The following is a 274,177-nucleotide window of genomic DNA, read 5'->3' as shown; positions in this document are numbered from 1 at the left end:
GGGTTGCGGTAGCTGCCAGAACAGCGTCAGCAACAGAAGCATTAATAGAAGGATGTGGATCCTCTGCCGTAAGAGGTTTAAAGACCTCATACGCTCTGGCAAGGTGAGTGCTACCCCTAACCCTCAGGACAGGTCTCAGGGCTTGCATCTTCCAGAAGATACAACACCTGAGGACGCTCAGGGTGCATACTGCTCCTGAACATGGGAGGTGTGCGTGACTAGGCCACTTACTCACCCTTCAGAATGGCTCAGTGTCACAGCGCTGCTGAGGACCTATCAGCACTGAGACATGCAGCTTTGAATGGAAAGGGGCTGATGCCATTGGCCACAGAGGAGATCAGTGCCTTATCTACGTCTCTTTTTTGTCCTTGCAGGAGAAATGGGCACATAATACCCGGGAAAAGGCAATGACGGATGGTGGGTTTCCCTATTACCAAAGGATAATGACAGTGGAGGAAAGAACAATGGAGATAGCCAGGATTCCAAATGTGAAGGAAGTCAGGCGTGGTGAGGTGGGAACCCATGGTGCAGGTGGTCATTACAGAGGGTGAAGTGTTCAATAGGGGGGTTGGTGAAAGCCACCCTGCCCAGTAGTGTGATGAGCACAGAGGTTCATTGGGTAGCCTCAGCACTGCAGTGGCTTCTGCTCTCATAGACTGATTCTCATGATCTCTTCTTGGGTCTTCCACAGGTGCAGGCGTCCACCCTCTCCCTCTCCCGCCATGGCCCCAAAAGAACCTCCCAAAACCAAGGAAGCACCGTCACACCTGATAAACGTTCCATCCACCAGCGCAGATATTTACACCTCAGTGGGTCCTGGCACTCATTTAGATAGGGCGCCATAGGTGAGGAGCATGGCACAAGTGTGCAGGAGGAGGTGCCAGAGGCTGTTATGAGCAGTTCCCCTCGGAGGAGGGAGGTTCGACACAGCTTTGCTCAACTGGGCACAGATGCAGGGCCTCAGGAGTCACAAGAAAGAAGGCTCTACCTGGAACAGCAGCAGGAGATGTGCTCCCACATGTCAGAGCTCACTGAGGCGTTCCAGGGTCATGGGTTGAGGATGGAGGAGTCCATCCAGCTCATGTGCACCACAATGGATCAGGGCTTTGAGAGCATGAGCTGCTCCATTGAAAGAGTGGACAACCTCATGGAGAGCCATATATGGGAGTACTCTGAGTGGATGCAGGAGCAGTGCACTGGCATGCAGAGGATACATGGTACACTGTGTAGCCTGGAGCAGTCAGTGGCGCAGGTGGCGCAGAGACGTCTGGAGTGAATGCCAGTTGTGCCCCAGGTGGTGTCTCCTCTCCAGCCATCGGGAGTGCCATCTCTTCAAGGGGTATCTCTTTTCTCCTAGAATCTATCCACGGACCTTGAGGGGGATGGGGTGGAATGAAGAGCTGCAGCAGACTGGACTGGCAGAGGATGACGGAGTCATGGCAGCTGCCAGGAAAGCAAGCACACACATGGAGGAAGCTCTTGTTCTGATCACAGACCAGCTGAACATTGGGGGAGTGGAAGCCTTTCCTGTTGATGAAACTCACTGGCCTGTCACTGGTGCCTTGATGGCCAGATGGGTGCAATGAATGATGCCCTAAACCTTGGGGAATCCAGCAATGGGCAGCGAAACCCAATGCCCTCCTTGCGTGCCAGGCCTTATCTGGTGTGAATTAAATGTATTGTCCAGCTCAGGCAAAGAGGGCATCAGTGACCTGTGAGATACAGTGGTGTGCAGCTGTTTGCAAGGCGCCGCCAAAGTCCACAGCTGATCCTTGGAAGGAGCCAGAAGTGAAAAAGTTCAAGGCCACAGTGACTTTGACAGCCACGGGCAGGGAATAGCAAGCACTGCTGTGAGGTGCGAAGTTTTCAGCGGCAAGGGCACAGATGTCTGTGGCCATCTGCCTGGAGAGACACTGTCTCCTGCAGCACTGGTCTTGGTCATCTCCAGGTAGCACCTTCTTCAGCGGTTGATCCTAGGTGGAAGGTATGGCCTCTGTGTCCTTCCTGCCCCTCATTCATCTCCCCTGCCCTTTGACACCTAGGGCTCTGCCCTTCCTATGGATGGTGTTGCCCCCCATCACCACTCGCCCAAAATCCGAGATTCGTGCCCCCATTGCTTGCTGCTGCCTTCCTTGTGCTGAGGTGGTTGCCCAGTTGCCTCCTGCTCTTCTGCCCCCAGCAATGCCAGGAGGTTGATGATCCCCTGCACTTCCCGAGCACTTACTCCTCACTCTGCCCACCCCCTCCACAACGCCAAGGGCACCTGTCTCCCAATGGCCAAGCCCCCTCTGCGCCACTGAAACTTTAATGTCCTGGGGTGATTTCCTGGGGTGGCCATGACTGGCTTCCCACTCTGTACCATCTCCTTTCACCTGATCGCCCCCAGACAGTGCGTGGATCACGTGAACCCCAGTGAAACTTTCAACTCCCACCGTTAACGTGCTCTTATTGAGCTCTGCAATGATCTTAGTTAGTTAGTTAGAGATACAGCACTGAAACAGGCCCTTCGGCCCACCGAGTCTGTGCTGACCATCAACCACCCATTTAGACTAATTCTACACTAATTCCATATTCCTACCACATCCCCACCTGTCCCTATATTTCCCTACCACCTACCTATACTAGGGGCAATTTATAATGGCCAATTTACCTATCAACCTGCAAGTCTTTTGGCTGTGGGAGGAAACAGGAGCACCCGGAGGAAACCCACGCAGACACAGGGAGAACTTGCAAACTCCGCACAGGCAGTACCCAGAATTGAACCCGGGTCGCTGGAGCTGTGAGGCTGTGGTGCTAACCACTGCGCCACTGTGCCTTAATTGAGCATCACGTGTGATCCGACCCTCCCCTCACCATAGTGAACGTGGCTGTGCCGGGAATGGCATCGAGAAACCGGAATTCTGGGCGGCACTGGTATTTTCGGCTCCCGTCCACATCTGTTCCCGCCCTTGGCAGGGCCCGAAAATTCAGCCCAGGAAGGCAGAGTTGTTCTGTGAGCGTGGGGTCAGGAGAACACATGCTCCTCCAGCTTACCTTGTGGTGGTTGCTCTCTGGTAGGCCATATGTAGGCTTGATTATCCTGAGTGAAGTGGCTGCCTCGGGACAAACTAATACTGCAGTGGTTTCAAGTAAAAAGAGAAATTTCAGAAAAAAAAAGATAAAAGCCAAAATAATGCAGGCTTTAAATACGAAAATCTGAAATTAAAACAGAAAATGCTGGTTAGTTGTTCACCAGCTCTGACAGAAAATAAAGCCTCAACACCAAGGGCTCAGACAGCATTTGCACTGATGAATGGTCTCCAGCCCAAATGTCAAACCACTTCCCCTTCCCTAAACATCGACAGACGGCCGCCCAACATCAACAAATCCCTCCCATTGTAAAGAAAATGAAGAACATTGCTCGGGCCTCAAATTGCTGAAGTCAGTGTTCTCACCAGAGGACTTCCCAGCAGAAAGACAAGGAAATTTGGCTACATAGCACCCATTTTTCGGGCACTAAAACAGCCTCTGACACCTCCAAAATGGTGGACAGGAGCAGACACTAATTAAGATGTGCGCAGTCTGCCAAATTTGTAGAGGACAAAAAAAAATACAGCCTAAAGTGCTCAAACCTGAATCAGGCCTTTTTTTTTCTATTCTTTCATGGGAATGACTGGCAAGGCCAGCACTTTTTGCCCATCCCTAATTACCGTTGACAACTGAATGGTTTGCTGCTCAGCCATTTTAGAGTCAACCACATTGCTGTGGGTCTGGAGTCACATACAGGCCAGACCAGATAAGTACAGCAGATTTCCTTTCCTAAAGGACATTAGTGAACCAGATGAGGTTTTTATGACAATCGATGATAGTTTCATGGCACCATTACTAAGACTAGCGTTCCATTTTAATTCATTAAATTGAAATGCCACCAGCTGCTATGGCGGGATTTGAACCCAGATCCCCAGGGCATTCACCTGGGCTGCTGGATAACTAGACCTCTATTAGTACATTTACATGTGTAAATAAGGGACCCAAAGCCCATTTGAATCACCCACTGCCAGACTGATTTGCCCTCAGGCAGCTGGCTGCACTCGGGATAATCAGGTCTACATGCGGCCTAATTGCAGGCTGCAACCAGCAAAGTATTAAACCAAGGGAATCAGAGAGCTCCTGTCAACTCCACATTTCAAGATTGTGTGCTTCTATCAGACATTGCTCACTGCTCTTCTAATTGTCACCTCTACTTCCCCGCCCTGACTATTACTTCCTTTGCAGACCTGAGCATCCCTATTCTTGGTTACATATCCCACCCTGCCCCTTATAAGGGTAAGTTCAGTGTTCCCAGCTTGGAGCATGCTCAGCAAGAGACTTGGGTCAGAAAATTGATGCTAGAGTGTCGCAGCCTGACCTCTGACCCACTCCATCTAAGTATGGCTCTCTACTCAGAGCTTCAGAGACCCAAATTTATTCTCTAGTATCTATGAAATACTTCACTCACAGGCTAGGCTGATGGCCGTCAGCTACATAAATGCTGGTAAGTCCCACATTCTAATTCTGTGCAGATCTCATAAGGTGGATTTTCAGAGTCTTTGCTGTAGCATGTACTGGAGTATTGCCGCCTGGGCGTTAAGCTCAGTGGGAGAACATTTACTTGCAGGTGAAGAAGTTCCCCAGTTCAAGTCTGGGTTCCCCTAATGAGAGATGATGCAGATGTTGTAGTAAGAGAAGTGTAAAATATTAGATACAATAAGTTTAATGAGAGGGGGAAGTACTGGAGGCTTCTTTGAAAATGGATCAATTACCAGCAATGGATGAATTATATCCCAGGTTGTTAAAGGAAGCCAGGGCAAAAATAAGAGGTGTGCTAAGGACCATCTTCAAATCCTTACTGGATACAGGCAAGGTGCCAGAGGATTGGAGGTCTGTAAACATTGTTCCATTGTTTTAAAAGGGTGTGAGGGATGGGACAAATAATTATCAGCTGTTCAGTCTGACCTCAATGGTGGGTAAATTATTGGAATCGATTCTGAGAGACAGTATAAACTACCACTTAGAAAGGCACAGATTAATCAGGGATAGTTAGCAGGCAAGGTCATGGCTCACTAACTTTATTGAGTTTTTTGAGGAAGTAACAAGGAGGATTGATGAGGATAGTGCAGTGGATGTGGTCTACATGGATTTTAGTAAGGCATTTGACAAGGTCTCACATGGCAGACTGGTTAGAAAAAGGAAAGTCCATGGGATACAGGGGAAAGTGGCAGGTTGGATCCAAAATTGGATCCAAAAGTGACAGGAAACAAAGGGTAAACGGGTCGTAGTCAACACATGTTTTTGCGAATGGAAAGTGGTTTCCAGTGGCGTTCCACAGGGCTCAGTGTTGGGTCCCTTGCTGTTTGTGGTGTATATTAATGATTTGGACATAAATGTGTGAAGCATGATTGGGAAATTTGCAGAAGACACAAAAGTTGGCCGTGTAGTTGATAGTGAAGAGGATAGCCGTAGACTCCAGAAAGATATTAATGGTTTGGTTGAGTGGGCAGAAAAGTGGTAAATGGAATTCAATCCAGAGAAGTGTGAGGTAATGCATTTAGGAAGGGCAAACAAAGCGAAGGAATACACAATAAATGGGAGGATACTGAGAGGGGTGGAGGAAGTGAGAAACCTTGGAGTGCATGTCCACAGGTCCCTGAAGGTGACAGGTCAGGTAGATAGAGAGGTGAAAAAGGCTATGGAATGCTTTCCTTTATTGGCTGAGATATATAGTACAAAAGCAGGGATGATAATGCTGGAACTCTATAAAACACTGGTTCAGCTGGAGTATTGCGTATAATTCTGGTCACCATATTACAGGAAGGACATAATTGCTCTGGGGAGAGTACAGAGAAGATTTACAAGAATGTTGCCAGGGTTTGAAAGTTGCAGCTATGAGGAAAGATTGGATCGGCTAGGGTTGTTTTCCATAGAATTGAGGAGGCTGAGAGGTGACTTAATTGAGGTGTACAAAATTATGAGGGGCCTAGATAGAGTAGACAGGAAGGACCTGTTTCCCCTAGCGGAGAGGTTTATTACCAGGGGGCACAGATTTAAGGTAATTGGTAGAAGGTTTCGAGGGGACATGAGGAAAAACCTTTTCACCCAGCGGGTGGTGGGTGTCTGGAATTCACTGCCAGGATCGGTGGTGGAGGCAGAAACCCTCAATTCTTTTTAAAAGGTACCTGGACATGCACCGGAAGTGCTGTAACCTGGAAGGCTGTGGACCAGGTGCTGGAAGGTGGGATTAGATTGGGAAGCTAGTTTTTTCACCTGCTCAGACATGATGGGCTGAATGGCCTCCTTCTGTGTTGTAATTTTTCCGTGGTTCTATTGTGGGAAATGGGTAAGAACAGATGAAAACTTCCAAAATCTGCATAAATCTATCTTGGTTAACTTGGTTGATTTTTTTTGTATGCAAGCATACTCTGGGGACTGGTTTGTTTGAGAAGCTAGTGATTAATTATATGCAAAAGTACTGGTGGCTGGGTGCGATTGTTCATTGATTGATTGTTTTTTGAAGTGATACCTATTTGAATTGGATGATTCTGCTGACAGTGTCGTTCTGAGAGGATGAGAGTCATTTTCTCAAGAAGGCAGCAGAGTGAATTCAGAGAGAGTGGAATAAAAGCACATTTTAGCACACTTCCTTTGCCTTTGTTCCATGACCTCCTTGTCAGTTCATCTCTGCGGCCCTCTGCCCTATCACACACCTTCCCTTTTGTTCTCTTTTCCCCCACCCTGCTCATCTTGCTTGAAACCTATTACATTTCTAACCTTTGCCAGTTCTGATGAAAGGTCACAGACCTGAAATGTTAACTCTGCTCCTTTCTCCACAGATGCTGCCTGACCTTGTGGGAGAATCTTAAACTAAGGGTCACTGTTTAAAAATATGGGGTCGCCCATTTAAGACTGTTGGCCAGGGGTTGCAAGACGTACTGAGTCTATTACAAACTGCTGAACAGCTTATGAACTGAAGTAACCTGAGCTCAGACACTGCTGAACAGCTTGTGAACTAAAGTAACCTGAGCTCAGACACTGGGCTGTGCTGGTGAAAACCAGTTTGAACTAATTAAGTTTTGCGAAAGACAAGGGAGATATCACAAGAATGGAGCCTTATTTGGACAAGGAGTGATACCGGGATCCTTGGGCCTGGGCCAATAAAGAGAAGATACGAACGAGGTGAGCAGGCCTAAACCAATGGGAAAGGGACAGCACAGCGCGAAGAGATAAGAAAGAGAATAAGTATGGAGAATCTCGGGCATAGAGCCAGCGAAAAACTCCGGAGACCAACCATCGTGGAAGTGGAAGACCCTGCGTCAGCAACATGGCGACGACGTAAAAGAGAGAGAGAACGGAACGCCTGGCCAGCGTCAGCTCTCCCCTTTTTCGGGTATCATCCTTTGTTTTCTGTGACTAGGTCAGGGAAGGTCAGAGGAACCTAGTGGGTGTGCGTATCGATTCTAGCTAGCTTTGTCATAAATTGTATAACCCAGTTTGAGTTGCATGCTTTTGTCTAACCAAGTGTATAAGCCTTATTCTTACATTGTACAACAACGTGAATAAAGTAAATTGATAGTTAAAGAAAGGACTGAGTTTCATCCTCTTTGTACTAAGCCATTAACCGTAGCCGGTGGATTAGGTGGAGGGTGGCTCTCCTGTAACCCCGATATCCCAATCACCCAGCCCGAGCCTGAATTAAGAGGACTTAGTCCCACTTGACGGCCAGGATCAAGTGGGTGAAGGGCATAAAGGTGCCAAAGGGGAGTTGACTCAGCGCCACGGTTTACAAGACAGAGATGAGGAGAAATATTTTCTCTCAGAGGGTCGTGAGTCTTTGGAATTCTCTTCCTCAAAAGACGGTGGAAGCAGAGTCTTTGAATATTTTTAAGGCAGAGGCAGATAGATTCTTGATAAGCAAGGAGGTGGAAGGTTATTGGGGGTAGGTGGAAATGTGGAGTAATCAGTTCAGCCATGAACTTATTGAATGGTGGAGCAGGCTCAAGGGATCGAGTGGCCTACTCCTGCTCCTAATTTGTATGTCGTATGCTATTTCCAGCACTTTCTGTTTTTATTTCAGAGAGAGTGAAGTTCAGCAATCGAATGCAGGTTGTTCGAAAATACTTGTGGTTATTTGAGGGGCTCAGCCCTTTTATTGTGGCAGGGCTGTGGGATCCCGTGCTATATGATGTGGAACTTTCTAGAAGCTGAGTGCCCACAGGATCTCCAGCTGGATTTGCCCCAGCTCAAGGTTAATTGGTGACCCTCTTTGATGTACAGGAAGGAGAAGGTTTCTAAGAGCACGCACTGCAGGAGGAGGTCACGCTGTGGTTAGAGAGAAATAATGAAGCAGAAGAAGGGATGACTGTAGTGGAAGTGCAGGTAAGGGGAGCATAGCAGTGAAGAAGAGGACTAGGGTAGAGGCCGTGCAGGAAGCAGCTAGGAATCAGAAGCTAGATAGAGAGTGAAGGGTAGAAACTGCAAAGCTTTGCTCCCATTTTTTAAGTGCAAAATGGGTGCTAAATCATACCAATTTCAGAGTGGGATGGCCTGCACCCAATCTGCATAGTTGTTCATTCCATGGTTACATTCGTGGGGGCTCTTTTTTGTGAGGTGGTACTGGGCCCTTTAAATATGTAAATTAGGGGCCAAAAATTAGGAAATGAAATGACAATGGGTAGAATTGGGCACAGGATTCTTCAGCGGCGCCTGTGGCCGTCAACTCTTGATAATCTTTTGGTTAGAAGACACATGCCGCTGTGCAAGAATGCTTCCCCACCATCCTGTAACCCGGTCCAGTCCCCTTCCTCCCAGGATAAAATTGAGGGCTACTGCCAGTGAGGTAGGTGAGGCTTATCATTGATCCTGCAAGGCTTTTTAGGTGCTAGCTGTGGATCAGTTGGTAGCATTCTTGCTTCTGAGTTAGAAAATTGTGCATTCAAATCCCACTACAGGATTTCAGTGTAAAATTTTAGGCTGGCATTCAATGCAGTACTGAGAGAGTGCTGCAGTGCTGGTCTTTTGGATGAGATGTTAAAGCGAGGCCCTGTCTGCCCTCTTAGTTGGATGCAGAAGATCCCATGACATTTCAAAGAAGAACAGCAGAGTTATCGCTTGTATCCTGGACTAATATTTATCCCTCAATCAACATCATGAAAACAGATTATCTGGTCATTACCACATTGCTATTTGTGGGAACTTGCTGTGCACAACTTGGCTGCATGATTCCTGTATTACAACAGTGACTATACCTGAAAAAAACAAGTACTTCATATCTGTAAAGCACTTTGGGATGTCCTGTGTTGTGAAAGGCAGTATGTAAATGCAAGTCTTTCTTTGATCTCTTCGCTCAAGTGTGTTGGTTTTAGAGACGGGCAAGTGCCAGCAGCTCTGGGCCTCCCAGTGCGGGCGTGGATTGACTGCTCAGTGCCGAGTCTAGGTTAAGGTTAATTTTGAGGCCTGACTCTTAAACCCACAGCCTTCCAACCTGGAGGCAATGGTTCTGTGAACTGAGCCAAACTGACACTTGAAAAGTGTAGAGAGGTTAAACAGGACATCATAGAAAAAATAAAGTTCCGAAGAAGGGTCACTGACCCGAAACGTTAACTCTGCTTCTCTTTCCACAGATGCTGCCAGACTTGCTGAGTGAATCCAGCATTTCTTGTTTTTGTTTCAGATTTCCAGCATCCGCAGTATTTTGCTTTTATTTTATAGAAAAAATAAATCTGCACTTGCAATGGGTCACGTATCTTGTCACGAGTACGGGCTCAGAAAAGCTACCGATGAGCTCAGGCAACTAGGAATGCTGACTGACAAGTGACACTTCATTGCAGAATCATTAACTTTCTCTTAGACTCTAGATTTAAACCAGCATCATATAGTCTCATAGAAACAGGGGTAGTCCATTCAGCTCCTTGAGCCTGCTCTGCCTTTCAGTTAGATCATGGCTGATCTGTATCTTAACTCCATCGATCTGTCTTGCTTCTATAAGCCTTAATGCCCTTGCCTAACAAAAATCTATCAAATCTCAGCTTTGAAATTTTCATTGAAACCCAGCCTCAATAGCTTTTTAGGGGAGAGAGTTCCAGATTTCCACTACCCTTTGTGTGAAGAAGTGCTTCCTGACATCACCCTGAACAGCCTAGCTCTAATTTAAGATTATGCCCCATTATGCCGTACTCCTCCAAGCAGAGAAAATAGTTTATCTATCCACCCTATCAATTCCTTTAATCACCTCAGTTATATTACCCCTTAATCTTCGATACTCAAAGGAACAGAAGGCTAGTCTATGTGATCTGTCCTCATAATTTAACCCTTTTAAAAGAAAGACTTGTATTTATATAGCACTCTTCATACCCTCAAGACAAGCCAAAGCACTTTACAGTCAATTAAGTCTTTTTTGAAGTATTGTAATGTAGGAAACCTGGCAGCCAATTTGCACACAGCAAGCTCCCACACACCGCAATGTGATAATGACCAGACCATCTGTTTTTGTGATATTGGTTGAGGGATAAGAATTGGTCAGTGCACCAAGGAATATTCCCATACTCTTCTTCAGAAAAGTACCATAGGATCTTTAATGTTCACCCAAAGAGCCTCAGTTTAACATTTCATCCAAAAGATAGCACCATCAACAGGGCAGCAGTCCCTTAGTACCGGGAACGAGCTGACATTTGTGCTTGAGTTGCTGAAGTAGGGCTTGAATCTGCAGCTTTCTGATTTTGAGGTGAGGGCACTACCCACTGAGCCACATTTCAACCCTTCTGTTATCCTGCCCACACACACTCTCACACAGTTATGACCCAGTACATGCTTCAAAATGTAATTCAATACAAAGTCGAAACCAGTCTTTTATTCCAGTAACAGCAGAACAGATTTTACATTCTCGTAGGACTGTTGTCATTACCTTGTTTGCTCATGCTGAACTTTGAATTAATCTAAAGGAGCAGTGGGTTGGAACAAGAGCTGTTTGAGTTGTAGCCAAATGCTTTTCTTCAACATATGTTAAGATGTAAATTCCTTCAGTACACACTAATGTCAGTGTCTATCCTGATAAGCAGCGTATAGGGCCGAAGAGTTTTTGGAGAAAGAATATCCAGGATATAGACGAAGCAGAAGAGAGATTTCAATCCAGCCCTGCCTCATTCTGTAAAAGCCCTCAGTGAATGACTTTTGGTCATCTCCAACTTAGCTGTCTCACCACCACCTTCTCAAGGGCAATTGGGGATGGGCAATAAATGCTGTCCAAGCCAGTGACGCTCACATCTTGTGAAAGAATTTTTAAAAACCACAAGAGAAACACAGTTCAGGAAAGTCATTTGGATCATAAACTTACTTCGGTTAGTCCCCCACAGCATCCATTTCTGAACTGATTCCCAAGTTTGGTCTCCAAGTTCACTGCTGACATTGACCTGTCCTTATGTGATGTTGAAGTTTATAACAGCCCACAGCCCATCATCAACAGTCCAACACTCTCCTCCACAATTCCTTTAAAGGAAAGAAAGACTTGCATTTATATAGCACCATTCACGACTTCAGAATATCCCAAAGTGCTTTGCAGCCAATTAAGTATTTTTGTAGTGCAGTCACTTTTGAAATGTGTCAGCCAATTTGCACACAGCAAGATCCCACAAACAGCAATGTGATAATGACCAAATCATCTGATTTAGTGATGTTGGTTGATGGATAAATGTTGTCCAGGATACCAGGGACAGCACCCCTGTTCTTCTTCAAATCATGCCATGGGATCTTTTACTTCCACCTGAGAGAGCAAATGGTGCCTTGGTTTAGCATCTCATCCAAAAGCTATTATTGGTATCTCATGCGGACGATAATGTTTCTTTTGAAATTTCCCATAACCAACCATAATTCAGAACAATTGTGGGGTAAGGGCATGATTGAGCTTGGGGGTGATGGTGTCCAAGTAGATTGCCTACACTTACTGTATGGGCTCACACTTGAATATCAAGAACAACCACTTCAATGGAAGACTCAACAGTAGCTGACTGCAGTGGAATGGTACCCCAGCAAGTCAAACTTCAAGAGGAAGGGTGCAGGAAAGAAAATGAGGGAGAAGGAAGTAGTGGGGTGAGATAAAATCAACCAACTAAAAGCTGACATTCAGCTAAATAACATTGAGATGGACGTGTGCAGTCATGAAACATCCTCTTTTGTTTGAGGGTTCCTTCAATCTGTAGACAGCCACCATCTCACAGCAGAATACTAAATATTGAGAAGACCAAAACCATTGTCTTCAGACCCTGCCACAAACTCTGTTCCCTAGCCACTGACTCCATCCCTCTCCCTGGCAACAGTCTGGGGTTGAACCAGACTTTTTGCAATTTTGGCATCATATTTGACCTCAAGATGAACTTCTGACCACATATCCACGTCATCACTGAGGCTACCTATCTCTACTTCTGTAGCTTCACCTGATTCCATCTGTTATGGATAGAATTGAGAGAGAATCAAAATCCCAGTTCTCTTCCCTTTACTGTCCGTAATCAGTGTGGTTTTTGACAAGGAAGATGTGTGTGTTTCTTAACTCATGAGTGTATGGCCAATTTGAATAACCAGCAGCACGTTTTTCGTTGGCTTAAATAAAGAGGATTATTTTTCTTTATTCATACATTCATAGAAAGTCTAACACTATGTCATTCACTCAGAGCACACACACACACACACACACACACACACACACACACACACACACACACACACACACACACACACACACACACACACACACACACACACACACACACACACACACTCCTGAAAGAGAACTGTTAAAGAGGATAGTGCACTTTCATAAATTACAAGCTAAGGAATCGTTTGTTAGTCATGTGATTTTGGCTCATCCTGGGGAAAAGGCATACTTTGCGGGCCTGGTGACGGAGAAATTTTCCACTCTGGAATTGTAGTCAGATGGATTCGATAGCCGGAGTTGTATATCAAAGCCATTGTAGGATTCTCTTGAAGAGGTGGATTTTCAGCAGATCATGAATTTGGTTGCTTGTAGTCTCTTTACCAGAAGGTCGGTTTTCTGTACTAGTAGACTTGAAAAGAACAGGCTTGGAGACCTTAGGATGTTGTAGTCTCCAGTTTTAAGGCATAGGTGTTCTGCCTTTGTTGCTGCCTCTGCAGCTGGTGATTGCAGACTGCCCAGTCTCTCCCTGGTGCTTGGAGTAATAAGATTCATTATTTGTGATGCGTTTCAGTCAGGTGGACACCTGATAAATACTTATATTGTCCACCCAGACTGATTTGAAAGTTGAAACCATTGCTATACAGTGGGGATGGATGGTGGCCATTCACGCCTACTTATGATTTCACTGTTTGCTTACAGCTCTTTGTTAAGTTTTGAGCTCAGAGATAGAAGGCGCTGCTCAGTCTGACAGTTCATAAAATCAGGATCTTTCTCAAGTAGTTTTTCAAGTTCTATCCCCAGGATGCAGATATGGAAATAATGAGGTTCCGTCAATAGCAATTGATGCAATCTTCCCTTTAGCAGTTTGGTCTTGGTGTCTCTCGAACAAACTTGGCCTGATGGCGTGGCTCCTCTGATAACTTTTCAGTCACCGAATACAACTGCCGTAAGTCATTCACGAACTGCTTTAACCAGCTTCTTTGTAGTCTGATTCTCTAGAAGCCCAGAAACTTGCAGCTCTCAGCTTGTCTCTTTAAAACAATCTGGCTGATTTTCCATCCACTGCGGTGTCCTTCACAACTCCCCAAAAATCTTCTTTTTACAAAATGCACAGAGCAATTGAGTTGGAAAGTAATAAAAAATGTATCAGCATAAGTATACTGATTTGAGGCAAACAAAGAACAAGCACAAACATACAAATGCATTTAGCATTTACTTGGCTTAACATTCTGCAAGGTTTTCTTGACAAACTGAAAACGAAAACATCCAGTCACATGTCCTTGGTAAAAAAAAAATGCTTGTTTGTTCTCAATCACAGAGCTGTTTGTTTGTCTAACCTGGGCTTGACTGTCAGAACCTGGAAACCCCCAACCTCAAATCAGGGACCATCTCAAAACCACAAACACCATCTGTACAGAACTTAGTTTACACATGAAGACTCCATAACAAATTATGCATGTGTGTGTATTTGTGCATATATGCATGCGTTTGCATTTGTATGTCTGTGCATGTTCTTTGCTTGCCTCAAACCAGTATACTTATGACGATACATTCTTTATTACTTTCCAAATCAATTATTTGGCAACTGATAGGAAGGAATCAATTTCATCTCCGTAACTCAGCTGTACAGGAGACTGACGGTGTCTGCAGTTAATGAGTAATTTCAGTCACATTATATCATCTCACTTGCAAAGGTGGGCGAGATGGATTTAGACTGAAGACCACTTGAGCTGCAGTCAAATGATCCGGAACTTAGCAATGGCCCATGCATGTCAATGCTGGAATCAGTAGGGAGTTGTCAGCTCACTGGAATTAAAGGATAATAGCAGAATAAAATAAGTTTTATAAGCGTGAAACCTTCCATAATTTAATTCTGGAGATACCAGAAACTGTTACACTTCCAGATGGTTCATTTCAACAGATTTTCGGCAGCTCATACCCCGATGGATCTTTGAAGGTTTATTCCAGGCAGATTATATTTTTAGTGATTTTCCGCTTGTCAAGTGGAGCGATGCTGCAGCTGAAGAGTGGTGCATTTAGATTTGATTCTTAGCAGTGAACCTCAGATCTAGCACAATTGAATGTAAGGTGCCCTTTTCCGACTTGGTGCTCCATCTGGAGAGCCCCGCCCACCGAGAGCCCATACTGGAATCTCCAGTCTGCACAACCTGTGTTGAAGTTTTTGATATGCTGTTTGCGTGGGGAGGTGGAGGGTGTTTGGTTAGGGGGGTCGAGGGGGGGGGGAGGTGGGTGAAGGGAAGGAGGCTGCCCACCAAGAACCCAAAGTCATAAAATTACCCCGTAAAGCACCACCAATGCATCTCTGCCCAAAGCCTCAGAACAGCTCCCTCTATTGCACCAGTGTGGCATTTTTCTATCTACCACATCAGCCATTCTGTCAGCCTTCCAAGCTAGTGATAGTTTTATGCTGAGATTCATTAAGAACCAGAGAGATGCCCAAATCCGTTTCATATATGGTCCAGAATTTAAACTAAGACCTGCTATTTTAGATCTCACTCCTTTGAGGATGTTTTGGTGGTGTCATTACCAAGGAGATCTTTATGGTGGCATGGAATGGCTCAATTCACTTTAATGGGAGGACTCAGGTTTAAATGAACCAATCCCGACCCTGGGAAAATATAGTACAGCAAAGGTTACAGTGAACCAAGACAGCAAGAAAGACATGAAATTCTGATTTTCAAAGTCCATCAAGAATGGGGCTTGTCCTGGCCCAGTTTCATGATGGCAATGTCTTCTCTTTAGTTGGAATATGCCATAGGCTCAGGGAAAGCTTTCCCAGAGAGCTGCAGCACACTGAGCTGGAGATTGGAACATGCCGCTTGGGAGCTGCAAGTTGCCATTAAAGGGAAATTTACAATGGGCCCATTAAAGTGGATTCAATAATCACAAGGACACAGTAGAGATGGGTGGGCAACACTGCTCCCTTCACTGATGAAGAGTTGAAGCCCCTGTTGCAGGAGATGTGCCAAAGGAAGGTGGGACTGAAGACCACAATGAGGTACCAGCTGCATGGAGGGAGGTTTTTTTTTGTTTGTTCATGGAATGTGAGCTTCGCTGGAAAGGCGAGCATTTGTTGCCCATCCCTAATTTCCCTTGAGAAGTTGGTGGTGAACCTTCTTGAACGGTTGCAGTCCATGTGGTGTAGGTACACCCATAGTGCTGTTAGGAAGGGAGTTCCAGGATTTTGACTCAGTGACAGTGATGGGACAGTGTTTTAGTTCTAAGTCAGGATGGTGTATGGCTTTGAGGGGAACTTGCAGGTGGTGGTGTCCTGATGCATCTGCTGCCCTTGTCCTTCTAGGTGGTAGAGGTCAAGGGTTTGGAAGGTGCTGTCTAAGGAGGCTTGGCGAGTTGCTGCAGTGCGTCTGGTAAACTGTAAACACTGCTGCCACTGTGTACTGGTGTTGGAGTGAGTGAATGTTTAAGCTGGTGGATGGTGTCGAGCTTCTTGAGTGTTGTTGGAGCTACACTCATCCAGGTTAGTGGAAAGTATTCCATCATGCTCCTTGTAGATGGTGGACAGACTTTGGGAAGTCAGGAGGAGAGTTACTCACTGCAGAATACCAAGCCTCTTACCTTCTGGCAGCCACAGTATTTACCAGGCATGTCCAGTTAAGTTTCTGGTCAATAGTAACCCCCAGGATGTTGATGGTGGGGGATTCAGCGATGGTCATGCTATTGAATGTCAAAGGTAGACGGTCAGGTTCTCTCTTCTTGGAGATCGGCATTGCCTGGCACTTGTGTGGTGTGAATTTTACTTTCTACCACCTATAGGCCCAAGTCTGAACGTTGTCCAGGTCTTGCTGCATATGGACTGTTTCAGTTACTAATAAAGTTCATGCCATTTCTTCATTTTGTCAGAAAATGAGCGTGAGGTTTGCAGGTATCAGAATAAAGGTGATGGTAATTGTGCTCTTCACTGTTGCACAAATTTTTGGGGGATGTGAAAGACACTGGACAAATGGAAAGTCTTTCATTCTCAGGCCTTCAAGCTGTTACCACAAGGAACACTTTCCGAGTACTTATTTGGCTAAATTTTTGGGAGGATGAAGAAAAGAACCACATGCCACATTGACATCAAATACAAACGGTGCCATGAAACACTCAATGCAACTGACGTCATTACATCATATGGAAACTACGCACATAAATGGAGTTAGGACATCGACCAGCCATGATCTAATTGGATGGCAGATCAGGCTGGCGAGGCTGAAAGGCCTATTCCTGTTCCTTGGTGTGTGTCCAACTAAAATGTGGGCCAATTTGGACCTTGGTATGTTGGTTGGAGGGCAATTGAAGAGAAAGGCTATGAGCCTGGCTGGAGAGGAACTGGCTGTATGTGGGATTAAAATACATCAAACATAAGGGGTTTCCTTTAAACCATAGTCAAATGCATCCTTGCTAAGCCATACTCCCTCATGCCAGTGGTTTCAAAAATTGTTAAGCAAGAAATATATTGACTTTTAGGAACCCAGAAAGTGGAACAATTAAAATCCCACAAGTGAAAAAGATGGAGAGCGCACTTGGATTTAAACCAATAACAGCTCGATCTATAGTCAAATAATCTACCACTGAGCTATATCCCACTGCTTGCAATGTACCTTGACAAAGAAAATATAATTACAGTGGAGTTCTGTTTCAGTTCACTGTGAAACGATCTATCAATTTACTGCTACTTTCAATTTTGGATACTGTATTTGCTCCACTACTTTGGGGAGATCACATGCAGATTGGGTGATCAATTTGCTGAACACCTCTGTTCAAGTCTGCAAACATAACCCGGAGTTTCCGTTTGCTTGCTGTTTTAACTCTCCACCCCACTCCCACTCTCACCTCTCTGTTCCTGGCCTCCTTCTCTGTTCTAATGAAGCTCAACGGAAGCTCGAGGAACAGACCTCATCTTTCGATTAGGCACTTTACAGCCTTGTGAATTCAACAACGAGTTCAACAATTTCAGATCATAACCATTGTCCCAATTTTTTGGGGATAGCAGGTGCTTATAATAGTGCTGCTGTTGCAGCTCCTCTATACCCATCTTTTGATTCTGTATTTGTTCTGTTACCATCCCCTTTTGTCTGGCCATCATCCCATTGTCATTTAATCGTTCCTGTCTTCCACCCTATCACAGACCTTCTCTTTTATTCTCTCCTCCCCCTTCTCTGTCTCTACTTAAAACCTGATACATCTCTAACTTTTGCCAATTCTAATAAAAGGTCATCGACCTGAAATGTTAACTCTGTTTCTCTCTCCATGGATGCTGCCCGACCTGCTGAGAATTTCCAGCATTTTCCACTTTTACTGCAGTGATCAGATTCATTGATCAAAATCTTCTTTATTAACTCTCAACCTATCTAATTCTATTTCATTGCATTCGCATATATTGATCAGTGCAGAATACACACAGACATGCCATGCAAACTCTAGAGGTGTTCAAAATCATAAAAGGTCTAGACTGAGTTGAGAGAAACTGTTCCCATTGGTGGAAGGGTTGAGAACCAGTGAACACAAATTTAAAGTGAATGGCAAAAGAATCAAAGGCGACATGAGGAAAAACTTTTTTACACAGCGAGTGACTACGATCTGGAATGCACTGCCCGAGAGCTTGGTGGAGGCAGATTCAATCGTGGCTTTCAAAAGGGGATTGGATATGCACCTGAAGAGAAATAAATTGTAGGGCTACTTGGAAGGGGTGGAGGAGTGGGCCTAGCTAGATTGCTCTTGCAGAGAGCTGGTATGGACTTAGGGCCTCCTTCTGTGCTGTAGACATTCTGTGGTGATTCTATAATCTGTTATATCTCTTTAATGAACTGCTCTATATTTCTAGCATTGCTTGGTTTTCAGATTTCCAGAGTTTAGAGCTTTCTGTCCAGGGTTGTTTGGTTGAAGAGATTACTTTAAAGACTCATTGTTAAAAAATAATCAAGTCAATTGTAATGCTATCAATCTGCACAATGTAGTGTATAAATTGGTAATAATATTATTAATGCACTGCTAATTGTTCTTAACTGGTTAGCTGTTAAAGATTCTTGGAGAATTTATGCATTGAAAGCACTGTTAGCATCTCTGATTTCACTCAGTGCACAGAAATAAACCAAGCACAAGCTGTCCGATTTGCATCCCCAAATTTAATTGCCCCACCATTGGCGGCCGTGTCTACAGCTGCCCAGGCCCTAAGCTATGAAGTTCCCTCCCTAAACCTCCCCACCTTTTTGCCTCCTTTAAGACGCTCCTTAAAACCTACACTTTTGGTCAGGTTTTTGGTCACCTATCCTAATTTCCCTTTCTGTGACAGTGTCAAATTTTGTTTGACAATCACAGCTGTAAAACACCTTTGCTGTACTAAAGGCACTATATAAATGCACAACATTGTTGTTGCAGAAATGCCGTAAGCTGCTTCACAGGAGTGAAACTTCCTCAGAGCGGCTCCTATTCTGCCACCATATCTGCTAACGTGGGTAAATGGGGCTTCTGCAGAACTATAGACAAAGTGACAATTGAGAGCAGGACTGCGCTAATTCACAGCCTATTTCATTACCATTAAACTGTTAACCATGACTCAGTGGTAGCATGCTGACCCCTGATCAGTAGATCATGGGTTTAAGTCCCAATCCAGAGACTTAAGCACAAACTCTAGGCTGACACTCCAGAACAGTATTGAGGGAGTGCTGCACCCTCAGAGGCACCACCTGTCAGATGTGACATTAAAACGAGGCACTGTCTGGACTCTCAGATGGATTTGAAAGATCCCATGGTGCTATTTTCAAAAAGAGCAGGGGAATTCTCCCTGATATCCTGGCTAATATTTAGCCCTCAATCAACATCACTAAAACAGATGATCTTGTCATTTTTCATTGCTGTTTGTGGGAGCTTGCTGTGCGTTTCCTACATAACCACAGTGACTACACTTCAAAAGTATGTTATTGGCTATAAAGCGCTGTGATTGTGAAAGGCTTTCTTGTTTTTCTTCTTTTAACTGTCTTCATTTGTCTTTATTTTCTTAAAGATGAAAAGGCGCCAATGCAAAATGATGAAGAAATATTTACTCAATGATAACTTTTGAATACCAGCTTGTTTATATGGGTGGGGTTTATGCTACTGAAATAGAGAGTTCAGAGGCATATCTTTACTCTAGAACTTAACAGCTTGAGGAAGTCTGGCACATTTGTGCAGTGCTGACTGAGTACTGCATTGTTGAAGATGTTGTACTTTGAATGAGAGATTAAGCCCTGTCTGCCTAATGGAAATAATAAATGGTTCCACGTCACTATTTGAGCAAGACAGTAAGGTTTTGTAGCCAACATTCTCCCCTCAACCAAAATCATTGGAAACAGATTAATTAGTTATTTGTCCTGCTTGTCGTTTCCGTGACCTTGCCGTGTGCACACTGGCTGTCATATGTGCTGATACGACATTGAAATGTTTTTCATTAAATGTGGACGTGCAGCACTTGGGGATGGTCTAAAGCCTTGCTAAGGCACTTTATAAACACTAATATGTTTCTTTTCTCCATATTAGCTTCTAAAGAGATATTAAAGGATATTAATAGATTTATACAATCTTATAGCACACAGCGAGGCCATTGGGCCCCTCATGCCTGTGCTGGTTCTTTAAAAGAGTTACTCAATTAGTTCACTTTTCGCTAAACCTTGCATTTTTCCCTTTTTGAGTATATATCCAATCTCAGAGCACAGCAACAAAATTTATCTTCACCTTCCCTCTGATTCTTATGCCAATCATCTTAAATCTGTGTCCTCTGGTTACCGACCCTCGCATGGGTTCACAGCACATAATGTTACTAACTGGATCTGAATTGGTCATATTACTCAGATAGGCCACAGGATGGTTGTTGTGGGAAGAGGGGTTGCACACTGGTACATAAGGGAGCTTTTCCTGACCTTGAGGGAGAGAAGAAGGAGCAAAGGATAATTTGAAACTACAAGTACTCACATCCAATTTGCAAACCAAGCACTGAGGTTCATTTCTCGAGAGGTTACGTTAAATTTGTATAGAATCTTGGATGTAGAGCACACTTTGAGTACTGTGTACAGTACTGGATTCCATTTTATAAAAAGGATATAGAGGCACTGGGGAAGGTGCAAAAAAAGATTTTGAAGGTTGATACCAGAACTGAGACTAGTAAATGCAATAGGGAATTCAGGAGAAACCTCTTTACCCAGAGAGCAGTTTGAATGTGGAGAGCTCGCCACCACAAAGAGTCGTTGAGGCAAATAGCACAGGTGAATTTAAGGGGAAGCTAGATAAAGATATGAGGGAGAAAAGAATAGAAGACTATGCTGACAAGGTAGATGAAGTGGAGTGGGAGGAGGTTTGTGTGGAACATAAACACTGCATAGACCCAATGGGTTAAATGTCCTGTTTGTATGTTCTTTGTAATTCTGTACAAGTGACCTGGGAGTGCTTGATACTGACATTAGGGGGTAAACCTGTTATTTAGTGCTCCTGCATAGAGCTTTGCTTGCCAGGGACACATATTTGAGCACCCACTACAGATAACATTTATCCCTAGGTGCCTGAAATATAAAGGTGTGCCATTTCTAAGATTCTTCACCTTAATATAGCACAAGGTTCATACATACATGATAAAACAGTAGGCTTACAATAAAGGAGCTGAGTTTCAGAGACGCTGAGGCTGCAGGCATGGATTGTACAGCTGAACTGGGAAGATACCCTACATCAACTTCTATACTCTGCAGAACCTGTGACTGTGCAACTACATACAAACATAGAAATTAGGAGTAGGGGTAGGCCATTCGGCCCTTCAAGCCTGCTCCGCCATTCAATAAGATCATGGCTGATCTAATTGTAACCCCAACTCCACATTCCTGCCTGCCCCAATAACCTTTCACCCCCTTGCGTATCAAGAATCTATTTACCTCTGCCTTAAAATTTTCAAAGACTCTGCTTCCACTGTCTTTTGAGGAAGAGAGTTCCAAAGACTAACAGGGAATGTGCAAGGCTTGATGGTTGCTAATTTTAGACACCTCTGTATCATGTGACCTATAATCATTTCAACAGTGATGAACTCCTGTTACAGATACAGAATTGATATTTTATCAATTTATGTTGACATGAACTGGTGCTACTAGATCATGATTAAGTGTCTTCCTTGTCACCAACTTTTCCTCTTGGGCGCTGAGTAATTTTTCTGCACTTTCTGTTGCAAAAATGCATTGGGAGAGGTACAAAAAAAAATGAAGTTCCTACAATGATTTGCGAAATTGTAAAACAAAATCCAACTTGTTAAATCTCTGCAAAAAATTTAGTTAGTTCATGATGTCATGCAAGATGCTATTTTGTGTTCAGGAAACTCAAAGCTGCCATTTTGGAAGTCGGGGGAGGGGGTGGGTGAGGGGCCGAAATTCTATTAATTTCATAACTTTCCTGTCACTCCTCTTCATATTATTTTCTTGTCACACTCAAGGTTCTGCTTTTTTTTTCTGTCAGTAATATCAGTGTGATCCATGCGGAATTTTAAACATGAGTTACGCTCAAAAAGACACTAACGCTCATGTTTTCCACAATCCCTAGTTCATGATTCAATTTCCTCTGAATCAGGCCCCGCACACAAAACTGACCACACCCCAGATCAAAATTGCTCGATTCTGCCATGTTTGTTGATTTGGGAAGTCTCTTCAAATTGCACTCATTTTCATAGGCACACAGGCAATAGTAAGCACATTTAAAATGTTTTTTCGTACCAGAAAATATTTTTTGGCAATTTTAGGTAGAGATAAGACTCATTAATAAATGTTTAAAGCCCTGTTACCAAGGTCCAGGTACTTCTTCTTTGGCCTCCTTATCTCGAGAGACAATGGGTAAGCGCCTGGAAGTGGTCAGTGGTGTGTGAGGCAGCGCCTGGAGCGGCTATAAAGGCCAATTCTAGAGTGACAGGCTCTTCCACAGGTGCTGCAGAAAGATTTGTTTGTCGGGGCTGTTGCACAGTTGGCTCTCCCCTTGCGCTTTTGTCTTTTTTCCTGCCAACTGCTAAGTCTCTTCGACTCGCCACACTTTAGCCCCGCTTTTATGGCTGCCCGCCAGCTCTGACGATCGCTGGCAACTGACTCCCACGACTTGTGATCAATGTCACAGGACTTCATGTCGCGTTTGCAGACGTCTTTGAAGCGGAGACATGGACGGCCGGTGGGTCTGATACCAGTGGCGAGCTCGCTGTACAATGTGTCTTTGGGGATCCTGCCATCTTCCATGCGGCTCACATGGCCAAGCCATCTCAAGCACCGCTGACTCAGTATTGTGTATAAGCTGGGGATGTTGGCCGCCTCGAGGACTTCTGTGTTGGAGATACGGTCCTGCCACCTGATGCCAAGTATTCTCCGGAGGCAGCGAAGATGGAATGAATTGAGACTGCGCTCTTGGCTGACATACGTTGTCCAGGCCTCGCTGCCATAGAGCAAGGTACTGAGGACACAGGCTTGATACACTCGGACTTTTGTGTTCCGTGTCAGTGCGCCATTTTCCCACACTCTCTTGGCCAGTCTGGACATAGCAGTGGAAGCCTTTCCCATGCGCTTGTTGATTTCTGCATCTAGAGACAGGTTACTGGTGATAGTTGAGCCTAGGTAGGTGAACTCTTGAACCACTTCCAGAGCATGGTTGCCAATATTGATGGATGGAGCATTTCTGACATCCTGCCCCATGATGTTCGTTTTCTTGAGGCTGATGGTTAGGCCAAATTCATTGCAGGCAGCCGCAAACCTGTCGATGAGACTCTGCAGGCACTCTTCAGTGTGAGATGTTAAAGCAGCATCGTCAGCAAAGAGGAGTTCCCTGATGAGGACTTTCCGTACTTTGGACTTCGCTCTTAGGCGGGCAAGGTGGAACAACCTGCCCCCTGATCTTGTGTGGAGGAAAATTCCTTCTTGAGAAGACTTCAACGCATGTGAAAGCAGCAGGGAGAAGAAAATCCCAAAGAGTGTGGGTGCGAGAACACAGCCCCGTTTCACGCCACTCAGGATAGGAAAGGGGTCTGATGAGGTGCCGCCATGTTGAATTGTGCCTTTCATATTGTCATGGAATGAGGTGATGATACTTAGTAGCTTCAGTGGACATCCAATCTTTTCTAGTAGTCTGGAGAGACCACGTCTGCTGATGAGGTCACAGGCTTTGGTGAGATCAATGAAAGCAATGTAGACGGGCATCTGTTGTTTGCGGCATTTCTCCTGCATCTGACGAAGGGAGAACAGCATGTCAACGGTCGATCTCTCTGCACGAAAGCCACACTGTGCCTCAGGGTAGACGCGCTCGGCCACCTGTTTAGAGCAACTCGAGCAAAGACTTTCCCCACTATGCTGAGCAGGGAGATTCCACGGTAGTTGTTGCAGTCACCGCGGTCACCTTTGTTTTTATAGAGGGTGATGATATTGGCATCGCGCATGTCCTGAGGTACTGCTCCTTCGACCCAGCACAGGCATAGCAGTTCATGTAGTGCTGAGAGTATAGCAGGCTTGGCACTCTTGATTATTTCAGGGGTAATGCTGTCCTTCCCAGGGGCTTTTCCGCTGGCTAGAGAATCAATGGCATCACTGAGTTCCAATTTTGTTGGCTGTATGTCCAGCTCATCCATGACTTGTAGAGGCTGGGCTGCATTGAGGACAGTCTCAGTGACAACATTCACCCTGGAGTACACTTCTAGGTAGTGCTCAACCCAGCGGTCCATTTGTTTGCGTTGGTCAGTGATTAACGCACATTTAACCTGAGGTTAGGAGCAACTGGAGTTATACTAGGGACCTCCCAAACTACAGTAAAATGCCCTATGAAGTACTCTACAACTGAGCTCCATCCCCCATTCACATCTGATTGGCTCAGACAGAAGGAAATGGAGCTGAGAAATGTAATTGCTTTTCACTTGGGTTATTTAATTCACTGCCACTTCTCCTCAAGATAGGCCAACCTTGAAGGAGTCTTGTTCCTTTCCTCATTGTGATTTCTGATTGTCTCTTTCTCCTGTTCACTTTCACTGTTCTCCCTTTCCCTGCCTGTATTTGTTAATATCCACTTTCACCGACACATCTCTTTGCACAGCATCTATCTCCAATTCCAACTCATTCCACATGAAATCTGAACTCACATTTCATCCTTCCTGATTCGCATCTACCCACAATCACTGATATCTATCTGATACCCAATGGTTCTCAAATCATTCCTCCCAAAACTTCATGAAGGCCACTCATTGATTAATCCTATCAACAGTGTTATCACTGTCAGGTACTGAGCTCCATTACCTTGTGTGAGTGAGACAGCAGCACAGCTTTGGGGACATAGCTCAGTGGTAGTGCATTGACTGCAGATTAAGAGCTCTCTGATTTGAACCCAGGTGTCTGCTGCTGTTAAGTGCTTCCAGTTGGGAGTCACACACAATGTTTACCTTTCCTGCAGTTGCAGGATTACTGTCCAGGTGTTAGTTATGTCTGTAGTCAATTGTGATCCAAATGACATTCATGGCACATGTGATAGTTTAGCTGTGAGTGATGGCTATTTATTTTAGTGAGTCTGACAAACGTCAATGCTCACATATTACCTGGATCAGTTTCTTTGATTCTAATCCGTTTTACGATAGCTATATGGGTATAGCTCAGAAGGAGAGCATTTAGCTGTATGTCAAGAGGTTCAAATCCATGTGTCCACTCAATGTAAGTTTTTGAGTTGTTGTTCTTCCTGTGGTACATGTTGATGAATTTAGTAACATACCACATCGCTTATGCAAGTTCAAACTGATTGCTTTGAACTGAAATAAGTTACAGTTGCTAACATTAATGAGTACCAGGTAGTGCGATCTCTTACTTTGAGTGTGAAGGCAATATACTGAGTGATGTGGGTATAGTTCACTGGTAGAGATTTGACTGTAGATCAAGAGGTTACTGGTTTAAATCCAGCTGTTCTTAAGGCTTCCTATTGAAAGTTGTGTCGTAAGTCTACCTGCCCTCATGGGTTAGAATTTTAAATAGCTAGTTGTTATAATCTGGAATGCACTCCCTAGGATGATGGTGGAAGCAGATTCAATAATAACTTTTAAACAGGGGATAGGATAAATACTTGAAGGGGTAATATTTTCAGAGCAATGGGGAAAGAGCAGGTCGAGCATGGCTACCCGACACGATGACATGTGTCGGGTTCGGTGCGGGTTGGGTTGCTCTTCCAGGTCTAGCATTCGGGCTCGGCTTGGGTCGGGTCAGGTCGGGTCGGACATACTCTATCACCACCTCTGGTACGTGGCTCCAATCCTAATGTACTTTTTAAACAACCCTTCAAGTCCAGTTATAGTTTTGGTTGCTGATCTGCACAAGCTTAAAAAGTGAAAAATGGAAGCTAGGCTAACTGAACATTCCAGTGGTCAGGTCGGGTCAGGTCTGGCGTGAGATAAAATGAAAGGACTTGGGCCGGATGTGGTTCTATCAGGCTCGGGTCAGGTTTCATTTGCAGACCCGAGCAGGCCTTTAAGAGCAGGGGAGGGGGCCTCATTGGATAGCTGTTTCAAAGCACCAACACAGGTAAGGTTCGAATGGCCTCTTTCTGTGCTGTAATATTCTATCATTCAACAATCATTGTGAAGTACACATTATCTAACTTAGTTTCTCTGATTCTGATCAATTAATTGTGTTAGTGTGAATGATTTTCAGTGGTGCAGCGTTTGGCTGTAGATCCACAGGTCCCTTGTTCAAATGCAGATGCCCATTTTGTTCACTTGTCATTTTACTGCTGTTGTGGTGAAGTTGGTCATTTATTTTTCCTGTTGCACACATTGTTTGGTGAATTTAGTTCAGTATCAGTACTGCTGCAAGAGCTGTGAATGAATGTATGGATTGGAGACGTTACAGTTGCCAAGCACACTAGCTCCACCTGCAGCATTTTAGTTTACACAATTCCCCTGATGCATTCACCCATGCTTTGCTGGATGCTTATTTATTGTATCGATGCTATGTTCTGTACCCCTTTGCACATATGACTTTGATAACACAATGCTGCAAAACTGAACGTTGAACCTGGCTTTGCTTTTTATTCTTTCATGGCAAGGCCAGCATTTATTACCCATCCCAAGCTGCCCTTGAGCAGGTGGTGGTGAGCTGGCTTCTTGAACCACTACAGTTTTTTGGGTGTAGCTACACCCACAGAGCTGTTACAGTGAAAGAATGGTGATATAGTTCGAAGTCAGGAGTACTGCAAGTGTTTAAAAATCTGGGTGCAAAGTACCACGACTAAGCACTTGACTTCAGACGAAGACATCTCTGATTGAAATTCAAGTGTCATTTGGGAATGTTTCTAATTCAGCGTTATGTCATAAGAAAGTGATGTTGAAACTTTGTGAGAAGGCTTTCTATGTCAGGTTGTGTGTTGCAGTTCTACACAAGAGTGTTATTGTCAGCACTCCTGCAACATTTTTGCTAGCTGTAGCTATTTGCCTTGTAAAATAACTGAAGCAGCTTCTTTTCAGCTTGGTCCCATCAACACTAATGAGGGCTAAGTACTGAGATCTGTTACTGGAGTGAAGAAAGGACTTGTTAAACAGATCAGCCGTGGCTGGAAAAGACATTTGCATATTAACAGATGGTGATTGGCAGGGCAAAGGACCATTTCCTGACACATTCAACCCACAATGGACTTTTGATCACAAGATGTTGAAGGTGGGGGAGCTCGCATTCCAGGTTGACTGCTAAGATGGCTGAATACACAAAAGAACATGTTCAAACCAGCTAGTCACATGACTAACCTACTGGGCAACCTGAGTTTTTTGAATTTGTACAAACACTTTGGGCAGAAAGCAGAATGCACCTGGACTGAAGAAGACCTCCTGTCTGCCTCCTCCCATCTCTTTCTCAGAAGGCTTTGAATCCACTGAAGATACCTGAATCCCAAGAGAGAAAAGTCTCCTACAGGGAACATTGTTTAAGAAGAATACTGGGCCCCAATGAAAATCAAGATCTACCTATAATCAAGGACTCTACAGTCAGCTCGAAGAACCGTAATAACAACTTTTCAGATATTGCCTCAAAGCTTTCCACTTTATTTTTCTTCTGCTCTTTCCTGTCTCTATTTGCGTATGCATGCTAGCGTGGGGCACGGCATAGGCATCAACCGAATTACAGTTTAAGTTTAAGTTTAATAAATGTTATTCTTCTTTAAACCTAAGAAAGCCTATTTGTGCTGGTTTCTTTGCCTTATAATTGGAAAACAGTGAACAAGGATTCACCAAAGGGGAGCTAAAAACACAGTGTGTTTAAAACTAAACCCTGTTACAGTAAGACCAGGTGAAGGCAGAAAGGGAACCCTAGACACCTTTCTCACCTGGTCGTAACAATATAATAAACAAGCACCCAGCAAGCAGGAGGCAAATGCTGCAGGTGGAGATACTTTGCTTAGCAAATGTAATGTGTGAAGTCCACACATTTTGTTGCAGCTTGCACAACAGAAGTGGTACTGAACTAAATTCACCAAACAATCTGTGTACCAGGGAGGGTAAATTATCAACTTTACTACAACATCAGTGAATTGATATTCAAACTGCATGGGTATTTGGATTTAAACAATGGACCTTCTGACCTGCAGTCAAAAAGCTGTACCGCTGAATGTTATGACCAAGGTGGGAGTAATGCGCTGTTAATTCAGTCCCACTATTCCACAGGTTGCAGCATATCAATAAATTTTCCCACCTACTGAAGAATAGAGTCATAGAGTCATGGAGTTATACAGCACAGAACAGCAATAGTCAAATTAGGAACTCTATTTGTCCCTCAGAATAAAGCACACCAAACCAGGTTTCTTTAAACAACAGCAACATTAAATATTTCTTAGAAAAGAAATAATGTCTTAACTACTAATGAGATATCTATTTATGAAAAGCGCCTTAGTTCCTTAGCCCTCATACACACATACATAATTTTTTTTTAAATGATTAACCAAAGAAAAAGGATTTTGGTTTACAGCTGTTTCTTATGAATAGAAGGAATAATAAAAAAATCAGTTCATCACGTTCTGGGAGGATGTCTTCGGTTGGGTGAGGTGTCCCAGAGTCGAGTAGTCTGATGCCACTTGTAGTCTCTCCAGGCGAGGTTGATGAACAGTCTTTGATGGGTAGGTGTTCAAGGCAATTCAACTACAGTAGGCATCATACAGGTCTTTCAGTGGGGGTGCAGCAACCGGTCTGCTCAGGACTTGCAGCAGCAACACAGCAGTAGAAGCTTTGTTCAGGTTCCAGGATTTCCCAAAACACAGGAGGCAACAGGAATCTCACTGGATGCAGGAATTCTTCAGAGACAGGAGGCAATAGGAGTCTGCCACTTTTCAAATACAGGATTTCTTTTCAAGAGATGCAAGTCTCCTTTACAGAGAGAGGTCTTTTTCTGGGTCTCCAGGCAGGTTAGGTCTACGTTTCAAATGCCTGCTCTTTGTCCAACTCACTGCTTTTTAAAAGTCCAAAGTGAAAGCACAAAGCCGTCCTGAGCTGATCATGTGACCAGACAGTCTCCACTCTCCTTCAAAGTGTTGCTCAAAACCCCTTGCTGCTTCCTTAAAACTGCTTGCTTCTCCTATTCTTGCAGACTAAATCAACATCCAAAATTTCCAGCTATTTGCAGGTGTCCAAATCTACTGAAAATCCTTTTTTCAGTTTTTTTAAAAACACACAGAAGTCTAAGATTTTAGTACAAAAATAAAACCTTTTGTAACAAGAATTAAAAACAGAAATCAGGTCATGTTTACATGTCACTGATTGTAGGATCATTGAATGATACAGCACAGAAGTTGGCCAATTGGCCCATCCTGCATCTGCTGGCCCTTTGAAAAGAGTGATCCAATTAGTCTCATTCCCCAGTTGTTTCCCCAAAACTCAGCACATTCAAGCATTTATCACATTCCCTTTGAAAGCTATGGTTGAATCTGCATCAACCATCCTTTTAGGCAGATCATACCGCATCACTGGCTAAAATAGCAACACTGTAGGAAAGGCAGACTTACCGTGTAATAAAAGCAAAATACTGCAGATGCTGGAAATCTGAAATAAAAACAGAAAGTGCTGGAAATACTCAGCAGGTCTGACAGCATCCGTGGAGAGGGAAGCAGAGTTAACATTTCAGGTCAGTGACCTTTCATCAGAACTGGCAAAGATTAGAAATGTAATAGGGTTGAAGCAAATAAAGCGAGGGTGGGCGAAAAGAGAACAAAAGGAAGGTGTTTATAGGACAGAGGGTCACTGAGAGAATAACTGACAAAGAGGTCACTGGACAAAGGCAAAGTGTGTGCTAATGGTGTGGTGAAAGACAAAGCATTAGTGCAGAGAGGTTATTAAATGACAGTGTAATGAACGATGCTGCTTTAACATCTCACACTGAAGAGTGCCTGCAGAGTCTCATCGACAGGTTTGCGGCTGCCTGCAATGAATTTGGCCTAACCATCAGCCTCAAGAAAACGACGGGCAGGACGTCAGAAATGCTCCATCCATCAATATTGGTGACCACGCTCTGGAAGTGGTTCAAGAGTTCACCTACCTAGGCTCAACTATCACCAGTAACCTGTCTCTAGATGCAGAAATCAACAAGCGCATGGGAAAGGCTTCCACTGCTATGTCCAGACTGGCCAAGAGAGTGTGGGAAAATGGCGCACTGACACGGAATACAAAAGTCCGAGTGTATCAAGCCTGTGTCCTCAGTACCTTGCTCTTTGGCAGCGAGGCCTGGACAACGTATGTCAGCCAAGAGCGACGTCTCAATTCATTCCATCTTCGCTGCCTCCGGAGAATACTTGGCATCAGGTGGCAGGACCGTATCTCCAACACAGAAGTCCTCGAGGCGGACAACATCCCCAGCTTATACACACTACTGAGTCAGCGGCGCTTGAGATGGCTTGGCCATGTGAGCCGCATGGAAGGTGGCAGGATCCCCAAAGACACATTGTACAGCGAGCTCGCCACTGGTATCAGACCCACCGGCCTTCCATGTCTCCGCTTTAAAGACGTCTGCAAACGCGACATGAAGTCCTGTGACATTGATCACAAGTCGTGGGAGTCAGTTGCCAGCGTTCGCCAGAGCTGGCGGGCAGCCATAAAGGCGGGGCTAAAGTGTGGCGAGTCGAAGAGACTTAGCAGTTGGCAGGAAAAAAGACAGAGAAGCACAAGGGGAGAGGCAACTGTGTAACAACCCCTGACAACCAATTTTATCTGCAGCACCTGTGGAAGAATGTCACTCTAGAATTGGCCTTTATAGCCACTCCAGGTGCTGCTCCACACACCACTGACCACCTCCAGGCGCTTGCCCATTGTCTCTCGAGATAAGGAGGCCAAAGAAGAAGAAGAAGAATGAACAGCGCTAGCCAAAAGCACAAACATGAAAAAAAGTGGGCAGGCACATGGTAAAAAAAATGAATGAAACAAACTAAAATAAAATATAAAAATAAAAAAGGGCCAGTCATGCTCTGAAATTATTGAACTCAATGTTCAGTCCGGCAGGCTGTAGAGTGCCTAATCGGTAAATGGGGTGCTATTCCTCGAGCTTGCGTTGATGTTCACTGGAATGCTGCAGCAAGCCCAGGACAGAGATGTGGGCATGAGAGTGGGGGTGGGGGATGTTGAAATGGCAAGTGACAGGAAGCTCGGGGTCATTTTTCGGACTGAGCGAAGGTGTTCTGCAAAGCGGTCACCCAATCTGCGTTTGGTCTCCCCAGTGTAGAGGAGACCACATTGCGAGCAGCGAATACAGTATGCTAAATTGAAAGAAGTACAAGTAAATCACTGCTTCACCTGAAAGGAGTGTTGGGGCCTGGGATAGTGAGGAGAGAGGAGGTAAAAGGGCAGGTATTACACCTCCTGCGACTGTATGAGAAAGTGCCAGAGGTAATAGAGGAGTGGACCAGGGTGTCGCGGAGGGAACGATTCCTTCAGAATGTTGACAGGGCAGGGGAAGATGTGTTTCGTGGAAACATCACGCTGGAGGTGGCGGAAATGAGGGAGGATGATCCTTTGGATGTGGAGGCTGGTGGGGTGGAAAGTGAGGACAAGGGGGAACCCTGTCGCGGTTCTGAGAGTGAGGGGAAGGGAAGGGGTGGGAGCAGGAGTGCGGGAAATGAGATGGACACGGTTGAGGGCCCTGTCAACCACAGTGGGGGGGATTCCTCGGTTGAGGAAAAATGGACATATGGTGTGATCTTCAACAGGAAGACCTTAAAGGAGAGGAGGTAGCTGGATTTGAACCAGCTATTCTTTAATTTAATAAGTAAATGCTCTACTACTGCACTATACCCCAACACACCATTGACTTGTTTGTGCACACAAAGTAATGGAGCTCCGTACCTGGCACGCCAATGTTTCTGGAATTATAGAATCATAAAACAATACATAAGAACTGGGAGCAGGAGTAGGCAATTCAGCCCCTCGAGCCTGCTCCGCCTGTGGGCGGCACAGTGGCGCAGTGATTAGCACCGCAGCCTCACAGCTCCAGCGACCCGGGTTCAATTCCGGGTACTGCCTGTGTGGAGTTTGCAAGTTCTCCCTGTGTCTGCGTGGGTTTCCTCCCACATGCCAAAGACTTGCAGGTTGATAGGTAAATTGGCCATTATAAATTGCCCCTAGTATAGGTAGGTGGTAGGGAAAATATAGGGACAGGTGGGGATGTGATAGGAATATGGAATTAGTGTAGGATTAGTATAAATGGGTGGTTGATGGTCAGCACAGACTCGGTGGGCCGAAGGGCCTGTTTCAGTGCTGTATCTCTAAAAAAAAAAATACGATCATGGCTGATCTCATCTCGGCCTCAACTCCACTTTCCTGCCCATTCTCCATAACTCTTCAACCCATTACTAATTAAAAATCTGTCTATCTCTTCCTTAAATTTACTCAATGTCCCGGCATCCACCGTACTCTGGGGTAGTGAATTCCACAGACTCACGACCCTTTGAGAGAAGTAATTTCTCCTCATCTCTGTTTTAAATCTGCTACCCCTCATCCTAAAACTATGACCTCTCGTTCTATATTGCCCTACAAGAGGAAACATCCTCTCTACGTCTACTTTGTCAATCCTCTTAATCATCTTATATACCTCAATTAGATCTCCTCTCATTCTTCTAAACTCCAGAGAGTAAAGGCCTAAACTGCTCAATCTCTCTTCATAAGACAAACCCCTCATCCCTGGAATCAATCTAGTGAACCTCCTCTGAATTGCCTCCAGTGCAACTACATCCCTCCTCAAGTAAGGGGACCAAAACTATACGCAATACTCCAGGTGCAGTCTCACTAATGCCTTGTACAGTTGCAGCAACACTTCCCTACTTTTATACTCTATTCCTTTAGCAATAAATGCCAAAATTCCATTTGCCTTCCTTATTACCTGCTGTACCTGCATACTAGTTTTCAGCGAATCATACATGAGGACACCCAGATCCCTCTGCACCGAAGCACTCTGAAGTTTCTCTCCATTTAGATAATAATTTGCCTTTCTATTCTTCCAACCAAAATGGATAACCTCACGCATATCCACGTTAAACTCCATCTGCCAAATTTTGGCCCATTCTCCTAACCTATCCATATCCATTTGTAAATTTCTTATTTCATTATTGCAACTTACTATCCCACATATTTTAGTGTCATCTACAAATTTGGCTCTGGTACCTTCTATCCCTGCATCCAAATCATTAATATAGATTGTAAATAGTTGGGACCTGAGGACTGAACCCTGTGGCACCCCACTAGTTATATCTTGCCAGCCAGAAAAAGACCCATTTATTCCAACTCTCTGTTTTCTGTTGGTTAGCCAATCCTCTATCCAAGCTAATAGATTGCCCCTAACCCCATGTCCACACATTTTCCTCCACACAAGATCAGGGGGCAGGTTGTTCAACCTTCTAAGAGCGAAGTCCAAAGTACGGAAAGTCCTCATCAGAGAACTCCTCTTTGCTGACGATGCTGCTTTAACATCTCACACTGAAGAATGCCTGCAGAGTCTCATCGACAGGTTTGCGTCTGCCTGCAATGAATTTGGCCTAACCATCAGCCTCAAGAAAACGAACATCATGGGGCAGGATGTCAGAAATGCTCCATCCATCAATATTGGCGACCACGCTCTGGAAGTGGTTCAAGAGTTCACCTACCTAGGCTCAACTATCACCAGTAACCTGTCTCTAGATGCAGAAATCAACAAGCGCATGGGTAAGGCTTCCACTGCTATGTCCAGACTGGCCAAGAGAGTGTGGGAAAATGGCACACTGACACGGAACACAAAAGTCCGAGTGTATCAGGCCTGTGTCCTCAGTACCTTGCTCTACGGCAGCGAGGCCTGGACAACGTATGCCAGCCAAGAGCGACGTCTCAATTCATTCCATCTTCGCTGCCTTCGGAGAATACTTGGCATCAGGTGGCAGGACTATATCTCCAACACAGAAGTCCTTGAAGCGGCCAACACCCCCAGCTTATACACACTACTGAGTCAGCGGCGCTTGAGATGGCTTGGCCATGTGAGCCGCATGGAAGATGGCAGGATCCCCAAAGACACATTGTACAGCGAGCTCGCCACTGGTATCAGACCCACCGGCCGTCCATGTCTCCGTTATAAAGACGTCTGCAAACGTGACATGAAATCGTGTGACATTGATCACAAGTCGTGGGAGTCAGTTGCCAGCATTCGCCAGAGCTGGCGGGCAGCCATAAAGACAGGGCTAAATTGTGGCGAGTCGAAGAGACTTAGTAGTTGGCAGGAAAAAAGACAGAGGCGCAAGGGGAGAGCCAACTGTGCAACAGCCCCAACAAACAAATTTCTCTGCAGCACCTGTGGAAGAGCCTGTCACTCCAGAATTGGCCTTTATAGCCACTCCAGGCGCTGCTTCACAAACCACTGACCACCTCCAGGCGCGTATCCATTGTCTCTCGAGATAAGGAGGCCCAAAAGAAAAGAAGAAAGAAACCCCATGTGATCTTACCTTGTGTATTAACCTTTTGTGTGGCACCTTATCAAATGCCTTCTGGAAGTCCAGATATACTACATTTACGGGATCCCCATTATCCACTTTGCTTGTTACAGCTTTGAAGAACTCTCGCAAATTAGTCAAACACAATTTACCCTTCATAAAAATCATGCTGACTCTGATGGATTGCATTTTGACTTTCTAAATGTCCTGTTATTACTTCCTTAATAATGGATTCTAACAATTTCCCAATGACAGATGTTAAACTAACTGGTCCATAGGTTCCTACTTTCTGCTTCCCTCCCTTTTTGAATAAGGGCTTTTTTCCAATCCACTGGAACCTTTCCCATATCCAGGGAATTTTGGAATATTATAACCAATGGATCCACTATCTCCACTACCACTTCCTTTAAGACCCTAGGATGTCGGCCATCAAGCCCTGGGAACTTGTCTGCCTTCAATCCCAATAGTTTGCTCAGTACTTTTTCCCTAGTGATGATGATTTTTCTAAGTTCTTCCCTTTCTATAACCTCTGCATTTCCTGTTACTATTGGGATGGTACTAGTGTCTTTCACCATGAAAACTGAGGCAAAATACTGATTTAGTGTCTCCGCCATTTATGTGTTCCCCTCTATTAACTCCCCTGCCCCATCCTCCAAAGGACCAACATTCACTTTAGCTACTCTCTTCCCTTTTATATACTTATAGAAACTTTTGCTATACATTTTTATATTTTGCACTAGTTTTCTTTCATAATTTACCTTTGCTCTTTTTATTACTTTTTTAGTAACCCTTCGTTGATCTTTAAAAGTTTCCCAATCTTCCAGTCTGCCACTGGCCTTTGCAATATGATATGCCTTAGTTTTTGTCTTTATGTTATCCTTAACTTCCTTGCTTAGCCATGGATGTTTTTCCCCCTCTTAGAATCTTTCTTCCTCTCTGGAATATATTTTAGTTGGGAGGAATTGAATATCTCCTTAAACATCTGCCACTGCTCATCAACTGCCCTACCTTTTAGTCTTCCTGCCCAGTCCACTAGGGCCAAATCTATTCTCATGCCTATGTAATTACCTTTGTTTAACTCCAAGACACTAGTATGGGACTCCAGTTTCTCGCCCTCAAACTGAATTTGAAATTCTAGCATGCTATGATCACTCTTCCCTAGAGGATCCTTAACTATGAGATCATTAATTAATCTCACCTCATTATACAATACCAAATCTAGAATAGCCTGTTTCCTGGTTGGTTCCACAACATATTGCTCCAAAAACAATCTCTAATACATGCAATGAACTCTCCCTCGAGGCTTCCCTTGCCAATTTGATTAATCCAGTCTATATGCATATTAAAATCACCCATGCTTATTGCCATACCTTTCTTACAAGCCCCCAGTATTTCCAGTATATACAGCACAGAAAGAGGTTGTTCAAACCTTTTCTGCTGTGCCAGCTCTCTGAAGGAGCTATGCAGTTACTTGCCCTTCCCTCTCTTTCCCATTACCCCTTCAGAAGCTTCCACTTCAAGTATTTAATTTTTTTTATCCAATTAATCTTTTTGAAAGTTGTCATTGAAATTGCTTCAGAACAATTTGCTGCTTAAAATACAAACATGACAGGGCAAGCACAATTACACTATGACTTTCCTTATGGCGTATCGATTTAAACCACAGACCTCTTAATCTGCAATCAAATGCTCTCCCACTGAGCTATACCCCCACAGACCAATGCCACTCTTGCACGCACAAAGTGAGAGCTCAGTACCTGGCTCATCACTGTTGATCTGACATTTATTGGAAAACAAATAACTGCAACTATCAAAAATGTTGCAGGAGTGGTGACAAGAACACTCTTATGTCGAGAGGAATTCACAACTCAATGTGGAAAGCCTTCTCACCAAACTACAACAGAACATTCTTACCACATAACACTGCATTAGAAACATCCCCAAAAAAACAGCTAAAATTCAACTATGGAAGTCTCCATCTGATGACATATGCTCTGTCACTTCACTATGCCCCCCACTATTTAAATACTTGTCATCAACACAAACAACGCTGCCTTCAATGGTCAGTTTTGCAACATTAGTAAAGTATTGATATAATAAATAAGCACCCAACAAGCAATGGGCAAATGTTGCAGGTTGAACTCGTGTGCTTAGCAACTGTAACATGTCAAAACCATACATTCTCTTAATAGAATCAGTGGCAAAAGAAGCTGTATCAGGTTATATTGAAAGATAAATAGTTACAGCTGTCAGAAATGTGCAGTTGAGGAGTGAGTAACACTGTTGTGTACAGATACAATATAGAACACAACATGTCAACAATCTTCAAGAAAACTGAACTATAAACTTCACTCAAATTACACCTGAATTTCAATACAGGAACATAAGAACATGAGTAGGCCATTCAGCCCCTTGAGCCTATTCCTTCATTCAATTAGATCATGGTTGATCTGTATCTGGACAGAGTAGATAGAGAGAAACTGTTCCCACTCGTGAAAGGATTGACAACGAGAGGGCACAGATTTAAAGTATTTGGTAAGAGGAGCAAAGGTGGCATGAGGAAAAACCTTTTCACACAGCGTGTGGTTAAGGTCTGAAATGCACTGCCTGAGAGTGTGGTGGAGGCAGGTTCAATTGAAGCATTCAAAAGGGAATTAGACTGTTATATAAAAAGGAAGAGTGTGCAGGGTTACGGGGAAAAGGCGGGGGAATGGAACTGAATGAATTGCTCTTTTGGAGAGCTGGTGCAGACATGATGGGCTGAATGGCCTCCTTCTGCACTGCATCAATTCTGTGATTAACTCCATTTACTTGCATTCAACACAAGTAACATCAAGTTCAGTGTCAAGCTTTTTACAATCAGTGCCATATGTATATATATATATAGAGAGAGAGAGAGAGAGAGAGTTTGCAAGAATATAATAAATAAGGCTCCAGCACACAATACCAGCACATAGGTAATTGCAACATGGTGAAGCAATAGTGTCCCTAAGCCACTGTAACATGTGCAGTTATGTGTGTAGCATGTGTAAAGTCAATGTATTCAGTTGGAGTTTATAACTAACATGCCATGGACCTCCTGGAACAGCTGATTATTAACATTTATAGCTCACACCAAAATAACAATGTTTTCATGGCTGGAGTAATTATATCCCCAGTGGAATGATTATAGTAAAGCTGAGCTGCATCCAAATTACAAGACACCACACTGAAAGCATTTTACAGGATGAGGGGCAGGAAGATTTTATTCCAGGACCTCTTCATTTACATTCAAATACCCTAATCAGAGATTCAACTCACGATACTCAACTCTGTCAGACACAACACAACCGAGCTGAGTTATGTGAACTTTAATTTTGTTCTGTGTGTGAGCTGGGCTGTAAAGCTTTCACTGTTTATAGAGTGAGGTTCTAGTTCCCCCTCGTGGGGACTAAATGTTAGCACACAGTAAACCCAATATATGCCATGTTTTCCAATTACTTACCATATTCCTTATTATGTCAGCTGCAAATAGTGTAAGTTATTATTTTCTGCTTTATACGAACATATGAATGTACAAATTAGGAGCAGGAGTAGGCTATTCGGCTCCTCGAGCCTGCTCTGCCATTCTATAAGATCATAGCTGATCGGGGGGGGGGGGGTTTGTGGACACAACTCCTTCCTGCCTAACCCCGATACCCTTTGACTCCCTTGTTTGTCATGAATCTGTCTACCTTTGCCTAAAAAACATTCAATGACCCTGTCTCCACTTCTCTCCGGGGAAGATATTTCCACAGACTCACAACCCTCTGAAAGGGAAAAATTTATCCTCAGCTGTCTTTTAAATGGGAGACCCCTTATTTTTAACTGTACACCCTAGTTTTAGTCTCTCCCACAAGGGGAAACATCCTTTCAACAACGACCCTGTCAAGTCCCCTCAGGATCTCATGTTTCAATAAGATCACCTCTCATCCTTCTAAACTCCAATGAATACAGACACAACCTGTCCAACCTTTCCTCAAAAGATAACCCTCTCATCCCAGGAATCAGTCGAGTGAACCTTCTCTGAACTTCTTCCAATGCAATTATATATTTTCTTAAGTAAGGAGACCAAAACTGTACACAGTACTCTAGTTGTGGTCTCACCAATGCCCTGTACAACTGGAGCAAAACATCTCAACTTTTATATTCCATTCCTCTTGCAATAAATGACAACATTGCATTTGCCTTCTTAATCACTTGCTGTACCTGCATACTAACTTTTTGTGCTTCATGTACTAGGACACCCAGATCCCCTCTGCATCTCAGAGTTCTGCAATATCTCTCCATCTAAATAATATCTGGCTTTTCTATTTTTCCAGCCAAAGTGGACAAGTTCACACTTTCCCACAGTCCAAACATGCGCACAAAAAAGAGGAAGTGAAGCATGAAGTGATCAATTTTTCACGACTTTAAAGTTTGTAACTCTTTCAGCTACTCCTAATAAAACAACAAATTCTTTCCAACTGCTGTTTTGTAATAATTATTGTGTGCGTTTGGAGAAATATAAAGTCACTGAGGGGGCACCCGGATTTGAACCAGGGACCTCTTGATCTGCAGTCAAATGCTCTACCACTGAGCTATACCCCCTGCTGCTGCCAAAATGCAGTCCTTATAGAGATGAACACCAATTTGTTCTTGTAGGTAATCAATTTGTGTTAAGTTTGGTTAATTCAAAGCTTCAATAACCGCAAATTCTAATAAATTATCGAGTAAGAAGTAGTTTTATTTAAAGTTCCTTCTTTTAGCTCTCTCTAGTGGGGCAAATTTGCACTGCATGTTATAAACACAATGTACCAGTGATCTTTTTCCACAGCCTTTATTTCCTCACCCTGAACACAAGTTTGCAAGTTGGAGGAGTGGAGAGGAAGTTCAACAGTAAGTTTATGATGTCTGTAGATTCTTCCTATCTCAGTCCTACTGTAGTGCTGTCTCTAAAACCTTATCAAACCTCACCCTTATCAAAAAATATCTATTTGAATATTTGTTTGGGTTTCCTCTCCTAATATATTTTTTGAAGCACTGGTCACATTTACTCTGAATTAAATGACAACACTGCCCATAATAAAGGGCTACACTTGGATTCTGCAAACACTCTGCTACTGAGTTCTCCCCACACTTCTTTCAATCTAAAAGTCTGAGCGCTTACTTTTGAAAAGAAAGCGGAAGTCAGGAAGATGGGTGCAGTCTGGCGGAGTTAGCTCATCTTAGCTCGGGCACTATAATTGACCTGTACTTGTCAGTCACTTGTACTCGCACCTACGCTGTTTGGGATCTTCTTCTCCCTGCTGCTCTCACATGCATTCAAGTCTTCAGAAGAAGGAATTTTCCTCCACAGAAGATCAGATGGCAGGTTGTTCAACCTTGCCCGCCTGAGAGTGAAGACCAAAGTACGGAATGTCCTCATCAGGGAACTCCTCTTTGCTGACGATGCTGCAGTAACATCCCACACAGAAGAGTGTCTGCAGAGACTCATCGACAGGATTGCGGATGCCTGCAACGAACTTGGCTGAACCATCAGCCTCAAGAAAATGAACATCATGGGACAGGACGTCAGAAATGCTCCATCCATCAATATCGGCGACCACGCTCTGGAAGTGGTTCAAGACTTCACCTACCTAGGCTCAACTATCACCAGTAACCTGTCTCTAGATGCAGAAATCAACAAGCGCATGGGATAGGCTTCCACTGCAAATGTGACATGAAGTCCTGTGACATTGATCACAAGTCGTGGGAGTCAGTTGCCAGTGATCGCCAGAGCTGGCGGACAGCCATAAAGGCGGGGCTAAAGAGTGACGAGTCGAAGAGACTTAGCTGTTGGCAGGAAAAAAGACAGAAGCGCAAGGAGAGAGCCAACTGTGTAACAGCCCCGACAACCAATTTTATCTGCAGCGCCTGTGGAAGAGTCTGTCACTCTAGAATTGGCCTTTATAGCCACTCCAGGCGCTGCTTCACAAACCACTGACCACCTCCAGGCGCTTACCCATTGTCTCTCGAGACAAGGAGGCCAAAGAAGAAGAAGAAGAAGAAGACTTGTCAGTCACTCCTCACCTGTCGATTACTGTTCCCATTGTTGCGGCATGGACAGAGTGGATAGTCAGAAGCTTTTTCCCAGGGTGGAAGAGTCAGTTACTAGGGGACATAGGTTTAAGGTGCGAGGGGCAAAGTTTAGAGGGGATGTGTGAGGCAAGTTTTTTACACAGAGGGTGGTGAGTGCTTGGAACCTGCTGCCAGGGGAGGTGGTGGAAGCAGATACGATAGCGACGTTTAAGAGACATCTTGACAAATATATGAATAGGAAGGGAATAGAGGGATATGGGCCTCGGAAGTGCAGAAGGTGTTAGTTTAGGCAGGCATCAAGATCGGCGCAGGCTTGGAGGGCCGAATGGCCTGTTCCTGTGCTGTACTGTTCTTTGTTCTTTGTTCTTTTGATTGAGAACAAGAGGGCACAGATTTAAAGTTGTTGGTAAAGAAGCTATAGCAACATTAGAAAAAACTTTTTCACGCAGCAACTGGTTAGGATCTGGAGTTCACCGCGTGCGAGTGTGGTGGAGGCAGGTTCAATCAAGGCATTTAAAGGATAATTGCATTGTTATCTGAAAAGGAAGAATGTGCAGGGCTATGGGGAGAAGGCAGGGGAATGGCACTAGGTAAATTGCTCTTTCAGAGAGCCAGCACAGACATGATGGGCCGAATAGCCTCCTTTTGTGCTGTAACAATTCTGTGTTTCTGTAATTCATTGATGTCAGGGCAGATGCATGTGTAGAAGTCATTATATTGCCTTGGGATCAACTTTGAAAGCACATCCCATGTGTTTTATTCTAAAGAAGGGAATACCTGAGTTGGGCCCAGGAACCATTAATTGCCCATATACCCCTACACAAAAACAAGCCTTCACTATAAATTAAAAGATAACATCTTATAACGCAAGACATGTAATATTGTCGGACTTCACCACACGATGCGAAGCCAGTTTTCTGCCACTCAGCAAGAAGACATATTGCTCCTTTTGCATTTGTTCTCATTAGCTGTGAACCAGTTTAGGATATCGAAAGACATGAAAGAAAATGAAGGAAATAGGTTCATGCAGAATAAAGAAAGTTGCTATATTTTTCTCATCTGTCCTGAAGATGATGACTTCCATTTGGCTGCAGCATGGGCAGGTGAGGACAAGATTGCACTGCACTCCTTCTGTTGGTTGGTTGTGTTTGTGGAACATTACCCCAGTATAATCATCTACAATCAAAGGGAGCACTTTACATAAAAGTTTAACTGGCATTGAAGAGTATAGAGCTAGGATGGGGGCATAGCACAGTGGTAGAGTATTTATTTACAAATGAGGAAGTTTACCCAGTTCAAATCTACTTGCTCCCTTGTAGTGTAATGCAACAGACTTAACTATCTGCTTTGCAGGAAATACAATTGCTTGTGTGTTAGTTATTAAAATATAGTTTGCAAGCTTTTAGCCTAATGTCATTTATTCTCCCATAATAGAGGTCAGACTGGGGAGCAGCTCATTTCAAACTATTTTCAATAGTCTTTGTAGAAGGAAGACCCAACTTTGCATTATAATTTCTTTCATGTCTTCCAGACTCCCAAACTAGTTCAGAGCTAATGAATTTTCTATATAGGCAACACAGAAATGCTACCCAGGATATTCACTGAACTTCCTGCATTCTGTGCCAGCTGTAGTACTCTGCTCTCTGAGTCAGATAATTGTGACTTCAAGTTCCACTCCAGACAGTACAAAAATCTAGGCTGACACTCTCGTGCAGTACTGAGGGAACTCTGCACTGACAGAGTTGCCATCCTTCAGATGTTAAACTAAGGCCCTGTTTTCCCTCTCAGTTCAATTATAAAATATTTCATGTCACTATTTCAAAGAAGAGCAGGGGAGTTATCCCTGGTGTCCCGGCCAATATTCGTCCCTCAATCAATATCACAAAGCAGAGTATCTAGTGATTTTCACATTGCTATTTGTGGAAGTTTACTGTGCACAAATTGGTTGCTATGTTGTCTACCTTCCTCCAACAACTACTACACCTCAAAGGTACTTCATTGGCTGTAAATTGCTTTGGGATATCCTGTGGTCATGAAAGGTGCTATATAAATACATGGTTTTTTTAGTGTCACAAGGATGTTTTACATCCACCTGCACAGTATGATAAGTCGGTTTAACATTTCATCTAAAAGACGGACACTTCGGTTAATCCTACCTCTCTATTTTCCTACTTTAAAAAATCCACTTTCAGAGAAATATTCCGTTTTTAGATGGCCCTTTATCCGGCCCTCTCGATTATTGTGTCTTGTGATATTAATGGATTAACCCTCTGCAATATTAGTGATGATACTTTATGGCAATGGTTAAAATGGCTAAAAGTTAAAAGGTCAATGCCTTAAATAACAATCAAGGAATTTCACAATATTTTCACCATTGATAACAGGAAACAGATTTTTAACTTACAGTTTTTAAGCCTCTCAGAGACATGACAAATCTCACTCATTTGAAATGTGTTTTACCTATTTTGAGTGTTCCACTTCCAAATTACTCGAAGTTTTATAATGCTTTCATTCAGGTGACAGAATTAAACTGACAGCTTTCCACAGGTATCACCAGCAGAAAGAGAACTGGAAAATCACAGAACTCGGGGCTGACAATTGCTGCATTTTAAAATGTCACTTAGGTTTGATGAACCTCACTCTTTGTAACTTGTTCAAGCAGGTGTGTGACCTGTCTTTCTTGAATGTACAGCACAGAAACAAGCCTTTCAGCCCAACTGGTCTATGCCGGTGTTTATGCTCCACATAAGCCACCCTCACTCCCTCTTGAACTAACCCTTTCAGCTTAACCTTCAATAAAATGTACATTACAGAAACAGGTCATAATATAGAGACACTAATACGTTGTACAGAATAAAATTAGAAGTTGAATGCAAAACCACAACAAAATGTAACTCCTAAACTTTCATTAACTATTAATTAATTCTTTTTGATCGTGTATCTAATTCCTAAGCATTTCCCTGAAGCTCTGGTTCACAAATAAATTTCATCAGCAGTGAAGCGAACACCAGAATTTAAGCCACAATTTCATCCCTTGTAATGCTTTGATTTTAAAGTTTTCATTCTTGAATCCATTCATGCCCTCACACCTCCCTCTCTCTGTAATCTTCTCCAGGCACACAACGCTCCTAGCTCTCTGCGCTCCTCTAATTTTGGTCTCCCTAGCATCCCTGATTTTATCTACTCCACCATTGGTGGCTGTGGTGTCAGCAAGTTCCGAAGCTCTGGAATTCCTTCCCAAAACTCTCCGCCTCTCGACCTCACATTCCTCCTTCAAGATGCTCCTTAAAACTGACTTCTTTGACCAAGTTTTTGTCCATCTGCCCTAATATCTCCTTATGTGGCTCAGTGTGAATTTTTGTTTATAAAGCTGCTATGAAGTCCCTTATGATGTTAACGCTGCTATATAAATACAAATCAGGCAGCATCTGTGGAGAGAGAAACAGAGTTAACATTTCCAGGCAATGACCTTTCATCAGATGCTGAGTATTTCCAGCATTTTCTGTTTTCATTTCAGATTTCCAGCAGCCGCAGTATTTTGCTTTCGAATAAATACAAATTGTTTGAAATTGACAAACTTACTCTCGTGTAATTTGTACTTTATTGTCAGAGTAAATCTCTCTGCATTTACAGCATACACCACTAAAGAAAGGATGCACGTGTGTATATATTAAATGTGCAAATTTGTACATCTAAGTCCAAAATGTCTGATGAGAAATGAAACACCAAAGGTAGCAAACGTCTGAGTGTGGGATTGGCTGTTGGCTGCCACGTGTGCGGAAGTTGCAGCGAGTAGAATGCGGCCCGGGAGCAGTCGTTATGGCTGCGGATCGTGAGCGAGGAGCGCAAATTACGGGTCTTTGCTCTCTTCCCTCCAAGGTTCCGGGGTCGGGGCAGCTCCTCTGTACGCGGACCCCCAGGAACAGCGAGGCCAGAGAGACTGCGGGTCGCTCCCTGAGGAGGTCTGTCAGTCTCCGGGCTTGGAGGGATTGTAACTGCAAAGAAGAAGGGGAGGACAATTTGCAAGATGACAAAAGGGGGGGGGTTGTTACTGACAATAGGGAACTGCATTGAGAATGTGTGCAGAAGGTGCATAAAATTGGGTAACTCCTTTAAAGGAGAAATTAAGACTGGTTTAAGTACTTTTTAATTGCCAGGCAGAATCTGTGGGGAGGGGAGACAGAACGTTTTGGCTGCAGCTGCAAAGTCTTGTGCATTTTGGACTGGAAATATCAATTGATTTTTTGCTCCATCTCCCCATGTACTGCCTGACTTGCTGAGTGTTTCTCACATTTTTGTCCTTCAAATTTCCAACATCTGCATTCCCTTTTTGTGTAATTGTGGTGTACATGGCTTGATTGTGGGCAATCACTAAACTTTCAAGTATTGCAGTGCCTGTGAAGTGCTTTGAAAAGTCTGGGGCTCTAGTAATCCAAGCTTGCCTTTTCTCTATGTTTTGGCATCAAAGTATTCATTAGTAGCAGTTAGTGTGCATTCCTGAGGTCAGACACATCAGTTTAGTCGTATGTTGCAGCTCCAATTACAATCAAGCAGCAGATGTCAAAGGCATCAACAGAAAGACTGAGAGGTGAAGGGAAAGAAAATAGGAAGACTTGCATTTATATAGCATCTTTCAGAGCCGCAGGTTGTCCTGAAGTGTTCTACAACCAGTAAAGCATCTTTGAAATGTATTCACTGTTGTAATATAGGGAAAGGCAGGCAATTTATGCACAGCAAGCTCCCACAAACAGCAATAAATGGAAAATTTGTTTGATGTTGATTGTGATTAATATTGGTGAGGCCCCCAAAGAGAACTCACTTGCTTTTCAAATGGAACCATGGGATTGTTTGCATCCACCTGAGAGGGCGGGCAGAGCCTCTGTTAAATGTGTCATCTCAAAGACGGGACCCTTAAAAGTGCAGTGCTGCCTCAGTGTCAGTTTGATTACGCACTGGAGAGGAACTTAAACCCACAGCCATCTGACTCTGAGGCAAGACTGCTAACAATTGAGCCACAGCTGATACTGATCTAAAGAGTGATGACGTGACAGGTTTCTGTTTATTGAGGGGTTGGACATTTTTAAGTGAATTTTACAAAGCTGCATGTCTTAAGGTATCATCAACAAGGTTGGATTCCCCTGAAATTAATATTTAAGACATTTCCTTCTCTAGGAAACAATGTATTAGTAGATTTTTTTTGTGAAGTGTTAGATGTTGTTGATGAGAAATGTGCTGATGGCTACAGATGAAATAGGTTTAACGCTGCATATCCACCAATGCAGAGCAGTGATCAATAGAGCCAATAAAATGTTGCAAAATAGCCAAACCCGTGAGTAAAAGTCATGATCAAACTGCACTGAGTTCTAGTTGGATCTTGCCTTGAATTCTGCTTCCAGTAAGACCCAAGAAAGACATTCAAGCATTGGAACCAGTGTAGGGGAAGAGTCACATGACTGATCCCTAGTGTTAGATGTCTGTTATGGGGAAAGACTGGGTAAATTGAGTTTTCCAATCTTGAAAGGAGGCATCTGAGAGATAATCTTGAATTCTGTGAGATAGTAAATAGGTGATTCTGGAAAATCTACATCAATTTAAATTGAGAGATTAGGACTTGTGGCCTCAGATTCAAACTAGTAAAATGCAAATAAAAGCAAAATACTGCGGATGCTGGAAATCTGAAATAAAAAAAAGAAATGCGGGAACCACTCAGCAGGTCTGGCAGCATCTGTGGAAAGAGAAGCAGAGTTAACGTTTCAGGTCAGTGACCAATATCGGACCGATGAAGAAACTCTTCACACAGAGACTGGCCAACACATTGAATGAATTCCTGGATAGACTAGTGGAGGTAAAAACTCTTGAATCATTTAAGATCCAGTTGGATGCTGCATTGGAAGGATTTTATGGCCTTTGGAACTAAGTTGAACTGGATGGCCTTGCTCATCCTGTTACCTTGACATACATGGCCTCTAGAGCTTTGAAATGAAGTGATTAAGAGGTAATCTCTTGTAGGTGTATATATGATAAATAGTATGGCAAATGCGAATCCAGAATGCTACCATCTAAACCATAGCAGTAGAATATGGGAGTACAGGTTCAAACTAGCAAAGAACATACCAGTAAGTTCTCCTCACAAAACATCATCTTTGAATGGACTTCCAAGTAGGGTAGAATAGGCCGCAACCGTCAATCACTGAGGAAGAGGCGGAAGCTTTGGTAGGACAGGGAAGTGTAAGGTCTTTGGGATGGATGAGCCAAGATGATCTTCCTCAGCTACATCTATCTTTCGAAGTGTAAAGGAACAAATACTTGATGGACTAAGTTTAAATATTCAGCTGCTTTTTGCCCCCCTCTAATTCTTGTCTTTTTATTCACAGGACACCAGTTGGACCATCCAGAAAATTAAATGCAAGCTTTAAATCACCAGTAAGTAATTAAATATGCTCCCAAGGGGATTCGCAGAGACCCTCTGGGGGGGGGTCCACGAGTGCTTACCGAGCAGGGCCGGCCTTACGGGTGGGTTCGGTGGGTGGGCTTTGGTGCAAGGCGTGGGACAGATATGCAGTGCAGAGTCGGCTGGCTGTCTCGCCTAGGAAGGAAACGCACATGGAGGAGCACTGAGAATGGTACAGGGATCGCTACAAGTAATCTGTAAGCAAATATCTATAAGTATTTTTTAAAAGCATCATTAAAACACTGTTTACACTTTCATATTATGAGTGTTATATAGTATAATTTAGATGGGGGTGGGGGGGGGGGTCCGTGATTACTAATCCATTTGAAAGGAGTCCTTCACCAAAAATGTTTCCGAACGACTGCTCTAGTGGTTGTCCTGTTGTATGTGCCTGCAGAGGTATAAGGAATAGACATGCAAAGTCCTTCTGTAATCCATTGCTGCCATAATATTTGTAATAAAACCATTTTTTAAAATCATAAATAACTTTTCCTTTATTGTACAATGTGTCAGGTGTGTGATACCACAAGTGTGAATGGTGTTTCCTTTTTGTTACTCACACTGACTTCTCTCCTAGCTAAAGTCAGTCAGGACCTCCCAGGGCACTGAGCTCGATGTTGCTAGTCTTCAACTTGACCTTGAGGATCTGAAAAAGAAATGCGAAGATCTCGACTGCCAGATTGCAGGACTGATCTCGGAGTAAGTGGGTTGTTTGTCTTTGTCACATACAGGTTTGACACGCAGCCAACCAAAATCTTAAAAGCATTATTTAAAGAGGATTGTTATTGATGATGTTACGACCGAGGCGGGAGGAGTACACTGTTTATTCTAGTTCCACTTCTCCACAGGTCACAACATATATTTAAATTTTCCCACTTAGTGATACGGTCAATCATGTATTTTTCTCAGAATAAAACATACCAACCAGGTTTGTTTAATAAACAACAAAATTATCAGTTTATTATAAAACAAGTCTTAACCAGTAATGAAGCAAAGCATAAACACACAGATTGAAGTATAGCAGTTCCCTTTTTACCTTAGCCCCTCTCTCTCATACACACACGGGGACACACACATATATAAATACATACATAGATCAGTTAACTGGAAAAATAAAAGGGATTTTTATTTTGGAACTCTGTTACAAAAAAAGACAAAACGAAACACTTAGGCTGAATAATAGCTCATTCCTGAAGGAAAAAAAGTGAGGATATGGAAAAATGTCCTTTGTTTTGATTTGGCATCCCGAATGCATATAGCCGGCTGTCACTGGGATCTTCCTAGAACAGTTTCTTCCAGGCGATTTTGAAGATCAGTTTGGGTAGGCTTTCCAAGAAATGTAGCTACAGAAGTTTCAGACAGGCCTTACAGCAGAAATATGGCAACAGTTCCCACACATTTGATACGCGGCGTTCCTTGAAATACAGGAGGAAAGTGGAGACTGACACACTGGACACGCAGGGTTTCTTTCAAAGGGAGAGAAAGAGATGAGCTGGGTTTCCTTGGCAGGAAAAAACCATCGGTCTTCCAAGCAGTTTACACTCCAAGTCACTGTCCAAAGTGAAATCAAAACAATGTCACACAAATCAAGCCTCCTGACCCCTATAAATCTTGACCTGTCACTTCTCTGTAAACATCTTCTCCAAGTCGAAACAACAAGCTCCCTGCTGGTGGTTTCTCTGAAAACAGGCACCTTCCACTAAGGATTTGTTTGCAAGCCAAGTCCAGGAACCTTCTAGTGACCTCTTTTTAAAAAGAAAAACATCAAGTTCAGCATCTCTTCAAGCTTCCAGATGAATCAGTGTCCATAATTCAACTATACGTTCTTGAAAACATATTTTACAAAAAATAGAAGCTCTCTCGTAACAATGATCATACTTGCATTTATATCATGCCATATATCGAAGTACTTTACACTTCTGACCTGCACCTTGTAAAGGAGAAATTGATTCTCGAGTTCAGGAGTGTGAATGCTGACTGTTCTTCCTGTGAAATGTTTTATATTTGTTTTGGTTCAGGGAGTGAGTGCATTGCCCAGTGTAGTACTGAGCCATCCAGACCAGGATGTTCCTAGATTGGACTGAGAGGCAGTAGGCAGCCCTACATTTGAGCTTAACACTAATAGGCTTGAGGGAAGGGAGAAATCCGCTGGTGTTGCTGCATCTGATCAACCCTTAGAAATTGCCAATTTGAGGATGTTGGATGAGGGCAGGTTCAGGCTTTATTCTAATGCGATTCACAGTCAGATGGTCCAATATGGATTGCCTCAGCTCACATTTTAGGATAGTTATTTGGGCAAAGTACCTATAGGGCAAGAAACAAATGTGGAATTGTACCTCAGTGTGAGTTAGCATGAGGAGACAATTGAGAATTTGTTTCCAATTGCCATCTCGGCTCGATTGGTAGCACTTTGGCCTCTGAGTCAGCCGTTCAAACCCTTTTCCAGGACTTGAGCACATAATCTAGGCTAAGAAAGTTGGAATTAAAAAGGCTGATGCCCCAAATGCATAATCTCATCCCAGATGCAGTCAGTGTAACTGTGGCACTGATCATCTGCACATACAGAGATCAGGAGTTAGTTTAGAGATACAGCACTGAAACAGGCCCTTCGGCCCACCGAGTCTGTGCCGACCATCAACCACCCATTTATACTAATCCTTCACTAATCCCATATTCCTACCACATCCCCACCTGTTGCTATATATTTCCCTACCACCTACCTATACTAGGGGCAATTTATAATGGCCAATTAACCTATCAACCTGCAAGTCTTTGGCATGTGGGAGGAAACCGGAGCACCCGGAGGAAACCCACGCAAACACAGGGAGAACTTGCAAACTCCGCACAGGCAGTACCCAGAATCTAACCCAGGTCCCTGGAGCTGTGAGGCTGCGGTGCTAACCACTGCGCCGCCCATACGATTTGTGTAAATATGCAAATTGTATGCAGCACCATGTTCCCATGATGTCTGAGGAAAAGTTCCTTCCACAAGCAACACCACCACAAACGGATTGACAGCTTATTCATTTCGCTGACATTCTGTGGGTCCCTGCTAAAGTGGCTGCCATGCTTGAACACATAACAGTGACTGTATCGTAATAATTCATTGGATTAGCTTCATTGGGAGCAAAACCCTCCCTCTCCATGATGCCATCTTGAATCTGTCCTTTGACGTTCGACCTAAGTGTGACCTAGCTACAGGCTGATGAATCGAGTTATGATGATCAGGAATGCACTGCTTGAAAGGGCAGTGGGAGCTGATTCAATTGTAACTTTTGAAAGGAAACTGAATCCCCACCTGAAAATGAAACATTTGCAGGGCAATGGAGAAAGTGGGAAGGAGTCAGATTCATTGAATAGCTCTTTCAAAGAGCTGGCACAGGTATGATGGGCTGAATGGCTGCCTTCTGTGCTGTACGTTTCTATGCTTCTATTCTTGATGCTACATTCACCCAGTGAGCCAGAAGGGGCTGCCAGTAAACTTGATTAGGAGTTATTTAATTACAAGTCTCTTGGTGTAACTGTTATAAGATATGTTAGTCATCTTGAGCATCTATTTGAAAGATCAGTTCTGCATCAGTGTTTGTGAAAGGGTTTGGCTGTGTGGGTCATTTGTGTTTTTCTTTTCTGCAGAGGGTACACTCTAGACGAACTAAACCGGCACATTGACCAGCTCCATGAGTACAATGACATCAAGGATGTGGGCCAGTTACTGTTGGGAAAACTGGGTAAGAGTTCCTTAAATGCTGCTCAGAGCAAAGAAAAAGACTTGCATTTATATAGCACCTTTCATGTCCTCAGGACCTTCCAAAACACAGTACAACCAATAAGGTACTAATGAAGTGTGGTCGCTGTTGTAATGTATGGAAATGCGGCAGCCAATTTGTGCTGGTTCTGCTATTGCCATTTACACCTCCTCTAGACCCATCTTTTGTTTGTTTACTTGCCCCATTACCACTGCCTTTTGCTTTGCACCATCATCCCTTTTTGGCATTTCATCTCTCCTGCCTTCCACCCTATCACAGAAGTTCCTTTTTATTCTTTCCTCCCCTCCCTCCCCCATTTCGCTGTCTCTGTACTTAAAAAGGAGGAATATAAAAAGACACAGGGAAATGGAATTCGAGGGGTTAGCACAGCATGTGGGGTGAAATAGGCTCTTCCTGTGCTGTAATTTTTACAGATCTATGAAACAACAAAGGAAATCGTGTCCATCATTTCTGCACTGTAATAATATTTTTTGTGAGTTGCATCATCTCAAGTGCCTGATAAATTATCAACAACAACAAAAAAGGTTTGCCAAGGATTGGACAGTGGGTTGAACACTGTCCCCCCACCCCCTACATCTGGAACATGGGATCAAATCCAGCCCAGTTAATAGGAAGACAGTCCCTTTCACTTGCTGAGTGTAAGGGTACAACAAGGTGTGTGTGTGTGACCTGTCACAACCTGGTTTCCAGTGAAATGGGACCACAGCATGAACAGGCTTGTGAACCAAGTTATAGTTCGTGGAATGAAAGGAACAGGAGTAACATGGATACAAAATTGGCTGAGTGACAGGAAACAGAGAGTAGTGGTTAATGGATGTCTTTCAGGCTGGAGGAAGGTTTGTAGTGGAGTTCCCCAGGGGTCCGTGTTGGGACGCTTGCTTTTCCTGATATATATTAATGACCTAGACCAGGGCAACATTTCAAAATTTGCCGATGATACAAAACTTGAAAAAGTTGTGAACTGTGAGGAGGATAGTGTAGAACTTCAAAACGGCACAGACAAGTTGGTGGAATGGACGGACAATTGGTAGATCAAGTTCAAGGCAGATAAATGTGAAGTGATACATTTTGGTAGGAAGAACATGGAGAGACAATATGGAATAAAGGGTACAATTCTAAAGGGGGTGCAGGAGCAGAGGGACCTGGGGGTATATGTGAATAAGTCAGTGAAGGTGGCAGGACAGGTTGACAGTGTGGTTAATAAAGCATACAGTATCCTAGGCTATATTAATGGGGGCAAGCGCATGGGAAAGGCGTCCACTGCTATGTCCAGACTGGCCAAGAGAGTGTGGGAAAATGGCGCACTGACACAGAACACAAAAGTCCGAGTGTATCAAGACTGTGTCCTCAGTACCTTGCTCTATGGCAGCAAGGCCTGGACAATGTATGTCAGCCAAGAGCGACGTCTTAATTCATTCCATCTTCGGAGAATCCTTGGCATCAGGTGGCAGGACCATATCTCCAACGCAGAAGACCTCGAGGCGGCCAACATCCCCAGCATATACACCCTACTAAGCCAGCGGCACTTGAGAGGGCTTGGCCATGTGAGCCACATGGAAGATGGCAGGATCCCCAAGGACACATTGTACAGCGAACTCGTCACTGGTATCAGACCCACCGGCCGTCCATGTCTCCGCTTTAAAGACGTCTGCAAATGCGACATGAAGTCCTGTGACATTGATCACAAGTCGTGGGAGTCAGTTGCCAGCGATCGCTAGAGCTGGCAGACAGCCATAAAGGCGGGGCTTAAGAGTGGCGAGTCAAAGAGACTTAGCAGTTGGCAGGAAAAAAGACAGAAGCGCAAGGAGAGAGCCAACTGTGTAACAGCCCCGACAACCAATTTTATCTGCAGCGCCTGTGGAAGAGTCTGTCACTCTAGAATTGGCCTTTATAGCCACTCCAGGCACTGCTCCACAAACCACTGACCACCTCCAGGCGCTTACCCATTGTCTCTCGAGACAAGGAGGCCAAAGAATTAATGGGGGCATAAGTACAGGAGCAAGGAGGTTATGTTGAACTTGTATAAGACACTAGTTCGGCCTCAGCTGGAGTATTGCGTCCAGTTCTGGGTGCCGCACTTTAGGGAAGATGTGAAGGCATTGGTGAGAGTACAGAAAAGATTCACGAGAATGGTTCCAGGGATGAGGAACTTCAGTTATGAAGATAGATTGGAGAAGTTGGGACTGTTGAAGAGAAGGCTGAGAAGAGATTTGATAGAAGTATTCAAAACCATGAGGGGTCTGGATAGATTAAATAGGGAGAAACCGTTCTTACTCGTGAAAGGATCGCAAATGAGAGGGCACAGATTTAAAGTGATTGGCAAAAGAAGGAAAAGCAACATGAGGAAAAACTTGTTCATGCAGCGAGTGGTTAGGATCTGGAATGCACTGTCTGAGAGTGTGGTGGAGGCAGATTCAATTGAGGCCTTCAAAAGGGAATTAGACAGTTATCTGAAACAGAAGAGTGTGCAGGGTTAGGGGGAGAAGGCGGGGGAATGGCATTAGGTGAATTGCTCATTCAGAAAGCTGGTGCAGACACAATGGGCTGAATGGCCTCCTGCACTGTAACAATTCTGCGACTGTTAATTTGATGCTGAATTTCTCTATGAAAGGCTACAGAATGGCTGGAGTGGGGAAATGGAAGAGTGTTACACTGCTGTAGAATAGGGATTAAGGTGCATTGTTGAGAGTTAGTGGAGGGAGCTATGCACTGTATCCAACCATGGTTCCCACCACAAACGTCATTCCCAAGCCCCAACTCTATCCTTCTCCCTGGTCACTGTCTGAGGCTGAATCAGACCTTTCACAACCTTTGCATCCTAACTGACCCTGGGATGAGCTTCCAACCACATATCCACTCCGTCACCAAGACCACCTACTTACACCTCCAGAACATCACCCATCTACGCCCCTGCCTTAATTCATCTGCTGAAACCCTCATTCATGCTTTTGTTACCTCTAAACTGACTATTCTGAATGCTGTCCTGGCCTCCCATCTTTGACCCTCCGAAAACTTGAACTCCTCCAAAATTCTGTTGCCCCAAACCTAACTGTCATCAAGTCCCATTTACCCATCACCTCTCTGCTCGCTGATTTCTAATGGCTGCTGTCCCACAATGCCTTGATTTTAAAATTCGCATCTTTGTTTTCAAATCCATCCATGGCCTCACCCCTCCCGATCTCTGTTACCTCCTTCAGCCCTGCAACCCTCCAAGATCTCTGCACTCCTCCAATTCTAGTCTCTTGCACATTCCCTGATTTTAATTGCTCCACCGTTGGTCATGCCTTCAGTCACCTGCATCCAAAGGTTTGGAATTCCTTTCTCTTACGACCGAGGCGGGAGGAGTGCACAGTCTTTTCTAGTTCCTCTTCTCCACAGGTCACAACGTATATTTAAATGTTTATCCAGTTACCGATACGATCAATCATATATGCTCTACTCTTTAACCCAGAATAAAATACACCATCCAGGTTTCTTTAATAAACAACAAAATTATCAGTTTATTATAAAACAAGACTTATCCAGTAACGAAGCAAATCATTGACACACAGATTGAAATATGAAAGTTCCCTTTTAAAATGCCCCACACACAAACTCACACAAAATGCTGAAAAAAACCCAGAAATTCTCTCTGCAGAGGTCTGTTACAAGAAAAAGACAAAAAAAGAATAGTTTGTATGTGCATATGTTTGTAAATACTTGCCAATTCCTGAAGACAAAAAAGAGGATATGAAAAGATGTCTGTTGTCCCTTTTGGTCTGGCGTCTGGGTGTATGGTGACTGGTCACTGGGATCTTTTCTGGAGCAGTTCTTTTCAGGTGGCATGGAGAATTAACTGGCAGGTTTCTCCAGGAGAAATGTGGCATCAGGGGTTTCAGCCAGTACACTCGTGAATTGCAGGGTTTTTCCAAAGACAGGAGGAAAGAGGAGCCGACACACTGGACCCCGTAGGGTCCCCCAGAGAGGCGCAGGAAAGACAAGCCAGGGGCGCCCCCCCCCCCCACCCCCACTTCAGCAGGGAAAGCACTAACTATCCTCAAGACAGTTCACTTCCCAACTAATCTAAAAACAATCCAAACCCCAAAACAGAAAGTCAACCTCCTGACTTGCTCAAAGTTTGACATGTGGCTTCTCCGTAAACATCTCACCTTGGTCCAAGGTTCCTGTTGATTATTTATCTTAAGGTGGGTGATCTCCAGTAGAGGTTGTTTTTAGCACTCCTTGATTATACCAGTAAGTGTTTTCAGTCGTGTCCTTTCAGTGACCCCAGCAATAAAAACAAAGTCGAGCATTTCTTCAGGCTTAGAAATGAATCCATTTCCACAATTTAAACATGAGTTCTTCAAAATGAAATCTCTCATAACACTTCCTAAACCTCTTTGTGTCTCTCTACCTCTCTCACCTCCTTTAAGACTCTCCTTAAAACATATCTTAATATCTCCTTAAGTGGTTCAGCGTCAAACTTTGTTTGATAATGCCTTGGGATATTTTACTACGTTAAAGGAGCTATATAAACGTATACCCGAACTCGGCGTTTGTGAAGTCTGAAATGAGAATGATTCTATTTCCCAGAACTCTCATCTTGAGCACCAACAAGGAGAAATTGTGGCAAACCTGTTTTTTAAGAAAAGGAATGACACATGCCCCTTTAAAAGTAAAGATTTTACAAACAGTAAAAGTTAACATGAATCCTAATTGGAGGAGGTGTTACTGTGGGTGAGATCTCATTTTTAATGTTCTTGAACAGTCCTATACTATAATGACAGCTTTCCATTATTTCTTACAGCAATAATCAGAGGGGTCACCACCCGGGAATTGTACAGTGAGTTTGGACTGGAGTTGGAGGACTAGACTGCGATGAGACAGAGTCCCATGTGATTCAAAGGAGGATGGGGATCTTTATCTGCCTCAATTGGATCTTCATATTGTTTCCATCAGCAAAGATATTGAGGGCAGGGAGAAGAATAATTAGCCATGACTCAAAAGGTCACCAAAACACCTGGAGGCAAAGCCTGGTGTATCAGCAGATGTGCTACCCAAAAAAACCCTGTTGGTTTTTTAAGTAGCGTTGGTGATGTGGTGTTTTGGCAGTTGTTGATTTTTTTTTGTGTGGACTTGTTGCCATAGTGCCCGTTGTGTTTATATTTCACATTCACCTCTGACCCTTCCCCCTATTTTTGTCTGATTTGCTTTTTGAGGTATTCTTCCCCATTTGTGTAATTGGGAAAGCCTGTCTTTGTTCACTGCCTTCTACTCTTCCCATCTGTTTTGAGCAGGAAGGATTAACAAATGTAATGAAATTACGGGCAGTTTGTTGAGAAAGAACTTCCAGTTAGACCACCTGGAAACTCTCTGGTTAATTTACAATGGAATGCTTGAGAAACAGGTGTTTCAGTTTAGAAATGTAATATACACTTGAATTTTCATGTATTGTCCTCCTTCTGCCAGAGGTGATAGTTGCCTCCATTCCTAGTGAGTGGGGCAGTGAGTGTCAGAAGGCTGTTCCATCATTGGGGTGTCGCAGCTGACTCCAGTTATGTTCTGGCCAGACTTCTGCACAGGTAATTTCTGCAGCAGGGGTCACTGGACAGAGATCAGGAGCAGAAACCTTGGCAAAATACAACCTCTACACCCTCGTTTGTGGGTGCTGAGGAAAATAGCACTGCCCTCCACAATATTTCCTCATCTCCACACCCCCCCCCCCCCGCCCCACCCGGCTAAACCTTGCTGTCAACTCTGGATGAGATTACTGAGCTCAATGAACACCAAGGATTAAACCTGGACTTGGTGCTTCATTGAGAGGTCATTGGGGGACTAAATTGTACCAGTATTATGAGCCTTTGCCTTGTAATTTGTTCATTGAATGTGAAGGATCAAAAGTGATCAATTAAAAGAATTCATTATGTTCAATTCTGCTTGTGGTTTGGTTCATTTATCACGAGATTTGATTCTTGGCCATTCTAATGTCTTCCTTTTGGTGTATTGACAAGTCTGCTGGGAGGCAGCATTGTGTTGAGAGAGAATGTCCAGGGGCATTGTACTCTGCAAGCATCACTTTGCCAAATGTGAGCCGAAAGCCCCATTAACGCACTGAAATATTCTACCACTTAAACATAGGAACAGGAGTAGGCCATTCAGCCCATTGAGCCTGCTCCGCCATTCAATACGATCATGGCTGATCATCCATGTCGATGCCTTTTCCCCACACTATCCCTTTATCCCTTAATAGCCAATTTGTTGGTAGCTTGAATTTTAAAAAAAAATCTTTCTGATTATACATGGATAAATAGAATAAAATATTAATGGTAATGCTAATTGCCACCAGGGGGAGCTGCACCCAAATCTTTTTAAACAGGTGAATGTTTGGAAAATCCATTCACTCAACCAAAGGACATCCCTGTTCCACTAACTCTGCTATTATGGTATGCAGCTGCATTTAGAACAAGCTTGATGCTTTTGACTGTACTACCCTCCCTATCTGTCTCCCATTGCAAATTATATCCCATTTTATATAGGCTTAACATACACATTCTTTCAAGTAACATCCAGTAGGTGCACTCTATTCTATTTAGGTTTCTGTTTATCTTCCTAATTACCGAGTGCCCAATCCAGGAGTGATGTTGCTGGAGCCGAGGATGTAACTGAAGGAGTCTTAGTAGATTGAATTTCAACATGTCCAGCCAGTGCAGTGCAGCAATCGGGAAAGCTAGGTTTGGGCCCGATTTTAACTCTTAAGTGCCCAGCTCTGGTCACCGAGACGTAAGGGTGCCAATCAAGCATTGGGAAAAGTGCAGGGAACAACCACAAGCTTTAACCCTGATGATTGAAACCTGAGTCATGAGGAAAACTGAAAAAAGTTCAACTTTTGAGCTTTCAAAGGGAAAACTCCAGGAGTGATCTTTTGAAAGAAAACATTGCAGTTATTTCACACTGTTCCAGTTGCTTTACTGCCAATAAAGTACTTTTTGAAATGTAGTGATGGTTGTAATGTAGGAAACACAGTGGCCAATTAGGGCTCAGCAAGCTCCCACAAACAGCAAGGTGATAATGGCCAGACCATCTGTTTTAAGTAAAAGCAAAATACTGCGGATGCTGGAAATCTGAAATAAAAACAAGAAATGCTGGAATCACTCAGCAGGTCTGGCAGCATCTGTGGAAAGAGAAGCAGAGTTAACGTTTCGGGTCAGTGACCCTTCTTCCGAAGTTCCGAAGAAGGGTCACTGACCCGAAACGTTAACTCTGCTTCTCTTTCCACAGATGCTGCCAGACCTGCTGAGTGATTCCAGCATTTCTTGTTTTTATTTCATCTGTTTTAAGTGTTGGTTGAGGGATAAGTACTGGCCAAGATACTGAAGAAACCTCTGCAGCTAAGTTGGGTATTGGTTTAATACTTCATACAGAAGACACCTTCAACAGTGCAGCATTCCCTCAATACTGCCACTGGAGTGTCAGCCTAGATTTTGTAGTAGTTGAGGCTTGAGATTGGGACTTGAACTGTGGGAGATAAGAGTGCTACCCACTGCAACATAGACAGCATTAACTCAAGGCACTTGAATATAAAGGGGAGGATGTTATGCTTCAGTTGTACAAAGGCTTGGTCAGGTCTCATCTGCATTCAGTTTTGGGCACTGGTACAGAACTGGAGGGGTATACAGGGCAGCTGGGAGAAGTTCACTCAGAAGAGACAGGGTCGATCAGGATGTGAATCTTGAACTCGATCGGTTGCTGACATCAGCAATGGAGAGATGAGGTGGTGGAGTCGTGGATTTGTGCTATAGGGAAAGAGGTAGAATGGGAGAGGAGTATGAATTGGTCACGTTCCATAAGTGTATAAAAAGTGCCTTGGCAGCTGACCAGATTTGCAATGGAAAGACGGCCTCAGGATCAAGCAGAAGGCTGAGTTTGTACATGAGGTTACTCAGCTGAGTCAGAAACACCAAACTGACATCAGCTTGGTGAAATGCTGAAATAGAAACAGAACGTACTGGAAACATACAGCAGGTCAGGCAGCATCAGTGGAGAGAGAAATAGTTAATGTTTCAGGTCTGTGACCTTTCATCAGAACACTGAATAGACCCCATATGCATGTATCATGCCCGGCAGTATGGTTCAGTGGTAGTGCAGTTGATTGTAGGTGAAGTGGTTCTCCAGTTCTCATCTGGGTGTCCTCTCCTTTAACTTCATGTCATCATAAAGAGTTAAAGTCGTCCGACACTCCTTCCACACCATGTAGCAAATGATTGTGCCATTTTTGAAAGACTGACAAATGTTTAAAGCAATGTTTAGCATTGCCTACTAATTTCTTCAATTCATTCTATCTTTTCACCTATGTTTTTCATTCCTCATTTGTGTGAAGGACCATTTTATTTCTGAACCCCAGGAGATGTACGGCTGGAGTTTGACAGTGGGGCTCAGTGGGAGAGCATTTACTTGCTTAATTATGATGTCAGTTCAAATCTTGATGCCACCGTCACAGAAGTTGATTTAATCACAAAGAATCGATGTTATGCACGCCTCCCTTCACACTATGTTGGAATTATTATGATCAGTCATAATTCTGCATAACAATTTGGTGCCATTTTGAAAAGATCAGTGACTCTAGAAAGCAGTTTAGCATTTTCTACTAATTTCTGGAAATGACACGACTTTGTTTTATTTGTTTTCTGCCTGATGGTGTCTGTGCTACAGACTATTTTATTTTAAATGTACATAACTTGCCCAGTATGTTCTCGGGGATATAGCTCAGCAACAGAGCATTTGATTGTAGGTTAAGTGGTTGCCTTAATTCAAATCTGGTTGATTCCTCTGTACATTTTATGTACAGATTCGTAATGTCATCTGTCGCTACGCCAGTTGTGTGATCATTATAATCAGTAATAATAACACTGCATGAACAGTTTGTGCTGTTTTTGAAAGAACGCAGACTTTTAAGGCAATACTTAACATTGCCTAATAATTTTTGAAATGATCCCATCACTCCTAAATACCTATTATTCCTAATGGTGTCCTGTGCAATGGACCATTTCATTCTGAAACACATAATGTATAAGCACATTCCTGGGGATGTGGCACAGTGGTTGAGCATTGGACTGTAGATTAAGTTGTCCATGGTTTAAATCCAGGTTATAGTATCAGGGAGTCATTTACAGCACAGAGGTACCCTCTCAATGGCCTGTATGTTTTCACAAAAAGGGCTTGCTGTTATTACTTACCCTCCACACCATCTCTGTGGTAATTAGAATCAATAATAATTACTCCCCATAACCCATTCAAGATCAATTTTCCGTCTTTAAGAGTACAAATAATGTCACATGATTAATTCAGGAATAATCTGTATTCTCCCAATCTATTTCCAAGGTTTTTGCTGCTATGTGTGTGATGGGTCTTTGGGCCTTCATTTTGATTACTCAATAAACAAAATATTGAGCCGAGCTTTTCACTTGGGGATAAATATTATATCGCTCTTCAAATAATGAACCAGCAGCACAACATGAATGGGTATAGCTGTGTGGTGTCATTATTTCCTCACAGTTCATATGCAGGACCCTCCTCCCTGATATTCATGCTGTAAAACAGCAGTGATTTGTATCTTCTGGAAATGCTCAGCAGGTCAAGCAGCATCTGGGGAGAGAGAAGCAAAGAATTTATGTTTCATAAGGTTCCAGCATATACTTGAGGATAAAACATAGCAGTTGTGATGTTGACTGCTCAGGCCCCTCAGTGCCTTTTATGTTTCCACAAAGAATGTAAGTTACACACACCTGCCAGTACACCACATCCATAATTATCAGGATCAATATCTCTGCATAACCAGCTTGGTACAAGTTTTGCAAGATTGTAGACTTTTAAAGCAACGTTATCTCATACGTTCTTGAGATGACTCCATCTGTTGGTTTAATTCCTGATGGTGTCTTGTGCTATAGACAATTTTAATTTGAAGCACCTACATGTTTGGTAGGTGTCTGGGGTTATAGTTCAGTGGGAGAGCATTTGACTGCAGATCAAGAAGTCTCTAGTTCAAGTCTGGGTGCTCTCTTTCCTAAACTCTGTTATCACATATGTCTGTAATTGCATCAATAAATAATAATAACTCTGCATGAGCTGTTTGGTGTCATTGGAAGATTGGTGATTTTTTTAAAGCAATGTGTAACAATAATTCACACCATCTTTTCTCCTATATTTTTCATCGCTCATAGTGTTTATGCTACAGACCAATTTATTCTGCACACATGAACCACAGGGCTCGGTCTGGGGGTTACAGATCTGTGGTGGAGTATTTATTGACTGTAATCATGATATCAACAGTTCAATTCTTGTTACTCACCACTCAGAAATTTATGGTGTCACAAAAAATGAAAGTTACACACTCTACACCATGTCAGCAGATATTACAATCAGGTAACAATAACTCTACATATTAATTTGGTGCCATTTGAAAAGATCAGATATTTAATAAACAGTTTAGCGTTGTCTAATCATTTCTTCAAATGATTTTTTCAATCCCCAATGGTGTTTGGGCTATGGATTATTTATTCCAAAGCACATCAAAAGAGAGTCAGCATTTGTTGGTTCAAAGCCAGGTATCCACTCAGTGATTTTTATGTTGAGCATAAAAGCAAATGTGGAACAAGATTCACTAACACCTTGGTCGTGTTGACTCCAAAATGGTCATAATTACCTCAGTTTAACTGAATCACAAATCTTGTGTTTGTGGGTTCTCTTGGTGCTGAGAGTGTTTGGTTTGAACACAGTGGCATCTGTACTATAGAACATAGTTAAAGAGTAGTGTGCCCTCAAACTTAGAAACAGGAGGGTGGAGCAGTAGTTCACATTTAACTACTTTAGACTCTTTCTTTCTTTTGGGCCTCCTTATCTCGAGAGACAATGGATATGCGCCTGGAGGTGGTCAGTGGTTTGTGAAGCAGCGCCTGGAGTGGCTATAAAGGCCAATTCTAGAGTGACAGGCTCTTCCACAGGTGCTGCAGAGAAATTTGTTTGTCGGGGCTGTTGCACAGTTGGCTCTCCCCTTGCGCCTCTGTCTTTTTTCCTGCCAACTGCTAAGTCTCTTTGACTCGCCACATTTTAGCCCCGTCTTTATGGCTGCCCGCCAGCTTTGACGGACGCTGGCAACTGACTCCCACGACTTGTGATCAATGTCACAGGATTTCATGTGGCGTTTGCAGACGTCTTTAAAGCAGAGACATGGACGGCCGGTGGGTCTGATACCAGTGGCGAGCTCGCTGTACAATGTGTCTTTGGGGATCCTGCCATCTTCCATGCGGCTCACATGGCCAAGCCATCTTAAGCGCCGCTGACTCAGTAGTGTGTACAAGCTGGGGATGTTGGCCGCCTCGAGGACTTTTGTGTTGGAGATATGGTCCTGCCACCCGATGCCAAGTATTCTCCGGAGGCAGCGAAGATGGAATGAATTGAGGCGTCGCTCTTGGCTGACATACGTTGTCCAGGCCTCTCTGCCATAGAGCAATGTACTGAGGACACAGGCCTGATACACTCGGACTTTTGTGTTCCGTGTCAGTGCGCCATTTTCCCACACTCTCTTGGCCAGTCTGGACATAGCAGTGGAAGCTTTTCCCATGACCGTGTTGATTTCTGCATCTAGAGACAGGTTACTGGTGATAGTTGAGCCTAGGTAGGTGAACTCTTGAACCACTTCCAAAGCGTGGTCGCCAATATTGATGGATGGAGCATTTCTGACGTCCTGCCCCATGATGTTCGTTTTCTTGAGGCTGATGGTTAGGCCAAATTCATTGCAGGCAGCCGCAAACCTGTCGATGAGACTCTGCATGCATTCTTCAGTGTGAGATGTTAAAGCAGCATCGTCAGCAAAGAGGAGTTCCCTGATGAGGACTTTCCGTACTTTGGACTTCACTCTTAGACGGGCAAGGTTGAACAACCTGCCCCCTGATCTTGTGTGGAGGAAAATTCCTTCTTCAGAGGATTTGAACGCATGTGAAAGCAGCAGGGAGAAGAAAATCCCAAAAAGTGTGGGTGCGAGAACACAGCCCTGTTTCACGCCACTCAGGATAGGAAAGGGTTTGTGGGTTCTCTTGGTGCTGAGAGTGTTTGGTTTGAACACAGTGGCATCTGTACTATAGAACATAGTTAAGGAGTAGTGTGCCCTCAAACGTAGAAACAGGAGGGTGGAGCAGTAGTTCACATTTAACTACTTTAGACAGCAGCTGGTAAATGCATGGAAGGGAGTCGTTGAGGGCTGATTGATGAAAGGTCACAGACCTGAAATGTTAACTCTGTTTCTCTGTCCACAGATGCTGCCAGACCTGCTGAGTACTTCCAGCACTTTCTGTTTTTATTTTCTAACAGAGAGTTGACTAAACAACTGGAGCAACATCTGATAGGTGGGCATGGAAGGTAATGTGGAATGGAACATTTTCCAGGCACTGTGACCAGCCAGACAGGACCACAAGGTCTTTCCAGGTCCTTTTCAGAATTGAAACACTTTCAGATGGAAAATTATTCCAGAAGCTGGGTTTTTCTTCTCACTCTTTCCATCGGAATGAAAGTGCTTCAGATCCAACACTTATATATTCAGAAACAGTCTCAGCAGCGGCAATGGTATTTATCCCAGAGGTTTAAACTGAGGAACAGAGCAATGTATAAGACCTGAAAAGACACTAGTAGGTCTATCTGGCCTATCCCAATATAGAAACATAATTACAACACAAATGAGGCCATTCAGCCCATCATGTCTGTGCTGGCTCTCTGCAGGAGCAACTCACCTACTCCCTCTGCTTTCTCACTGTTGCCCTGAAAAGCTTTTCTGTTTAGGGTAAATTTCTCCCAGCCTCTGCCAATGGTCATGAAATAGACAACCCCTCCAAGATGCATGACAGACACCACCCCCACAATTGGGGGATACATTTATTCCTGGTTCCTGTGGCAGAACCAAACTCAGGACACCCCTGGGGTGGTATGTGCAGGTTTGCACTTGAACCATCTGCACTGAACTCTTTCATCTGCTCTTCTTGTTTATGCGTTCATGGGATGTAGGCATTATTGCCTTGGCCAGCATTTATTGCCCTTGAACTGAAGGCTTGCTAGGCCATTTCAGAGTCAACCACATTGCTGTGGGCCTGGAGTCACATGTAGCCAGACCATGTAAACGTGGCAGATTTCCTTCCCTAAAGCACATTAGTGAGCCAGATGGACTTCTACGGTCACTGACCAGAAATATTAGCTCTGCTTTGCTCTCCACAGATGCTGCTAGACCTGCTGAGTATTTCCAGCATTTCTTATTAGGGCTTTTACAGCAAGCATTTCCTGGTCACCATTGGAGTAGCTTTCTTTAATTAATTCCAACTGACATGGTGGGTTTTAAACCCATGTCCTTAAAGCACAAGTCTGGGTTTGGACGTTGTTAGTTCAGTGACATTGCCACTACACCACCATTTCCCGAATTATGATACAGCTAAGTTTGCCTCTTTAGTAAATAACTTTTCAGTTTAACTGCGGATAAATTAAACAAAATATTAGTGCAATCTCCACGTGATTACTCATGATATTTTATACTGCTGTAACATGGAGCCAGTAGCTGACGGTTGGTCTTACACCTCACAGGAAAGCTGATTCCTGCAGTGCAGCACTCTCTCAGTACTGCACCAAAATGTGGGCTTACATGATGTGCTCAGGTCTATGATAGGCACCGCAATCATCTGCCTTATGTAAACCAATGCATTCACTGACAGACTCAGTATGAACATAGGAACAGGACACATCTGTTCTGCATCTTAACTTCATTCACCTACCTTGGTACCATATTCCTTAATACCCTTACTGCACAAAATTTCTAAGTTGCAGGTTAAAAATTTTCAATTGACTTCGCATTTTTAATGGGAAAGCGTTCCAGATGTCCACTGTGCTTTTTAAAAATTCATTCAGGGATGTGGGCGTCGCTGGCCAGGCCAGCATTTATTGCCCATCCCTAATTGCCCTTGAGAAGGTGGTGGTGAGCTGCCTTCTTGAACCGTTGCAGTCCATTTGGGGTAGGTACACCCACAGTGCTGTTAGGAAGGGAGTTCCAGGATTTTGACCCAGCGACAGTGAAGGAATGGCGATATAGTTCCAAGTCAGGATGGTGTGTGACTTGGAGGGGAACTTGCAGGTGGTGTTCCCATGCATTTGCTGCCCTTGTCCTTCTAGTTGGTAGAGGTCGCGGGTTTGGAAGATGCTGTCTAAGCAGCACTTCTTTGTGTGAAGAAGTGCTTCCTGACATTTAACTGTAGAGCAAGAGGTTCTCCATTCAAATCTGTGTGGGACCATCACTGAACTGTATGCTATCAAACAAAGTGAAACTGACACTCTGCTCTATGTGGGATGGGCATTTGGGCTTACATTTTAGACCCTCGTTGAACAAAATATTGAGCCAAACTTCTGATTTTTGGACAGATATTATATCACTTTTCTATGAATGAGCCAGTGAAAGCATAAGTGGGTAGATCTATGCAATGGTATATTTCACTACAGTTCATATCCAGGATCCCCCCCCCCTCCCGGTATTTATGCTGCAAAACAGTATAGATTTGTACTCAGAGGATGCTGGAAATGCACAGCAGGTCAGAAGGCACATGTGGAGAAAGAAAGGGTTAACATTTTGGATCAATAGCCATTTGTTGGAATGCAGATTTGACCTGCTGAGCGTCTCCAACTTATTCTATTTTTAGTTCACATTGTTACGGACTATTGAATTCTGAGGCACAATTCAGAAGTTAGGAGGGGTATAGTTCGGGCGGAGAGCTTTTGACTGTAGATCAAGTGATCTTGGGTTCAATTATAAGTGCCTCCTTCTTGAGTTAAATTTCATTATAAAGATTTACAAACAGTTGCTTGGTAAAACAGTGATACAGAATGGCTGAAAATAGAGACATGTTGTCAAAGCTTTTCGTCTTACACATGTCAGGACAATGCGCAAGAATAAGCGATGTAAGGGAAAACAAAAACATACTGCATGCAGCTGAGTGATTGGCAAGTAAACTCTGGTAGAGGCGTTACCATGGAGAATGCACCAGTTTATGGTGACTGACAGTTAAAAACCAAGCATTGCTTGAAATTTATACCAGGCAGCTTGACTCTGATTGGCTCAGGCATTGCCCTGAGGAATGAACCAGTGAATGGCTCTCACTTATATTGTACAGCTGAAACAGGCGCGATGTGTGTACATGTCCCTTCTGTCTGCAAAGAACAGGGCCCTGTGTATTAATATATAGAGCTTCCAGTACACGCAAAAGCGCAACACTGCGTGCTTCCTTGACCTTCCCAAGCAATTGAGCTAAGAGACAACGGCCTGAAGATTCCAGACAGCCGCACTAGCTCCTCCACATCATTGGGGCACATCACCAGCTGGGCCCAATTTCCAGCCACCCCTGAGATGCCCCACTTCATGCACTTGGCTTCATTGCGGGCATCAGCACGTTAATATTTGGGGGAAGGTCCCGTGCTTTTTACATAGGATTCATGGCCGCAAGTCGACTTGGAAGAAAGATGAGGCAAGTGCACTGCCATTGGAAAATTTTTGGTAGCTATTTCTCATTTGCCCAGTTTTCTTGGTGCGTGGTGTCGTGCCGGGAATATTTGCACGGGCTGCTTGTCTCTATTCATCTGCCGCCGCTCAGTGGCCACCCTTGCACCACTGAGTCAAAAGACTGTATGTTCTAGCTCCCCCACTCCAAAGATGTGTGCACACAATCCAGGCTGGCAATTCACAATTCACTTCATGACTGAGGGAAGGGCAGTCAAGGAAAGAGGGTCCATTTTTCAGATCAATCCTCCAAGCAGGGCCTTGTGTGTCTTCCTAGGTGGCGGTCAATGATGGAATGGTAGAATTTAAGAAGAGCAGGGACGTTCTTCCCATTTTCCGCAGCAACATTTCTTGCGAAAAGCACAGCTTTGGCTTCTTTTGCACAATGCACTTTGCTGCATTGCAAACTCTCACTTGCTGGTCTGACTGACCAAACTGCAACTTAGCAAGATTGTGCATTGGTGGAGAGAGGACAAGTGGAGTTACTTGAGAGCTTTGAATGAGCACAGTGCAGCTGCAGAGAATGAGCAAAACTGCATTGTCTCAATTTGTACTGTCAGGGCAACAAAGGCAGCATTGGGATTTCAAGCAGAGACCTCGTGATCTGCAGTCAAGTGCTCTCCTACTGAGCTGTACCAGCCAGCTACCATGCTTGCTTTCAAGTATTTCTGGATAAAATTGTCTATGGGGCTAAAAACATTGCATTTTAGGCTGCAGTAAAAACACAAAATGCTGCAAACGCTCAGTAGGTCTGCTAGCATCTGTGGAGAGAGAAGCAAAGTCAACGTTTCAGACCTGTCAACTTTCATCAATTGCACCTGCAAGACAGGGATGGGGTCATTTTGAAGAAGCGATTTCACAATATCAAACTTTGCTTTCAAAAGTCTCCTCTGCGTTCTTTCTTAGCATGGCACCGCATCCTATCTGCACACTTACTTTTACTGATTGTGTGCTCATCAAAATCATGAAAGGTTTTCAGGAGCAAATAAACAGTTGCCACTTGCATTCGGTTTGGTAAGAAGAGGACAGAGACGGAAAGTGTTTGGCAAAAGAAGGTGAGGTGACATGCGGAGCATTTCTTTGCACCGCGACTTGTTCTAATGTGGAAGGGACTGGCTGAAAGTTTGATTTGTAAATTTCAAGAGAGAATTGTATAGTGACTTCAGGCGGACTAATTCACAGAGCAATGGGTGAAACGCAAAGCAGTTACGACAATGTTTTTGTGTGGTAGAGAGCAAAAGGCCATGCTCTGTGTGGCATGATCAGCTGCTGACAATGGGCAGGGAATAGCAGCAATCATGATGAGGAAGTGGTGCTGAAGAAGGGGGCACCTGAATTTGAACCAGAGACCTCTTAATCTGCAGTCAAATGCTCTCCCACTGAGCTATACCCCTCACTGAAAAAGATTGTTTCTTTTAGCATCCAAAGTAAATGAGCCAAAGGATTCTTGACAGCCGCACCAGCTCCTCCATATCATTGGGGCACATCACCAGCTGGGCCCAATTTCCAGCCACCCCTGAGATGCCCCACTTCATGCACTTGGCTTCATTGCGGGCATCAGCACGTTAATATTTGGGGGAAGGTCCCGTGCTTTTTGCATAGGATTCATGGCCGCAAGTCGACTTGGAAGAAAGATGAGGCAAGTGCACTGCCATTGGAAAATCTTTGGTCGCTATTTCTCATTTGCCCAGTTTTCTTGGTGCGTAGTGTCGTGCCGGGAACATTTGCACGGGCTGCTCGTCTCTATTCATCTGCCGCCGCTCAGTGGCCACCCTTGCACCACTGAGTCAAAAGACTGTATGTTCTAGCTCCCCCACTCCAAAGATGTGTGCACACAATCCAGGCTGGCAATTCACTTCATGACTGAGGGAAGGGCAGTCAAGGAAAGAGGGTCCATTTTTCAGATCAATCCTCCAAGCAGGGCCTTGTGTGTCTTCCTAGGTGGCGGTCAATGATGGAATGGTCGAATTTAAGAAGAGCAGGGACGTTCTTCCCATTTTCCGCAGCAACATTTCTTGCGAAAAGCACAGCTTTGGCTTCTTTTGCACAATGCACTTTGCTGCATTGCAAACTCTCACTTGCTGGTCTGACTGACCAAACTGCAACTTAGCAAGATTGTGCATTGGTGGAGAGAGGACAAGTGGAGTTACTTGAGAGCTTTGAATGAGCACAGTGCAGCTGCAGAGAATGAGCAAAACTGCATTGTCTCAATTTGTACTGTCAGGGCAACAAAGGCAGCATTGGGATTTCAAGCAGAGACCTCGTGATCTGCAGTCAAGTGCTCTCCTACTGAGCTGTACCAGCCAGCTACCATGCTTGCTTTCAAGTATTTCTGGATAAAATTGTCTATGGGGCTAAAAACATTGCATTTTAGGCTGCAGTAAAAACACAAAATGCTGCAAACGCTCAGTAGGTCTGCTAGCATCTGTGGAGAGAGAAGCAAAGTCAACGTTTCAGACCTGTCAACTTTCATCAATTGCACCTGCAAGACAGGGATGGGGTCATTTTGAGGAAGCGATTTCACAATATCAAACTTTGCTTTCAAAAGTCTCCTCTGCGTTCTTTCTTAGCATGGCACCGCATCCTATCTGCACACTTACTTTTACTGATTGTGTGCTCATCAAAATCATGAAAGGTTTTCAGGAGCAAATAAACAGTTGCCACTTGCATTCGGTTTGGTAAGAAGAGGACAGAGACGGAAAGTGTTTGGCAAAAGAAGGTGAGGTGACATGCGGAGCATTTCTTTGCACCGCGACTTGTTCTAATGTGGAAGGGACTGGCTGAAAGTTTGATTTGTAAATTTCAAGAGAGAATTGTATAATGACTTCAGGCGGACTAATTCACAGAGCAATGGGTGAAACGCAAAGCAGTTACGACAATGTTTTTGTGTGGTAGAGAGCAAAAGGCCATGCTCTGTGTGGCATGATCAGCTGCTGACAAAGGGCAAGGAATCGCAGCAATCATAATGAGAAAGTGGTGCTGGAAAAGGGGGCACCTGACTTTGAACCAAGGACCTCTTGATCTGCAGTCAAATGCTCTCCCACTGAGCTATACCCCCACTGCTAAGAACTGCTTCTTTTAGCATCCAAAGTAAATGAGCCAAAGGATTCTTGACAGCCGCACCAGCTCCTCCATATCATTGAGGCACATCACCAGCTGGGCCCAATTTCCAGCCACCCCTGAGATGCCCCACTTCATGCACTTGGCTTCATTGCGGGCATCAGCATGTTAATATTTGGGGGAAGGTCCCGTGCTTTTTGCATAGGATTCATGGCCGCAAGTCGACTTGGAAGGAAGATGAGGCAAGTGCACTGCCATTGGAAAATTTTTGGTAGCTATTTCTCATTTGACCAGTTTTCTTGGTGCGTGGTGTCGTGCCGGGAATATTTGCACGGGCTGCTCGTCTCTATTCATCTGCCGCCGCTCAGTGGCCACCCTTGCACCACTGAGTCAAAAGACTGTATGTTCTAGCTCCCCCACTCCAAAGATGTGTGCACACAATCCAGGCTGGCAATTCACTTCATGACTGAGGGAAGGGCAGTCAAGGAAAGAGGGTCCATTTTTCAGATCAATCCTCCAAGCAGGGCCTTGTGTGTCTTCCTAGGTGGCGGTCAGTGATGGAATGGTCGAATTTAAGAAGAGCAGGGACGTTCTTCCCATTTTCCGCAGCAACATTTCTTGCGAAAAGCACAGCTTTGGCTTCTTTTCCACAATGCACTTTGCTGCATTGCAAACTCTCACTTGCTGGTCTGACTGACCAAACTGCAACTTAGCAAGATTGTGCATTGGTGGAGAGAGGACAAGTGGAGTTACTTGAGAGCTTTCAATGAGCACAGTGCAGCTGCAGAGAATGAGCAAAACTGCATTGTCTCAATTTGTACTGTCAGGGCAACAAAGGCAGCATTGGGATTTCAAGCAGAGACCTCGTGATCTGCAGTCAAGTGCTCTCCTACTGAGCTGTACCAGCCAGCTACCATGCTTGCTTTCAAGTATTTCTGGATAAAATTGTCTATGGGGCTAAAAACATTGCATTTTAGGCTGCAGTAAAAACACAAAATGCTGCAAACGCTCAGTAGGTCTGCTAGCATCTGTGGAGAGAGAAGCAAAGTCAACGTTTCAGACCTGTCAACTTTCATCAATTGCACCTGCAAGACAGGGATGGGGTCATTTTGAAGAAGCGATTTCACAATATCAAACTTTGCTTTCAAAAGTCTCCTCTGCGTTCTTTCTTAGCATGGCACCGCATCCTGTCTGCACACTTACTTTTACTGATTGTGTGCTCATCAAAATCATGAAAGGTTTTCAGGAGCAAATAAACAGTTGCCACTTGCATTCGGTTTGGTTAGAAGAGGACAGAGACGGAAAGTGTTTGGCAAAAGAAGATGAGGTGACATGCGGAGCATTTCTTTGCACCGCGACTTGTTCTAATGTGGAAGGGACTGGCTGAAAGTTTGATTTGTAAATTTCAAGAGAGAATTGTATAATGACTTCAGGCGGACTAATTCATAGAGCAATGGGTGAAACGCAAAGCAGTTACGACAATGTTTTTGTGTGGTAGAGAGCAAAAGGCCATGCTCTGTGTGGCATGATCAGCTGCTGACAATGGGCAGGGAATAGCAGCAATCATAATGAGGAAGTGGTGCTGAAGAAGGGGGCACCTGGATTTGAACCAGGGACCTCTTGATCTGCAGTCAAATGCTCTCCCACTGAGCTATACCCCCACTGCAAAGGACTGCTTCTTTTAGCATCCAAAGTAAATGAGCCAAAGGATTCTTGACAGCCGCACCAGCTCCTCCATATCATTGGGGCACATCACCAGCTGGGCCCAATTTCCAGCCACCCCTGAGATGCCCCACTTCATGCACTTGGCTTCATTGCGGGCATCAGCACGTTAATATTTGGGGGAAGGTCCCGTGCTTTTTGCATAGGATTCATGGCCGCAAGTCGACTTGGAAGAAAGATGAGGCAAGTGCACTGCCATTGGAAAATTTTTGGTCGCTATTTCTCATTTGCCCTGTTTTCTTGGTGCGTGGTGTCGTGCCAGGAATATTTGCACGGGCTGTTCGTCTCTATTCATCTGCCGCCGCTCAGTGGCCACCCTTGCACCACTGAGTCAAAAGACTGTATGTTCTAGCTCCCCCACTCCAAAGATGTGTGCACACAATCCAGGCTGGCAATTCACTTCATGACTGAGGGAAGGGCAGTCAAGGAAAGAGGGTCCATTTTTCAGATCAATCCTCCAAGCAGGGCCTTGTGTGTCTTCCTAGGTGGCGGTCAATGATGGAATGGTAGAATTTAAGAAGAGCAGGGACGTTCTTCCCATTTTCCGCAGCAACATTTCTTGCGAAAAGCACAGCTTTGGCTTCTTTTGCACAATGCACTTTGCTGCATTGCAAACTCTCACTTGCTGGTCTGACTGACCAAACTGCAACTTAGCAAGATTGTGCATTGGTGGAGAGAGGACAAGTGGAGTTACTTGAGAGCTTTGAATGAGCACAGTGCAGCTGCAGAGAATGAGCAAAACTGCATTGTCTCAATTTGTACTGTCAGGGCAACAAAGGCAGCATTGGGATTTCAAGCAGAGACCTCGTGATCTGCAGTCAAGTGCTCTCCTACTGAGCTGTACCAGCCAGCTACCATGCTTGCTTTCAAGTATTTCTGGATAAAATTGTCTATGGGGCTAAAAACATTGCATTTTAGGCTGCAGTAAAAACACAAAATGCTGCAAACGCTCAGTAGGTCTGCTAGCATCTGTGGAGAGAGAAGCAAAGTCAACGTTTCAGACCTGTCAACTTTCATCAATTGCACCTGCAAGACAGGGATGGGGTCATTTTGAAGAAGCGATTTCACAATATCAAACTTTGCTTTCAAAAGTCTCCTCTGCGTTCTTTCTTAGCATGGCACCGCATCCTGTCTGCACACTTACTTTTACTGATTGTGTGCTCATCAAAATCATGAAAGGTTTTCAGGAGCAAATAAACAGTTGCCACTTGCATTCGGTTTGGTAAGAAGAGGACAGAGACGGAAAGTGTTTGGCAAAAGAAGGTGAGGTGACATGCGGAGCATTTCTTTGCACCGCGACTTGTTCTAATGTGGAAGGGACTGGCTGAAAGTTTGATTTGTAAATTTCAAGAGAGAATTGTATAATGACTTCAGGCGGACTAATTCACAGAGCAATGGGTGAAACGCAAAGCAGTTACGACAATGTTTTTGTGTGGTAGAGAGCAAAAGGCCATGCTCTGTGTGGCATGATCAGCTGCTGACAATGGGCAGGGAATCGCAGCAATCATAATGAGAAAGTGGTGCTGAAGAAGGGGGCACCTGGATTTGAACCAGGGACCTCTTGATCTGCAGTCAAATGCTCGCCCACTGAGCTATACCCCCACTGCAGAAGACTGCTTCTTTTAGCATCCAAAGTAAATGAGCCAAAGGATTCTTGACAGCCGCACCAGCTCCTCCATATCATTGGGGCACATCACCAGCTGGGCCCAATTTCCAGCCACCCCTGAGATGCCCCACTTCATGCACTTGGCTTCATTGCGGGCATCAGCACGTTAATATTTGGGGGAAGGTCCCGTGCTTTTTGCATAGGATTCATGGCCGCAAGTCGACTTGGAAGAAAGATGAGGCAAGTGCACTGCCATTGGAAAATTTTTGGTAGCTATTTCTCATTTGCCCTGTTTTCTTGGTGCGTGGTGTCGTGCCGGGAATATTTGCACGGGCTGCTCGTCTCTATTCATCTGCCGCCGCTCAGTGGCCACCCTTGCACCACTGAGTCAAAAGACTGTATGTTCTAGCTCCCCCACTCCAAAGATGTGTGCACACAATCCAGGCTGGCAATTCACTTCATGACTGAGGGAAGGGCAGTCAAGGAAAGAGGGTCCATTTTTCAGATCAATCCTCCAAGCAGGGCCTTGTGTGTCTTCCTAGGTGGCGGTCAATGATGGAATGGTCGAATTTAAGAAGAGCAGGGACGTTCTTCCCATTTTCCGCAGCAACATTTCTTGCGAAAAGCACAGCTTTGGCTTCTTTTGCACAATGCACTTTGCTGCATTGCAAACTCTCACTTGCTGGTCTGACTGACCAAACTGCAACTTAGCAAGATTGTGCATTGGTGGAGAGAGGACAAGTGGAGTTACTTGAGAGCTTTGAATGAGCACAGTGCAGCTGCAGAGAATGAGCAAAACTGCATTGTCTCAATTTGTACTGTCAGGGCAACAAAGGCAGCATTGGGATTTCAAGCAGAGACCTCGTGATCTGCAGTCAAGTGCTCTCCTACTGAGCTGTACCAGCCAGCTACCATGCTTGCTTTCAAGTATTTCTGGATAAAATTGTCTATGGGGCTAAAAACATTGCATTTTAGGCTGCAGTAAAAACACAAAATGCTGCAAACGCTCAGTAGGTCTGCTAGCATCTGTGGAGAGAGAAGCAAAGTCAACGTTTCAGACCTGTCAACTTTCATCAATTGCACCTGCAAGACAGGGATGGGGTCATTTTGAAGAAGCGATTTCACAATATCAAACTTTGCTTTCAAAAGTCTCCTCTGCGTTCTTTCTTAGCATGGCACCGCATCCTGTCTGCACACTTACTTTTACTGATTGTGTGCTCATCAAAATCATGAAAGGTTTTCAGGAGCAAATAAACAGTTGCCACTTGCATTCGGTTTGGTAAGAAGAGGACAGAGACGGAAAGTGTTTGGCAAAAGAAGGTGAGGTGACATGCGGAGCATTTCTTTGCACCGCGACTTGTTCTAATGTGGAAGGGACTGGCTGAAAGTTTGATTTGTAAATTTCAAGAGAGAATTGTATAATGACTTCAGGCGGACTAATTCACAGAGCAATGGGTGAAACGCAAAGCAGTTACGACAATGTTTTTGTGTGGTAGAGAGCAAAAGGCCATGCTCTGTGTGGCATGATCAGCTGCTGACAATGGGCAGGGAATAGCAGCAATCATAATGAGGAAGTGGTGCTGAAGAAGGGGGCACCTGGATTTGAACCAGGGACCTCTTGATCTGCAGTCAAATGCTCTCCCACTGAGCTACACCCCCACTGCAAAGGACTGCTTCTTTTAGCATCCAAAGTAAATGAGCCAAAGGATTCTTGACAGCCGCACCAGCTCCTCCATATCATTGGGGCACATCACCAGCTGGGCCCAATTTCCAGCCACCCCTGAGATGCCCCACTTCATGCACTTGGCTTCATTGCGGGCATCAGCACGTTAATATTTGGGGGAAGGTCCCGTGCTTTTTGCATAGGATTCATGGCCGCAAGTCGACTTGGAAGAAAGATGAGGCAAGTGCACTGCCATTGGAAAATTTTTGGTCGCTATTTCTCATTTGCCCTGTTTTCTTGGTGCGTGGTGTCGTGCCGGGAATATTTGCACGGGCTGCTCGTCTCTATTCATCTGCCGCCGCTCAGTGGCCACCCTTGCACCACTGAGTCAAAAGACTGTATGTTCTAGCTCCCCCACTCCAAAGATGTGTGCACACAATCCAGGCTGGCAATTCACTTCATGACTGAGGGAAGGGCAGTCAAGGAAAGAGGGTCCATTTTTCAGATCAATCCTCCAAGCAGGGCCTTGTGTGTCTTCCTAGGTGGCGGTCAATGATGGAATGGTCGAATTTAAGAAGAGCAGGGACGTTCTTCCCATTTTCCGCAGCAATATTTCTTGCGAAAAGCACAGCTTTGGCTTCTTTTGCACAATGCACTTTGCTGCATTGCAAACTCTCACTTGCTGGTCTGACTGACCAAACTGCAACTTAGCAAGATTGTGCATTGGTGGAGAGAGGACAAGTGGAGTTACTTGAGAGCTTTGAATGAGCACAGTGCAGCTGCAGAGAATGAGCAAAACTGCATTGTCTCAATTTGTACTGTCAGGGCAACAAAGGCAGCATTGGGATTTCAAGCAGAGACCTCGTGATCTGCAGTCAAGTGCTCTCCTACTGAGCTGTACCAGCCAGCTACCATGCTTGCTTTCAAGTATTTCTGGATAAAATTGTCTATGGGGCTAAAAACATTGCATTTTAGGCTGCAGTAAAAACACAAAATGCTGCAAACGCTCAGTAGGTCTGCTAGCATCTGTGGAGAGAGAAGCAAAGTCAACGTTTCAGACCTGTCAACTTTCATCAATTGCACCTGCAAGACAGGGATGGGGTCATTTTGAAGAAGCGATTTCACAATATCAAACTTTGCTTTCAAAAGTCTCCTCTGCGTTCTTTCTTAGCATGGCACCGCATCCTGTCTGCACACTTACTTTTACTGATTGTGTGCTCATCAAAATCATGAAAGGTTTTCAGGAGCAAATAAACAGTTGCCACTTGCATTCGGTTTGGTAAGAAGAGGACAGAGACGGAAAGTGTTTGGCAAAAGAAGGTGAGGTGACATGCGGAGCATTTCTTTGCACCGCGACTTGTTCTAATGTGGAAGGGACTGGCTGAAAGTTTGATTTGTAAATTTCAAGAGAGAATTGTATAATGACTTCAGGCGGACTAATTCACAGAGCAATGGGTGAAACGCAAAGCAGTTACGACAATGTTTTTGTGTGGTAGAGAGCAAAAGGCCATGCTCTGTGTGGCATGATCAGCTGCTGACAATGGGCAGGGAATCGCAGCAATCATAATGAGAAAGTGGTGCAGAAGAAGGGGGCACCTAGATTTGAACCAGGGACCTCTTGATCTGCAGTCAAATGCTCGCCCACTGAGCTAGACCCCCACTGCAGAAGACTGCTTCTTTTAGCATCCAAAGTAAATGAGCCAAAGGATTCTTGACAGCCGCACCAGCTCCTCCATATCATTGGGGCACATCACCAGCTGGGCCCAATTTCCAGCCACCCCTGAGATGCCCCACTTCATGCACTTGGCTTCATTGCGGGCATCAGCACGTTAATATTTGGGGGAAGGTCCCGTGCTTTTTGCGTAGGATTCATGGCCGCAAGTCGACTTGGAAGAAAGATGAGGCAAGTGCACTGCCATTGGAAAATTTTTGGTCGCTATTTCTCATTTGCCCTGTTTTCTTGGTGCGTGGTGTCGTGCCGGGAATATTTGCACGGGCTGCTCGTCTCTATTCATCTGCCGCCGCTCAGTGGCCACCCTTGCACCACTGAGTCAAAAGACTGTATGTTCTAGCTCCCCCACTCCAAAGATGTGTGCACACAATCCAGGCTGGCAATTCACTTCATGACTGAGGGAAGGGCAGTCAAGGAAAGAGGGTCCATTTTTCAGATCAATCCTCCAAGCAGGGCCTTGTGTGTCTTCCTAGGTGGCGGTCAATGATGGAATGGTCGAATTTAAGAAGAGCAGGGACGTTCTTCCCATTTTCCGCAGCAACATTTCTTGCGAAAAGCACAGCTTTGGCTTCTTTTGCACAATGCACTTTGCTGCATTGCAAACTCTCACTTGCTGGTCTGACTGACCAAACTGCAACTTAGCAAGATTGTGCATTGGTGGAGAGAGGACAAGTGGAGTTACTTGAGAGCTTTCAATGAGCACAGTGCAGCTGCAGAGAATGAGCAAAACTGCATTGTCTCAATTTGTACTGTCAGGGCAACAAAGGCAGCATTGGGATTTCAAGCAGAGACCTCGTGATCTGCAGTCAAGTGCTCTCCTACTGAGCTGTACCAGCCAGCTACCATGCTTGCTTTCAAGTATTTCTGGATAAAATTGTCTATGGGGCTAAAAACATTGCATTTTAGGCTGCAGTAAAAACACAAAATGCTGCAAACGCTCAGTAGGTCTGCTAGCATCTGTGGAGAGAGAAGCAAAGTCAACGTTTCAGACCTGTCAACTTTCATCAATTGCACCTGCAAGACAGGGATGGGGTCATTTTGAAGAAGCGATTTCACAATATCAAACTTTGCTTTCAAAAGTCTCCTCTGCGTTCTTTCTTAGCATGGCACCGCATCCTGTCTGCACACTTACTTTTACTGATTGTGTGCTCATCAAAATCATGAAAGGTTTTCAGGAGCAAATAAACAGTTGCCACTTGCATTCGGTTTGGTAAGAAGAGGACAGAGACGGAAAGTGTTTGGCAAAAGAAGGTGAGGTGACATGCGGAGCATTTCTTTGCACCGCGACTTGTTCTAATGTGGAAGGGACTGGCTGAAAGTTTGATTTGTAAATTTCAAGAGAGAATTGTATAATGACTTCAGGCGGACTAATTCACAGAGCAATGGGTGAAACGCAAAGCAGTTACGACAATGTTTTTGTGTGGTAGAGAGCAAAAGGCCATGCTCTGTGTGGCATGATCAGCTGCTGACAATGGGCAGGGAATAGCAGCAATCATAATGAGGAAGTGGTGCTGAAGAAGGGGGCACCTGGATTTGAACTAGGGACCTCTTGATCTGCAGTCAAATGCTCTCCCACTGAGCTATACCCCCACTGCAAAGGACTGCTTCTTTTAGCATCCAAAGTAAATGAGCCAAAGGATTCTTGACAGCCGCACCAGCTCCTCCATATCATTGGGGCACATCACCAGCTGGGCCCAATTTCCAGCCACCCCTGAGATGCCCCACTTCATGCACTTGGCTTCATTGCGGGCATCAGCACGTTAATATTTGGGGGAAGGTCCCGTGCTTTTTGCATAGGATTCATGGCCGCAAGTCGACTTGGAAGAAAGAGGAGGCAAGTGCACTGCCATTGGAAAATTTTTGGTCGCTATTTCTCATTTGCCCTGTTTTCTTGGTGCGTGGTGTCGTGCCGGGAATATTTGCACGGGCTGCTCGTCTCTATTCATCTGCCGCCGCTCAGTGGCCACCCTTGCACCACTGAGTCAAAAGACTGTATGTTCTAGCTCCCCCACTCCAAAGATGTGTGCACACAATCCAGGCTGGCAATTCACTTCATGACTGAGGGAAGGGCAGTCAAGGAAAGAGGGTCCATTTTTCAGATCAATCCTCCAAGCAGGGCCTTGTGTGTCTTCCTAGGTGGCGGTCAATGATGGAATGGTCGAATTTAAGAAGAGCAGGGACGTTCTTCCCATTTTCCGCAGCAACATTTCTTGCGAAAAGCACAGCTTTGGCTTCTTTTGCACAATGCACTCTGCTGCATTGCAAACTCTCACTTGCTGGTCTGACTGACCAAACTGCAACTTAGCAAGATTGTGCATTGGTGGAGAGAGGACAAGTGGAGTTACTTGAGAGCTTTCAATGAGCACAGTGCAGCTGCAGAGAATGAGCAAAACTGCATTGTCTCAATTTGTACTGTCAGGGCAACAAAGGCAGCATTGGGATTTCAAGCAGAGACCTCGTGATCTGCAGTCAAGTGCTCTCCTACTGAGCTGTACCAGCCAGCTACCATGCTTGCTTTCAAGTATTTCTGGATAAAATTGTCTATGGGGCTAAAAACATTGCATTTTAGGCTGCAGTAAAAACACAAAATGCTGCAAACGCTCAGTAGGTCTGCTGGCATCTGTGGAGAGAGAAGCAAAGTCAACGTTTCAGACCTGTCAACTTTCATCAATTGCACCTGCAAGACAGGGATGGGGTCATTTTGAAGAAGCGATTTCACAATATCAAACTTTGCTTTCAAAAGTCTCCTCTGCGTTCTTTCTTAGCATGGCACCGCATCCTGTCTGCACACTTACTTTTACTGATTGTGTGCTCATCAAAATCATGAAAGGTTTTCAGGAGCAAATAAACAGTTGCCACTTGCATTCGGTTTGGTAAGAAGAGGACAGAGACGGAAAGTGTTTGGCAAAAGAAGGTGAGGTGACATGCGGAGCATTTCTTTGCACCGCGACTTGTTCTAATGTGGAAGGGACTGGCTGAAAGTTTGATTTGTAAATTTCAAGAGAGAATTGTATAATGACTTCAGGCGGACTAATTCACAGAGCAATGGGTGAAACGCAAAGCAGTTACGACAATGTTTTTGTGTGGTAGAGAGCAAAAGGCCATGCTCTGTGTGGCATGATCAGCTGCTGACAATGGGCAGGGAATAGCAGCAATCATAATGAGGACGTGGTGCTGAAGAAGGGGGCACCTGGATTTGAACCAGGGACCTCTTGATCTGCAGTCAAATGCTCTCCCACTGAGCTATACCCCCACTGCAAAAGACTGCTTCTTTTAGCATCCAAAGTAAATGAGCCAAAGGATTCTTGACAGCCGCACCAGCTCCTCCATATCATTGGGGCACATCACCAGCTGGGCCCAATTTCCAGCCACCCCTGAGATGCCCCACTTCATGCACTTGGCTTCATTGCGGGCATCAGCACGTTAATATTTGGGGGAAGGTCCCGTGCTTTTTGCATAGGATTCATGGCCGCAAGTCGACTTGGAAGAAAGATGAGGCAAGTGCACTGCCATTGGAACATTTTTGGTCCCTATTTCTCATTTGCCCTGTTTTCTTGGTGCGTGGTGTCGTGCCGGGAATATTTGCACGGGCTGCTCGTCTCTATTCATCTGCCGCCGCTCAGTGGCCACCCTTGCACCACTGAGTCAAAAGACTGTATGTTCTAGCTCCCCCACTCCAAAGATGTGTGCACACAATCCAGGCTGGCAATTCACTTCATGACTGAGGGAAGGGCAGTCAAGGAAAGAGGGTCCATTTTTCAGATCAATCCTCCAAGCAGGGCCTTGTGTGTCTTCCTAGGTGGCGGTCAATGATGGAATGGTCGAATTTAAGAAGAGCAGGGACGTTCTTCCCATTTTCCGCAGCAACATTTCTTGCGAAAAGCACAGCTTTGGCTTCTTTTGCACAATGCACTTTGCTGCATTGCAAACTCTCACTTGCTGGTCTGACTGACCAAACTGCAACTTAGCAAGATTGTGCATTGGTGGAGAGAGGACAAGTGGAGTTACTTGAGAGCTTTCAATGAGCACAGTGCAGCTGCAGAGAATGAGCAAAACTGCATTGTCTCAATTTGTACTGTCAGGGCAACAAAGGCAGCATTGGGATTTCAAGCAGAGACCTCGTGATCTGCAGTCAAGTGCTCTCCTACTGAGCTGTACCAGCCAGCTACCATGCTTGCTTTCAAGTATTTCTGGATAAAATTGTCTATGGGGCTAAAAACATTGCATTTTAGGCTGCAGTAAAAACACAAAATGCTGCAAACGCTCAGTAGGTCTGCTAGCATCTGTGGAGAGAGAAGCAAAGTCAACGTTTCAGACCTGTCAACTTTCATCAATTGCACCTGCAAGACAGGGATGGGGTCATTTTGAAGAAGCGATTTCACAATATCAAACTTTGCTTTCAAAAGTCTCCTCTGCGTTCTTTCTTAGCATGGCACCGCATCCTGTCTGCACACTTACTTTTACTGATTGTGTGCTCATCAAAATCATGAAAGGTTTTCAGGAGCAAATAAACAGTTGCCACTTGCATTCGGTTTGGTAAGAAGAGGACAGAGACGGAAAGTGTTTGGCAAAAGAAGGTGAGGTGACATGCGGAGCATTTCTTTGCACCGCGACTTGTTCTAATGTGGAAGGGACTGGCTGAAAGTTTGATTTGTAAATTTCAAGAGAGAATTGTATAATGACTTCAGGCGGACTAATTCACAGAGCAATGGGTGAAACGCAAAGCAGTTACGACAATGTTTTTGTGTGGTAGAGAGCAAAAGGCCATGCTCTGTGTGGCATGATCAGCTGCTGACAATGGGCAGGGAATAGCAGCAATCATAATGAGGAAGTGGTGCTGAAGAAGGGGGCACCTGGATTTGAACCAGGGACCTCTTGATCTGCAGTCAAATGCTCTCCCACTGAGCTATACCCCCACTGCAAAAGACTGCTTCTTTTAGCATCCAAAGTAAATGAGCCAAAGGATTCTTGACAGCCGCACCAGCTCCTCCATATCATTGGGGCACATCACCAGCTGGGCCCAATTTCCAGCCACCCCTGAGATGCCCCACTTCATGCACTTGGCTTCATTGCGGGCATCAGCACGTTAATATTTGGGGGAAGGTCCCGTGCTTTTTGCATAGGATTCATGGCCGCAAGTCGACTTGGAAGAAAGATGAGGCAAGTGCACTGCCATTGGAACATTTTTGGTCCCTATTTCTCATTTGCCCTGTTTTCTTGGTGCGTGGTGTCGTGCCGGGAATATTTGCACGGGCTGCTCGTCTCTATTCATCTGCCGCCGCTCAGTGGCCACCCTTGCACCACTGAGTCAAAAGACTGTATGTTCTAGCTCCCCCACTCCAAAGATGTGTGCACACAATCCAGGCTGGCAATTCACTTCATGACTGAGGGAAGGGCAGTCAAGGAAAGAGGGTCCATTTTTCAGATCAATCCTCCAAGCAGGGCCTTGTGTGTCTTCCTAGGTGGCGGTCAATGATGGAATGGTCGAATTTAAGAAGAGCAGGGACGTTCTTCCCATTTTCCGCAGCAACATTTCTTGCGAAAAGCACAGCTTTGGCTTCTTTTGCACAATGCACTTTGCTGCATTGCAAACTCTCACTTGCTGGTCTGACTGACCAAACTGCAACTTAGCAAGATTGTGCATTGGTGGAGAGAGGACAAGTGGAGTTACTTGAGAGCTTTCAATGAGCACAGTGCAGCTGCAGAGAATGAGCAAAACTGCATTGTCTCAATTTGTACTGTCAGGGCAACAAAGGCAGCATTGGGATTTCAAGCAGAGACCTCGTGATCTGCAGTCAAGTGCTCTCCTACTGAGCTGTACCAGCCAGCTACCATGCTTGCTTTCAAGTATTTCTGGATAAAATTGTCTATGGGGCTAAAAACATTGCATTTTAGGCTGCAGTAAAAACACAAAATGCTGCAAACGCTCAGTAGGTCTGCTAGCATCTGTGGAGAGAGAAGCAAAGTCAACGTTTCAGACCTGTCAACTTTCATCAATTGCACCTGCAAGACAGGGATGGGGTCATTTTGAAGAAGCGATTTCACAATATCAAACTTTGCTTTCAAAAGTCTCCTCTGCGTTCTTTCTTAGCATGGCACCGCATCCTGTCTGCACACTTACTTTTACTGATTGTGTGCTCATCAAAATCATGAAAGGTTTTCAGGAGCAAATAAACAGTTGCCACTTGCATTCGGTTTGGTAAGAAGAGGACAGAGACGGAAAGTGTTTGGCAAAAGAAGGTGAGGTGACATGCGGAGCATTTCTTTGCACCGCGACTTGTTCTAATGTGGAAGGGACTGGCTGAAAGTTTGATTTGTAAATTTCAAGAGAGAATTGTATAATGACTTCAGGCGGACTAATTCACAGAGCAATGGGTGAAACGCAAAGCAGTTACGACAATGTTTTTGTGTGGTAGAGAGCAAAAGGCCATGCTCTGTGTGGCATGATCAGCTGCTGACAATGGGCAGGGAATAGCAGCAATCATAATGAGGAAGTGGTGCTGAAGAAGGGGGCACCTGGATTTGAACCAGGGACCTCTTGATCTGCAGTCAAATGCTCTCCCACTGAGCTATACCCCCACTGCAAAACACTGCGTCTTTTAGCATCCAAAGTAAATGAGCCAAAGGATTCTTGACAGCCGCACCAGCTCCTCCATATCATTGGGGCACATCACCAGCTGGGCCCAATTTCCAGCCACCCCTGAGATGCCCCACTTCATGCACTTGGCTTCATTGCGGGCATCAGCACGTTAATATTTGGGGGAAGGTCCCGTGCTTTTTGCATAGGATTCATGGCCGCAAGTCGACTTGGAAGAAAGATGAGGCAAGTGCACTGCCATTGGAACATTTTTGGTCCCTATTTCTCATTTGCCCTGTTTTCTTGGTGCGTGGTGTCGTGCCGGGAATATTTGCACGGGCTGCTCGTCTCTATTCATCTGCCGCCGCTCAGTGGCCACCCTTGCACCACTGAGTCAAAAGACTGTATGTTCTAGCTCCCCCACTCCAAAGATGTGTGCACACAATCCAGGCTGGCAATTCACTTCATGACTGAGGGAAGGGCAGTCAAGGAAAGAGGGTCCATTTTTCAGATCAATCCTCCAAGCAGGGCCTTGTGTGTCTTCCTAGGTGGCGGTCAATGATGGAATGGTCGAATTTAAGAAGAGCAGGGACGTTCTTCCCATTTTCCGCAGCAACATTTCTTGCGAAAAGCACAGCTTTGGCTTCTTTTGCACAATGCACTTTGCTGCATTGCAAACTCTCACTTGCTGGTCTGACTGACCAAACTGCAACTTAGCAAGATTGTGCATTGGTGGAGAGAGGACAAGTGGAGTTACTTGAGAGCTTTCAATGAGCACAGTGCAGCTGCAGAGAATGAGCAAAACTGCATTGTCTCAATTTGTACTGTCAGGGCAACAAAGGCAGCATTGGGATTTCAAGCAGAGACCTCGTGATCTGCAGTCAAGTGCTCTCCTACTGAGCTGTACCAGCCAGCTACCATGCTTGCTTTCAAGTATTTCTGGATAAAATTGTCTATGGGGCTAAAAACATTGCATTTTAGGCTGCAGTAAAAACACAAAATGCTGCAAACGCTCAGTAGGTCTGCTAGCATCTGTGGAGAGAGAAGCAAAGTCAACGTTTCAGACCTGTCAACTTTCATCAATTGCACCTGCAAGACAGGGATGGGGTCATTTTGAAGAAGCGATTTCACAATATCAAACTTTGCTTTCAAAAGTCTCCTCTGCGTTCTTTCTTAGCATGGCACCGCATCCTGTCTGCACACTTACTTTTACTGATTGTGTGCTCATCAAAATCATGAAAGGTTTTCAGGAGCAAATAAACAGTTGCCACTTGCATTCGGTTTGGTAAGAAGAGGACAGAGACGGAAAGTGTTTGGCAAAAGAAGGTGAGGTGACATGCGGAGCATTTCTTTGCACCGCGACTTGTTCTAATGTGGAAGGGACTGGCTGAAAGTTTGATTTGTAAATTTCAAGAGAGAATTGTATAATGACTTCAGGCGGACTAATTCACAGAGCAATGGGTGAAACGCAAAGCAGTTACGACAATGTTTTTGTGTGGTAGAGAGCAAAAGGCCATGCTCTGTGTGGCATGATCAGCTGCTGACAATGGGCAGGGAATAGCAGCAATCATAATGAGGAAGTGGTGCTGAAGAAGGGGGCACCTGGATTTGAACCAGGGACCTCTTGATCTGCAGTCAAATGCTCTCCCACTGAGCTATACCCCCACTGCAAAACACTGCGTCTTTTAGCATCCAAAGTAAATGAGCCAAAGGATTCTTGACAGCCGCACCAGCTCCTCCATATCATTGGGGCACATCACCAGCTGGGCCCAATTTCCAGCCACCCCTGAGATGCCCCACTTCATGCACTTGGCTTCATTGCGGGCATCAGCACGTTAATATTTGGGGGAAGGTCCCGTGCTTTTTGCATAGGATTCATGGCCGCAAGTCGACTTGGAAGAAAGATGAGGCAAGTGCACTGCCATTGGAACATTTTTGGTCCCTATTTCTCATTTGCCCTGTTTTCTTGGTGCGTGGTGTCGTGCCGGGAATATTTGCACGGGCTGCTCGTCTCTATTCATCTGCCGCCGCTCAGTGGCCACCCTTGCACCACTGAGTCAAAAGACTGTATGTTCTAGCTCCCCCACTCCAAAGATGTGTGCACACAATCCAGGCTGGCAATTCACTTCATGACTGAGGGAAGGGCAGTCAAGGAAAGAGGGTCCATTTTTCAGATCAATCCTCCAAGCAGGGCCTTGTGTGTCTTCCTAGGTGGCGGTCAATGATGGAATGGTCGAATTTAAGAAGAGCAGGGACGTTCTTCCCATTTTCCGCAGCAACATTTCTTGCGAAAAGCACAGCTTTGGCTTCTTTTGCACAATGCACTTTGCTGCATTGCAAACTCTCACTTGCTGGTCTGACTGACCAAACTGCAACTTAGCAAGATTGTGCATTGGTGGAGAGAGGACAAGTGGAGTTACTTGAGAGCTTTGAATGAGCACAGTGCAGCTGCAGAGAATGAGCAAAACTGCATTGTCTCAATTTGTACTGTCAGGGCAACAAAGGCAGCATTGGGATTTCAAGCAGAGACCTCGTGATCTGCAGTCAAGTGCTCTCCTACTGAGCTGTACCAGCCAGCTACCATGCTTGCTTTCAAGTATTTCTGGATAAAATTGTCTATGGGGCTAAAAACATTGCATTTTAGGCTGCAGTAAAAACACAAAATGCTGCAAACGCTCAGTAGGTCTGCTAGCATCTGTGGAGAGAGAAGCAAAGTCAACGTTTCAGACCTGTCAACTTTCATCAATTGCACCTGCAAGACAGGGATGGGGTCATTTTGAAGAAGCGATTTCACAATATCAAACTTTGCTTTCAAAAGTCTCCTCTGCGTTCTTTCTTAGCATGGCACCGCATCCTGTCTGCACACTTACTTTTACTGATTGTGTGCTCATCAAAATCATGAAAGGTTTTCAGGAGCAAATAAACAGTTGCCACTTGCATTCGGTTTGGTAAGAAGAGGACAGAGACGGAAAGTGTTTGGCAAAAGAAGGTGAGGTGACATGCGGAGCATTTCTTTGCACCGCGACTTGTTCTAATGTGGAAGGGACTGGCTGAAAGTTTGATTTGTAAATTTCAAGAGAGAATTGTATAATGACTTCAGGCGGACTAATTCACAGAGCAATGGGTGAAACGCAAAGCAGTTACGACAATGTTTTTGTGTGGTAGAGAGCAAAAGGCCATGCTCTGTGTGGCATGATCAGCTGCTGACAATGGGCAGGGAATAGCAGCAATCATAATGAGGAAGTGGTGCTGAAGAAGGGGGCACCTGGATTTGAACCAGGGACCTCTTGATCTGCAGTCAAATGCTCTCCCACTGAGCTATACCCCCACTGCAAAAGACTGCTTCTTTTAGCATCCAAAGTAAATGAGCCAAAGGATTCTTGACAGCCGCACCAGCTCCTCCATATCATTGGGGCACATCACCAGCTGGGCCCAATTTCCAGCCACCCCTGAGATGCCCCACTTCATGCACTTGGCTTCATTGCGGGCATCAGCACGTTAATATTTGGGGGAAGGTCCCGTGCTTTTTGCATAGGATTCATGGCCGCAAGTCGACTTGGAAGAAAGATGAGGCAAGTGCACTGCCATTGGAAAATTTTTGGTCGCTATTTCTCATTTGCCCTGTTTTCTTGGTGCGTGGTGTCGTGCCGGGAATATTTGCACGGGCTGCTCGTCTCTATTCATCTGCCGCCGCTCAGTGGCCACCCTTGCACCACTGAGTCAAAAGACTGTATGTTCTAGCTCCCCCACTCCAAAGATGTGTGCACACAATCCAGGCTGGCAATTCACTTCATGACTGAGGGAAGGGCAGTCAAGGAAAGAGGGTCCATTTTTCAGATCAATCCTCCAAGCAGGGCCTTGTGTGTCTTCCTAGGTGGCGGTCAATGATGGAATGGTCGAATTTAAGAAGAGCAGGGACGTTCTTCCCATTTTCCGCAGCAACATTTCTTGCGAAAAGCACAGCTTTGGCTTCTTTTGCACAATGCACTTTGCTGCATTGCAAACTCTCACTTGCTGGTCTGACTGACCAAACTGCAACTTAGCAAGATTGTGCATTGGTGGAGAGAGGACAAGTGGAGTTACTTGAGAGCTTTGAATGAGCACAGTGCAGCTGCAGAGAATGAGCAAAACTGCATTGTCTCAATTTGTACTGTCAGGGCAACAAAGGCAGCATTGGGATTTCAAGCAGAGACCTCGTGATCTGCAGTCAAGTGCTCTCCTACTGAGCTGTACCAGCCAGCTACCATGCTTGCTTTCAAGTATTTCTGGATAAAATTGTCTATGGGGCTAAAAACATTGCATTTTAGGCTGCAGTAAAAACACAAAATGCTGCAAACGCTCAGTAGGTCTGCTAGCATCTGTGGAGAGAGAAGCAAAGTCAACGTTTCAGACCTGTCAACTTTCATCAATTGCACCTGCAAGACAGGGATGGGGTCATTTTGAAGAAGCGATTTCACAATATCAAACTTTGCTTTCAAAAGTCTCCTCTGCGTTCTTTCTTAGCATGGCACCGCATCCTGTCTGCACACTTACTTTTACTGATTGTGTGCTCATCAAAATCATGAAAGGTTTTCAGGAGCAAATAAACAGTTGCCACTTGCATTCGGTTTGGTAAGAAGAGGACAGAGACGGAAAGTGTTTGGCAAAAGAAGGTGAGGTGACATGCGGAGCATTTCTTTGCACCGCGACTTGTTCTAATGTGGAAGGGACTGGCTGAAAGTTTGATTTGTAAATTTCAAGAGAGAATTGTATAATGACTTCAGGCGGACTAATTCACAGAGCAATGGGTGAAACGCAAAGCAGTTACGACAATGTTTTTGTGTGGTAGAGAGCAAAAGGCCATGCTCTGTGTGGCATGATCAGCTGCTGACAATGGGCAGGGAATAGCAGCAATCATAATGAGGAAGTGGTGCTGAAGAAGGGGGCACCTGGATTTGAACCAGGGACCTCTTGATCTGCAGTCAAATGCTCTCCCACTGAGCTATACCCCCACTGCAAAAGACTGCTTCTTTTAGCATCCAAAGTAAATGAGCCAAAGGATTCTTGACAGCCGCACCAGCTCCTCCATATCATTGGGGCACATCACCAGCTGGGCCCAATTTCCAGCCACCCCTGAGATGCCCCACTTCATGCACTTGGCTTCATTGCGGGCATCAGCACGTTAATATTTGGGGGAAGGTCCCGTGCTTTTTGCATAGGATTCATGGCCGCAAGTCGACTTGGAAGAAAGATGAGGCAAGTGCACTGCCATTGGAAAATTTTTGGTCGCTATTTCTCATTTGCCCTGTTTTCTTGGTGCGTGGTGTCGTGCCGGGAATATTTGCACGGGCTGCTCGTCTCTATTCATCTGCCGCCGCTCAGTGGCCACCCTTGCACCACTGAGTCAAAAGACTGTATGTTCTAGCTCCCCCACTCCAAAGATGTGTGCACACAATCCAGGCTGGCAATTCACTTCATGACTGAGGGAAGGGCAGTCAAGGAAAGAGGGTCCATTTTTCAGATCAATCCTCCAAGCAGGGCCTTGTGTGTCTTCCTAGGTGGCGGTCAATGATGGAATGGTCGAATTTAAGAAGAGCAGGGACGTTCTTCCCATTTTCCGCAGCAACATTTCTTGCGAAAAGCACAGCTTTGGCTTCTTTTGCACAATGCACTTTGCTGCATTGCAAACTCTCACTTGCTGGTCTGACTGACCAAACTGCAACTTAGCAAGATTGTGCATTGGTGGAGAGAGGACAAGTGGAGTTACTTGAGAGCTTTCAATGAGCACAGTGCAGCTGCAGAGAATGAGCAAAACTGCATTGTCTCAATTTGTACTGTCAGGGCAACAAAGGCAGCATTGGGATTTCAAGCAGAGACCTCGTGATCTGCAGTCAAGTGCTCTCCTACTGAGCTGTACCAGCCAGCTACCATGCTTGCTTTCAAGTATTTCTGGATAAAATTGTCTATGGGGCTAAAAACATTGCATTTTAGGCTGCAGTAAAAACACAAAATGCTGCAAACGCTCAGTAGGTCTGCTAGCATCTGTGGAGAGAGAAGCAAAGTCAACGTTTCAGACCTGTCAACTTTCATCAATTGCACCTGCAAGACAGGGATGGGGTCATTTTGAAGAAGCGATTTCACAATATCAAACTTTGCTTTCAAAAGTCTCCTCTGCGTTCTTTCTTAGCATGGCACCGCATCCTGTCTGCACACTTACTTTTACTGATTGTGTGCTCATCAAAATCATGAAAGGTTTTCAGGAGCAAATAAACAGTTGCCACTTGCATTCGGTTTGGTAAGAAGAGGACAGAGACGGAAAGTGTTTGGCAAAAGAAGGTGAGGTGACATGCGGAGCATTTCTTTGCACCGCGACTTGTTCTAATGTGGAAGGGACTGGCTGAAAGTTTGATTTGTAAATTTCAAGAGAGAATTGTATAATGACTTCAGGCGGACTAATTCACAGAGCAATGGGTGAAACGCAAAGCAGTTACGACAATGTTTTTGTGTGGTAGAGAGCAAAAGGCCATGCTCTGTGTGGCATGATCAGCTGCTGACAATGGGCAGGGAATAGCAGCAATCATAATGAGGAAGTGGTGCTGAAGAAGGGGGCACCTGGATTTGAACCAGGGACCTCTTGATCTGCAGTCAAATGCTCTCCCACTGAGCTATACCCCCACTGCAAAACACTGCGTCTTTTAGCATCCAAAGTAAATGAGCCAAAGGATTCTTGACAGCCGCACCAGCTCCTCCATATCATTGGGGCACATCACCAGCTGGGCCCAATTTCCAGCCACCCCTGAGATGCCCCACTTCATGCACTTGGCTTCATTGCGGGCATCAGCACGTTAATATTTGGGGGAAGGTCCCGTGCTTTTTGCATAGGATTCATGGCCGCAAGTCGACTTGGAAGAAAGATGAGGCAAGTGCACTGCCATTGGAACATTTTTGGTCCCTATTTCTCATTTGCCCTGTTTTCTTGGTGCGTGGTGTCGTGCCGGGAATATTTGCACGGGCTGCTCGTCTCTATTCATCTGCCGCCGCTCAGTGGCCACCCTTGCACCACTGAGTCAAAAGACTGTATGTTCTAGCTCCCCCACTCCAAAGATGTGTGCACACAATCCAGGCTGGCAATTCACTTCATGACTGAGGGAAGGGCAGTCAAGGAAAGAGGGTCCATTTTTCAGATCAATCCTCCAAGCAGGGCCTTGTGTGTCTTCCTAGGTGGCGGTCAATGATGGAATGGTCGAATTTAAGAAGAGCAGGGACGTTCTTCCCATTTTCCGCAGCAACATTTCTTGCGAAAAGCACAGCTTTGGCTTCTTTTGCACAATGCACTTTGCTGCATTGCAAACTCTCACTTGCTGGTCTGACTGACCAAACTGCAACTTAGCAAGATTGTGCATTGGTGGAGAGAGGACAAGTGGAGTTACTTGAGAGCTTTGAATGAGCACAGTGCAGCTGCAGAGAATGAGCAAAACTGCATTGTCTCAATTTGTACTGTCAGGGCAACAAAGGCAGCATTGGGATTTCAAGCAGAGACCTCGTGATCTGCAGTCAAGTGCTCTCCTACTGAGCTGTACCAGCCAGCTACCATGCTTGCTTTCAAGTGTTTCTGGATAAAATTGTCTATGGGGCTAAAAACATTGCATTTTAGGCTGCAGTAAAAACACAAAATGCTGCAAACGCTCAGTAGGTCTGCTAGCATCTGTGGAGAGAGAAGCAAAGTCAACGTTTCAGACCTGTCAACTTTCATCAATTGCACCTGCAAGACAGGGATGGGGTCATTTTGAAGAAGCGATTTCACAATATCAAACTTTGCTTTCAAAAGTCTCCTCTGCGTTCTTTCTTAGCATGACACCGCATCCTGTCTGCACACTTACTTTTACTGATTGTGTGCTCATCAAAATCATGAAAGGTTTTCAGGAGCAAATAAACAGTTGCCACTTGCATTCGGTTTGGTAAGAAGAGGACAGAGACGGAAAGTGTTTGGCAAAAGAAGGTGAGGTGACATGCGGAGCATTTCTTTGCACCGCGACTTGTTCTAATGTGGAAGGGACTGGCTGAAAGTTTGATTTGTAAATTTCAAGAGAGAATTGTATAATGACTTCAGGCGGACTAATTCACAGAGCAATGGGTGAAACGCAAAGCAGTTACGACAATGTTTTTGTGTGGTAGAGAGCAAAAGGCCATGCTCTGTGTGGCATGATCAGCTGCTGACAATGGGCAGGGAATAGCAGCAATCACAATGAGGAAGTGGTGCTGAAGAAGGGGGCACCTGGATTTGAACCAGGGACCTCTTGATCTGCAGTCAAATGCTCTCCCACTGAGCTATACCCCCACTGCAAAAGACTGCGTCTTTTAGCATCCAAAGTAAATGAGCCAAAGGATTCTTGACAGCCGCACCAGCTCCTCCATATCATTGGGGCACATCACCAGCTGGGCCCAATTTCCAGCCACCCCTGAGATGCCCCACTTCATGCACTTGGCTTCATTGCGGGCATCAGCACGTTAATATTTGGGGGAAGGTCCCGTGCTTTTTGCATAGGATTCATGGCCGCAAGTCGACTTGGAAGAAAGATGAGGCAAGTGCACTGCCATTGGAACATTTTTGGTCCCTATTTCTCATTTGCCCTGTTTTCTTGGTGCGTGGTGTCGTGCCGGGAATATTTGCACGGGCTGCTCGTCTCTATTCATCTGCCGCCGCTCAGTGGCCACCCTTGCACCACTGAGTCAAAAGACTGTATGTTCTAGCTCCCCCACTCCAAAGATGTGTGCACACAATCCAGGCTGGCAATTCACTTCATGACTGAGGGAAGGGCAGTCAAGGAAAGAGGGTCCATTTTTCAGATCAATCCTCCAAGCAGGGCCTTGTGTGTCTTCCTAGGTGGCGGTCAATGATGGAATGGTCGAATTTAAGAAGAGCAGGGACGTTCTTCCCATTTTCCGCAGCAACATTTCTTGCGAAAAGCACAGCTTTGGCTTCTTTTGCACAATGCACTTTGCTGCATTGCAAACTCTCACTTGCTGGTCTGACTGACCAAACTGCAACTTAGCAAGATTGTGCATTGGTGGAGAGAGGACAAGTGGAGTTACTTGAGAGCTTTGAATGAGCACAGTGCAGCTGCAGAGAATGAGCAAAACTGCATTGTCTCAATTTGTACTGTCAGGGCAACAAAGGCAGCATTGGGATTTCAAGCAGAGACCTCGTGATCTGCAGTCAAGTGCTCTCCTACTGAGCTGTACCAGCCAGCTACCATGCTTGCTTTCAAGTGTTTCTGGATAAAATTGTCTATGGGGCTAAAAACATTGCATTTTAGGCTGCAGTAAAAACACAAAATGCTGCAAACGCTCAGTAGGTCTGCTAGCATCTGTGGAGAGAGAAGCAAAGTCAACGTTTCAGACCTGTCAACTTTCATCAATTGCACCTGCAAGACAGGGATGGGGTCATTTTGAAGAAGCGATTTCACAATATCAAACTTTGCTTTCAAAAGTCTCCTCTGCGTTCTTTCTTAGCATGACACCGCATCCTGTCTGCACACTTACTTTTACTGATTGTGTGCTCATCAAAATCATGAAAGGTTTTCAGGAGCAAATAAACAGTTGCCACTTGCATTCGGTTTGGTAAGAAGAGGACAGAGACGGAAAGTGTTTGGCAAAAGAAGGTGAGGTGACATGCGGAGCATTTCTTTGCACCGCGACTTGTTCTAATGTGGAAGGGACTGGCTGAAAGTTTGATTTGTAAATTTCAAGAGAGAATTGTATAATGACTTCAGGCGGACTAATTCACAGAGCAATGGGTGAAACGCAAAGCAGTTACGACAATGTTTTTGTGTGGTAGAGAGCAAAAGGCCATGCTCTGTGTGGCATGATCAGCTGCTGACAATGGGCAGGGAATAGCAGCAATCACAATGAGGAAGTGGTGCTGAAGAAGGGGGCACCTGGATTTGAACCAGGGACCTCTTGATCTGCAGTCAAATGCTCTCCCACTGAGCTATACCCCCACTGCAAAAGACTGCGTCTTTTAGCATCCAAAGTAAATGAGCCAAAGGATTCTTGACAGCCGCACCAGCTCCTCCATATCATTGGGGCACATCACCAGCTGGGCCCAATTTCCAGCCACCCCTGAGATGCCCCACTTCATGCACTTGGCTTCATTGCGGGCATCAGCACGTTAATATTTGGGGGAAGGTCCCGTGCTTTTTGCATAGGATTCATGGCCGCAAGTCGACTTGGAAGAAAGATGAGGCAAGTGCACTGCCATTGGAACATTTTTGGTCCCTATTTCTCATTTGCCCTGTTTTCTTGGTGCGTGGTGTCGTGCCGGGAATATTTGCACGGGCTGCTCGTCTCTATTCATCTGCCGCCGCTCAGTGGCCACCCTTGCACCACTGAGTCAAAAGACTGTATGTTCTAGCTCCCCCACTCCAAAGATGTGTGCACACAATCCAGGCTGGCAATTCACTTCATGACTGAGGGAAGGGCAGTCAAGGAAAGAGGGTCCATTTTTCAGATCAATCCTCCAAGCAGGGCCTTGTGTGTCTTCCTAGGTGGCGGTCAATGATGGAATGGTCGAATTTAAGAAGAGCAGGGACGTTCTTCCCATTTTCCGCAGCAACATTTCTTGCGAAAAGCACAGCTTTGGCTTCTTTTGCACAATGCACTTTGCTGCATTGCAAACTCTCACTTGCTGGTCTGACTGACCAAACTGCAACTTAGCAAGATTGTGCATTGGTGGAGAGAGGACAAGTGGAGTTACTTGAGAGCTTTGAATGAGCACAGTGCAGCTGCAGAGAATGAGCAAAACTGCATTGTCTCAATTTGTACTGTCAGGGCAACAAAGGCAGCATTGGGATTTCAAGCAGAGACCTCGTGATCTGCAGTCAAGTGCTCTCCTACTGAGCTGTACCAGCCAGCTACCATGCTTGCTTTCAAGTATTTCTGGATAAAATTGTCTATGGGGCTAAAAACATTGCATTTTAGGCTGCAGTAAAAACACAAAATGCTGCAAACGCTCAGTAGGTCTGCTAGCATCTGTGGAGAGAGAAGCAAAGTCAACGTTTCAGACCTGTCAACTTTCATCAATTGCACCTGCAAGACAGGGATGGGGTCATTTTGAAGAAGCGATTTCACAATATCAAACTTTGCTTTCAAAAGTCTCCTCTGCGTTCTTTCTTAGCATGGCACCGCATCCTGTCTGCACACTTACTTTTACTGATTGTGTGCTCATCAAAATCATGAAAGGTTTTCAGGAGCAAATAAACAGTTGCCACTTGCATTCGGTTTGGTAAGAAGAGGACAGAGACGGAAAGTGTTTGGCAAAAGAAGGTGAGGTGACATGCGGAGCATTTCTTTGCACCGCGACTTGTTCTAATGTGGAAGGGACTGGCTGAAAGTTTGATTTGTAAATTTCAAGAGAGAATTGTATAATGACTTCAGGCGGACTAATTCACAGAGCAATGGGTGAAACGCAAAGCAGTTACGACAATGTTTTTGTGTGGTAGAGAGCAAAAGGCCATGCTCTGTGTGGCATGATCAGCTGCTGACAATGGGCAGGGAATAGCAGCAATCATAATGAGGAAGTGGTGCTGAAGAAGGGGGCACCTGGATTTGAACCAGGGACCTCTTGATCTGCAGTCAAATGCTCTCCCACTGAGCTATACCCCCACTGCAAAACACTGCCTCTTTTAGCATCCAAAGTAAATGAGCCAAAGGATTCTTGACAGCCGCACCAGCTCCTCCATATCATTGGGGCACATCACCAGCTGGGCCCAATTTCCAGCCACCCCTGAGATGCCCCACTTCATGCACTTGGCTTCATTGCGGGCATCAGCACGTTAATATTTGGGGGAAGGTCCCGTGCTTTTTGCATAGGATTCATGGCCGCAAGTCGACTTGGAAGAAAGATGAGGCAAGTGCACTGCCATTGGAACATTTTTGGTCCCTATTTCTCATTTGCCCTGTTTTCTTGGTGCGTGGTGTCGTGCCGGGAATATTTGCACGGGCTGCTCGTCTCTATTCATCTGCCGCCGCTCAGTGGCCACCCTTGCACCACTGAGTCAAAAGACTGTATGTTCTAGCTCCCCCACTCCAAAGATGTGTGCACACAATCCAGGCTGGCAATTCACTTCATGACTGAGGGAAGGGCAGTCAAGGAAAGAGGGTCCATTTTTCAGATCAATCCTCCAAGCAGGGCCTTGTGTGTCTTCCTAGGTGGCGGTCAATGATGGAATGGTCGAATTTAAGAAGAGCAGGGACGTTCTTCCCATTTTCCGCAGCAACATTTCTTGCGAAAAGCACAGCTTTGGCTTCTTTTGCACAATGCACTTTGCTGCATTGCAAACTCTCACTTGCTGGTCTGACTGACCAAACTGCAACTTAGCAAGATTGTGCATTGGTGGAGAGAGGACAAGTGGAGTTACTTGAGAGCTTTGAATGAGCACAGTGCAGCTGCAGAGAATGAGCAAAACTGCATTGTCTCAATTTGTACTGTCAGGGCAACAAAGGCAGCATTGGGATTTCAAGCAGAGACCTCGTGATCTGCAGTCAAGTGCTCTCCTACTGAGCTGTACCAGCCAGCTACCATGCTTGCTTTCAAGTGTTTCTGGATAAAATTGTCTATGGGGCTAAAAACATTGCATTTTAGGCTGCAGTAAAAACACAAAATGCTGCAAACGCTCAGTAGGTCTGCTAGCATCTGTGGAGAGAGAAGCAAAGTCAACGTTTCAGACCTGTCAACTTTCATCAATTGCACCTGCAAGACAGGGATGGGGTCATTTTGAAGAAGCGATTTCACAATATCAAACTTTGCTTTCAAAAGTCTCCTCTGCGTTCTTTCTTAGCATGGCACCGCATCCTGTCTGCACACTTACTTTTACTGATTGTGTGCTCATCAAAATCATGAAAGGTTTTCAGGAGCAAATAAACAGTTGCCACTTGCATTCGGTTTGGTAAGAAGAGGACAGAGACGGAAAGTGTTTGGCAAAAGAAGGTGAGGTGACATGCGGAGCATTTCTTTGCACCGCGACTTGTTCTAATGTGGAAGGGACTGGCTGAAAGTTTGATTTGTAAATTTCAAGAGAGAATTGTATAATGACTTCAGGCGGACTAATTCACAGAGCAATGGGTGAAACGCAAAGCAGTTACGACAATGTTTTTGTGTGGTAGAGAGCAAAAGGCCATGCTCTGTGTGGCATGATCAGCTGCTGACAATGGGCAGGGAATAGCAGCAATCATAATGAGGAAGTGGTGCTGAAGAAGGGGGCACCTGGATTTGAACCAGGGACCTCTTGATCTGCAGTCAAATGCTCTCCCACTGAGCTATACCCCCACTGCAAAAGACTGCGTCTTTTAGCATCCAAAGTAAATGAGCCAAAGGATTCTTGACAGCCGCACCAGCTCCTCCATATCATTGGGGCACATCACCAGCTGGGCCCAATTTCCAGCCACCCCTGAGATGCCCCACTTCATGCACTTGGCTTCATTGCGGGCATCAGCACGTTAATATTTGGGGGAAGGTCCCGTGCTTTTTGCATAGGATTCATGGCCGCAAGTCGACTTGGAAGAAAGATGAGGCAAGTGCACTGCCATTGGAACATTTTTGGTCCCTATTTCTCATTTGCCCTGTTTTCTTGGTGCGTGGTGTCGTGCCGGGAATATTTGCACGGGCTGCTCGTCTCTATTCATCTGCCGCCGCTCAGTGGCCACCCTTGCACCACTGAGTCAAAAGACTGTATGTTCTAGCTCCCCCACTCCAAAGATGTGTGCACACAATCCAGGCTGGCAATTCACTTCATGACTGAGGGAAGGGCAGTCAAGGAAAGAGGGTCCATTTTTCAGATCAATCCTCCAAGCAGGGCCTTGTGTGTCTTCCTAGGTGGCGGTCAATGATGGAATGGTCGAATTTAAGAAGAGCAGGGACGTTCTTCCCATTTTCCGCAGCAACATTTCTTGCGAAAAGCACAGCTTTGGCTTCTTTTGCACAATGCACTTTGCTGCATTGCAAACTCTCACTTGCTGGTCTGACTGACCAAACTGCAACTTAGCAAGATTGTGCATTGGTGGAGAGAGGACAAGTGGAGTTACTTGAGAGCTTTGAATGAGCACAGTGCAGCTGCAGAGAATGAGCAAAACTGCATTGTCTCAATTTGTACTGTCAGGGCAACAAAGGCAGCATTGGGATTTCAAGCAGAGACCTCGTGATCTGCAGTCAAGTGCTCTCCTACTGAGCTGTACCAGCCAGCTACCATGCTTGCTTTCAAGTGTTTCTGGATAAAATTGTCTATGGGGCTAAAAACATTGCATTTTAGGCTGCAGTAAAAACACAAAATGCTGCAAACGCTCAGTAGGTCTGCTAGCATCTGTGGAGAGAGAAGCAAAGTCAACGTTTCAGACCTGTCAACTTTCATCAATTGCACCTGCAAGACAGGGATGGGGTCATTTTGAAGAAGCGATTTCACAATATCAAACTTTGCTTTCAAAAGTCTCCTCTGCGTTCTTTCTTAGCATGGCACCGCATCCTGTCTGCACACTTACTTTTACTGATTGTGTGCTCATCAAAATCATGAAAGGTTTTCAGGAGCAAATAAACAGTTGCCACTTGCATTCGGTTTGGTAAGAAGAGGACAGAGACGGAAAGTGTTTGGCAAAAGAAGGTGAGGTGACATGCGGAGCATTTCTTTGCACCGCGACTTGTTCTAATGTGGAAGGGACTGGCTGAAAGTTTGATTTGTAAATTTCAAGAGAGAATTGTATAATGACTTCAGGCGGACTAATTCACAGAGCAATGGGTGAAACGCAAAGCAGTTACGACAATGTTTTTGTGTGGTAGAGAGCAAAAGGCCATGCTCTGTGTGGCATGATCAGCTGCTGACAATGGGCAGGGAATAGCAGCAATCATGATGAGGAAGTGGTGCTGAAGAAGGGGGCACCTGGATTTGAACCAGGGACCTCTTAATCTGCAGTCAAATGCTCTCCCACTGAGCTATACCCCCACTGCAAAAGACTACGTCTTTTAGCATCCAAAGTAAATGAGCCAAAGGATTCTTGACAGCCGCACCAGCTCCTCCATATCATTGGGGCACATCACCAGCTGGGCCCAATTTCCAGCCACCCCTGAGATGCCCCACTTCATGCACTTGGCTTCATTGCGGGCATCAGCACGTTAATATTTGGGGGAAGGTCCCGTGCTTTTTGCATAGGATTCATGGCCGCAAGTCGACTTGGAAGAAAGATGAGGCAAGTGCACTGCCATTGGAAAATTTTTGGTAGCTATTTCTCATTTGCCCTGTTTTCTTGGTGCGTGGTGTCGTGCCGGGAATATTTGCACGGGCTGCTCGTCTCTATTCATCTGCCGCCGCTCAGTGGCCACCCTTGCACCACTGAGTCAAAAGACTGTATGTTCTAGCTCCCCCACTCCAAAGATGTGTGCACACAATCCAGGCTGGCAATTCACTTCATGACTGAGGGAAGGGCAGTCAAGGAAAGAGGGTCCATTTTTCAGATCAATCCTCCAAGCAGGGCCTTGTGTGTCTTCCTAGGTGGCGGTCAATGATGGAATGGTCGAATTTAAGAAGAGCAGGGACGTTCTTCCCATTTTCCGCAGCAACATTTCTTGCGAAAAGCACAGCTTTGGCTTCTTTTGCACAATGCACTTTGCTGCATTGCAAACTCTCACTTGCTGGTCTGACTGACCAAACTGCAACTTAGCAAGATTGTGCATTGGTGGAGAGAGGACAAGTGGAGTTACTTGAGAGCTTTGAATGAGCACAGTGCAGCTGCAGAGAATGAGCAAAACTGCATTGTCTCAATTTGTACTGTCAGGGCAACAAAGGCAGCATTGGGATTTCAAGCAGAGACCTCGTGATCTGCAGTCAAGTGCTCTCCTACTGAGCTGTACCAGCCAGCTACCATGCTTGCTTTCAAGTGTTTCTGGATAAAATTGTCTATGGGGCTAAAAACATTGCATTTTAGGCTGCAGTAAAAACACAAAATGCTGCAAACGCTCAGTAGGTCTGCTAGCATCTGTGGAGAGAGAAGCAAAGTCAACGTTTCAGACCTGTCAACTTTCATCAATTGCACCTGCAAGACAGGGATGGGGTCATTTTGAAGAAGCGATTTCACAATATCAAACTTTGCTTTCAAAAGTCTCCTCTGCGTTCTTTCTTAGCATGACACCGCATCCTGTCTGCACACTTACTTTTACTGATTGTGTGCTCATCAAAATCATGAAAGGTTTTCAGGAGCAAATAAACAGTTGCCACTTGCATTCGGTTTGGTAAGAAGAGGACAGAGACGGAAAGTGTTTGGCAAAAGAAGGTGAGGTGACATGCGGAGCATTTCTTTGCACCGCGACTTGTTCTAATGTGGAAGGGACTGGCTGAAAGTTTGATTTGTAAATTTCAAGAGAGAATTGTATAATGACTTCAGGCGGACTAATTCACAGAGCAATGGGTGAAACGCAAAGCAGTTACGACAATGTTTTTGTGTGGTAGAGAGCAAAAGGCCATGCTCTGTGTGGCATGATCAGCTGCTGACAATGGGCAGGGAATAGCAGCAATCACAATGAGGAAGTGGTGCTGAAGAAGGGGGTACCTGGATTTGAACCAGGGACTTCCTGATCTGCAGTCAAATGCTCTCCCACTGAGCTATACCCCCACTGCAAAAGACTGCTTCTTTTAGCATCCAAAGTAAATGAGCCAAAGGATTCTTGACAGCCGCACCAGCTCCTCCATATCATTGGGGCACATCACCAGCTGGGCCCAATTTCCAGCCATCCCTGAGATGCCCCACTTCATGCACTTGGCTTCATTGCGGGCATCAGCATGTTAATATTTGGGGGAAGGTCCCGTGCTTTTTGCATAGGATTCATGGCCGCAAGTCGACTTGGAAGAAAGATGAGGCAAGTGCACTGCCATTGGAAAATTTTTGGTAGCTATTTCTCATTTGCCCTGTTTTCTTGGTGCGTGGTGTCGTGCCGGGAATATTTGCACGGGCTGCTCGTCTCTATTCATCTGCCGCCGCTCAGTGGCCACCCTTGCACCACTGAGTCAAAAGACTGTATGTTCTAGCTCCCCCACTCCAAAGATGTGTGCACACAATCCAGGCTGGCAATTCACTTCATGACTGAGGGAAGGGCAGTCAAGGAAAGAGGGTCCATTTTTCAGATCAATCCTCCAAGCAGGGCCTTGTGTGTCTTCCTAGGTGGCGGTCAATGATGGAATGGTCGAATTTAAGAAGAGCAGGGACGTTCTTCCCATTTTCCGCAGCAACATTTCTTGCGAAAAGCACAGCTTTGGCTTCTTTTGCACAATGCACTTTGCTGCATTGCACACTCTCACTTGCTGGTCTGACTGACCAAACTCCAACTTAGCAAGATTGTGCATTGGTGGAGAGAGGACAAGTGGAGTTACTTGAGAGCTTTGAATGAGCACAGTGCAGCTGCAGAGAATGAGCAAAACTGCATTGTCTCAATTTGTACTGTCAGGGCAACAAAGGCAGCATTGGGATTTCAAGCAGAGACCTCGTGATCTGCAGTCAAGTGCTCTCCTACTGAGCTGTACCAGCCAGCTACCATGCTTGCTTTCAAGTATTTCTGGATAAAATTGTCTATGGGGCTAAAAACATTGCATTTTAGGCTGCAGTAAAAACACAAAATGCTGCAAACGCTCAGTAGGTCTGCTAGCATCTGTGGAGAGAGAAGCAAAGTCAACGTTTCAGACCTGTCAACTTTCATCAATTGCACCTGCAAGACAGGGATGGGGTCATTTTGAAGAAGCGATTTCACAATATCAAACTTTGCTTTCAAAAGTCTCCTCTGCGTTCTTTCTTAGCATGGCACCGCATCCTGTCTGCACACTTACTTTTACTGATTGTGTGCTCATCAAAATCATGAAAGGTTTTCAGGAGCAAATAAACAGTTGCCACTTGCATTCGGTTTGGTAAGAAGAGGACAGGGACGGAAAGTGTTTGGCAAAAGAAGGTGAGGTGACATGCGGAGCATTTCTTTGCACCGCGACTTGTTCTAATGTGGAAGGGACTGGCTCAAAGTTTGATTTGTAAATTTCAAGAGAGAATTGTATAATGACTTCAGGCGGACTAATTCACAGAGAAATGGGTGAAACGCAAAGCAGTTACGACAATGTTTTTGTGTGGTAGAGAGCAAAAGGCCATGCTCTGTGTGGCATGATCAGCTGCTGACAATGGGCAGGGAATAGCAGCAATCATAATGAGGAAGTGGTGCTGAAGAAGGGGGCACCTGGATTTGAACCAGGGACCTCTTGATCTGCAGTCAAATGCTCTCCCACTGAGCTATACCCCCACTGCAAAAGACTGCGTCTTTTAGCATCCAAAGTAAATGAGCCAAAGGATTCTTGACAGCCGCACCAGCTCCTCCATGTCATTGGGGCACATCACCAGCTGGGCCCAATTTCCAGCCACCCCTGAGATGCCCCACTTCATGCACTTGGCTTCATTGCGGGCATCAGCACGTTAATATTTGGGGGAAGGTCCCGTGCTTTTTGCATAGGATTCATGGCCGCAAGTCGACTTGGAAGAAAGATGAGGCAAGTGCACTGCCATTGGAAAATTTTTGGTAGCTATTTCTCATTTGCCCTGTTTTCTTGGTGCGTGGTGTCGTGCCGGGAATATTTGCACGGGCTGCTCGTCTCTATTCATCTGCCGCCGCTCAGTGGCCACCCTTGCACCACTGAGTCAAAAGACTGTATGTTCTAGCTCCCCCACTCCAAAGATGTGTGCACACAATCCAGGCTGGCAATTCACTTCATGACTGAGGGAAGGGCAGTCAAGGAAAGAGGGTCCATTTTTCAGATCAATCCTCCAAGCAGGGCCTTGTGTGTCTTCCTAGGTGGCGGTCAATGATGGAATGGTCGAATTTAAGAAGAGCAGGGACGTTCTTCCCATTTTCCGCAGCAACATTTCTTGCGAAAAGCACAGCTTTGGCTTCTTTTGCACAATGCACTTTGCTGCATTGCACACTCTCACTTGCTGGTCTGACTGACCAAACTCCAACTTAGCAAGATTGTGCATTGGTGGAGAGAGGACAAGTGGAGTTACTTGAGAGCTTTGAATGAGCACAGTGCAGCTGCAGAGAATGAGCAAAACTGCATTGTCTCAATTTGTACTGTCAGGGCAACAAAGGCAGCATTGGGATTTCAAGCAGAGACCTCGTGATCTGCAGTCAAGTGCTCTCCTACTGAGCTGTACCAGCCAGCTACCATGCTTGCTTTCAAGTATTTCTGGATAAAATTGTCTATGGGGCTAAAAACATTGCATTTTAGGCTGCAGTAAAAACACAAAATGCTGCAAACGCTCAGTAGGTCTGCTAGCATCTGTGGAGAGAGAAGCAAAGTCAACGTTTCAGACCTGTCAACTTTCATCAATTGCACCTGCAAGACAGGGATGGGGTCATTTTGAAGAAGCGATTTCACAATATCAAACTTTGCTTTCAAAAGTCTCCTCTGCGTTCTTTCTTAGCATGGCACCGCATCCTGTCTGCACACTTACTTTTACTGATTGTGTGCTCATCAAAATCATGAAAGGTTTTCAGGAGCAAATAAACAGTTGCCACTTGCATTCGGTTTGGTAAGAAGAGGACAGAGACGGAAAGTGTTTGGCAAAAGAAGGTGAGGTGACATGCGGAGCATTTCTTTGCACCGCGACTTGTTCTAATGTGGAAGGGACTGGCTGAAAGTTTGATTTGTAAATTTCAAGAGAGAATTGTATAATGACTTCAGGCGGACTAATTCACAGAGCAATGGGTGAAACGCAAAGCAGTTACGACAATGTTTTTGTGTGGTAGAGAGCAAAAGGCCATGCTCTGTGTGGCATGATCAGCTGCTGACAATGGGCAGGGAATAGCAGCAATCATAATGAGGAAGTGGTGCTGAAGAAGGGGGCACCTGGATTTGAACCAGGGACCTCTTGATCTGCAGTCAAATGCTCTCCCACTGAGCTATACCCCCACTGCAAAAGACTGCGTCTTTTAGCATCCAAAGTAAATGAGCCAAAGGATTCTTGACAGCCGCACCAGCTCCTCCATATCATTGGGGCACATCACCAGCTGGGCCCAATTTCCAGCCACCCCTGAGATGCCCCACTTCATGCACTTGGCTTCATTGCGGGCATCAGCACGTTAATATTTGGGGGAAGGTCCCGTGCTTTTTGCATAGGATTCATGGCCGCAAGTCGACTTGGAAGAAAGATGAGGCAAGTGCACTGCCATTGGAACATTTTTGGTCCCTATTTCTCATTTGCCCTGTTTTCTTGGTGCGTGGTGTCGTGCCGGGAATATTTGCACGGGCTGCTCGTCTCTATTCATCTGCCGCCGCTCAGTGGCCACCCTTGCACCACTGAGTCAAAAGACTGTATGTTCTAGCTCCCCCACTCCAAAGATGTGTGCACACAATCCAGGCTGGCAATTCACTTCATGACTGAGGGAAGGGCAGTCAAGGAAAGAGGGTCCATTTTTCAGATCAATCCTCCAAGCAGGGCCTTGTGTGTCTTCCTAGGTGGCGGTCAATGATGGAATGGTCGAATTTAAGAAGAGCAGGGACGTTCTTCCCATTTTCCGCAGCAACATTTCTTGCGAAAAGCACAGCTTTGGCTTCTTTTGCACAATGCACTTTGCTGCATTGCAAACTCTCACTTGCTGGTCTGACTGACCAAACTGCAACTTAGCAAGATTGTGCATTGGTGGAGAGAGGACAAGTGGAGTTACTTGAGAGCTTTGAATGAGCACAGTGCAGCTGCAGAGAATGAGCAAAACTGCATTGTCTCAATTTGTACTGTCAGGGCAACAAAGGCAGCATTGGGATTTCAAGCAGAGACCTCGTGATCTGCAGTCAAGTGCTCTCCTACTGAGCTGTACCAGCCAGCTACCATGCTTGCTTTCAAGTATTTCTGGATAAAATTGTCTATGGGACTAAAAACATTGCATTTTAGGCTGCAGTAAAAACACAAAATGCTGCAAACGCTCAGTAGGTCTGCTAGCATCTGTGGAGAGAGAAGCAAAGTCAACGTTTCAGACCTGTCAACTTTCATCAATTGCACCTGCAAGACAGGGATGGGGTCATTTTGAAGAAGCGATTTCACAATATCAAACTTTGCTTTCAAAAGTCTCCTCTGCGTTCTTTCTTAGCATGGCACCGCATCCTGTCTGCACACTTACTTTTACTGATTGTGTGCTCATCAAAATCATGAAAGGTTTTCAGGAGCAAATAAACAGTTGCCACTTGCATTCGGTTTGGTAAGAAGAGGACAGAGACGGAAAGTGTTTGGCAAAAGAAGGTGAGGTGACATGCGGAGCATTTCTTTGCACCGCGACTTGTTCTAATGTGGAAGGGACTGGCTGAAAGTTTGATTTGTAAATTTCAAGAGAAAATTGTATAATGACTTCAGGCGGACTAATTCACAGAGCAATGGGTGAAACGCAAAGCAGTTACGACAATGTTTTTGTGTGGTAGAGAGCAAAAGGCCATGCTCTGTGTGGCATGATCAGCTGCTGACAATGGGCAGGGTATAGCAGCAATCATAATGAGGAAGTGGTGCTGAAGAAGGGGGCACCTGGATTTGAACCAGGGACCTCTTGATCTGCAGTCAAATGCTCTCCCACTGAGCTATACCCCCACTGCAAAGGACTGCTTCTTTTAGCATCCAAAGTAAATGAGCCAAAGGATTCTTGATAGCCGCACCAGCTCCTCCATATCATTGGGGCACATCACCAGCTGGGCCCAATTTCCAGCCACCCCTGAGATGCCCCACTTCATGCACTTGGCTTCATTGCGGGCATCAGCACGTTAATATTTGGGGGAAGGTCCCGTGCTTTTTGCATAGGATTCATGGCCGCAAGTCGACTTGGAAGAAAGATGAGGCAAGTGCACTGCCATTGGAAAATTTTTGGTCGCTATTTCTCATTTGCCCTGTTTTCTTGGTGCGTGGTGTCGTGCCGGGAATATTTGCACGGGCTGCTCGTCTCTATTCATCTGCCGCCGCTCAGTGGCCACCCTTGCACCACTGAGTCAAAAGACTGTATGTTCTAGCTCCCCCACTCCAAAGATGTGTGCACACAATCCAGGCTGGCAATTCACTTCATGACTGAGGGAAGGGCAGTCAAGGAAAGAGGGTCCATTTTTCAGATCAATCCTCCAAGCAGGGCCTTGTGTGTCTTCCTAGGTGGCGGTCAATGATGGAATGGTCGAATTTAAGAAGAGCAGGGACGTTCTTCCCATTTTCCGCAGCAACATTTCTTGCGAAAAGCACAGCTTTGGCTTCTTTTGCACAATGCACTTTGCTGCATTGCAAACTCTCACTTGCTGGTCTGACTGACCAAACTCCAACTTAGCAAGATTGTGCATTGGTGGAGAGAGGACAAGTGGAGTTACTTGAGAGCTTTGAATGAGCACAGTGCAGCTGCAGAGAATGAGCAAAACTGCATTGTCTCAATTTGTACTGTCAGGGCAACAAAGGCAGCATTGGGATTTCAAGCAGAGACCTCGTGATCTGCAGTCAAGTGCTCTCCTACTGAGCTGTACCAGCCAGCTACCATGCTTGCTTTCAAGTATTTCTGGATAAAATTGTCTATGGGACTAAAAACATTGCATTTTAGGCTGCAGTAAAAACACAAAATGCTGCAAACGCTCAGTAGGTCTGCTAGCATCTGTGGAGAGAGAAGCAAAGTCAACGTTTCAGACCTGTCAACTTTCATCAATTGCACCTGCAAGACAGGGATGGGGTCATTTTGAAGAAGCGATTTCACAATATCAAACTTTGCTTTCAAAAGTCTCCTCTGCGTTCTTTCTTAGCATGGCACCGCATCCTGTCTGCACACTTACTTTTACTGATTGTGTGCTCATCAAAATCATGAAAGGTTTTCAGGAGCAAATAAACAGTTGCCACTTGCATTCGGTTTGGTAAGAAGAGGACAGAGACGGAAAGTGTTTGGCAAAAGAAGGTGAGGTGACATGCGGAGCATTTCTTTGCACCGCGACTTGTTCTAATGTGGAAGGGACTGGCTGAAAGTTTGATTTGTAAATTTCAAGAGAGAATTGTATAATGACTTCAGGCGGACTAATTCACAGAGCAATGGGTGAAACGCAAAGCAGTTACGACAATGTTTTTGTGTGGTAGAGAGCAAAAGGCCATGCTCTGTGTGGCATGATCAGCTGCTGACAATGGGCAGGGAATAGCAGCAATCATAATGAGGAAGTGGTGCTGAAGAAGGGGGCACCTGGATTTGAACCAGGGACCTCTTGATCTGCAGTCAAATGCTCTCCCACTGAGCTATACCCCCACTGCAAAAGACTGCGTCTTTTAGCATCCAAAGTAAATGAACCAAAGGATTCTTGACAGCCGCACCAGCTCCTCCATATCATTGGGGCACATCACCAGCTGGGCCCAATTTCCAGCCACCCCTGAGATGCCCCACTTCATGCACTTGGCTTCATTGCGGGCATCAGCACGTTAATATTTGGGGGAAGGTCCCGTGCTTTTTGCATAGGATTCATGGCCGCAAGTCGACTTGGAAGAAAGATGAGGCAAGTGCACTGCCATTGGAAAATTTTTGGTAGCTATTTCTCATTTGCCCTGTTTTCTTGGTGCGTGGTGTCGTGCCGGGAATATTTGCACGGGCTGCTCGTCTCTATTCATCTGCCGCCGCTCAGTGGCCACCCTTGCACCACTGAGTCAAAAGACTGTATGTTCTAGCTCCCCCACTCCAAAGATGTGTGCACACAATCCAGGCTGGCAATTCACTTCATGACTGAGGGAAGGGCAGTCAAGGAAAGAGGGTCCATTTTTCAGATCAATCCTCCAAGCAGGGCCTTGTGTGTCTTCCTAGGTGGCGGTCAATGATGGAATGGTCGAATTTAAGAAGAGCAGGGACGTTCTTCCCATTTTCCGCAGCAACATTTCTTGCGAAAAGCACAGCTTTGGCTTCTTTTGCACAATGCATTTTGCTGCATTGCAAACTCTCACTTGCTGGTCTGACTGACCAAACTGCAACTTAGCAAGATTGTGCATTGGTGGAGAGAGGACAAGTGGAGTTACTTGAGAGCTTTGAATGAGCACAGTGCAGCTGCAGAGAATGAGCAAAACTGCATTGTCTCAATTTGTACTGTCAGGGCAACAAAGGCAGCATTGGGATTTCAAGCAGAGACCTCGTGATCTGCAGTCAAGTGCTCTCCTACTGAGCTGTACCAGCCAGCTACCATGCTTGCTTTCAAGTATTTCTGGATAAAATTGTCTATGGGACTAAAAACATTGCATTTTAGGCTGCAGTAAAAACACAAAATGCTGCAAACGCTCAGTAGGTCTGCTAGCATCTGTGGAGAGAGAAGCAAAGTCAACGTTTCAGACCTGTCAACTTTCATCAATTGCACCTGCAAGACAGGGATGGGGTCATTTTGAAGAAGCGATTTCACAATATCAAACTTTGCTTTCAAAAGTCTCCTCTGCGTTCTTTCTTAGCATGGCACCGCATCCTGTCTGCACACTTACTTTTACTGATTGTGTGCTCATCAAAATCATGAAAGGTTTTCAGGAGCAAATAAACAGTTGCCACTTGCATTCGGTTTGGTAAGAAGAGGACAGAGACGGAAAGTGTTTGGCAAAAGAAGGTGAGGTGACATGCGGAGCATTTCTTTGCACCGCGACTTGTTCTAATGTGGAAGGGACTGGCTGAAAGTTTGATTTGTAAATTTCAAGAGAAAATTGTATAATGACTTCAGGCGGACTAATTCACAGAGCAATGGGTGAAACGCAAAGCAGTTACGACAATGTTTTTGTGTGGTAGAGAGCAAAAGGCCATGCTCTGTGTGGCATGATCAGCTGCTGACAATGGGCAGGGTATAGCAGCAATCATAATGAGGAAGTGGTGCTGAAGAAGGGGGCACCTGGATTTGAACCAGGGACCTCTTGATCTGCAGTCAAATGCTCTCCCACTGAGCTATACCCCCACTGCAAAGAACTGCTTCTTTTAGCATCCAAAGTAAATGAGCCAAAGGATTCTTGATAGCCGCACCAGCTCCTCCATATCATTGGGGCACATCACCAGCTGGGCCCAATTTCCAGCCACCCCTGAGATGCCCCACTTCATGCACTTGGCTTCATTGCGGGCATCAGCACGTTAATATTTGGGGGAAGGTCCCGTGCTTTTTGCATAGGATTCATGGCCGCAAGTCGACTTGGAAGAAAGATGAGGCAAGTGCACTGCCATTGGAAAATTTTTGGTCGCTATTTCTCATTTGCCCTGTTTTCTTGGTGCGTGGTGTCGTGCCGGGAATATTTGCACGGGCTGCTCGTCTCTATTCATCTGCCGCCGCTCAGTGGCCACCCTTGCACCACTGAGTCAAAAGACTGTATGTTCTAGCTCCCCCACTCCAAAGATGTGTGCACACAATCCAGGCTGGCAATTCACTTCATGACTGAGGGAAGGGCAGTCAAGGAAAGAGGGTCCATTTTTCAGATCAATCCTCCAAGCAGGGCCTTGTGTGTCTTCCTAGGTGGCGGTCAATGATGGAATGGTCGAATTTAAGAAGAGCAGGGACGTTCTTCCCATTTTCCGCAGCAACATTTCTTGCGAAAAGCACAGCTTTGGCTTCTTTTGCACAATGCACTTTGCTGCATTGCAAACTCTCACTTGCTGGTCTGACTGACCAAACTCCAACTTAGCAAGATTGTGCATTGGTGGAGAGAGGACAAGTGGAGTTACTTGAGAGCTTTGAATGAGCACAGTGCAGCTGCAGAGAATGAGCAAAACTGCATTGTCTCAATTTGTACTGTCAGGGCAACAAAGGCAGCATTGGGATTTCAAGCAGAGACCTCGTGATCTGCAGTCAAGTGCTCTCCTACTGAGCTGTACCAGCCAGCTACCATGCTTGCTTTCAAGTATTTCTGGATAAAATTGTCTATGGGACTAAAAACATTGCATTTTAGGCTGCAGTAAAAACACAAAATGCTGCAAACGCTCAGTAGGTCTGCTAGCATCTGTGGAGAGAGAAGCAAAGTCAACGTTTCAGACCTGTCAACTTTCATCAATTGCACCTGCAAGACAGGGATGGGGTCATTTTGAAGAAGCGATTTCACAATATCAAACTTTGCTTTCAAAAGTCTCCTCTGCGTTCTTTCTTAGCATGGCACCGCATCCTGTCTGCACACTTACTTTTACTGATTGTGTGCTCATCAAAATCATGAAAGGTTTTCAGGAGCAAATAAACAGTTGCCACTTGCATTCGGTTTGGTAAGAAGAGGACAGAGACGGAAAGTGTTTGGCAAAAGAAGGTGAGGTGACATGCGGAGCATTTCTTTGCACCGCGACTTGTTCTAATGTGGAAGGGACTGGCTGAAAGTTTGATTTGTAAATTTCAAGAGAGAATTGTATAATGACTTCAGGCGGACTAATTCACAGAGCAATGGGTGAAACGCAAAGCAGTTACGACAATGTTTTTGTGTGGTAGAGAGCAAAAGGCCATGCTCTGTGTGGCATGATCAGCTGCTGACAATGGGCAGGGAATAGCAGCAATCATAATGTGGAAGTGGTGCTGAAGAAGGGGGCACCTGGATTTGAACCAGGGACCTCTTGATCTGCAGTCAAATGCTCTCCCACTGAGCTATACCCCCACTGCAAAAGACTGCTTCTTTTAGCATCCAAAGTAAATGAACCAAAGGATTCTTGACAGCCGCACCAGCTCCTCCATATCATTGGGGCACATCACCAGCTGGGCCCAATTTCCAGCCACCCCTGAGATGCCCCACTTCATGCACTTGGCTTCATTGCGGGCATCAGCACGTTAATATTTGGGGGAAGGTCCCGTGCTTTTTGCATAGGATTCATGGCCGCAAGTCGACTTGGAAGAAAGATGAGGCAAGTGCACTGCCATTGGAAAATCTTTGGTAGCTATTTCTCATTTGCCCTGTTTTCTTGGTGCGTGGTGTCGTGCCGGGAATATTTGCACGGGCTGCTCGTCTCTATTCATCTGCCGCCGCTCAGTGGCCACCCTTGCACCACTGAGTCAAAAGACTGTATGTTCTAGCTCCCCCACTCCAAAGATGTGTGCACACAATCCAGGCTGGCAATTCACTTCATGACTGAGGGAAGGGCAGTCAAGGAAAGAGGGTCCATTTTTCAGATCAATCCTCCAAGCAGGGCCTTGTGTGTCTTCCTAGGTGGCGGTCAATGATGGAATGGTCGAATTTAAGAAGAGCAGGGAGATTCTTCCCATTTTCCGCAGCAACATTTCTTGCGAAAAGCACAGCTTTGGCTTCTTTTGCACAATGCACTTTGCTGCATTGCAAACTCTCACTTGCTGGTCTGACTGACCAAACTGCAACTTAGCAAGATTGTGCATTGGTGGAGAGAGGACAAGTGGAGTTACTTGAGAGCTTTCAATGAGCACAGTGCAGCTGCAGAGAATGAGCAAAACTGCATTGTCTCAATTTGTACTGTCAGGGCAACAAAGGCAGCATTGGGATTTCAAGCAGAGACCTCGTGATCTGCAGTCAAGTGCTCTCCTACTGAGCTGTACCAGCCAGCTACCATGCTTGCTTTCAAGTATTTCTGGATAAAATTGTCTATGGGGCTAAAAACATTGCATTTTAGGCTGCAGTAAAAACACAAAATGCTGCAAACGCTCAGTAGGTCTGCTAGCATCTGTGGAGAGAGAAGCAAAGTCAACGTTTCAGACCTGTCAACTTTCATCAATTGCACCTGCAAGACAGGGATGGGGTCATTTTGAAGAAGCGATTTCACAATATCAAACTTTGCTTTCAAAAGTCTCCTCTGCGTTCTTTCTTAGCATGGCACCGCATCCTGTCTGCACACTTACTTTTACTGATTGTGTGCTCATCAAAATCATGAAAGGTTTTCAGGAGCAAATAAACAGTTGCCACTTGCATTCGGTTTGGTAAGAAGAGGACAGAGACGGAAAGTGTTTGGCAAAAGAAGGTGAGGTGACATGCGGAGCATTTCTTTGCACCGCGACTTGTTCTAATGTGGAAGGGACTGGCTGAAAGTTTGATTTGTAAATTTCAAGAGAGAATTGTATAATGACTTCAGGCGGACTAATTCACAGAGCAATGGGTGAAACGCAAAGCAGTTACGACAATGTTTTTGTGTGGTAGAGAGCAAAAGGCCATGCTCTGTGTGGCATGATCAGCTGCTGACAATGGGCAGGGAATAGCAGCAATCATAATGAGGAAGTGGTGCTGAAGAAGGGGGCACCTGGATTTGAACCAGGGACCTCTTGATCTGCAGTCAAATGCTCTCCCACTGAGCTATACCCCCACTGCAAAAGACTGCTTCTTTTAGCATCCAAAGTAAATGAGCCAAAGGATTCTTGACAGCCGCACCAGCTCCTCCATATCATTGGGGCACATCACCAGCTGGGCCCAATTTCCAGCCACCCCTGAGATGCCCCACTTCATGCACTTGGCTTCATTGCGGGCATCAGCACGTTAATATTTGGGGGAAGGTCCCGTGCTTTTTGCATAGGATTCATGGCCGCAAGTCGACTTGGAAGAAAGATGAGGCAAGTGCACTGCCATTGGAAAATCTTTGGTAGCTATTTCTCATTTGCCCTGTTTTCTTGGTGCGTGGTGTCGTGCCGGGAATATTTGCACGGGCTGCTCGTCTCTATTCATCTGCCGCCGCTCAGTGGCCACCCTTGCACCACTGAGTCAAAAGACTGTATGTTCTAGCTCCCCCACTCCAAAGATGTGTGCACACAATCCAGGCTGGCAATTCACTTCATGACTGAGGGAAGGGCAGTCAAGGAAAGAGGGTCCATTTTTCAGATCAATCCTCCAAGCAGGGCCTTGTGTGTCTTCCTAGGTGGCGGTCAATGATGGAATGGTCGAATTTAAGAAGAGCAGGGAGATTCTTCCCATTTTCCGCAGCAACATTTCTTGCGAAAAGCACAGCTTTGGCTTCTTTTGCACAATGCACTTTGCTGCATTGCAAACTCTCACTTGCTGGTCTGACTGACCAAACTGCAACTTAGCAAGATTGTGCATTGGTGGAGAGAGGACAAGTGGAGTTACTTGAGAGCTTTGAATGAGCACAGTGCAGCTGCAGAGAATGAGCAAAACTGCATTGTCTCAATTTGTACTGTCAGGGCAACAAAGGCAGCATTGGGATTTCAAGCAGAGACCTCGTGATCTGCAGTCAAGTGCTCTCCTACTGAGCTGTACCAGCCAGCTACCATGCTTGCTTTCAAGTATTTCTGGATAAAATTGTCTATGGGGCTAAAAACATTGCATTTTAGGCTGCAGTAAAAACACAAAATGCTGCAAACGCTCAGTAGGTCTGCTAGCATCTGTGGAGAGAGAAGCAAAGTCAACGTTTCAGACCTGTCAACTTTCATCAATTGCACCTGCAAGACAGGGATGGGGTCATTTTGAAGAAGCGATTTCACAATATCAAACTTTGCTTTCAAAAGTCTCCTCTGCGTTCTTTCTTAGCATGGCACCGCATCCTGTCTGCACACTTACTTTTACTGATTGTGTGCTCATCAAAATCATGAAAGGTTTTCAGGAGCAAATAAACAGTTGCCACTTGCATTCGGTTTGGTAAGAAGAGGACAGAGACGGAAAGTGTTTGGCAAAAGAAGGTGAGGTGACATGCGGAGCATTTCTTTGCACCGCGACTTGTTCTAATGTGGAAGGGACTGGCTGAAAGTTTGATTTGTAAATTTCAAGAGAGAATTGTATAATGACTTCAGGCGGACTAATTCACAGAGCAATGGGTGAAACGCAAAGCAGTTACGACAATGTTTTTGTGTGGTAGAGAGCATAAGGCCACGCTCTGTGTGGCATGATCAGCTGCTGACAATGGGCAGGGAATAGCAGCAATCATAATGAGGAAGTGGTGCTGAAGAAGGGGGCACCTGGATTTGAACCAGGGACCTCTTGATCTGCAGTCAAATGCTCTCCCACTGAGCTATACCCCCACTGCAAAAGACTGCTTCTTTTAGCATCCAAAGTAAATGAGCCAAAGGATTCTTGACAGCCGCACCAGCTCCTCCATATCATTGGGGCACATCACCAGCTGGGCCCAATTTCCAGCCACCCCTGAGATGCCCCACTTCATGCACTTGGCTTCATTGCGGGCATCAGCACGTTAATATTTGGGGGAAGGTCCCGTGCTTTTTGCATAGGATTCATGGCCGCAAGTCGACTTGGAAGAAAGATGAGGCAAGTGCACTGCCATTGGAAAATTTTTGGTCGCTATTTCTCATTTGCCCTGTTTTCTTGGTGCGTGGTGTCGTGCCGGGAATATTTGCACGGGCTGCTCGTCTCTATTCATCTGCCGCCGCTCAGTGGCCACCCTTGCACCACTGAGTCAAAAGACTGTATGTTCTAGCTCCCCCACTCCAAAGATGTGTGCACACAATCCAGGCTGGCAATTCACTTCATGACTGAGGGAAGGGCAGTCAAGGAAAGAGGGTCCATTTTTCAGATCAATCCTCCAAGCAGGGCCTTGTGTGTCTTCCTAGGTGGCGGTCAATGATGGAATGGTCGAATTTAAGAAGAGCAGGGACGTTCTTCCCATTTTCCGCAGCAACATTTCTTGCGAAAAGCACAGCTTTGGCTTCTTTTACACAATGCACTTTGCTGCATTGCAAACTCTCACTTGCTGGTCTGACTGACCAAACTGCAACTTAGCAAGATTGTGCATTGGTGGAGAGAGGACAAGTGGAGTTACTTGAGAGCTTTGAATGAGCACAGTGCAGCTGCAGAGAATGAGCAAAACTGCATTGTCTCAATTTGTACTGTCAGGGCAACAAAGGCAGCATTGGGATTTCAAGCAGAGACCTCGTGATCTGCAGTCAAGTGCTCTCCTACTGAGCTGTACCAGCCAGCTACCATGCTTGCTTTCAAGTATTTCTGGATAAAATTGTCTATGGGGCTAAAAACATTGCATTTTAGGCTGCAGTAAAAACACAAAATGCTGCAAACGCTCAGTAGGTCTGCTAGCATCTGTGGAGAGAGAAGCAAAGTCAACGTTTCAGACCTGTCAACTTTCATCAATTGCACCTGCAAGACAGGGATGGGGTCATTTTGAAGAAGCGATTTCACAATATCAAACTTTGCTTTCAAAAGTCTCCTCTGCGTTCTTTCTTAGCATGGCACCGCATCCTGTCTGCACACTTACTTTTACTGATTGTGTGCTCATCAAAATCATGAAAGGTTTTCAGGAGCAAATAAACAGTTGCCACTTGCATTCGGTTTGGTAAGAAGAGGACAGAGACGGAAAGTGTTTGGCAAAAGAAGGTGAGGTGACATGCGGAGCATTTCTTTGCACCGCGACTTGTTCTAATGTGGAAGGGACTGGCTGAAAGTTTGATTTGTAAATTTCAAGAGAGAATTGTATAATGACTTCAGGCGGACTAATTCACAGAGCAATGGGTGAAACGCAAAGCAGTTACGACAATGTTTTTGTGTGGTAGAGAGCAAAAGGCCATGCTCTGTGTGGCATGATCAGCTGCTGACAATGGGCAGGGAATAGCAGCAATCATAATGAGGAAGTGGTGCTGAAGAAGGTGGCACCTGGATTTGAACCAGGGACCTCTTGATCTGCAGTCAAATGCTCTCCCACTGAGCTATACCCCCACTGCAAAGGACTGCTTCTTTTAGCATCCAAAGTAAATGAGCCAAAGGATTCTTGATAGCCGCACCAGCTCCTCCATATCATTGGGGCACATCACCAGCTGGGCCCAATTTCCAGCCACCCCTGAGATGCCCCACTTCATGCACTTGGCTTCATTGCGGGCATCAGCACGTTAATATTTGGGGGAAGGTCCCGTGCTTTTTGCATAGGATTCATGGCCGCAAGTCGACTTGGAAGAAAGATGAGGCAAGTGCACTGCCATTGGAAAATTTTTGGTCGCTATTTCTCATTTGCCCTGTTTTCTTGGTGCGTGGTGTCGTGCCGGGAATATTTGCACGGGCTGCTCGTCTCTATTCATCTGCCGCCGCTCAGTGGCCACCCTTGCACCACTGAGTCAATAGACTGTTTGTTCTAGCTCCCCCACTCCAAAGATGTGTGCACACAATCCAGGCTGGCAATTCACTTCATGACTGAGGGAAGGGCAGTCAAGGAAAGAGGGTCCATTTTTCAGATCAATCCTCCAAGCAGGGCCTTGTGTGTCTTCCTAGGTGGCGGTCAATGATGGAATGGTCGAATTTAAGAAGAGCAGGGACGTTCTTCCCATTTTCCGCAGCAACATTTCTTGCGAAAAGCACAGCTTTGGCTTCTTTTGCACAATGCACTTTGCTGCATTGCAAACTCTCACTTGCTGGTCTGACTGACCAAACTGCAACTTAGCAAGATTGTGCATTGGTGGAGAGAGGACAAGTGGAGTTACTTGAGAGCTTTGAATGAGCACAGTGCAGCTGCAGAGAATGAGCAAAACTGCATTGTCTCAATTTGTACTGTCAGGGCAACAAAGGCAGCATTGGGATTTCAAGCAGAGACCTCGTGATCTGCAGTCAAGTGCTCTCCTACTGAGCTGTACCAGCCAGCTACCATGCTTGCTTTCAAGTATTTCTGGATAAAATTGTCTATGGGGCTAAAAACATTGCATTTTAGGCTGCAGTAAAAACACAAAATGCTGCAAACGCTCAGTAGGTCTGCTAGCATCTGTGGAGAGAGAAGCAAAGTCAACGTTTCAGACCTGTCAACTTTCATCAATTGCACCTGCAAGACAGGGATGGGGTCATTTTGAAGAAGCGATTTCACAATATCAAACTTTGCTTTCAAAAGTCTCCTCTGCGTTCTTTCTTAGCATGGCACCGCATCCTGTCTGCACACTTACTTTTACTGATTGTGTGCTCATCAAAATCATGAAAGGTTTTCAGGAGCAAATAAACAGTTGCCACTTGCATTCGGTTTGGTAAGAAGAGGACAGAGACGGAAAGTGTTTGGCAAAAGAAGGTGAGGTGACATGCGGAGCATTTCTTTGCACCGCGACTTGTTCTAATGTGGAAGGGACTGGCTGAAAGTTTGATTTGTAAATTTCAAGAGAGAATTGTATAATGACTTCAGGCGGACTAATTCACAGAGCAATGGGTGAAACGCAAAGCAGTTACGACAATGTTTTTGTGTGGTAGAGAGCAAAAGGCCATGCTCTGTGTGGCATGATCAGCTGCTGACAATGGGCAGGGAATAGCAGCAATCATAATGAGGAAGTGGTGCTGAAGAAGGTGGCACCTGGATTTGAACCAGGGACCTCTTGATCTGCAGTCAAATGCTCTCCCACTGAGCTATACCCCCACTGCAAAGGACTGCTTCTTTTAGCATCCAAAGTAAATGAGCCAAAGGATTCTTGATAGCCGCACCAGCTCCTCCATATCATTGGGGCACATCACCAGCTGGGCCCAATTTCCAGCCACCCCTGAGATGCCCCACTTCATGCACTTGGCTTCATTGCGGGCATCAGCACGTTAATATTTGGGGGAAGGTCCCGTGCTTTTTGCATAGGATTCATGGCCGCAAGTCGACTTGGAAGAAAGATGAGGCAAGTGCACTGCCATTGGAAAATTTTTGGTCGCTATTTCTCATTTGCCCTGTTTTCTTGGTGCGTGGTGTCGTGCCGGGAATATTTGCACGGGCTGCTCGTCTCTATTCATCTGCCGCCGCTCAGTGGCCACCCTTGCACCACTGAGTCAATAGACTGTTTGTTCTAGCTCCCCCACTCCAAAGATGTGTGCACACAATCCAGGCTGGCAATTCACTTCATGACTGAGGGAAGGGCAGTCAAGGAAAGAGGGTCCATTTTTCAGATCAATCCTCCAAGCAGGGCCTTGTGTGTCTTCCTAGGTGGCGGTCAATGATGGAATGGTCGAATTTAAGAAGAGCAGGGACGTTCTTCCCATTTTCCGCAGCAACATTTCTTGCGAAAAGCACAGCTTTGGCTTCTTTTGCACAATGCACTTTGCTGCATTGCAAACTCTCACTTGCTGGTCTGACTGACCAAACTGCAACTTAGCAAGATTGTGCATTGGTGGAGAGAGGACAAGTGGAGTTACTTGAGAGCTTTGAATGAGCACAGTGCAGCTGCAGAGAATGAGCAAAACTGCATTGTCTCAATTTGTACTGTCAGGGCAACAAAGGCAGCATTGGGATTTCAAGCAGAGACCTCGTGATCTGCAGTCAAGTGCTCTCCTACTGAGCTGTACCAGCCAGCTACCATGCTTGCTTTCAAGTATTTCTGGATAAAATTGTCTATGGGACTAAAAACATTGCATTTTAGGCTGCAGTAAAAACACAAAATGCTGCAAACGCTCAGTAGGTCTGCTAGCATCTGTGGAGAGAGAAGCAAAGTCAACGTTTCAGACCTGTCAACTTTCATCAATTGCCCCTGCAAGACAGGGATGGGGTCATTTTGAAGAAGCGATTTCACAATATCAAACTTTGCTTTCAAAAGTCTCCTCTGCGTTCTTTCTTAGCATGGCACCGCATCCTGTCTGCACACTTACTTTTACTGATTGTGTGCTCATCAAAATCATGAAAGGTTTTCAGGAGCAAATAAACAGTTGCCACTTGCATTCGGTTTGGTAAGAAGAGGACAGAGACGGAAAGTGTTTGGCAAAAGAAGGTGAGGTGACATGCGGAGCATTTCTTTGCACCGCGACTTGTTCTAATGTGGAAGGGACTGGCTGAAAGTTTGATTTGTAAATTTCAAGAGAGAATTGTATAATGACTTCAGGCGGACTAATTCACAGAGCAATGGGTGAAACGCAAAGCAGTTACGACAATGTTTTTGTGTGGTAGAGAGCAAAAGGCCATGCTCTGTGTGGCATGATCAGCTGCTGACAATGGGCAGGGAATAGCAGCAATCATAATGAGGAAGTGGTGCTGAAGAAGGTGGCACCTGGATTTGAACCAGGGACCTCTTGATCTGCAGTCAAATGCTCTCCCACTGAGCTATACCCCCACTGCAAAGGACTGCTTCTTTTAGCATCCAAAGTAAATGAGCCAAAGGATTCTTGATAGCCGCACCAGCTCCTCCATATCATTGGGGCACATCACCAGCTGGGCCCAATTTCCAGCCACCCCTGAGATGCCCCACTTCATGCACTTGGCTTCATTGCGGGCATCAGCACGTTAATATTTGGGGGAAGGTCCCGTGCTTTTTGCATAGGATTCATGGCCGCAAGTCGACTTGGAAGAAAGATGAGGCAAGTGCACTGCCATTGGAAAATTTTTGGTCGCTATTTCTCATTTGCCCTGTTTTCTTGGTGCGTGGTGTCGTGCCGGGAATATTTGCACGGGCTGCTCGTCTCTATTCATCTGCCGCCGCTCAGTGGCCACCCTTGCACCACTGAGTCAAAAGACTGTATGTTCTAGCTCCCCCACTCCAAAGATGTGTGCACACAATCCAGGCTGGCAATTCACTTCATGACTGAGGGAAGGGCAGTCAAGGAAAGAGGGTCCATTTTTCAGATCAATCCTCCAAGCAGGGCCTTGTGTGTCTTCCTAGGTGGCGGTCAATGATGGAATGGTCGAATTTAAGAAGAGCAGGGACGTTCTTCCCATTTTCCGCAGCAACATTTCTTGCGAAAAGCACAGCTTTGGCTTCTTTTGCACAATGCACTTTGCTGCATTGCAAACTCTCACTTGCTGGTCTGACTGACCAAACTCCAACTTAGCAAGATTGTGCATTGGTGGAGAGAGGACAAGTGGAGTTACTTGAGAGCTTTGAATGAGCACAGTGCAGCTGCAGAGAATGAGCAAAACTGCATTGTCTCAATTTGTACTGTCAGGGCAACAAAGGCAGCATTGGGATTTCAAGCAGAGACCTCGTGATCTGCAGTCAAGTGCTCTCCTACTGAGCTGTACCAGCCAGCTACCATGCTTGCTTTCAAGTATTTCTGGATAAAATTGTCTATGGGACTAAAAACATTGCATTTTAGGCTGCAGTAAAAACACAAAATGCTGCAAACGCTCAGTAGGTCTGCTAGCATCTGTGGAGAGAGAAGCAAAGTCAACGTTTCAGACCTGTCAACTTTCATCAATTGCCCCTGCAAGACAGGGATGGGGTCATTTTGAAGAAGCGATTTCACAATATCAAACTTTGCTTTCAAAAGTCTCCTCTGCGTTCTTTCTTAGCATGGCACCGCATCCTGTCTGCACACTTACTTTTACTGATTGTGTGCTCATCAAAATCATGAAAGGTTTTCAGGAGCAAATAAACAGTTGCCACTTGCATTCGGTTTGGTAAGAAGAGGACAGAGACGGAAAGTGTTTGGCAAAAGAAGGTGAGGTGACATGCGGAGCATTTCTTTGCACCGCGACTTGTTCTAATGTGGAAGGGACTGGCTGAAAGTTTGATTTGTAAATTTCAAGAGAGAATTGTATAATGACTTCAGGCGGACTAATTCACAGAGCAATGGGTGAAACGCAAAGCAGTTACGACAATGTTTTTGTGTGGTAGAGAGCAAAAGGCCATGCTCTGTGTGGCATGATCAGCTGCTGACAATGGGCAGGGAATAGCAGCAATCATAATGAGGAAGTGGTGCTGAAGAAGGTGGCATCTGGATTTGAACCAGGGACCTCTTGATCTGCAGTCAAATGCTCTCCCACTGAGCTATACCCCCACTGCAAAGGACTGCTTCTTTTAGCATCCAAAGTAAATGAGCCAAAGGATTCTTGATAGCCGCACCAGCTCCTCCATATCATTGGGGCACATCACCAGCTGGGCCCAATTTCCAGCCACCCCTGAGATGCCCCACTTCATGCACTTGGCTTCATTGCGGGCATCAGCACGTTAATATTTGGGGGAAGGTCCCGTGCTTTTTGCATAGGATTCATGGCCGCAAGTCGACTTGGAAGAAAGATGAGGCAAGTGCACTGCCATTGGAAAATTTTTGGTCGCTATTTCTCATTTGCCCTGTTTTCTTGGTGCGTGGTGTCGTGCCGGGAATATTTGCACGGGCTGCTCGTCTCTATTCATCTGCCGCCGCTCAGTGGCCACCCTTGCACCACTGAGTCAAAAGACTGTATGTTCTAGCTCCCCCACTCCAAAGATGTGTGCACACAATCCAGGCTGGCAATTCACTTCATGACTGAGGGAAGGGCAGTCAAGGAAAGAGGGTCCATTTTTCAGATCAATCCTCCAAGCAGGGCCTTGTGTGTCTTCCTAGGTGGCGGTCAATGATGGAATGGTCGAATTTAAGAAGAGCAGGGACGTTCTTCCCATTTTCCGCAGCAACATTTCTTGCGAAAAGCACAGCTTTGGCTTCTTTTGCACAATGCACTTTGCTGCATTGCAAACTCTCACTTGCTGGTCTGACTGACCAAACTGCAACTTAGCAAGATTGTGCATTGGTGGAGAGAGGACAAGTGGAGTTACTTGAGAGCTTTGAATGAGCACAGTGCAGCTGCAGAGAATGAGCAAAACTGCATTGTCTCAATTTGTACTGTCAGGGCAACAAAGGCAGCATTGGGATTTCAAGCAGAGACCTCGTGATCTGCAGTCAAGTGCTCTCCTACTGAGCTGTACCAGCCAGCTACCATGCTTGCTTTCAAGTATTTCTGGATAAAATTGTCTATGGGACTAAAAACATTGCATTTTAGGCTGCAGTAAAAACACAAAATGCTGCAAACGCTCAGTAGGTCTGCTAGCATCTGTGGAGAGAGAAGCAAAGTCAACGTTTCAGACCTGTCAACTTTCATCAATTGCCCCTGCAAGACAGGGATGGGGTCATTTTGAAGAAGCGATTTCACAATATCAAACTTTGCTTTCAAAAGTCTCCTCTGCGTTCTTTCTTAGCATGGCACCGCATCCTGTCTGCACACTTACTTTTACTGATTGTGTGCTCATCAAAATCATGAAAGGTTTTCAGGAGCAAATAAACAGTTGCCACTTGCATTCGGTTTGGTAAGAAGAGGACAGAGACGGAAAGTGTTTGGCAAAAGAAGGTGAGGTGACATGCGGAGCATTTCTTTGCACCGCGACTTGTTCTAATGTGGAAGGGACTGGCTGAAAGTTTGATTTGTAAATTTCAAGAGAGAATTGTATAATGACTTCAGGCGGACTAATTCACAGAGCAATGGGTGAAACGCAAAGCAGTTACGACAATGTTTTTGTGTGGTAGAGAGCAAAAGGCCATGCTCTGTGTGGCATGATCAGCTGCTGACAATGGGCAGGGAATAGCAGCAATCATAATGAGGAAGTGGTGCTGAAGAAGGTGGCATCTGGATTTGAACCAGGGACCTCTTGATCTGCAGTCAAATGCTCTCCCACTGAGCTATACCCCCACTGCAAAGGACTGCTTCTTTTAGCATCCAAAGTAAATGAGCCAAAGGATTCTTGATAGCCGCACCAGCTCCTCCATATCATTGGGGCACATCACCAGCTGGGCCCAATTTCCAGCCACCCCTGAGATGCCCCACTTCATGCACTTGGCTTCATTGCGGGCATCAGCACGTTAATATTTGGGGGAAGGTCCCGTGCTTTTTGCATAGGATTCATGGCCGCAAGTCGACTTGGAAGAAAGATGAGGCAAGTGCACTGCCATTGGAAAATTTTTGGTCGCTATTTCTCATTTGCCCTGTTTTCTTGGTGCGTGGTGTCGTGCCGGGAATATTTGCACGGGCTGCTCGTCTCTATTCATCTGCCGCCGCTCAGTGGCCACCCTTGCACCACTGAGTCAAAAGACTGTATGTTCTAGCTCCCCCACTCCAAAGATGTGTGCACACAATCCAGGCTGGCAATTCACTTCATGACTGAGGGAAGGGCAGTCAAGGAAAGAGGGTCCATTTTTCAGATCAATCCTCCAAGCAGGGCCTTGTGTGTCTTCCTAGGTGGCGGTCAATGATGGAATGGTCGAATTTAAGAAGAGCAGGGACGTTCTTCCCATTTTCCGCAGCAACATTTCTTGCGAAAAGCACAGCTTTGGCTTCTTTTGCACAATGCACTTTGCTGCATTGCAAACTCTCACTTGCTGGTCTGACTGACCAAACTCCAACTTAGCAAGATTGTGCATTGGTGGAGAGAGGACAAGTGGAGTTACTTGAGAGCTTTGAATGAGCACAGTGCAGCTGCAGAGAATGAGCAAAACTGCATTGTCTCAATTTGTACTGTCAGGGCAACAAAGGCAGCATTGGGATTTCAAGCAGAGACCTCGTGATCTGCAGTCAAGTGCTCTCCTACTGAGCTGTACCAGCCAGCTACCATGCTTGCTTTCAAGTATTTCTGGATAAAATTGTCTATGGGACTAAAAACATTGCATTTTAGGCTGCAGTAAAAACACAAAATGCTGCAAACGCTCAGTAGGTCTGCTAGCATCTGTGGAGAGAGAAGCAAAGTCAACGTTTCAGACCTGTCAACTTTCATCAATTGCCCCTGCAAGACAGGGATGGGGTCATTTTGAAGAAGCGATTTCACAATATCAAACTTTGCTTTCAAAAGTCTCCTCTGCGTTCTTTCTTAGCATGGCACCGCATCCTGTCTGCACACTTACTTTTACTGATTGTGTGCTCATCAAAATCATGAAAGGTTTTCAGGAGCAAATAAACAGTTGCCACTTGCATTCGGTTTGGTAAGAAGAGGACAGAGACGGAAAGTGTTTGGCAAAAGAAGGTGAGGTGACATGCGGAGCATTTCTTTGCACCGCGACTTGTTCTAATGTGGAAGGGACTGGCTGAAAGTTTGATTTGTAAATTTCAAGAGAGAATTGTATAATGACTTCAGGCGGACTAATTCACAGAGCAATGGGTGAAACGCAAAGCAGTTACGACAATGTTTTTGTGTGGTAGAGAGCAAAAGGCCATGCTCTGTGTGGCATGATCAGCTGCTGACAATGGGCAGGGAATAGCAGCAATCATAATGAGGAAGTGGTGCTGAAGAAGGTGGCATCTGGATTTGAACCAGGGACCTCTTGATCTGCAGTCAAATGCTCTCCCACTGAGCTATACCCCCACTGCAAAGGACTGCTTCTTTTAGCATCCAAAGTAAATGAGCCAAAGGATTCTTGATAGCCGCACCAGCTCCTCCATATCATTGGGGCACATCACCAGCTGGGCCCAATTTCCAGCCACCCCTGAGATGCCCCACTTCATGCACTTGGCTTCATTGCGGGCATCAGCACGTTAATATTTGGGGGAAGGTCCCGTGCTTTTTGCATAGGATTCATGGCCGCAAGTCGACTTGGAAGAAAGATGAGGCAAGTGCACTGCCATTGGAAAATTTTTGGTCGCTATTTCTCATTTGCCCTGTTTTCTTGGTGCGTGGTGTCGTGCCGGGAATATTTGCACGGGCTGCTCGTCTCTATTCATCTGCCGCCGCTCAGTGGCCACCCTTGCACCACTGAGTCAAAAGACTGTATGTTCTAGCTCCCCCACTCCAAAGATGTGTGCACACAATCCAGGCTGGCAATTCACTTCATGACTGAGGGAAGGGCAGTCAAGGAAAGAGGGTCCATTTTTCAGATCAATCCTCCAAGCAGGGCCTTGTGTGTCTTCCTAGGTGGCGGTCAATGATGGAATGGTCGAATTTAAGAAGAGCAGGGACGTTCTTCCCATTTTCCGCAGCAACATTTCTTGCGAAAAGCACAGCTTTGGCTTCTTTTGCACAATGCACTTTGCTGCATTGCAAACTCTCACTTGCTGGTCTGACTGACCAAACTGCAACTTAGCAAGATTGTGCATTGGTGGAGAGAGGACAAGTGGAGTTACTTGAGAGCTTTGAATGAGCACAGTGCAGCTGCAGAGAATGAGCAAAACTGCATTGTCTCAATTTGTACTGTCAGGGCAACAAAGGCAGCATTGGGATTTCAAGCAGAGACCTCGTGATCTGCAGTCAAGTGCTCTCCTACTGAGCTGTACCAGCCAGCTACCATGCTTGCTTTCAAGTATTTCTGGATAAAATTGTCTATGGGGCTAAAAACATTGCATTTTAGGCTGCAGTAAAAACACAAAATGCTGCAAACGCTCAGTAGGTCTGCTAGCATCTGTGGAGAGAGAAGCAAAGTCAACGTTTCAGACCTGTCAACTTTCATCAATTGCACCTGCAAGACAGGGATGGGGTCATTTTGAAGAAGCGATTTCACAATATCAAACTTTGCTTTCAAAAGTCTCCTCTGCGTTCTTTCTTAGCATGGCACCGCATCCTGTCTGCACACTTACTTTTACTGATTGTGTGCTCATCAAAATCATGAAAGGTTTTCAGGAGCAAATAAACAGTTGCCACTTGCATTCGGTTTGGTAAGAAGAGGACAGAGACGGAAAGTGTTTGGCAAAAGAAGGTGAGGTGACATGCGGAGCATTTCTTTGCACCGCGACTTGTTCTAATGTGGAAGGGACTGGCTGAAAGTTTGATTTGTAAATTTCAAGAGAGAATTGTATAATGACTTCAGGCGGACTAATTCACAGAGCAATGGGTGAAACGCAAAGCAGTTACGACAATGTTTTTGTGTGGTAGAGAGCAAAAGGCCATGCTCTGTGTGGCATGATCAGCTGCTGACAATGGGCAGGGAATAGCAGCAATCATAATGAGGAAGTGGTGCTGAAGAAGGTGGCACCTGGATTTGAACCAGGGACCTCCTGATCTGCAGTCAAATGCTCTCCCACTGAGCTATACCCCCACTGCAAAGGACTGCTTCTTTTAGCATCCAAAGTAAATGAGCCAAAGGATTCTTGATAGCCGCACCAGCTCCTCCATATCATTGGGGCACATCACCAGCTGGGCCCAATTTCCAGCCACCCCTGAGATGCCCCACTTCATGCACTTGGCTTCATTGCGGGCATCAGCACGTTAATATTTGGGGGAAGGTCCCGTGCTTTTTGCATAGGATTCATGGCCGCAAGTCGACTTGGAAGAAAGATGAGGCAAGTGCACTGCCATTGGAAAATTTTTGGTCGCTATTTCTCATTTGCCCTGTTTTCTTGGTGCGTGGTGTCGTGCCGGGAATATTTGCACGGGCTGCTCGTCTCTATTCATCTGCCGCCGCTCAGTGGCCACCCTTGCACCACTGAGTCAATAGACTGTATGTTCTAGCTCCCCCACTCCAAAGATGTGTGCACACAATCCAGGCTGGCAATTCACTTCATGACTGAGGGAAGGGCAGTCAAGGAAAGAGGGTCCATTTTTCAGATCAATCCTCCAAGCAGGGCCTTGTGTGTCTTCCTAGGTGGCGGTCAATGATGGAATGGTCGAATTTAAGAAGAGCAGGGACGTTCTTCCCATTTTCCGCAGCAACATTTCTTGCGAAAAGCACAGCTTTGGCTTCTTTTGCACAATGCACTTTGCTGCATTGCAAACTCTCACTTGCTGGTCTGACTGACCAAACTCCAACTTAGCAAGATTGTGCATTGGTGGAGAGAGGACAAGTGGAGTTACTTGAGAGCTTTGAATGAGCACAGTGCAGCTGCAGAGAATGAGCAAAACTGCATTGTCTCAATTTGTACTGTCAGGGCAACAAAGGCAGCATTGGGATTTCAAGCAGAGACCTCGTGATCTGCAGTCAAGTGCTCTCCTACTGAGCTGTACCAGCCAGCTACCATGCTTGCTTTCAAGTATTTCTGGATAAAATTGTCTATGGGACTAAAAACATTGCATTTTAGGCTGCAGTAAAAACACAAAATGCTGCAAACGCTCAGTAGGTCTGCTAGCATCTGTGGAGAGAGAAGCAAAGTCAACGTTTCAGACCTGTCAACTTTCATCAATTGCCCCTGCAAGACAGGGATGGGGTCATTTTGAAGAAGCGATTTCACAATATCAAACTTTGCTTTCAAAAGTCTCCTCTGCGTTCTTTCTTAGCATGGCACCGCATCCTGTCTGCACACTTACTTTTACTGATTGTGTGCTCATCAAAATCATGAAAGGTTTTCAGGAGCAAATAAACAGTTGCCACTTGCATTCGGTTTGGTAAGAAGAGGACAGAGACGGAAAGTGTTTGGCAAAAGAAGGTGAGGTGACATGCGGAGCATTTCTTTGCACCGCGACTTGTTCTAATGTGGAAGGGACTGGCTGAAAGTTTGATTTGTAAATTTCAAGAGAGAATTGTATAATGACTTCAGGCGGACTAATTCACAGAGCAATGGGTGAAACGCAAAGCAGTTACGACAATGTTTTTGTGTGGTAGAGAGCAAAAGGCCATGCTCTGTGTGGCATGATCAGCTGCTGACAATGGGCAGGGAATAGCAGCAATCATAATGAGGAAGTGGTGCTGAAGAAGGTGGCATCTGGATTTGAACCAGGGACCTCTTGATCTGCAGTCAAATGCTCTCCCACTGAGCTATACCCCCACTGCAAAGGACTGCTTCTTTTAGCATCCAAAGTAAATGAGCCAAAGGATTCTTGATAGCCGCACCAGCTCCTCCATATCATTGGGGCACATCACCAGCTGGGCCCAATTTCCAGCCACCCCTGAGATGCCCCACTTCATGCACTTGGCTTCATTGCGGGCATCAGCACGTTAATATTTGGGGGAAGGTCCCGTGCTTTTTGCATAGGATTCATGGCCGCAAGTCGACTTGGAAGAAAGATGAGGCAAGTGCACTGCCATTGGAAAATTTTTGGTCGCTATTTCTCATTTGCCCTGTTTTCTTGGTGCGTGGTGTCGTGCCGGGAATATTTGCACGGGCTGCTCGTCTCTATTCATCTGCCGCCGCTCAGTGGCCACCCTTGCACCACTGAGTCAAAAGACTGTATGTTCTAGCTCCCCCACTCCAAAGATGTGTGCACACAATCCAGGCTGGCAATTCACTTCATGACTGAGGGAAGGGCAGTCAAGGAAAGAGGGTCCATTTTTCAGATCAATCCTCCAAGCAGGGCCTTGTGTGTCTTCCTAGGTGGCGGTCAATGATGGAATGGTCGAATTTAAGAAGAGCAGGGACGTTCTTCCCATTTTCCGCAGCAACATTTCTTGCGAAAAGCACAGCTTTGGCTTCTTTTGCACAATGCACTTTGCTGCATTGCAAACTCTCACTTGCTGGTCTGACTGACCAAACTGCAACTTAGCAAGATTGTGCATTGGTGGAGAGAGGACAAGTGGAGTTACTTGAGAGCTTTGAATGAGCACAGTGCAGCTGCAGAGAATGAGCAAAACTGCATTGTCTCAATTTGTACTGTCAGGGCAACAAAGGCAGCATTGGGATTTCAAGCAGAGACCTCGTGATCTGCAGTCAAGTGCTCTCCTACTGAGCTGTACCAGCCAGCTACCATGCTTGCTTTCAAGTATTTCTGGATAAAATTGTCTATGGGGCTAAAAACATTGCATTTTAGGCTGCAGTAAAAACACAAAATGCTGCAAACGCTCAGTAGGTCTGCTAGCATCTGTGGAGAGAGAAGCAAAGTCAACGTTTCAGACCTGTCAACTTTCATCAATTGCACCTGCAAGACAGGGATGGGGTCATTTTGAAGAAGCGATTTCACAATATCAAACTTTGCTTTCAAAAGTCTCCTCTGCGTTCTTTCTTAGCATGGCACCGCATCCTGTCTGCACACTTACTTTTACTGATTGTGTGCTCATCAAAATCATGAAAGGTTTTCAGGAGCAAATAAACAGTTGCCACTTGCATTCGGTTTGGTAAGAAGAGGACAGAGACGGAAAGTGTTTGGCAAAAGAAGGTGAGGTGACATGCGGAGCATTTCTTTGCACCGCGACTTGTTCTAATGTGGAAGGGACTGGCTGAAAGTTTGATTTGTAAATTTCAAGAGAGAATTGTATAATGACTTCAGGCGGACTAATTCACAGAGCAATGGGTGAAACGCAAAGCAGTTACGACAATGTTTTTGTGTGGTAGAGAGCAAAAGGCCATGCTCTGTGTGGCATGATCAGCTGCTGACAATGGGCAGGGAATAGCAGCAATCATAATGAGGAAGTGGTGCTGAAGAAGGTGGCACCTGGATTTGAACCAGGGACCTCCTGATCTGCAGTCAAATGCTCTCCCACTGAGCTATACCCCCACTGCAAAGGACTGCTTCTTTTAGCATCCAAAGTAAATGAGCCAAAGGATTCTTGATAGCCGCACCAGCTCCTCCATATCATTGGGGCACATCACCAGCTGGGCCCAATTTCCAGCCACCCCTGAGATGCCCCACTTCATGCACTTGGCTTCATTGCGGGCATCAGCACGTTAATATTTGGGGGAAGGTCCCGTGCTTTTTGCATAGGATTCATGGCCGCAAGTCGACTTGGAAGAAAGATGAGGCAAGTGCACTGCCATTGGAAAATTTTTGGTCGCTATTTCTCATTTGCCCTGTTTTCTTGGTGCGTGGTGTCGTGCCGGGAATATTTGCACGGGCTGCTCGTCTCTATTCATCTGCCGCCGCTCAGTGGCCACCCTTGCACCACTGAGTCAATAGACTGTATGTTCTAGCTCCCCCACTCCAAAGATGTGTGCACACAATCCAGGCTGGCAATTCACTTCATGACTGAGGGAAGGGCAGTCAAGGAAAGAGGGTCCATTTTTCAGATCAATCCTCCAAGCAGGGCCTTGTGTGTCTTCCTAGGTGGCGGTCAATGATGGAATGGTCGAATTTAAGAAGAGCAGGGACGTTCTTCCCATTTTCCGCAGCAACATTTCTTGCGAAAAGCACAGCTTTGGCTTCTTTTGCACAATGCACTTTGCTGCATTGCAAACTCTCACTTGCTGGTCTGACTGACCAAACTCCAACTTAGCAAGATTGTGCATTGGTGGAGAGAGGACAAGTGGAGTTACTTGAGAGCTTTGAATGAGCACAGTGCAGCTGCAGAGAATGAGCAAAACTGCATTGTCTCAATTTGTACTGTCAGGGCAACAAAGGCAGCATTGGGATTTCAAGCAGAGACCTCGTGATCTGCAGTCAAGTGCTCTCCTACTGAGCTGTACCAGCCAGCTACCATGCTTGCTTTCAAGTATTTCTGGATAAAATTGTCTATGGGACTAAAAACATTGCATTTTAGGCTGCAGTAAAAACACAAAATGCTGCAAACGCTCAGTAGGTCTGCTAGCATCTGTGGAGAGAGAAGCAAAGTCAACGTTTCAGACCTGTCAACTTTCATCAATTGCCCCTGCAAGACAGGGATGGGGTCATTTTGAAGAAGCGATTTCACAATATCAAACTTTGCTTTCAAAAGTCTCCTCTGCGTTCTTTCTTAGCATGGCACCGCATCCTGTCTGCACACTTACTTTTACTGATTGTGTGCTCATCAAAATCATGAAAGGTTTTCAGGAGCAAATAAACAGTTGCCACTTGCATTCGGTTTGGTAAGAAGAGGACAGAGACGGAAAGTGTTTGGCAAAAGAAGGTGAGGTGACATGCGGAGCATTTCTTTGCACCGCGACTTGTTCTAATGTGGAAGGGACTGGCTGAAAGTTTGATTTGTAAATTTCAAGAGAGAATTGTATAATGACTTCAGGCGGACTAATTCACAGAGCAATGGGTGAAACGCAAAGCAGTTACGACAATGTTTTTGTGTGGTAGAGAGCAAAAGGCCATGCTCTGTGTGGCATGATCAGCTGCTGACAATGGGCAGGGAATAGCAGCAATCATAATGAGGAAGTGGTGCTGAAGAAGGGGGCACCTGGATTTGAACCAGTGACCTCTTGATCTGCAGTCAAATGCTCTCCCACTGAGCTATACCCCCACTGCAAAGGACTGCTTCTTTTAGCATCCAAAGTAAATGAGCCAAAGGATTCTTGATAGCCGCACCAGCTCCTCCATATCATTGGGGCACATCACCAGCTGGGCCCAATTTCCAGCCACCCCTGAGATGCCCCACTTCATGCACTTGGCTTCATTGCGGGCATCAGCACGTTAATATTTGGGGGAAGGTCCCGTGCTTTTTGCATAGGATTCATGGCCGCAAGTCGACTTGGAAGAAAGATGAGGCAAGTGCACTGCCATTGGAAAATTTTTGGTAGCTATTTCTCATTTGCCCTGTTTTCTTGGTGCGTGGTGTCGTGCCGGGAATATTTGCACGGGCTGCTCGTCTCTATTCATCTGCCGCCGCTCAGTGGCCACCCTTGCACCACTGAGTCAAAAGACTGTATGTTCTAGCTCCCCCACTCCAAAGATGTGTGCACACAATCCAGGCTGGCAATTCACTTCATGACTGAGGGAAGGGCAGTCAAGGAAAGAGGGTCCATTTTTCAGATCAATCCTCCAAGCAGGGCCTTGTGTGTCTTCCTAGGTGGCGGTCAATGATGGAATGGTCGAATTTAAGAAGAGCAGGGACGTTCTTCCCATTTTCCGCAGCAACATTTCTTGCGAAAAGCACAGCTTTGGCTTCTTTTGCACAATGCACTTTGCTGCATTGCAAACTCTCACTTGCTGGTCTGACTGACCAAACTGCAACTTAGCAAGATTGTGCATTGGTGGAGAGAGGACAAGTGGAGTTACTTGAGAGCTTTGAATGAGCACAGTGCAGCTGCAGAGAATGAGCAAAACTGCATTGTCTCAATTTGTACTGTCAGGGCAACAAAGGCAGCATTGGGATTTCAAGCAGAGACCTCGTGATCTGCAGTCAAGTGCTCTCCTACTGAGCTGTACCAGCCAGCTACCATGCTTGCTTTCAAGTATTTCTGGATAAAATTGTCTATGGGGCTAAAAACATTGCATTTTAGGCTGCAGTAAAAACACAAAATGCTGCAAACGCTCAGTAGGTCTGCTAGCATCTGTGGAGAGAGAAGCAAAGTCAACGTTTCAGACCTGTCAACTTTCATCAATTGCACCTGCAAGACAGGGATGGGGTCATTTTGAAGAAGCGATTTCACAATATCAAACTTTGCTTTCAAAAGTCTCCTCTGCGTTCTTTCTTAGCATGGCACCGCATCCTGTCTGCACACTTACTTTTACTGATTGTGTGCTCATCAAAATCATGAAAGGTTTTCAGGAGCAAATAAACAGTTGCCACTTGCATTCGGTTTGGTAAGAAGAGGACAGAGACGGAAAGTGTTTGGCAAAAGAAGGTGAGGTGACATGCGGAGCATTTCTTTGCACCGCGACTTGTTCTAATGTGGAAGGGACTGGCTGAAAGTTTGATTTGTAAATTTCAAGAGAGAATTGTATAATGACTTCAGGCGGACTAATTCACAGAGCAATGGGTGAAACGCAAAGCAGTTACGACAATGTTTTTGTGTGGTCGAGAGCAAAAGGCCATGCTCTGTGTGGCATGATCAGCTGCTGACAATGGGCAGGGAATAGCAGCAATCATAATGAGGAAGTGGTGCTGAAGAAGGGGGCACCTGGATTTGAACCAGGGACCTCTGGATCTGCAGTCAAATGCTCTCCCACTGAGCTATACCCCCACTGCAAAGGACTGCTTCTTTTAGCATCCAAAGTAAATGAGCCAAAGGATTCTTGATAGCCGCACCAGCTCCTCCATATCATTGGGGCACATCACCAGCTGGGCCCAATTTCCAGCCACCCCTGAGATGCCCCACTTCATGCACTTGGCTTCATTGCGGGCATCAGCACGTTAATATTTGGGGTAAGGTCCTGTGCTTTTTGCATAGGATTCATGGCCGCAAGTCGACTTGGAAGAAAGATGAGGCAAGTGCACTGCCATTGGAAAATTTTTGGTAGCTATTTCTCATTTGCCCTGTTTTCTTGGTGCGTGGTGTCGTGCCGGGAATATTTGCACGGGCTGCTCGTCTCTATTCATCTGCCGCCGCTCAGTGGCCACCCTTGCACCACTGAGTCAAAAGACTGTATGTTCTAGCTCCCCCACTCCAAAGATGTGTGCACACAATCCAGGCTGGCAATTCACTTCATGACTGAGGGAAGGGCAGTCAAGGAAAGAGGGTCCATTTTTCAGATCAATCCTCCAAGCAGGGCCTTGTGTGTCTTCCTAGGTGGCGGTCAATGATGGAATGGTCGAATTTAAGAAGAGCAGGGACGTTCTTCCCATTTTCCGCAGCAACATTTCTTGCGAAAAGCACAGCTTTGGCTTCTTTTGCACAATGCACTTTGCTGCATTGCAAACTCTCACTTGCTGGTCTGACTGACCAAACTGCAACTTAGCAAGATTGTGCATTGGTGGAGAGAGGACAAGTGGAGTTACTTGAGAGCTTTGAATGAGCACAGTGCAGCTGCAGAGAATGAGCAAAACTGCATTGTCTCAATTTGTACTGTCAGGGCAACAAAGGCAGCATTGGGATTTCAAGCAGAGACCTCGTGATCTGCAGTCAAGTGCTCTCCTACTGAGCTGTACCAGCCAGCTACCATGCTTGCTTTCAAGTATTTCTGGATAAAATTGTCTATGGGGCTAAAAACATTGCATTTTAGGCTGCAGTAAAAACACAAAATGCTGCAAACGCTCAGTAGGTCTGCTAGCATCTGTGGAGAGAGAAGCAAAGTCAACGTTTCAGACCTGTCAACTTTCATCAATTGCACCTGCAAGACAGGGATGGGGTCATTTTGAAGAAGCGATTTCACAATATCAAACTTTGCTTTCAAAAGTCTCCTCTGCGTTCTTTCTTAGCATGGCACCGCATCCTGTCTGCACACTTACTTTTACTGATTGTGTGCTCATCAAAATCATGAAAGGTTTTCAGGAGCAAATAAACAGTTGCCACTTGCATTCGGTTTGGTAAGAAGAGGACAGAGACGGAAAGTGTTTGGCAAAAGAAGGTGAGGTGACATGCGGAGCATTTCTTTGCACCGCGACTTGTTCTAATGTGGAAGGGACTGGCTCAAAGTTTGATTTGTAAATTTCAAGAGAGAATTGTATAATGACTTCAGGCGGACTAATTCACAGAGCAATGGGTGAAACGCAAAGCAGTTACGACAATGTTTTTGTGTGGTCGAGAGCAAAAGGCCATGCTCTGTGTGGCATGATCAGCTGCTGACAATGGGCAGGGAATAGCAGCAATCATAATGAGGAAGTGGTGCTGAAGAAGGGGGCACCTGGATTTGAACCAGGGACCTCTTGATCTGCAGTCAAATGCTCTCCCACTGAGCTATACCCCCACTGCAAAAGACTGCTTCTTTTAGCATCCAAAGTAAATGAGCCAAAGGATTCTTGACAGCCGCACCAGCTCCTCCATATCATTGGGGCACATCACCAGCTGGGCCCAATTTCCAGCCACCCCTGAGATGCCCCACTTCATGCACTTGGCTTCATTGCGGGCATCAGCACGTTAATATTTGGGGGAAGGTCCCGTGCTTTTTGCATAGGATTCTTGGCCGCAAGTCGACTTGGAAGAAAGATGAGGCAAGTGCACTGCCATTGGAAAATTTTTGGTAGCTATTTCTCATTTGCCCTGTTTTCTTGGTGCGTGGTGTCGTGCCGGGAATATTTGCACGGGCTGCTCGTCTCTATTCATCTGCCGCCGCTCAGTGGCCACCCTTGCACCACTGAGTCAAAAGACTGTATGTTCTAGCTCCCCCACTCCAAAGATGTGTGCACACAATCCAGGCTGGCAATTCACTTCATGACTGAGGGAAGGGCAGTCAAGGAAAGAGGGTCCATTTTTCAGATCAATCCTCCAAGCAGGGCCTTGTGTGTCTTCCTAGGTGGCGGTCAATGATGGAATGGTCGAATTTAAGAAGAGCAGGGACGTTCTTCCCATTTTCCGCAGCAACATTTCTTGCGAAAAGCTCAGCTTTGGCTTCTTTTGCACAATGCACTTTGCTGCATTGCAAACTCTCACTTGCTGGTCTGACTGACCAAACTGCAACTTAGCAAGATTGTGCATTGGTGGAGAGAGGACAAGTGGAGTTACTTGAGAGCTTTCAATGAGCACAGTGCAGCTGCAGAGAATGAGCAAAACTGCATTGTCTCAATTTGTACTGTCAGGGCAACAAAGGCAGCATTGGGATTTCAAGCAGAGACCTCGTGATCTGCAGTCAAGTGCTCTCCTACTGAGCTGTACCAGCCAGCTACCATGCTTGCTTTCAAGTATTTCTGGATAAAATTGTCTATGGGGCTAAAAACATTGCATTTTAGGCTGCAGTAAAAACACAAAATGCTGCAAACGCTCAGTAGGTCTGCTAGCATCTGTGGAGAGAGAAGCAAAGTCAACGTTTCAGACCTGTCAACTTTCATCAATTGCACCTGCAAGACAGGGATGGGGTCATTTTGAAGAAGCGATTTCACAATATCAAACTTTGCTTTCAAAAGTCTCCTCTGCGTTCTTTCTTAGCATGGCACCGCATCCTGTCTGCACACTTACTTTTACTGATTGTGTGCTCATCAAAATCATGAAAGGTTTTCAGGAGCAAATAAACAGTTGCCACTTGCATTCGGTTTGGTAAGAAGAGGACAGAGACGGAAAGTGTTTGGCAAAAGAAGGTGAGGTGACATGCGGAGCATTTCTTTGCACCGCGACTTGTTCTAATGTGGAAGGGACTGGCTGAAAGTTTGATTTGTAAATTTCAAGAGAGAATTGTATAATGACTTCAGGCGGACTAATTCACAGAGCAATGGGTGAAACGCAAAGCAGTTACGACAATGTTTTTGTGTGGTAGAGAGCAAAAGGCCATGCTCTGTGTGGCATGATCAGCTGCTGACAGTGGGCAGGGAATAGCAGCAATCATAATGTGGAAGTGGTGCTGAAGAAGGGGGCACCTGGATTTGAACCAGGGACCTCTTGATCTGCAGTCAAATGCTCTCCCACTGAGCTATACCCCCACTGCTAAGGACTGCTTCTTTTAGCATCCAAAGTAAATGAGCCAAAGGATTCTTGACAGCCGCACCAGCTCCTCCATATCATTGGGGCACATCACCAGCTGGGCCCAATTTCCAGCCACCCCTGAGATGCCCCACTTCATGCACTTGGCTTCATTGCGGGCATCAGCACGTTAATATTTGGGGGAAGGTCCCGTGCTTTTTGCATAGGATTCATGGCCGCAAGTCGACTTGGAAGAAAGATGAGGCAAGTGCACTGCCATTGGAAAATTTTTGGTAGCTATTTCACATTTGCCCTGTTTTCTTGGTGCGTGGTGTCGTGCCGGGAATATTTGCACGGGCTGCTCGTCTCTATTCATCTGCCGCCGCTCAGTGGCCACCCTTGCACCACTGAGTCAAAAGACTGTATGTTCTAGCTCCCCCACTCCAAAGATGTGTGCACACAATCCAGGCTGGCAATTCACTTCATGACTGAGGGAAGGGCAGTCAAGGAAAGAGGGTCCATTTTTCAGATCAATCCTCCAAGCAGGGCCTTGTGTGTCTTCCTAGGTGGCGGTCAATGATGGAATGGTCGAATTTAAGAAGAGCAGGGACGTTCTTCCCATTTTCCGCAGCAACATTTCTTGCGAAAAGCACAGCTTTGGCTTCTTTTGCACAATGCACTTTGCTGCATTGCAAACTCTCACTTGCTGGTCTGACTGACCAAACTGCAACTTAGCAAGATTGTGCATTGGTGGAGAGAGGACAAGTGGAGTTACTTGAGAGCTTTGAATGAGCACAGTGCAGCTGCAGAGAATGAGCAAAACTGCATTGTCTCAATTTGTACTGTCAGGGCAACAAAGGCAGCATTGGGATTTCAAGCAGAGACCTCGTGATCTGCAGTCAAGTGCTCTCCTACTGAGCTGTACCAGCCAGCTACCATGCTTGCTTTCAAGTATTTCTGGATAAAATTGTCTATGGGGCTAAAAACATTGCATTTTAGGCTGCAGTAAAAACACAAAATGCTGCAAACGCTCAGTAGGTCTGCTAGCATCTGTGGAGAGAGAAGCAAAGTCAACGTTTCAGACCTGTCAACTTTCATCAATTGCACCTGCAAGACAGGGATGGGGTCATTTTGAAGAAGCGATTTCACAATATCAAACTTTGCTTTCAAAAGTCTCCTCTGCGTTCTTTCTTAGCATGGCACCGCATCCTGTCTGCACACTTACTTTTACTGATTGTGTGCTCATCAAAATCATGAAAGGTTTTCAGGAGCAAATAAACAGTTGCCACTTGCATTCGGTTTGGTAAGAAGAGGACAGAGACGGAAAGTGTTTGGCAAAAGAAGGTGAGGTGACATGCGGAGCATTTCTTTGCACCGCGACTTGTTCTAATGTGGAAGGGACTGGCTCAAAGTTTGATTTGTAAATTTCAAGAGAGAATTGTATAATGACTTCAGGCGGACTAATTCACAGAGCAATGGGTGAAACGCAAAGCAGTTACGACAATGTTTTTGTGTGGTCGAGAGCAAAAGGCCATGCTCTGTGTGGCATGATCAGCTGCTGACAATGGGCAGGGAATAGCAGCAATCATAATGAGGAAGTGGTGCTGAAGAAGGGGGCACCTGGATTTGAACCAGGGACCTCTTGATCTGCAGTCAAATGCTCTCCCACTGAGCTATACCCCCACTGCAAAAGACTGCTTCTTTTAGCATCCAAAGTAAATGAGCCAAAGGATTCTTGACAGCCGCACCAGCTCCTCCATATCATTGGGGCACATCACCAGCTGGGCCCAATTTCCAGCCACCCCTGAGATGCCCCACTTCATGCACTTGGCTTCATTGCGGGCATCAGCACGTTAATATTTGGGGGAAGGTCCCGTGCTTTTTGCATAGGATTCATGGCCGCAAGTCGACTTGGAAGAAAGATGAGGCAAGTGCACTGCCATTGGAAAATTTTTGGTCGCTATTTCTCATTTGCCCTGTTTTCTTGGTGCGTGGTGTCGTGCTGGGAATATTTGCACGGGCTGCTCGTCTCTATTCATCTGCCGCCGCTCAGTGGCCACCCTTGCACCACTGAGTCAAAAGACTGTATGTTCTAGCTCCCCCACTCCAAAGATGTGTGCACACAATCCAGGCTGGCAATTCACTTCATGACTGAGGGAAGGGCAGTCAAGGAAAGAGGGTCAATTTTTCAGATCAATCCTCCAAGCAGGGCCTTGTGTGTCTTCCTAGGTGGCGGTCAATGATGGAATGGTCGAATTTAAGAAGAGCAGGGACGTTCTTCCCATTTTCCGCAGCAACATTTCTTGCGAAAAGCACAGCTTTGGCTTCTTTTGCACAATGCACTTTGCTGCATTGCAAACTCTCACTTGCTGGTCTGACTGACCAAACTGCAACTTAGCAAGATTGTGCATTGGTGGAGAGAGGACAAGTGGAGTTACTTGAGAGCTTTCAATGAGCACAGTGCAGCTGCAGAGAATGAGCAAAACTGCATTGTCTCAATTTGTACTGTCAGGGCAACAAAGGCAGCATTGGGATTTCAAGCAGAGACCTCGTGATCTGCAGTCAAGTGCTCTCCTACTGAGCTGTACCAGCCAGCTACCATGCTTGCTTTCAAGTATTTCTGGATAAAATTGTCTATGGGGCTAAAAACATTGCATTTTAGGCTGCAGTAAAAACACAAAATGCTGCAAACGCTCAGTAGGTCTGCTAGCATCTGTGGAGAGAGAAGCAAAGTCAACGTTTCAGACCTGTCAACTTTCATCAATTGCACCTGCAAGACAGGGATGGGGTCATTTTGAAGAAGCGATTTCACAATATCAAACTTTGCTTTCAAAAGTCTCCTCTGCGTTCTTTCTTAGCATGGCACCGCATCCTGTCTGCACACTTACTTTTACTGATTGTGTGCTCATCAAAATCATGAAAGGTTTTCAGGAGCAAATAAACAGTTGCCACTTGCATTCGGTTTGGTAAGAAGAGGACAGAGACGGAAAGTGTTTGGCAAAAGAAGGTGAGGTGACATGCGGAGCATTTCTTTGCACCGCGACTTGTTCTAATGTGGAAGGGACTGGCTGAAAGTTTGATTTGTAAATTTCAAGAGAGAATTGTATAATGACTTCAGGCGGACTAATTCACAGAGCAATGGGTGAAACGCAAAGCAGTTACGACAATGTTTTTGTGTGGTAGAGAGCAAAAGGCCATGCTCTGTGTGGCATGATCAGCTGCTGACAATGGGCAGGGAATAGCAGCAATCATAATGTGGAAGTGGTGCTGAAGAAGGGGGCACCTGGATTTGAACCAGGGACCTCTTGATCTGCAGTCAAATGCTCTCCCACTGAGCTATACCCCCACTGCAAAGGACTGCTTCTTTTAGCATCCAAAGTAAATGAGCCAAAGGATTCTTGACAGCCGCACCAGCTCCTCCATATCATTGGGGCACATCACCAGCTGGGCCCAATTTCCAGCCACCCCTGAGATGCCCCACTTCATGCACTTGGCTTCATTGCGGGCATCAGCACGTTAATATTTGGGGGAAGGTCCCGTGCTTTTTGCATAGGATTCATGGCCGCAAGTCGACTTGGAAGAAAGATGAGGCAAGTGCACTGCCATTGGAAAATTTTTGGTCGCTATTTCTCATTTGCCCTGTTTTCTTGGTGCGTGGTGTCGTGCCGGGAATATTTGCACGGGCTGCTCGTCTCTATTCATCTGCCGCCGCTCAGTGGCCACCCTTGCACCACTGAGTCAAAAGACTGTATGTTCTAGCTCCCCCACTCCAAAGATGTGAGCACACAATCCAGGCTGGCAATTCACTTCATGACTGAGGGAAGGGCAGTCAAGGAAAGAGGGTCCATTTTTCAGATCAATCCTCCAAGCAGGGCCTTGTGTGTCTTCCTAGGTGGCGGTCAATGATGGAATGGTAGAATTTAAGAAGAGCAGGGTCGTTCTTCCCATTTTCCGCAGCAACATTTCTTGCGAAAAGCACAGCTTTGGCTTCTTTTGCACAATGCACTTTGCTGCATTGCAAACTCTCACTTGCTGGTCTGACTGACCAAACTGCAACTTAGCAAGATTGTGCATTGGTGGAGAGAGGACAAGTGGAGTTACTTGAGAGCTTTGAATGAGCACAGTGCAGCTGCAGAGAATGAGCAAAACTGCATTGTCTCAATTTGTACTGTCAGGGCAACAAAGGCAGCATTGGGATTTCAAGCAGAGACCTCGTGATCTGCAGTCAAGTGCTCTCCTACTGAGCTGTACCAGCCAGCTACCATGCTTGCTTTCAAGTATTTCTGGATAAAATTGTCTATGGGGCTAAAAACATTGCATTTTAGGCTGCAGTAAAAACACAAAATGCTGCAAACGCTCAGTAGGTCTGCTAGCATCTGTGGAGAGAGAAGCAAAGTCAACGTTTCAGACCTGTCAACTTTCATCAATTGCACCTGCAAGACAGGGATGGGGTCATTTTGAAGAAGCGATTTCACAATATCAAACTTTGCTTTCAAAAGTCTCCTCTGCGTTCTTTCTTAGCATGGCACCGCATCCTGTCTGCACACTTACTTTTACTGATTGTGTGCTCATCAAAATCATGAAAGGTTTTCAGGAGCAAATAAACAGTTGCCACTTGCATTCGGTTTGGTAAGAAGAGGACAGAGACGGAAAGTGTTTGGCAAAAGAAGGTGAGGTGACATGCGGAGCATTTCTTTGCACCGCGACTTGTTCTAATGTGGAAGGGACTGGCTGAAAGTTTGATTTGTAAATTTCAAGAGAGAATTGTATAATGACTTCAGGCGGACTAATTCACAGAGCAATGGGTGAAACGCAAAGCAGTTACGACAATGTTTTTGTGTGGTAGAGAGCAAAAGGCCATGCTCTGTGTGGCATGATCAGCTGCTGACAATGGGCAGGGAATAGCAGCAATCATAATGTGGAAGTGGTGCTGAAGAAGGGGGCACCTGGATTTGAACCAGGGACCTCTTGATCTGCAGTCAAATGCTCTCCCACTGAGCTATACCCCCACTGCAAAGGACTGCTTCTTTTAGCATCCAAAGTAAATGAGCCAAAGGATTCTTGACAGCCGCACCAGCTCCTCCATATCATTGGGGCACATCACCAGCTGGGCCCAATTTCCAGCCACCCCTGAGATGCCCCACTTCATGCACTTGGCTTCATTGCGGGCATCAGCACGTTAATATTTGGGGGAAGGTCCCGTGCTTTTTGCATAGGATTCATGGCCGCAAGTCGACTTGGAAGAAAGATGAGGCAAGTGCACTGCCATTGGAAAATTTTTGGTCGCTATTTCTCATTTGCCCTGTTTTCTTGGTGCGTGGTGTCGTGCCGGGAATATTTGCACGGGCTGCTCGTCTCTATTCATCTGCCGCCGCTCAGTGGCCACCCTTGCACCACTGAGTCAAAAGACTGTATGTTCTAGCTCCCCCACTCCAAAGATGTGAGCACACAATCCAGGCTGGCAATTCACTTCATGACTGAGGGAAGGGCAGTCAAGGAAAGAGGGTCCATTTTTCAGATCAATCCTCCAAGCAGGGCCTTGTGTGTCTTCCTAGGTGGCGGTCAATGATGGAATGGTAGAATTTAAGAAGAGCAGGGTCGTTCTTCCCATTTTCCGCAGCAACATTTCTTGCGAAAAGCACAGCTTTGGCTTCTTTTGCACAATGCACTTTGCTGCATTGCAAACTCTCACTTGCTGGTCTGACTGACCAAACTGCAACTTAGCAAGATTGTGCATTGGTGGAGAGAGGACAAGTGGAGTTACTTGAGAGCTTTGAATGAGCACAGTGCAGCTGCAGAGAATGAGCAAAACTGCATTGTCTCAATTTGTACTGTCAGGGCAACAAAGGCAGCATTGGGATTTCAAGCAGAGACCTCGTGATCTGCAGTCAAGTGCTCTCCTACTGAGCTGTACCAGCCAGCTACCATGCTTGCTTTCAAGTATTTCTGGATAAAATTGTCTATGGGGCTAAAAACATTGCATTTTAGGCTGCAGTAAAAACACAAAATGCTGCAAACGCTCAGTAGGTCTGCTAGCATCTGTGGAGAGAGAAGCAAAGTCAACGTTTCAGACCTGTCAACTTTCATCAATTGCACCTGCAAGACAGGGATGGGGTCATTTTGAAGAAGCGATTTCACAATATCAAACTTTGCTTTCAAAAGTCTCCTCTGCGTTCTTTCTTAGCATGGCACCGCATCCTGTCTGCACACTTACTTTTACTGATTGTGTGCTCATCAAAATCATGAAAGGTTTTCAGGAGCAAATAAACATTTGCCACTTGCATTCGGTTTGGTAAGAAGAGGACAGAGACGGAAAGTGCTTGGCAAAAGAAGGTGAGGTGACATGCGGAGCATTTCTTTGCACCGCGACTTGTTCTAATGTGGAAGGGACTGGCTGAAAGTTTGATTTGTAAATTTCAAGAGAGAATTGTATAATGACTTCAGGTGGACTAATTCACAGAGCAATGGGTGAAACGCAAAGCAGTTACGACAATGTTTTTGTGTGGTCGAGAGCAAAAGGCCATGCTCTGTGTGGCATGATCAGCTGCTGACAATGGGCAGGGAATAGCAGCAATCATAATGAGGAAGTGGTGCTGAAGAAGGGGGCACCTGGATTTGAACCAGGGACCTCTTGATCTGCAGTCAAATGCTCTCCCACTGAGCTATACCCCCACTGCAAAGGACTGCTTCTTTTAGCATCCAAAGTAAATGAGCCAAAGGATTCTTGACAGCCGCACCAGCTCCTCCATATCATTGGGGCACATCACCAGCTGGGCCCAATTTCCAGCCACCCCTGAGATGCCCCACTTCATGCACTTGGCTTCATTGCGGGCATCAGCACGTTAATATTTGGGGGAAGGTCCCGTGCTTTTTGCATAGGATTCATGGCCGCAAGTCGACTTGGAAGAAAGATGAGGCAAGTGCACTGCCATTGGAAAATTTTTGGTAGCTATTTCACATTTGCCCTGTTTTCTTGGTGCGTGGTGTCGTGCCGGGAATATTTGCACGGGCTGCTCGTCTCTATTCATCTGCCGCCGCTCAGTGGCCACCCTTGCACCACTGAGTCAAAAGACTGTATGTTCTAGCTCCCCCACTCCAAAGATGTGTGCACACAATCCAGGCTGGCAATTCACTTCATGACTGAGGGAAGGGCAGTCAAGGAAAGAGGGTCCATTTTTCAGATCAATCCTCCAAGCAGGGCCTTGTGTGTCTTCCTAGGTGGCGGTCAATGATGGAATGGTCGAATTTAAGAAGAGCAGGGACGTTCTTCCCATTTTCCGCAGCAACATTTCTTGCGAAAAGCACAGCTTTGGCTTCTTTTGCACAATGCACTTTGCTGCATTGCAAACTCTCACTTGCTGGTCTGACTGACCAAACTGCAACTTAGCAAGATTGTGCATTGGTGGAGAGAGGACAAGTGGAGTTACTTGAGAGCTTTGAATGAGCACAGTGCAGCTGCAGAGAATGAGCAAAACTGCATTGTCTCAATTTGTACTGTCAGGGCAACAAAGGCAGCATTGGGATTTCAAGCAGAGACCTCGTGATCTGCAGTCAAGTGCTCTCCTACTGAGCTGTACCAGCCAGCTACCATGCTTGCTTTCAAGTATTTCTGGATAAAATTGTCTATGGGGCTAAAAACATTGCATTTTAGGCTGCAGTAAAAACACAAAATGCTGCAAACGCTCAGTAGGTCTGCTAGCATCTGTGGAGAGAGAAGCAAAGTCAACGTTTCAGACCTGTCAACTTTCATCAATTGCACCTGCAAGACAGGGATGGGGTCATTTTGAAGAAGCGATTTCACAATATCAAACTTTGCTTTCAAAAGTCTCCTCTGCGTTCTTTCTTAGCATGGCACCGCATCCTGTCTGCACACTTACTTTTACTGATTGTGTGCTCATCAAAATCATGAAAGGTTTTCAGGAGCAAATAAACAGTTGCCACTTGCATTCGGTTTGGTAAGAAGAGGACAGAGACGGAAAGTGTTTGGCAAAAGAAGGTGAGGTGACATGCGGAGCATTTCTTTGCACCGCGACTTGTTCTAATGTGGAAGGGACTGGCTCAAAGTTTGATTTGTAAATTTCAAGAGAGAATTGTATAATGACTTCAGGCGGACTAATTCACAGAGCAATGGGTGAAACGCAAAGCAGTTACGACAATGTTTTTGTGTGGTCGAGAGCAAAAGGCCATGCTCTGTGTGGCATGATCAGCTGCTGACAATGGGCAGGGAATAGCAGCAATCATAATGAGGAAGTGGTGCTGAAGAAGGGGGCACCTGGATTTGAACCAGGGACCTCTTGATCTGCAGTCAAATGCTCTCCCACTGAGCTATACCCCCACTGCAAAGGACTGCTTCTTTTAGCATCCAAAGTAAATGAGCCAAAGGATTCTTGATAGCCGCACCAGCTCCTCCATATCATTGGGGCACATCACCAGCTGGGCCCAATTTCCAGCCACCCCTGAGATGCCCCACTTCATGCACTTGGCTTCATTGCGGGCATCAGCACGTTAATATTTGGGGGAAGGTCCCGTGCTTTTTGCATAGGATTCATGGCCGCAAGTCGACTTGGAAGAAAGATGAGGCAAGTGCACTGCCATTGGAAAATTTTTGGTCGCTATTTCTCATTTGCCCTGTTTTCTTGGTGCGTGGTGTCGTGCCGGGAATATTTGCACGGGCTGCTCGTCTCTATTCATCTGCCGCCGCTCAGTGGCCACCCTTGCACCACTGAGTCAAAAGACTGTATGTTCTAGCTCCCCCACTCCAAAGATGTGTGCACACAATCCAGGCTGGCAATTCACTTCATGACTGAGGGAAGGGCAGTCAAGGAAAGAGGGTCCATTTTTCAGATCAATCCTCCAAGCAGGGCCTTGTGTGTCTTCCTAGGTGGCGGTCAATGATGGAATGGTAGAATTTAAGAAGAGCAGGGTCGTTCTTCCCATTTTCCGCAGCAACATTTCTTGCGAAAAGCACAGCTTTGGCTTCTTTTGCACAATGCACTTTGCTGCATTGCAAACTCTCACTTGCTGGTCTGACTGACCAAACTGCAACTTAGCAAGATTGTGCATTGGTGGAGAGAGGACAAGTGGAGTTACTTGAGAGCTTTGAATGAGCACAGTGCAGCTGCAGAGAATGAGCAAAACTGCATTGTCTCAATTTGTACTGTCAGGGCAACAAAGGCAGCATTGGGATTTCAAGCAGAGACCTCGTGATCTGCAGTCAAGTGCTCTCCTACTGAGCTGTACCAGCCAGCTACCATGCTTGCTTTCAAGTATTTCTGGATAAAATTGTCTATGGGGCTAAAAACATTGCATTTTAGGCTGCAGTAAAAACACAAAATGCTGCAAACGCTCAGTAGGTCTGCTAGCATCTGTGGAGAGAGAAGCAAAGTCAACGTTTCAGACCTGTCAACTTTCATCAATTGCACCTGCAAGACAGGGATGGGGTCATTTTGAAGAAGCGATTTCACAATATCAAACTTTGCTTTCAAAAGTCTCCTCTGCGTTCTTTCTTAGCATGGCACCGCATCCTGTCTGCACACTTACTTTTACTGATTGTGTGCTCATCAAAATCATGAAAGGTTTTCAGGAGCAAATAAACATTTGCCACTTGCATTCGGTTTGGTAAGAAGAGGACAGAGACGGAAAGTGCTTGGCAAAAGAAGGTGAGGTGACATGCGGAGCATTTCTTTGCACCGCGACTTGTTCTAATGTGGAAGGGACTGGCTGAAAGTTTGATTTGTAAATTTCAAGAGAGAATTGTATAATGACTTCAGGTGGACTAATTCACAGAGCAATGGGTGAAACGCAAAGCAGTTACGACAATGTTTTTGTGTGGTCGAGAGCAAAAGGCCATGCTCTGTGTGGCATGATCAGCTGCTGACAATGGGCAGGGAATAGCAGCAATCATAATGAGGAAGTGGTGCTGAAGAAGGGGGCACCTGGATTTGAACCAGGGACCTCTTGATCTGCAGTCAAATGCTCTCCCACTGAGCTATACCCCCACTGCAAAGGACTGCTTCTTTTAGCATCCAAAGTAAATGAGCCAAAGGATTCTTGACAGCCGCACCAGCTCCTCCATATCATTGGGGCACATCACCAGCTGGGCCCAATTTCCAGCCACCCCTGAGATGCCCCACTTCATGCACTTGGCTTCATTGCGGGCATCAGCACGTTAATATTTGGGGGAAGGTCCCGTGCTTTTTGCATAGGATTCATGGCCGCAAGTCGACTTGGAAGAAAGATGAGGCAAGTGCACTGCCATTGGAAAATTTTTGGTAGCTATTTCACATTTGCCCTGTTTTCTTGGTGCGTGGTGTCGTGCCGGGAATATTTGCACGGGCTGCTCGTCTCTATTCATCTGCCGCCGCTCAGTGGCCACCCTTGCACCACTGAGTCAAAAGACTGTATGTTCTAGCTCCCCCACTCCAAAGATGTGTGCACACAATCCAGGCTGGCAATTCACTTCATGACTGAGGGAAGGGCAGTCAAGGAAAGAGGGTCCATTTTTCAGATCAATCCTCCAAGCAGGGCCTTGTGTGTCTTCCTAGGTGGCGGTCAATGATGGAATGGTCGAATTTAAGAAGAGCAGGGACGTTCTTCCCATTTTCCGCAGCAACATTTCTTGCGAAAAGCACAGCTTTGGCTTCTTTTGCACAATGCACTTTGCTGCATTGCAAACTCTCACTTGCTGGTCTGACTGACCAAACTGCAACTTAGCAAGATTGTGCATTGGTGGAGAGAGGACAAGTGGAGTTACTTGAGAGCTTTGAATGAGCACAGTGCAGCTGCAGAGAATGAGCAAAACTGCATTGTCTCAATTTGTACTGTCAGGGCAACAAAGGCAGCATTGGGATTTCAAGCAGAGACCTCGTGATCTGCAGTCAAGTGCTCTCCTACTGAGCTGTACCAGCCAGCTACCATGCTTGCTTTCAAGTATTTCTGGATAAAATTGTCTATGGGGCTAAAAACATTGCATTTTAGGCTGCAGTAAAAACACAAAATGCTGCAAACGCTCAGTAGGTCTGCTAGCATCTGTGGAGAGAGAAGCAAAGTCAACGTTTCAGACCTGTCAACTTTCATCAATTGCACCTGCAAGACAGGGATGGGGTCATTTTGAAGAAGCGATTTCACAATATCAAACTTTGCTTTCAAAAGTCTCCTCTGCGTTCTTTCTTAGCATGGCACCGCATCCTGTCTGCACACTTACTTTTACTGATTGTGTGCTCATCAAAATCATGAAAGGTTTTCAGGAGCAAATAAACATTTGCCACTTGCATTCGGTTTGGTAAGAAGAGGACAGAGACGGAAAGTGCTTGGCAAAAGAAGGTGAGGTGACATGCGGAGCATTTCTTTGCACCGCGACTTGTTCTAATGTGGAAGGGACTGGCTGAAAGTTTGATTTGTAAATTTCAAGAGAGAATTGTATAATGACTTCAGGTGGACTAATTCACAGAGCAATGGGTGAAACGCAAAGCAGTTACGACAATGTTTTTGTGTGGTCGAGAGCAAAAGGCCATGCTCTGTGTGGCATGATCAGCTGCTGACAATGGGCAGGGAATAGCAGCAATCATAATGAGGACGTGGTGCTGAAGAAGGGGGCACCTGGATTTGAACCAGGGACCTCTTGATCTGCAGTCAAATGCTCTCCCACTGAGCTATACCCCCACTGCAAAGGACTGCTTCTTTTAGCATCCAAAGTAAATGAGCCAAAGGATTCTTGACAGCCGCACCAGCTCCTCCATATCATTGGGGCACATCACCAGCTGGGCCCAATTTCCAGCCACCCCTGAGATGCCCCACTTCATGCACTTGGCTTCATTGCGGGCATCAGCACGTTAATATTTGGGGGAAGGTCCCGTGCTTTTTGCATAGGATTCATGGCCGCAAGTCGACTTGGAAGAAAGATGAGGCAAGTGCACTGCCATTGGAAAATTTTTGGTAGCTATTTCACATTTGCCCTGTTTTCTTGGTGCGTGGTGTCGTGCCGGGAATATTTGCACGGGCTGCTCGTCTCTATTCATCTGCCGCCGCTCAGTGGCCACCCTTGCACCACTGAGTCAAAAGACTGTATGTTCTAGCTCCCCCACTCCAAAGATGTGTGCACACAATCCAGGCTGGCAATTCACTTCATGACTGAGGGAAGGGCAGTCAAGGAAAGAGGGTCCATTTTTCAGATCAATCCTCCAAGCAGGGCCTTGTGTGTCTTCCTAGGTGGCGGTCAATGATGGAATGGTCGAATTTAAGAAGAGCAGGGACGTTCTTCCCATTTTCCGCAGCAACATTTCTTGCGAAAAGCACAGCTTTGGCTTCTTTTGCACAATGCACTTTGCTGCATTGCAAACTCTCACTTGCTGGTCTGACTGACCAAACTGCAACTTAGCAAGATTGTGCATTGGTGGAGAGAGGACAAGTGGAGTTACTTGAGAGCTTTGAATGAGCACAGTGCAGCTGCAGAGAATGAGCAAAACTGCATTGTCTCAATTTGTACTGTCAGGGCAACAAAGGCAGCATTGGGATTTCAAGCAGAGACCTCGTGATCTGCAGTCAAGTGCTCTCCTACTGAGCTGTACCAGCCAGCTACCATGCTTGCTTTCAAGTATTTCTGGATAAAATTGTCTATGGGGCTAAAAACATTGCATTTTAGGCTGCAGTAAAAACACAAAATGCTGCAAACGCTCAGTAGGTCTGCTAGCATCTGTGGAGAGAGAAGCAAAGTCAACGTTTCAGACCTGTCAACTTTCATCAATTGCACCTGCAAGACAGGGATGGGGTCATTTTGAAGAAGCGATTTCACAATATCAAACTTTGCTTTCAAAAGTCTCCTCTGCGTTCTTTCTTAGCATGGCACCGCATCCTGTCTGCACACTTACTTTTACTGATTGTGTGCTCATCAAAATCATGAAAGGTTTTCAGGAGCAAATAAACATTTGCCACTTGCATTCGGTTTGGTAAGAAGAGGACAGAGACGGAAAGTGCTTGGCAAAAGAAGGTGAGGTGACATGCGGAGCATTTCTTTGCACCGCGACTTGTTCTAATGTGGAAGGGACTGGCTGAAAGTTTGATTTGTAAATTTCAAGAGAGAATTGTATAATGACTTCAGGTGGACTAATTCACAGAGCAATGGGTGAAACGCAAAGCAGTTACGACAATGTTTTTGTGTGGTCGAGAGCAAAAGGCCATGCTCTGTGTGGCATGATCAGCTGCTGACAATGGGCAGGGAATAGCAGCAATCATAATGAGGAAGTGGTGCTGAAGAAGGGGGCACCTGGATTAGAACCAGGGACCTCTTGATCTGCAGTCAAATGCTCTCCCACTGAGCTATACCCCCACTGCAAAGGACTGCTTCTTTTAGCATCCAAAGTAAATGAGCCAAAGGATTCTTGACAGCCGCACCAGCTCCTCCATATCATTGGGGCACATCACCAGCTGGGCCCAATTTCCAGCCACCCCTGAGATGCCCCACTTCATGCACTTGGCTTCATTGCGGGCATCAGCACGTTAATATTTGGGGGAAGGTCCCGTGCTTTTTGCATAGGATTCATGGCCGCAAGTCGACTTGGAAGAAAGATGAGGCAAGTGCACTGCCATTGGAAAATTTTTGGTAGCTATTTCACATTTGCCCTGTTTTCTTGGTGCGTGGTGTCGTGCCGGGAATATTTGCACGGGCTGCTCGTCTCTATTCATCTGCCGCCGCTCAGTGGCCACCCTTGCACCACTGAGTCAAAAGACTGTATGTTCTAGCTCCCCCACTCCAAAGATGTGTGCACACAATCCAGGCTGGCAATTCACTTCATGACTGAGGGAAGGGCAGTCAAGGAAAGAGGGTCCATTTTTCAGATCAATCCTCCAAGCAGGGCCTTGTGTGTCTTCCTAGGTGGCGGTCAATGATGGAATGGTCGAATTTAAGAAGAGCAGGGACGTTCTTCCCATTTTCCGCAGCAACATTTCTTGCGAAAAGCACAGCTTTGGCTTCTTTTGCACAATGCACTTTGCTGCATTGCAAACTCTCACTTGCTGGTCTGACTGACCAAACTGCAACTTAGCAAGATTGTGCATTGGTGGAGAGAGGACAAGTGGAGTTACTTGAGAGCTTTGAATGAGCACAGTGCAGCTGCAGAGAATGAGCAAAACTGCATTGTCTCAATTTGTACTGTCAGGGCAACAAAGGCAGCATTGGGATTTCAAGCAGAGACCTCGTGATCTGCAGTCAAGTGCTCTCCTACTGAGCTGTACCAGCCAGCTACCATGCTTGCTTTCAAGTATTTCTGGATAAAATTGTCTATGGGGCTAAAAACATTGCATTTTAGGCTGCAGTAAAAACACAAAATGCTGCAAACGCTCAGTAGGTCTGCTAGCATCTGTGGAGAGAGAAGCAAAGTCAACGTTTCAGACCTGTCAACTTTCATCAATTGCACCTGCAAGACAGGGATGGGGTCATTTTGAAGAAGCGATTTCACAATATCAAACTTTGCTTTCAAAAGTCTCCTCTGCGTTCTTTCTTAGCATGGCACCGCATCCTGTCTGCACACTTACTTTTACTGATTGTGTGCTCATCAAAATCATGAAAGGTTTTCAGGAGCAAATAAACAGTTGCCACTTGCATTCGGTTTGGTAAGAAGAGGACAGAGACGGAAAGTGTTTGGCAAAAGAAGGTGAGGTGACATGCGGAGCATTTCTTTGCACCGCGACTTGTTCTAATGTGGAAGGGACTGGCTCAAAGTTTGATTTGTAAATTTCAAGAGAGAATTGTATAATGACTTCAGGCGGACTAATTCACAGAGCAATGGGTGAAACGCAAAGCAGTTACGACAATGTTTTTGTGTGGTCGAGAGCAAAAGGCCATGCTCTGTGTGGCATGATCAGCTGCTGACAATGGGCAGGGAATAGCAGCAATCATAATGAGGAAGTGGTGCTGAGGAAGGGGGCACCTGGATTTGAACCAGGGACCTCTTGATCTGCAGTCAAATGCTCTCCCACTGAGCTATACCCCCACTGCAAAGGACTGCTTCTTTTAGCATCCAAAGTAAATGAGCCAAAGGATTCTTGACAGCCGCACCAGCTCCTCCATATCATTGGGGCACATCACCAGCTGGGCCCAATTTCCAGCCACCCCTGAGATGCCCCACTTCATGCACTTGGCTTCATTGTGGGCATCAGCACGTTAATATTTGGGGGAAGGTCCCGTGCTTTTTGCATAGGATTCATGGCCGCAAGTCGACTTGGAAGAAAGATGAGGCAAGTGCACTGCCATTGGAAAATTTTTGGTCGCTATTTCTCATTTGCCCTGTTTTCTTGGTGCGTGGTGTCGTGCCGGGAATATTTGCACGGGCTGCTCGTCTCTATTCATCTGCCGCCGCTCAGTGGCCACCCTTGCACCACTGAGTCAAAAGACTGTATGTTCTAGCTCCCCCACTCCAAAGATGTGTGCACACAATCCAGGCTGGCAATTCACTTCATGACTGAGGGAAGGGCAGTCAAGGAAAGAGGGTCCATTTTTCAGATCAATCCTCCAAGCAGGGCCTTGTGTGTCTTCCTAGGTGGCGGTCAATGATGGAATGGTAGAATTTAAGAAGAGCAGGGTCGTTCTTCCAATTTTCCGCAGCAACATTTCTTGCGAAAAGCACAGCTTTGGCTTCTTTTGCACAATGCACTTTGCTGCATTGCAAACTCTCACTTGCTGGTCTGACTGACCAAACTGCAACTTAGCAAGATTGTGCATTGGTGGAGAGAGGACAAGTGGAGTTACTTGAGAGCTTTGAATGAGCACAGTGCAGCTGCAGAGAATGAGCAAAACTGCATTGTCTCAATTTGTACTGTCAGGGCAACAAAGGCAGCATTGGGATTTCAAGCAGAGACCTCGTGATCTGCAGTCAAGTGCTCTCCTACTGAGCTGTACCAGCCAGCTACCATGCTTGCTTTCAAGTATTTCTGGATAAAATTGTCTATGGGGCTAAAAACATTGCATTTTAGGCTGCAGTAAAAACACAAAATGCTGCAAACGCTCAGTAGGTCTGCTAGCATCTGTGGAGAGAGAAGCAAAGTCAACGTTTCAGACCTGTCAACTTTCATCAATTGCACCTGCAAGACAGGGATGGGGTCATTTTGAAGAAGCGATTTCACAATATCAAACTTTGCTTTCAAAAGTCTCCTCTGCGTTCTTTCTTAGCATGGCACCACATCCTGTCTGCACACTTACTTTTACTGATTGTGTGCTCATCAAAATCATGAAAGGTTTTCAGGAGCAAATAAACAGTTGCCACTTGCATTCGGTTTGGTAAGAAGAGGACAGAGACGGAAAGTGTTTGGCAAAAGAAGGTGAGGTGACATGCGGAGCATTTCTTTGCACCGCGACTTGTTCTAATGTGGAAGGGACTGGCTGAAAGTTTGATTTGTAAATTTCAAGAGAGAATTGTATAATGACTTCAGGCGGACTAATTCACAGAGCAATGGGTGAAACGCAAAGCAGTTACGACAATGTTTTTGTGTGGTAGAGAGCAAAAGGCCATGCTCTGTGTGGCATGATCAGCTGCTGACAATGGGCAGGGAATAGCAGCAATCATGATGAGGAAGTGGTGCTGAAGAAGGGGGCACCTGGATTTGAACCAGGGACCTCTTGATCTGCAGTCAAATGCTCTCCCACTGAGCTATACCCCCCACTGCAAAGGACTGCTTCTTTTAGCATCCAAAGTAAATGAGCCAAAGGATTCTTGACAGCCGCACCAGCTCCTCCATATCATTGGGGCACATCACCAGCTGGGCCCAATTTCCAGCCACCCCTGAGATGCCCCACTTCATGCACTTGGCTTCATTGCGGGCATCAGCACGTTAATATTTGGGGGAAGGTCCCGTGCTTTTTGCATAGGATTCATGGCCGCAAGTCGACTTGGAAGAAAGATGAGGCAAGTGCACTGCCATTGGAAAATTTTTGGTCGCTATTTCTCATTTGCCCTGTTTTCTTGGTGCGTGGTGTCGTGCCGGGAATATTTGCACGGGCTGCTCGTCTCTATTCATCTGCCGCCGCTCAGTGGCCACCCTTGCACCACTGAGTCAAAAGACTGTATGTTCTAGCTCCCCCACTCCAAAGATGTGTGCACACAATCCAGGCTGGCAATTCACTTCATGACTGAGGGAAGGGCAGTCAAGGAAAGAGGGTCCATTTTTCAGATCAATCCTCCAAGCAGGGCCTTGTGTGTCTTCCTAGGTGGCGGTCAATGATGGAATGGTCGAATTTAAGAAGAGCAGGGACGTTCTTCCCATTTTCCGCAGCAACATTTCTTGCGAAAAGCACAGCTTTGGCTTCTTTTGCACAATGCACTTTGCTGCATTGCAAACTCTCACTTGCTGGTCTGACTGACCAAACTGCAACTTAGCAAGATTGTGCATTGGTGGAGAGAGGACAAGTGGAGTTACTTGAGAGCTTTCAATGAGCACAGTGCAGCTGCAGAGAATGAGCAAAACTGCATTGTCTCAATTTGTACTGTCAGGGCAACAAAGGCAGCATTGGGATTTCAAGCAGAGACCTCGTGATCTGCAGTCAAGTGCTCTCCTACTGAGCTGTACCAGCCAGCTACCATGCTTGCTTTCAAGTATTTCTGGATAAAATTGTCTATGGGGCTAAAAACATTGCATTTTAGGCTGCAGTAAAAACACAAAATGCTGCAAACGCTCAGTAGGTCTGCTAGCATCTGTGGAGAGAGAAGCAAAGTCAACGTTTCAGACCTGTCAACTTTCATCAATTGCACCTGCAAGACAGGGATGGGGTCATTTTGAAGAAGCGATTTCACAATATCAAACTTTGCTTTCAAAAGTCTCCTCTGCGTTCTTTCTTAGCATGGCACCGCATCCTGTCTGCACACTTACTTTTACTGATTGTGTGCTCATCAAAATCATGAAAGGTTTTCAGGAGCAAATAAACAGTTGCCACTTGCATTCGGTTTGGTAAGAAGAGGACAGAGACGGAAAGTGTTTGGCAAAAGAAGGTGAGGTGACATGCGGAGCATTTCTTTGCACCGCGACTTGTTCTAATGTGGAAGGGACTGGCTCAAAGTTTGATTTGTAAATTTCGAGAGAATTGTATAATGACTTCAGGCGGACTAATTCACAGAGCAATGGGTGAAACGCAAAGCAGTTACGACAATGTTTTTGTGTGGTCGAGAGCAAAAGGCCATGCTCTGTGTGGCATGATCAGCTGCTGACAATGGGCAGGGAATAGCAGCAATCATAATGAGGAAGTGGTGCTGAAGAAGGGGGCACCTGGATTTGAACCAGGGACCTCTTGATCTGCAGTCAAATGCTCTCCCACTGAGCTATACCCCCACTGCAAAAGACTGTTTCTTTTAGCATCCAAAGTAAATGAGCCAAAGGATTCTTGACAGCCGCACCAGCTCCTCCATATCATTGGGGCACATCACCAGCTGGGCCCAATTTCCAGCCACCCCTGAGATGCCCCACTTCATGCACTTGGCTTCATTGCGGGCATCAGCACGTTAATATTTGGGGGAAGGTCCCGTGCTTTTTGCATAGGATTCATGGCCGCAAGTCGACTTGGAAGAAAGATGAGGCAAGTGCACTGCCATTGGAAAATTTTTGGTCACTATTTCTCATTTGCCCTGTTTTCTTGGTGCGTGGTGTCGTGCCGGGAATATTTGCACGGGCTGCTCGTCTCTATTCATCTGCCGCCGCTCAGTGGCCACCCTTGCACCACTGAGTCAAAAGACTGTATGTTCTAGCTCCCCCACTCCAAAGATGTGTGCACACAATCCAGGCTGGCAATTCACTTCATGACTGAGGGAAGGGCAGTCAAGGAAAGAGGGTCCATTTTTCAGATCAATCCTCCAAGCAGGGCCTTGTGTGTCTTCCTAGGTGGCGGTCAATGATGGAATGGTCGAATTTAAGAAGAGCAGGGACGTTCTTCCCATTTTCCGCAGCAACATTTCTTGCGAAAAGCACAGCTTTGGCTTCTTTTGCACAATGCACTTTGCTGCATTGCAAACTCTCACTTGCTGGTCTGACTGACCAAACTGCAACTTAGCAAGATTGTGCATTGGTGGAGAGAGGACAAGTGGAGTTACTTGAGAGCTTTCAATGAGCACAGTGCAGCTGCAGAGAATGAGCAAAACTGCATTGTCTCAATTTGTACTGTCAGGGCAACAAAGGCAGCATTGGGATTTCAAGCAGAGACCTCGTGATCTGCAGTCAAGTGCTCTCCTACTGAGCTGTACCAGCCAGCCACCATGCTTGCTTTCAAGTATTTCTGGATAAAATTGTCTATGGGGCTAAAAACATTGCATTTTAGGCTGCAGTAAAAACACAAAATGCTGCAAACGCTCAGTAGGTCTGCTAGCATCTGTGGAGAGAGAAGCAAAGTCAACGTTTCAGACCTGTCAACTTTCATCAATTGCACCTGCAAGACAGGGATGGGGTCATTTTGAAGAAGCGATTTCACAATATCAAACTTTGCTTTCAAAAGTCTCCTCTGCGTTCTTTCTTAGCATGGCACCGCATCCTGTCTGCACACTTACTTTTACTGATTGTGTGCTCATCAAAATCATGAAAGGTTTTCAGGAGCAAATAAACAGTTGCCACTTGCATTCGGTTTGGTAAGAAGAGGACAGAGACGGAAAGTGTTTGGCAAAAGAAGGTGAGGTGACATGCGGAGCATTTCTTTGCACCGCGACTTGTTCTAATGTGGAAGGGACTGGCTCAAAGTTTGATTTGTAAATTTCAAGAGAGAATTGTATAATGACTTCAGGCGGACTAATTCACAGAGCAATGGGTGAAACGCAAAGCAGTTACGACAATGTTTTTGTGTGGTCGAGAGCAAAAGGCCATGCTCTGTGTGGCATGATCAGCTGCTGACAATGGGCAGGGAATAGCAGCAATCATAATGAGGAAGTGGTGCTGAAGAAGGGGGCACCTGGATTTGAACCAGGTACCTCTTGATCTGCAGTCAAATGCTCTCCCACTGAGCTATACCCCCACTGCAAAAGACTGCTTCTTTTAGCATCCAAAGTAAATGAGCCAAAGGATTCTTGACAGCCGCACCAGCTCCTCCATATCATTGGGGCACATCACCAGCTGGGCCCAATTTCCAGCCACCCCTGAGATGCCCCACTTCATGCACTTGGCTTCATTGCGGGCATCAGCACGTTAATATTTGGGGGAAGGTCCCGTGCTTTTTGCATAGGATTCATGGCCGCAAGTCGACTTGGAAGAAAGATGAGGCAAGTGCACTGCCATTGGAAAATTTTTGGTCGCTATTTCTCATTTGCCCTGTTTTCTTGGTGCGTGGTGTCGTGCTGGGAATATTTGCACGGGCTGCTCGTCTCTATTCATCTGCCGCCGCTCAGTGGCCACCCTTGCACCACTGAGTCAAAAGACTGTATGTTCTAGCTCCCCCACTCCAAAGATGTGTGCACACAATCCAGGCTGGCAATTCACTTCATGACTGAGGGAAGGGCAGTCAAGGAAAGAGGGTCAATTTTTCAGATCAATCCTCCAAGCAGGGCCTTGTGTGTCTTCCTAGGTGGCGGTCAATGATGGAATGGTCGAATTTAAGAAGAGCAGGGACGTTCTTCCCATTTTCCGCAGCAACATTTCTTGCGAAAAGCACAGCTTTGGCTTCTTTTGCACAATGCACTTTGCTGCATTGCAAACTCTCACTTGCTGGTCTGACTGACCAAACTGCAACTTAGCAAGATTGTGCATTGGTGGAGAGAGGACAAGTGGAGTTACTTGAGAGCTTTGAATGAGCACAGTGCAGCTGCAGAGAATGAGCAAAACTGCATTGTCTCAATTTGTACTGTCAGGGCAACAAAGGCAGCATTGGGATTTCAAGCAGAGACCTCGTGATCTGCAGTCAAGTGCTCTCCTACTGAGCTGTACCAGCCAGCTACCATGCTTGCTTTCAAGTATTTCTGGATAAAATTGTCTATGGGGCTAAAAACATTGCATTTTAGGCTGCAGTAAAAACACAAAATGCTGCAAACGCTCAGTAGGTCTGCTAGCATCTGTGGAGAGAGAAGCAAAGTCAACGTTTCAGACCTGTCAACTTTCATCAATTGCACCTGCAAGACAGGGATGGGGTCATTTTGAAGAAGCGATTTCACAATATCAAACTTTGCTTTCAAAAGTCTCCTCTGCGTTCTTTCTTAGCATGGCACCGCATCCTGTCTGCACACTTACTTTTACTGATTGTGTGCTCATCAAAATCATGAAAGGTTTTCAGGAGCAAATAAACAGTTGCCACTTGCATTCGGTTTGGTAAGAAGAGGACAGAGACGGAAAGTGTTTGGCAAAAGAAGGTGAGGTGACATGCGGAGCATTTCTTTGCACCGCGACTTGTTCTAATGTGGAAGGGACTGGCTGAAAGTTTGATTTGTAAATTTCAAGAGAGAATTGTATAATGACTTCAGGCGGACTAATTCACAGAGCAATGGGTGAAACGCAAAGCAGTTACGACAATGTTTTTGTGTGGTCGAGAGCAAAAGGCCATGCTCTGTGTGGCATGATCAGCTGCTGACAATGGGCAGGGAATAGCAGCAATCATAATGAGGAAGTGGTGCTGAAGAAGGGGGCACCTGGATTTGAACCAGGGACCTCTTGATCTGCAGTCAAATGCTCTCCCACTGAGCTATACCCCCACTGCAAAGGACTGCTTCTTTTAGCATCCAAAGTAAATGAGCCAAAGGATTCTTGACAGCCGCACCAGCTCCTCCATATCATTGGGGCACATCACCAGCTGGGCCCAATTTCCAGCCACCCCTGAGATGCCCCACTTCATGCACTTGGCTTCATTGCGGGCATCAGCACGTTAATATTTGGGGGAAGGTCCCGTGCTTTTTGCATAGGATTCATGGCCGCAAGTCGACTTGGAAGAAAGATGAGGCAAGTGCACTGCCATTGGAAAATTTTTGGTCGCTATTTCTCATTTGCCCTGTTTTCTTGGTGCGTGGTGTCGTGCCGGGAATATTTGCACGGGCTGCTCGTCTCTATTCATCTGCCGCCGCTCAGTGGCCACCCTTGCACCACTGAGTCAAAAGACTGTATGTTCTAGCTCCCCCACTCCAAAGATGTGTGCACACAATCCAGGCTGGCAATTCACTTCATGACTGAGGGAAGGGCAGTCAAGGAAAGAGGGTCCATTTTTCAGATCAATCCTCCAAGCAGGGCCTTGTGTGTCTTCCTAGGTGGCGGTCAATGATGGAATGGTCGAATTTAAGAAGAGCAGGGACGTTCTTCCCATTTTCCGCAGCAACATTTCTTGCGAAAAGCACAGCTTTGGCTTCTTTTGCACAATGCACTTTGCTGCATTGCAAACTCTCACTTGCTGGTCTGACTGACCAAACTGCAACTTAGCAAGATTGTGCATTGGTGGAGAGAGGACAAGTGGAGTTACTTGAGAGCTTTCAATGAGCACAGTGCAGCTGCAGAGAATGAGCAAAACTGCATTGTCTCAATTTGTACTGTCAGGGCAACAAAGGCAGCATTGGGATTTCAAGCAGAGACCTCGTGATCTGCAGTCAAGTGCTCTCCTACTGAGCTGTACCAGCCAGCTACCATGCTTGCTTTCAAGTATTTCTGGATAAAATTGTCTATGGGGCTAAAAACATTGCATTTTAGGCTGCAGTAAAAACACAAAATGCTGCAAACGCTCAGTAGGTCTGCTAGCATCTGTGGAGAGAGAAGCAAAGTCAACGTTTCAGACCTGTCAACTTTCATCAATTGCACCTGCAAGACAGGGATGGGGTCATTTTGAAGAAGCGATTTCACAATATCAAACTTTGCTTTCAAAAGTCTCCTCTGCGTTCTTTCTTAGCATGGCACCGCATCCTGTCTGCACACTTACTTTTACTGATTGTGTGCTCATCAAAATCATGAAAGGTTTTCAGGAGCAAATAAACAGTTGCCACTTGCATTCGGTTTGGTAAGAAGAGGACAGAGACGGAAAGTGTTTGGCAAAAGAAGGTGAGGTGACATGCGGAGCATTTCTTTGCACCGCGACTTGTTCTAATGTGGAAGGGACTGGCTCAAAGTTTGATTTGTAAATTTCAAGAGAGAATTGTATAATGACTTCAGGCGGACTAATTCACAGAGCAATGGGTGAAACGCAAAGCAGTTACGACAATGTTTTTGTGTGGTAGAGAGCAAAAGGCCATGCTCTGTGTGGCATGATCAGCTGCTGACAATGGGCAGGGAATAGCAGCAATCATAATGAGGAAGTGGTGCTGAAGAAGGGGGCACCTGGATTTGAACCAGGGACCTCTTGATCTGCAGTCAAATGCTCTCCCACTGAGCTATACCCCCACTGCAAAAGACTGCTTCTTTTAGCATCCAAAGTAAATGAGCCAAAGGATTCTTGACAGCCGCACCAGCTCCTCCATATCATTGGGGCACATCACCAGCTGGGCCCAATTTCCAGCCACCCCTGAGATGCCCCACTTCATGCACTTGGCTTCATTGCGGGCATCAGCACGTTAATATTTGGGGGAAGGTCCCGTGCTTTTTGCATAGGATTCATGGCCGCAAGTCGACTTGGAAGAAAGATGAGGCAAGTGCACTGCCATTGGAAAATTTTTGGTCGCTATTTCTCATTTGCCCTGTTTTCTTGGTGCGTGGTGTCGTGCCGGGAATATTTGCACGGGCTGCTCGTCTCTATTCATCTGCCGCCGCTCAGTGGCCACCCTTGCACCACTGAGTCAAAAGACTGTATGTTCTAGCTCCCCCACTCCAAAGATGTGTGCACACAATCCAGGCTGGCAATTCACTTCATGACTGAGGGAAGGGCAGTCAAGGAAAGAGGGTCCATTTTTCAGATCAATCCTCCAAGCAGGGCCTTGTGTGTCTTCCTAGGTGGCGGTCAATGATGGAATGGTCGAATTTAAGAAGAGCAGGGACGTTCTTCCCATTTTCCGCAGCAACATTTCTTGCGAAAAGCACAGCTTTGGCTTCTTTTGCACAATGCACTTTGCTGCATTGCAAACTCTCACTTGCTGGTCTGACTGACCAAACTGCAACTTAGCAAGATTGTGCATTGGTGGAGAGAGGACAAGTGGAGTTACTTGAGAGCTTTCAATGAGCACAGTGCAGCTGCAGAGAATGAGCAAAACTGCATTGTCTCAATTTGTACTGTCAGGGCAACAAAGGCAGCATTGGGATTTCAAGCAGAGACCTCGTGATCTGCAGTCAAGTGCTCTCCTACTGAGCTGTACCAGCCAGCTACCATGCTTGCTTTCAAGTATTTCTGGATAAAATTGTCTATGGGGCTAAAAACATTGCATTTTAGGCTGCAGTAAAAACACAAAATGCTGCAAACGCTCAGTAGGTCTGCTAGCATCTGTGGAGAGAGAAGCAAAGTCAACGTTTCAGACCTGTCAACTTTCATCAATTGCACCTGCAAGACAGGGATGGGGTCATTTTGAAGAAGCGATTTCACAATATCAAACTTTGCTTTCAAAAGTCTCCTCTGCGTTCTTTCTTAGCATGGCACCGCATCCTGTCTGCACACTTACTTTTACTGATTGTGTGCTCATCAAAATCATGAAAGGTTTTCAGGAGCAAATAAACAGTTGCCACTTGCATTCGGTTTGGTAAGAAGAGGACAGAGACGGAAAGTGTTTGGCAAAAGAAGGTGAGGTGACATGCGGAGCATTTCTTTGCACCGCGACTTGTTCTAATGTTGAAGGGACTGGCTCAAAGTTTGATTTGTAAATTTCAAGAGAGAATTGTATAATGACTTCAGGCGGACTAATTCACAGAGCAATGGGTGAAACGCAAAGCAGTTACGACAATGATTTTGTGTGGTCGAGAGCAAAAGGCCATGCTCTGTGTGGCATGATCAGCTGCTGACAATGGGCAGGGAATAGCAGCAATCATAATGAGGAAGTGGTGCTGAAGAAGGTGGCACCTGGATTTGAACCAGGGACCTCTTGATCTGCAGTCAAATGCTCTCCCACTGAGCTAGACCCCCACTGCAGAAGACTGCTTCTTTTAGCATCCAAAGTAAATGAGCCAAAGGATTCTTGACAGCCGCACCAGCTCCTCCATATCATTGGGGCACATCACCAGCTGGGCCCAATTTCCAGCCACCCCTGAGATGCCCCACTTCATGCACTTGGCTTCATTGCGGGCATCAGCACGTTAATATTTGGGGGAAGGTCCCGTGCTTTTTGCATAGGATTCATGGCCGCAAGTCGACTTGGAAGAAAGATGAGGCAAGTGCACTGCCATTGGAAAATTTTTGGTCGCTATTTCTCATTTGCCCTGTTTTCTTGGTGCGTGGTGTCGTGCCGGGAATATTTGCACGGGCTGCTCGTCTCTATTCATCTGCCGCCGCTCAGTGGCCACCCTTGCACCACTGAGTCAAAAGACTGTATGTTCTAGCTCCCCCACTCCAAAGATGTGTGCACACAATCCAGGCTGGCAATTCACTTCATGACTGAGGGAAGGGCAGTCAAGGAAAGAGGGTCCATTTTTCAGATCAATCCTCCAAGCAGGGCCTTGTGTGTCTTCCTAGGTGGCGGTCAATGATGGAATGGTCGAATTTAAGAAGAGCAGGGACGTTCTTCCCATTTTCCGCAGCAACATTTCTTGCGAAAAGCACAGCTTTGGCTTCTTTTGCACAATGCACTTTGCTGCATTGCAAACTCTCACTTGCTGGTCTGACTGACCAAACTGCAACTTAGCAAGATTGTGCATTGGTGGAGAGAGGACAAGTGGAGTTACTTGAGAGCTTTGAATGAGCACAGTGCAGCTGCAGAGAATGAGCAAAACTGCATTGTCTCAATTTGTACTGTCAGGGCAACAAAGGCAGCATTGGGATTTCAAGCAGAGACCTCGTGATCTGCAGTCAAGTGCTCTCCTACTGAGCTGTACCAGCCAGCTACCATGCTTGCTTTCAAGTATTTCTGGATAAAATTGTCTATGGGGCTAAAAACATTGCATTTTAGGCTGCAGTAAAAACACAAAATGCTGCAAACGCTCAGTAGGTCTGCTAGCATCTGTGGAGAGAGAAGCAAAGTCAACGTGTCAGACCTGTCAACTTTCATCAATTGCACCTGCAAGACAGGGATGGGGTCATTTTGAAGAAGCGATTTCACAATATCAAACTTTGCTTTCAAAAGTCTCCTCTGCGTTCTTTCTTAGCATGGCACCGCATCCTGTCTGCACACTTACTTTTACTGATTGTGTGCTCATCAAAATCATGAAAGGTTTTCAGGAGCAAATAAACAGTTGCCACTTGCATTCGGTTTGGTAAGAAGAGGACAGAGACGGAAAGTGTTTGGCAAAAGAAGGTGAGGTGACATGCGGAGCATTTCTTTGCACCGCGACTTGTTCTAATGTTGAAGGGACTGGCTCAAAGTTTGATTTGTAAATTTCAAGAGAGAATTGTATAATGACTTCAGGCGGACTAATTCACAGAGCAATGGGTGAAACGCAAAGCAGTTACGACAATGTTTTTGTGTGGTCGAGAGCAAAAGGCCATGCTCTGTGTGGCATGATCAGCTGCTGACAATGGGCAGGGAATAGCAGCAATCATAATGAGGAAGTGGTGCTGAAGAAGGGGGCACCTGGATTTGAACCAGGGACCTCTTGATCTGCAGTCAAATGCTCTCCCACTGAGCTAGACCCCCACTGCAGAAGACTGCTTCTTTTAGCATCCAAAGTAAATGAGCCAAAGGATTCTTGACAGCCGCACCAGCTCCTCCATATCATTGGGGCACATCACCAGCTGGGCCCAATTTCCAGCCACCCCTGAGATGCCCCACTTCATGCACTTGGCTTCATTGCGGGCATCAGCACGTTAATATTTGGGGGAAGGTCCCGTGCTTTTTGCATAGGATTCATGGCCGCAAGTCGACTTGGAAGAAAGATGAGGCAAGTGCACTGCCATTGGAAAATTTTTGGTCGCTATTTCTCATTTGCCCTGTTTTCTTGGTGCGTGGTGTCGTGCCGGGAATATTTGCACGGGCTGCTCGTCTCTATTCATCTGCCGCCGCTCAGTGGCCACCCTTGCACCACTGAGTCAAAAGACTGTATGTTCTAGCTCCCCCACTCCAAAGATGTGTGCACACAATCCAGGCTGGCAATTCACTTCATGACTGAGGGAAGGGCAGTCAAGGAAAGAGGGTCCATTTTTCAGATCAATCCTCCAAGCAGGGCCTTGTGTGTCTTCCTAGGTGGCGGTCAATGATGGAATGGTCGAATTTAAGAAGAGCAGGGACGTTCTTCCCATTTTCCGCAGCAACATTTCTTGCGAAAAGCACAGCTTTGGCTTCTTTTGCACAATGCACTTTGCTGCATTGCAAACTCTCACTTGCTGGTCTGACTGACCAAACTGCAACTTAGCAAGATTGTGCATTGGTGGAGAGAGGACAAGTGGAGTTACTTGAGAGCTTTCAATGAGCACAGTGCAGCTGCAGAGAATGAGCAAAACTGCATTGTCTCAATTTGTACTGTCAGGGCAACAAAGGCAGCATTGGGATTTCAAGCAGAGACCTCGTGATCTGCAGTCAAGTGCTCTCCTACTGAGCTGTACCAGCCAGCTACCATGCTTGCTTTCAAGTATTTCTGGATAAAATTGTCTATGGGGCTAAAAACATTGCATTTTAGGCTGCAGTAAAAACACAAAATGCTGCAAACGCTCAGTAGGTCTGCTAGCATCTGTGGAGAGAGAAGCAAAGTCAACGTTTCAGACCTGTCAACTTTCATCAATTGCACCTGCAAGACAGGGATGGGGTCATTTTGAAGAAGCGATTTCACAATATCAAACTTTGCTTTCAAAAGTCTCCTCTGCGTTCTTTCTTAGCATGGCACCGCATCCTGTCTGCACACTTACTTTTACTGATTGTGTGCTCATCAAAATCATGAAAGGTTTACAGGAGCAAATAAACAGTTGCCACTTGCATTCGGTTTGGTAAGAAGAGGACAGAGACGGAAAGTGTTTGGCAAAAGAAGGTGAGGTGACATGCGGAGCATTTCTTTGCACCGCGACTTGTTCTAATGTTGAAGGGACTGGCTCAAAGTTTGATTTGTAAATTTCAAGAGAGAATTGTATAATGACTTCAGGCGGACTAATTCACAGAGCAATGGGTGAAACGCAAAGCAGTTACGACAATGTTTTTGTGTGGTCGAGAGCAAAAGGCCATGCTCTGTGTGGCATGATCAGCTGCTGACAATGGGCAGGGAATAGCAGCAATCACAATGAGGAAGTGGTGCTGAAGAAGGGGGCACCTGGATTTGAACCAGGGACCTCTTGATCTGCAGTCAAATGCTCTCCCACTGAGCTATACCCCCACTGCAAAAGACTGCTTCTTTTAGCATCCAAAGTAAATGAGCCAAAGGATTCTTGACAGCCGCACCAGCTCCTCCATATCATTGGGGCACATCACCAGCTGGGCCCAATTTCCAGCCACCCCTGAGATGCCCCACTTCATGCACTTGGCTTCATTGCGGGCATCAGCACGTTAATATTTGGGGGAAGGTCCCGTGCTTTTTGCATAGGATTCATGGCCGCAAGTCGACTTGGAAGAAAGATGAGGCAAGTGCACTGCCATTGGAAAATTTTTGGTAGCTATTTCTCATTTGCCCTGTTTTCTTGGTGCGTGGTGTCGTGCCGGGAATATTTGCACGGGCTGCTCGTCTCTATTCATCTGCCGCCGCTCAGTGGCCACCCTTGCACCACTGAGTCAAAAGACTGTATGTTCTAGCTCCCCCACTCCAAAGATGTGTGCACACAATCCAGGCTGGCAATTCACTTCATGACTGAGGGAAGGGCAGTCAAGGAAAGAGGGTCCATTTTTCAGATCAATCCTCCAAGCAGGGCCTTGTGTGTCTTCCTAGGTGGCGGTCAATGATGGAATGGTCGAATTTAAGAAGAGCAGGGACGTTCTTCCCATTTTCCGCAACAACATTTCTTGCGAAAAGCACAGCTTTGGCTTCTTTTGCACAATGCACTTTGCTGCATTGCAAACTCTCACTTGCTGGTCTGACTGACCAAACTGCAACTTAGCAAGATTGTGCATTGGTGGAGAGAGGACAAGTGGAGTTACTTGAGAGCTTTCAATGAGCACAGTGCAGCTGCAGAGAATGAGCAAAACTGCATTGTCTCAATTTGTACTGTCAGGGCAACAAAGGCAGCATTGGGATTTCAAGCAGAGACCTCGTGATCTGCAGTCAAGTGCTCTCCTACTGAGCTGTACCAGCCAGCTACCATGCTTGCTTTCAAGTATTTCTGGATAAAATTGTCTATGGGGCTAAAAACATTGCATTTTAGGCTGCAGTAAAAACACAAAATGCTGCAAACGCTCAGTAGGTCTGCTAGCATCTGTGGAGAGAGAAGCAAAGTCAACGTTTCAGACCTGTCAACTTTCATCAATTGCACCTGCAAGACAGGGATGGGGTCATTTTGAAGAAGCGATTTCACAATATCAAACTTTGCTTTCAAAAGTCTCCTCTGCGTTCTTTCTTAGCATGGCACCGCATCCTGTCTGCACACTTACTTTTACTGATTGTGTGCTCATCAAAATCATGAAAGGTTTTCAGGAGCAAATAAACAGTTGCCACTTGCATTCGGTTTGGTAAGAAGAGGACAGAGACGGAAAGTGTTTGGCAAAAGAAGGTGAGGTGACATGCGGAGCATTTCTTTGCACCGCGACTTGTTCTAATGTTGAAGGGACTGGCTCAAAGTTTGATTTGTAAATTTCAAGAGAGAATTGTATAATGACTTCAGGCGGACTAATTCACAGAGCAATGGGTGAAACGCAAAGCAGTTACGACAATGTTTTTGTGTGGTAGAGAGCAAAAGGCCATGCTCTGTATGGCATGATCAGCTGCTGACAATGGGCAGGGAATAGCAGCAATCATAATGAGGAAGTGGTGCTGAAGAAGGGGGCACCTGGATTTGAACCAGGGACCTCTTGATCTGCAGTCAAATGCTCTCCCACTGATCTATACCCCCACTGCAAAAGACTGCTTCTTTTAGCATCCAAAGTAAATGAGCCAAAGGATTCTTGACAGCCGCACCAGCTCCTCCATATCATTGGGGCACATCACCAGCTGGGCCCAATTTCCAGCCACCCCTGAGATGCCCCACTTCATGCACTTGGCTTCATTGCGGGCATCAGCACGTTAATATTTGGGGGAAGGTCCCGTGCTTTTTGCATAGGATTCATGGCCGCAAGTCGACTTGGAAGAAAGATGAGGCAAGTGCACTGCCATTGGAAAATTTTTGGTCGCTATTTCTCATTTGCCCTGTTTTCTTGGTGCGTGGTGTCGTGCCGGGAATATTTGCACGGGCTGCTCGTCTCTATTCATCTGCCGCCGCTCAGTGGCCACCCTTGCACCACTGAGTCAAAAGACTGTATGTTCTAGCTCCCCCACTCCAAAGATGTGTGCACACAATCCAGGCTGGCAATTCACTTCATGACTGAGGGAAGGGCAGTCAAGGAAAGAGGGTCCATTTTTCAGATCAATCCTCCAAGCAGGGCCTTGTGTGTCTTCCTAGGTGGCGGTCAATGATGGAATGGTCGAATTTAAGAAGAGCAGGGACGTTCTTCCCATTTTCCGCAGCAACATTTCTTGCGAAAAGCACAGCTTTGGCTTCTTTTGCACAATGCACTTTGCTGCATTGCAAACTCTCACTTGCTGGTCTGACTGACCAAACTGCAACTTAGCAAGATTGTGCATTGGTGGAGAGAGGACAAGTGGAGTTACTTGAGAGCTTTCAATGAGCACAGTGCAGCTGCAGAGAATGAGCAAAACTGCATTGTCTCAATTTGTACTGTCAGGGCAACAAAGGCAGCATTGGGATTTCAAGCAGAGACCTCGTGATCTGCAGTCAAGTGCTCTCCTACTGAGCTGTACCAGCCAGCTACCATGCTTGCTTTCAAGTATTTCTGGATAAAATTGTCTATGGGGCTAAAAACATTGCATTTTAGGCTGCAGTAAAAACACAAAATGCTGCAAACGCTCAGTAGGTCTGCTAGCATCTGTGGAGAGAGAAGCAAAGTCAACGTTTCAGACCTGTCAACTTTCATCAATTGCACCTGCAAGACAGGGATGGGGTCATTTTGAAGAAGCGATTTCACAATATCAAACTTTGCTTTCAAAAGTCTCCTCTGCGTTCTTTCTTAGCATGGCACCGCATCCTGTCTGCACACTTACTTTTACTGATTGTGTGCTCATCAAAATCATGAAAGGTTTTCAGGAGCAAATAAACAGTTGCCACTTGCATTCGGTTTGGTAAGAAGAGGACAGAGACGGAAAGTGTTTGGCAAAAGAAGGTGAGGTGACATGCGGAGCATTTCTTTGCACCGCGACTTGTTCTAATGTGGAAGGGACTGGCTCAAAGTTTGATTTGTAAATTTCAAGAGAGAATTGTATAATGACTTCAGGCGGACTAATTCACAGAGCAATGGGTGAAACGCAAAGCAGTTACGACAATGTTTTTGTGTGGTCGAGAGCAAAAGGCCATGCTCTGTGTGGCATGATCAGCTGCTGACAATGGGCAGGGAATAGCAGCAATCAAAATGAGGAAGTGGTGCTGAAGAAGGGGGCACCTGGATTTGAACCAGGGACCTCTTGATCTGCAGTCAAATGCTCTCCCACTGAGCTATACCCCCACTGCAAAAGACTGCTTCTTTTAGCATCCAAAGTAAATGAGCCAAAGGATTCTTGACAGCCGCACCAGCTCCTCCATATCATTGGGGCACATCACCAGCTGGGCCCAATTTCCAGCCACCCCTGAGATGCCCCACTTCATGCACTTGGCTTCATTGCGGGCATCAGCACGTTAATATTTGGGGGAAGGTCCCGTGCTTTTTGCATAGGATTCATGGCCGCAAGTCGACTTGGAAGAAAGATGAGGCAAGTGCACTGCCATTGGAAAATTTTTGGTCGCTATTTCTCATTTGCCCTGTTTTCTTGGTGCGTGGTGTCGTGCCGGGAATATTTGCACGGGCTGCTCGTCTCTATTCATCTGCCGCCGCTCAGTGGCCACCCTTGCACCACTGAGTCAAAAGACTGTATGTTCTAGCTCCCCCACTCCAAAGATGTGTGCACACAATCCAGGCTGGCAATTCACTTCATGACTGAGGGAAGGGCAGTCAAGGAAAGAGGGTCCATTTTTCAGATCAATCCTCCAAGCAGGGCCTTGTGTGTCTTCCTAGGTGGCGGTCAATGATGGAATGGTCGAATTTAAGAAGAGCAGGGACGTTCTTCCCATTTTCCGCAGCAACATTTCTTGCGAAAAGCACAGCTTTGGCTTCTTTTGCACAATGCACTTTGCTGCATTGCAAACTCTCACTTGCTGGTCTGACTGACCAAACTGCAACTTAGCAAGATTGTGCATTGGTGGAGAGAGGACAAGTGGAGTTACTTGAGAGCTTTGAATGAGCACAGTGCAGCTGCAGAGAATGAGCAAAACTGCATTGTCTCAATTTGTACTGTCAGGGCAACAAAGGCAGCATTGGGATTTCAAGCAGAGACCTCGTGATCTGCAGTCAAGTGCTCTCCTACTGAGCTGTACCAGCCAGCTACCATGCTTGCTTTCAAGTATTTCTGGATAAAATTGTCTATGGGGCTAAAAACATTGCATTTTAGGCTGCAGTAAAAACACAAAATGCTGCAAACGCTCAGTAGGTCTGCTAGCATCTGTGGAGAGAGAAGCAAAGTCAACGTTTCAGACCTGTCAACTTTCATCAATTGCACCTGCAAGACAGGGATGGGGTCATTTTGAAGAAGCGATTTCACAATATCAAACTTTGCTTTCAAAAGTCTCCTCTGCGTTCTTTCTTAGCATGGCACCGCATCCTGTCTGCACACTTACTTTTACTGATTGTGTGCTCATCAAAATCATGAAAGGTTTTCAGGAGCAAATAAACAGTTGCCACTTGCATTCGGTTTGGTAAGAAGAGGACAGAGACGGAAAGTGTTTGGCAAAAGAAGGTGAGGTGACATGCGGAGCATTTCTTTGCACCGCGACTTGTTCTAATGTGGAAGGGACTGGCTCAAAGTTTGATTTGTAAATTTCAAGAGAGAATTGTATAATGACTTCAGGCGGACTAATTCACAGAGCAATGGGTGAAACGCAAAGCAGTTACGACAATGTTTTTGTGTGGTCGAGAGCAAAAGGCCATGCTCTGTGTGGCATGATCAGCTGCTGACAATGGGCAGGGAATAGCAGTAATCATAATGAGGAAGTGGTGCTGAAGAAGAGGGCACCTGGATTTGAACCAGGGACCTCTTGATCTGCAGTCAAATGCTCTCCCACTGAGCTATACCCCCACTGCAAAAGACTGCTTCTTTTAGCATCCAAAGTAAATGAGCCAAAGGATTCTTGACAGCCGCACCAGCTCCTCCATATCATTGGGGCACATCACCAGCTGGGCCCAATTTCCAGCCACCCCTGAGATGCCCCACTTCATGCACTTGGCTTCATTGCGGGCATCAGCACGTTAATATTTGGGGGAAGGTCCCGTGCTTTTTGCATAGGATTCATGGCCGCAAGTCGACTTGGAAGAAAGATGAGGCAAGTGCACTGCCATTGGAAAATTTTTGGTCGCTATTTCTCATTTGCCCTGTTTTCTTGGTGCGTGGTGTCGTGCCGGGAATATTTGCACGGGCTGCTCGTCTCTATTCATCTGCCGCCGCTCAGTGGCCACCCTTGCACCACTGAGTCAAAAGACTGTATGTTCTAGCTCCCCCACTCCAAAGATGTGTGCACACAATCCAGGCTGGCAATTCACTTCATGACTGAGGGAAGGGCAGTCAAGGAAAGAGGGTCCATTTTTCAGATCAATCCTCCAAGCAGGGCCTTGTGTGTCTTCCTAGGTGGCGGTCAATGATGGAATGGTCGAATTTAAGAAGAGCAGGGACGTTCTTCCCATTTTCCGCAGCAACATTTCTTGCGAAAAGCACAGCTTTGGCTTCTTTTGCACAATGCACTTTGCTGCATTGCAAACTCTCACTTGCTGGTCTGACTGACCAAACTCCAACTTAGCAAGATTGTGCATTGGTGGAGAGAGGACAAGTGGAGTTACTTGAGAGCTTTGAATGAGCACAGTGCAGCTGCAGAGAATGAGCAAAACTGCATTGTCTCAATTTGTACTGTCAGGGCAACAAAGGCAGCATTGGGATTTCAAGCAGAGACCTCGTGATCTGCAGTCAAGTGCTCTCCTACTGAGCTGTACCAGCCAGCTACCATGCTTGCTTTCAAGTATTTCTGGATAAAATTGTCTATGGGGCTAAAAACATTGCATTTTAGGCTGCAGTAAAAACACAAAATGCTGCAAACGCTCAGTAGGTCTGCTAGCATCTGTGGAGAGAGAAGCAAAGTCAACGTTTCAGACCTGTCAACTTTCATCAATTGCACCTGCAAGACAGGGATGGGGTCATTTTGAAGAAGCGATTTCACAATATCAAACTTTGCTTTCAAAAGTCTCCTCTGCGTTCTTTCTTAGCATGGCACCGCATCCTGTCTGCACACTTACTTTTACTGATTGTGTGCTCATCAAAATCATGAAAGGTTTTCAGGAGCAAATAAACAGTTGCCACTTGCATTCGGTTTGGTAAGAAGAGGACAGAGACGGAAAGTGTTTGGCAAAAGAAGGTGAGGTGACATGCGGAGCATTTCTTTGCACCGCGACTTGTTCTAATGTGGAAGGGACTGGCTCAAAGTTTGATTTGTAAATTTCAAGAGAGAATTGTATAATGACTTCAGGCGGACTAATTCACAGAGCAATGGGTGAAACGCAAAGCAGTTACGACAATGTTTTTGTGTGGTCGAGAGCAAAAGGCCATGCTCTGTGTGGCATGATCAGCTGCTGACAATGGGCAGGGAATAGCAGCAATCATAATGAGGAAGTGGTGCTGAAGAAGGGGGCACCTGGATTTGAAGCAGGGACCTCTTGATCTGCAGTCAAATGCTCTCCCACTGAGCTATACCCCCACTGCAAAGGACTGTTTCTTTTAGCATCCAAAGTAAATGAGCCAAAGGATTCTTGACAGCCGCACCAGCTCCTCCATATCATTGGGGCACATCACCAGCTGGGCCCAATTTCCAGCCACCCCTGAGATGCCCCACTTCATGCACTTGGCTTCATTGCGGGCATCAGCACGTTAATATTTGGGGGAAGGTCCCGTGCTTTTTGCATAGGATTCATGGCCGCAAGTCGACTTGGAAGAAAGATGAGGCAAGTGCACTGCCATTGGAAAATTTTTGGTAGCTATTTCTCATTTGCCCTGTTTTCTTGGTGCGTGGTGTCGTGCCGGGAATATTTGCACGGGCTGCTCGTCTCTATTCATCTGCCGCCGCTCAGTGGCCACCCTTGCACCACTGAGTCAAAAGACTGTATGTTCTAGCTCCCCCACTCCAAAGATGTGTGCACACAATCCAGGCTGGCAATTCACTTCATGACTGAGGGAAGGGCAGTCAAGGAAAGAGGGTCCATTTTTCAGATCAATCCTCCAAGCAGGGCCTTGTGTGTCTTCCTAGGTGGCGGTCAATGATGGAATGGTCGAATTTAAGAAGAGCAGGGACGTTCTTCCCATTTTCCGCAGCAACATTTCTTGCGAAAAGCACAGCTTTGGCTTCTTTTGCACAATGCACTTTGCTGCATTGCAAACTCTCACTTGCTGGTCTGACTGACCAAACTCCAACTTAGCAAGATTGTGCATTGGTGGAGAGAGGACAAGTGGAGTTACTTGAGAGCTTTGAATGAGCACAGTGCAGCTGCAGAGAATGAGCAAAACTGCATTGTCTCAATTTGTACTGTCAGGGCAACAAAGGCAGCATTGGGATTTCAAGCAGAGACCTCGTGATCTGCAGTCAAGTGCTCTCCTACTGAGCTGTACCAGCCAGCTACCATGCTTGCTTTCAAGTATTTCTGGATAAAATTGTCTATGGGGCTAAAAACATTGCATTTTAGGCTGCAGTAAAAACACAAAATGCTGCAAACGCTCAGTAGGTCTGCTAGCATCTGTGGAGAGAGAAGCAAAGTCAACGTTTCAGACCTGTCAACTTTCATCAATTGCACCTGCAAGACAGGGATGGGGTCATTTTGAAGAAGCGATTTCACAATATCAAACTTTGCTTTCAAAAGTCTCCTCTGCGTTCTTTCTTAGCATGGCACCGCATCCTGTCTGCACACTTACTTTTACTGATTGTGTGCTCATCAAAATCATGAAAGGTTTTCAGGAGCAAATAAACAGTTGCCACTTGCATTCGGTTTGGTAAGAAGAGGACAGAGACGGAAAGTGTTTGGCAAAAGAAGGTGAGGTGACATGCGGAGCATTTCTTTGCACCGCGACTTGTTCTAATGTGGAAGGGACTGGCTCAAAGTTTGATTTGTAAATTTCAAGAGAGAATTGTATAATGACTTCAGGCGGACTAATTCACAGAGCAATGGGTGAAACGCAAAGCAGTTACGACAATGTTTTTGTGTGGTCGAGAGCAAAAGGCCATGCTCTGTGTGGCATGATCAGCTGCTGACAATGGGCAGGGAATAGCAGCAATCATAATGAGGAAGTGGTGCTGAAGAAGGGGGCACCTGGATTTGAAGCAGGGACCTCTTGATCTGCAGTCAAATGCTCTCCCACTGAGCTATACCCCCACTGCAAAGGACTGTTTCTTTTAGCATCCAAAGTAAATGAGCCAAAGGATTCTTGACAGCCGCACCAGCTCCTCCATATCATTGGGGCACATCACCAGCTGGGCCCAATTTCCAGCCACCCCTGAGATGCCCCACTTCATGCACTTGGCTTCATTGCGGGCATCAGCACGTTAATATTTGGGGGAAGGTCCCGTGCTTTTTGCATAGGATTCATGGCCGCAAGTCGACTTGGAAGAAAGATGAGGCAAGTGCACTGCCATTGGAAAATTTTTGGTAGCTATTTCTCATTTGCCCTGTTTTCTTGGTGCGTGGTGTCGTGCCGGGAATATTTGCACGGGCTGCTCGTCTCTATTCATCTGCCGCCGCTCAGTGGCCACCCTTGCACCACTGAGTCAAAAGACTGTATGTTCTAGCTCCCCCACTCCAAAGATGTGTGCACACAATCCAGGCTGGCAATTCACTTCATGACTGAGGGAAGGGCAGTCAAGGAAAGAGGGTCCATTTTTCAGATCAATCCTCCAAGCAGGGCCTTGTGTGTCTTCCTAGGTGGCGGTCAATGATGGAATGGTAGAATTTAAGAAGAGCAGGGACGTTCTTCCCATTTTCCGCAGCAACATTTCTTGCGAAAAGCACAGCTTTGGCTTCTTTTGCACAATGCACTTTGCTGCATTGCAAACTCTCACTTGCTGGTCTGACTGACCAAACTGCAACTTAGCAAGATTGTGCATTGGTGGAGAGAGGACAAGTGGAGTTACTTGAGAGCTTTGAATGAGCACAGTGCAGCTGCAGAGAATGAGCAAAACTGCATTGTCTCAATTTGTACTGTCAGGGCAACAAAGGCAGCATTGGGATTTCAAGCAGAGACCTCGTGATCTGCAGTCAAGTGCTCTCCTACTGAGCTGTACCAGCCAGCTACCATGCTTGCTTTCAAGTATTTCTGGATAAAATTGTCTATGGGGCTAAAAACATTGCATTTTAGGCTGCAGTAAAAACACAAAATGCTGCAAACGCTCAGTAGGTCTGCTAGCATCTGTGGAGAGAGAAGCAAAGTCAACGTTTCAGACCTGTCAACTTTCATCAATTGCACCTGCAAGACAGGGATGGGGTCATTTTGAAGAAGCGATTTCACAATATCAAACTTTGCTTTCAAAAGTCTCCTCTGCGTTCTTTCTTAGCATGGCACCGCATCCTGTCTGCACACTTACTTTTACTGATTGTGTGCTCATCAAAATCATGAAAGGTTTTCAGGAGCAAATAAACAGTTGCCACTTGCATTCGGTTTGGTAAGAAGAGGACAGAGACGGAAAGTGTTTGGCAAAAGAAGGTGAGGTGACATGCGGAGCATTTCTTTGCACCGCGACTTGTTCTAATGTGGAAGGGACTGGCTCAAAGTTTGATTTGTAAATTTCAAGAGAGAATTGTATAATGACTTCAGGCGGACTAATTCACAGAGCAATGGGTGAAACGCAAAGCAGTTACGACAATGTTTTTGTGTGGTCGAGAGCAAAAGGCCATGCTCTGTGTGGCATGATCAGCTGCTGACAATGGGCAGGGAATAGCAGTAATCATAATGAGGAAGTGGTGCTGAAGAAGAGGGCACCTGGATTTGAACCAGGGACCTCTTGATCTGCAGTCAAATGCTCTCCCACTGAGCTATACCCCCACTGCAAAAGACTGCTTCTTTTAGCATCCAAAGTAAATGAGCCAAAGGATTCTTGACAGCCGCACCAGCTCCTCCATATCATTGGGGCACATCACCAGCTGGGCCCAATTTCCAGCCACCCCTGAGATGCCCCACTTCATGCACTTGGCTTCATTGCGGGCATCAGCACGTTAATATTTGGGGGAAGGTCCCGTGCTTTTTGCATAGGATTCATGGCCGCAAGTCGACTTGGAAGAAAGATGAGGCAAGTGCACTGCCATTGGAAAATTTTTGGTCGCTATTTCTCATTTGCCCTGTTTTCTTGGTGCGTGGTGTCGTGCCGGGAATATTTGCACGGGCTGCTCGTCTCTATTCATCTGCCGCCGCTCAGTGGCCACCCTTGCACCACTGAGTCAAAAGACTGTATGTTCTAGCTCCCCCACTCCAAAGATGTGTGCACACAATCCAGGCTGGCAATTCACTTCATGACTGAGGGAAGGGCAGTCAAGGAAAGAGGGTCCATTTTTCAGATCAATCCTCCAAGCAGGGCCTTGTGTGTCTTCCTAGGTGGCGGTCAATGATGGAATGGTCGAATTTAAGAAGAGCAGGGACGTTCTTCCCATTTTCCGCAGCAACATTTCTTGCGAAAAGCACAGCTTTGGCTTCTTTTGCACAATGCACTTTGCTGCATTGCAAACTCTCACTTGCTGGTCTGACTGACCAAACTGCAACTTAGCAAGATTGTGCATTGGTGGAGAGAGGACAAGTGGAGTTACTTGAGAGCTTTGAATGAGCACAGTGCAGCTGCAGAGAATGAGCAAAACTGCATTGTCTCAATTTGTACTGTCAGGGCAACAAAGGCAGCATTGGGATTTCAAGCAGAGACCTCGTGATCTGCAGTCAAGTGCTCTCCTACTGAGCTGTACCAGCCAGCTACCATGCTTGCTTTCAAGTATTTCTGGATAAAATTGTCTATGGGGCTAAAAACATTGCATTTTAGGCTGCAGTAAAAACACAAAATGCTGCAAACGCTCAGTAGGTCTGCTAGCATCTGTGGAGAGAGAAGCAAAGTCAACGTTTCAGACCTGTCAACTTTCATCAATTGCACCTGCAAGACAGGGATGGGGTCATTTTGAAGAAGCGATTTCACAATATCAAACTTTGCTTTCAAAAGTCTCCTCTGCGTTCTTTCTTAGCATGGCACCGCATCCTGTCTGCACACTTACTTTTACTGATTGTGTGCTCATCAAAATCATGAAAGGTTTTCAGGAGCAAATAAACAGTTGCCACTTGCATTCGGTTTGGTAAGAAGAGGACAGAGACGGAAAGTGTTTGGCAAAAGAAGGTGAGGTGACATGCGGAGCATTTCTTTGCACCGCGACTTGTTCTAATGTGGAAGGGACTGGCTGAAAGTTTGATTTGTAAATTTCAAGAGAGAATTGTATAATGACTTCAGGCGGACTAATTCACAGAGCAATGGGTGAAACGCAAAGCAGTTACGACAATGTTTTTGTGTGGTCGAGAGCAAAAGGCCATGCTCTGTGTGGCATGATCAGCTGCTGACAATGGGCAGGGAATAGCAGCAATCATAATGAGGAAGTGGTGCTGAAGAAGGGGGCATCTGGATTTGAAGCAGGGACCTCTTGATCTGCAGTCAAATGCTCTCCCACTGAGCTATACCCCCACTGCAAAGGACTGTTTCTTTTAGCATCCAAAGTAAATGAGCCAAAGGATTCTTGACAGCCGCACCAGCTCCTCCATATCATTGGGGCACATCACCAGCTGGGCCCAATTTCCAGCCACCCCTGAGATGCCCCACTTCATGCACTTGGCTTCATTGCGGGCATCAGCACGTTAATATTTGGGGGAAGGTCCCGTGCTTTTTGCATAGGATTCATGGCCGCAAGTCGACTTGGAAGAAAGATGAGGCAAGTGCACTGCCATTGGAAAATTTTTGGTAGCTATTTCTCATTTGCCCTGTTTTCTTGGTGCGTGGTGTCGTGCCGGGAATATTTGCACGGGCTGCTCATCTCTATTCATCTGCCGCCGCTCAGTGGCCACCCTTGCACCACTGAGTCAAAAGACTGTATGTTCTAGCTCCCCCACTCCAAAGATGTGTGCACACAATCCAGGCTGGCAATTCACTTCATGACTGAGGGAAGGGCAGTCAAGGAAAGAGGGTCCATTTTTCAGATCAATCCTCCAAGCAGGGCCTTGTGTGTCTTCCTAGGTGGCGGTCAATGATGGAATGGTAGAATTTAAGAAGAGCAGGGACGTTCTTCCCATTTTCCGCAGCAACATTTCTTGCGAAAAGCACAGCTTTGGCTTCTTTTGCACAATGCACTTTGCTGCATTGCAAACTCTCACTTGCTGGTCTGACTGACCAAACTGCAACTTAGCAAGATTGTGCATTGGTGGAGAGAGGACAAGTGGAGTTACTTGAGAGCTTTGAATGAGCACAGTGCAGCTGCAGAGAATGAGCAAAACTGCATTGTCTCAATTTGTACTGTCAGGGCAACAAAGGCAGCATTGGGATTTCAAGCAGAGACCTCGTGATCTGCAGTCAAGTGCTCTCCTACTGAGCTGTACCAGCCAGCTACCATGCTTGCTTTCAAGTATTTCTGGATAAAATTGTCTATGGGGCTAAAAACATTGCATTTTAGGCTGCAGTAAAAACACAAAATGCTGCAAACGCTCAGTAGGTCTGCTAGCATCTGTGGAGAGAGAAGCAAAGTCAACGTTTCAGACCTGTCAACTTTCATCAATTGCACCTGCAAGACAGGGATGGGGTCATTTTGAAGAAGCGATTTCACAATATCAAACTTTGCTTTCAAAAGTCTCCTCTGCGTTCTTTCTTAGCATGGCACCGCATCCTGTCTGCACACTTACTTTTACTGATTGTGTGCTCATCAAAATCATGAAAGGTTTTCAGGAGCAAATAAACAGTTGCCACTTGCATTCGGTTTGGTAAGAAGAGGACAGAGACGGAAAGTGTTTGGCAAAAGAAGGTGAGGTGACATGCGGAGCATTTCTTTGCACCGCGACTTGTTCTAATGTGGAAGGGACTGGCTCAAAGTTTGATTTGTAAATTTCAAGAGAGAATTGTATAATGACTTCAGGCGGACTAATTCACAGAGCAATGGGTGAAACGCAAAGCAGTTACGACAATGTTTTTGTGTGGTCGAGAGCAAAAGGCCATGCTCTGTGTGGCATGATCAGCTGCTGACAATGGGCAGGGAATAGCAGCAATCATAATGAGGAAGTGGTGCTGAAGAAGGGGGCACCTGGATTTGAAGCAGGGACCTCTTGATCTGCAGTCAAATGCTCTCCCACTGAGCTATACCCCCACTGCAAAAGACTGCGTCTTTTAGCATCCAAAGTAAATGAGCCAAAGGATTCTTGACAGCCGCACCAGCTCCTCCATGTCATTGGGGCACATCACCAGCTGGGCCCAATTTCCAGCCACCCCTGAGATGCCCCACTTCATGCACTTGGCTTCATTGCGGGCATCAGCACGTTAATATTTGGGGGAAGGTCCCGTGCTTTTTGCATAGGATTCATGGCCGCAAGTCGACTTGGAAGAAAGATGAGGCAAGTGCACTGCCATTGGAAAATTTTTGGTAGCTATTTCTCATTTGCCCTGTTTTCTTGGTGCGTGGTGTCGTGCCGGGAATATTTGCACGGGCTGCTCGTCTCTATTCATCTGCCGCCGCTCAGTGGCCACCCTTGCACCACTGAGTCAAAAGACTGTATGTTCTAGCTCCCCCACTCCAAAGATGTGTGCACACAATCCAGGCTGGCAATTCACTTCATGACTGAGGGAAGGGCAGTCAAGGAAAGAGGGTCCATTTTTCAGATCAATCCTCCAAGCAGGGCCTTGTGTGTCTTCCTAGGTGGCGGTCAATGATGGAATGGTCGAATTTAAGAAGAGCAGGGAGATTCTTCCCATTTTCCGCAGCAACATTTCTTGCGAAAAGCACAGCTTTGGCTTCTTTTGCACAATGCACTTTGCTGCATTGCAAACTCTCACTTGCTGGTCTGACTGAACATAGAACATAGAACATAGAACATAGAACATACAGCACAGAACAGGCCCTTCGGCCCACAATGTTGTGCCCATCCTTTGTCCTCTGTCAAGGACAATTTAATCTATACCCCATCATTCTCCTTTATCCATATACCTATCCAAAAGCCTTTTGAAAGTCCCTAAAGTTTCTGACTCAACAACTTCCCCGGGCAAGGCATTCCATGCCTCGACCACTCTCTGGGTAAAGAACCTTCCCCTGACATCCCCCTTATATCTCCCACCCTTCACCTTAAATTTATGACCCCTTGTAACGCTTTGCTCCACCCGGGGAAAAAGTTTCTGACTGTCTACCCTATCTATTCCCCTGATCATCTTATAAACCTCTATCATGTCACCCCTCATCCTTCTCCTTTCTAATGAGAAGAGGCCTAGAATGTTCAGCCTTTCCTCGTAAGACTTATTCTCCATTCCAGGCAACATCCTGGTAAATCTCCTCTGCACCCTCTCCAAGGCTTCCACATCCTTCCTAAAATGAGGCGACCAGAACTGCACACAGTACTCCAAATGAGGCCTTACCAAGGTCCTGTACAGCTGCATCATCACCTCACGGCTCTTAAATTCAATCCCTCTGCTAATGAACGCTAACACCCCATATGCCTTCTTCACAGCCCTATCCACTTGAGTTGCAACTTTCAATGATCTATGCACATAGACCCCAAGGTCTCTCTGCTCCTCCACATGCCCAAGAACCCTACCGTTAACCCAGTATTTTGCATTCATGTTTGTCCTTCCAAAATGGACGACCTCACACTTTTCAGGGTTAAACTCCATCTGCCACTTTTCAGCCCAGCACTGCAACCTATCCAAGTCCCTTTGCAGACGACAATAGCCCTCCTCGGTATCCACAACTCCACCAACCTTTGTATCATCTGCAAATTTACTGACCCACCCTTCGACTTCCTCATCCAAGTCGTTAATAAAAATCACAAACAGGAGAGGACCCAGAACTGATCCCTGCGGCACGCCACTGGTAACTGGGCTCCAGGCTGAGTATTTACCATCTAAGACCACTCTCTGCCTTCTATCAGTTAGCCAATTCTTAATCCAACTGGCCACATTCCCCACTATCCCATGCCTCCTGACTTTCTCCATAAGTCTACCATGGGGGACCTTATCAAATGCCTTACTAAAATCCATGTACACCACATCCACTGGTTTACCCTCATCCACTTGCTTGGTCACCTGCTCAAAGAATTCAATCAGGCTTGTGAGGCAAGACCTACCCCTCACAAAACCGTGCTGACTGTCCCGAATCAAGCAGTGTCTTTCCAGATGCTCAGAAATCCTATCCCTCAGCACCTTTTCCATCAACTTGCCTACCACCGAAGTAAGACTAACTGGCCTGTAATTCCCAGGGTTGTTCCTATTCCCTTTCTTGAACAGGGGCACAACATTTGCCACCCTCCAATCACCTGGTACCACCCCCGTCAGCAGAGAAGATGAAAAGATCATTGCCAGCGGCTCTGCAATTTCATCCCTTGCTTCCCATAACATCCTTGGATATACCCCGTCAGGCCCGGGAGACTTGTCTATCTTCAAGTTATTCAAAAACCCCAACACATCTTCCCTCCTAACGAGCACTTCCTCGAGCTTACCAGTCTGTTTCACACCGTCCTCTTCAGTAATACACCCCTTCTCATTCGTAAATACCGAAGAGAAGTACTCATTCAAAACCTCACTTATCTCTTCCGGCTCAACACACAGTCTCCCGCTATTGTCCTTGACCGGACCTATGGTCCCCCTGGTCATCCTCATATTTCTGACATACGCGTAAAAGGCCTTGGGGTTTTCTTTTATCCTACCCGCCAAGCATTTTTCATGCCCTCTCTTAGCTCTCCTAATCCCTTTCTTCAGATCCTTCCTGGCCATCTTGTATCCCTCCAGAGCTATGCCTGTGCCCTTTTTCCTCAACTTTATATACGCATCCTTCTTCTTCCTAACAAGACTCTCAACCTCTCTTGTCAACCACGGTTCCCTCACATGACCATCCCTTCCCTGTCTGACAGGGACATGCTTATCAATGGCCCCTACTATCTGCTCCTTGAAAAAGTTCCACATTTCGACCGTGCCCTTCCCTGCCAGCATATGCTCCCAACTTATGCTCCTCAGTTCCTGCCTGACAGCATCATATCTACCCTTCCCCCAATTGTAAACCTTGCCCTGTTGCACATACCTATCCCTCTCCATTACCACAGTGAATGCTACAGAATTGTGATCACTATCTCCAAAGTGCTCGCCCACCAACAGCTCTATCACTTGCCCTGGTTCATTACCTAGTACCAAATCCAATATTGCCTCCCCTCTGGTCGGGCAGTCTACATACTGAGTCAGAAAAGCTTCCTGGACATACTGCACAAACACTACCCCATCCAAACTATTCGATCTAAAGAGTTGCCAATCAATATTTGGGAAGTTGAAATCCCCCATAATTACTACCCTGTGACTTCTGCTCCTTTCCAAAATCTGTTTCCCAATCTGCTCTTCCACCTCCCTGCTGCTATTGGGGGGCCTATAGAAAACTCCCATCAAGGTGACTGCTCCTTTCCTGTTCCTGACCTCAACCCACAGTGCCTCAGTCGGCAGATCCTCCTCGAAAATTCTTTCAGCAGTTGTTACACTATTTCTAACTAACAATGCCACCCCCCCACCTCTTTTACCACCATTCCTAATCTTATGAAAACATCTATAACCAGGTACCTCCAAAAACCATTCCTCCCCCTCACCTATCCACGTTTCAGTGATGGCCACAACATCGTAGTCCCAAGTGCCCATCCACGCCTTCAATTCACTCACCTTATTCCTGATGCTTCTTGCGTTGAAGTATACGCACTTTAACCCTTCTCCGTGCCCATCTGTCCTCTGTGACAGTGCTACCTTCCCCAATACCTCACTACACTCTTTGTCTTTCTGAGTGGACCCACTGGTCCCTGGATTACAAGTCCGGTTCCCATCCCCCTCCCAAACTAGTTTAAACCCTCCCGACCAAACTGCAACTTAGCAAGATTGTGCATTGGTGGAGAGAGGACAAGTGGAGTTACTTGAGAGCTTTGAATGAGCACAGTGCAGCTGCAGAGAATGAGCAAAACTGCATTGTCTCAATTTGTACTGTCAGGGCAACAAAGGCAGCATTGGGATTTCAAGCAGAGACCTCGTGATCTGCAGTCAAGTGCTCTCCTACTGAGCTGTACCAGCCAGCTACCATGCTTGCTTTCAAGTATTTCTGGATAAAATTGTCTATGGGGCTAAAAACATTGCATTTTAGGCTGCAGTAAAAACACAAAATGCTGCAAACGCTCAGTAGGTCTGCTAGCATCTGTGGAGAGAGAAGCAAAGTCAACATTTCAGACCTGTCAACTTTCATCAATTGCACCTGCAAGACAGGGATGGGGTCATTTTGAAGAAGCGATTTCACAATATCAAACTTTGCTTTCAAAAGTCTCCTCTGCGTTCTTTCTTAGCATGGCACCGCATCCTGTCTGCACACTTACTTTTACTGATTGTGTGCTCATCAAAATCATGAAAGGTTTTCAGGAGCAAATAAACAGTTGCCACTTGCATTCGGTTTGGTAAGAAGAGGACAGAGACGGAAAGTGTTTGGCAAAAGAAGGTGAGGTGACATGCGGAGCATTTCTTTGCACCGCGACTTGTTCTAATGTGGAAGGGACTGGCTGAAAGTTTGATTTGTAAATTTCAAGAGAGAATTGTATAATGACTTCAGGCGGACTAATTCACAGAGCAATGGGTGAAACGCAAAGCAGTTACGACAATGTTTTTGTGTGGTAGAGAGCAAAAGGCCATGCTCTGTGTGGCATGATCAGCTGCTGACAATGGGCAGGGAATAGCAGCAATCATAATGAGGAAGTGGTGCTGAAGAAGGGGGCACCTGGATTTGAACCAGGGACCTCTTGATCTGCAGTCAAATGCTCTCCCACTGAGCTATACCCCCACTGCAAAGGACTGCTTCTTTTAGCATCCAAAGTAAATGAGCCAAAGGATTCTTGATAGCCGCACCAGCTCCTCCATATCATTGGGGCACATCACCAGCTGGGCCCAATTTCCAGCCACCCCTGAGATGCCCCACTTCATGCACTTGGCTTCATTGCGGGCATCAGCACGTTAATATTTGGGGGAAGGTCCCGTGCTTTTTGCATAGGATTCATGGCCGCAAGTCGACTTGGAAGAAAGATGAGGCAAGTGCACTGCCATTGGAAAATTTTTGGTCGCTATTTCTCATTTGCCCTGTTTTCTTGGTGCGTGGTGTCGTGCCGGGAATATTTGCACGGGCTGCTCGTCTCTATTCATCTGCCGCCGCTCAGTGGCCACCCTTGCACCACTGAGTCAAAAGACTGTATGTTCTAGCTCCCCCACTCCAAAGATGTGTGCACACAATCCAGGCTGGCAATTCACTTCATGACTGAGGGAAGGGCAGTCAAGGAAAGAGGGTCCATTTTTCAGATCAATCCTCCAAGCAGGGCCTTGTGTGTCTTCCTAGGTGGCGGTCAATGATGGAATGGTCGAATTTAAGAAGAGCAGGGACGTTCTTCCCATTTTCCGCAGCAACATTTCTTGCGAAAAGCACAGCTTTGGCTTCTTTTGCACAATGCACTTTGCTGCATTGCAAACTCTCACTTGCTGGTCTGACTGACCAAACTGCAACTTAGCAAGATTGTGCATTGGTGGAGAGAGGACAAGTGGAGTTACTTGAGAGCTTTGAATGAGCACAGTGCAGCTGCAGAGAATGAGCAAAACTGCATTGTCTCAATTTGTACTGTCAGGGCAACAAAGGCAGCATTGGGATTTCAAGCAGAGACCTCGTGATCTGCAGTCAAGTGCTCTCCTACTGAGCTGTACCAGCCAGCTACCATGCTTGCTTTCAAGTATTTCTGGATAAAATTGTCTATGGGGCTAAAAACATTGCATTTTAGGCTGCAGTAAAAACACAAAATGCTGCAAACGCTCAGTAGGTCTGCTAGCATCTGTGGAGAGAGAAGCAAAGTCAACGTTTCAGACCTGTCAACTTTCATCAATTGCACCTGCAAGACAGGGATGGGGTCATTTTGAAGAAGCGATTTCACAATATCAAACTTTGCTTTCAAAAGTCTCCTCTGCGTTCTTTCTTAGCATGGCACCGCATCCTGTCTGCACACTTACTTTTACTGATTGTGTGCTCATCAAAATCATGAAAGGTTTTCAGGAGCAAATAAACAGTTGCCACTTGCATTCGGTTTGGTAAGAAGAGGACAGAGACGGAAAGTGTTTGGCAAAAGAAGGTGAGGTGACATGCGGAGCATTTCTTTGCACCGCGACTTGTTCTAATGTGGAAGGGACTGGCTGAAAGTTTGATTTGTAAATTTCAAGAGAGAATTGTATAATGACTTCAGGCGGACTAATTCACAGAGCAATGGGTGAAACGCAAAGCAGTTACTACAATGTTTTTGTGTGGTAGAGAGCAAAAGGCCATGCTCTGTGTGGCATGATCAGCTGCTGACAATGGGCAGGGAATAGCAGCAATCATAATGAGGAAGTGGTGCTGAAGAAGGGGGCACCTGGATTTGAACCAGGGACCTCTTGATCTGCAGTCAAATGCTCTCCCACTGAGCTAGACCCCCACTGCAAAGGACTGCTTCTTTTAGCATCCAAAGTAAATGAGCCAAAGGATTCTTGATAGCCGCACCAGCTCCTCCATATCATTGGGGCACATCACCAGCTGGGCCCAATTTCCAGCCACCCCTGAGATGCCCCACTTCATGCACTTGGCTTCATTGCGGGCATCAGCACGTTAATATTTGGGGGAAGGTCCCGTGCTTTTTGCATAGGATTCATGGCCGCAAGTCGACTTGGAAGAAAGATGAGGCAAGTGCACTGCCATTGGAAAATTTTTGGTCGCTATTTCTCATTTGCCCTGTTTTCTTGGTGCGTGGTGTCGTGCCGGGAATATTTGCACGGGCTGCTCGTCTCTATTCATCTGCCGCCGCTCAGTGGCCACCCTTGCACCACTGAGTCAAAAGACTGTATGTTCTAGCTCCCCCACTCCAAAGATGTGTGCACACAATCCAGGCTGGCAATTCACTTCATGACTGAGGGAAGGGCAGTCAAGGAAAGAGGGTCCATTTTTCAGATCAATCCTCCAAGCAGGGCCTTGTGTGTCTTCCTAGGTGGCGGTCAATGATGGAATGGTAGAATTTAAGAAGAGCAGGGACGTTCTTCCCATTTTCCGCAGCAACATTTCTTGCGAAAAGCACAGCTTTGGCTTCTTTTGCACAATGCACTTTGCTGCATTGCAAACTCTCACTTGCTGGTCTGACTGACCAAACTGCAACTTAGCAAGATTGTGCATTGGTGGAGAGAGGACAAGTGGAGTTACTTGAGAGCTTTGAATGAGCACAGTGCAGCTGCAGAGAATGAGCAAAACTGCATTGTCTCAATTTGTACTGTCAGGGCAACAAAGGCAGCATTGGGATTTCAAGCAGAGACCTCGTGATCTGCAGTCAAGTGCTCTCCTACTGAGCTGTACCAGCCAGCTACCATGCTTGCTTTCAAGTATTTCTGGATAAAATTGTCTATGGGGCTAAAAACATTGCATTTTAGGCTGCAGTAAAAACACAAAATGCTGCAAACGCTCAGTAGGTCTGCTAGCATCTGTGGAGAGAGAAGCAAAGTCAACGTTTCAGACCTGTCAACTTTCATCAATTGCACCTGCAAGACAGGGATGGGGTCATTTTGAAGAAGCGATTTCACAATATCAAACTTTGCTTTCAAAAGTCTCCTCTGCGTTCTTTCTTAGCATGGCACCGCATCCTGTCTGCACACTTACTTTTACTGATTGTGTGCTCATCAAAATCATGAAAGGTTTTCAGGAGCAAATAAACAGTTGCCACTTGCATTCGGTTTGGTAAGAAGAGGACAGAGACGGAAAGTGTTTGGCAAAAGAAGGTGAGGTGACATGCGGAGCATTTCTTTGCACCGCGACTTGTTCTAATGTGGAAGGGACTGGCTCAAAGTTTGATTTGTAAATTTCAAGAGAGAATTGTATAATGACTTCAGGCGGACTAATTCACAGAGCAATGGGTGAAACGCAAAGCAGTTACGACAATGTTTTTGTGTGGTAGAGAGCAAAAGGCCATGCTCTGTGTGGCATGATCAGCTGCTGACAATGGGCAGGGAATAGCAGCAATCATAATGAGGAAGTGGTGCTGAAGAAGGGGGCACCTGGATTTGAACCAGGGACCTCTTGATCTGCAGTCAAATGCTCTCCCACTGAGCTAGACCCCCACTGCAAAGGACTGCTTCTTTTAGCATCCAAAGTAAATGAGCCAAAGGATTCTTGATAGCCGCACCAGCTCCTCCATATCATTGGGGCACATCACCAGCTGGGCCCAATTTCCAGCCACCCCTGAGATGCCCCACTTCATGCACTTGGCTTCATTGCGGGCATCAGCACGTTAATATTTGGGGGAAGGTCCCGTGCTTTTTGCATAGGATTCATGGCCGCAAGTCGACTTGGAAGAAAGATGAGGCAAGTGCACTGCCATTGGAAAATTTTTGGTCGCTATTTCTCATTTGCCCTGTTTTCTTGGTGCGTGGTGTCGTGCCGGGAATATTTGCACGGGCTGCTCGTCTCTATTCATCTGCCGCCGCTCAGTGGCCACCCTTGCACCACTGAGTCAAAAGACTGTATGTTCTAGCTCCCCCACTCCAAAGATGTGTGCACACAATCCAGGCTGGCAATTCACTTCATGACTGAGGGAAGGGCAGTCAAGGAAAGAGGGTCCATTTTTCAGATCAATCCTCCAAGCAGGGCCTTGTGTGTCTTCCTAGGTGGCGGTCAATGATGGAATGGTAGAATTTAAGAAGAGCAGGGACGTTCTTCCCATTTTCCGCAGCAACATTTCTTGCGAAAAGCACAGCTTTGGCTTCTTTTGCACAATGCACTTTGCTGCATTGCAAACTCTCACTTGCTGGTCTGACTGACCAAACTGCAACTTAGCAAGATTGTGCATTGGTGGAGAGAGGACAAGTGGAGTTACTTGAGAGCTTTGAATGAGCACAGTGCAGCTGCAGAGAATGAGCAAAACTGCATTGTCTCAATTTGTACTGTCAGGGCAACAAAGGCAGCATTGGGATTTCAAGCAGAGACCTCGTGATCTGCAGTCAAGTGCTCTCCTACTGAGCTGTACCAGCCAGCTACCATGCTTGCTTTCAAGTATTTCTGGATAAAATTGTCTATGGGGCTAAAAACATTGCATTTTAGGCTGCAGTAAAAACACAAAATGCTGCAAACGCTCAGTAGGTCTGCTAGCATCTGTGGAGAGAGAAGCAAAGTCAACGTTTCAGACCTGTCAACTTTCATCAATTGCACCTGCAAGACAGGGATGGGGTCATTTTGAAGAAGCGATTTCACAATATCAAACTTTGCTTTCAAAAGTCTCCTCTGCGTTCTTTCTTAGCATGGCACCGCATCCTGTCTGCACACTTACTTTTACTGATTGTGTGCTCATCAAAATCATGAAAGGTTTTCAGGAGCAAATAAACAGTTGCCACTTGCATTCGGTTTGGTAAGAAGAGGACAGAGACGGAAAGTGTTTGGCAAAAGAAGGTGAGGTGACATGCGGAGCATTTCTTTGCACCGCGACTTGTTCTAATGTGGAAGGGACTGGCTGAAAGTTTGATTTGTAAATTTCAAGAGAGAATTGTATAATGACTTCAGGCGGACTAATTCACAGAGCAATGGGTGAAACGCAAAGCAGTTACGACAATGTTTTTGTGTGGTCGAGAGCAAAAGGCCATGCTCTGTGTGGCATGATCAGCTGCTGAAAATGGGCAGGGAATAGCAGCAATCATAATGAGGAAGTGGTGCTGAAGAAGGGGGCACCTGGATTTGAACCAGGGACCTCTTGATCTGCAGTCAAATGCTCTCCCACTGAGCTATACCCCCACGGCAAAAGACTGCTTCTTTTAGCATCCAAAGTAAATGAGCCAAAGGATTCTTGACAGCCGCACTTGCTCCTCCATATCATTGGGGCACATCACCAGCTGGGCCCAATTTCCAGCCACCCCTGAGATGCCCCACTTCATGCACTTGGCTTCATTGCGGGCATCAGCACGTTAATATTTGGGGGAAGGTCCCGTGCTTTTTGCATAGGATTCATGGCCGCAAGTCGACTTGGAAGAAAGATGAGGCAAGTGCACTGCCATTGGAAAATTTTTGGTCGCTATTTCTCATTTGCCCTGTTTTCTTGGTGCGTGGTGTCGTGCCGGGAATATTTGCACGGGCTGCTCGTCTCTATTCATCTGCCGCCGCTCAGTGGCCACCCTTGCACCACTGAGTCAAAAGACTGTATGTTCTAGCTCCCCCACTCCAAAGATGTGTGCACACAATCCAGGCTGGCAATTCACTTCATGACTGAGGGAAGGGCAGTCAAGGAAAGAGGGTCCATTTTTCAGATCAATCCTCCAAGCAGGGCCTTGTGTGTCTTCCTAGGTGGCGGTCAATGATGGAATGGTCGAATTTAAGAAGAGCAGGGACGTTCTTCCCATTTTCCGCAGCAACATTTCTTGCGAAAAGCACAGCTTTGGCTTCTTTTGCACAATGCACTTTGCTGCATTGCAAACTCTCACTTGCTGGTCTGACTGACCAAACTGCAACTTAGCAAGATTGTGCATTGGTGGAGAGAGGACAAGTGGAGTTACTTGAGAGCTTTGAATGAGCACAGTGCAGCTGCAGAGAATGAGCAAAACTGCATTGTCTCAATTTGTACTGTCAGGGCAACAAAGGCAGCATTGGGATTTCAAGCAGAGACCTCGTGATCTGCAGTCAAGTGCTCTCCTACTGAGCTGTACCAGCCAGCTACCATGCTTGCTTTCAAGTATTTCTGGATAAAATTGTCTATGGGGCTAAAAACATTGCATTTTAGGCTGCAGTAAAAACACAAAATGCTGCAAACGCTCAGTAGGTCTGCTAGCATCTGTGGAGAGAGAAGCAAAGTCAACGTTTCAGACCTGTCAACTTTCATCAATTGCACCTGCAAGACAGGGATGGGGTCATTTTGAAGAAGCGATTTCACAATATCAAACTTTGCTTTCAAAAGTCTCCTCTGCGTTCTTTCTTAGCATGGCACCGCATCCTGTCTGCACACTTACTTTTACTGATTGTGTGCTCATCAAAATCATGAAAGGTTTTCAGGAGCAAATAAACAGTTGCCACTTGCATTCGGTTTGGTAAGAAGAGGACAGAGACGGAAAGTGTTTGGCAAAAGAAGGTGAGGTGACATGCGGAGCATTTCTTTGCACCGCGACTTGTTCTAATGTGGAAGGGACTGGCTGAAAGTTTGATTTGTAAATTTCAAGAGAGAATTGTATAATGACTTCAGGCGGACTAATTCACAGAGCAATGGGTGAAACGCAAAGCAGTTACGACAATGTTTTTGTGTGGTCGAGAGCAAAAGGCCATGCTCTGTGTGGCATGATCAGCTGCTGAAAATGGGCAGGGAATAGCAGCAATCATAATGAGGAAGTGGTGCTGAAGAAGGGGGCACCTGGATTTGAACCAGGGACCTCTTGATCTGCAGTCAAATGCTCTCCCACTGAGCTATACCCCCACGGCAAAAGACTGCTTCTTTTAGCATCCAAAGTAAATGAGCCAAAGGATTCTTGACAGCCGCACTTGCTCCTCCATATCATTGGGGCACATCACCAGCTGGGCCCAATTTCCAGCCACCCCTGAGATGCCCCACTTCATGCACTTGGCTTCATTGCGGGCATCAGCACGTTAATATTTGGGGGAAGGTCCCGTGCTTTTTGCATAGGATTCATGGCCGCAAGTCGACTTGGAAGAAAGATGAGGCAAGTGCACTGCCATTGGAAAATTTTTGGTCGCTATTTCTCATTTGCCCTGTTTTCTTGGTGCGTGGTGTCGTGCCGGGAATATTTGCACGGGCTGCTCGTCTCTATTCATCTGCCGCCGCTCAGTGGCCACCCTTGCACCACTGAGTCAAAAGACTGTATGTTCTAGCTCCCCCACTCCAAAGATGTGTGCACACAATCCAGGCTGGCAATTCACTTCATGACTGAGGGAAGGGCAGTCAAGGAAAGAGGGTCCATTTTTCAGATCAATCCTCCAAGCAGGGCCTTGTGTGTCTTCCTAGGTGGCGGTCAATGATGGAATGGTCGAATTTAAGAAGAGCAGGGACGTTCTTCCCATTTTCCGCAGCAACATTTCTTGCGAAAAGCACAGCTTTGGCTTCTTTTGCACAATGCACTTTGCTGCATTGCAAACTCTCACTTGCTGGTCTGACTGACCAAACTGCAACTTAGCAAGATTGTGCATTGGTGGAGAGAGGACAAGTGGAGTTACTTGAGAGCTTTGAATGAGCACAGTGCAGCTGCAGAGAATGAGCAAAACTGCATTGTCTCAATTTGTACTGTCAGGGCAACAAAGGCAGCATTGGGATTTCAAGCAGAGACCTCGTGATCTGCAGTCAAGTGCTCTCCTACTGAGCTGTACCAGCCAGCTACCATGCTTGCTTTCAAGTATTTCTGGATAAAATTGTCTATGGGGCTAAAAACATTGCATTTTAGGCTGCAGTAAAAACACAAAATGCTGCAAACGCTCAGTAGGTCTGCTAGCATCTGTGGAGAGAGAAGCAAAGTCAACGTTTCAGACCTGTCAACTTTCATCAATTGCACCTGCAAGACAGGGATGGGGTCATTTTGAAGAAGCGATTTCACAATATCAAACTTTGCTTTCAAAAGTCTCCTCTGCGTTCTTTCTTAGCATGGCACCGCATCCTGTCTGCACACTTACTTTTACTGATTGTGTGCTCATCAAAATCATGAAAGGTTTTCAGGAGCAAATAAACAGTTGCCACTTGCATTCGGTTTGGTAAGAAGAGGACAGAGACGGAAAGTGTTTGGCAAAAGAAGGTGAGGTGACATGCGGAGCATTTCTTTGCACCGCGACTTGTTCTAATGTGGAAGGGACTGGCTCAAAGTTTGATTTGTAAATTTCAAGAGAGAATTGTATAATGACTTCAGGCGGACTAATTCACAGAGCAATGGGTGAAACGCAAAGCAGTTACGACAATGTTTTTGTGTGGTCGAGAGCAAAAGGCCATGCTCTGTGTGGCATGATCAGCTGCTGACAATGGGCAGGGAATAGCAGCAATCATAATGAGGAAGTGGTGCTGAAGAAGGGGGCACCTGGATTTGAACCAGGGACCTCTTGATTTGCAGTCAAATGCTCTCCCACTGAGCTATACCCCCACTGCAAAAGACTGCGTCTTTTAGCATCCAAAGTAAATGAGCCAAAGGATTCTTGACAGCCGCACCAGCTCCTCCATATCATTGGGGCACATCACCAGCTGGGCCCAATTTCCAGCCACCCCTGAGATGCCCCACTTCATGCACTTGGCTTCATTGCGGGCATCAGCACGTTAATATTTGGGGGAAGGTCCCGTGCTTTTTGCATAGGATTCATGGCCGCAAGTCGACTTGGAAGAAAGATGAGGCAAGTGCACTGCCATTGGAAAATTTTTGGTCGCTATTTCTCATTTGCCCTGTTTTCTTGGTGCGTGGTGTCGTGCCGGGAATATTTGCACGGGCTGCTCGTCTCTATTCATCTGCCGCCGCTCAGTGGCCACCCTTGCACCACTGAGTCAAAAGACTGTATGTTCTAGCTCCCCCACTCCAAAGATGTGTGCACACAATCCAGGCTGGCAATTCACTTCATGACTGAGGGAAGGGCAGTCAAGGAAAGAGGGTCCATTTTTCAGATCAATCCTCCAAGCAGGGCCTTGTGTGTCTTCCTAGGTGGCGGTCAATGATGGAATGGTCGAATTTAAGAAGAGCAGGGACGTTCTTCCCATTTTCCGCAGCAACATTTCTTGCGAAAAGCACAGCTTTGGCTTCTTTTGCACAATGCACTTTGCTGCATTGCAAACTCTCACTTGCTGGTCTGACTGACCAAACTGCAACTTAGCAAGATTGTGCATTGGTGGAGAGAGGACAAGTGGAGTTACTTGAGAGCTTTGAATGAGCACAGTGCAGCTGCAGAGAATGAGCAAAACTGCATTGTCTCAATTTGTACTGTCAGGGCAACAAAGGCAGCATTGGGATTTCAAGCAGAGACCTCGTGATCTGCAGTCAAGTGCTCTCCTACTGAGCTGTACCAGCCAGCTACCATGCTTGCTTTCAAGTATTTCTGGATAAAATTGTCTATGGGGCTAAAAACATTGCATTTTAGGCTGCAGTAAAAACACAAAATGCTGCAAACGCTCAGTAGGTCTGCTAGCATCTGTGGAGAGAGAAGCAAAGTCAACGTTTCAGACCTGTCAACTTTCATCAATTGCACCTGCAAGACAGGGATGGGGTCATTTTGAAGAAGCGATTTCACAATATCAAACTTTGCTTTCAAAAGTCTCCTCTGCGTTCTTTCTTAGCATGGCACCGCATCCTGTCTGCACACTTACTTTTACTGATTGTGTGCTCATCAAAATCATGAAAGGTTTTCAGGAGCAAATAAACAGTTGCCACTTGCATTCGGTTTGGTAAGAAGAGGACAGAGACGGAAAGTGTTTGGCAAAAGAAGGTGAGGTGACATGCGGAGCATTTCTTTGCACCGCGACTTGTTCTAATGTGGAAGGGACTGGCTCAAAGTTTGATTTGTAAATTTCAAGAGAGAATTGTATAATGACTTCAGGCGGACTAATTCACAGAGCAATGGGTGAAACGCAAAGCAGTTACGACAATGTTTTTGTGTGGTCGAGAGCAAAAGGCCATGCTCTGTGTGGCATGATCAGCTGCTGACAATGGGCAGGGAATAGCAGCAATCATAATGAGGAAGTGGTGCTGAAGAAGGGGGCACCTGGATTTGAACCAGGGACCTCTTTATTTGCAGTCAAATGCTCTCCCACTGAGCTATACCCCCACTGCAAAAGACTGCTTCTTTTAGCATCCAAAGTAAATGAGCCAAAGGATTCTTGACAGCCGCACCAGCTCCTCCATATCATTGGGGCACATCACCAGCTGGGCCCAATTTCCAGCCACCCCTGAGATGCCCCACTTCATGCACTTGGCTTCATTGCGGGCATCAGCACGTTAATATTTGGGGGAAGGTCCCGTGCTTTTTGCATAGGATTCATGGCCGCAAGTCGACTTGGAAGAAAGATGAGGCAAGTGCACTGCCATTGGAAAATTTTTGGTCGCTATTTCTCATTTGCCCTGTTTTCTTGGTGCGTGGTGTCGTGCCGGGAATATTTGCACGGGCTGCTCGTCTCTATTCATCTGCCGCCGCTCAGTGGCCACCCTTGCACCACTGAGTCAAAAGACTGTATGTTCTAGCTCCCCCACTCCAAAGATGTGTGCACACAATCCAGGCTGGCAATTCACTTCATGACTGAGGGAAGGGCAGTCAAGGAAAGAGGGTCCATTTTTCAGATCAATCCTCCAAGCAGGGCCTTGTGTGTCTTCCTAGGTGGCGGTCAATGATGGAATGGTCGAATTTAAGAAGAGCAGGGACGTTCTTCCCATTTTCCGCAGCAACATTTCTTGCGAAAAGCACAGCTTTGGCTTCTTTTGCACAATGCACTTTGCTGCATTGCAAACTCTCACTTGCTGGTCTGACTGACCAAACTGCAACTTAGCAAGATTGTGCATTGGTGGAGAGAGGACAAGTGGAGTTACTTGAGAGCTTTGAATGAGCACAGTGCAGCTGCAGAGAATGAGCAAAACTGCATTGTCTCAATTTGTACTGTCAGGGCAACAAAGGCAGCATTGGGATTTCAAGCAGAGACCTCGTGATCTGCAGTCAAGTGCTCTCCTACTGAGCTGTACCAGCCAGCTACCATGCTTGCTTTCAAGTATTTCTGGATAAAATTGTCTATGGGGCTAAAAACATTGCATTTTAGGCTGCAGTAAAAACACAAAATGCTGCAAACGCTCAGTAGGTCTGCTAGCATCTGTGGAGAGAGAAGCAAAGTCAACGTTTCAGACCTGTCAACTTTCATCAATTGCACCTGCAAGACAGGGATGGGGTCATTTTGAAGAAGCGATTTCACAATATCAAACTTTGCTTTCAAAAGTCTCCTCTGCGTTCTTTCTTAGCATGGCACCGCATCCTGTCTGCACACTTACTTTTACTGATTGTGTGCTCATCAAAATCATGAAAGGTTTTCAGGAGCAAATAAACAGTTGCCACTTGCATTCGGTTTGGTAAGAAGAGGACAGAGACGGAAAGTGTTTGGCAAAAGAAGGTGAGGTGACATGCGGAGCATTTCTTTGCACCGCGACTTGTTCTAATGTGGAAGGGACTGGCTCAAAGTTTGATTTGTAAATTTCAAGAGAGAATTGTATAATGACTTCAGGCGGACTAATTCACAGAGCAATGGGTGAAACGCAAAGCAGTTACGACAATGTTTTTGTGTGGTGGAGAGCAAAAGGCCATGCTCTGTGTGGCATGATCAGCTGCTGACAATGGGCAGGGAATAGCAGCAATCATAATGAGGAAGTGGTGCTGAAGAAGGGGGCACCTGGATTTGAACCAGGGAACCTCTTGATCTGCAGTCAAATGCTCTCCCACTGAGCTATACCCCCACTGCAAAAGACTGCGTCTTTTAGCATCCAAAGTAAATGAGCCAAAGGATTCTTGACAGCCGCACCAGCTCCTCCATATCATTGGGGCACATCACCAGCTGGGCCCAATTTCCAGCCACCCCTGAGATGCCCCACTTCATGCACTTGGCTTCATTGCGGGCATCAGCACGTTAATATTTGGGGGAAGGTCCCGTGCTTTTTGCATAGGATTCATGGCCGCAAGTCGACTTGGAAGAAAGATGAGGCAAGTGCACTGCCATTGGAAAATTTTTGGTAGCTATTTCTCATTTGCCCTGTTTTCTTGGTGCGTGGTGTCGTGCCGGGAATATTTGCACGGGCTGCTCGTCTCTATTCATCTGCCGCCGCTCAGTGGCCACCCTTGCACCACTGAGTCAAAAGACTGTATGTTCTAGCTCCCCCACTCCAAAGATGTGTGCACACAATCCAGGCTGGCAATCCACTTCATGACTGAGGGAAGGGCAGTCAAGGAAAGAGGGTCCATTTTTCAGATCAATCCTCCAAGCAGGGCCTTGTGTGTCTTCCTAGGTGGCGGTCAATGATGGAATGGTCGAATTTAAGAAGAGCAGGGACGTTCTTCCCATTTTCCGCAGCAACATTTCTTGCGAAAAGCACAGCTTTGGCTTCTTTTGCACAATGCACTTTGCTGCATTGCAAACTCTCACTTGCTGGTCTGACTGACCAAACTGCAACTTAGCAAGATTGTGCATTGGTGGAGAGAGGACAAGTGGAGTTACTTGAGAGCTTTCAATGAGCACAGTGCAGCTGCAGAGAATGAGCAAAACTGCATTGTCTCAATTTGTACTGTCAGGGCAACAAAGGCAGCATTGGGATTTCAAGCAGAGACCTCGTGATCTGCAGTCAAGTGCTCTCCTACTGAGCTGTACCAGCCAGCTACCATGCTTGCTTTCAAGTATTTCTGGATAAAATTGTCTATGGGGCTAAAAACATTGCATTTTAGGCTGCAGTAAAAACACAAAATGCTGCAAACGCTCAGTAGGTCTGCTAGCATCTGTGGAGAGAGAAGCAAAGTCAACGTTTCAGACCTGTCAACTTTCATCAATTGCACCTGCAAGACAGGGATGGGGTCATTTTGAAGAAGCGATTTCACAATATCAAACTTTGCTTTCAAAAGTCTCCTCTGTGTTCTTTCTTAGCATGGCACCGCATCCTGTCTGCACACTTACTTTTACTGATTGTGTGCTCATCAAAATCATGAAAGGTTTTCAGGAGCAAATAAACAGTTGCCACTTGCATTCGGTTTGGTAAGAAGAGGACAGAGACGGAAAGTGTTTGGCAAAAGAAGGTGAGGTGACATGCGGAGCATTTCTTTGCACCGCGACTTGTTCTAATGTGGAAGGGACTGGCTCAAAGTTTGATTTGTAAATTTCAAGAGAGAATTGTATAATGACTTCAGGCGGACTAATTCACAGAGCAATGGGTGAAACGCAAAGCAGTTACGACAATGTTTTTGTGTGGTAGAGAGCAAAAGGCCATGCTCTGTGTGGCATGATCAGCTGCTGACAATGGGCAGGGAATAGCAGCAATCATAATGAGGAAGTTGTGCTGAAGAAGGGGGCACCTGGATTTGAACCAGGGACCTCTTGATCTGCCGTCAAATGCTCTCCCACTGAGCTATACCCCCACTGCAAAAGACTGTGTCTTTTAGCATCCAAAGTAAATGAGCCAAAGGATTCTTGACAGCCGCACCAGCTCCTCCATATCATTGGGGCGCATCACCAGCTGGGCCCAATTTCCAGCCACCCCTGAGATGCCCCACTTCATGCACTTGGCTTCATTGCGGGCATCAGCACGTTAATATTTGGGGGAAGGTCCCGTGCTTTTTGCATAGGATTCATGGCCGCAAGTCGACTTGGAAGAAAGATGAGGCAAGTGCACTGCCATTGGAAAATTTTTGGTAGCTATTTCTCATTTGCCCTGTTTTCTTGGTGCGTGGTGTCGTGCCGGGAATATTTGCACGGGCTGCTCGTCTCTATTCATCTGCCGCCGCTCAGTGGCCACCCTTGCACCACTGAGTCAAAAGACTGTATGTTCTAGCTCCCCCACTCCAAAGATGTGTGCACACAATCCAGGCTGGCAATTCACTTCATGACTGAGGGAAGGGCAGTCAAGGAAAGAGGGTCCATTTTTCAGATCAATCCTCCAAGCAGGGCCTTGTGTGTCTTCCTAGGTGGCGGTCAATGATGGAATGGTAGAATTTAAGAAGAGCAGGGTCGTTCTTCCCATTTTCCGCAGCAACATTTCTTGCGAAAAGCACAGCTTTGGCTTCTTTTGCACAATGCACTTTGCTGCATTGCAAACTCTCACTTGCTGGTCTGACTGACCAAACTGCAACTTAGCAAGATTGTGCATTGGTGGAGAGAGGACAAGTGGAGTTACTTGAGAGCTTTGAATGAGCACAGTGCAGCTGCAGAGAATGAGCAAAACTGCATTGTCTCAATTTGTACTGTCAGGGCAACAAAGGCAGCATTGGGATTTCAAGCAGAGACCTCGTGATCTGCAGTCAAGTGCTCTCCTACTGAGCTGTACCAGCCAGCTACCATGCTTGCTTTCAAGTATTTCTGGATAAAATTGTCTATGGGGCTAAAAACATTGCATTTTAGGCTGCAGTAAAAACACAAAATGCTGCAAACGCTCAGTAGGTCTGCTAGCATCTGTGGAGAGAGAAGCAAAGTCAACGTTTCAGACCTGTCAACTTTCATCAATTGCACCTGCAAGACAGGGATGGGGTCATTTTGAAGAAGCGATTTCACAATATCAAACTTTGCTTTCAAAAGTCTCCTCTGCGTTCTTTCTTAGCATGGCACCGCATCCTGTCTGCACACTTACTTTTACTGATTGTGTGCTCATCAAAATCATGAAAGGTTTTCAGGAGCAAATAAACAGTTGCCACTTGCATTCGGTTTGGTAAGAAGAGGACAGAGACGGAAAGTGTTTGGCAAAAGAAGGTGAGGTGACATGCGGAGCATTTCTTTGCACCGCGACTTGTTCCAATGTGGAAGGGACTGGCTGAAAGTTTGATTTGTAAATTTCAAGAGAGAATTGTATAATGACTTCAGGCGGACTAATTCACAGAGCAATGGGTGAAACGCAAAGCAGTTACGACAATGTTTTTGTGTGGTAGAGAGCAAAAGGCCATGCTCTGTGTGGCATGATCAGCTGCTGACAATGGGCAGGGAATAGCAGCAATCATAATGAGGAAGTGGTGCTGAAGAAGGGGGCACCTGGATTTGAACCAGGAACCTCTTGATCTGCAGTCAAATGCTCTCCCACTGAGCTATACCCCCACTGCTAAGGACTGCTTCTTTTAGCATCCAAAGTAAATGAGCCAAAGGATTCTTGACAGCCGCACCAGCTCCTCCATATCATTGGGGCACATCACCAGCTGGGCCCAATTTCCAGCCACCCCTGAGATGCCCCACTTCATGCACTTGGCTTCATTGCGGGCATCAGCACGTTAATATTTGGGGGAAGGTCCCGTGCTTTTTGCATAGGATTCATGGCCGCAAGTCGACTTGGAAGAAAGATGAGGCAAGTGCACTGCCATTGGAAAATTTTTGGTAGCTATTTCTCATTTGCCCTGTTTTCTTGGTGCGTGGTGTCGTGCCGGGAATATTTGCACGGGCTGCTCGTCTCTATTCATCTGCCGCCGCTCAGTGGCCACCCTTGCACCACTGAGTCAAAAGACTGTATGTTCTAGCTCCCCCACTCCAAAGATGTGTGCACACAATCCAGGCTGGCAATTCACTTCATGACTGAGGGAAGGGCAGTCAAGGAAAGAGGGTCCATTTTTCAGATCAATCCTCCAAGCAGGGCCTTGTGTGTCTTCCTAGGTGGCGGTCAATGATGGAATGGTCGAATTTAAGAAGAGCAGGGACGTTCTTCCCATTTTCCGCAGCAACATTTCTTGCGAAAAGCACAGCTTTGGCTTCTTTTGCACAATGCACTTTGCTGCATTGCAAACTCTCACTTGCTGGTCTGACTGACCAAACTGCAACTTAGCAAGATTGTGCATTGGTGGAGAGAGGACAAGTGGAGTTACTTGAGAGCTTTCAATGAGCACAGTGCAGCTGCAGAGAATGAGCAAAACTGCATTGTCTCAATTTGTACTGTCAGGGCAACAAAGGCAGCATTGGGATTTCAAGCAGAGACCTCGTGATCTGCAGTCAAGTGCTCTCCTACTGAGCTGTACCAGCCAGCTACCATGCTTGCTTTCAAGTATTTCTGGATAAAATTGTCTATGGGGCTAAAAACATTGCATTTTAGGCTGCAGTAAAAACACAAAATGCTGCAAACGCTCAGTAGGTCTGCTAGCATCTGTGGAGAGAGAAGCAAAGTCACCGTTTCAGACCTGTCAACTTTCATCAATTGCACCTGCAAGACAGGGATGGGGTCATTTTGAAGAAGCGATTTCACAATATCAAACTTTGCTTTCAAAAGTCTCCTCTGCGTTCTTTCTTAGCATGGCACCGCATCCTGTCTGCACACTTACTTTTACTGATTGTGTGCTCATCAAAATCATGAAAGGTTTTCAGGAGCAAATAAACAGTTGCCACTTGCATTCGGTTTGGTAAGAAGAGGACAGAGACGGAAAGTGTTTGGCAAAAGAAGGTGAGGTGACATGCGGAGCATTTCTTTGCACCGCGACTTGTTCTAATGTGGAAGGGACTGGCTGAAAGTTTGATTTGTAAATTTCAAGAGAGAATTGTATAATGACTTCAGGCGGACTAATTCACAGAGCAATGGGTGAAACGCAAAGCAGTTACGACAATGTTTTTGTGTGGTCGAGAGCAAAAGGCCATGCTCTGTGTGGCATGATCAGCTGCTGACAATGGGCAGGGAATAGCAGCAATCATAATGAGGAAGTGGTGCTGAAGAAGGGGGCACCTGGATTTGAACCAGGGACCTCTTGATCTGCAGTCAAATGCTCTCCCACTGAGCTATACCCCCACTCCAAAGGACTGCTTCTTTTAGCATCCAAAGTAAATGAGCCAAAGGATTCTTGACAGCCGCACCAGCTCCTCCATATCATTGGGGCACATCACCAGCTGGGCCCAATTTCCAGCCACCCCTGAGATGCCCCACTTCATGCACTTGGCTTCATTGCGGGCATCAGCACGTTAATATTTGGGGGAAGGTCCCGTGCTTTTTGCATAGGATTCATGGCCGCAAGTCGACTTGGAAGAAAGATGAGGCAAGTGCACTGCCATTGGAAAATTTTTGGTAGCTATTTCTCATTTGCCCTGTTTTCTTGGTGCGTGGTGTCGTGCCGGGAATATTTGCACGGGCTGCTCGTCTCTATTCATCTGCCGCCGCTCAGTGGCCACCCTTGCACCACTGAGTCAAAAGACTGTATGTTCTAGCTCCCCCACTCCAAAGATGTGTGCACACAATCCAGGCTGGCAATTCACTTCATGACTGAGGGAAGGGCAGTCAAGGAAAGAGGGTCCATTTTTCAGATCAATCCTCCAAGCAGGGCCTTGTGTGTCTTCCTAGGTGGCGGTCAATGATGGAATGGTCGAATTTAAGAAGAGCAGGGACGTTCTTCCCATTTTCCGCAGCAACATTTCTTGCGAAAAGCACAGCTTTGGCTTCTTTTGCACAATGCACTTTGCTGCATTGCAAACTCTCACTTGCTGGTCTGACTGACCAAACTGCAACTTAGCAAGATTGTGCATTGGTGGAGAGAGGACAAGTGGAGTTACTTGAGAGCTTTGAATGAGCACAGTGCAGCTGCAGAGAATGAGCAAAACTGCATTGTCTCAATTTGTACTGTCAGGGCAACAAAGGCAGCATTGGGATTTCAAGCAGAGACCTCGTGATCTGCAGTCAAGTGCTCTCCTACTGAGCTGTACCAGCCAGCTACCATGCTTGCTTTCAAGTATTTCTGGATAAAATTGTCTATGGGGCTAAAAACATTGCATTTTAGGCTGCAGTAAAAACACAAAATGCTGCAAACGCTCAGTAGGTCTGCTAGCATCTGTGGAGAGAGAAGCAAAGTCAACGTTTCAGACCTGTCAACTTTCATCAATTGCACCTGCAAGACAGGGATGGGGTCATTTTGAAGAAGCGATTTCACAATATCAAACTTTGCTTTCAAAAGTCTCCTCTGCGTTCTTTCTTAGCATGGCACCGCATCCTGTCTGCACACTTACTTTTACTGATTGTGTGCTCATCAAAATCATGAAAGGTTTTCAGGAGCAAATAAACAGTTGCCACTTGCATTCGGTTTGGTAAGAAGAGGACAGAGACGGAAAGTGTTTGGCAAAAGAAGGTGAGGTGACATGCGGAGCATTTCTTTGCACCGCGACTTGTTCTAATGTGGAAGGGACTGGCTGAAAGTTTGATTTGTAAATTTCAAGAGAGAATTGTATAATGACTTCAGGCGGACTAATTCACAGAGCAATGGGTGAAACGCAAAGCAGTTACGACAATGTTTTTGTGTGGTAGAGAGCAAAAGGCCATGCTCTGTGTGGCATGATCAGCTGCTGACAATGGGCAGGGAATAGCAGCAATCATAATGAGGAAGTGGTGCTGAAGAAGGGGGCACCTGGATTTGAACCAGGGACCTCTTGATCTGCAGTCAAATGCTCTCCCACTGAGCTACACCCCCACTGCAAAAGACTGCGTCTTTTAGCATCCAAAGTAAATGAGCCAAAGGATTCTTGACAGCCGCACCAGCTCCTCCATATCATTGGGGCACATCACCAGCTGGGCCCAATTTCCAGCCACCCCTGAGATGCCCCACTTCATGCACTTGGCTTCATTGCGGGCATCAGCACGTTAATATTTGGGGGAAGGTCCCGTGCTTTTTGCATAGGATTCATGGCCGCAAGTCGACTTGGAAGAAAGATGAGGCAAGTGCACTGCCATTGGAAAATTTTTGGTAGCTATTTCACATTTGCCCTGTTTTCTTGGTGCGTGGTGTCGTGCCGGGAATATTTGCACGGGCTGCTCGTCTCTATTCATCTGCCGCCGCTCAGTGGCCACCCTTGCACCACTGAGTCAAAAGACTGTATGTTCTAGCTCCCCCACTCCAAAGATGTGTGCACACAATCCAGGCTGGCAATTCACTTCATGACTGAGGGAAGGGCAGTCAAGGAAAGAGGGTCCATTTTTCAGATCAATCCTCCAAGCAGGGCCTTGTGTGTCTTCCTAGGTGGCGGTCAATGATGGAATGGTCGAATTTAAGAAGAGCAGGGACGTTCTTCCCATTTTCCGCAGCAACATTTCTTGCGAAAAGCACAGCTTTGGCTTCTTTTGCACAATGCACTTTGCTGCATTGCAAACTCTCACTTGCTGGTCTGACTGACCAAACTCCAACTTAGCAAGATTGTGCATTGGTGGAGAGAGGACAAGTGGAGTTACTTGAGAGCTTTGAATGAGCACAGTGCAGCTGCAGAGAATGAGCAAAACTGCATTGTCTCAATTTGTACTGTCAGGGCAACAAAGGCAGCATTGGGATTTCAAGCAGAGACCTCGTGATCTGCAGTCAAGTGCTCTCCTACTGAGCTGTACCAGCCAGCTACCATGCTTGCTTTCAAGTATTTCTGGATAAAATTGTCTATGGGGCTAAAAACATTGCATTTTAGGCTGCAGTAAAAACACAAAATGCTGCAAACGCTCAGTAGGTCTGCTAGCATCTGTGGAGAGAGAAGCAAAGTCAACGTTTCAGACCTGTCAACTTTCATCAATTGCACCTGCAAGACAGGGATGGGGTCATTTTGAAGAAGCGATTTCACAATATCAAACTTTGCTTTCAAAAGTCTCCTCTGCGTTCTTTCTTAGCATGGCACCGCATCCTGTCTGCACACTTACTTTTACTGATTGTGTGCTCATCAAAATCATGAAAGGTTTTCAGGAGCAAATAAACAGTTGCCACTTGCATTCGGTTTGGTAAGAAGAGGACAGAGACGGAAAGTGTTTGGCAAAAGAAGGTGAGGTGACATGCGGAGCATTTCTTTGCACCGCGACTTGTTCTAATGTGGAAGGGACTGGCTCAAAGTTTGATTTGTAAATTTCAAGAGAGAATTGTATAATGACTTCAGGCGGACTAATTCACAGAGCAATGGGTGAAACGCAAAGCAGTTACGACAATGTTTTTGTGTGGTCGAGAGCAAAAGGCCATGCTCTGTGTGGCATGATCAGCTGCTGACAATGGGCAGGGAATAGCAGCAATCATAATGAGGAAGTGGTGCTGAAGAAGGGGGCACCTGGATTTGAACCAGGGACCTCTTGATCTGCAGTCAAATGCTCTCCCACTGAGCTATACCCCCACTGCAAAAGTCTGCTTCTTTTAGCATCCAAAGTAAATGAGCCAAAGGATTCTTGACAGCCGCACCAGCTTCTCCATATCATTGGGGCACATCACCAGCTGGGCCCAATTTCCAGCCACCCCTGAGATGCCCCACTTCATGCACTTGGCTTCATTGCGGGCATCAGCACGTTAATATTTGGGGGAAGGTCCCGTGCTTTTTGCATAGGATTCATGGCCGCAAGTCGACTTGGAAGAAAGATGAGGCAAGTGCACTGCCATTGGAAAATTTTTGGTAGCTATTTCTCATTTGCCCTGTTTTCTTGGTGCGTGGTGTCGTGCCGGGAATATTTGCACGGGCTGCTCGTCTCTATTCATCTGCCGCCGCTCAGTGGCCACCCTTGCACCACTGAGTCAAAAGACTGTATGTTCTAGCTCCCCCACTCCAAAGATGTGTGCACACAATCCAGGCTGGCAATTCACTTCATGACTGAGGGAAGGGCAGTCAAGGAAAGAGGGTCCATTTTTCAGATCAATCCTCCAAGCAGGGCCTTGTGTGTCTTCCTAGGTGGCGGTCAATGATGGAATGGTCGAATTTAAGAAGAGCAGGGACGTTCTTCCCATTTTCCGCAGCAACATTTCTTGCGAAAAGCACAGCTTTGGCTTCTTTTGCACAATGCACTTTGCTGCATTGCAAACTCTCACTTGCTGGTCTGACTGACCAAACTCCAACTTAGCAAGATTGTGCATTGGTGGAGAGAGGACAAGTGGAGTTACTTGAGAGCTTTGAATGAGCACAGTGCAGCTGCAGAGAATGAGCAAAACTGCATTGTCTCAATTTGTACTGTCAGGGCAACAAAGGCAGCATTGGGATTTCAAGCAGAGACCTCGTGATCTGCAGTCAAGTGCTCTCCTACTGAGCTGTACCAGCCAGCTACCATGCTTGCTTTCAAGTATTTCTGGATAAAATTGTCTATGGGGCTAAAAACATTGCATTTTAGGCTGCAGTAAAAACACAAAATGCTGCAAACGCTCAGTAGGTCTGCTAGCATCTGTGGAGAGAGAAGCAAAGTCAACGTTTCAGACCTGTCAACTTTCATCAATTGCACCTGCAAGACAGGGATGGGGTCATTTTGAAGAAGCGATTTCACAATATCAAACTTTGCTTTCAAAAGTCTCCTCTGCGTTCTTTCTTAGCATGGCACCGCATCCTGTCTGCACACTTACTTTTACTGATTGTGTGCTCATCAAAATCATGAAAGGTTTTCAGGAGCAAATAAACAGTTGCCACTTGCATTCGGTTTGGTAAGAAGAGGACAGAGACGGAAAGTGTTTGGCAAAAGAAGGTGAGGTGACATGCGGAGCATTTCTTTGCACCGCGACTTGTTCTAATGTGGAAGGGACTGGCTCAAAGTTTGATTTGTAAATTTCAAGAGAGAATTGTATAATGACTTCAGGCGGACTAATTCACAGAGCAATGGGTGAAACGCAAAGCAGTTACGACAATGTTTTTGTGTGGTCGAGAGCAAAAGGCCATGCTCTGTGTGGCATGATCAGCTGCTGACAATGGGCAGGGAATAGCAGCAATCATAATGAGGAAGTGGTGCTGAAGAAGGGGGCACCTGGATTTGAACCAGGGACCTCTTGATCTGCAGTCAAATGCTCTCCCACTGAGCTATACCCCCACTGCAAAAGTCTGCTTCTTTTAGCATCCAAAGTAAATGAGCCAAAGGATTCTTGACAGCCGCACCAGCTTCTCCATATCATTGGGGCACATCACCAGCTGGGCCCAATTTCCAGCCACCCCTGAGATGCCCCACTTCATGCACTTGGCTTCATTGCGGGCATCAGCACGTTAATATTTGGGGGAAGGTCCCGTGCTTTTTGCATAGGATTCATGGCCGCAAGTCGACTTGGAAGAAAGATGAGGCAAGTGCACTGCCATTGGAAAATTTTTGGTAGCTATTTCTCATTTGCCCTGTTTTCTTGGTGCGTGGTGTCGTGCCGGGAATATTTGCACGGGCTGCTCGTCTCTATTCATCTGCCGCCGCTCAGTGGCCACCCTTGCACCACTGAGTCAAAAGACTGTATGTTCTAGCTCCCCCACTCCAAAGATGTGTGCACACAATCCAGGCTGGCAATTCACTTCATGACTGAGGGAAGGGCAGTCAAGGAAAGAGGGTCCATTTTTCAGATCAATCCTCCAAGCAGGGCCTTGTGTGTCTTCCTAGGTGGCGGTCAATGATGGAATGGTCGAATTTAAGAAGAGCAGGGACGTTCTTCCCATTTTCCGCAGCAACATTTCTTGCGAAAAGCACAGCTTTGGCTTCTTTTGCACAATGCACTTTGCTGCATTGCAAACTCTCACTTGCTGGTCTGACTGACCAAACTGCAACTTAGCAAGATTGTGCATTGGTGGAGAGAGGACAAGTGGAGTTACTTGAGAGCTTTGAATGAGCACAGTGCAGCTGCAGAGAATGAGCAAAACTGCATTGTCTCAATTTGTACTGTCAGGGCAACAAAGGCAGCATTGGGATTTCAAGCAGAGACCTCGTGATCTGCAGTCAAGTGCTCTCCTACTGAGCTGTACCAGCCAGCTACCATGCTTGCTTTCAAGTATTTCTGGATAAAATTGTCTATGGGGCTAAAAACATTGCATTTTAGGCTGCAGTAAAAACACAAAATGCTGCAAACGCTCAGTAGGTCTGCTAGCATCTGTGGAGAGAGAAGCAAAGTCAACGTTTCAGACCTGTCAACTTTCATCAATTGCACCTGCAAGACAGGGATGGGGTCATTTTGAAGAAGCGATTTCACAATATCAAACTTTGCTTTCAAAAGTCTCCTCTGCGTTCTTTCTTAGCATGGCACCGCATCCTGTCTGCACACTTACTTTTACTGATTGTGTGCTCATCAAAATCATGAAAGGTTTTCAGGAGCAAATAAACAGTTGCCACTTGCATTCGGTTTGGTAAGAAGAGGACAGAGACGGAAAGTGTTTGGCAAAAGAAGGTGAGGTGACATGCGGAGCATTTCTTTGCACCGCGACTTGTTCTAATGTGGAAGGGACTGGCTGAAAGTTTGATTTGTAAATTTCAAGAGAGAATTGTATAATGACTTCAGGCGGACTAATTCACAGAGCAATGGGTGAAACGCAAAGCAGTTACGACAATGTTTTTGTGTGGTAGAGAGCAAAAGGCCATGCTCTGTGTGGCATGATCAGCTGCTGACAATGGGCAGGGAATAGCAGCAATCATAATGAGGAAGTGCTGCTGAAGAAGGGGGCACCTGGATTTGAACCAGGGACCTCTTGATCTGCAGTCAAATGCTCTCCCACTGAGCTATACCCCCACTGCAAAAGTCTGCTTCTTTTAGCATCCAAAGTAAATGAGCCAAAGGATTCTTGACAGCCGCACCAGCTCCTCCATATCATTGGGGCACATCACCAGCTGGGCCCAATTTCCAGCCACCCCTGAGATGCCCCACTTCATGCACTTGGCTTCATTGCGGGCATCAGCACGTTAATATTTGGGGGAAGGTCCCGTGCTTTTTGCATAGGATTCATGGCCGCAAGTCGACTTGTTAGAAAGATGAGGCAAGTGCACTGCCATTGGAAAATTTTTGGTCGCTATTTCTCATTTGCCCTGTTTTCTTGGTGCGTGGTGCCGTGCCGGGAATATTTGCACGGGCTGCTCGTCTCTATTCATCTGCCGCCGCTCAGTGGCCACCCTTGCACCACTGAGTCAAAAGACTGTATGTTCTAGCTCCCCCACTCCAAAGATGTGTGCACACAATCCAGGCTGGCAATTCACTTCATGACTGAGGGAAGGGCAGTCAAGGAAAGAGGGTCCATTTTTCAGATCAATCCTCCAAGCAGGGCCTTGTGTGTCTTCCTAGGTGGCGGTCAATGATGGAATGGTCGAATTTAAGAAGAGCAGGGACGTTCTTCCCATTTTCCGCAGCAACATTTCTTGCGAAAAGCACAGCTTTGGCTTCTTTTGCACAATGCACTTTGCTGCATTGCAAACTCTCACTTGCTGGTCTGACTGACCAAACTGCAACTTAGCAAGATTGTGCATTGGTGGAGAGAGGACAAGTGGAGTTACTTGAGAGCTTTGAATGAGCACAGTGCAGCTGCAGAGAATGAGCAAAACTGCATTGTCTCAATTTGTACTGTCAGGGCAACAAAGGCAGCATTGGGATTTCAAGCAGAGACCTCGTGATCTGCAGTCAAGTGCTCTCCTACTGAGCTGTACCAGCCAGCTACCATGCTTGCTTTCAAGTATTTCTGGATAAAATTGTCTATGGGGCTAAAAACATTGCATTTTAGGCTGCAGTAAAAACACAAAATGCTGCAAACGCTCAGTAGGTCTGCTAGCATCTGTGGAGAGAGAAGCAAAGTCAACGTTTCAGACCTGTCAACTTTCATCAATTGCACCTGCAAGACAGGGATGGGGTCATTTTGAAGAAGCGATTTCACAATATCAAACTTTGCTTTCAAAAGTCTCCTCTGCGTTCTTTCTTAGCATGGCACCGCATCCTGTCTGCACACTTACTTTTACTGATTGTGTGCTCATCAAAATCATGAAAGGTTTTCAGGAGCAAATAAACAGTTGCCACTTGCATTCGGTTTGGTAAGAAGAGGACAGAGACGGAAAGTGTTTGGCAAAAGAAGGTGAGGTGACATGCGGAGCATTTCTTTGCACCGCGACTTGTTCTAATGTGGAAGGGACTGGCTCAAAGTTTGATTTGTAAATTTCAAGAGAGAATTGTATAATGACTTCAGGCGGACTAATTCACAGAGCAATGGGTGAAACGCAAAGCAGTTACGACAATGTTTTTGTGTGGTCGAGAGCAAAAGGCCATGCTCTGTGTGGCATGATCAGCTGCTGACAATGGGCAGGGAATAGCAGCAATCATAATGAGGAAGTGGTGCTGAAGAAGGGGGCACCTGGATTTGAACCAGGGACCTCTTGATCTGCAGTCAAATGCTCTCCCACTGAGCTATACCCCCACTGCAAAACACTGCTTCTTTTAGCATCCAAAGTAAATGAGCCAAAGGATTCTTGACAGCCGCACCAGCTCCTCCATATCATTGGGGCACATCACCAGCTGGGCCCAATTTCCAGCCACCCCTGAGATGCCCCACTTCATGCACTTGGCTTCATTGCGGGCATCAGCACGTTAATATTTGGGGGAAGGTCCCGTGCTTTTTGCATAGGATTCATGGCCGCAAGTCGACTTGGAAGAAAGATGAGGCAAGTGCACTGCCATTGGAAAATTTTTGGTAGCTATTTCTCATTTGCCCTGTTTTCTTGGTGCGTGGTGTCGTGCCGGGAATATTTGCACGGGCTGCTCGTCTCTATTCATCTGCCGCCGCTCAGTGGCCACCCTTGCACCACTGAGTCAAAAGACTGTATGTTCTAGCTCCCCCACTCCAAAGATGTGTGCACACAATCCAGGCTGGCAATTCACTTCATGACTGAGGGAAGGGCAGTCAAGGAAAGAGGGTCCATTTTTCAGATCAATCCTCCAAGCAGGGCCTTGTGTGTCTTCCTAGGTGGCGGTCAATGATGGAATGGTCGAATTTAAGAAGAGCAGGGACGTTCTTCCCATTTTCCGCAGCAACATTTCTTGCGAAAAGCACAGCTTTGGCTTCTTTTGCACAATGCACTTTGCTGCATTGCAAACTCTCACTTGCTGGTCTGACTGACCAAACTCCAACTTAGCAAGATTGTGCATTGGTGGAGAGAGGACAAGTGGAGTTACTTGAGAGCTTTGAATGAGCACAGTGCAGCTGCAGAGAATGAGCAAAACTGCATTGTCTCAATTTGTACTGTCAGGGCAACAAAGGCAGCATTGGGATTTCAAGCAGAGACCTCGTGATCTGCAGTCAAGTGCTCTCCTACTGAGCTGTACCAGCCAGCTACCATGCTTGCTTTCAAGTATTTCTGGATAAAATTGTCTATGGGGCTAAAAACATTGCATTTTAGGCTGCAGTAAAAACACAAAATGCTGCAAACGCTCAGTAGGTCTGTTAGCATCTGTGGAGAGAGAAGCAAAGTCAGCGTTTCAGACCTGTCAACTTTCATCAATTGCACCTGCAAGACAGGGATGGGGTCATTTTGAAGAAGCGATTTCACAATATCAAACTTTGCTTTCAAAAGTCTCCTCTGCGTTCTTTCTTAGCATGGCACCGCATCCTGTCTGCACACTTACTTTTACTGATTGTGTGCTCATCAAAATCATGAAAGGTTTTCAGGAGCAAATAAACAGTTGCCACTTGCATTCGGTTTGGTAAGAAGAGGACAGAGACGGAAAGTGTTTGGCAAAAGAAGGTGAGGTGACATGCGGAGCATTTCTTTGCACCGCGACTTGTTCTAATGTGGAAGGGACTGGCTGAAAGTTTGATTTGTAAATTTCAAGAGAGAATTGTATAATGACTTCAGGCGGACTAATTCACAGAGCAATGGGTGAAACGCAAAGCAGTTACGACAATGTTTTTGTGTGGTCGAGAGCAAAAGGCCATGCTCTGTGTGGCATGATCAGCTGCTGACAATGGGCAGGGAATAGCAGCAATCATAATGAGGAAGTGGTGCTGAAGAAGGGGGCACCTGGATTTGAACCAGGGACCTCTTGATCTGCAGTCAAATGCTCTCCCACTGAGCTATACCCCCACTGCAAAGGACTGTTTCTTTTAGCATCCAAAGTAAATGAGCCAAAGGATTCTTGACAGCCGCACCAGCTCCTCCATATCATTGGGGCACATCACCAGCTGGGCCCAATTTCCAGCCACCCCTGAGATGCCCCACTTCATGCACTTGGCTTCATTGCGGGCATCAGCACGTTAATATTTGGGGGAAGGTCCCGTGCTTTTTGCATAGGATTCATGGCCGCAAGTCGACTTGGAAGAAAGATGAGGCAAGTGCACTGCCATTGGAAAATTTTTGGTAGCTATTTCTCATTTGCCCTGTTTTCTTGGTGCGTGGTGTCGTGCCGGGAATATTTGCACGGGCTGCTCGTCTCTATTCATCTGCCGCCGCTCGGTGGCCACCCTTGCACCACTGAGTCAAAAGACTGTATGTTCTAGCTCCCCCACTCCAAAGATGTGTGCACACAATCCAGGCTGGCAATTCACTTCATGACTGAGGGAAGGGCAGTCAAGGAAAGAGGGTCCATTTTTCAGATCAATCCTCCAAGCAGGGCCTTGTGTGTCTTCCTAGGTGGCGGTCAATGATGGAATGGTCGAATTTAAGAAGAGCAGGGACGTTCTTCCCATTTTCCGCAGCAACATTTCTTGCGAAAAGCACAGCTTTGGCTTCTTTTGCACAATGCACTTTGCTGCATTGCAAACTCTCACTTGCTGGTCTGACTGACCAAACTCCAACTTAGCAAGATTGTGCATTGGTGGAGAGAGGACAAGTGGAGTTACTTGAGAGCTTTGAATGAGCACAGTGCAGCTGCAGAGAATGAGCAAAACTGCATTGTCTCAATTTGTACTGTCAGGGCAACAAAGGCAGCATTGGGATTTCAAGCAGAGACCTCGTGATCTGCAGTCAAGTGCTCTCCTACTGAGCTGTACCAGCCAGCTACCATGCTTGCTTTCAAGTATTTCTGGATAAAATTGTCTATGGGGCTAAAAACATTGCATTTTAGGCTGCAGTAAAAACACAAAATGCTGCAAACGCTCAGTAGGTCTGTTAGCATCTGTGGAGAGAGAAGCAAAGTCAGCGTTTCAGACCTGTCAACTTTCATCAATTGCACCTGCAAGACAGGGATGGGGTCATTTTGAAGAAGCGATTTCACAATATCAAACTTTGCTTTCAAAAGTCTCCTCTGCGTTCTTTCTTAGCATGGCACCGCATCCTGTCTGCACACTTACTTTTACTGATTGTGTGCTCATCAAAATCATGAAAGGTTTTCAGGAGCAAATAAACAGTTGCCACTTGCATTCGGTTTGGTAAGAAGAGGACAGAGACGGAAAGTGTTTGGCAAAAGAAGGTGAGGTGACATGCGGAGCATTTCTTTGCACCGCGACTTGTTCTAATGTGGAAGGGACTGGCTGAAAGTTTGATTTGTAAATTTCAAGAGAGAATTGTATAATGACTTCAGGCGGACTAATTCACAGAGCAATGGGTGAAACGCAAAGCAGTTACGACAATGTTTTTGTGTGGTCGAGAGCAAAAGGCCATGCTCTGTGTGGCATGATCAGCTGCTGACAATGGGCAGGGAATAGCAGCAATCATAATGAGGAAGTGGTGCTGAAGAAGGGGGCACCTGGATTTGAACCAGGGACCTCTTGATCTGCAGTCAAATGCTCTCCCACTGAGCTATACCCCCACTGCAAAGGACTGCTTCTTTTAGCATCCAAAGTAAATGAGCCAAAGGATTCTTGACAGCCGCACCAGCTCCTCCATATCATTGGGGCACATCACCAGCTGGGCCCAATTTCCAGCCACCCCTGAGATGCCCCACTTCATGCACTTGGCTTCATTGCGGGCATCAGCACGTTAATATTTGGGGGAAGGTCCCGTGCTTTTTGCATAGGATTCATGGCCGCAAGTCGACTTGGAAGAAAGATGAGGCAAGTGCACTGCCATTGGAAAATTTTTGGTCGCTATTTCTCATTTGCCCTGTTTTCTTGGTGCGTGGTGTCGTGCCGGGAATATTTGCACGGGCTGCTCGTCTCTATTCATCTGCCGCCGCTCAGTGGCCACCCTTGCACCACTGAGTCAAAAGACTGTATGTTCTAGCTCCCCCACTCCAAAGATGTGTGCACACAATCCAGGCTGGCAATTCACTTCATGACTGAGGGAAGGGCAGTCAAGGAAAGAGGGTCCATTTTTCAGATCAATCCTCCAAGCAGGGCCTTGTGTGTCTTCCTAGGTGGCGGTCAATGATGGAATGGTCGAATTTAAGAAGAGCAGGGACGTTCTTCCCATTTTCCGCAGCAACATTTCTTGCGAAAAGCACAGCTTTGGCTTCTTTTGCACAATGCACTTTGCTGCATTGCAAACTCTCACTTGCTGGTCTGACTGACCAAACTCCAACTTAGCAAGATTGTGCATTGGTGGAGAGAGGACAAGTGGAGTTACTTGAGAGCTTTGAATGAGCACAGTGCAGCTGCAGAGAATGAGCAAAACTGCATTGTCTCAATTTGTACTGTCAGGGCAACAAAGGCAGCATTGGGATTTCAAGCAGAGACCTCGTGATCTGCAGTCAAGTGCTCTCCTACTGAGCTGTACCAGCCAGCTACCATGCTTGCTTTCAAGTATTTCTGGATAAAATTGTCTATGGGGCTAAAAACATTGCATTTTAGGCTGCAGTAAAAACACAAAATGCTGCAAACGCTCAGTAGGTCTGTTAGCATCTGTGGAGAGAGAAGCAAAGTCAGCGTTTCAGACCTGTCAACTTTCATCAATTGCACCTGCAAGACAGGGATGGGGTCATTTTGAAGAAGCGATTTCACAATATCAAACTTTGCTTTCAAAAGTCTCCTCTGCGTTCTTTCTTAGCATGGCACCGCATCCTGTCTGCACACTTACTTTTACTGATTGTGTGCTCATCAAAATCATGAAAGGTTTTCAGGAGCAAATAAACAGTTGCCACTTGCATTCGGTTTGGTAAGAAGAGGACAGAGACGGAAAGTGTTTGGCAAAAGAAGGTGAGGTGACATGCAGAGCATTTCTTTGCACCGCGACTTGTTCTAATGTGGAAGGGACTGGCTGAAAGTTTGATTTGTAAATTTCAAGAGAGAATTGTATAATGACTTCAGGCGGACTAATTCACAGAGCAATGGGTGAAACGCAAAGCAGTTACGACAATGTTTTTGTGTGGTAGAGAGCAAAATGCAATGCTCTGTGTGGCATGATCAGCTGCTGACAATGGGCAGGGAATAGCAGCAATCATAAAGAAGAATTGGTGCTGAAGAAGGGGGCACCTGGATTTGAACCAGGGACCTCTTGATCTGCAGTCAAATGCTCTCCCACTGAGCTATACCCCCACTGCAAAGGACTGCTTCTTTTAGCATCCAAAGTAAATGAGCCAAAGGATTCTTGACAGCCTCACCAGCTCCTCCATATCATTGGGGCACATCACCAGCTGGGCCCAATTTCCAGCCACCCCTGAGATGCCCCACTTCATGCACTTGGCTTCATTGCGGGCATCAGCACGTTAATATTTGGGGGAAGGTCCCGTGCTTTTTGCATAGGATTCAAGGCCGCAAGTCGACTTGGAAGAAAGATGAGGCAAGTGCACTGCCATTGGAAAATTTTTGGTAGCTATTTCTCATTTGCCCTGTTTTCTTGGTGCGTGGTGTCGTGCCGGGAATATTTGCACGGGCTGCTCGTCTCTATTCATCTGCCGCCGCTCAGTGGCCACCCTTGCACCACTGAGTCAAAAGACTGTATGTTCTAGCTCCCCCACTCCAAAGATGTGTGCACACAATCCAGGCTGGCAATTCACTTCATGACTGAGGGAAGGGCAGTCAAGGAAAGAGGGTCCATTTTTCAGATCAATCCTCCAAGCAGGGCCTTGTGTGTCTTCCTAGGTGGCGGTCAATGATGGAATGGTCGAATTTAAGAAGAGCAGGGACGTTCTTCCCATTTTCCGCAGCAACATTTTTTGCGAAAAGCACAGCTTTGGCTTCTTTTGCACAATGCACTTTGCTGCATTGCAAACTCTCACTTGCTGGTCTGACTGACCAAACTCCAACTTAGCAAGATTGTGCATTGGTGGAGAGAGGACAAGTGGAGTTACTTGAGAGCTTTGAATGAGCACAGTGCAGCTGCAGAGAATGAGCAAAACTGCATTGTCTCAATTTGTACTGTCAGGGCAACAAAGGCAGCATTGGGATTTCAAGCAGAGACCTCGTGATCTGCAGTCAAGTGCTCTCCTACTGAGCTGTACCAGCCAGCTACCATGCTTGCTTTCAAGTATTTCTGGATAAAATTGTCTATGGGGCTAAAAACATTGCATTTTAGGCTGCAGTAAAAACACAAAATGCTGCAAACGCTCAGTAGGTCTGTTAGCATCTGTGGAGAGAGAAGCAAAGTCAGCGTTTCAGACCTGTCAACTTTCATCAATTGCACCTGCAAGACAGGGATGGGGTCATTTTGAAGAAGCGATTTCACAATATCAAACTTTGCTTTCAAAAGTCTCCTCTGCGTTCTTTCTTAGCATGGCACCGCATCCTGTCTGCACACTTACTTTTACTGATTGTGTGCTCATCAAAATCATGAAAGGTTTTCAGGAGCAAATAAACAGTTGCCACTTGCATTCGGTTTGGTAAGAAGAGGACAGAGACGGAAAGTGTTTGGCAAAAGAAGGTGAGGTGACATGCAGAGCATTTCTTTGCACCGCGACTTGTTCTAATGTGGAAGGGACTGGCTGAAAGTTTGATTTGTAAATTTCAAGAGAGAATTGTATAATGACTTCAGGCGGACTAATTCACAGAGCAATGGGTGAAACGCAAAGCAGTTACGACAATGTTTTTGTGTGGTGGAGAGCAAAAGGCCATGCTCTGTGTGGCATGATCAGCTGCTGACAATGGGCAGGGAATAGCAGCAATCATAATGAGGAAGTGGTGCTGAAGAAGGGGGCACCTGGATTTGAACCAGGGACCTCTTGATCTGCAGTCAAATGCTCTCCCACTGAGCTATACCCCCACTGCAAAAGACTGCTTCTTTTAGCATCCAAAGTAAATGAGCCAAAGGATTCTTGACAGCCGCACCAGCTCCTCCATATCATTGGGGCACATCACCAGCTGGGCCCAATTTCCAGCCATCCCTGAGATGCCCCACTTCATGCACTTGGCTTCATTGCGGGCATCAGCATGTTAATATTTGGGGGAAGGTCCCGTGCTTTTTGCATAGGATTCATGGCCGCAAGTCGACTTGGAAGAAAGATGAGGCAAGTGCACTGCCATTGGAAAATTTTTGGTAGCTATTTCTCATTTGCCCTGTTTTCTTGGTGCGTGGTGTCGTGCCGGGAATATTTGCACGGGCTGCTCGTCTCTATTCATCTGCCGCCGCTCAGTGGCCACCCTTGCACCACTGAGTCAAAAGACTGTATGTTCTAGCTCCCCCACTCCAAAGATGTGTGCACACAATCCAGGCTGGCAATTCACTTCATGACTGAGGGAAGGGCAGTCAAGGAAAGAGGGTCCATTTTTCAGATCAATCCTCCAAGCAGGGCCTTGTGTGTCTTCCTAGGTGGCGGTCAATGATGGAATGGTCGAATTTAAGAAGAGCAGGGACGTTCTTCCCATTTTCCGCAGCAACATTTCTTGCGAAAAGCACAGCTTTGGCTTCATTTGCACAATGCACTTTGCTGCATTGCAAACTCTCACTTGCTGGTCTGACTGACCAAACTGCAACTTAGCAAGATTGTGCATTGGTGGAGAGAGGACAAGTGGAGTTACTTGAGAGCTTTGAATGAGCACAGTGCAGCTGCAGAGAATGAGCAAAACTGCATTGTCTCAATTTGTACTGTCAGGGCAACAAAGGCAGCATTGGGATTTCAAGCAGAGACCTCGTGATCTGCAGTCAAGTGCTCTCCTACTGAGCTGTACCAGCCAGCTACCATGCTTGCTTTCAAGTATTTCTGGATAAAATTGTCTATGGGGCTAAAAACATTGCATTTTAGGCTGCAGTAAAAACACAAAATGCTGCAAACGCTCAGTAGGTCTGCTAGCATCTGTGGAGAGAGAAGCAAAGTCAACGTTTCAGACCTGTCAACTTTCATCAATTGCACCTGCAAGACAGGGATGGGGTCATTTTGAAGAAGCGATTTCACAATATCAAACTTTGCTTTCAAAAGTCTCCTCTGCGTTCTTTCTTAGCATGGCACCGCATCCTGTCTGCACACTTACTTTTACTGATTGTGTGCTCATCAAAATCATGAAAGGTTTTCAGGAGCAAATAAACAGTTGCCACTTGCATTCGGTTTGGTAAGAAGAGGACAGAGACGGAAAGTGTTTGGCAAAAGAAGGTGAGGTGACATGCGGAGCATTTCTTTGCACCGCGACTTGTTCTAATGTGGAAGGGACTGGCTCAAAGTTTGATTTGTAAATTTCAAGAGAGAATTGTATAATGACTTCAGGCGGACTAATTCACAGAGCAATGGGTGAAACGCAAAGCAGTTACGACAATGTTTTTGTGTGGTAGAGAGCAAAAGGCCATGCTCTGTGTGGCATGATCAGCTGCTGACAATGGGCAGGGAATAGCAGCAATCATAATGAGGAAGTGGTGCTGAAGAAGGGGGCACCTGGATTTGAACCAGGGACCTCTTGATCTGCAGTCAAATGCTCTCCCACTGAGCTATACCCCCACTGCAAAAGACTGCTTCTTTTAGCATCCAAAGTAAATGAGCCAAAGGATTCTTGACAGCCGCACCAGCTCCTCCATATCATTGGGGCACATCACCAGCTGGGCCCAATTTCCAGCCACCCTTGAGATGCCCCACTTCATGCACTTGGCTTCATTGCGGGCATCAGCACGTTAATATTTGGGGGAAGGTCCCGTGCTTTTTGCATAGGATTCATGGCCGCAAGTCGACTTGGAAGAAAGATGAGGCAAGTGCACTGCCATTGGAAAATTTTTGGTAGCTATTTCTCATTTGCCCTGTTTTCTTGGTGCGTGGTGTCGTGCCGGGAATATTTGCACTGGCTGCTCGTCTCTATTCATCTGCCGCCGCTCAGTGGCCACCCTTGCACCACTGAGTCAAAAGACTGTATGTTCTAGCTCCCCCACTCCAAAGATGTGTGCACACAATCCAGGCTGGCAATTCACTTCATGACTGAGGGAAGGGCAGTCAAGGAAAGAGGGTCCATTTTTCAGATCAATCCTCCAAGCAGGGCCTTGTGTGTCTTCCTAGGTGGCGGTCAATGATGGAATGGTCGAATTTAAGAAGAGCAGGGACGTTCTTCCCATTTTCCGCAGCAACATTTCTTGCGAAAAGCACAGCTTTGGCTTCTTTTGCACAATGCACTTTGCTGCATTGCAAACTCTCACTTGCTGGTCTGACTGACCAAACTGCAACTTAGCAAGATTGTGCATTGGTGGAGAGAGGACAAGTGGAGTTACTTGAGAGCTTTGAATGAGCACAGTGCAGCTGCAGAGAATGAGCAAAACTGCATTGTCTCAATTTGTACTGTCAGGGCAACAAAGGCAGCATTGGGATTTCAAGCAGAGACCTCGTGATCTGCAGTCAAGTGCTCTCCTACTGAGCTGTACCAGCCAGCTACCATGCTTGCTTTCAAGTATTTCTGGATAAAATTGTCTATGGGGCTAAAAACATTGCATTTTAGGCTGCAGTAAAAACACAAAATGCTGCAAACGCTCAGTAGGTCTGCTAGCATCTGTGGAGAGAGAAGCAAAGTCAACGTTTCAGACCTGTCAACTTTCATCAATTGCACCTGCAAGACAGGGATGGGGTCATTTTGAAGAAGCGATTTCACAATATCAAACTTTGCTTTCAAAAGTCTCCTCTGCGTTCTTTCTTAGCATGGCACCGCATCCTGTCTGCACACTTACTTTTACTGATTGTGTGCTCATCAAAATCATGAAAGGTTTTCAGGAGCAAATAAACAGTTGCCACTTGCATTCGGTTTGGTAAGAAGAGGACAGAGACGGAAAGTGTTTGGCAAAAGAAGGTGAGGTGACATGCGGAGCATTTCTTTGCACCGCGACTTGTTCTAATGTGGAAGGGACTGGCTGAAAGTTTGATTTGTAAATTTCAAGAGAGAATTGTATAATGACATCAGGCGGACTAATTCACAGAGCAATGGGTGAAACGCAAAGCAGTTACGACAATGTTTTTGTGTGGTCGAGGGCAAAAGGCCATGCTCTGTGTGGCATGATCAGCTGCTGACAATGGGCAGGGAATAGCAGCAATCATAATGAGGAAGTGGTGCTGAAGAATGGGGCACCTGGATTTGAACCAGGGACCTCTTGATCTGCAGCCAAATGCTCTCCCACTGAGCTATACCCCCCCTGCAAAGGACTGCTTCTTTTAGCATCCAAAGTAAATGAGCCAAAGGATTCTTGACAGCCGCACCAGCTCCTCCATATCATTGGGGCACATCACCAGCTGGGCCCAATTTCCAGCCACCCCTGAGATGCCCCACTTCATGCACTTGGCTTCATTGCGGGCATCAGCACGTTAATATTTGGGGGAAGGTCCCGTGCTTTTTGCATAGGATTCATGGCCGCAAGTCGACTTGGAAGAAAGATGAGGCAAGTGCACTGCCATTGGAAAATTTTTGGTCGCTATTTCTCATTTGCCCTGTTTTCTTGGTGCGTGGTGTCGTGCCGGGAATATTTGCACGGGCTGCTCGTCTCTATTCATCTGCCGCCGCTCAGTGGCCACCCTTGCACCAGTGAGTCAAAAGACTGTATGTTCTAGCTCCCCCACTCCAAAGATGTGTGCACACAATCCAGGCTGGCAATTCACTTCATGACTGAGGGAAGGGCAGTCAAGGAAAGAGGGTCCATTTTTCAGATCAATCCTCCAAGCAGGGCCTTGTGTGTCTTCCTAGGTGGCGGTCAATGATGGAATGGTCGAATTTAAGAAGAGCAGGGACGTTCTTCCCATTTTCCGCAGCAACATTTCTTGCGAAAAGCACAGCTTTGGCTTCTTTTGCACAATGCACTTTGCTGCATTGCAAACTCTCACTTGCTGGTCTGACTGACCAAACTCCAACTTAGCAAGATTGTGCATTGGTGGAGAGAGGACAAGTGGAGTTACTTGAGAGCTTTGAATGAGCACAGTGCAGCTGCAGAGAATGAGCAAAACTGCATTGTCTCAATTTGTACTGTCAGGGCAACAAAGGCAGCATTGGGATTTCAAGCAGAGACCTCGTGATCTGCAGTCAAGTGCTCTCCTACTGAGCTGTACCAGCCAGCTACCATGCTTGCTTTCAAGTATTTCTGGATAAAATTGTCTATGGGGCTAAAAACATTGCATTTTAGGCTGCAGTAAAAACACAAAATGCTGCAAACGCTCAGTAGGTCTGTTAGCATCTGTGGAGAGAGAAGCAAAGTCAGCGTTTCAGATCTGTCAACTTTCATCAATTGCACCTGCAAGACAGGGATGGGGTCATTTTGAAGAAGCGATTTCACAATATCAAACTTTGCTTTCAAAAGTCTCCTCTGCGTTCTTTCTTAGCATGGCACCGCATCCTGTCTGCACACTTACTTTTACTGATTGTGTGCTCATCAAAATCATGAAAGGTTTTCAGGAGCAAATAAACAGTTGCCACTTGCATTCGGTTTGGTAAGAAGAGGACAGAGACGGAAAGTGTTTGGCAAAAGAAGGTGAGGTGACATGCAGAGCATTTCTTTGAACCGCGACTTGTTCTAATGTGGAAGGGACTGGCTGAAAGTTTGATTTGTAAATTTCAAGAGAGAATTGTATAATGACTTCAGGCGGACTAATTCACAGAGCAATGGGTGAAACGCAAAGCAGTTACGACAATGTTTTTGTGTGGTAGAGAGCAAAAGGCCATGCTCTGTGTGGCATGATCAGCTGCTGACAATGGGCAGGGAATAGCAGCAATCATAATGAGGAAGTGGTGCTGAAGAAGGGGGCACCTGGATTTAAACCAGGGACCTCTTGATCTGCAGTCAAATGCTCTCCCACTGAGCTATACCCCCACTGCAAAGTACTGCTTCTTTTAGCATCCAAAGTAAATGAGCCAAAGGATTCTTGACAGCCTCACCAGCTCCTCCATATCATTGGGGCACATCACCAGCTGGGCCCAATTTCCAGCCACCCCTGAGATGCCCCACTTCATGCACTTGGCTTCATTGCGGGCATCAGCACGTTAATATTTGGGGGAAGGTCCCGTGCTTTTTGCATAGGATTCATGGCCGCAAGTCGACTTGGAAGAAAGATGAGGCAAGTGCACTGCCATTGGAAAATTTTTGGTAGCTATTTCTCATTTGCCCTGTTTTCTTGGTGCGTGGTGTCGTGCCGGGAATATTTGCACGGGCTGCTCGTCTCTATTCATCTGCCGCCGCTCAGTGGCCACCCTTGCACCACTGAGTCAAAAGACTGTATGTTCTAGCTCCCCCACTCCAAAGATGTGTGCACACAATCCAGGCTGGCAATTCACTTCATGACTGAGGGAAGGGCAGTCAAGGAAAGAGGGTCCATTTTTCAGATCAATCCTCCAAGCAGGGCCTTGTGTGTCTTCCTAGGTGGCGGTCAATGATGGAATGGTCGAATTTAAGAAGAGCAGGGACGTTCTTCCCATTTTCCGCAGCAACATTTCTTGCGAAAAGCACAGCTTTGGCTTCTTTTGCACAATGCACTTTGCTGCATTGCAAACTCTCACTTGCTGGTCTGACTGACCAAACTCCAACTTAGCAAGATTGTGCATTGGTGGAGAGAGGACAAGTGGAGTTACTTGAGAGCTTTGAATGAGCACAGTGCAGCTGCAGAGAATGAGCAAAACTGCATTGTCTCAATTTGTACTGTCAGGGCAACAAAGGCAGCATTGGGATTTCAAGCAGAGACCTCGTGATCTGCAGTCAAGTGCTCTCCTACTGAGCTGTACCAGCCAGCTACCATGCTTGCTTTCAAGTATTTCTGGATAAAATTGTCTATGGGGCTAAAAACATTGCATTTTAGGCTGCAGTAAAAACACAAAATGCTGCAAACGCTCAGTAGGTCTGCTAGCATCTGTGGAGAGAGAAGCAAAGTCAATGTTTCAGACCTGTCAACTTTCATCAATTGCACCTGCAAGACAGGGATGGGGTCATTTTGAAGAAGCGATTTCACAATATCAAACTTTGCTTTCAAAAGTCTCCTCTGCGTTCTTTCTTAGCATGGCACCGCATCCTGTCTGCACACTTACTTTTACTGATTGTGTGCTCATCAAAATCATGAAAGGTTTTCAGGAGCAAATAAACAGTTGCCACTTGCATTCGGTTTGGTAAGAAGAGGACAGAGACGGAAAGTGTTTGGCAAAAGAAGGTGAGGTGACATGCGGAGCATTTCTTTGCACCGCGACTTGTTCTAATGTGGAAGGGACTGGCTGAAAGTTTGATTTGTAAATTTCAAGAGAGAATTGTATAATGACTTCAGGCGGACTAATTCACAGAGCAATGGGTGAAACGCAAAGCAGTTACGACAATGTTTTTGTGTGGTAGAGAGCAAAAGGCCATGCTCTGTGTGGCATGATCAGCTGCTGACAATGGGCAGGGAATAGCAGCAATCATAATGAGGAAGTGGTGCTGAAGAAGGGGGTACCTGGATTTGAACCAGGGACTTCCTGATCTGCAGTCAAATGCTCTCCCACTGAGCTATACCCCCACTGCAAAAGACTGCTTCTTTTAGCATCCAAAGTAAATGAGCCAAAGGATTCTTGACAGCCGCACCAGCTCCTCCATATCATTGGGGCACATCACCAGCTGGGCCCAATTTCCAGCCATCCCTGAGATGCCCCACTTCATGCACTTGGCTTCATTGCGGGCATCAGCATGTTAATATTTGGGGGAAGGTCCCGTGCTTTTTGCATAGGATTCATGGCCGCAAGTCGACTTGGAAGAAAGATGAGGCAAGTGCACTGCCATTGGAAAATTTTTGGTAGCTATTTCTCATTTGCCCTGTTTTCTTGGTGCGTGGTGTCGTGCCGGGAATATTTGCACGGGCTGCTCGTCTCTATTCATCTGCCGCCGCTCAGTGGCCACCCTTGCACCACTGAGTCAAAAGACTGTATGTTCTAGCTCCCCCACTCCAAAGATGTGTGCACACAATCCAGGCTGGCAATTCACTTCATGACTGAGGGAAGGGCAGTCAAGGAAAGAGGGTCCATTTTTCAGATCAATCCTCCAAGCAGGGCCTTGTGTGTCTTCCTAGGTGGCGGTCAATGATGGAATGGTCGAATTTAAGAAGAGCAGGGACGTTCTTCCCATTTTCCGCAGCAACATTTCTTGCGAAAAGCACAGCTTTGGCTTCTTTTGCACAATGCACTTTGCTGCATTGCAAACTCTCACTTGCTGGTCTGACTGACCAAACTCCAACTTAGCAAGATTGTGCATTGGTGGAGAGAGGACAAGTGGAGTTACTTGAGAGCTTTGAATGAGCACAGTGCAGCTGCAGAGAATGAGCAAAACTGCATTGTCTCAATTTGTACTGTCAGGGCAACAAAGGCAGCATTGGGATTTCAAGCAGAGACCTCGTGATCTGCAGTCAAGTGCTCTCCTACTGAGCTGTACCAGCCAGCTACCATGCTTGCTTTCAAGTATTTCTGGATAAAATTGTCTATGGGGCTAAAAACATTGCATTTTAGGCTGCAGTAAAAACACAAAATGCTGCAAACGCTCAGTAGGTCTGCTAGCATCTGTGGAGAGAGAAGCAAAGTCAACGTTTCAGACCTGTCAACTTTCATCAATTGCACCTGCAAGACAGGGATGGGGTCATTTTGAAGAAGCGATTTCACAATATCAAACTTTGCTTTCAAAAGTCTCCTCTGCGTTCTTTCTTAGCATGGCACCGCATCCTGTCTGCACACTTACTTTTACTGATTGTGTGCTCATCAAAATCATGAAAGGTTTTCAGGAGCAAATAAACAGTTGCCACTTGCATTCGGTTTGGTAAGAAGAGGACAGAGACGGAAAGTGTTTGGCAAAAGAAGGTGAGGTGACATGCGGAGCATTTCTTTGCACCGCGACTTGTTCTAATGTGGAAGGGACTGGCTGAAAGTTTGATTTGTAAATTTCAAGAGAGAATTGTATAATGACTTCAGGCGGACTAATTCACAGAGCAATGGGTGAAACGCAAAGCAGTTACGACAATGTTTTTGTGTGGTGGAGAGCAAAAGGCCATGCTCTGTGTGGCATGATCAGCTGCTGACAATGGGCAGGGAATAGCAGCAATCATAATGAGGAAGTGGTGCTGAAGAAGGGGGCACCTGGATTTGAACCAGGGACCTCTTGATCTGCAGTCAAATGCTCTCCCACTGAGCTATACCCCCACTGCAAAAGACTGCTTCTTTTAGCATCAAAAGTAAATGAGCCAAAGGATTCTTGACAGCCGCACCAGCTCCTCCATATCATTGGGGCACATCACTAGCTGGGCCCAATTTCCAGCCATCCCTGAGATGCCCCACTTCATGCACTTGGCTTCATTGCGGGCATCAGCATGTTAATATTTGGGGGAAGGTCCCGTGCTTTTTGCATAGGATTCATGGCCGCAAGTCGACTTGGAAGAAAGATGAGGCAAGTGCACTGCCATTGGAAAATTTTTGGTAGCTATTTCTCATTTGCCCTGTTTTCTTGGTGCGTGGTGTCGTGCCGGGAATATTTGCACGGGCTGCTCGTCTCTATTCATCTGCCGCCGCTCAGTGGCCACCCTTGCACCACTGAGTCAAAAGACTGTATGTTCTAGCTCCCCCACTCCAAAGATGTGTGCACACAATCCAGGCTGGCAATTCACTTCATGACTGAGGGAAGGGCAGTCAAGGAAAGAGGGTCCATTTTTCAGATCAATCCTCCAAGCAGGGCCTTGTGTGTCTTCCTAGGTGGCGGTCAATGATGGAATGGTCGAATTTAAGAAGAGCAGGGACGTTCTTCCCATTTTCCGCAGCAACATTTCTTGCGAAAAGCACAGCTTTGGCTTCATTTGCACAATGCACTTTGCTGCATTGCAAACTCTCACTTGCTGGTCTGACTGACCAAACTCCAACTTAGCAAGATTGTGCATTGGTGGAGAGAGGACAAGTGGAGTTACTTGAGAGCTTTGAATGAGCACAGTGCAGCTGCAGAGAATGAGCAAAACTGCATTGTCTCAATTTGTACTGTCAGGGCAACAAAGGCAGCATTGGGATTTCAAGCAGAGACCTCGTGATCTGCAGTCAAGTGCTCTCCTACTGAGCTGTACCAGCCAGCTACCATGCTTGCTTTCAAGTATTTCTGGATAAAATTGTCTATGGGGCTAAAAACATTGCATTTTAGGCTGCAGTAAAAACACAAAATGCTGCAAACGCTCAGTAGGTCTGCTAGCATCTGTGGAGAGAGAAGCAAAGTCAACGTTTCAGACCTGTCAACTTTCATCAATTGCACCTGCAAGACAGGGATGGGGTCATTTTGAAGAAGCGATTTCACAATATCAAACTTTGCTTTCAAAAGTCTCCTCTGCGTTCTTTCTTAGCATGGCACCGCATCCTGTCTGCACACTTACTTTTACTGATTGTGTGCTCATCAAAATCATGAAAGGTTTTCAGGAGCAAATAAACAGTTGCCACTTGCATTCGGTTTGGTAAGAAGAGGACAGAGACGGAAAGTGTTTGGCAAAAGAAGGTGAGGTGACATGCGGAGCATTTCTTTGCACCGCGACTTGTTCTAATGTGGAAGGGACTGGCTGAAAGTTTGATTTGTAAATTTCAAGAGAGAATTGTATAATGACTTCAGGCGGACTAATTCACAGAGCAATGGGTGAAACGCAAAGCAGTTACGACAATGTTTTTGTGTGGTGGAGAGCAAAAGGCCATGCTCTGTGTGGCATGATCAGCTGCTGACAATGGGCAGGGAATAGCAGCAATCATAATGAGGAAGTGGTGCTGAAGAAGGGGGCACCTGGATTTGAACCAGGGACCTCTTGATCTGCAGTCAAATGCTCTCCCACTGAGCTATACCCCCACTGCAAAAGACTGCTTCTTTTAGCATCCAAAGTAAATGAGCCAAAGGATTCTTGACAGCCGCACCAGCTCCTCCATATCATTGGGGCACATCACTAGCTGGGCCCAATTTCCAGCCATCCCTGAGATGCCCCACTTCATGCACTTGGCTTCATTGCGGGCATCAGCATGTTAATATTTGGGGGAAGGTCCCGTGCTTTTTGCATAGGATTCATGGCCGCAAGTCGACTTGGAAGAAAGATGAGGCAAGTGCACTGCCATTGGAAAATTTTTGGTAGCTATTTCTCATTTGCCCTGTTTTCTTGGTGCGTGGTGTCGTGCCGGGAATATTTGCACGGGCTGCTCGTCTCTATTCATCTGCCGCCGCTCAGTGGCCACCCTTGCACCACTGAGTCAAAAGACTGTATGTTCTAGCTCCCCCACTCCAAAGATGTGTGCACACAATCCAGGCTGGCAATTCACTTCATGACTGAGGGAAGGGCAGTCAAGGAAAGAGGGTCCATTTTTCAGATCAATCCTCCAAGCAGGGCCTTGTGTGTCTTCCTAGGTGGCGGTCAATGATGGAATGGTCGAATTTAAGAAGAGCAGGGACGTTCTTCCCATTTTCCGCAGCAACATTTCTTGCGAAAAGCACAGCTTTGGCTTCATTTGCACAATGCACTTTGCTGCATTGCAAACTCTCACTTGCTGGTCTGACTGACCAAACTCCAACTTAGCAAGATTGTGCATTGGTGGAGAGAGGACAAGTGGAGTTACTTGAGAGCTTTGAATGAGCACAGTGCAGCTGCAGAGAATGAGCAAAACTGCATTGTCTCAATTTGTACTGTCAGGGCAACAAAGGCAGCATTGGGATTTCAAGCAGAGACCTCGTGATCTGCAGTCAAGTGCTCTCCTACTGAGCTGTACCAGCCAGCTACCATGCTTGCTTTCAAGTATTTCTGGATAAAATTGTCTATGGGGCTAAAAACATTGCATTTTAGGCTGCAGTAAAAACACAAAATGCTGCAAACGCTCAGTAGGTCTGCTAGCATCTGTGGAGAGAGAAGCAAAGTCAACGTTTCAGACCTGTCAACTTTCATCAATTGCACCTGCAAGACAGGGATGGGGTCATTTTGAAGAAGCGATTTCACAATATCAAACTTTGCTTTCAAAAGTCTCCTCTGCGTTCTTTCTTAGCATGGCACCGCATCCTGTCTGCACACTTACTTTTACTGATTGTGTGCTCATCAAAATCATGAAAGGTTTTCAGGAGCAAATAAACAGTTGCCACTTGCATTCGGTTTGGTAAGAAGAGGACAGAGACGGAAAGTGTTTGGCAAAAGAAGGTGAGGTGACATGCGGAGCATTTCTTTGCACCGCGACTTGTTCTAATGTGGAAGGGACTGGCTGAAAGTTTGATTTGTAAATTTCAAGAGAGAATTGTATAATGACTTCAGGCGGACTAATTCACAGAGCAATGGGTGAAACGCAAAGCAGTTACGACAATGTTTTTGTGTGGTGGAGAGCAAAAGGCCATGCTCTGTGTGGCATGATCAGCTGCTGACAATGGGCAGGGAATAGCAGCAATCATAATGAGGAAGTGGTGCTGAAGAAGGGGGCACCTGGATTTGAACCAGGGACCTCTTGATCTGCAGTCAAATGCTCTCCCACTGAGCTATACCCCCACTGCAGAAGACTGCTTCTTTTAGCATCCAAAGTAAATGAGCCAAAGGATTCTTGACAGCCGCACCAGCTCCTCCATATCATTGGGGCACATCACCAGCTGGGCCCAATTTCCAGCCACCCCTGAGATGCCCCACTTCATGCACTTGGCTTCATTGCGGGCATCAGCACGTTAATATTTGGGGGAAGGTCCCGTGCTTTTTGCATAGGATTCATGGCCGCAAGTCGACTTGGAAGAAAGATGAGGCAAGTGCACTGCCATTGGAAAATTTTTGGTCGCTATTTCTCATTTGCCCTGTTTTCTTGGTGCGTGGTGTCGTGCCGGGAATATTTGCACGGGCTGCTCGTCTCTATTCATCTGCCGCCGCTCAGTGGCCACCCTTGCACCACTGAGTCAAAAGACTGTATGTTCTAGCTCCCCCACTCCAAAGATGTGTGCACACAATCCAGGCTGGCAATTCACTTCATGACTGAGGGAAGGGCAGTCAAGGAAAGAGGGTCCATTTTTCAGATCAATCCTCCAAGCAGGGCCTTGTGTGTCTTCCTAGGTGGCGGTCAATGATGGAATGGTCGAATTTAAGAAGAGCAGGGACGTTCTTCCCATTTTCCGCAGCAACATTTCTTGCGAAAAGCACAGCTTTGGCTTCTTTTGCACAATGCACTTTGCTGCATTGCAAACTCTCACTTGCTGGTCTGACTGACCAAACTGCAACTTAGCAAGATTGTGCATTGGTGGAGAGAGGACAAGTGGAGTTACTTGAGAGCTTTGAATGAGCACAGTGCAGCTGCAGAGAATGAGCAAAACTGCATTGTCTCAATTTGTACTGTCAGGGCAACAAAGGCAGCATTGGGATTTCAAGCAGAGACCTCGTGATCTGCAGTCAAGTGCTCTCCTACTGAGCTGTACCAGCCAGCTACCATGCTTGCTTTCAAGTATTTCTGGATAAAATTGTCTATGGGGCTAAAAACATTGCATTTTAGGCTGCAGTAAAAACACAAAATGCTGCAAACGCTCAGTAGGTCTGTTAGCATCTGTGGAGAGAGAAGCAAAGTCAGCGTTTCAGACCTGTCAACTTTCATCAATTGCACCTGCAAGACAGGGATGGGGTCATTTTGAAGAAGCGATTTCACAATATCAAACTTTGCTTTCAAAAGTCTCCTCTGCGTTCTTTCTTAGCATGGCACCGCATCCTGTCTGCACACTTACTTTTACTGATTGTGTGCTCATCAAAATCATGAAAGGTTTTCAGGAGCAAATAAACAGTTGCCACTTGCATTCGGTTTGGTAAGAAGAGGACAGAGACGGAAAGTGTTTGGCAAAAGAAGGTGAGGTGACATGCAGAGCATTTCTTTGCACCGCGACTTGTTCTAATGTGGAAGGGACTGGCTGAAAGTTTGATTTGTAAATTTCAAGAGAGAATTGTATAATGACTTCAGGCGGACTAATTCACAGAGCAATGGGTGAAACGCAAAGCAGTTACGACAATGTTTTTGTGTGGTGGAGAGCAAAAGGCCATGCTCTGTGTGGCATGATCAGCTGCTGACAATGGGCAGGGAATAGCAGCAATCATAATGAGGAAGTGGTGCTGAAGAAGGGGGCACCTGGATTTGAACCAGGGACCTCTTGATCTGCAGTCAAATGCTCTCCCACTGAGCTATACCCCCACTGCAAAAGACTGCTTCTTTTAGCATCCAAAGTAAATGAGCCAAAGGATTCTTGACAGCCGCACCAGCTCCTCCATATCATTGGGGCACATCACCAGCTGGGCCCAATTTCCAGCCATCCCTGAGATGCCCCACTTCATGCACTTGGCTTCATTGCGGGCATCAGCATGTTAATATTTGGGGGAAGGTCCCGTGCTTTTTGCATAGGATTCATGGCCGCAAGTCGACTTGGAAGAAAGATGAGGCAAGTGCACTGCCATTGGAAAATTTTTGGTAGCTATTTCTCATTTGCCCTGTTTTCTTGGTGCGTGGTGTCGTGCCGGGAATATTTGCACGGGCTGCTCGTCTCTATTCATCTGCCGCCGCTCAGTGGCCACCCTTGCACCACTGAGTCAAAAGACTGTATGTTCTAGCTCCCCCACTCCAAAGATGTGTGCACACAATCCAGGCTGGCAATTCACTTCATGACTGAGGGAAGGGCAGTCAAGGAAAGAGGGTCCATTTTTCAGATCAATCCTCCAAGCAGGGCCTTGTGTGTCTTCCTAGGTGGCGGTCAATGATGGAATGGTCGAATTTAAGAAGAGCAGGGACGTTCTTCCCATTTTCCGCAGCAACATTTCTTGCGAAAAGCACAGCTTTGGCTTCATTTGCACAATGCACTTTGCTGCATTGCAAACTCTCACTTGCTGGTCTGACTGACCAAACTCCAACTTAGCAAGATTGTGCATTGGTGGAGAGAGGACAAGTGGAGTTACTTGAGAGCTTTGAATGAGCACAGTGCAGCTGCAGAGAATGAGCAAAACTGCATTGTCTCAATTTGTACTGTCAGGGCAACAAAGGCAGCATTGGGATTTCAAGCAGAGACCTCGTGATCTGCAGTCAAGTGCTCTCCTACTGAGCTGTACCAGCCAGCTACCATGCTTGCTTTCAAGTATTTCTGGATAAAATTGTCTATGGGGCTAAAAACATTGCATTTTAGGCTGCAGTAAAAACACAAAATGCTGCAAACGCTCAGTAGGTCTGCTAGCATCTGTGGAGAGAGAAGCAAAGTCAACGTTTCAGACCTGTCAACTTTCATCAATTGCACCTGCAAGACAGGGATGGGGTCATTTTGAAGAAGCGATTTCACAATATCAAACTTTGCTTTCAAAAGTCTCCTCTGCGTTCTTTCTTAGCATGGCACCGCATCCTGTCTGCACACTTACTTTTACTGATTGTGTGCTCATCAAAATCATGAAAGGTTTTCAGGAGCAAATAAACAGTTGCCACTTGCATTCGGTTTGGTAAGAAGAGGACAGAGACGGAAAGTGTTTGGCAAAAGAAGGTGAGGTGACATGCGGAGCATTTCTTTGCACCGCGACTTGTTCTAATGTGGAAGGGACTGGCTGAAAGTTTGATTTGTAAATTTCAAGAGAGAATTGTATAATGACTTCAGGCGGACTAATTCACAGAGCAATGGGTGAAACGCAAAGCAGTTACGACAATGTTTTTGTGTGGTGGAGAGCAAAAGGCCATGCTCTGTGTGGCATGATCAGCTGCTGACAATGGGCAGGGAATAGCAGCAATCATAATGAGGAAGTGGTGCTGAAGAAGGGGGCACCTGGATTTGAACCAGGGACCTCTTGATCTGCAGTCAAATGCTCTCCCACTGAGCTATACCCCCACTGCAAAAGACTGCTTCTTTTAGCATCCAAAGTAAATGAGCCAAAGGATTCTTGACAGCCGCACCAGCTCCTCCATATCATTGGGGCACATCACTAGCTGGGCCCAATTTCCAGCCATCCCTGAGATGCCCCACTTCATGCACTTGGCTTCATTGCGGGCATCAGCATGTTAATATTTGGGGGAAGGTCCCGTGCTTTTTGCATAGGATTCATGGCCGCAAGTCGACTTGGAAGAAAGATGAGGCAAGTGCACTGCCATTGGAAAATTTTTGGTAGCTATTTCTCATTTGCCCTGTTTTCTTGGTGCGTGGTGTCGTGCCGGGAATATTTGCACGGGCTGCTCGTCTCTATTCATCTGCCGCCGCTCAGTGGCCACCCTTGCACCACTGAGTCAAAAGACTGTATGTTCTAGCTCCCCCACTCCAAAGATGTGTGCACACAATCCAGGCTGGCAATTCACTTCATGACTGAGGGAAGGGCAGTCAAGGAAAGAGGGTCCATTTTTCAGATCAATCCTCCAAGCAGGGCCTTGTGTGTCTTCCTAGGTGGCGGTCAATGATGGAATGGTCGAATTTAAGAAGAGCAGGGACGTTCTTCCCATTTTCCGCAGCAACATTTCTTGCGAAAAGCACAGCTTTGGCTTCATTTGCACAATGCACTTTGCTGCATTGCAAACTCTCACTTGCTGGTCTGACTGACCAAACTGCAACTTAGCAAGATTGTGCATTGGTGGAGAGAGGACAAGTGGAGTTACTTGAGAGCTTTGAATGAGCACAGTGCAGCTGCAGAGAATGAGCAAAACTGCATTGTCTCAATTTGTACTGTCAGGGCAACAAAGGCAGCATTGGGATTTCAAGCAGAGACCTCGTGATCTGCAGTCAAGTGCTCTCCTACTGAGCTGTACCAGCCAGCTACCATGCTTGCTTTCAAGTATTTCTGGATAAAATTGTCTATGGGGCTAAAAACATTGCATTTTAGGCTGCAGTAAAAACACAAAATGCTGCAAACGCTCAGTAGGTCTGCTAGCATCTGTGGAGAGAGAAGCAAAGTCAACGTTTCAGACCTGTCAACTTTCATCAATTGCACCTGCAAGACAGGGATGGGGTCATTTTGAAGAAGCGATTTCACAATATCAAACTTTGCTTTCAAAAGTCTCCTCTGCGTTCTTTCTTAGCATGGCACCGCATCCTGTCTGCACACTTACTTTTACTGATTGTGTGCTCATCAAAATCATGAAAGGTTTTCAGGAGCAAATAAACAGTTGCCACTTGCATTCGGTTTGGTAAGAAGAGGACAGAGACGGAAAGTGTTTGGCAAAAGAAGGTGAGGTGACATGCGGAGCATTTCTTTGCACCGCGACTTGTTCTAATGTGGAAGGGACTGGCTGAAAGTTTGATTTGTAAATTTCAAGAGAGAATTGTATAATGACTTCAGGCGGACTAATTCACAGAGCAATGGGTGAAACGCAAAGCAGTTACGACAATGTTTTTGTGTGGTGGAGAGCAAAAGGCCATGCTCTGTGTGGCATGATCAGCTGCTGACAATGGGCAGGGAATAGCAGCAATCATAATGAGGAAGTGGTGCTGAAGAAGGGGGCACCTGGATTTGAACCAGGGACCTCTTGATCTGCAGTCAAATGCTCTCCCACTGAGCTATACCCCCACTGCAAAAGACTGCTTCTTTTAGCATCCAAAGTAAATGAGCCAAAGGATTCTTGACAGCCGCACCAGCTCCTCCATATCATTGGGGCACATCACTAGCTGGGCCCAATTTCCAGCCATCCCTGAGATGCCCCACTTCATGCACTTGGCTTCATTGCGGGCATCAGCATGTTAATATTTGGGGGAAGGTCCCGTGCTTTTTGCATAGGATTCATGGCCGCAAGTCGACTTGGAAGAAAGATGAGGCAAGTGCACTGCCATTGGAAAATTTTTGGTAGCTATTTCTCATTTGCCCTGTTTTCTTGGTGCGTGGTGTCGTGCCGGGAATATTTGCACGGGCTGCTCGTCTCTATTCATCTGCCGCCGCTCAGTGGCCACCCTTGCACCACTGAGTCAAAAGACTGTATGTTCTAGCTCCCCCACTCCAAAGATGTGTGCACACAATCCAGGCTGGCAATTCACTTCATGACTGAGGGAAGGGCAGTCAAGGAAAGAGGGTCCATTTTTCAGATCAATCCTCCAAGCAGGGCCTTGTGTGTCTTCCTAGGTGGCGGTCAATGATGGAATGGTCGAATTTAAGAAGAGCAGGGACGTTCTTCCCATTTTCCGCAGCAACATTTCTTGCGAAAAGCACAGCTTTGGCTTCATTTGCACAATGCACTTTGCTGCATTGCAAACTCTCACTTGCTGGTCTGACTGACCAAACTCCAACTTAGCAAGATTGTGCATTGGTGGAGAGAGGACAAGTGGAGTTACTTGAGAGTTTTGAATGAGCACAGTGCAGCTGCAGAGAATGAGCAAAACTGCATTGTCTCAATTTGTACTGTCAGGGCAACAAAGGCAGCATTGGGATTTCAAGCAGAGACCTCGTGATCTGCAGTCAAGTGCTCTCCTACTGAGCTGTACCAGCCAGCTACCATGCTTGCTTTCAAGTATTTCTGGATAAAATTGTCTATGGGGCTAAAAACATTGCATTTTAGGCTGCAGTAAAAACACAAAATGCTGCAAACGCTCAGTAGGTCTGCTAGCATCTGTGGAGAGAGAAGCAAAGTCAACGTTTCAGACCTGTCAACTTTCATCAATTGCACCTGCAAGACAGGGATGGGGTCATTTTGAAGAAGCGATTTCACAATATCAAACTTTGCTTTCAAAAGTCTCCTCTGCGTTCTTTCTTAGCATGGCACCGCATCCTGTCTGCACACTTACTTTTACTGATTGTGTGCTCATCAAAATCATGAAAGGTTTTCAGGAGCAAATAAACAGTTGCCACTTGCATTCGGTTTGGTAAGAAGAGGACAGAGACGGAAAGTGTTTGGCAAAAGAAGGTGAGGTGACATGCGGAGCATTTCTTTGCACCGCGACTTGTTCTAATGTGGAAGGGACTGGCTGAAAGTTTGATTTGTAAATTTCAAGAGAGAATTGTATAATGACTTCAGGCGGACTAATTCACAGAGCAATGGGTGAAACGCAAAGCAGTTACGACAATGTTTTTGTGTGGTGGAGAGCAAAAGGCCATGCTCTGTGTGGCATGATCAGCTGCTGACAATGGGCAGGGAATAGCAGCAATCATAATGAGGAAGTGGTGCTGAAGAAGGGGGCACCTGGATTTGAACCAGGGACCTCTTGATCTGCAGTCAAATGCTCTCCCACTGAGCTATACCCCCACTGCAGAAGACTGCTTCTTTTAGCATCCAAAGTAAATGAGCCAAAGGATTCTTGACAGCCGCACCAGCTCCTCCATATCATTGGGGCACATCACCAGCTGGGCCCAATTTCCAGCCACCCCTGAGATGCCCCACTTCATGCACTTGGCTTCATTGCGGGCATCAGCACGTTAATATTTGGGGGAAGGTCCCGTGCTTTTTGCATAGGATTCATGGCCGCAAGTCGACTTGGAAGAAAGATGAGGCAAGTGCACTGCCATTGGAAAATTTTTGGTCGCTATTTCTCATTTGCCCTGTTTTCTTGGTGCGTGGTGTCGTGCCGGGAATATTTGCACGGGCTGCTCGTCTCTATTCATCTGCCGCCGCTCAGTGGCCACCCTTGCACCACTGAGTCAAAAGACTGTATGTTCTAGCTCCCCCACTCCAAAGATGTGTGCACACAATCCAGGCTGGCAATTCACTTCATGACTGAGGGAAGGGCAGTCAAGGAAAGAGGGTCCATTTTTCAGATCAATCCTCCAAGCAGGGCCTTGTGTGTCTTCCTAGGTGGCGGTCAATGATGGAATGGTCGAATTTAAGAAGAGCAGGGACGTTCTTCCCATTTTCCGCAGCAACATTTCTTGCGAAAAGCACAGCTTTGGCTTCTTTTGCACAATGCACTTTGCTGCATTGCAAACTCTCACTTGCTGGTCTGACTGACCAAACTGCAACTTAGCAAGATTGTGCATTGGTGGAGAGAGGACAAGTGGAGTTACTTGAGAGCTTTGAATGAGCACAGTGCAGCTGCAGAGAATGAGCAAAACTGCATTGTCTCAATTTGTACTGTCAGGGCAACAAAGGCAGCATTGGGATTTCAAGCAGAGACCTCGTGATCTGCAGTCAAGTGCTCTCCTACTGAGCTGTACCAGCCAGCTACCATGCTTGCTTTCAAGTATTTCTGGATAAAATTGTCTATGGGGCTAAAAACATTGCATTTTAGGCTGCAGTAAAAACACAAAATGCTGCAAACGCTCAGTAGGTCTGTTAGCATCTGTGGAGAGAGAAGCAAAGTCAGCGTTTCAGACCTGTCAACTTTCATCAATTGCACCTGCAAGACAGGGATGGGGTCATTTTGAAGAAGCGATTTCACAATATCAAACTTTGCTTTCAAAAGTCTCCTCTGCGTTCTTTCTTAGCATGGCACCGCATCCTGTCTGCACACTTACTTTTACTGATTGTGTGCTCATCAAAATCATGAAAGGTTTTCAGGAGCAAATAAACAGTTGCCACTTGCATTCGGTTTGGTAAGAAGAGGACAGAGACGGAAAGTGTTTGGCAAAAGAAGGTGAGGTGACATGCAGAGCATTTCTTTGCACCGCGACTTGTTCTAATGTGGAAGGGACTGGCTGAAAGTTTGATTTGTAAATTTCAAGAGAGAATTGTATAATGACTTCAGGCGGACTAATTCACAGAGCAATGGGTGAAACGCAAAGCAGTTACGACAATGTTTTTGTGTGGTGGAGAGCAAAAGGCCATGCTCTGTGTGGCATGATCAGCTGCTGACAATGGGCAGGGAATAGCAGCAATCATAATGAGGAAGTGGTGCTGAAGAAGGGGGCACCTGGATTTGAACCAGGGACCTCTTGATCTGCAGTCAAATGCTCTCCCACTGAGCTATACCCCCACTGCAAAAGACTGCTTCTTTTAGCATCCAAAGTAAATGAGCCAAAGGATTCTTGACAGCCGCACCAGCTCCTCCATATCATTGGGGCACATCACCAGCTGGGCCCAATTTCCAGCCATCCCTGAGATGCCCCACTTCATGCACTTGGCTTCATTGCGGGCATCAGCATGTTAATATTTGGGGGAAGGTCCCGTGCTTTTTGCATAGGATTCATGGCCGCAAGTCGACTTGGAAGAAAGATGAGGCAAGTGCACTGCCATTGGAAAATTTTTGGTAGCTATTTCTCATTTGCCCTGTTTTCTTGGTGCGTGGTGTCGTGCCGGGAATATTTGCACGGGCTGCTCGTCTCTATTCATCTGCCGCCGCTCAGTGGCCACCCTTGCACCACTGAGTCAAAAGACTGTATGTTCTAGCTCCCCCACTCCAAAGATGTGTGCACACAATCCAGGCTGGCAATTCACTTCATGACTGAGGGAAGGGCAGTCAAGGAAAGAGGGTCCATTTTTCAGATCAATCCTCCAAGCAGGGCCTTGTGTGTCTTCCTAGGTGGCGGTCAATGATGGAATGGTCGAATTTAAGAAGAGCAGGGACGTTCTTCCCATTTTCCGCAGCAACATTTCTTGCGAAAAGCACAGCTTTGGCTTCTTTTGCACAATGCACTTTGCTGCATTGCAAACTCTCACTTGCTGGTCTGACTGACCAAACTCCAACTTAGCAAGATTGTGCATTGGTGGAGAGAGGACAAGTGGAGTTACTTGAGAGCTTTGAATGAGCACAGTGCAGCTGCAGAGAATGAGCAAAACTGCATTGTCTCAATTTGTACTGTCAGGGCAACAAAGGCAGCATTGGGATTTCAAGCAGAGACCTCGTGATCTGCAGTCAAGTGCTCTCCTACTGAGCTGTACCAGCCAGCTACCATGCTTGCTTTCAAGTATTTCTGGATAAAATTGTCTATGGGGCTAAAAACATTGCATTTTAGGCTGCAGTAAAAACACAAAATGCTGCAAACGCTCAGTAGGTCTGCTAGCATCTGTGGAGAGAGAAGCAAAGTCAACGTTTCAGACCTGTCAACTTTCATCAATTGCACCTGCAAGACAGGGATGGGGTCATTTTGAAGAAGCGATTTCACAATATCAAACTTTGCTTTCAAAAGTCTCCTCTGCGTTCTTTCTTAGCATGGCACCGCATCCTGTCTGCACACTTACTTTTACTGATTGTGTGCTCATCAAAATCATGAAAGGTTTTCAGGAGCAAATAAACAGTTGCCACTTGCATTCGGTTTGGTAAGAAGAGGACAGAGACGGAAAGTGTTTGGCAAAAGAAGGTGAGGTGACATGCGGAGCATTTCTTTGCACCGCGACTTGTTCTAATGTGGAAGGGACTGGCTGAAAGTTTGATTTGTAAATTTCAAGAGAGAATTGTATAATGACTTCAGGCGGACTAATTCACAGAGCAATGGGTGAAACGCAAAGCAGTTACGACAATGTTTTTGTGTGGTGGAGAGCAAAAGGCCATGCTCTGTGTGGCATGATCAGCTGCTGACAATGGGCAGGGAATAGCAGCAATCATAATGAGGAAGTGGTGCTGAAGAAGGGGGCACCTGGATTTGAACCAGGGACCTCTTGATCTGCGGTCAAATGCTCTCCCACTGAGCTATACCCCCACTGCAAAAGACTGCTTCTTTTAGCATCCAAAGTAAATGAGCCAAAGGATTCTTGACAGCCGCACCAGCTCCTCCATATCATTGGGGCACATCACTAGCTGGGCCCAATTTCCAGCCATCCCTGAGATGCCCCACTTCATGCACTTGGCTTCATTGCGGGCATCAGCATGTTAATATTTGGGGGAAGGTCCCGTGCTTTTTGCATAGGATTCATGGCCGCAAGTCGACTTGGAAGAAAGATGAGGCAAGTGCACTGCCATTGGAAAATTTTTGGTAGCTATTTCTCATTTGCCCTGTTTTCTTGGTGCGTGGTGTCGTGCCGGGAATATTTGCACGGGCTGCTCGTCTCTATTCATCTGCCGCCGCTCAGTGGCCACCCTTGCACCACTGAGTCAAAAGACTGTATGTTCTAGCTCCCCCACTCCAAAGATGTGTGCACACAATCCAGGCTGGCAATTCACTTCATGACTGAGGGAAGGGCAGTCAAGGAAAGAGGGTCCATTTTTCAGATCAATCCTCCAAGCAGGGCCTTGTGTGTCTTCCTAGGTGGCGGTCAATGATGGAATGGTCGAATTTAAGAAGAGCAGGGACGTTCTTCCCATTTTCCGCAGCAACATTTCTTGCGAAAAGCACAGCTTTGGCTTCATTTGCACAATGCACTTTGCTGCATTGCAAACTCTCACTTGCTGGTCTGACTGACCAAACTCCAACTTAGCAAGATTGTGCATTGGTGGAGAGAGGACAAGTGGAGTTACTTGAGAGTTTTGAATGAGCACAGTGCAGCTGCAGAGAATGAGCAAAACTGCATTGTCTCAATTTGTACTGTCAGGGCAACAAAGGCAGCATTGGGATTTCAAGCAGAGACCTCGTGATCTGCAGTCAAGTGCTCTCCTACTGAGCTGTACCAGCCAGCTACCATGCTTGCTTTCAAGTATTTCTGGATAAAATTGTCTATGGGGCTAAAAACATTGCATTTTAGGCTGCAGTAAAAACACAAAATGCTGCAAACGCTCAGTAGGTCTGCTAGCATCTGTGGAGAGAGAAGCAAAGTCAACGTTTCAGACCTGTCAACTTTCATCAATTGCACCTGCAAGACAGGGATGGGGTCATTTTGAAGAAGCGATTTCACAATATCAAACTTTGCTTTCAAAAGTCTCCTCTGCGTTCTTTCTTAGCATGGCACCGCATCCTGTCTGCACACTTACTTTTACTGATTGTGTGCTCATCAAAATCATGAAAGGTTTTCAGGAGCAAATAAACAGTTGCCACTTGCATTCGGTTTGGTAAGAAGAGGACAGAGACGGAAAGTGTTTGGCAAAAGAAGGTGAGGTGACATGCGGAGCATTTCTTTGCACCGCGACTTGTTCTAATGTGGAAGGGACTGGCTGAAAGTTTGATTTGTAAATTTCAAGAGAGAATTGTATAATGACTTCAGGCGGACTAATTCACAGAGCAATGGGTGAAACGCAAAGCAGTTACGACAATGTTTTTGTGTGGTGGAGAGCAAAAGGCCATGCTCTGTGTGGCATGATCAGCTGCTGACAATGGGCAGGGAATAGCAGCAATCATAATGAGGAAGTGGTGCTGAAGAAGGGGGCACCTGGATTTGAACCAGGGACCTCTTGATCTGCAGTCAAATGCTCTCCCACTGAGCTATACCCCCACTGCAGAAGACTGCTTCTTTTAGCATCCAAAGTAAATGAGCCAAAGGATTCTTGACAGCCGCACCAGCTCCTCCATATCATTGGGGCACATCACCAGCTGGGCCCAATTTCCAGCCACCCCTGAGATGCCCCACTTCATGCACTTGGCTTCATTGCGGGCATCAGCACGTTAATATTTGGGGGAAGGTCCCGTGCTTTTTGCATAGGATTCATGGCCGCAAGTCGACTTGGAAGAAAGATGAGGCAAGTGCACTGCCATTGGAAAATTTTTGGTCGCTATTTCTCATTTGCCCTGTTTTCTTGGTGCGTGGTGTCGTGCCGGGAATATTTGCACGGGCTGCTCGTCTCTATTCATCTGCCGCCGCTCAGTGGCCACCCTTGCACCACTGAGTCAAAAGACTGTATGTTCTAGCTCCCCCACTCCAAAGATGTGTGCACACAATCCAGGCTGGCAATTCACTTCATGACTGAGGGAAGGGCAGTCAAGGAAAGAGGGTCCATTTTTCAGATCAATCCTCCAAGCAGGGCCTTGTGTGTCTTCCTAGGTGGCGGTCAATGATGGAATGGTCGAATTTAAGAAGAGCAGGGACGTTCTTCCCATTTTCCGCAGCAACATTTCTTGCGAAAAGCACAGCTTTGGCTTCTTTTGCACAATGCACTTTGCTGCATTGCAAACTCTCACTTGCTGGTCTGACTGACCAAACTCCAACTTAGCAAGATTGTGCATTGGTGGAGAGAGGACAAGTGGAGTTACTTGAGAGCTTTGAATGAGCACAGTGCAGCTGCAGAGAATGAGCAAAACTGCATTGTCTCAATTTGTACTGTCAGGGCAACAAAGGCAGCATTGGGATTTCAAGCAGAGACCTCGTGATCTGCAGTCAAGTGCTCTCCTACTGAGCTGTACCAGCCAGCTACCATGCTTGCTTTCAAGTATTTCTGGATAAAATTGTCTATGGGGCTAAAAACATTGCATTTTAGGCTGCAGTAAAAACACAAAATGCTGCAAACGCTCAGTAGGTCTGTTAGCATCTGTGGAGAGAGAAGCAAAGTCAGCGTTTCAGACCTGTCAACTTTCATCAATTGCACCTGCAAGACAGGGATGGGGTCATTTTGAAGAAGCGATTTCACAATATCAAACTTTGCTTTCAAAAGTCTCCTCTGCGTTCTTTCTTAGCATGGCACCGCATCCTGTCTGCACACTTACTTTTACTGATTGTGTGCTCATCAAAATCATGAAAGGTTTTCAGGAGCAAATAAACAGTTGCCACTTGCATTCGGTTTGGTAAGAAGAGGACAGAGACGGAAAGTGTTTGGCAAAAGAAGGTGAGGTGACATGCAGAGCATTTCTTTGCACCGCGACTTGTTCTAATGTGGAAGGGACTGGCTGAAAGTTTGATTTGTAAATTTCAAGAGAGAATTGTATAATGACTTCAGGCGGACTAATTCACAGAGCAATGGGTGAAACGCAAAGCAGTTACGACAATGTTTTTGTGTGGTGGAGAGCAAAAGGCCATGCTCTGTGTGGCATGATCAGCTGCTGACAATGGGCAGGGAATAGCAGCAATCATAATGAGGAAGTGGTGCTGAAGAAGGGGGCACCTGGATTTGAACCAGGGACCTCTTGATCTGCAGTCAAATGCTCTCCCACTGAGCTATAACCCCACTGCAAAAGACTGCTTCTTTTAGCATCCAAAGTAAATGAGCCAAAGGATTCTTGACAGCCGCACCAGCTCCTCCATATCATTGGGGCACATCACCAGCTGGGCCCAATTTCCAGCCATCCCTGAGATGCCCCACTTCATGCACTTGGCTTCATTGCGGGCATCAGCATGTTAATATTTGGGGGAAGGTCCCGTGCTTTTTGCATAGGATTCATGGCCGCAAGTCGACTTGGAAGAAAGATGAGGCAAGTGCACTGCCATTGGAAAATTTTTGGTAGCTATTTCTCATTTGCCCTGTTTTCTTGGTGCGTGGTGTCGTGCCGGGAATATTTGCACGGGCTGCTCGTCTCTATTCATCTGCCGCCGCTCAGTGGCCACCCTTGCACCACTGAGTCAAAAGACTGTATGTTCTAGCTCCCCCACTCCAAAGATGTGTGCACACAATCCAGGCTGGCAATTCACTTCATGACTGAGGGAAGGGCAGTCAAGGAAAGAGGGTCCATTTTTCAGATCAATCCTCCAAGCAGGGCCTTGTGTGTCTTCCTAGGTGGCGGTCAATGATGGAATGGTCGAATTTAAGAAGAGCAGGGACGTTCTTCCCATTTTCCGCAGCAACATTTCTTGCGAAAAGCACAGCTTTGGCTTCTTTTGCACAATGCACTTTGCTGCATTGCAAACTCTCACTTGCTGGTCTGACTGACCAAACTCCAACTTAGCAAGATTGTGCATTGGTGGAGAGAGGACAAGTGGAGTTACTTGAGAGCTTTGAATGAGCACAGTGCAGCTGCAGAGAATGAGCAAAACTGCATTGTCTCAATTTGTACTGTCAGGGCAACAAAGGCAGCATTGGGATTTCAAGCAGAGACCTCGTGATCTGCAGTCAAGTGCTCTCCTACTGAGCTGTACCAGCCAGCTACCATGCTTGCTTTCAAGTATTTCTGGATAAAATTGTCTATGGGGCTAAAAACATTGCATTTTAGGCTGCAGTAAAAACACAAAATGCTGCAAACGCTCAGTAGGTCTGTTAGCATCTGTGGAGAGAGAAGCAAAGTCAGCGTTTCAGACCTGTCAACTTTCATCAATTGCACCTGCAAGACAGGGATGGGGTCATTTTGAAGAAGCGATTTCACAATATCAAACTTTGCTTTCAAAAGTCTCCTCTGCGTTCTTTCTTAGCATGGCACCGCATCCTGTCTGCACACTTACTTTTACTGATTGTGTGCTCATCAAAATCATGAAAGGTTTTCAGGAGCAAATAAACAGTTGCCACTTGCATTCGGTTTGGTAAGAAGAGGACAGAGACGGAAAGTGTTTGGCAAAAGAAGGTGAGGTGACATGCAGAGCATTTCTTTGCACCGCGACTTGTTCTAATGTGGAAGGGACTGGCTGAAAGTTTGATTTGTAAATTTCAAGAGAGAATTGTATAATGACTTCAGGCGGACTAATTCACAGAGCAATGGGTGAAACGCAAAGCAGTTACGACAATGTTTTTGTGTGGTAGAGAGCAAAATGCAATGCTCTGTGTGGCATGATCAGCTGCTGACAATGGGCAGGGAATAGCAGCAATCATAAAGAAGAATTGGTGCTGAAGAAGGGGGCACCTGGATTTGAACCAGGGACCTCTTGATCTGCAGTCAAATGCTCTCCCACTGAGCTATACCCCCACTGCAAAGTACTGCTTCTTTTAGCATCCAAAGTAAATGAGCCAAAGGATTCTTGACAGCCTCACCAGCTCCTCCATATCATTGGGGCACATCACCAGCTGGGCCCAATTTCCAGCCACCCCTGAGATGCCCCACTTCATGCACTTGGCTTCATTGCGGGCATCAGCACGTTAATATTTGGGGGAAGGTCCCGTGCTTTTTGCATAGGATTCATGGCCGCAAGTCGACTTGGAAGAAAGATGAGGCAAGTGCACTGCCATTGGAAAATTTTTGGTAGCTATTTCTCATTTGCCCTGTTTTCTTGGTGCGTGGTGTCGTGCCGGGAATATTTGCACGGGCTGCTCGTCTCTATTCATCTGCCGCCGCTCAGTGGCCACCCTTGCACCACTGAGTCAAAAGACTGTATGTTCTAGCTCCCCCACTCCAAAGATGTGTGCACACAATCCAGGCTGGCAATTCACTTCATGACTGAGGGAAGGGCAGTCAAGGAAAGAGGGTCCATTTTTCAGATCAATCCTCCAAGCAGGGCCTTGTGTGTCTTCCTAGGTGGCGGTCAATGATGGAATGGTCGAATTTAAGAAGAGCAGGGACGTTCTTCCCATTTTCCGCAGCAACATTTCTTGCGAAAAGCACAGCTTTGGCTTCTTTTGCACAATGCACTTTGCTGCATTGCAAACTCTCACTTGCTGGTCTGACTGACCAAACTCCAACTTAGCAAGATTGTGCATTGGTGGAGAGAGGACAAGTGGAGTTACTTGAGAGCTTTGAATGAGCACAGTGCAGCTGCAGAGAATGAGCAAAACTGCATTGTCTCAATTTGTACTGTCAGGGCAACAAAGGCAGCATTGGGATTTCAAGCAGAGACCTCGTGATCTGCAGTCAAGTGCTCTCCTACTGAGCTGTACCAGCCAGCTACCATGCTTGCTTTCAAGTATTTCTGGATAAAATTGTCTATGGGGCTAAAAACATTGCATTTTAGGCTGCAGTAAAAACACAAAATGCTGCAAACGCTCAGTAGGTCTGTTAGCATCTGTGGAGAGAGAAGCAAAGTCAGCGTTTCAGACCTGTCAACTTTCATCAATTGCACCTGCAAGACAGGGATGGGGTCATTTTGAAGAAGCGATTTCACAATATCAAACTTTGCTTTCAAAAGTCTCCTCTGCGTTCTTTCTTAGCATGGCACCGCATCCTGTCTGCACACTTACTTTTACTGATTGTGTGCTCATCAAAATCATGAAAGGTTTTCAGGAGCAAATAAACAGTTGCCACTTGCATTCGGTTTGGTAAGAAGAGGACAGAGACGGAAAGTGTTTGGCAAAAGAAGGTGAGGTGACATGCAGAGCATTTCTTTGCACCGCGACTTGTTCTAATGTGGAAGGGACTGGCTGAAAGTTTGATTTGTAAATTTCAAGAGAGAATTGTATAATGACTTCAGGCGGACTAATTCACAGAGCAATGGGTGAAACGCAAAGCAGTTACGACAATGTTTTTGTGTGGTGGAGAGCAAAAGGCCATGCTCTGTGTGGCATGATCAGCTGCTGACAATGGGCAGGGAATAGCAGCAATCATAATGAGGAAGTGGTGCTGAAGAAGGGGGCACCAGGATTTGAACCAGGGACCTCTTGATCTGCAGTCAAATGCTCTCCCACTGAGCTATACCCCCACTGCAAAAGATTGCTTCTTTTAGCATCCAAAGTAAATGAGCCAAAGGATTCTTGACAGCCGCACCAGCTCCTCCATATCATTGGGGCACATCACCAGCTGGGCCCAATTTCCAGCCATCCCTGAGATGCCCCACTTCATGCACTTGGCTTCATTGCGGGCATCAGCATGTTAATATTTGGGGGAAGGTCCCGTGCTTTTTGCATAGGATTCATGGCCGCAAGTCGACTTGGAAGAAAGATGAGGCAAGTGCACTGCCATTGGAAAATTTTTGGTAGCTATTTCTCATTTGCCCTGTTTTCTTGGTGCGTGGTGTCGTGCCGGGAATATTTGCACGGGCTGCTCGTCTCTATTCATCTGCCGCCGCTCAGTGGCCACCCTTGCACCACTGAGTCAAAAGACTGTATGTTCTAGCTCCCCCACTCCAAAGATGTGTGCACACAATCCAGGCTGGCAATTCACTTCATGACTGAGGGAAGGGCAGTCAAGGAAAGAGGGTCCATTTTTCAGATCAATCCTCCAAGCAGGGCCTTGTGTGTCTTCCTAGGTGGCGGTCAATGATGGAATGGTCGAATTTAAGAAGAGCAGGGACGTTCTTCCCATTTTCCGCAGCAACATTTCTTGCGAAAAGCACAGCTTTGGCTTCTTTTGCACAATGCACTTTGCTGCATTGCAAACTCTCACTTGCTGGTCTGACTGACCAAACTCCAACTTAGCAAGATTGTGCATTGGTGGAGAGAGGACAAGTGGAGTTACTTGAGAGCTTTGAATGAGCACAGTGCAGCTGCAGAGAATGAGCAAAACTGCATTGTCTCAATTTGTACTGTCAGGGCAACAAAGGCAGCATTGGGATTTCAAGCAGAGACCTCGTGATCTGCAGTCAAGTGCTCTCCTACTGAGCTGTACCAGCCAGCTACCATGCTTGCTTTCAAGTATTTCTGGATAAAATTGTCTATGGGGCTAAAAACATTGCATTTTAGGCTGCAGTAAAAACACAAAATGCTGCAAACGCTCAGTAGGTCTGCTAGCATCTGTGGAGAGAGAAGCAAAGTCAACGTTTCAGACCTGTCAACTTTCATCAATTGCACCTGCAAGACGGGGATGGGGTCGTTTTGAAGAAGCGATTTCACAATATCAAACTTTGCTTTCAAAAGTCTCCTCTGCGTTCTTTCTTAGCATGGCACCGCATCCTGTCTGCACACTTACTTTTACTGATTGTGTGCTCATCAAAATCATGAAAGGTTTTCAGGAGCAAATAAACAGTTGCCACTTGCATTCGGTTTGGTAAGAAGAGGACAGAGACGGAAAGTGTTTGGCAAAAGAAGGTGAGGTGACATGCGGAGCATTTCTTTGCACCGCGACTTGTTCTAATGTGGAAGGGACTGGCTGAAAGTTTGATTTGTAAATTTCAAGAGAGAATTGTATAATGACTTCAGGCGGACTAATTCACAGAGCAATGGGTGAAACGCAAAGCAGTTACGACAATGTTTTTGTGTGGTGGAGAGCAAAAGGCCATGCTCTGTGTGGCATGATCAGCTGCTGACAATGGGCAGGGAATAGCAGCAATCATAATGAGGAAGTGGTGCTGAAGAAGGGGGCACCTGGATTTGAACCAGGGACCTCTTGATCTGCAGTCAAATGCTCTCCCACTGAGCTAGACCCCCACTGCAAAACACTGCTTCTTTTAGCATCCAAAGTAAATGAGCCAAAGGATTCTTGACAGCCGCACCAGCTCCTCCATATCATTGGGGCACATCACCAGCTGGGCCCAATTTCCAGCCACCCCTGAGATGCCCCACTTCATGCACTTGGCTTCATTGCGGGCATCAGCACGTTAATATTTGGGGGAAGGTCCCGTGCTTTTTGCATAGGATTCATGGCCGCAAGTCGACTTGGAAGAAAGATGAGGCAAGTGCACTGCCATTGGAAAATTTTTGGTAGCTATTTCTCATTTGCCCTGTTTTCTTGGTGCGTGGTGTCGTGCCGGGAATATTTGCACGGGCTGCTCGTCTCTATTCATCTGCCGCCGCTCAGTGGCCACCCTTGCACCACTGAGTCAAAAGACTGTATGTTCTAGCTCCCCCACTCCAAAGATGTGTGCACACAATCCAGGCTGGCAATTCACTTCATGACTGAGGGAAGGGCAGTCAAGGAAAGAGGGTCCATTTTTCAGATCAATCCTCCAAGCAGGGCCTTGTGTGTCTTCCTAGGTGGCGGTCAATGATGGAATGGTCGAATTTAAGAAGAGCAGGGACGTTCTTCCCATTTTCCGCAGCAACATTTCTTGCGAAAAGCACAGCTTTGGCTTCTTTTGCACAATGCACTTTGCTGCATTGCAAACTCTCACTTGCTGGTCTGACTGACCAAACTGCAACTTAGCAAGATTGTGCATTGGTGGAGAGAGGACAAGTGGAGTTACTTGAGAGCTTTGAATGAGCACAGTGCAGCTGCAGAGAATGAGCAAAACTGCATTGTCTCAATTTGTACTGTCAGGGCAACAAAGGCAGCATTGGGATTTCAAGCAGAGACCTCGTGATCTGCAGTCAAGTGCTCTCCTACTGAGCTGTACCAGCCAGCTACCATGCTTGCTTTCAAGTATTTCTGGATAAAATTGTCTATGGGGCTAAAAACATTGCATTTTAGGCTGCAGTAAAAACACAAAATGCTGCAAACGCTCAGTAGGTCTGCTAGCATCTGTGGAGAGAGAAGCAAAGTCAACGTTTCAGACCTGTCAACTTTCATCAATTGCACCTGCAAGACGGGGATGGGGTCGTTTTGAAGAAGCGATTTCACAATATCAAACTTTGCTTTCAAAAGTCTCCTCTGCGTTCTTTCTTAGCATGGCACCGCATCCTGTCTGCACACTTACTTTTACTGATTGTGTGCTCATCAAAATCATGAAAGGTTTTCAGGAGCAAATAAACAGTTGCCACTTGCATTCGGTTTGGTAAGAAGAGGACAGAGACGGAAAGTGTTTGGCAAAAGAAGGTGAGGTGACATGCGGAGCATTTCTTTGCACCGCGACTTGTTCTAATGTGGAAGGGACTGGCTGAAAGTTTGATTTGTAAATTTCAAGAGAGAATTGTATAATGACTTCAGGCGGACTAATTCACAGAGCAATGGGTGAAACGCAAAGCAGTTACGACAATGTTTTTGTGTGGTCGAGAGCAAAAGGCCATGCTCTGTGTGGCATGATCAGCTGCTGACAATGGGCAGGGAATAGCAGCAATCATAATGAGGAAGTGGTGCTGAAGAAGGGGGCACCTGGATTTGAACCAGGGACCTCTTGATCTGCAGTCAAATGCTCTCCCACTGAGCTATACCCCCACTGCAAAAGACTGCTTCTTTTAGCATCCAAAGTAAATGAGCCAAAGGATTCTTGACAGCCGCACCAGCTCCTCCATATCATTGGGGCACATAACCAGCTGGGCCCAATTTCCAGCCATCCCTGAGATGCCCCACTTCATGCACTTGGCTTCATTGCGGGCATCAGCATGTTAATATTTGGGGGAAGGTCCCGTGCTTTTTGCATAGGATTCATGGCCGCAAGTCGACTTGGAAGAAAGATGAGGCAAGTGCACTGCCATTGGAAAATTTTTGGTAGCTATTTCTCATTTGCCCTGTTTTCTTGGTGCGTGGTGTCGTGCCGGGAATATTTGCACGGGCTGCTCGTCTCTATTCATCTGCCGCCGCTCAGTGGCCACCCTTGCACCACTGAGTCAAAAGACTGTATGTTCTAGCTCCCCCACTCCAAAGATGTGTGCACACAATCCAGGCTGGCAATTCACTTCATGACTGAGGGAAGGGCAGTCAAGGAAAGAGGGTCCATTTTTCAGATCAATCCTCCAAGCAGGGCCTTGTGTGTCTTCCTAGGTGGCGGTCAATGATGGAATGGTCGAATTTAAGAAGAGCAGGGACGTTCTTCCCATTTTCCGCAGCAACATTTCTTGCGAAAAGCACAGCTTTGGCTTCTTTTGCACAATGCACTTTGCTGCATTGCAAACTCTCACTTGCTGGTCTGACTGACCAAACTCCAACTTAGCAAGATTGTGCATTGGTGGAGAGAGGACAAGTGGAGTTACTTGAGAGCTTTGAATGAGCACAGTGCAGCTGCAGAGAATGAGCAAAACTGCATTGTCTCAATTTGTACTGTCAGGGCAACAAAGGCAGCATTGGGATTTCAAGCAGAGACCTCGTGATCTGCAGTCAAGTGCTCTCCTACTGAGCTGTACCAGCCAGCTACCATGCTTGCTTTCAAGTATTTCTGGATAAAATTGTCTATGGGGCTAAAAACATTGCATTTTAGGCTGCAGTAAAAACACAAAATGCTGCAAACGCTCAGTAGGTCTGCTAGCATCTGTGGAGAGAGAAGCAAAGTCAACGTTTCAGACCTGTCAACTTTCATCAATTGCACCTGCAAGACGGGGATGGGGTCGTTTTGAAGAAGCGATTTCACAATATCAAACTTTGCTTTCAAAAGTCTCCTCTGCGTTCTTTCTTAGCATGGCACCGCATCCTGTCTGCACACTTACTTTTACTGATTGTGTGCTCATCAAAATCATGAAAGGTTTTCAGGAGCAAATAAACTGTTGCCACTTGCATTCGGTTTGGTAAGAAGAGGACAGAGACGGAAAGTGTTTGGCAAAAGAAGGTGAGGTGACATGCGGAGCATTTCTTTGCACCGCGACTTGTTCTAATGTGGAAGGGACTGGCTGAAAGTTTGATTTGTAAATTTCAAGAGAGAATTGTATAATGACTTCAGGCGGACTAATTCACAGAGCAATGGGTGAAACGCAAAGCAGTTACGACAATGTTTTTGTGTGGTGGAGAGCAAAAGGCCATGCTCTGTGTGGCATGATCAGCTGCTGACAATGGGCAGGGAATAGCAGCAATCATAATGAGGAAGTGGTGCTGAAGAAGGGGGCACCTGGATTTGAACCAGGGACCTCTTGATCTGCAGTCAAATGCTCTCCCACTGAGCTATACCCCCACTGCAAAACACTGCTTCTTTTAGCATCCAAAGTAAATGAGCCAAAGGATTCTTGACAGCCGCACCAGCTCCTCCATATCATTGGGGCACATCACCAGCTGGGCCCAATTTCCAGCCACCCCTGAGATGCCCCACTTCATGCACTTGGCTTCATTGCGGGCATCAGCACGTTAATATTTGGGGGAAGGTCCCGTGCTTTTTGCATAGGATTCATGGCCGCAAGTCGACTTGGAAGAAAGATGAGGCAAGTGCACTGCCATTGGAAAATTTTTGGTAGCTATTTCTCATTTGCCCTGTTTTCTTGGTGCGTGGTGTCGTGCCGGGAATATTTGCACGGGCTGCTCGTCTCTATTCATCTGCCGCCGCTCAGTGGCCACCCTTGCACCACTGAGTCAAAAGACTGTATGTTCTAGCTCCCCCACTCCAAAGATGTGTGCACACAATCCAGGCTGGCAATTCACTTCATGACTGAGGGAAGGGCAGTCAAGGAAAGAGGGTCCATTTTTCAGATCAATCCTCCAAGCAGGGCCTTGTGTGTCTTCCTAGGTGGCGGTCAATGATGGAATGGTCGAATTTAAGAAGAGCAGGGACGTTCTTCCCATTTTCCGCAGCAACATTTCTTGCGAAAAGCACAGCTTTGGCTTCTTTTGCACAATGCACTTTGCTGCATTGCAAACTCTCACTTGCTGGTCTGACTGACCAAACTCCAACTTAGCAAGATTGTGCATTGGTGGAGAGAGGACAAGTGGAGTTACTTGAGAGCTTTGAATGAGCACAGTGCAGCTGCAGAGAATGAGCAAAACTGCATTGTCTCAATTTGTACTGTCAGGGCAACAAAGGCAGCATTGGGATTTCAAGCAGAGACCTCGTGATCTGCAGTCAAGTGCTCTCCTACTGAGCTGTACCAGCCAGCTACCATGCTTGCTTTCAAGTATTTCTGGATAAAATTGTCTATGGGGCTAAAAACATTGCATTTTAGGCTGCAGTAAAAACACAAAATGCTGCAAACGCTCAGTAGGTCTGCTAGCATCTGTGGAGAGAGAAGCAAAGTCAACGTTTCAGACCTGTCAACTTTCATCAATTGCACCTGCAAGACGGGGATGGGGTCGTTTTGAAGAAGCGATTTCACAATATCAAACTTTGCTTTCAAAAGTCTCCTCTGCGTTCTTTCTTAGCATGGCACCGCATCCTGTCTGCACACTTACTTTTACTGATTGTGTGCTCATCAAAATCATGAAAGGTTTTCAGGAGCAAATAAACAGTTGCCACTTGCATTCGGTTTGGTAAGAAGAGGACAGAGACGGAAAGTGTTTGGCAAAAGAAGGTGAGGTGACATGCGGAGCATTTCTTTGCACCGCGACTTGTTCTAATGTGGAAGGGACTGGCTGAAAGTTTGATTTGTAAATTTCAAGAGAGAATTGTATAATGACTTCAGGCGGACTAATTCACAGAGCAATGGGTGAAACGCAAAGCAGTTACGACAATGTTTTTGTGTGGTGGAGAGCAAAAGGCCATGCTCTGTGTGGCATGATCAGCTGCTGACAATGGGCAGGGAATAGCAGCAATCATAATGAGGAAGTGGTGCTGAAGAAGGGGGCACCTGGATTTGAACCAGGGACCTCTTGATCTGCAGTCAAATGCTCTCCCACTGAGCTATACCCCCACTGCAAAACACTGCTTCTTTTAGCATCCAAAGTAAATGAGCCAAAGGATTCTTGACAGCCGCACCAGCTCCTCCATATCATTGGGGCACATCACCAGCTGGGCCCAATTTCCAGCCACCCCTGAGATGCCCCACTTCATGCACTTGGCTTCATTGCGGGCATCAGCACGTTAATATTTGGGGGAAGGTCCCGTGCTTTTTGCATAGGATTCATGGCCGCAAGTCGACTTGGAAGAAAGATGAGGCAAGTGCACTGCCATTGGAAAATTTTTGGTAGCTATTTCTCATTTGCCCTGTTTTCTTGGTGCGTGGTGTCGTGCCGGGAATATTTGCACGGGCTGCTCGTCTCTATTCATCTGCCGCCGCTCAGTGGCCACCCTTGCACCACTGAGTCAAAAGACTGTATGTTCTAGCTCCCCCACTCCAAAGATGTGTGCACACAATCCAGGCTGGCAATTCACTTCATGACTGAGGGAAGGGCAGTCAAGGAAAGAGGGTCCATTTTTCAGATCAATCCTCCAAGCAGGGCCTTGTGTGTCTTCCTAGGTGGCGGTCAATGATGGAATGGTCGAATTTAAGAAGAGCAGGGACGTTCTTCCCATTTTCCGCAGCAACATTTCTTGCGAAAAGCACAGCTTTGGCTTCTTTTGCACAATGCACTTTGCTGCATTGCAAACTCTCACTTGCTGGTCTGACTGACCAAACTCCAACTTAGCAAGATTGTGCATTGGTGGAGAGAGGACAAGTGGAGTTACTTGAGAGCTTTGAATGAGCACAGTGCAGCTGCAGAGAATGAGCAAAACTGCATTGTCTCAATTTGTACTGTCAGGGCAACAAAGGCAGCATTGGGATTTCAAGCAGAGACCTCGTGATCTGCAGTCAAGTGCTCTCCTACTGAGCTGTACCAGCCAGCTACCATGCTTGCTTTCAAGTATTTCTGGATAAAATTGTCTATGGGGCTAAAAACATTGCATTTTAGGCTGCAGTAAAAACACAAAATGCTGCAAACGCTCAGTAGGTCTGTTAGCATCTGTGGAGAGAGAAGCAAAGTCAGCGTTTCAGACCTGTCAACTTTCATCAATTGCACCTGCAAGACAGGGATGGGGTCATTTTGAAGAAGCGATTTCACAATATCAAACTTTGCTTTCAAAAGTCTCCTCTGCGTTCTTTCTTAGCATGGCACCGCATCCTGTCTGCACACTTACTTTTACTGATTGTGTGCTCATCAAAATCATGAAAGGTTTTCAGGAGCAAATAAACAGTTGCCACTTGCATTCGGTTTGGTAAGAAGAGGACAGAGACGGAAAGTGTTTGGCAAAAGAAGGTGAGGTGACATGCGGAGCATTTCTTTGCACCGCGACTTGTTCTAATGTGGAAGGGACTGGCTGAAAGTTTGATTTGTAAATTTCAAGAGAGAATTGTATAATGACTTCAGGCGGACTAATTCACAGAGCAATGGGTGAAACGCAAAGCAGTTACGACAATGTTTTTGTGTGGTCGAGAGCAAAAGGCCATGCTCTGTGTGGCATGATCAGCTGCTGACAATGGGCAGGGAATAGCAGCAATCATAATGAGGAAGTGGTGCTGAAGAAGGGGGCACCTGGATTTGAACCAGGGACCTCTTGATCTGCAGTCAAATGCTCTCCCACTGAGCTATACCCCCACTGCAAAGGACTGTTTCTTTTAGCATCCAAAGTAAATGAGCCAAAGGATTCTTGACAGCCGCACCAGCTCCTCCATATCATTGGGGCACATCACCAGCTGGGCCCAATTTCCAGCCACCCCTGAGATGCCCCACTTCATGCACTTGGCTTCATTGCGGGCATCAGCACGTTAATATTTGGGGGAAGGTCCCGTGCTTTTTGCATAGGATTCATGGCCGCAAGTCGACTTGGAAGAAAGATGAGGCAAGTGCACTGCCATTGGAAAATTTTTGGTAGCTATTTCTCATTTGCCCTGTTTTCTTGGTGCGTGGTGTCGTGCCGGGAATATTTGCACGGGCTGCTCGTCTCTATTCATCTGCCGCCGCTCAGTGGCCACCCTTGCACCACTGAGTCAAAAGACTGTATGTTCTAGCTCCCCCACTCCAAAGATGTGTGCACACAATCCAGGCTGGCAATTCACTTCATGACTGAGGGAAGGGCAGTCAAGGAAAGAGGGTCCATTTTTCAGATCAATCCTCCAAGCAGGGCCTTGTGTGTCTTCCTAGGTGGCGGTCAATGATGGAATGGTCGAATTTAAGAAGAGCAGGGACGTTCTTCCCATTTTCCGCAGCAACATTTCTTGCGAAAAGCACAGCTTTGGCTTCTTTTGCACAATGCACTTTGCTGCATTGCAAACTCTCACTTGCTGGTCTGACTGACCAAACTCCAACTTAGCAAGATTGTGCATTGGTGGAGAGAGGACAAGTGGAGTTACTTGAGAGCTTTGAATGAGCACAGTGCAGCTGCAGAGAATGAGCAAAACTGCATTGTCTCAATTTGTACTGTCAGGGCAACAAAGGCAGCATTGGGATTTCAAGCAGAGACCTCGTGATCTGCAGTCAAGTGCTCTCCTACTGAGCTGTACCAGCCAGCTACCATGCTTGCTTTCAAGTATTTCTGGATAAAATTGTCTATGGGGCTAAAAACATTGCATTTTAGGCTGCAGTAAAAACACAAAATGCTGCAAACGCTCAGTAGGTCTGTTAGCATCTGTGGAGAGAGAAGCAAAGTCAGCGTTTCAGACCTGTCAACTTTCATCAATTGCACCTGCAAGACAGGGATGGGGTCATTTTGAAGAAGCGATTTCACAATATCAAACTTTGCTTTCAAAAGTCTCCTCTGCGTTCTTTCTTAGCATGGCACCGCATCCTGTCTGCACACTTACTTTTACTGATTGTGTGCTCATCAAAATCATGAAAGGTTTTCAGGAGCAAATAAACAGTTGCCACTTGCATTCGGTTTGGTAAGAAGAGGACAGAGACGGAAAGTGTTTGGCAAAAGAAGGTGAGGTGACATGCGGAGCATTTCTTTGCACCGCGACTTGTTCTAATGTGGAAGGGACTGGCTGAAAGTTTGATTTGTAAATTTCAAGAGAGAATTGTATAATGACTTCAGGCGGACTAATTCACAGAGCAATGGGTGAAACGCAAAGCAGTTACGACAATGTTTTTGTGTGGTCGAGAGCAAAAGGCCATGCTCTGTGTGGCATGATCAGCTGCTGACAATGGGCAGGGAATAGCAGCAATCATAAAGAAGAATTGGTGCTGAAGAAGGGGGCACCTGGATTTGAACCAGGGACCTCTTGATCTGCAGTCAAATGCTCTCCCACTGAGCTATACCCCCACTGCAAAGGACTGCTTCTTTTAGCATCCAAAGTAAATGAGCCAAAGGATTCTTGACAGCCTCACCAGCTCCTCCATATCATTGGGGCACATCACCAGCTGGGCCCAATTTCCAGCCACCCCTGAGATGCCCCACTTCATGCACTTGGCTTCATTGCGGGCATCAGCACGTTAATATTTGGGGGAAGGTCCCGTGCTTTTTGCATAGGATTCAAGGCCGCAAGTCGACTTGGAAGAAAGATGAGGCAAGTGCACTGCCATTGGAAAATTTTTGGTAGCTATTTCTCATTTGCCCTGTTTTCTTGGTGCGTGGTGTCGTGCCGGGAATATTTGCACGGGCTGCTCGTCTCTATTCATCTGCCGCCGCTCAGTGGCCACCCTTGCACCACTGAGTCAAAAGACTGTATGTTCTAGCTCCCCCACTCCAAAGATGTGTGCACACAATCCAGGCTGGCAATTCACTTCATGACTGAGGGAAGGGCAGTCAAGGAAAGAGGGTCCATTTTTCAGATCAATCCTCCAAGCAGGGCCTTGTGTGTCTTCCTAGGTGGCGGTCAATGATGGAATGGTCGAATTTAAGAAGAGCAGGGACGTTCTTCCCATTTTCCGCAGCAACATTTCTTGCGAAAAGCACAGCTTTGGCTTCTTTTGCACAATGCACTTTGCTGCATTGCAAACTCTCACTTGCTGGTCTGACTGACCAAACTCCAACTTAGCAAGATTGTGCATTGGTGGAGAGAGGACAAGTGGAGTTACTTGAGAGCTTTGAATGAGCACAGTGCAGCTGCAGAGAATGAGCAAAACTGCATTGTCTCAATTTGTACTGTCAGGGCAACAAAGGCAGCATTGGGATTTCAAGCAGAGACCTCGTGATCTGCAGTCAAGTGCTCTCCTACTGAGCTGTACCAGCCAGCTACCATGCTTGCTTTCAAGTATTTCTGGATAAAATTGTCTATGGGGCTAAAAACATTGCATTTTAGGCTGCAGTAAAAACACAAAATGCTGCAAACGCTCAGTAGGTCTGTTAGCATCTGTGGAGAGAGAAGCAAAGTCAGCGTTTCAGACCTGTCAACTTTCATCAATTGCACCTGCAAGACAGGGATGGGGTCATTTTGAAGAAGCGATTTCACAATATCAAACTTTGCTTTCAAAAGTCTCCTCTGCGTTCTTTCTTAGCATGGCACCGCATCCTGTCTGCACACTTACTTTTACTGATTGTGTGCTCATCAAAATCATGAAAGGTTTTCAGGAGCAAATAAACAGTTGCCACTTGCATTCGGTTTGGTAAGAAGAGGACAGAGACGGAAAGTGTTTGGCAAAAGAAGGTGAGGTGACATGCAGAGCATTTCTTTGCACCGCGACTTGTTCTAATGTGGAAGGGACTGGCTGAAAGTTTGATTTGTAAATTTCAAGAGAGAATTGTATAATGACTTCAGGCGGACTAATTCACAGAGCAATGGGTGAAACGCAAAGCAGTTACGACAATGTTTTTGTGTGGTGGAGAGCAAAAGGCCATGCTCTGTGTGGCATGATCAGCTGCTGACAATGGGCAGGGAATAGCAGCAATCATAATGAGGAAGTGGTGCTGAAGAAGGGGGCACCTGGATTTGAACCAGGGACCTCTTGATCTGCAGTCAAATGCTCTCCCACTGAGCTATACCCCCACTGCAAAAGACTGCTTCTTTTAGCATCCAAAGTAAATGAGCCAAAGGATTCTTGACAGCCGCACCAGCTCCTCCATATCATTGGGGCACATCACCAGCTGGGCCCAATTTCCAGCCATCCCTGAGATGCCCCACTTCATGCACTTGGCTTCATTGCGGGCATCAGCATGTTAATATTTGGGGGAAGGTCCCGTGCTTTTTGCATAGGATTCATGGCCGCAAGTCGACTTGGAAGAAAGATGAGGCAAGTGCACTGCCATTGGAAAATTTTTGGTAGCTATTTCTCATTTGCCCTGTTTTCTTGGTGCGTGGTGTCGTGCCGGGAATATTTGCACGGGCTGCTCGTCTCTATTCATCTGCCGCCGCTCAGTGGCCACCCTTGCACCACTGAGTCAAAAGACTGTATGTTCTAGCTCCCCCACTCCAAAGATGTGTGCACACAATCCAGGCTGGCAATTCACTTCATGACTGAGGGAAGGGCAGTCAAGGAAAGAGGGTCCATTTTTCAGATCAATCCTCCAAGCAGGGCCTTGTGTGTCTTCCTAGGTGGCGGTCAATGATGGAATGGTCGAATTTAAGAAGAGCAGGGACGTTCTTCCCATTTTCCGCAGCAACATTTCTTGCGAAAAGCACAGCTTTGGCTTCATTTGCACAATGCACTTTGCTGCATTGCAAACTCTCACTTGCTGGTCTGACTGACCAAACTGCAACTTAGCAAGATTGTGCATTGGTGGAGAGAGGACAAGTGGAGTTACTTGAGAGCTTTGAATGAGCACAGTGCAGCTGCAGAGAATGAGCAAAACTGCATTGTCTCAATTTGTACTGTCAGGGCAACAAAGGCAGCATTGGGATTTCAAGCAGAGACCTCGTGATCTGCAGTCAAGTGCTCTCCTACTGAGCTGTACCAGCCAGCTACCATGCTTGCTTTCAAGTATTTCTGGATAAAATTGTCTATGGGGCTAAAAACATTGCATTTTAGGCTGCAGTAAAAACACAAAATGCTGCAAACGCTCAGTAGGTCTGCTAGCATCTGTGGAGAGAGAAGCAAAGTCAACGTTTCAGACCTGTCAACTTTCATCAATTGCACCTGCAAGACAGGGATGGGGTCATTTTGAAGAAGCGATTTCACAATATCAAACTTTGCTTTCAAAAGTCTCCTCTGCGTTCTTTCTTAGCATGGCACCGCATCCTGTCTGCACACTTACTTTTACTGATTGTGTGCTCATCAAAATCATGAAAGGTTTTCAGGAGCAAATAAACAGTTGCCACTTGCATTCGGTTTGGTAAGAAGAGGACAGAGACGGAAAGTGTTTGGCAAAAGAAGGTGAGGTGACATGCGGAGCATTTCTTTGCACCGCGACTTGTTCTAATGTGGAAGGGACTGGCTGAAAGTTTGATTTGTAAATTTCAAGAGAGAATTGTATAATGACTTCAGGCGGACTAATTCACAGAGCAATGGGTGAAACGCAAAGCAGTTACGACAATGTTTTTGTGTGGTGGAGAGCAAAAGGCCATGCTCTGTGTGGCATGATCAGCTGCTGACAATGGGCAGGGAATAGCAGCAATCATAATGAGGAAGTGGTGCTGAAGAAGGGGGCACCTGGATTTGAACCAGGGACCTCTTGATCTGCAGTCAAATGCTCTCCCACTGAGCTATACCCCCACTGCAAAGGACTGCTTCTTTTAGCATCCAAAGTAAATGAGCCAAAGGATTCTTGACAGCCGCACCAGCTCCTCCATATCATTGGGGCACATCACTAGCTGGGCCCAATTTCCAGCCACCCCTGAGATGCCCCACTTCATGCACTTGGCTTCATTGCGGGCATCAGCACGTTAATATTTGGGGGAAGGTCCCGTGCTTTTTGCATAGGATTCATGGCCGCAAGTCGACTTGGAAGAAAGATGAGGCAAGTGCACTGCCATTGGAAAATTTTTGGTAGCTATTTCTCATTTGCCCTGTTTTCTTGGTGCGTGGTGTCGTGCCGGGAATATTTGCACGGGCTGCTCGTCTCTATTCATCTGCCGCCGCTCAGTGGCCACCCTTGCACCACTGAGTCAAAAGACTGTATGTTCTAGCTCCCCCACTCCAAAGATGTGTGCACACAATCCAGGCTGGCAATTCACTTCATGACTGAGGGAAGGGCAGTCAAGGAAAGAGGGTCCATTTTTCAGATCAATCCTCCAAGCAGGGCCTTGTGTGTCTTCCTAGGTGGCGGTCAATGATGGAATGGTCGAATTTAAGAAGAGCAGGGACGTTCTTCCCATTTTCCGCAGCAACATTTCTTGCGAAAAGCACAGCTTTGGCTTCTTTTGCACAATGCACTTTGCTGCATTGCAAACTCTCACTTGCTGGTCTGACTGACCAAACTCCAACTTAGCAAGATTGTGCATTGGTGGAGAGAGGACAAGTGGAGTTACTTGAGAGCTTTGAATGAGCACAGTGCAGCTGCAGAGAATGAGCAAAACTGCATTGTCTCAATTTGTACTGTCAGGGCAACAAAGGCAGCATTGGGATTTCAAGCAGAGACCTCGTGATCTGCAGTCAAGTGCTCTCCTACTGAGCTGTACCAGCCAGCTACCATGCTTGCTTTCAAGTATTTCTGGATAAAATTGTCTATGGGGCTAAAAACATTGCATTTTAGGCTGCAGTAAAAACACAAAATGCTGCAAACGCTCAGTAGGTCTGTTAGCATCTGTGGAGAGAGAAGCAAAGTCAGCGTTTCAGACCTGTCAACTTTCATCAATTGCACCTGCAAGACAGGGATGGGGTCATTTTGAAGAAGCGATTTCACAATATCAAACTTTGCTTTCAAAAGTCTCCTCTGCGTTCTTTCTTAGCATGGCACCGCATCCTGTCTGCACACTTACTTTTACTGATTGTGTGCTCATCAAAATCATGAAAGGTTTTCAGGAGCAAATAAACAGTTGCCACTTGCATTCGGTTTGGTAAGAAGAGGACAGAGACGGAAAGTGTTTGGCAAAAGAAGGTGAGGTGACATGCGGAGCATTTCTTTGCACCGCGACTTGTTCTAATGTGGAAGGGACTGGCTGAAAGTTTGATTTGTAAATTTCAAGAGAGAATTGTATAATGACTTCAGGCGGACTAATTCACAGAGCAATGGGTGAAACGCAAAGCAGTTACGACAATGTTTTTGTGTGGTGGAGAGCAAAAGGCCATGCTCTGTGTGGCATGATCAGCTGCTGACAATGGGCAGGGAATAGCAGCAATCATAATGAGGAAGTGGTGCTGAAGAAGGGGGCACCTGGATTTGAACCAGGGACCTCTTGATCTGCAGTCAAATGCTCTCCCACTGAGCTATACCCCCACTGCAAAGGACTGCTTCTTTTAGCATCCAAAGTAAATGAGCCAAAGGATTCTTGACAGCCGCACCAGCTCCTCCATATCATTGGGGCACATCACCAGCTGGGCCCAATTTCCAGCCACCCCTGAGATGCCCCACTTCATGCACTTGGCTTCATTGCGGGCATCAGCACGTTAATATTTGGGGGAAGGTCCCGTGCTTTTTGCATAGGATTCATGGCCGCAAGTCGACTTGGAAGAAAGATGAGGCAAGTGCACTGCCATTGGAAAATTTTTGGTAGCTATTTCTCATTTGCCCTGTTTTCTTGGTGCGTGGTGTCGTGCCGGGAATATTTGCACGGGCTGCTCGTCTCTATTCATCTGCCGCCGCTCAGTGGCCACCCTTGCACCACTGAGTCAAAAGACTGTATGTTCTAGCTCCCCCACTCCAAAGATGTGTGCACACAATCCAGGCTGGCAATTCACTTCATGACTGAGGGAAGGGCAGTCAAGGAAAGAGGGTCCATTTTTCAGATCAATCCTCCAAGCAGGGCCTTGTGTGTCTTCCTAGGTGGCGGTCAATGATGGAATGGTCGAATTTAAGAAGAGCAGGGACGTTCTTCCCATTTTCCGCAGCAACATTTCTTGCGAAAAGCACAGCTTTGGCTTCTTTTGCACAATGCACTTTGCTGCATTGCAAACTCTCACTTGCTGGTCTGACTGACCAAACTCCAACTTAGCAAGATTGTGCATTGGTGGAGAGAGGACAAGTGGAGTTACTTGAGAGCTTTGAATGAGCACAGTGCAGCTGCAGAGAATGAGCAAAACTGCATTGTCTCAATTTGTACTGTCAGGGCAACAAAGGCAGCATTGGGATTTCAAGCAGAGACCTCGTGATCTGCAGTCAAGTGCTCTCCTACTGAGCTGTACCAGCCAGCTACCATGCTTGCTTTCAAGTATTTCTGGATAAAATTGTCTATGGGGCTAAAAACATTGCATTTTAGGCTGCAGTAAAAACACAAAATGCTGCAAACGCTCAGTAGGTCTGCTAGCATCTGTGGAGAGAGAAGTAAAGTCAACGTTTCAGACCTGTCAACTTTCATCAATTGCACCTGCAAGACAGGGATGGGGTCATTTTGAAGAAGCGATTTCACAATATCAAACTTTGCTTTCAAAAGTCTCCTCTGCGTTCTTTCTTAGCATGGCACCGCATCCTGTCTGCACACTTACTTTTACTGATTGTGTGCTCATCAAAATCATGAAAGGTTTTCAGGAGCAAATAAACAGTTGCCACTTGCATTCGGTTTGGTAAGAAGAGGACAGAGACGGAAAGTGTTTGGCAAAAGAAGGTGAGGTGACATGCAGAGCATTTCTTTGCACCGCGACTTGTTCTAATGTGGAAGGGACTGGCTGAAAGTTTGATTTGTAAATTTCAAGAGAGAATTGTATAATGACTTCAGGCGGACTAATTCACAGAGCAATGGGTGAAACGCAAAGCAGTTACGACAATGTTTTTGTGTGGTAGAGAGCAAAAGGCCATGCTCTGTGTGGCATGATCAGCTGCTGACAATGGGCAGGGAATAGCAGCAATCATAATGAGGAAGTGGTGCTGAAGAAGGGGGCACCTGGATTTGAACCAGGGACCTCTTGATCTGCAGTCAAATGCTCTCCCACTGAGCTATACCCCCACTGCAAAGGACTGCTTCTTTTAGCATCCAAAGTAAATGAGCCAAAGGATTCTTGACAGCCTCACCAGCTCCTCCATATCATTGGGGCACATCACCAGCTGGGCCCAATTTCCAGCCACCCCTGAGATGCCCCACTTCATGCACTTGGCTTCATTGCGGGCATCAGCATGTTAATATTTGGGGGAAGGTCCCGTGCTTTTTGCATAGGATTCAAGGCCGCAAGTCGACTTGGAAGAAAGATGAGGCAAGTGCACTGCCATTGGAAAATTTTTGGTAGCTATTTCTCATTTGCCCTGTTTTCTTGGTGCGTGGTGTCGTGCCGGGAATATTTGCACGGGCTGCTCGTCTCTATTCATCTGCCGCCGCTCAGTGGCCACCCTTGCACCACTGAGTCAAAAGACTGTATGTTCTAGCTCCCCCACTCCAAAGATGTGTGCACACAATCCAGGCTGGCAATTCACTTCATGACTGAGGGAAGGGCAGTCAAGGAAAGAGGGTCCATTTTTCAGATCAATCCTCCAAGCAGGGCCTTGTGTGTCTTCCTAGGTGGCGGTCAATGATGGAATGGTCGAATTTAAGAAGAGCAGGGACGTTCTTCCCATTTTCCGCAGCAACATTTCTTGCGAAAAGCACAGCTTTGGCTTCTTTTGCACAATGCACTTTGCTGCATTGCAAACTCTCACTTGCTGGTCTGACTGACCAAACTGCAACTTAGCAAGATTGTGCATTGGTGGAGAGAGGACAAGTGGAGTTACTTGAGAGCTTTGAATGAGCACAGTGCAGCTGCAGAGAATGAGCAAAACTGCATTGTCTCAATTTGTACTGTCAGGGCAACAAAGGCAGCATTGGGATTTCAAGCAGAGACCTCGTGATCTGCAGTCAAGTGCTCTCCTACTGAGCTGTACCAGCCAGCTACCATGCTTGCTTTCAAGTATTTCTGGATAAAATTGTCTATGGGGCTAAAAACATTGCATTTTAGGCTGCAGTAAAAACACAAAATGCTGCAAACGCTCAGTAGGTCTGCTAGCATCTGTGGAGAGAGAAGCAAAGTCAACGTTTCAGACCTGTCAACTTTCATCAATTGCACCTGCAAGACGGGGATGGGGTCATTTTGAAGAAGCGATTTCACAATATCAAACTTTGCTTTCAAAAGTCTCCTCTGCGTTCTTTCTTAGCATGGCACCGCATCCTGTCTGCACACTTACTTTTACTGATTGTGTGCTCATCAAAATCATGAAAGGTTTTCAGGAGCAAATAAACAGTTGCCACTTGCATTCGGTTTGGTAAGGACAGAGACGGAAAGTGTTTGGCAAAAGAAGGTGAGGTGACATGCGGAGCATTTCTTTGCACCGCGACTTGTTCTAATGTGGAAGGGACTGGCTGAAAGTTTGATTTGTAAATTTCAAGAGAGAATTGTATAATGACTTCAGGCGGACTAATTCACAGAGCAATGGGTGAAACGCAAAGCAGTTACGACAATGTTTTTGTGTGGTAGAGAGCAAAAGGCCATGCTCTGTGTGGCATGATCAGCTGCTGACAATGGGCAGGGAATAGCAGCAATCATAATGAGGAAGTGGTGCTGAAGAAGGGGGTACCTGGATTTGAACGAGGGACTTCCTGATCTGCAGTCAAATGCTCTCCCACTGAGCTATACCCCCACTGCAAAAGACTGCTTCTTTTAGCATCCAAAGTAAATGAGCCAAAGGATTCTTGACAGCCGCACCAGCTCCTCCATATCATTGGGGCACATCACCAGCTGGGCCCAATTTCCAGCCATCCCTGAGATGCCCCACTTCATGCACTTGGCTTCATTGCGGGCATCAGCATGTTAATATTTGGGGGAAGGTCCCGTGCTTTTTGCATAGGATTCATGGCCGCAAGTCGACTTGGAAGAAAGATGAGGCAAGTGCACTGCCATTGGAAAATTTTTGGTAGCTATTTCTCATTTGCCCTGTTTTCTTGGTGCGTGGTGTCGTGCCGGGAATATTTGCACGGGCTGCTCGTCTCTATTCATCTGCCGCCGCTCAGTGGCCACCCTTGCACCACTGAGTCAAAAGACTGTATGTTCTAGCTCCCCCACTCCAAAGATGTGTGCACACAATCCAGGCTGGCAATTCACTTCATGACTGAGGGAAGGGCAGTCAAGGAAAGAGGGTCCATTTTTCAGATCAATCCTCCAAGCAGGGCCTTGTGTGTCTTCCTAGGTGGCGGTCAATGATGGAATGGTCGAATTTAAGAAGAGCAGGGACGTTCTTCCCATTTTCCGCAGCAACATTTCTTGCGAAAAGCACAGCTTTGGCTTCATTTGCACAATGCACTTTGCTGCATTGCAAACTCTCACTTGCTGGTCTGACTGACCAAACTCCAACTTAGCAAGATTGTGCATTGGTGGAGAGAGGACAAGTGGAGTTACTTGAGAGCTTTGAATGAGCACAGTGCAGCTGCAGAGAATGAGCAAAACTGCATTGTCTCAATTTGTACTGTCAGGGCAACAAAGGCAGCATTGGGATTTCAAGCAGAGACCTCGTGATCTGCAGTCAAGTGCTCTCCTACTGAGCTGTACCAGCCAGCTACCATGCTTGCTTTCAAGTATTTCTGGATAAAATTGTCTATGGGGCTAAAAACATTGCATTTTAGGCTGCAGTAAAAACACAAAATGCTGCAAACGCTCAGTAGGTCTGCTAGCATCTGTGGAGAGAGAAGCAAAGTCAACGTTTCAGACCTGTCAACTTTCATCAATTGCACCTGCAAGACAGGGATGGGGTCATTTTGAAGAAGCGATTTCACAATATCAAACTTTGCTTTCAAAAGTCTCCTCTGCGTTCTTTCTTAGCATGGCACCGCATCCTGTCTGCACACTTACTTTTACTGATTGTGTGCTCATCAAAATCATGAAAGGTTTTCAGGAGCAAATAAACAGTTGCCACTTGCATTCGGTTTGGTAAGAAGAGGACAGAGACGGAAAGTGTTTGGCAAAAGAAGGTGAGGTGACATGCGGAGCATTTCTTTGCACCGCGACTTGTTCTAATGTGGAAGGGACTGGCTGAAAGTTTGATTTGTAAATTTCAAGAGAGAATTGTATAACGACTTCAGGCGGACTAATTCACAGAGCAATGGGTGAAACGCAAAGCAGTTACGACAATGTTTTTGTGTGGTCGAGAGCAAAAGGCCATGCTCTGTGTGGCATGATCAGCTGCTGACAATGGGCAAGGAATAGCAGCAATCATAATGAGAAAGTGGTGCTGGAAAAGGGGGCACCTGGATTTGAACCAGGGACCTCTTGATCTGCAGTCAAATGCTCTCCCACTGAGCTATACCCCCCACTGCAAAGAAATGCTTCTTTTAGCATCCAAAGTAAATGAGCCAAAGGATTCTTGACAGCCGCACCAGCTCCTCCATATCATTGGGGCACATCACCAGCTGGGCCCAATTTCCAGCCACCCCTGAGATGCCCCACTTCATGCACTTGGCTTCATTGCGGGCATCAGCACGTTAATATTTGGGGGAAGGTCCCGTGCTTTTTGCATAGGATTCATGGCCGCAAGTCGACTTGGAAGAAAGATGAGGCAAGTGCACTGCCATTGGAAAATTTTTGGTAGCTATTTCTCATTTGCCCAGTTTTCTTGGTGCGTGGTGTCATGCCGGGAATATTTGCACGGGCTGCTCGTCTCTATTCATCTGCCGCCGCTCAGTGGCCACCCTTGCACCACTGAGTCAAAAGACTGTATGTTCTAGCTCCCCCACTCCAAAGATGTGTGCACACAATCCAGGCTGGCAATTCACAATTCACTTCATGACTGAGGGAAGGGCAGTCAAGGAAAGAGGGTCCATTTTTCAGATCAATCCTCCAAGCAGGGCCTTGTGTGTCTTCCTAGGTGGCGGTCAATGATGGAATGGTAGAATTTAAGAAGAGCAGGGACGTTCTTCCCATTTTCCGCAGCAACATTTCTTGCGAAAAGCACAGCTTTGGCTTCTTTTGCACAATGCACTTTGCTGCATTGCAAACTCTCACTTGCTGGTCTGACTGACCAAACTGCAACTTAGCAAGATTGTGCATTGGTGGAGAGAGGACAAGTGGAGTTACTTGAGAGCTTTGAATGAGCACAGTGCAGCTGCAGAGAATGAGCAAAACTGCATTGTCTCAATTTGTACTGTCAGGGCAACAAAGGCAGCATTGGGATTTCATGCTTGCCTCGCATTCATGGCCGGAAGTCGACTTGGAAGAAAGATGAGGCAAGTATAATAGTGGTGGATAGTTTATTAGAATTATTTTTATGCTGTCTAATATTTACCAAACTGCTGCCAGTTTACTGTCTCTGAATTTGGTCTCCATCCGTTCTTTTGTCATCACTTGCATTCAACACTTTCCACATTGAATACAGTGATGGAACCTCTCTCAGACTCGCTGCCAATTGGGGCTCAGTTCAGGTGCAATGTTCAAAGTTCAGTGACAGCATTTATTAGTTTCATGATCTTGGGAACAAGCATTGTAACTGCTATACCCCTGTGATATTATGACTTTGAGTCAAAGGGATCAGCTGCATATTTTATGCGGTTGTGAAGGGGACAATCAGATTTATTCTGGCTCCTCAATTTGCAAACAAATGCAGCCCTCCTGAGTCACCTTCCTGCCACATGAATACATAAAGTGTTCCAGACCCAAAGAAGGGGCCATATGACATGACTGTGTGAAGAAAATTCCCATTGAGACTGTACCCGTTGAATGGTCAATTCTTCCTCCACTAAAGTCCATTAAGCAAAGAGTAGCTGATTCAAACAGATTGTCCTCTCTAACAGTCACCTCTAACACAGTGCTTTCCTGTTATTTTGCTTTTGACTGATGATACATATTCTACAAACTGAAGTCTCCACTCCGACACATGCTCCACTTTGTTCACTCATGGCTTTGTGTGTGTCTCCACCTTGTGGGGAGCAGTGGCATTGTACCTCACCAGAGCAAGAAGTACTGGTTATCATGGGAACAAATGCCAAGTACTGCGGATACTGAAAATCTGAAGTATAAATAGAAAATGCTGGAAACACTCAGCAGGTCAGGCAGCACATGCAGAAAGAGAAAAAGAGTTAACATTACCAATCAATGACCTCTCAACAGACTTGGACCCTTTCTCCTGTCTTCAGAATTTATTTTACACCTGGACCCCTCTCTTTGGCCTCTTACCCTCTCTTGATCATTCCATTAGGGTCTGCCGGTATGACATCTGCTATCTCAATTTCTCTACTGCCCTCACTCAATTTAACCGACCTCCCTTTGAACTTGCAGCATTCCATCCTCTCAGGTCCAAAACCCACCCCACACCCACACCCATCCCCCCCTCCCCCCGCACCACCCCCCCAGTTCTGGCAAAAGGTCATTGACCTGAAACATTAACTCTCTCTCTCCACGGATACCTGACCTGCTGAGTATTTTCTGCTTTTCAGTAAATAGTTGTTTATCACAGCATTTAACAAACGTGGCCCCACTCATCAGGCACAGTGCTGCAATAAACCTGCTGACTGTTGCAGCAAGCTCTGTTTTTATTTCAAAGTTGTAAAAGGAATTGCACAAATAATTTGTAGGCTCAAAGAGCTGAATGGCCTATTCCTGTACCTATAACAAGCAAGTATATTTTCCATTCATTTGATATGGTCGTTTCCTCAGTAAACAAGCTAAGAAGCATTTCAGCTGCTTATTTCCGTCTGCAAATCCTGGCCTCATTTACAACTTGTGTTTAACCCATTTCCACATCTTAACAGTCAAGAATTCAAAGTTAAGTAAGCACCTGAGCCCACAAAACAGTTCAAATCCAGAGGATTACACAGTTTAATGAGAATTAGCATTTGTTTCCCTCTTGGCAACTGCTTCCAAAGAACATATTTGGCCAAACACAAAACTGCCGCTGTGGGCAAATATCCTGTGGAGGCTTAATTTAAATCTCTGGTCTGGCTTTTACAGGTCACAATTCCGCCAGAACCAATCCCAACACTCCAGAATGCTAAAGCTCGCCCTCCTGCACCATCTCTCAAGCCATGCATTCATCTGTACTATCTGCCTATTTCTGTACTCACTAGCATGTGGCACCAGGAATATTCTTCCAGAGATTACAGCCTTTGAGGTCCTATTTTTTAATTTCTTTCCTAGCTTCCAAAAATCTACCTGCAAGACCTCTTCCCTTTTTCTACCTCTGTCATTGGTACCAATATGGGCCACAACCTTTGGTCACCCCTCGCCTTCCCCCTCAGAATATTCTGCAACCACTCAGTGACTTCCTTGACCCCGGCACCAAGGAGGTCACATACCACCCTGGACTCATGTCTGCGGCTGCAGAAATGTTTGTCTATTCCCTCATCTATTGAATCCCCGATCACTATTACTTTTCTGACTTTTCTCCTCCCACCCTGTTCAACTGAGTCATCAAGGGTGCCCTGGACTTAGCTCTGGCTTTCTTCTTCTTTGGCCTCCTTATCTCGAGAGACAATGGATAAGCGCCTGGAGGTGGTCAGTGGTTTGTGAAGCAGCGCCTGGAGTGGCTATAAAGGCCAATTCTAGAGTGACAGGCTCTTCCACAGGTGCTGCAGAGAAATTTGTTTGTTGGGGCTGTTACACAGTTGGCTCTCCCCTTGCGCCTCTGTCTTTTTTCCTGCCAACTACTAAGTCTCTTCGACTCGCCCCACTTTAGCTCCGCCTTTATGGCTGCCCGCCAGCTTTGGCGGACGCTGGCAACTGACTCCCACGACTTGTGATCAATGTCACAGGATTTCATGTCGCGTTTGCAGACGTCTTTAAAGCAGAGACATGGATGGCCGGTGGGTCTGATACCAGTGGCGAGCTCGCTGTACAATGTGTCTTTGGGGATCCTGCCATCTTCCATGCGGCTCACATGGCCAAGCCATCTCAAGCGCCGCTGACTCAGTAGTGTGTATAAGCTGGGGATGTTGGCCGCCTCGAGGACTTCTGTGTTGGAGATGCGGTCCTGCCACCTGATGCCAAGTATTCTCCGGAGGCAGCGAAGATGGAATGAATTGAGACGTCGCTCTTGGCTGACATACGTTGTCCAGGCCTCGCTGCCATAGAGCAAGGTACTGAGGACACAGGCTTGATACACTCGGACTTTTGTGTTCCGTGTCAGTGCGCCATTTTCCCACACTCTCTTGGCCAGTCTGGACATAGCAGTGGAAGCCTTTCCCATGCGCTTGTTGATTTCTGCATCTAGAAACAGGTTACTGGTGATAGTTGAGCCTAGGTAGGTGAACTCTTGAACCACTTCCAGAGCGTGGTCGCCAATATTGATGGATGGAGCACTTCTAATGTCCTGCCCCATGATGTTCGTTTTCTTGAGGCTGATGGTTAGGCCAAATTCATTGCAGGCAGCCGCAAACCTGTCGATGAGGCTCTGCAGGCACTCTTCAGTGTGAGATGTTAAAGCAGCATCGTCAGCAAAGACGAGTTCCCTGATGAGGATTTTCCGTACTTTGGACTTCGCTCTTAGACGGGCAAGGTTGAACAACCTGCCCCCTGATCTTGTGTGGAGGAAAATTCCTTCTTCAGAGGACTTGAACGCATGTGAAAGCAGCAGGGAGAAGAAAATCCCAAAAAGTGTGGGTGCGAGAACACAGCCCTGTTTCACGCCACTCAGGATAGGAAAGGGCTCTGATGAGGAGCCACCATGTTGAATTGTGTCTTTCATATTGTCATGGAATGAGGTGATGATACTTAGTAGCTTTGGTGGGCATCCAATCTTTTCTAGTAGTCTGAAGAGACCACGTCTGCTGACGAGGTCAAAGGCTTTGGTGATATCAATGAAAGCAATGTAGAAGGGCATCTGTTGTTCGCGGCATTTCTCCTGTATCTGACGAAGGGAGAACAGCATGTCAACCGTCGATCTCTCTGCACGAAAGCCACACTGTGCCTCAGGGTAGACGTGCTTGGCCAGCTTCTGGAGCCTGTTTAGAGCGACTCGAGCAAAGACTTTCCCCACTATGCTGAGCAGGGAGATTCCACGGTAGTTGTTGCAGTCACCGTGGTCACCTTTGTTTTTATAGAGGGTGATGATATTGGCATCGCGCATGTCCTGGGGTACTGCTCCCTCGTCCCAGCACAGGCATAGCAGTTCGTGTAGTGCTGAGAGTATAGCAGGCTTGGCACTCTTGATTATTTCAGGGGTAATGCTGTCCTTCCCAGGGGCTTTTCCGCTGGCTAGAGAATCAATGGCATCACTGAGTTCCGATTTTGTTGGCTGTATGTCCAGCTCATCCATGACTGGTAGAGGCTGGGCTGCATTGAGGGCAGTCTCAGTGACAACATTCTCCCTGGAGTACAGTTCTAGGTAGTGCTCAACCCAGCGGTCCATTTGTTTGCGTTGGTCAGTGATTATGTCCCCTGATTTAGATTTGAGGGGGGCGATCTTCTTGATGGTTGGCCCAAGAGCTCTCTTAATGCCATCATACATTCCTCTGATGTTTCCGGTGTCTGAGGCCAGCTGAATATGACTGCATAGGTGTTGCCAGTAGTCGTTTGCGCAGCGCCTGGCTGTTCTTTGTGCAGTGCTTCTGGCTGCTTTAAGTGCTGCGGATGTTAAATCGCTGGGGGCTTTCTTGTAGTTCAACAGTGCAATGCGCTTAGCGGCTATGACAGGTTCCAGCTCTTCATTATGAGATTGAAACCAGTCTGCATTTCTCTTCGCACTTTTGCCATAGGTGATGTCCTGGACTTAGCTCTGGCTTTAGTCCCCAGAGAAACTATCACTTTCACCAGTATTCAGAACTGAATACCAGTTAGAGATTAGCATGCCCTCAGGGGACTCCTCATTAACTGCCTGGTCCTCCTTGTTTGTTTGGCAGTCACCCATTACCTCTCTGCCTGCACATTCATAAACCTTTGAGTGAGCATCCTCAGAACCATACTATCCATATAGCCCCCAGCCCTACGAAGCACTGTAATGAGACCAGCTCCTGCTTAAGCTCCGAAACGTGGAACTTGTGCGCCTACACCTGTAGTTGTCCAGAACACAAGAAGCATGTTAGAGTTCTCACTTGACTCAAGGTGTGAATTCAACAGAACTGAGGCGCCCTGCCATGCTTCTATTGCTAAGACAAGTGGCTACAGTTACTAAGAAAATAACTTAAGACTCAATTACCTGATCCAGTTTAAGTTATAGGTGGTTTAAATTAGATATTTACCTGTAACTTCCGCACTGCCCCTCCTTGAGATGTGGCATTCTCCTCTTCTGTGTTTACTGTGATGTCACTTTCTCAAATTCCCTCTGCAGCTGTTTTCTGTGCTTATTTTAAAATTGGAGCTAATGAGGGGGCAACTGGATTTAAGCCAGCAACCTCTTGACCTGTAGTGAAATGCTCTGCCACTGAGCTATACCCCTTCACAAGCACTGAGACAGAGAGATTCAGGGAGAGAATTATAGAGCTGAGAGTCAAGCCACTGAAGTCACGTCCACCAATAATGGAGAGATAAAAATCAGGGATGTGTAAGAGGCTAGAGTTGGAGGAGCACAGAGATCTCAAAGGGTTGCAAGGTTGGAGGAGGTTACAAAGCTCGGAAGGGGTCAGGCCATGGGAGGAATTGAAAACAAGAATGAGAATTTTATAATCAAGGTATCGCCATTCCAGGAGCCAACATAGGTCAGTAAGCTCAAGGGGAGTGGGGAGAGGGGGGGGCGGGGTATGGGGGTGGCTGGATGAATAGGACTTGGTGGGACTTAGGATGCAGGCAGTAAAATTTGGGATGAACCTAAGTTTATGGAAGATGGAAGGTGGGGCGCTGGCCAGGAGAGTATTGGAATAGATGTGCCTAGGGGTAACAAAGACATGGATTTTTTAAAAATGTATTCTTTCATGTGGGCATCGCTGGCAAGGCCAGCATTTTTGCCCATCCCTAATTGCCCTTGAGAAGGTGGTGGTGAGGGTTTCAGCAGCAGATGAGCTGAGGTAGGGATGGAGATGGGGAATGTTATTGAGATGGAAGTAAGCAGTGTTGGTAATGCAGAGGATATGGGGTCAGAAGTTCATTTCAGAGTCAAATAGAATGCTGAGTTTGTGAACCGTTTGGTTCAGCCTCAGATGGTGGGAGATGGATAGAGTGGTAGCTAGGGAATGGAGTTTATGGCAGTCAGAGGCTTCTGGTTGAAGACAAAGTGTTCTCTTTGATACTTTGCAGCAAGAGATCTTTCATATTGTTTCACTCACTGCACATGGTAGATGGGGGAGGGGGTGGGAGAAGGGATATGAATATTCATTCTGAAATTTATTTAGTAACATTTAATTGAATATTTTTTCAACCTAAACTTACCCCAAAGAGTGCCATTATGTATGATAAGTAACAGTAAATGAGGGTAGTGAAATTGATAATGCGTATGTGGGCCTTGCCAGCAATGTCCACATCCTATGAAAGAATAAAAAAGGCACTTGACAAAGTAACACATAATAGACTTGTTAGAAAAATTAAAAGCAATAACATTAAAGAGACCGTGTCAGTATGGATACAAAATTCACTAAGGAACAGAAAGCAGAGAGCAGTGGTGAATATTTCTTTAACAGACTGGAAGGAAGTGCGCAGTGGAGGGGAGATGTTGGTTCCTTCAATATATTGATAATCTTATCATAAATGCAAAATACTGCAGATGTTGGAAACCAGAAATAAAAACAGAAAGTGCTGGAAATACTCAGCAGGTCTGGCAGCATCTGTGGAGAGAGAAGCAGAGTTAACATTTCAGGTCTGTGACCCTTCATCGGAACTGGCAGAAGTTAGAAATGGAAATGGCTTTGAGCAAGTGAAAGGGGTGAGGGGGGAAGGAGAACAAAAGGGAAGGTGTGAGATAGTGTAGAGGGCAGGTGAGATTAATGACAGAGATGTCACAGAACAAAAGGCAAAGGGAGTGTTAATAGTTGTAGTAAAAGACAAAGCATTAATCGAGAGAGTATTAATGGCAGAATAATGAACAGCTCTGTCCAAAAACAAAAACATGAAAAACAGGTTAAAGACATGCACATGATTAAAAAATAAAATAAATAATTTTTTAAAAATTAAAATTAAAATGGCACTCATGCACTGAAATTGTTGAACTTAATGTTGAGTCCAGAAGGCTGTAGAGTGCCTAATCAGAAGACGAGGTGCTGTTCCTCAAGCTTACGTTGAGCTTCATTGGAACACTGTCACAGGCCAAGGACAGAAGTGTGGGAATGGAGCAGGGTGGTGAATTAAAATGATACGTGACCGGGAGCTCGGGGTCATGCTTGCGGACTGAGTGGAGGTGTTTTGCAAAATTGGTATGTTTACATCGTGTTACTGGGTTTAATTTGGATATCCAATTTTTCAGAGCAATGCAGACACTAATTTATTTACAACACATTAACTATAAAAGTCCTTACACAATTTCAGTACATGGCTTCCAGAGCAGCCAGTGTGTGAGTTCTGTCGAAGCTTCTAGCTGTGTGTGTTTTAGTTTTACTTTTGACTCTGCAGTGTTGCCCATAGGCCTAAGCAATAAAACACAGTGAACACAGATAAGTGGACAGACTGATACAATCAAACCATGATCAATCAAACACTACATTCACCCAATCTGTGTTTGGTCTACCCAATGTAGAGGAGACCACATTGTGATCAGTGAGTACAATAAACTAAATTGAAAGAAGTACAAGTAAATCGCTGTTTCACCTGGAAGGAGTGTTCGGGGCCTTGGCTGGTGAGGAGAGATGAGGTAAAAGGACAGGTGTTACATCTCTTGCGATTGCATGGGAAAGTGCCGTGGGAAGGGGCCAAGGTATCGGGGGTGATGGAGGAGTGGACCAGGGTGTCACAGAGGGAACAGTCCCTTCAGAATGCTGACAGGAGAGGGGAGGGGAAGATGTGTTTTGGTGGTGGCATCACGCTGGAAGTGGCAGAAATGGCAGAGGATGATCCTTTGGATGTGGAGGTTGGTGGGGTGGAAAGTGAGGACAAGGGGAAGTGTCGCAGTTCTGGAAGGGAGGGAAGGTGTGAGGGCAGAAATGTGGGATATGGGTCGGACAAGGTTGAGGGCCCTGTCAACCACAGTGGAGAGGAATCCTCGGTTGAGGAAAAAGGAAGACGTATCAGAAACATTGTTGCGGTAAGTTGCATCATCAGAACACATGCGTTCGAGACAAAACTGGGAGGTAGGATGTGGGGAAGTGTGGTCAAGGTAGCTGTGGGAGTTGCTGCGCTTATAATGAATATTAGTGGACAGCCTATCCCCAGAGATGGAGACAAGAGAAGTTGAGGAAGGAAAGGGAAGTGTTGGAGATGGACCATGTGAAGATGAGAGATAATTTTGTACTATTTACCATGCTTCATTGAGTGATCTCATGGATCCTTGTGAGATCACTGAATAACAGGATCTGTAAGGCAACCCACTAATACTGGATCTTTTACATTGGATGAAAGCTCCATCCATCACCTGGGTCTTTAGAAGTGGGATAAGATATTCTCTGCTGTGAAGAGTGTGATATGAATAATGCTCCTGTTCAAAATGAGTTTTTGGCCTACCACATTAAAATCTCTTATAGCGGAAGATAAAAGCCTTTCACTGTGGGGGGTATAGCTCAGTGGTAGAGCATTTGACTGCAGATCAAGAGGTCCCTAGTTCAAATCTGGGTGCCCCCTGTGTAAATTTTGTCCATTGAAGCAACATCCACCAATCCATTTATCCAAAGTGTCTGTTAAAAACCAACAATTCATTCAGTCAGTTCTTATATCCTTTTTGCTAATTGAATGTAACATCTTGTAGCAAGCTTTCCCTGCCATTCCATTATGAGTTGTTGAGTTCAAAACTTCTGATGAGAAGCACAGCTTTGCTCAGCCCCCTTGAGCTTGTAATAATGAGTGATGTCTGGGACTTATTCTGTTCTAATCTGCAGATTGGAATCTTCAAATCCTGCTCCGTTTGCATTTCTGCCAAGCCGAAGGTGATAAGTGATAAGCTACACTGTGCCTGAAGAAGCAAGATAATGTATTCTTTGTAAATCAATATAATAAAATGTGAAGAAATGAGCCCCAATCTCAAGTTACCCTAATAAGACGTAACCTCAGTCCTGGAATCATAGATTAGTTACAGCACAGAAGGAGGCCATTCGGCCCATTGTGCTGGCTGTCTGTAAGAACTACTCAGCTGGTCCTACTCCCCCTGCCCTTACCCCATAGCCTTATAATGTTTTTCTCTTCAGATAATTATCCAATCTCTTTTGAAAGCCACCACACTCAGGCAGTACATTCCAGCTTCTAACTACTTTCTGCGTTAAAATTTTTTTCCTCATGTTGCCTCTGGTTCTTTTACCAATCACCTGAAAGTGGTGTCCCCTGGTTCACGACGATTCCATCAATGGGAACACTTTCTCTCTAGCTATTGTGTCCAGACCCCTCATGACACTGATTACCTATATCATATCTCCTCTCAACCTCTCTCTCTAAGGAGAACAGCCCCAGCTTTGCCAATCTATCCATGTAACTGAAGTCTCTCATCTGTGGAACCTTGTCCTGTTGAGATTTTGGATTCATATAGCATCTGCCTAATTTGACCACTACTCCCTTTTATTTCATCTGTCCATGTATTTGTATGCCTCTCTCCCCCACCTGTCTTTCTTTCTTTCTTACCTTATCTCACTTTTTATGAGCTTGGCCTTGTTCTCTTTTCTCTACACTTCTCTACACTTATGTGAGGAACAAGAGGATGGCCAGAGTGAGGGTAGGGCCGATCAGGGATAGTGGAGGGAACTTGGTGCTGGAGTCGGAGGAGGTAGGGGAGCTCCTAAATGAATACTTTGCTTCAGTATTCACTAGTGAGAGGGACCTGGTCGTTTGTGAGGACAGCGTGGAACAGGCTGATATGCTCGAACAGGTTGAGGTTAAGAGGGAGGATGTGCTGGAAATTTTGAATGATATGAGGACAGATAAGTCCCCGGGGCCAGACGGGATATACCCAAGGATATTACGGGAAGCGAGGGAAGAGATTGCTGCGCCTTTGGCAATGATCTTTGCGTCTTCACTGTCCACTGGAGTAGTACCGGATGATTGGAGGGTGGCAAATGTTGTTCCCTTGTTCAAGAAAGTGAATAGGGATAACCCTGGGAATTATAGACCAGTCAGTCTTACGTCGGTAGTGGGCAAATTATTGGAGAGGATTCTGAGAGACAGGATTTATGATTATTTGGAAAAGCATGGTTTGATTAGAGACAGTCAGCATGGCTTTGTGAGGGGCAGGTCATGCCTCACAAGCCTTATTGAATTCTTTGAAGATGTGACAAAACACATTGATGAAGGAAGAGCAGTGGATGTGGTGTATATGGATTTTAGCAAGGCGTTTGATAAGGTGCCCCATGGTAGGCTCATTCAGAAAGTAAGGAGGCATGGGATTCAGGGAAAGTTGGCTGTCTGGATACAAAATTGGCTAGCCCATAGAAGTCAGTGGGTGGTAGTAGATGGAAAGTATTCAGCATGGAGCTCGGTGACCAGTGGTGTTCCACAAGGATCTGTTCTGGGACCTCTGCTCTTTGTGATTTTTATAAATGACTTGGATGAGGAAGTGGAAGGCTGGGTTAGCAAGTTTGCCGATGACACAAAGGTTGCTGGAGTTGTGGATAGTGTGGAAGGCTGTTGTAGGTTGCAACGGGGCATTGACAGGATGCAGAGCTGGGCTGAGAAGTGGCAGATGTTCAACCTGGAAAAGTATGAAGTGATTCATTTTGGAAGAATATGAATGCGGAATACAGGCTTAAAGACAGGATTCTTGGTAGTGTGGAGGAACAGAGGGATCTTGGGGTCCATGTCCATAGATCGCTCAAAGTTGCCACCCAAGTTGATAGGGTTGTTAAGAAGGCGTATGGTGTGTTGGCTTTCATTAACAGGGGGATTGAGTTTAAGAGCCGCGAGGTTATGCTGCAGCTCTATAAGGCCCTGGTTCGACCACACTTGGAATATTGTGTTCAGTTCTGGTCGCCTCATTATAGGAAGGATGTGGAAGCTTTAGAGAGGGTGCAGAGGAGATTTACCAGGATGCTGCCTGGACTGGAGGGCATGTCTTATGAAGAAAGGTTGAGGGAGCTAGGGCTTTTCTCATTGGAGCGAAGAAGGATGAGAGGTGACTTGATTGAGGGGTACAAGATGATGAGAGGCATAGATAGAGTGGATCGTCAGAGACTTTTTCCCAGGGTGGAAAGGGCTATCACCAGGGGACATAATTTTAAGGTGATTGGAGGAAGGTTTCCGGGAGATGTCAGAGGTAGGTTCTTTACACAGAGAGTGGTGGGTGCGTGGAATGCGCTGCCAGCGGTGGTAGTAGAAGCAGATACATTAGGGACATTTAAGCGACTCTTGGATAGGTACATGGATGATAGTAGAATGAAGGGTGGGTAGTTAGTTTGATCTTAGAGTAGGTTAAAGGTTCAGCACAACATCGTGGGCCGAAGGGCCTGTACTGTGCTGTACTGTTCTATGTTCTTCCTCCATCTGCCTTTTTGTCCACATCTCTCCACTTGTGGTCATGGTGTAGGGGGTAACATATTGGCATGGATAGAAGATTGGCTAGCTAATAGGAAACAGAGAGTAGGCATAAATGGGTCATTTTCTGGTTGGCAAGATGCAACGAGTGGTGTGTCACAGGGATCTGTGTTGGGGCCTCAACTTTTTACAATTTATATAAATGACTTGGATGAAGGGACCGAAGGTATGGTTGCTAAATTTGCTGATGACACAAAGATAGGTAGGAAAGTAAGTTGTGAAGAGGACATAAGGAAGCTACAAAGGGATATAGATAGGTTAAGTGAGTGGGCAAAAATCTGGCAGATGGAGTATAATGTGGGAAAATGTGAAGCTGTCCATTTTGGCAGGAAGAATAACAAAGAAGCATATTATCTAAATGGTGAGAGATTGTGGAGCTCTGAGATGCAGACGGATCTGGGTGGCCTAGTGCATGAATCGCAAAAGGCAAGTATGCAGGTTCAGTAAGTAATTGGGAAAGCTCATAGAATGTTATTGTTTATTGCGAGGGGAATTGAATACAAAAATTGGGAGGTTATGCTTCAGTTATACAGGGCATTGGTGAGTCCACATCTGGAGTACTGTGTACACTATTGGTATCTTTATTTAAGGAAGAATGTAAGTGCGTTGAAAGAAATTCAGAGAAGGTTTACTGGACTGATACCTGAATTGGGCGGGTTGCCTTATGAGGAAAGGACAGGCTAGGCTTGTATCGATTAGAGTTTAGAAGAGTAAGAGGCGACTTGATTGAAACATATAAGGTCCTGAGGGGTCTTGACAGGGTGGATGTGGAAAGGATGTTTCCCCTTGTGGGAGAATCTAGAACTAGGGGGTCACTATTTAAAAATAAGGGGTCACCCATTTAAGACAGAGATGAGGAGAATTTTTTTCTGTCAGAGGGCTGCGTGTCTTTGGAATTCTCTTCCTCAAAAGGCAGTGGAAGCAGAGTCTTTGAATATTTTTAAGGCAGAGGTAGATAGATACTTGATAAGCAAGGGGGTGAAAGGTTATCGGGGGTAGGCGGGAATGTGGAGTCGAGGTTACAATCAGATCAGCCATGATGTTATTGAATAGCGGAGCAGGCTCAAGGGATTGAGTGGCCTACTCCTGCTCCAAATTCGTATGTTCCTATGTCTTGCCTTCCCCTACCTCTGTACTCACCTCAAGCACAGCAACCCACCCCTTGAACTCTTGTTCCTCTTACTCTGGCCTTTTGTGCATCATCCCCCTCCCTTCACCCCACCATTGATGGCTGTGCCTTCAACAACCCAGACCCCACATTGTGGAATAGCCTCTCTAAACCCTCCTGCCTCTGCACCTTACCCTCTTCTTTTAAGATTCTCCTTAAAACCCACCCCTTTGCCAAACTACTGCAAACCTCTGACTCTTAAAACAAACAGCTAGAATTCTCGAAGCGTTTGTTTAACTGGTTCCTTCATTAAATATTTGCGACTGCAGCTAATTCCTTTTCATAGTTTTTGGGAAATTAAAAACAAGTTTCCATGAAGGGGCTAGGTGCAGGTTTGAACCTTTATAGTTTACTGTAACTGGTGCC

General features: G+C 46.1%; 1 protein-coding gene and 116 non-coding genes across 117 annotated transcripts; 2 read left to right on the top strand and 115 right to left on the bottom strand.

Annotated features, from left to right (window-relative positions):
* Positions 1-39,133: 39,133 nt before the first annotated feature.
* Positions 39,134-39,205, bottom strand: trnac-gca (transfer RNA cysteine (anticodon GCA)). The gene has a single exon. It is a non-coding gene; the product is annotated as a tRNA-Cys (tRNA).
* Positions 39,206-44,459: 5,254 nt separating this feature from the next.
* swi5 (SWI5 homologous recombination repair protein) lies at positions 44,460-56,803 on the top strand. Its single transcript, XM_068013021.1, has 5 exons — positions 44,460-44,637; positions 47,050-47,098; positions 47,704-47,825; positions 50,760-50,854; positions 55,680-56,803. The coding sequence occupies exons 1-5, from the start codon at positions 44,495-44,497 to the stop codon at positions 55,742-55,744; spliced, it is 474 nt and encodes a 157-aa protein (XP_067869122.1). The 5' UTR covers positions 44,460-44,494; the 3' UTR covers positions 55,745-56,803.
* A 12,629-nt stretch (positions 56,804-69,432) lies between these two features.
* trnac-gca (transfer RNA cysteine (anticodon GCA)) lies at positions 69,433-69,504 on the bottom strand. The gene has a single exon. It is a non-coding gene; the product is annotated as a tRNA-Cys (tRNA).
* A 1,591-nt stretch (positions 69,505-71,095) lies between these two features.
* On the bottom strand, positions 71,096-71,167 carry trnac-gca (transfer RNA cysteine (anticodon GCA)). The gene has a single exon. It is a non-coding gene; the product is annotated as a tRNA-Cys (tRNA).
* Positions 71,168-72,758: 1,591 nt separating this feature from the next.
* trnac-gca (transfer RNA cysteine (anticodon GCA)) lies at positions 72,759-72,830 on the bottom strand. The gene has a single exon. It is a non-coding gene; the product is annotated as a tRNA-Cys (tRNA).
* A 1,591-nt stretch (positions 72,831-74,421) lies between these two features.
* Positions 74,422-74,493, bottom strand: trnac-gca (transfer RNA cysteine (anticodon GCA)). Its single transcript has one exon. It is a non-coding gene; the product is annotated as a tRNA-Cys (tRNA).
* A 1,591-nt stretch (positions 74,494-76,084) lies between these two features.
* Positions 76,085-76,156, bottom strand: trnac-gca (transfer RNA cysteine (anticodon GCA)). Its single transcript has one exon. It is a non-coding gene; the product is annotated as a tRNA-Cys (tRNA).
* A 1,591-nt stretch (positions 76,157-77,747) lies between these two features.
* trnac-gca (transfer RNA cysteine (anticodon GCA)) lies at positions 77,748-77,819 on the bottom strand. The gene has a single exon. It is a non-coding gene; the product is annotated as a tRNA-Cys (tRNA).
* Positions 77,820-79,410: 1,591 nt separating this feature from the next.
* trnac-gca (transfer RNA cysteine (anticodon GCA)) lies at positions 79,411-79,482 on the bottom strand. Its single transcript has one exon. It is a non-coding gene; the product is annotated as a tRNA-Cys (tRNA).
* Positions 79,483-81,073: 1,591 nt separating this feature from the next.
* On the bottom strand, positions 81,074-81,145 carry trnac-gca (transfer RNA cysteine (anticodon GCA)). The gene has a single exon. It is a non-coding gene; the product is annotated as a tRNA-Cys (tRNA).
* Positions 81,146-82,736: 1,591 nt separating this feature from the next.
* trnac-gca (transfer RNA cysteine (anticodon GCA)) lies at positions 82,737-82,808 on the bottom strand. The gene has a single exon. It is a non-coding gene; the product is annotated as a tRNA-Cys (tRNA).
* A 1,591-nt stretch (positions 82,809-84,399) lies between these two features.
* trnac-gca (transfer RNA cysteine (anticodon GCA)) lies at positions 84,400-84,471 on the bottom strand. The gene has a single exon. It is a non-coding gene; the product is annotated as a tRNA-Cys (tRNA).
* Positions 84,472-86,062: 1,591 nt separating this feature from the next.
* Positions 86,063-86,134, bottom strand: trnac-gca (transfer RNA cysteine (anticodon GCA)). The gene has a single exon. It is a non-coding gene; the product is annotated as a tRNA-Cys (tRNA).
* A 1,591-nt stretch (positions 86,135-87,725) lies between these two features.
* trnac-gca (transfer RNA cysteine (anticodon GCA)) lies at positions 87,726-87,797 on the bottom strand. Its single transcript has one exon. It is a non-coding gene; the product is annotated as a tRNA-Cys (tRNA).
* Positions 87,798-89,388: 1,591 nt separating this feature from the next.
* Positions 89,389-89,460, bottom strand: trnac-gca (transfer RNA cysteine (anticodon GCA)). Its single transcript has one exon. It is a non-coding gene; the product is annotated as a tRNA-Cys (tRNA).
* A 1,591-nt stretch (positions 89,461-91,051) lies between these two features.
* Positions 91,052-91,123, bottom strand: trnac-gca (transfer RNA cysteine (anticodon GCA)). The gene has a single exon. It is a non-coding gene; the product is annotated as a tRNA-Cys (tRNA).
* A 1,591-nt stretch (positions 91,124-92,714) lies between these two features.
* Positions 92,715-92,786, bottom strand: trnac-gca (transfer RNA cysteine (anticodon GCA)). Its single transcript has one exon. It is a non-coding gene; the product is annotated as a tRNA-Cys (tRNA).
* A 1,591-nt stretch (positions 92,787-94,377) lies between these two features.
* On the bottom strand, positions 94,378-94,449 carry trnac-gca (transfer RNA cysteine (anticodon GCA)). Its single transcript has one exon. It is a non-coding gene; the product is annotated as a tRNA-Cys (tRNA).
* Positions 94,450-96,040: 1,591 nt separating this feature from the next.
* trnac-gca (transfer RNA cysteine (anticodon GCA)) lies at positions 96,041-96,112 on the bottom strand. Its single transcript has one exon. It is a non-coding gene; the product is annotated as a tRNA-Cys (tRNA).
* Positions 96,113-97,703: 1,591 nt separating this feature from the next.
* trnac-gca (transfer RNA cysteine (anticodon GCA)) lies at positions 97,704-97,775 on the bottom strand. Its single transcript has one exon. It is a non-coding gene; the product is annotated as a tRNA-Cys (tRNA).
* A 1,591-nt stretch (positions 97,776-99,366) lies between these two features.
* On the bottom strand, positions 99,367-99,438 carry trnac-gca (transfer RNA cysteine (anticodon GCA)). Its single transcript has one exon. It is a non-coding gene; the product is annotated as a tRNA-Cys (tRNA).
* A 1,591-nt stretch (positions 99,439-101,029) lies between these two features.
* trnac-gca (transfer RNA cysteine (anticodon GCA)) lies at positions 101,030-101,101 on the bottom strand. Its single transcript has one exon. It is a non-coding gene; the product is annotated as a tRNA-Cys (tRNA).
* A 1,591-nt stretch (positions 101,102-102,692) lies between these two features.
* On the bottom strand, positions 102,693-102,764 carry trnac-gca (transfer RNA cysteine (anticodon GCA)). Its single transcript has one exon. It is a non-coding gene; the product is annotated as a tRNA-Cys (tRNA).
* A 1,591-nt stretch (positions 102,765-104,355) lies between these two features.
* trnac-gca (transfer RNA cysteine (anticodon GCA)) lies at positions 104,356-104,427 on the bottom strand. Its single transcript has one exon. It is a non-coding gene; the product is annotated as a tRNA-Cys (tRNA).
* Positions 104,428-106,018: 1,591 nt separating this feature from the next.
* On the bottom strand, positions 106,019-106,090 carry trnac-gca (transfer RNA cysteine (anticodon GCA)). The gene has a single exon. It is a non-coding gene; the product is annotated as a tRNA-Cys (tRNA).
* A 1,591-nt stretch (positions 106,091-107,681) lies between these two features.
* Positions 107,682-107,753, bottom strand: trnac-gca (transfer RNA cysteine (anticodon GCA)). Its single transcript has one exon. It is a non-coding gene; the product is annotated as a tRNA-Cys (tRNA).
* A 1,591-nt stretch (positions 107,754-109,344) lies between these two features.
* Positions 109,345-109,416, bottom strand: trnac-gca (transfer RNA cysteine (anticodon GCA)). Its single transcript has one exon. It is a non-coding gene; the product is annotated as a tRNA-Cys (tRNA).
* A 1,591-nt stretch (positions 109,417-111,007) lies between these two features.
* Positions 111,008-111,079, bottom strand: trnac-gca (transfer RNA cysteine (anticodon GCA)). Its single transcript has one exon. It is a non-coding gene; the product is annotated as a tRNA-Cys (tRNA).
* Positions 111,080-112,670: 1,591 nt separating this feature from the next.
* On the bottom strand, positions 112,671-112,742 carry trnac-gca (transfer RNA cysteine (anticodon GCA)). Its single transcript has one exon. It is a non-coding gene; the product is annotated as a tRNA-Cys (tRNA).
* A 1,591-nt stretch (positions 112,743-114,333) lies between these two features.
* On the bottom strand, positions 114,334-114,405 carry trnac-gca (transfer RNA cysteine (anticodon GCA)). The gene has a single exon. It is a non-coding gene; the product is annotated as a tRNA-Cys (tRNA).
* A 1,591-nt stretch (positions 114,406-115,996) lies between these two features.
* On the bottom strand, positions 115,997-116,068 carry trnac-gca (transfer RNA cysteine (anticodon GCA)). Its single transcript has one exon. It is a non-coding gene; the product is annotated as a tRNA-Cys (tRNA).
* A 1,591-nt stretch (positions 116,069-117,659) lies between these two features.
* On the bottom strand, positions 117,660-117,731 carry trnac-gca (transfer RNA cysteine (anticodon GCA)). The gene has a single exon. It is a non-coding gene; the product is annotated as a tRNA-Cys (tRNA).
* Positions 117,732-119,322: 1,591 nt separating this feature from the next.
* Positions 119,323-119,394, bottom strand: trnac-gca (transfer RNA cysteine (anticodon GCA)). The gene has a single exon. It is a non-coding gene; the product is annotated as a tRNA-Cys (tRNA).
* Positions 119,395-120,985: 1,591 nt separating this feature from the next.
* On the bottom strand, positions 120,986-121,057 carry trnac-gca (transfer RNA cysteine (anticodon GCA)). The gene has a single exon. It is a non-coding gene; the product is annotated as a tRNA-Cys (tRNA).
* A 1,591-nt stretch (positions 121,058-122,648) lies between these two features.
* Positions 122,649-122,720, bottom strand: trnac-gca (transfer RNA cysteine (anticodon GCA)). The gene has a single exon. It is a non-coding gene; the product is annotated as a tRNA-Cys (tRNA).
* Positions 122,721-124,311: 1,591 nt separating this feature from the next.
* Positions 124,312-124,383, bottom strand: trnac-gca (transfer RNA cysteine (anticodon GCA)). The gene has a single exon. It is a non-coding gene; the product is annotated as a tRNA-Cys (tRNA).
* A 1,591-nt stretch (positions 124,384-125,974) lies between these two features.
* Positions 125,975-126,046, bottom strand: trnac-gca (transfer RNA cysteine (anticodon GCA)). The gene has a single exon. It is a non-coding gene; the product is annotated as a tRNA-Cys (tRNA).
* Positions 126,047-127,637: 1,591 nt separating this feature from the next.
* On the bottom strand, positions 127,638-127,709 carry trnac-gca (transfer RNA cysteine (anticodon GCA)). The gene has a single exon. It is a non-coding gene; the product is annotated as a tRNA-Cys (tRNA).
* A 1,591-nt stretch (positions 127,710-129,300) lies between these two features.
* On the bottom strand, positions 129,301-129,372 carry trnac-gca (transfer RNA cysteine (anticodon GCA)). The gene has a single exon. It is a non-coding gene; the product is annotated as a tRNA-Cys (tRNA).
* Positions 129,373-130,963: 1,591 nt separating this feature from the next.
* On the bottom strand, positions 130,964-131,035 carry trnac-gca (transfer RNA cysteine (anticodon GCA)). The gene has a single exon. It is a non-coding gene; the product is annotated as a tRNA-Cys (tRNA).
* Positions 131,036-132,626: 1,591 nt separating this feature from the next.
* trnac-gca (transfer RNA cysteine (anticodon GCA)) lies at positions 132,627-132,698 on the bottom strand. The gene has a single exon. It is a non-coding gene; the product is annotated as a tRNA-Cys (tRNA).
* Positions 132,699-134,289: 1,591 nt separating this feature from the next.
* Positions 134,290-134,361, bottom strand: trnac-gca (transfer RNA cysteine (anticodon GCA)). The gene has a single exon. It is a non-coding gene; the product is annotated as a tRNA-Cys (tRNA).
* Positions 134,362-135,952: 1,591 nt separating this feature from the next.
* Positions 135,953-136,024, bottom strand: trnac-gca (transfer RNA cysteine (anticodon GCA)). Its single transcript has one exon. It is a non-coding gene; the product is annotated as a tRNA-Cys (tRNA).
* A 1,591-nt stretch (positions 136,025-137,615) lies between these two features.
* Positions 137,616-137,687, bottom strand: trnac-gca (transfer RNA cysteine (anticodon GCA)). Its single transcript has one exon. It is a non-coding gene; the product is annotated as a tRNA-Cys (tRNA).
* Positions 137,688-139,278: 1,591 nt separating this feature from the next.
* On the bottom strand, positions 139,279-139,350 carry trnac-gca (transfer RNA cysteine (anticodon GCA)). Its single transcript has one exon. It is a non-coding gene; the product is annotated as a tRNA-Cys (tRNA).
* Positions 139,351-140,941: 1,591 nt separating this feature from the next.
* Positions 140,942-141,013, bottom strand: trnac-gca (transfer RNA cysteine (anticodon GCA)). The gene has a single exon. It is a non-coding gene; the product is annotated as a tRNA-Cys (tRNA).
* A 1,591-nt stretch (positions 141,014-142,604) lies between these two features.
* Positions 142,605-142,676, bottom strand: trnac-gca (transfer RNA cysteine (anticodon GCA)). Its single transcript has one exon. It is a non-coding gene; the product is annotated as a tRNA-Cys (tRNA).
* A 1,591-nt stretch (positions 142,677-144,267) lies between these two features.
* trnac-gca (transfer RNA cysteine (anticodon GCA)) lies at positions 144,268-144,339 on the bottom strand. The gene has a single exon. It is a non-coding gene; the product is annotated as a tRNA-Cys (tRNA).
* A 1,591-nt stretch (positions 144,340-145,930) lies between these two features.
* Positions 145,931-146,002, bottom strand: trnac-gca (transfer RNA cysteine (anticodon GCA)). The gene has a single exon. It is a non-coding gene; the product is annotated as a tRNA-Cys (tRNA).
* Positions 146,003-147,593: 1,591 nt separating this feature from the next.
* On the bottom strand, positions 147,594-147,665 carry trnac-gca (transfer RNA cysteine (anticodon GCA)). The gene has a single exon. It is a non-coding gene; the product is annotated as a tRNA-Cys (tRNA).
* Positions 147,666-149,256: 1,591 nt separating this feature from the next.
* Positions 149,257-149,328, bottom strand: trnac-gca (transfer RNA cysteine (anticodon GCA)). Its single transcript has one exon. It is a non-coding gene; the product is annotated as a tRNA-Cys (tRNA).
* Positions 149,329-150,919: 1,591 nt separating this feature from the next.
* Positions 150,920-150,991, bottom strand: trnac-gca (transfer RNA cysteine (anticodon GCA)). The gene has a single exon. It is a non-coding gene; the product is annotated as a tRNA-Cys (tRNA).
* A 1,590-nt stretch (positions 150,992-152,581) lies between these two features.
* On the bottom strand, positions 152,582-152,653 carry trnac-gca (transfer RNA cysteine (anticodon GCA)). The gene has a single exon. It is a non-coding gene; the product is annotated as a tRNA-Cys (tRNA).
* Positions 152,654-154,244: 1,591 nt separating this feature from the next.
* On the bottom strand, positions 154,245-154,316 carry trnac-gca (transfer RNA cysteine (anticodon GCA)). Its single transcript has one exon. It is a non-coding gene; the product is annotated as a tRNA-Cys (tRNA).
* Positions 154,317-155,907: 1,591 nt separating this feature from the next.
* trnac-gca (transfer RNA cysteine (anticodon GCA)) lies at positions 155,908-155,979 on the bottom strand. Its single transcript has one exon. It is a non-coding gene; the product is annotated as a tRNA-Cys (tRNA).
* A 1,591-nt stretch (positions 155,980-157,570) lies between these two features.
* On the bottom strand, positions 157,571-157,642 carry trnac-gca (transfer RNA cysteine (anticodon GCA)). The gene has a single exon. It is a non-coding gene; the product is annotated as a tRNA-Cys (tRNA).
* Positions 157,643-159,233: 1,591 nt separating this feature from the next.
* trnac-gca (transfer RNA cysteine (anticodon GCA)) lies at positions 159,234-159,305 on the bottom strand. Its single transcript has one exon. It is a non-coding gene; the product is annotated as a tRNA-Cys (tRNA).
* A 1,591-nt stretch (positions 159,306-160,896) lies between these two features.
* trnac-gca (transfer RNA cysteine (anticodon GCA)) lies at positions 160,897-160,968 on the bottom strand. The gene has a single exon. It is a non-coding gene; the product is annotated as a tRNA-Cys (tRNA).
* A 1,591-nt stretch (positions 160,969-162,559) lies between these two features.
* trnac-gca (transfer RNA cysteine (anticodon GCA)) lies at positions 162,560-162,631 on the bottom strand. Its single transcript has one exon. It is a non-coding gene; the product is annotated as a tRNA-Cys (tRNA).
* Positions 162,632-164,222: 1,591 nt separating this feature from the next.
* trnac-gca (transfer RNA cysteine (anticodon GCA)) lies at positions 164,223-164,294 on the bottom strand. Its single transcript has one exon. It is a non-coding gene; the product is annotated as a tRNA-Cys (tRNA).
* A 1,591-nt stretch (positions 164,295-165,885) lies between these two features.
* trnac-gca (transfer RNA cysteine (anticodon GCA)) lies at positions 165,886-165,957 on the bottom strand. Its single transcript has one exon. It is a non-coding gene; the product is annotated as a tRNA-Cys (tRNA).
* Positions 165,958-167,548: 1,591 nt separating this feature from the next.
* On the bottom strand, positions 167,549-167,620 carry trnac-gca (transfer RNA cysteine (anticodon GCA)). The gene has a single exon. It is a non-coding gene; the product is annotated as a tRNA-Cys (tRNA).
* A 1,591-nt stretch (positions 167,621-169,211) lies between these two features.
* On the bottom strand, positions 169,212-169,283 carry trnac-gca (transfer RNA cysteine (anticodon GCA)). Its single transcript has one exon. It is a non-coding gene; the product is annotated as a tRNA-Cys (tRNA).
* Positions 169,284-170,874: 1,591 nt separating this feature from the next.
* trnac-gca (transfer RNA cysteine (anticodon GCA)) lies at positions 170,875-170,946 on the bottom strand. Its single transcript has one exon. It is a non-coding gene; the product is annotated as a tRNA-Cys (tRNA).
* Positions 170,947-172,537: 1,591 nt separating this feature from the next.
* Positions 172,538-172,609, bottom strand: trnac-gca (transfer RNA cysteine (anticodon GCA)). The gene has a single exon. It is a non-coding gene; the product is annotated as a tRNA-Cys (tRNA).
* Positions 172,610-174,200: 1,591 nt separating this feature from the next.
* trnac-gca (transfer RNA cysteine (anticodon GCA)) lies at positions 174,201-174,272 on the bottom strand. The gene has a single exon. It is a non-coding gene; the product is annotated as a tRNA-Cys (tRNA).
* A 1,591-nt stretch (positions 174,273-175,863) lies between these two features.
* trnac-gca (transfer RNA cysteine (anticodon GCA)) lies at positions 175,864-175,935 on the bottom strand. Its single transcript has one exon. It is a non-coding gene; the product is annotated as a tRNA-Cys (tRNA).
* Positions 175,936-180,549: 4,614 nt separating this feature from the next.
* On the bottom strand, positions 180,550-180,621 carry trnac-gca (transfer RNA cysteine (anticodon GCA)). The gene has a single exon. It is a non-coding gene; the product is annotated as a tRNA-Cys (tRNA).
* Positions 180,622-182,212: 1,591 nt separating this feature from the next.
* On the bottom strand, positions 182,213-182,284 carry trnac-gca (transfer RNA cysteine (anticodon GCA)). The gene has a single exon. It is a non-coding gene; the product is annotated as a tRNA-Cys (tRNA).
* A 1,591-nt stretch (positions 182,285-183,875) lies between these two features.
* trnac-gca (transfer RNA cysteine (anticodon GCA)) lies at positions 183,876-183,947 on the bottom strand. The gene has a single exon. It is a non-coding gene; the product is annotated as a tRNA-Cys (tRNA).
* Positions 183,948-185,538: 1,591 nt separating this feature from the next.
* On the bottom strand, positions 185,539-185,610 carry trnac-gca (transfer RNA cysteine (anticodon GCA)). Its single transcript has one exon. It is a non-coding gene; the product is annotated as a tRNA-Cys (tRNA).
* Positions 185,611-187,201: 1,591 nt separating this feature from the next.
* trnac-gca (transfer RNA cysteine (anticodon GCA)) lies at positions 187,202-187,273 on the bottom strand. Its single transcript has one exon. It is a non-coding gene; the product is annotated as a tRNA-Cys (tRNA).
* Positions 187,274-188,864: 1,591 nt separating this feature from the next.
* Positions 188,865-188,936, bottom strand: trnac-gca (transfer RNA cysteine (anticodon GCA)). Its single transcript has one exon. It is a non-coding gene; the product is annotated as a tRNA-Cys (tRNA).
* A 1,591-nt stretch (positions 188,937-190,527) lies between these two features.
* trnac-gca (transfer RNA cysteine (anticodon GCA)) lies at positions 190,528-190,599 on the bottom strand. The gene has a single exon. It is a non-coding gene; the product is annotated as a tRNA-Cys (tRNA).
* Positions 190,600-192,190: 1,591 nt separating this feature from the next.
* Positions 192,191-192,263, bottom strand: trnac-gca (transfer RNA cysteine (anticodon GCA)). Its single transcript has one exon. It is a non-coding gene; the product is annotated as a tRNA-Cys (tRNA).
* A 1,591-nt stretch (positions 192,264-193,854) lies between these two features.
* On the bottom strand, positions 193,855-193,926 carry trnac-gca (transfer RNA cysteine (anticodon GCA)). The gene has a single exon. It is a non-coding gene; the product is annotated as a tRNA-Cys (tRNA).
* Positions 193,927-195,517: 1,591 nt separating this feature from the next.
* trnac-gca (transfer RNA cysteine (anticodon GCA)) lies at positions 195,518-195,589 on the bottom strand. The gene has a single exon. It is a non-coding gene; the product is annotated as a tRNA-Cys (tRNA).
* Positions 195,590-197,180: 1,591 nt separating this feature from the next.
* On the bottom strand, positions 197,181-197,252 carry trnac-gca (transfer RNA cysteine (anticodon GCA)). The gene has a single exon. It is a non-coding gene; the product is annotated as a tRNA-Cys (tRNA).
* A 1,591-nt stretch (positions 197,253-198,843) lies between these two features.
* trnac-gca (transfer RNA cysteine (anticodon GCA)) lies at positions 198,844-198,915 on the bottom strand. Its single transcript has one exon. It is a non-coding gene; the product is annotated as a tRNA-Cys (tRNA).
* A 1,591-nt stretch (positions 198,916-200,506) lies between these two features.
* On the bottom strand, positions 200,507-200,578 carry trnac-gca (transfer RNA cysteine (anticodon GCA)). The gene has a single exon. It is a non-coding gene; the product is annotated as a tRNA-Cys (tRNA).
* Positions 200,579-202,169: 1,591 nt separating this feature from the next.
* trnac-gca (transfer RNA cysteine (anticodon GCA)) lies at positions 202,170-202,241 on the bottom strand. Its single transcript has one exon. It is a non-coding gene; the product is annotated as a tRNA-Cys (tRNA).
* Positions 202,242-203,832: 1,591 nt separating this feature from the next.
* On the bottom strand, positions 203,833-203,904 carry trnac-gca (transfer RNA cysteine (anticodon GCA)). The gene has a single exon. It is a non-coding gene; the product is annotated as a tRNA-Cys (tRNA).
* Positions 203,905-205,495: 1,591 nt separating this feature from the next.
* trnac-gca (transfer RNA cysteine (anticodon GCA)) lies at positions 205,496-205,567 on the bottom strand. Its single transcript has one exon. It is a non-coding gene; the product is annotated as a tRNA-Cys (tRNA).
* Positions 205,568-207,158: 1,591 nt separating this feature from the next.
* On the bottom strand, positions 207,159-207,230 carry trnac-gca (transfer RNA cysteine (anticodon GCA)). Its single transcript has one exon. It is a non-coding gene; the product is annotated as a tRNA-Cys (tRNA).
* Positions 207,231-208,821: 1,591 nt separating this feature from the next.
* trnac-gca (transfer RNA cysteine (anticodon GCA)) lies at positions 208,822-208,893 on the bottom strand. Its single transcript has one exon. It is a non-coding gene; the product is annotated as a tRNA-Cys (tRNA).
* A 1,591-nt stretch (positions 208,894-210,484) lies between these two features.
* Positions 210,485-210,556, bottom strand: trnac-gca (transfer RNA cysteine (anticodon GCA)). Its single transcript has one exon. It is a non-coding gene; the product is annotated as a tRNA-Cys (tRNA).
* A 1,591-nt stretch (positions 210,557-212,147) lies between these two features.
* On the bottom strand, positions 212,148-212,219 carry trnac-gca (transfer RNA cysteine (anticodon GCA)). The gene has a single exon. It is a non-coding gene; the product is annotated as a tRNA-Cys (tRNA).
* A 1,591-nt stretch (positions 212,220-213,810) lies between these two features.
* Positions 213,811-213,882, bottom strand: trnac-gca (transfer RNA cysteine (anticodon GCA)). Its single transcript has one exon. It is a non-coding gene; the product is annotated as a tRNA-Cys (tRNA).
* Positions 213,883-215,473: 1,591 nt separating this feature from the next.
* On the bottom strand, positions 215,474-215,545 carry trnac-gca (transfer RNA cysteine (anticodon GCA)). The gene has a single exon. It is a non-coding gene; the product is annotated as a tRNA-Cys (tRNA).
* Positions 215,546-217,136: 1,591 nt separating this feature from the next.
* On the bottom strand, positions 217,137-217,208 carry trnac-gca (transfer RNA cysteine (anticodon GCA)). Its single transcript has one exon. It is a non-coding gene; the product is annotated as a tRNA-Cys (tRNA).
* Positions 217,209-218,799: 1,591 nt separating this feature from the next.
* trnac-gca (transfer RNA cysteine (anticodon GCA)) lies at positions 218,800-218,871 on the bottom strand. The gene has a single exon. It is a non-coding gene; the product is annotated as a tRNA-Cys (tRNA).
* A 1,591-nt stretch (positions 218,872-220,462) lies between these two features.
* trnac-gca (transfer RNA cysteine (anticodon GCA)) lies at positions 220,463-220,534 on the bottom strand. Its single transcript has one exon. It is a non-coding gene; the product is annotated as a tRNA-Cys (tRNA).
* A 1,591-nt stretch (positions 220,535-222,125) lies between these two features.
* Positions 222,126-222,197, bottom strand: trnac-gca (transfer RNA cysteine (anticodon GCA)). The gene has a single exon. It is a non-coding gene; the product is annotated as a tRNA-Cys (tRNA).
* Positions 222,198-223,788: 1,591 nt separating this feature from the next.
* On the bottom strand, positions 223,789-223,860 carry trnac-gca (transfer RNA cysteine (anticodon GCA)). Its single transcript has one exon. It is a non-coding gene; the product is annotated as a tRNA-Cys (tRNA).
* A 1,591-nt stretch (positions 223,861-225,451) lies between these two features.
* trnac-gca (transfer RNA cysteine (anticodon GCA)) lies at positions 225,452-225,523 on the bottom strand. The gene has a single exon. It is a non-coding gene; the product is annotated as a tRNA-Cys (tRNA).
* A 1,591-nt stretch (positions 225,524-227,114) lies between these two features.
* Positions 227,115-227,186, bottom strand: trnac-gca (transfer RNA cysteine (anticodon GCA)). Its single transcript has one exon. It is a non-coding gene; the product is annotated as a tRNA-Cys (tRNA).
* Positions 227,187-228,777: 1,591 nt separating this feature from the next.
* Positions 228,778-228,849, bottom strand: trnac-gca (transfer RNA cysteine (anticodon GCA)). The gene has a single exon. It is a non-coding gene; the product is annotated as a tRNA-Cys (tRNA).
* A 1,591-nt stretch (positions 228,850-230,440) lies between these two features.
* trnac-gca (transfer RNA cysteine (anticodon GCA)) lies at positions 230,441-230,512 on the bottom strand. The gene has a single exon. It is a non-coding gene; the product is annotated as a tRNA-Cys (tRNA).
* Positions 230,513-232,103: 1,591 nt separating this feature from the next.
* On the bottom strand, positions 232,104-232,175 carry trnac-gca (transfer RNA cysteine (anticodon GCA)). Its single transcript has one exon. It is a non-coding gene; the product is annotated as a tRNA-Cys (tRNA).
* A 1,591-nt stretch (positions 232,176-233,766) lies between these two features.
* Positions 233,767-233,838, bottom strand: trnac-gca (transfer RNA cysteine (anticodon GCA)). Its single transcript has one exon. It is a non-coding gene; the product is annotated as a tRNA-Cys (tRNA).
* Positions 233,839-235,429: 1,591 nt separating this feature from the next.
* On the bottom strand, positions 235,430-235,501 carry trnac-gca (transfer RNA cysteine (anticodon GCA)). Its single transcript has one exon. It is a non-coding gene; the product is annotated as a tRNA-Cys (tRNA).
* A 1,591-nt stretch (positions 235,502-237,092) lies between these two features.
* Positions 237,093-237,164, bottom strand: trnac-gca (transfer RNA cysteine (anticodon GCA)). The gene has a single exon. It is a non-coding gene; the product is annotated as a tRNA-Cys (tRNA).
* A 1,591-nt stretch (positions 237,165-238,755) lies between these two features.
* Positions 238,756-238,827, bottom strand: trnac-gca (transfer RNA cysteine (anticodon GCA)). The gene has a single exon. It is a non-coding gene; the product is annotated as a tRNA-Cys (tRNA).
* Positions 238,828-240,418: 1,591 nt separating this feature from the next.
* trnac-gca (transfer RNA cysteine (anticodon GCA)) lies at positions 240,419-240,490 on the bottom strand. Its single transcript has one exon. It is a non-coding gene; the product is annotated as a tRNA-Cys (tRNA).
* A 1,591-nt stretch (positions 240,491-242,081) lies between these two features.
* Positions 242,082-242,153, bottom strand: trnac-gca (transfer RNA cysteine (anticodon GCA)). Its single transcript has one exon. It is a non-coding gene; the product is annotated as a tRNA-Cys (tRNA).
* A 1,591-nt stretch (positions 242,154-243,744) lies between these two features.
* On the bottom strand, positions 243,745-243,816 carry trnac-gca (transfer RNA cysteine (anticodon GCA)). The gene has a single exon. It is a non-coding gene; the product is annotated as a tRNA-Cys (tRNA).
* Positions 243,817-245,407: 1,591 nt separating this feature from the next.
* Positions 245,408-245,479, bottom strand: trnac-gca (transfer RNA cysteine (anticodon GCA)). Its single transcript has one exon. It is a non-coding gene; the product is annotated as a tRNA-Cys (tRNA).
* A 1,591-nt stretch (positions 245,480-247,070) lies between these two features.
* Positions 247,071-247,142, bottom strand: trnac-gca (transfer RNA cysteine (anticodon GCA)). The gene has a single exon. It is a non-coding gene; the product is annotated as a tRNA-Cys (tRNA).
* Positions 247,143-248,733: 1,591 nt separating this feature from the next.
* Positions 248,734-248,805, bottom strand: trnac-gca (transfer RNA cysteine (anticodon GCA)). Its single transcript has one exon. It is a non-coding gene; the product is annotated as a tRNA-Cys (tRNA).
* A 1,591-nt stretch (positions 248,806-250,396) lies between these two features.
* On the bottom strand, positions 250,397-250,468 carry trnac-gca (transfer RNA cysteine (anticodon GCA)). Its single transcript has one exon. It is a non-coding gene; the product is annotated as a tRNA-Cys (tRNA).
* A 1,591-nt stretch (positions 250,469-252,059) lies between these two features.
* Positions 252,060-252,131, bottom strand: trnac-gca (transfer RNA cysteine (anticodon GCA)). Its single transcript has one exon. It is a non-coding gene; the product is annotated as a tRNA-Cys (tRNA).
* A 1,591-nt stretch (positions 252,132-253,722) lies between these two features.
* Positions 253,723-253,794, bottom strand: trnac-gca (transfer RNA cysteine (anticodon GCA)). Its single transcript has one exon. It is a non-coding gene; the product is annotated as a tRNA-Cys (tRNA).
* A 1,591-nt stretch (positions 253,795-255,385) lies between these two features.
* trnac-gca (transfer RNA cysteine (anticodon GCA)) lies at positions 255,386-255,457 on the bottom strand. Its single transcript has one exon. It is a non-coding gene; the product is annotated as a tRNA-Cys (tRNA).
* Positions 255,458-257,048: 1,591 nt separating this feature from the next.
* trnac-gca (transfer RNA cysteine (anticodon GCA)) lies at positions 257,049-257,120 on the bottom strand. Its single transcript has one exon. It is a non-coding gene; the product is annotated as a tRNA-Cys (tRNA).
* A 1,586-nt stretch (positions 257,121-258,706) lies between these two features.
* On the bottom strand, positions 258,707-258,778 carry trnac-gca (transfer RNA cysteine (anticodon GCA)). The gene has a single exon. It is a non-coding gene; the product is annotated as a tRNA-Cys (tRNA).
* A 1,591-nt stretch (positions 258,779-260,369) lies between these two features.
* On the bottom strand, positions 260,370-260,441 carry trnac-gca (transfer RNA cysteine (anticodon GCA)). The gene has a single exon. It is a non-coding gene; the product is annotated as a tRNA-Cys (tRNA).
* A 9,241-nt stretch (positions 260,442-269,682) lies between these two features.
* On the top strand, positions 269,683-269,754 carry trnac-gca (transfer RNA cysteine (anticodon GCA)). The gene has a single exon. It is a non-coding gene; the product is annotated as a tRNA-Cys (tRNA).
* The last annotated feature ends 4,423 nt before the right edge of the window (positions 269,755-274,177 follow it).

Source organism: Heterodontus francisci, chromosome 33 (assembly GCF_036365525.1).
Source record: "Heterodontus francisci isolate sHetFra1 chromosome 33, sHetFra1.hap1, whole genome shotgun sequence".
NCBI classification, from domain to species: Eukaryota; Metazoa; Chordata; class Chondrichthyes; order Heterodontiformes; family Heterodontidae; genus Heterodontus; species Heterodontus francisci.
The sequence above is the reverse complement of the archived record's forward strand: the minus strand, read 5'-3'. Positions and strand labels throughout refer to the sequence as shown.

Coding starts and splice junctions, on each gene's coding strand:
- swi5 (XM_068013021.1), top strand. CDS start 44,495: ATGGCTGCGGATCGTGAGCGAGGAGCGCAAATTACGGGTCTTTGCTCT. Junction 47,099..47,703: donor ATGCAAGCTTTAAATCACCA/GTAAGTAATTAA, acceptor CTTCTCTCCTAG/CTAAAGTCAGTCAGGACCTC. Junction 50,855..55,679: donor GTTACTGTTGGGAAAACTGG/GTAAGAGTTCCT, acceptor TATTTCTTACAG/CAATAATCAGAGGGGTCACC.